Source organism: Rattus rattus, chromosome 8 (genome assembly GCF_011064425.1).
Source record: "Rattus rattus isolate New Zealand chromosome 8, Rrattus_CSIRO_v1, whole genome shotgun sequence".
Classification (NCBI taxonomy): Eukaryota; Metazoa; Chordata; class Mammalia; order Rodentia; family Muridae; genus Rattus; species Rattus rattus.
Genome location: NC_046161.1, coordinates 80,429,561 through 80,717,918, shown reverse-complemented (window position 1 = coordinate 80,717,918; position 288,358 = coordinate 80,429,561). Strand labels below are relative to the sequence as shown.

Genomic DNA, 288,358 nt, shown 5'->3' with positions numbered 1-288,358 from the left:
TCATAGGACTTATCGTGTTTGTTTCCCCAGCAGCAGAATTCTAATAGGTATTTCATGAGAATGTTGCTCTACTATTGTTTCATTCATTTTTATGTTAATTAGTTAATTAATTGTGTGTGTGTGTGCGTGCTGCTATGTATTAGGGCCTAAGAGGACAGCTTGTATGAGCTGGTTCTCTCCTTTCACATGTGGATCATGTTGTCAGGCTTGGCAGCCATCCCTCCAGCCCTGTCTCATTTTCTAAGGGGTCTGACTTTTAATGACCGTAGTTTGATATTTAAACCCAGTTTATGAATTGTCATAACATTTTCTAGCACGTAGTTTTCTACAGCGGTTCTCACCGATTCTTCTCGGCTTTGCCACGTCTTCAGAAGCTTTCTGTGGGTTCGCTGTCCATTATTTCTTCTCTCCTTTCCTGTACCAGGAGTTCCATGAGCACGTCCTGTCCTGCAGGCTAAGCATTTTATTAGGCAGTGACTCATCAGGATATATGTCTTGTCCTTGTGGGCAAGAATTAACATATAATCCCCATGTGAACACAGAGGAACATGACTGTTATAAAGGAAATAAGACAGTGAGAGTAACGAGGGGTTCCCTTTTATGATGCATAGTTTCTATATGCAGGGTAAGGTGACAGTTTGTAAAATACAAAAGAAAACAGAAGGGGCTGAGGCCAAGCGAATTGTATTGTCAGAATTGGCCTGGAGCAGTGGGGAACGGTAGGCAGGAGGCAAAGGCCGGACTGTGGTACGTTTCCTTTGTAGTCCTTTGTCCTGTTGTAAGCTACTGAGCTATCTGAAACTGAGGACGGTAGCCTCCAATTACAGTTTTAGATGATTGCTCTGACCTCCATTCGGACAAAAGGCTGGGGTGGAATGAGAAGTCCAGTGAGACTTGCCGTACTGCCTGCCTGCATCTCCTAATTGCTTCAAATAGACTTAATCGGCTTAGGCTTTGGAGTAAGGAGATCAAGCAAGGCTGCAAACTCACACAGTTGCCAACAGTGGCAGTTTGCTGATAGCCTTTAGTTCTACTGTAGTGGCCTAAGTAGGCGAGGTGACACAGATATGTAACACTGCTGTATTTATACTCGGATACCTCAGCTGCAGGTCAGAGGCTGTGCTGGATTTAAGAAGTCTGAGTTTGTAGCCTTAGTAAAGGTTATTTGGTTTGCAACCCAAGCCCCTCCCCTTCTGATCTTGTTCTCTGTTCACTACTCAAACCCATCGTGAGCCAAGGAAGACTCAGCTAGACCATGTGTTATCCCAGCACTAAATCTTTTCCACTTCATTTCTGTGCACCTCTTTTAAATTTAAATATTATTACTATGGGTGTGGAGCACTGTAGTCGTCTTCTGGACCTTCTGCTGGTTTTGGCTGGCTATTCTGGGGTCATAAGAATATGAACTCTCTGTAGCCTTATTCTCCAAATCTCATATATTCCTCCCAAATCCCTGATGGATTGGCTCAACATTTTATTTTAATGAGCTTACTCTAATATATGTCCCTTGTCAATAAAATACATTTCTTTCTTAATCTGTACAACTGAGTGCAGTGCTCCACTCCACCCACACAAATGTCGCTGTCATGTTCTGCAGGTTTCATTCAGGGCCATGGTCTCCATTCTGACCATTCTCTTACTCACTTGTAACCTAAGAACTAACAGCATCTCTACCCTATCTCACCTACTACTACCAACTTCCAGCTCTTAAGTAGCTCTTCTTAATGGCATACAGTGACCCACAGCTCCCCAACCCCAGCCCAGTATCCCTAACCTGAGGGACTCAGACTTCTACACAGTACAGTATTGTCTACTTGGTTCCCTCAATACCACAGAAGTAGGTCATGATCTCCCTTTCTCTGTTTTGTATCTTGTCAAGGTTGTCGCTTATCTGTGAGATCAGATCATTACCCAACCTCTGTTGCCAGTCTTTTAGATTAGGCCTTCTCATTTCTTCTCTGAATTTCTGCATCTCCATCCTATCACAATGAGTTCTTTCCTCAAGAAGATATACTAATTATGTCATTCCCTAGGCTGGCATGGCTGCCTCTGCTCCCATGACAGAAGCCAAGCTCTTTTGTGTGATACTGAAGGGTTCTGTCCCTGGATCACTCAGCCTACCTTTCTGTTTCTATTATTGTCTTCCTTCCCCTCTCTCAGGTTCCCCACACCCAGGCGAGTGCCCGTCAACCTGGGGACCTTTACAGTCTGAATGATGTTCACATGGTGACTACTTCTTTTTCTTGTCACTCTGTGTTGGCCTCTCTGTCCTGGGTGGTAGTGCTCACCCTCCCCACACCCTCGAGTGCACTGCCTTCGTGTAGTGCATAGAACACGAGTGAAATTCCCAAGGGGTGGCACTGAAGACCTGAAAAGCCTGGGCCCGAGTCCCTCGCTGTGCTGCTTGTTAACGCTGGTCTTGGCTTGCTATACTGCAGACCCCGGTTTTAGTGTCCTGGTCTGTACACGAGTGCCCTTAGTCTGTTAACATGCAGTGGTGCCCCTTGAAGCTGCCTTTCCATGGCAGGGGTGTTGTAGGACTTAAAAAAATGATTTAGTTCCCAAATGTCAAATTCTTTTATTAAACAGAATTTGTTTTTCTAACACCAGTTGTAACTGGAGCATAACTATTTGAGTTGATATAAAATGTAGTTATTAAAATATAGGAAAATAGGAACATGAACCATTGGCTACAACTATATTTTTAGGACCAGAAGGCTTTTTAAAAACTATGCAAATACAAATTGTGTTTTATAAACTTCATATATGGACTGGGAAGATGGCTCAGTGGGTAAAAAACACTTGCCACACAAACCTGACAATTTGGACCCCAGAAACCAGATAAAAGTTATACTCAGTAGTGCAAGTATGTGTAACCTGAGTGTTCTTCTATGGGGAGGTGGGAGGCAGAGGCAGGCTTCATGCTGGGAGCTCCCCAGCGATGGACACCCCCCTGCCCAAACACACACACACACACACACACACACACACACACACACACACACACACACACACACACACACAGACAGAGAGAGAGAGACACACACAGAGAGAGAGAGAGACAGAGAGAGACAGAGAGAGACAGAGAGAGAGCTAGCTTTCAGAGTATTGCCACCCATTCTCATCTCTTTCCCACCTATTACTACCTCTTCCAAGACCCTTTCCCGCACTGTCTTTTGTTTGTTCTGTGACCCAATGAGTTTAACCATGTTGTCTCCATGAGGTGGGTCTAGAGTTACCCATTGTAGTATGATGGGCTCCTCAGAGGTCGTCCATTCTCACTTCAGCTAAACTTAAAACAAAAAACTCATGGTGGGTTCCTGGTGGTAGTAGAGATTTGAACTTTTGATGGCTAAGGGTGGTCAGTTGGTTTATGGAACAGATTGGAGTGGTCAGTCAGCAGTAACAGTGACCTCCCAGAAAATCCTTTGAAAAAGTGGCCTCACATCAGAGGCTTGTCAAGTTTGTCATGTGATTTATATTTATGTATTGTTAGGTTTACCTCCTTTTTATTAGATTTTTTTTTCTCTAAAAAGGAAAATACAAGGGAAAAGGACCCCACAAACAAAATACAGCCAAAACAAAACCAAAGCTCTCCAGTTTGGGTTAATTAGGCCCTGTTTCCATAATTATCAGCACATGTACATAGATGTCTGTTAGTTGTCCAAAATATTAGAAAAGGAAGTGAGACTTACTGATGGAATAGTTTGATCATTTAGTGCTGAGTTTAGATCAACTGTCTCTTAGGAACACAATCACAAAGCAAGACCAGCAAAAGGAACTTTTAGAGTAAAGGCCCAGAGTTACGACTGTTGGGCTTATGTCATTCTGTAATTTGAAAGGATCCTGAAAACAAAACTTCGACTATGAAGCACTTGCTCTCTGAGGATGCTGCTTGTCCTAGGCACGAGTGTAGCTGTGGAATAAGCTCAGCAGCTTACAGCAGGGCAGCCTGACTGATGACAGTTGATACGTTAGTTTCTGCAATTCCCCGAAGATTTGGAAGTTGGAATCCTGAGCCAGTGCGGTCAGGTTTCATGTGAACATTGGGGCAGATCCTAATGAGCTAAGAAGAGTTACAGCTCAAGCTCCAGGGTATTGTAGCCTTTCCCCACTGTCCTTTCTCATCTGTAGAGCCTTTGGCTTCTGCATACAAATCAGTGGCACTGCTCTGTGGAAGCCGCTGCACTTCCATCATTGTCTCTGCCATTTCCTGTCATGTTCCCAGTTCATCGTTTATGTTGGCCTTCCATAGGGCCCACATTCCATAGCCATCAAGTAACTGAAACATTGTTTTCTTTGCAGTGCCAATAAATGTTAGATAGGATGTATGAGCTTTCCATTGAAAGTGAGAGTTACTTTTTTTCTTCTGTATTTCCTTAATATTTGTAATTATTTTTGCAAGGAAACCTAAGCTCTCAGCCTTAAAATGGCACTAAGTAACGTAGGATCTAGGGACTCAAGCTGGAAGTGTAGCATGGATGCTTGACAAGTAGTTGATGCTTGGTAGTGGGTATTTGTGTTGGTATCTACCGGATGTGGTGCTTCTCCATTTTTTTTGGGGGGGGGGTCTCATTTTTTGTACTGCCTGATAACTGTGGGTATTTTTTTTCCTATACTGTCATGCTTGAAATTTTTCAGTGTGTGTTTTCTAATGGCTTTACTTTTATTTTATGTGTACTGGGTATTTTCTCTGTGTGCATGTAAGTATACTGTGTATATACTATATTGTTGTGTCAGAAGAGGAACATCAGCTCTAGAACTGGAACTGTAGACAGCTGGGAGCCACCATGTGGGTAACTGGGAGCTAAACCCAGGTCCTCTGTGAGAGCAGCAAGTGCTCTCCCTTCACTGGGCTGCCTCCCTAGCCCCACCTTTCAGTGTGTCTCCCCCAGTGTCTTCTCCCAGTATGTCTCCCCCAGTATGTCTTCCCCCAGTGTGTCTCCCCCAGTGTCTCCCCCAGTGTCTCCTCCAGTATGTCTCCCTCAGTGTCTCCCCCAGTGTGTCTCCTCCAGTATGTCTTAGTAGATACTTCTGGGGACCCTTGGGAGGCTGTAGGAGAATATCATTAATAGTAGGTTCCCTCATGTCATGGGCCTCAGGTTGGACGAGTCATTGGCTGGCCATTCCCTTAATTTCTGCTCCATCTTTATCCCTGCACATCTTGTCGGCAAGACACATTGTAGGTCAAAGGTGGGTTGGTGTCCCCATCCCTCCATTGGAAGTCTTTCCTGGTTACAGGAGGTGGCCATTTTAGGTTCTATCTCCCCTACTGCTAGGAGTCTTAGTGAGTCATGTCATCCTCATAGGTTCCTAGGAGTTTCCCTTGTCCTAGGTTTTCTAGCTTGTTCCAGAAATGTACCCCGACCCCAGTTCTCACTCCCTCTGTCCTTCCCACACTTAATCCCTTCTGTTTTCCTCTCCACCTCACTCCCAGCCAGTTCCTTCCCTCCACACACTCCCAATGTCTATTTTATTTTTCCTTCTCAGTGTGAGTTAATCATCCTCCCCTAGGTCCTCATTGTTACTTGGCTTCTTTGGCTCTGTGGATTATCGCATGGCTGTTCTGTACTTTATGATAATGTCCACTTATAAGTGATTACATAACATGTGTCTTTTGGGGTCTGGGTAACTTCACTCAGTTCCATTCATTTGCCTGCAAATTTCATGATGTTCTTGTTTTTAGTAGCTGTGTAATACTCCATTGTGTAAATGAACCACATTTTCTTTATCCATTCTCTGGACATCTAGGTTGTTTCCAGTTCCTGACTATTTCAAATAAGGCTGCTATGAACATAATTGAGCATGTGTCTTTGTGATATGGTGGAGCATCTTTTGATTATATGCCCAGGAGTGTTATAGATGGGTCTTGAGGTAGAACTATTGCCAATTTTCTGAAAAACTGCTAAATTGATTTCCAAAGTGGTTATACAAGTTTGCAGTCTAACTAGCAATGGAGGAGTTTTCCCCTTTCTCTACATCCTTGCCAGCATGTGCTGTCACTTGAGTTTTTGATCTTAGCCATTCTGACAGGCCTAAGATAGACTCTCAGGGTCGTTTTGATTTGTATTTCCCTAATGGCTAAGGACATTGAATATTTTTTTAAGTGTTTCCCAGCCATTAGAAATTTTGTCAAGAATTCTGTTTAGCTCTGTACCCCATTTTTCAGTTGGGTTGTCTGGTTTGTTGGTGTGTAATTTCTGTAGTTCTTTGTATATTTTAGATACCAGCTCTCTGTCAGATATAGGGATGGCGAAGATCTTTTCCCGTTCTGTAGGCTGCTGTTTTGTCTATTGATGGTGTTCTTTGCCTTACAGAAGCTTTTCAGTTACATGAGGTTTCATTTATTAATTGTTGATCTTAGTACCTAAGCTGTTGGTGTTCTGTGTAAAAGTTGTCTATTAGGAAAGCCCGTGCGTTCGAGGCTAATCCCCACTTTCGCTTCTACCAGACTTAGTGTATCCCGTTTTATGTTGAGGTTTTTGATCTACCTGGACTTGAGTTTTGTGCAGGGTGATAAATACTGATTTATTTACATTCCTCTGTATGCAGAGATCCAGTAACCTTCACTGGAGATGCTTTCAGTTTTCTATGGTATAGTTTGTCTTCTCTGTCAAAATTCACCAACTAAGTCCAATTTGTGTTGTCCATATATTCATGGATGTTGGTCTGTTCACTAGAGCATGGATTACCTACAGGGGACCACACCCTTTTTAAAGAAAATTGACTCTTCATCCCCCAGAAGCATCAACTGTCAATAGCCCTTCTGCTAGGAGTGCAGCCTTATGAGTCCCTTCCCCTTCCCCCTTCAGGCAGGCTGAAATGTTGACTGGTTTGACCTTGTTCAAGCAGCCATAACTACCATGAGCTCCTGAATGCAATGTTCAGAAGATATTGTTTTGTTCCAGTCCTCCTGTGGCCCTAACCTTTTTACTGCCTCCTCCATGATGGTTGCTGAGCCTTTAGGGAAGGGGTGTGACATAAATGTCCCACTTGTGGATGAGCCCACCACAAATACTTATTCTCTGCACTTTGAGAAGTCATGAGTTTCTGAGTTACTGTCTATTGCACAGAGAAACTTCTCTGAGGAGGTTTGAGACCTACAGAAATCTATGAATAGAGAGATATGAATTTAGGGGACAGTTTGATACTATGTCCACTGATCAGGAAAATAGTAGTAGGTTCATCTGTGGGTTCTGTGAGTTTCCCAACCATACATTCTTGGCCAGATTTACTGTACCAAGCATGTGTTTCCTCTTGTGGAGTGGACCTTCAATCTAATCAGAAAGTGCTTGGTTACCTCTCTAATATTATGCTGATCATTATTGTAACACAGGGGTCACAACTGAATTACACTGTTGATTATTGATGATGACGATGACGATGACGATGATGATGATGATGATGATGATGATGATTATGATGATGATGCCGCCGCCTATAACCTTCCTATATTACTAGCAGGGAGTAAGCTTCTTGTTCAATATCAACTTGATTTCTCCATGTACTGTGATCAAAGTGTGTGGTGAGGCAGAGGCTCTTTATGTAGCCCAGGCTGGTTTTCTGAACATCCTTTCTCTTATATTTTTGGTTGTGAGCCTAGCCTTTAATGGCTGAGCCATCTCTCCATCCCTGAACATCCTTTCTCAATATATTGAAAGTTGAATTGATTTGTCTTTAATTTGTCATTTGTCATTGGAGATGTTTATTTTGTTTTTAGAAGTTATAGATTATTAAAAATAAAACACGTGTGTATGCATGCCTATCTTAAGTAATAGCAAGTGGGAAACATATATTATAAAAGGACAAACATTATCTCTATAAAGAATACTTGTCATCTATAATTCACACTGGTTGGTATTGCCTATTGTGGTGGTTTAAATGAGAATGGCTGACATAGGTTAATGTATTTGTTTGCTTTATCCCTAGCTAGTGGAGCTGTTTTGGGAAGAATTAGGTAATGTGGCTTTAGTGTAGGAAGTGTGTCACTGGGGGTGGGCTTTGAGGTGTCAAAAGCCCATGCCGTCCCAGTCTCTCTATCTGTCTCCAATTTGTGGATCAGATATAAGCTCTTCGTTACTACTCCAGCACCATGCCTGCCTGCCTGATATCCTGCTTCCCACCATGATAATGGACTATTCCTTTTTAACTGTAAGCATTCTCCCAATTAAATGCTTTCTTTTATAACTTGCCTTGGTCTTGTCTTTTTGCAACAATAGAAAAGTAACTAAGACACAGAATAACAAATCATTTTCTTAGAAATTATTTTTGTCCAAGTGCGGTGGCACATGCCTCTAATCTCAGCCCTTGAGAGGTAGGACGATTGTCATGAGCTCCAGGCCAGTCAGGGTGACGCAGCAAGACCTCATCCTAAACAAAAGAAAGTCCAAAGCAGGGAGGGCAGCACTAACGTTATCAAGATGCTGCTCGTGTAAAGAGAATTGACTTTTGACAATAGCATAACAGAGGCAGAGGAAACCTTTGTCTAACATCTTTAGATAAAAATTATTTTTACCATGCACTTTCCACTAAGCCCTACCCATCTCTTTTATTTCTAAAACTTCTGAGACTGAAGTCTGAAGCACTTAGACTATTTTGGTTACCTTTCTCCCCAAGCTGGTGTGATGATAAAATCCACACTTCTTTCCCAGTGTATAGTTCGGAAAATACTGGTTGCCCAGTTACTGTTTCTCAGTCCCTGGCTATCACTGACATTTTTCACAACAGTAGCAGCACTGAGATCTCAAATTACTAATTGTATGGTCCCCAGTCCTAGAAGTAGCAATGACTCTTACTTAGTTCCTGCTGTTCTTTTCTGGAGTTTTTGTTTCAAAAACTGACTTTTCCTATCTAGGCCTTTGATACCTGTCTGTTTTTATAAGATGCTCCAAAATCGCACCCATGGATCACATTTCTCCGGAAAATTTCCTCAATAGTTTTTTTCTTGTCATATTTTACTTACCAGTAAGTCTATCTTACTTTGTTTCCTTAAGATTTAATTTTATTTTTAGTCAGGGGTTTGCATGTGTGTTGTGAGAGAGTATGTGCGTAAGAGTGCAGTGCCCCCAGAGAGCAGAGGAGTGTGTCAGGTCCCGTGGAGGGTGAGTAAAAGGCACTAATGAGCCAGCCCCTCTGGTGCTAGGAGGCAACCAGTCCTCTGTAAGAGCAGTGCATGCTCCTGACCGCTGTGCCACCTCTCCAGCAATGTTTTCCTAATTCTTTCCATTACTCCATTTCCTCCTTTGATTTTTGTAAGAAATACAAATTTCTGACTTGTAGAGTTGCTAATCTTGTTGGAAAACATGCAAGGAAGTGAACCTTTTTGTGAGAGTGTGGTGAACAGCGAGAAACAGCAAGTTTCTGATTCAGGAACCGTTTGCAGGAGAAGCTGACACTTGCACTGCCCGTGTGAGTGACTGGGAGCTGGTCTGGCAGCAGAGAGGAGCTGGAGGGACTGGAAGGCTGCCTGACAGAATCCTTGAAAAATCACTGAAAGTTGGAAATGATGTGCTTCTCAGGCTGAATCAGTTGATCAGATGCCAAGAGCAAGAATGGGACCCAGAGTGGGAGATAAGGCATCAGAAATGGCAGGAACTTAGAAAGTGAGCCCAAGGGGCTAGAGGAAAGCAGTTCCCTAGGTCTTAGCTGTTCCGTAGAGCGAGAGAGGCTTGAGGGAATTGGACACAGAAAATCTATTGTAGAACCCAATTACTGCTACTCAAATCGTCCAGGCTGTGGTGGTGGTCGAGGTGGGGGTGGTGGCGGTGGCATTTTCCATGTTACCTGCCCCCAATGTTCTGGGTTCTGAATTAAAAAAACACATACACAGCCTCTATATTTTGATATGCCTTAAACAGCTTAATGACTGGGCCACTTGCTAACCTCCGCATGACTGATGTACTTTCTGATAATCCCAACTCATCACTTACTAAACCTCCATCTTGGCTGCTCGGACCCAGACCTGCAGCCCTCCTGGGCCATGATCCCTGACTCCTACATGATGCCTATGCTTTCTCTTCTGTACCTCTCAAGCCTGGAATGTGTGTCCCGTTGTCCTTCCCCCAACCCCCTGCCTCCCAGCATGGCTGTTATATCTATAATTCCTCCTCCCTCAGTCCCTTGCCAGGAATCCTAAAAGTCTCACCTCTGTCTCACCATTGACTGCAGGCAACTTTATTTACTAATTAAAACCAACTGTGGGGCAGGGTCCCTCAGTGTCTTACATGTAGACATGCAGATCCTGTACAATTTTGGGTACCCAATTAACATAATATAAGCATTAGACCAAATCATAACAAAAGCCAGCATCTAAAGCTGAGCAGGAACAGAGGGCACTGAAGAAGCAAGTGGGACAGCATCAGAGCCCATGGGACGAGAGGACAGGCTACGGACACTTGCTAATACTGTAATGAAGAGTCGGCTCAGCTGGAAGGACACTAAGGTCAGTTAGTCAAGGCTGCGTGCTAATCTACTGAGAAGCTAGAGGGTTGAGTGAGGGACAGGTAAGCAGTAGCTCTTTGTGGAGAGTACAAGAGGCACCGACTTGAGGACGGCAGGAGGAGTTCTGAGTGACAGAAGGTGTGGGTGCATCACATAGACAGGGGTGAGTACCTTTATGAAACATAGCTGTACAGAAGTGGACGAAAAGAGAGAAGAGATGCGTTGATTTGGATTCTGGATTTGCAGAAAGGGTGTGAGGGAAACCAGAAATAAGTAAAAGAGTTAAAGTTTGATGGCACAGAGCCATGAACTCGAGACCAGTCTGAGCAATTTAGCAATACCTCATCTCAACAATATCTGCTCTGAAAAATGGACTTAGAAGCCCAATTGAATCCTCCCACTACACATGTCTGGAACATTTGGGCATTCAGTGTATTATATTTGTAACAGGTTCAACCGAATTGAAGAAGATATTAAACCTTCCTCTCTTCCTCTCTCTCTCTCTCTCTCTCTCTCTCTCTCTCTCTCTCTCTCTCTCTCTCTCTCTCTCTCTCCCTCTCCCTCTCTTCCTCTCTTCCTCTCCTGGCTTGACTCGGTGAATAGATTAAAAAAAAAAAAAAAAAAAAAAGAAGATATTAAACCATGAGCCCTTTGAATTAAACGTTTACATTCAGACTTAGAAGAAAATGCCAACTTGTTTTCTATTGTTTCTACTATTTATATCCTTTTAGCAATGTATATAAATGTGTGCTCAACTTTATCAATTAAATTCTGTTTTCCAAGCTGGTTCAACAGAAAAAAAAAACCAAACAAACAAACCATGAGCCCATATGGACAAGAATAAATTGCTAGTTATACAGATTTGAGGAGTTATTTTACGGAATGCATGTTATTTGCCAAAGGAAAAGGAGTGATTCTGGGGTGAAATGACCCAAGTAATTTTACCTTAATTATCAGAATGAATATTCTTGGTAATGATAAGCTGGGAATGGTGTCACTGATCATAAAAACCACATATTTCTGTGACTTTTTTAGAAGGTGTGTGAGCTCTGGTGTAGTCACAGTGTAGCTCAGGATGGGCCACGTGTTCTGGAAAAGCTCGCTTGCAGGGTTACAGGGATGGCTTAGTGGTTAGACGTGAGAACCTTTCTTCCAGAGGACCTGTTCGGTTCTCACTACTCACTCAGGCACTCACAACTGCTTGCGCTTCTAGCTCCAGGGATCCAGAGCTACTGGCCTCCATTGGCACCACACTCGTGCATGCATGCACATTTACTCTCTGATGTGTAGATACGTGTAATTAAAAATGAAATAAACCTTTAAAAGTTCAGTTGGAACGTGGAAAGATTAAGACTAGGAAGGTTAAGGAAAGACTGAGTCCAAAGTAGATGAGACCAGAGAGACAAGTACGATACTGGGTTTGACGTGGGCCCTGTTATTAGATGGGCATCATTGGGGTAGTTAGTGAAGTTCTGATGTCTCCGGACCAAATAGCAGCGATGAATAAGTATCGATTGTGTAGGTCTAATTGTGAAGAATATTTTTCTTGTTGGAAATGCGTTAACTAGTTGCTAGTGATGAAGCATCATTTTGTCTGTGTTTCAGGAAAAGTAATTCCTTGTGATATACTTTAAATCCTTACAAACTTACTATAAGATGGGATTGTATTGGTCAGACCTTCTTAACACTTCTCTATTGCTGTCATCCTTTTTAAAAGGTGCTTTTGAGACAGGGCCTCATGTTGTAGCTTTCCCTATGCAGACCAGGCTCACCTTGAACTCATGACTCGCTCTCTGGCTGACTCCCAGTGCTAGGCTGTGGGTATGTGCCAGCTTTCCTTTGGATCTCCTTTGGCCTCAGCTGTGCTGGCTAGCCTGCTCATAGGATCCTGCGTTCATGAGGACTCTTCCTCACCCACTCTTCACTGTGTGGTACTAATTTCTATGCCTCCCCTTGGCCATCTCTTCTTTGTCCTTTAATCATTTCTTCTAGTACTTTGAACTCCAGACTTTTGGCTTTGTACATTATCCTGTTTTATCTCCTGGTTTTTATAGGCCTACATTTTATCCAAACTTAGTTTCTTAAGTATGGACGATTCTCAATTACAGTGAGTTTGTGCCCTGTTGTGTCATATTTCATGAGTCCAGGAACCAGTCAAAGGTTGAATTCATAGTAGGGTTCTTAATGAGCAGTATACTGCGGCCCTACTGTTACAGAGTCAAGACTGTAACACAAACCATGAGGTCTAGACAGTCTGTACTGCTTTCTCCATCAGTGGTGGACCTGCTGTGCAACTCAACTTTGGTTAACTCTTGAGGTTTTCTTACTAATGTATGTTCACATTTTGTGGAAAATAGAATATAACTTTATTATTTCAAGAAATAACAGATTCAAGGAGGCAATATTATAAAGTTTCAGAATTGTTCTGTCCTCCAATTGGCTCAGAAACAGGCCTATAAACTCGTTTTCCAAAGAAAATAAAAGTCGTGCTAAAATAGAAAGTTGTATGTTATGAAGTGAATTCCATTTGATAGGCAATTCCATGGAGAATATTATCTTGCCTTCCAGATTTCTGTTGAGAGTAGAACATGTAGTATTAGAGATTATGGAAAAAGTTTGAACTATGTGTATTAAAAAAAGGTCTTCATTTTAAAGTTGCCTCAGTTCTCACATGAAGTAGATTCCAAAATGTATCTTCAGTTAGCCTGTTTAACATACTTTGAACAAAACTCAGTGATTTTTAAGAAATCAGTTGGCAAGAATAGAGGTAGCAAAAGTTTTTAAGGCTGACATTGTAGCTCAGTGGTAGGGAGTTTGTATAGCATGCACAAGGCTCTGGTTTAATTCCCAGAACTCCAGAAATTTTCTATTGCAGTAGCTCTAAATAGCTTTAAATGGCTTATTTAAACTCATTATATGACTTCCCTCCCTCTCTCTTTCCTTTCCTTTCTTCCCTCCCCCTCTCCTTCCCTTCTTCTTCTCTCTCTTTTTCTTCTCCCTGCCCCTCTCATTCGTGTGTGTATGTGTGTGTGTGTGTGTGTGTGTGTGTGTGTGTGTTTGTTTGTAGGATTAATGTTTCATGTTCAGTTGTATGCCAGGAAGTATGAGTTACTAATGTGCTGAAATCCTTTTGGATATCTCAGTAGATTTCTAATCCTGGGAACATTCCAGGAAGGATTACCAAGAACTCTTAAAGATGCTTGGCTTTGGTAGGACATTGCAGATCTTTGACTTACTGAGCCACTTCCCAGAGAAAGCGTTTATGCTGTGAATGAATCTCCACTTAGTGTAATAGATCTTGGGTGGCCAAAAGGCTCTTCTTTAGAAGCTGAAGCCAGATCTGCACATAATAAAACTTGACATTTGATTGGTATTAATTTTGGTATCATTCATTGTTCTTTGCTGTAAATGATAAGCTTCCTGAGAATTTTATTTGAAAATGTTGGCCAAAATACAGTCTACAAGGAAATATCCTTTAATACTACTATATTGCCAATAGCATCTTATATAATTTAATATAAATTCCTTACTTAGGCCCAATATCTCATTTTCATTTTATAGTTCTTTATTGATCTGCTGACTACATTGGGATCTAATAATGCATATAACTGATGAGCAACTTTTTACCACTTTGGAGGCTTAGCAACTGCATGTGAGATAATAAGAAAACCAGGAAAAATATAATTGGGTATAAATTTATTTGTTTTTTTATTCTTTGAAAATTTTATACACATGAGCAGTATACTTTAATCAATATTTTTTAGTCAATTATGGAAATTTTTCCTATAGAATTACTGTCATAATTTTTGGTTTCTTTATAAACCAGTCTAGTCTAGAGTGTTTGTAGATTTGTCTCATGTTTTCTGTGATTTTAAAAAAATTGGGTTTTAGTGTATGGGAAGATAGTTCAATTGGTAAGGCATTTGCTGTGTAAATATTAGGACCAGTTTGAGCTTCAGCACCTGCATAAATGGCCAGGCAAGGTCACACATGCTTGTGATCCCAGTACTGGTAGGATATCTGTGATCACTGGTGAGCCAACCTACTCTACATGGTAGGCAGTAAGAGATCCTGTCTAAAAAATCAGTGGTGGGTAGTACATAAGAAATGATACCTGAAGTTGTCTACTGGCTTCCACATGCATACCTAAGTATGTGTGCACTTATATACACATGGCCACGTACACCAGTGCACCCACATGAACGCACATGCGAATGCACACACACATACACATGCACACATGCATACACACACACACACACACTTCATAAGTTAGTTCAAAGGTAGACAATATCATAAAAGTCAAGAAAACAGCTCTTATGAGGGAAGAGGGGGTTTTTGTTTTATTTATTTTTGTTTGTTTTAATGAAACAGATGACTTCTAAATAGCTGACAAGGTTATCACTGTTTAATAGATATTATGTAGGATGGTGGTTTTCTTGGTCATTAAATTATACTTGTGTGTACTTCTCTGATTTGAGTTATAATAATTCTAAAGCAAAAAATTTTACATAAAGACAAAGCACTTCTCCCACTCCAATTTTATTATTTTAATGTGTGAAGCCATTTGTTAAACTTTACCTTAGGTAAGGTAAACGCTAAAGGCTCTGGTTAGGTTGAAAAAACAGATACAAAAAGCAATCAAAAGTCGGGTGATTGCCACAGAGAACAAGCGTTCAGCCTTACTCACTCTCCCTGCTGCGTCTTCTCATCCCCCCATTGTGGAAACAAAGGGGAAGTCACTCGTGAAATGCCTGTGCTGTTTTGACATTTCTTATCATGCTTTTACATTTTTCTTATTTAGTTAAAGACTAAGTGGATTCCAGATACTTCTCCTTTAAGTTTTTTTTTTTTTTTTTTTTTTAAATGACATGTCTGTGTCTGGGTGTCGGCGCCAGCACCGCCCTGGTACCGAGAATCGGGCGAAAGCCTACGGGATGAAAGAAACACACACACACACACACACAGGTTATCGTGTCAAGCCAGGAGAGGAAGAGAGGAAGAGAGAGAGAGAGAGAGAGAGAGAGAGAGAGAGAGAGAGAGAGAGAGAGAGAGAGAGAGAGAGAAAGAGCAGAGGAGAGAGAGAGTGAGGAAGAAGAGAGAGAGAGTCTCCTGTAGCTATATTCACTTATATACACAAGTCTCCAGGGAGAAAATAAATGGGAAGCACAATGGGAAACCCTGGCTCGTGACTACCTGGCTCGTGACTTGGTAACAAAAAAGACCAACTATGAGACCTGAATTAATTAGGGAGAAATCCCAGAAGACCAGCCTAAATCTCAGGATAAAGGCTGAGGAAGTAAAAGGCAAAGTAAATTGACCACCACCCAGGTGTGGTCCAGGTGTGTCAGTTCCACATGCATCAGCCGGGCTCAGCAGAGGCATGCAGTGGCGACACTGGGTGTTTACTACTTGGTCTTTTCTTCCTGTGCCGTAAATACATGGGAGAGGCCTCTGTCCAACAATCCCATGACTTTTACTGTGGCCATGCAGTTACAAAGCGGCCAGGCCCAAATCCAATATGGCACTACATCTCCCCCATTATTCTTTTATTAAAAAACCATTAGGTGGAAGTAGTGGTCTGAGAGAGATCAGACATGCCTCTGGGAGTGCCTAGCCTTCACGCCATGGCGAGCCACTCTTTAGTTAGACTGCACCCCAATGGCTATGAATGAACTTATGCTGTAACACACCGTTCTGGGCTATCGTGTGTGTTTATTGGGGAGAAACTGGGCAGAGGAGCATTTGACCCGGCCCGTGCGTTTAAGCGGGGTGTAGCTACCTCTGTCTTGGATCGACCTCTCAGACCCCAACCTCTCTGTCCTTAGGACCACCTTGTCGCCCTCAAGGCTCCATGTCTAGATTGGTAAAGGGTCAGAGAAGTTGCCCGTCACTGAGAATAAGCTACATCAGGTCATCTTCTCATTCCTCTTACTTGAGCCCAGGGGAAAAGAGCAGAAACAGATGGCATTAATTTAAGAGATTGTGGAAGTTGAGCCTCTCCCGATAAGTAGTGGGCACCTCATCTGGTTCTCCTCAGCTGCTACCACCAAGGGCCGTAGTCAAGCCGCTCCTATAATAAAATTTAGAATTCCCAATTGTTAGCAACTACTCCAGAAAGTTCACTCACTGTGCTTGCCTAACAATAGATTGGGGGAGGGTAACTACAGACACTGCAGACATAATGGCTGCAGCAGTAATGGCTGCTACAATAGCAGCAAAAATGCCAAGGTCTTTCCCAGGACAGTTCAGGATCAGTCATTCTTCTCTGGAGCAACCAGCAGGCAGTGGAACCATGTCTGAGATTTGCAGAACCAGGGCAGAGTTCCCCAGTCCACAGCAGCTTCACGCAGGCAGCAGTGCACAGAGGGTCGGAGCGCAGGCCGCAGTGGGACGGGACACACTGACTGTAGCAAGGCCAGAATTTCTGTGATGACAAAAGATGAGGGGGAATCCTCCGTCTTCCTCTAAGGGCACAGGAATGACTCTAGGAACCCGAACCAGGAGAGCTGAATCTTCATGCTCCCAGGATCAGCATGTCTCACCAACCACTCAGGCAGCTGGCACACTCCTGTAGCATCCTGTAGAAAAAACACAAAGATTCCCTCTTCCCCATATAAAATACCTGAACAGGATCATGCCAATATATGGATCTTTCTATTTCACCTAGGCAGAAGTATGCCTAGTTGTAGGGTGCCATAAACTTTGGCATCCAAATTTTTAAAATTGAAATAAAAGGAGCATTATTAGCATTCAGGGATAGCTCCCCCTTTATTTTTTAAAATTGTTAGGGGTCCAGGCAATCCAGTTTGAGTTTTTAAATGGCCTATAAAGGAACAGTACTTAGTGCTCTTAGCCACTAAGCCATCTCTCTACCCCTCACCAGCTTTATTTGCCTAAACATATGCATTAATTAGAAATATAAACATTGTCCAGAAATCCTGAGTTGGCAGGGGTGAGGCTGGTAGTTGAAAGTAAGCAAATGGGCTTCCTCTTTTTCGTGAGGTGTGTTATCAACTCCATTACCATTTTCAAAGAGCTGGGTCTATGGTATTGTTTAGTTCTCTGAGCCAGAGCACTGAAAGGACAGTGAGTTGTCAGACATTCACACTGAAATCATCACTCACTGATTTTATGTAGAAAACCTACCTCTAATAAAGCATTAAGTAATTGTAAAATTTGAGGGCTAGTAGTATAAATACACTAAGCGCATTTTCTATGGGTTGCATGCACAAATTTACAGTAAATACAAAAGCATGCAAGGAGTAAAATTATCAATTTTGCCTGAAATTTGTATATGTAATAGGCCAAATATCAGTATTTTGTAATAACCAATTAAATTGCTGTTTGGACTAAGGTATGTTTCACCAGGTTTCTTTTTAAAATACTTCCATGACTCCAGTCCACAACTCTGTACTAACACAGCTGAAGCTTTATCTCCAAATGTGCATAACAAAGACCTAAGTCCTCTGGTAAGGTGAGGTACTTAGCCAATTAACATATCTTTAGTAGCTTAAAATTAGTTTCAAATATTAAAAATGAATATTGAATCTTTTTTGGAGCAATATCTACTCCCAAATAATAAAGCTCATTTTTGAGAGCAAGGTTTGTAGTAAAATTTTCATGTACACTGAAAGATTCAAAAGTTCTAACTTCTTACATTGAAGAAGCAACAAAATTACATAATATAAGGCTATTAGCCACTCTTTTGTAAAAATTTTTAATGATATCACTTCATGGGCTCTCTAAAATTATAAGCAAGCTCACAAAATAAAAACTCACAATCGCCAGGATGTAAACAAACTGCATAAAAACAATCCTCTAAATCTATCTTGAAATGGCAGTTGGAGTAAGCAAACTGGCTGTAATGCTCTCACAAGTTCTAAAACCTCATCAATCCTTCATAAATCTTGTAACAATTGCTACCTGTTTGATTTTTTCTCAATTATAAATAAGTTTGAGTTAGTCAATGCAACACTGGCAATCCTTAATCACAATCCTTAAGTTCTCCTTGTAACACCAGAGCACAACCACAAGGTCACCTGATTCCTGAGTAAGTGACTAGGCAGCTGTCCTTGGGGCAGTGGAATTAGCATTAAAATACAGATAACTTCAGGGCAAACCACAACTTTGGAAAGCAAAACCTCCAACAAACAATCTCCAAAACACCGAGGCTATCCTTCATGCTACTAAGTTTGACTGCCAATTCCTACATATGAACGCACGATGGTGTGGTCTCCAATACCTCAAGAAAGAACATTGCCCTAAATTCTTTTAGAAGCCTGGTTTCTACAATAAGAGTTCCATAAAAAATATTATCTCAATTTAGACCTGTTTTCCCTAGGTTGGCTCATGCGCCGCATGTTGTCTAGGAATGACTCCATCCAAATTACCAGCTTTATGTCAACTTTCTGTTACCAATATTATACCTTTTAACCATATCCAATAACTTAAAAGCCAATAGTCCATAACCAAGGCATGTAGAGCATATTTATACATTTAAAAACCAATCAGAAACAAAATTGAAGTATTACACCTATCTTTAATATTTAGACCAAGCACCATTTTTACTTTTCTAGCTATGATTTTTAAGAGAAGCAGCTTGTCACCTGCTAAGTCTAATAATAAGTCAGGATTTTTCTAAGAGAAACAGCCATCAGCTCCTGTACCAAAGAAGCTGAGGGGCTGCTGGGCGCCTTTTAGGATGCTCGTGTAAACATTTTAAAGCCCCTGGGGAGCTTGCCCAACAGACTTAGGCTTCTAGCTACAGATGTAGGCTCAAAAGCCAATTGAAACTTTTGTTTATTTGTACCTTTTTTTGAAAAGGAGTTAAAACTACATCAATGCGTGAATCAACCAGCATTTAAAATTTTAACCTTTTCTTTTAAACATGAAACACAAAACATTTAAACAACGAGAAACAAAAACCACAGACATAAACTGACAGACATGGACAGCTTGGTGCACCAAGGACAAACAATAGACATAGAGGGAAAAAACTAGATGGTGTCCCACCGAAGGGACCCACATATCCTACCTATGGAACCCAGAACCAGAAATAAGCATTTCTTCTGCTTTCCCTCTGTTCCTAGGAGAGCTCTGAAAAGGTTTTCTCTTTCTCCAAAGCATCTGTGGAGAGTCCGGAGGACTGTTTTCCCAAACCCGTTCTCTCTCATATCTAGGGGTGTAAACTATCTCTAGTCAGGGTCCAAAGACTAAAATATAACTCTAACAGAACGCATATGCAAAAAACACTTTACCGTTACCTTGTCCCTTTTTTATGACAAGTTTACTCAGGCTAGCCCAAATCATCCAGGCCTTTTCTGCTCCATCTTCGTCCAATCGTCCCTTCTCCTGTGCGGCGGGCTCCCAGGGGCGTCTGGTAGGTGGTACCCCCTTTCTTCTCCGATCTGGTGGGACCTCCATTTATCGGCGCCAGCACCGACCTGGTACCGAGAATCGGGTGAAAGCCTCGGGATGAAAAAACACACATACACACACACAGGTTATCGTGTCAAGCCAGGAGAGGAAGAGAAGAGGAAGAGAGAGAGAGAGAGAGAGAGAGAGAGGAGAGGGAGGGAGGGAGGGAGGGAGGGAGGAGGAGAGAGGAGGGAGGGGAGGGAGGCAGAAGGAAGAGTGAGAGTGAGGAAGAAGAGTGAGAGAGTCTCCTGTAGCTTTATTCACTTATATACCCAAGTCTCCAGGTAGAAAATAACTGGGAAGCACAATGGGAAACCCTGGCTCGTGACTACCTGGCTCGTGACTTGGTAACAAAAGACCAACTATGAGACCTGAATTAATTAGGGAGAAATCCCAGAAGACCAGCCTAAATCTCCAGGATAAAGGCTGAGGAAGTAAAAGGCAGAAGTAAATTGACCACCACCCAGGTGTGGTCCAGGTGTGTCAGTTCCACATGCATCAGCCGGGCTCAGCAGAGGTCATGCAGTGGCGACACTGGGTGTTTACTACTTGGTCTTTTCTTCCTGTGCCGTAAATACATGGGAGAGGCCTCTGTCCAACAATCCCATGACTTTTACTGTGGCCGTGCAGTTACAAAGCGGCCAGGCCCAAATCCAATATGGCACTACATCTGGGAATATGCACATGAATACAGATTCTTTCAAAGACCAGAAGAGAGCATCAGATTCCTTGGAGCAGGAATTCCAGGCAGTTGTGGGTTGCCTGAACCAAATATGGGTTCCCTGAAAGAATAGTGCGTGCTCCTAACTACTGAACCATCACTTCAGGTTAAAGTAATGTGTTTTCTCTGTGTAGTATATGTATATTTCTGTGTGAGCGTATGCATGCTTATATGTGTGCACATATCGGCATATACTTGCAGGGTCCAGAGGTCAATATTGGTTATCTTCCTCAATTACTCTTTACCCTTTAAGATGTGTTGTAGGATATTTGATCACACTGTGAACCCCAAGATTGTGTTGTTTACCGGAAAAACCGGTTTCTAGTTGTGGTGTGGCTCAACCTTAGTACACACCTTTAATCCCTCTGGCTGGAATATAAACACATCCTTAGTACACACCTTTAATCCCTCTGGCTGGAATATAAACACATCCTTAGTACACACCTTTAATCCCTGAGAGTGAAGGTAAAGTTAGTTTATAGAAGGAAGCACCAATGTCGAATTGAGTGGCAGACAGAGTGATGATTCAGAGAAAGGTTTGACAGAATAGGATATGCCCAACTCTCATGAGAAGAGAGGGGAAAGGGAAGCTATAAGAAGAGGGAGCAGTGTAGGGGTTGGGTAGGGAAAGTGGGAGAGAGGGAGACAGGGAGAGGGAGGAAGCAGTTTTACAGAGACCAGATGCAGAGAGAAAGAGCCACAGAATGAGGAGCTAGAAGATTACAACATATCGCCATAGTTAGTATGAGGCCACGCAGAACAATTCAGGAGAAGCTGAGAGAAGTCAGCTTGGAGACAAGTTTATACCAGAACAGCTGAGTCCAGCCAGAGTTCAGAAAGGACTAGGAAGGGATGATCTTACTCAGCAGTAAGTCTCAGAGGCTGAAAACACTCTAGGCCTAGAGTAGATTTTAAGCAGACTAGAAGCTTCCAGGACTAGGCCTAGGTTATCAGACAGAGGCAGTAAGCATCAAAGACAACAATTACCTTAGATGAATAAAAGATACTTTTACAAAGCAGGATCTGTCATTGAGTGTAAAGCTCACTGATTTGCCTAGGGTGACTTTCCCTTGAGCTTCAGGGATCCTTCTTTCTCTACTTCAGTTTTGTGCAGTGTTGTACATCAACCCTCTCACAGGAGTTCTAGTCTTTTTTTTTTTTTTTTTTTTTTTAAAGACTTAGTAATGTAATAAAATGGAGGTATATTAATTGATTTAAATTTTTACTAATGTTATAGTCGTTTAACAGATTTGAAGTAAATTACAACAATTTTTTTTTCTACTAGAGGCCTCTTTATTAGTATCCACGACAAAGGGCATATTGCTTCAGTTCTTAACGCATGGCCAGAAGATGTTGTCAAGGTAAGTTATCAGTAATTTTGCACTGAGGTAGTTTGTTTTTTAAGTCTCATGAAACAGTTTATATCATAATCACAATCTCACTTGCTGTGAGCAGCATTGACTGTCACTAATTAATATTTCTAATTTCTCTACAGTATATTAATTTTATTATAAAGCTATTTAGAGACTCCCTGTAACTGCAAGCTTTGCTACTTGACTTCTTTGTTCCCCAGAATGATGACTCTGAGACTGAATTATTTCTGAATAAATGCCTACGCCATAAGCTAGGGCTTGTTCCCTGACTAGCTCATAACTTAATTAACCCATTTTTTTTCTATTCTATGAGTGCCACATAGCTGGTTACCCTTTCCTCAGATCCATGCAACCATCTCCATTAGCATTCAGGGCAAATTTTTTCCTGCACCCGACTCTATCCCAGAATTCTCTCTCTCTCTCCTTGCTGAACCCCCACCTCCTATTTCCTGCATAAGCTAATAGGCCATATTAACAGGTGGTGCTTACATATATTACACAAGAGATTCTCTCTACGTTTCCCTGTTACTTCTAATGCATTAGTGTTTCATTCTTCATAAAGTCATTGTATAGCACACACACACACACACACACACACACACACACACACACGTTGAACATGTAGGGCATATAGTTTCTTTAGGCAAACTCTGTTATTGTATTTGTTGTGTTTGATGACACACCAAGTTTAGAGGAGGGAGGAGATACCTGTTAAATCATTCTTTCTATCATTATGTCCTTAAGGAGCTGTGAGTTAATGAAATTTGAAGTAATAATTCCTAAGGGTGTGGTTGTGTGCACCTGTGTGCATACTGTGTGCATGTGTGTGTATTTGTGGTGTGTTCACTCCACAGCCTTGATTATGGGATCTGAACTCTGGTCAGATTTCTTGGCAAGTCTTTTTGCCTGCTGAGCCATCCCCTGGCTTGATATTTTTCATTAACCAGAAATTTGGAGATTTGAAAAGTCAACAAGGTAGTTTAGAAAATTTGTTCTGGAGTGGGGTTCTAATCACTACTTCATATTTGCCACCGTAACAGCAAGGCCTAGGCAATCGCCCCAGCCAGCACTTGGTTGTAATAGCATAATGAAGAGTAAGGTACAGTCTTTCCTGTGTAGCTGAACACACACGGAACAAAGGTGATCTATTAGATAAATAAGTGTATAGACACTCGATTTGCTCATTCTGAAGATATGTTTATGACACAACATTTCGCCCTGTTATGACCCTTTAATGTTGAAAATTTTTCAATAAGACACAAACTAAACGAAGATACAGATATCTCAAATTTTTAAAAACAGTCTCAGTATGTGATTGTAATTTATTAGGTAATGGTACTCCATGGGACGGGAGCCCAGGGAATAGATGTGAAGTATGACAGCAACAAAGATAAATGCCTTAAGATCTTCATATTTAAGACATACTTCATTTGACATAGATGTTCTATCAAGTGAATGACAGTGTATACTATTATAACCCTCTTTTAAAAAATTGAAACTGTTGAAAATTATATAGCTTCTGTGCTTTTAATGACTTGGAAAGCATTGCATAAATTACTCAGATTATAATTAATTATATAATAAAGTTACTATCCTTGTAGAATATACCATTAAGACATTTCTAAGTGTAGGCAAGCCATCCCCACGTTGAGAATGCATTTATGAGTGTGTATCATCCATAGTGCATATAGGTGCCTCCCTCTGTGACAGCACATGAAGTACAGTTGTGTCTACTAATTACACACCTGAGCTTTGGGGACACTGAAAAATGGCTGTAAACTTAAAACAGAGTTACAGTGCTCAGTAATAGCATATATATTACTAGAAATTAGAGCTGCATTAAACGTAATATGTGGTCACTTTCTCTGTAAGAGCATGAGTATATTGATCAATTACAAGTAGGGGAAATTGTCACTCCTTGAAATTAACAGAGAAAAGTTTTCAAAGATGGAGTATGTGGAATATGCTAAATAGTTTCACCTCTTTTCAAAATGACTTTACTTATAAAAACAGTTTTCAATAGTTGTATTTCACAGTGCACAAAAATTGAAGACCACACATCTCAGAAGTGCATTTTCAAGCCTAGTTGGCAGAACAGCGTGGCAGAGAGCACAGTGCTGAGAGCAGACCCAGCTGCTGCTGCTGCTCTGGGACTGCCAAGGGGAGTCATTTTGAATTTCATGATCTCCATTTCATGATCTGTAAAGAAGGGGACGCGAGTATGCTCTCAATCCCCATTAGAGCGCTGTGACTTTCCGAGGAGATGGGCAGCTACGTTTATTTAGAATGCGAAATACAACTATTATGATATGTTCTTTATATGTCACGATTTCACTTTATGTATTGGTGGATTTTCCGAGTACTTACTGACTGTTTATGAGTGCAAAATATTGTCCCAGATGCTGGGGTCACAGTAGCGAGCTAACACCGCCACTCTGAAAGCACATGCATTAAGTTTCCTTTCAAACTGAGAAATAGAAGAGCTAGAATGATGGCTCAGCAGTTAGAATGATTGGCTGCTATTCTCAAGCCCCTTCGCTTGATTCCCAGCACCACAAACGTCCAGTCCAAAAGAATCTGATGTCCTTTTCTGGCCTCTGCAAGCATCAAGCATGCATGTGGTACATAGACTTACAAGCAGGTGAAGCACCCACATACATAAAATAAGTGAATTAAAAAAAGGAAGAACTAGAAGCCTTATCTAGGGTCAAACAACTGCTATCCCATGGATAGTTTGAATGCATCACTTCATTTTATCTAATAAATTAGCTTTGTTTTAACTCATTTTGTGGTCATGAATCATAAAGCGAAGGCATCAATGTTTTCTAATGATGATATTACATTCTATAAAATAAGCCCTCTACATGAACAACATATATGATTGCTAAATAAGTAGAAATAAGCCAAGCAAAACTCATAAGTTCTGGGGAAAGGTCATCAGATAATTAGTACGGCAGACTGTCGTGGGCATGCTCTAGAGACAACAGCACAGTGCCAGGTGCTTCCGGGACTCAGAAGTCCGAGGATCTGGGGGCAGAGGAATGGCTACCTTGTATACTTAGCACTTCTGCAGGATGTTATTACGGACACTCCTGTAATGGCCCTGAGGGCATTGGCTACTCTGACAGCTACCCTATGGGTTTTTTGTTCTGTTTTGTTTTGTAATCTGAGATCTGGTTTTCTATTTGCCCTCTCAATTGAAGAGTAAATTATTTGTGTTGTTTGAATTTCTGTTTAATGCCCTCTCTTCTTTTCACAGTAATATAATTAATCTACGTATAACTATATAATGCTCAGCATATATAGGTCAAACCTATTTCTTCTCCCCATTCTTCCCTACTGGCTATGATTAAATATTCTGTTTATGTATATTTAATGTATGTTTTTTGTAGTTCAGTGTTGAATGGGAGGACTAGAGACCAGGAATGAAGACAGACATTTTGTCTTTTTCTTCCTTGTAGGCTATTGTGGTGACTGATGGAGAGCGAATCCTCGGCTTGGGCGACCTTGGTTGTAATGGGATGGGCATCCCTGTGGGTAAGCTGGCCCTGTACACAGCGTGCGGAGGGGTGAATCCACAGCAGTGTCTACCCATCACTTTGGACGTGGGCACAGAAAACGAGGTAAACATTCCAAGTGTACAAAACTGATAGCTGTCTCTAAAAATGGTGTCAATGTTTGCATTTTGACATTGTGTTTTAGAGGTTACCCCACTCCCCGGAACTCTGCCCCCAACAGTTATAAGAAAGATGTTCTTTCTGCTGTTTTCTCATCTCTATAAACAGTTCATGGTTCATCTGTCTGAGGGTCTCGAATCCTTTGGATAAGTACTGCTTCACTGGTGCTGGAAGCGCATGAATGACTGAGATACCATGATTTCTGATTATCTTTACATTGTGCAGGCTCTAATTCTGTGGGGCCTGTTAGACCTAATCTTAGTATTATTGAGACCTTACTATTCTGAACATCCGTATTGATCCTCGGGTAGAGGATTTGGAGTTCAATTCCTCTTCCTCATTATTATTTTAGAGCGTTTCCATCAGTGATTTAAACAAACAGTTGTTATGTTTTCTACCATGTACAACCAATCATATTTAGCTTCTGTACACAAATACTTATTTAACCTTTATTTAAGGAAATAATTTGATTTAAAATCTGACTTCTGTTATTTTCTTTTTCTATACTAATAGAAATGACTTAGTTATGAAACCTAGCCTGTTTTAACATACTATTTTAAAATTGAATGTATATATTGACACTAAGAAACATCTTCGTGTCAAAGTAACTGTTACTTTAGTTTTTATATATCTTTTTAAGATTTATTTATTTATTTAATGTATATGAGTACTCTGTCAGCAGGTACACCTGCATGCTAGAAGAGGCCATCAGATCACATGGTTGTAAGCCACCTAGTGGTTGCTGGGACTTGAACTGAGGACCTCTTGACTCTCAGTGCTCCTAACTGCTGAGTCATCTCTCCAGCCCAAGTTTATATGTTTTTAAAGGAAGCTGAGATATATGGAAGTCAAGTAAAATAAAACCTACAGTATCTGTGGTATATCTTGAAAATTCTAGGGTTATTGAAGGAGAATGAAAGCTATGAAATCAACATATAATAATTTGAACAATTTTAAACCTGCACCTTTAAAATTGATTCATTTATTTTTACTCATTTTTATACGTGTTTTGTTTAGATGGGTATGTTGCACCACACGTGTGCCTGGTGCCCGTGATGTTAGAAGTAGGCATCAGATCCCCTGGATCTGGGGTTACAGATGGTTTTGAGCCACATGCAGGTGCTGGGAACTGACCCTGCTTCCCTTCAGAAGCAGTCAGTGCTTTTAACCAAAAGAGCCCTCTCTTCAGTCCCCACCTGGGCCTTTTTTGCAAGGTTATCAGTGTTATGTGGACTTAGAGAAACTTAGTCATTGTTATTTACAATAGATTTTTACATTAATAGATTGCATGAATTATCAGAATCAAATGGTTTCATGAAAGTGGGTCTTAGAGGTGTCAAGTTGACTGATTGATAACCTTGTATTTTTTACACTGTCTGCTTTTTAAAATGAATCACATATTGGAGAATGCTACCTGCATTGTCACTATTTACCTCCAAATTTGTCCTTCGGTGTCAAAAGTATTGTGTTATTTTCGCATGTGTATGGATGTGATGTGCATGTGTGCATGTGTGTGGGAGTACATGTGTGTAAATGGCTGTGTGTGTGTGTCAGAAATCAAATTGTGTGGCTAGTCACAATAAGGTTTTCACAATGCAAAGTATTCATGTAGCTTTCTTTTGTGACAGCCTATAAACTAGAATAATCTTCAGTCCCCCCCCCTTTTTTTTTGTTTGGTTAGGATACAGAGTGATAGGTTCCATCTCCATAGGTATATGTGTCTCCATAGGTATATGACATTATGTCTCCATAGGTATATGACATTATAGCTTGCTCTCATCAATTGCCATCCACCATTGTCCTCCCACGTCACCCCGTTTTCTCCTATGACTGCTTCCCTTTTAAATTGCACTTTATATTTTTTGGCAGTCAAACCTGTAACAATACATTATCTTTTCAAGTGTTATCTTAATTTTATTAATTAAAATTTTATAAAAACAATTTCTTTCAAGTACGTTATTATAAGAAAATTATATAGGATTCTAATTTTGAAACTGCCTTTTTCATGAGTCTTATACTCAACTATTAATTTATTTTTCTCTCCTCTTTTGCATATTTGTGTGGGTGTGTAAGAGGACAGCCTATGGGAGTTGGCTCTTTCCTTCTGCCCTGTGAGTTCTGGCAATTGAACTCAGGGCATCTGGCTTAGTGGAAACGCCCTTGTCTGCTGGACTGCTTCAGTTATGCTTCTCTATGTCATGTACATCAGTTATCAGTGTGGGAGCGAATGGGAGAAAAGGGGGGCACAGTTTTCTCAGTTGTATTCACCCCCTTTTCTAAATCTCATAGTCAGAGGCTAAATATATTCCAGACTTGAGAACATATTTTAGTATTGGCAGCCATCAGTAACACATTGGCAGTTTAACCTCGGCTGCCCAGAAGCCTGCCAATGGCTTGTTTAAAGAGTGCCTTAAGGGACAGCTGGGCTTTCCAACAGTTCTTAGTTTCAGATTTTTTATTTTACATTTCTGTGACTTAACATGTTAGCTTCCAGTGAGCAAAACGCCTTACCTACTTGTTAAGTAGTATATTGCATGTTAGATATATTGTTCAAACCAAGGGGATTTCACAGTGAGAGAGAGTGCTATTAGTAATTACACCAGGACAACAGGTATGCTCTTGGCCGTGGTTTCCATTGGCTTTAAGTAAACCCTACTTCAGGAGATTCAAATAGCTGAAGCACCTTAACAGCAGTGCACCTGAGAGACTGTATTTGTCTGTTGTGAAGGGTCTCCAAACCCAGTGGCTTGGAGCAATCACTGTTTCATTAATGTTTATGGCCCTGTGACTGTCGTTTCGCCCGGGTGGTCGGAAAGCCTGGATGGCTGGACAAGTGTGCCTTCTTCCTCTTAGTCCTTAGTCTTCATAAATGGTCAGTGGGCCTCTACGGTACAAGGATCTCCATCGCAGTAACAGGGAGGGTGGGTCCAAAGTCAGGCTCCTCTGATCCAGATCAGGTCTAGGTGCAGATGAGGCCTGATCTTTGCTTCCTGATAGGTCTCGTTTTACATATTCTCTCACACCAAACTTACAGTGACAAGTCAGGGACAGAATGATGGCTGCCACATTCCTAGTCAAAATTGGAGGAAGAGGAACCCCCTGGTTCTACAAGGTCCACAGCCAGTGAAGCCTCTGTGGACATCAAGCCCCTGCTCATGGCCTGGTTTTGATTCCTCAGAGAGGATTTCTGTAGCACATTGTTTTCGGGCTCTTGCCCTCCTGTGAGTTCTTGATTCTGCCCTCTGAGATACCCCTCCATTTTCATAACAATTTGTCTATAGTCTGCATTTAAACCATTTAGAGGTTTTAAAAAAGCAGTGTTTGGAGTTTCTAGTGTTCAAGTCCCATATATATATAAATAAATATTTCCCTGTGAATTTTTTTGATTACCATTATAAAATGGCATTGTGTTTTATTTCGACTATTATAAATACATAGAGATATACTTGTTTTTGTTTAGTGTTCTTATATCCTATGACTATATTAAATTAATATACGTTCATATTGGCACTTTCTATTACATAATTATGTCTATACAAATACAAAGTGTTAGTTCTTCCTTTTGCAGTCTGTATGTTTGCCTTTTTCCTGCTGTATTGTAATGGCTAGTGTCTCTGGTGTAATGATGAAGAAAAGTGATAAGGATAGATATTCTTGCTCTGTTTGGAATCTGAACATAATCTAGTCTTTCACTGTAAAATATACCATCAGCTATGTTTTTTTCACAGATATTCTTAATTTACTGAGAACTTTGCCACTAATAGGCATGTTTTACACTATCTACATTATACCTCAAATTAAAAATTGATTTATTAAAATAATGTTAAGGATTATTTATACCAAAACTTAGGCAGAGTAATGGTATCTCACATTTCTCTCTTTAAGAAATAAGAAACAAGGGCTGGAGAGATGGCTCAGAGGTTAAGAGCACTGACTGCTCTTCCAAAAGTACTGACTGTTCAATTCCCAGCTTATACATGATGGTTTATAACCATCTGTAATGAGAGGCCCCCTTCTGGCCTGCAGGCATACATGCAGGCAAAATGCTATACACATAAATAAATAAAATGTTTAAAAAAAAAAAAGAAATAGGAAAGTAGAAAGTTTAAAAAGCTTGGTGAAAGCTAGAAATATTCTCTCAAGTGGGTTAATAGTATATAACAAATATACCCAAAATGTTTGAAGATTTTGGTTTTTTGGAAATTAAATCTATGAAAAATGGTTATTTTTTCATTTATAAGTTGTAAATTTTTAAAACAACATTCTTTCCATGTGTGTAAAATTTGCCTATAAAGTTAGAGTGGAGCTTTTCTAATGAGCACCACTGACATATTTTAATTACTTTTCTTTCCCCCAGACTAACATTCCCTAGAATGTTTTAAGGTTTAGTAATTTTTTTAATTTGGTTTGTGACGAGCATGGATGTACTCTATATAGTACAGTATTAATATACTATACATTAAGCAGCTAGTGACTATGGGCCTCTGTGAATCAGTATGTCAAGATTTTATTTTTGTTTCTGTCTCTTATAGAGCTGATCAAACAGACTAAGGGCAGGTAAATGACTTTCTCCCTGCTAATTCTTTTTCATGGCAACTGCTTTTTTACCACTAGGAGTTACTTAAAGATCCCTTGTATATTGGGCTGCGGCACAGGCGAGTGAGAGGCCCTGAATATGATGCGTTTTTGGATGAATTCATGGAGGCAGCGTCTTCCAAGTATGTATAGTCTTTATCTATCTGTACTCGAGTTGGATAAAAGCCTAAGACCAAACAACATACTATGAAAATCTCCTGTTTGGTTTAGTATGGCTTAATAATCAGACCAACAATGAATGAATTCTCTTTCTCTCCCTCTCTCCCTCTTCCTGTCTTCTCCCTCCCCCTCCTCCATCTCCCCTCTTCCTCCCCTCCCCTGCTCTCTCCCCTTCCCTCTCTTCCTCTCTCTCCCCCTCTGGTGTGTCCTCCAAGCTATCTCTGTCCCTCTTCCCAAAGGAGCCTTGTTCTTAGAGGTGTCATTGCTGCCATTGAAGTAGGCGATGGTCTCCGGCTTTTCCACACTAAATCCCCAGATCTTCTCTGAAATGCATGATTATGGGAAGTAGGGAACTGGCCAATGACAGTAAATAGAAAAAGGAAGCCTTTTCCTTTTTTGCATCTTTGGCACTTCATTTTTGGCTGCGGGTAAGATCTGCTCTCCATTCATGTTTGCGGCTGACATTGGACCCTTTTGTGGTGGGAGAAGGAAGAGGTGGAGACTGAGTTTGAGCCATGCGATCCCAAAGCTGTAAAGGGGAGAACCCGGGTATCAATTGCTGTTCATGCATCTCTGCTTAAATCAGCATTATTTGGTTAAATCTACTACTGTGTTTTCATACAATGAAGTAAGCACTGGATTGTGGGCCTTCTGGTACTATAGACTTTCCAACGTTTTCTCTAAGAAGGGGATCTGCAATAATTTTAGTAATATATTCTGAGGGAAATCTGTCATGCCAACTGACAGCCAATCATTTTGTTAGTATGCAGCCACAAAACCATTATTGTTTAAAAATACATTTGTACTTTGGTGGTTGTACTTTGTTGTTTGTTTGTGAGTAACTTTATCACTGGCATTTCATGTAACTAAGATGTTCTTTTGTTTCTTATGATTTAAAGTCATAACCAACAGAAGCAAACGGTCTCCTCATCCATTCCCACAGGGTTTAAATACTTGGAACCTCATGTCATGCACGCCAATGCAGAGTACACTTGTACACTTTTAAAGAGCTGTGGACTTAACTTAAAAAGAATGTGCTTAATTAATTTGTTACTATCCTACTTCCACATTAAGCTATATTTACTCATAGAAATAGTCACAGAACTTTAGTTCAAGTTCAAAATTATGTGATACCATTCATTTCTACTTATAATTCACATATAATTTTAAAGGTTTTACCATAAAACCTTAGATAAGTTGTGATTGTCAACTTTCTAAATAACAGCGTAATCAAGAGATTGATTCAGTCGTGCCACGAAGTCTCCTGATAGAAAAGGAAATGACACTTGCAATGTGTTTACTTCACTGTCAGATCATAAGTTTAAAATTTACGTAAATCAGACAAATTCCTGATATTTGCAGGGAATTTATCTAAGGCACTACATGATGATGAGTAGAAGAAAATCCTCATGGAAACCGAGAACAGCTTTCTGGAGAACTGGAGATAGGAACCAAGTTGGAAAGATCTTTTTCCTTGCAAGATCAGAAAACAACTTACATTTTAAATGTAAAAGAAAATGGGGATTAGTAGACTCAACAGTGATTTTTTTAATGCATGAAACATCTATAGCCAGGCATGTTTGCTCATGTCTATAATCCTAGGAATTTGGGAACTGAAGCAGGAGGATTACTGTGAGCTCCAGTTTATTCTGCATTAAATGAGACTGCTCAAACAAAAATGGTGCAAAGGAGGAATCGTCCTTCTAGGTCCTTCCTAGAGTAAAAGCAGAGATTTCAAAATATATTGTTTTGATGTTGTTCCTTTAGAAGCTGACTAGGAGTAAAACCAAGCACTTTCCAGTTAGGGTGATAAAGGCATATTCATTTTAAAAGGAAACATGACTTAAACTCATGATTGAGGAGTGGCGTTTGCAGTTGGGGTTTCTGAAATGGACTGCATTCAGTGCTATTGGGAACGCACTTGTAGGAGGGAGGAGGAGAACTCCGAGCAGACAGAGGCAGAAGCTGTGTGGCAGCATGGGTCTGCTCACTTGGGTAGTAGCGGTTGGGGCCACCCCTTGTGCTGCCGAGATTGTTAGCATCCATTAGTTTCTGCCACCAACCACCAAAACTGTTCTGGGTTTTAACTTACTGTATTGGCAGAGATGGGGTGGGTGTTGAGGGAGTTTAAAGACATCTTTCTTTGTTTCTCTTGATAGCTCTTAATGTATAGGCCAAAGACATGTGGATATTGTGACATACTTAGTAAGTATGAAATCAGAATATCTCAGTTGAGAGATCCCACACAGGATAGATTTGTGACCATATTCAAACTTTTCTGAGCACCTGGCTGGGGCCCACTGATTACTGTCCTTCATGGTGCTTCTATCAAGGGGAGGAGCAGGAGTACCCTGCCTGATGTTTCAAGTCTCCAGATATCACTGCAGACTCTGTGGGCAGAGTCCTCTAAAGATCTGAGCCCTTCTGAGCCCTTTCACCCAGTGTGCTACCTGATTAAACGATGTAGATTCCTCTTAAGGGCTGGGGAATTATTGTCGACTATCCTTGCCAAGGTATTGCGAAGTGTTGCCTTCTGGAAACTAGTCCTCTTCTTCCTGTGAATTCTGGGTAAAAGATTAGCTCAAGTTTGGAAGTCGTACAAGCAATTGCAGCTTTATTGCGTTAACGGCTTTCCATTGTGTAGCTGTTTGTCTTTGATTTCTTTTGGTAGCAAACATGGAGTGGCAGACTAGGGAAAGCTGTCTCTGTTCTCTCTCATGACTGTGGTCTTTGTCTCACACACTGCTGTTGCTCCTCTAAAGACAATGCACACACCAGGCTCTTTCTGGAGTCCTGTCACCCTCTTACTGTTTATCAGTTAGCCTGGTTATGTATCAATTTTGTCTTCTGTTCATCCTGGTCTCCCCAGAGCCGGAAATAGGCGTTTCAGTGGTTTGGAGGCTTCTCACCAACATATTCCATGTGGCTTTTTTGTCATTGTTTTAGAAAATAGTCATCTGATTGGGGGAGGGGGCCGTATAGAGTTTGTATATCCCAGAATGCCCTTCTCTGAGCCCAGCGAGCCTTGCTTCTCCCACCCATGGCAGTGTCCTGGAAGCTAGCCTTATGTAGTGTGAGCCGTTGGTTTGGGTAGGCATCTGGCAATTATTTTAAGTCACTTTGTGTCATCACTGGGGATTCTTGCCAGTTGTTAAATTCTGCATCCTAAGAAACTGTCTGAAAATCACTACTTCACATTAGGGCCCAGGAGCTGATCAAACACCCCCAGAATTAGGCTCACTTGGACTGCCCTTGGCTAACACAAGCTGTCTAAATCTGTTCCTTTGGGATATGGTAACTCTCTTCCTTCCTAAGCCCATCATGGCTCATGTGGTCCTGATGTGATGGGTGGTATTCCAGGCCTGAGTGGGGTCTGAAGGAGAATAAGGAATCGACAGGTTTAGAGGGTGCATAGCATCTTCTGGAGGAAGACTGTCAACAGTGAGAAGAGAAAAAAGACTGCTTCTGTGGTCGTAAACTGGTGTTGACTCTGAGGGTTTAAGGTTTGGGAAGATCAAGCCAGATATCCCTCTTCGTGCAGCAAGCGTCCACTCACTCTGCCACGATTCTGATGGAGCAGACAGAGTTGCTTGGAGATCTCGGAGGTTCAGGATCTTCTGCCAAAGATCCACGGAATCTGGAAGTCTGTTTGTGCAAGTGAGGTCTTTGGTCCTCATGTCGATGGTTATTTGCCCACAAGACTTGTGTGCTTTTTTTATTACCCTCTTAGCGTGATTCCTCAAAACCTCTGAAACAGCATTCCAGTTAGCATTCTCCTTTATGATAGATCAAGCAGGTCTCCTCAGGAGAGAATTTTAATAGTTGGGCTGCCACCTTGTGCTGAGGTCTAATTACTGCCAGTGGCAGGATCCTTGTGAATATCAGTGACTGACCTTGGTCAAAGGATGCATTTTAACCCCTGCTTTTCCAGGCCAGTCCTGGTACCAGCTGTTGTAGACTCGGTTACGGGGGAGGAGGCGTATTATGAAATGAGGCTCAATGTTTAAGGATTCTTTCAGAAGTGCTCTTGAGAATAACTCCCAGGGAAGAAAGGCAAAGCACACAGGTTAGAGCAGAGGAGGTTGAGTGCCTCTCCTCACTGCCCATAGAGAAATCTGGTAGCTACTATTGTTGCTCTCTGGGCTGTCCTGGCCAACCCTGCATGTTTCTGTATCAGTTAGTGATTGGATGCAGGTCATCCTGGGAAGGAATAGGCCACAGTCTGTGAAGTATTTCTCTGTGGCTGAAGTGACCCTGGGATAGCAGTGGGCAATCTGGGTATCGTTTCATGTCTCTAGTATCGTGACTGAATTCAGGAAGTATTACCTAGCATCTTTAGTAGTGTAGCACATATCTACTTTAATAATCGTTTAGTTGCTGTTGGCAAGATGACTCAGTGGTTAAGAGCACTGGCTGCTCTTCCAGAGGACTCAGATTCACTTCCCAGCACCCACATGACAGCCCACAACTGTCTGCATCTCCAGTTCCAAGGGCTCTAACACCCTCAGACACCCTCAGCCAAAACACCAGTGCACTTAAAGTAAAAATAAATCCCTACTTAAAAACATACTTGCCTGTTCAACAGTTTTATCTCTTGACCCCAGTAATTCTATATCTGAGAGAGCAGACTTAAAAATAACATACTCAGAATACAGATAAGAAAACCTTTAATCTCCAGACTGTTCAGTGAGTATTTTTGTGACAGAATTCCCTCCTCACTTCCCACCAAGTGCTCTTCTGGGCTTCCCATAACTTTTTTCTTTTCATTCTGAAACCTCTCTGAACTGTTCTGTTCGTCTCTGATTCTTTGTGACCTCACTGATCAGAGATCATTGTACTTGTCACCCTTAGGTCTGTGTTTCTAGCTTAGAGGTCTTCTCTCAGCTCCAGAACTGTGTGACCAGACTCCTTATTGGCACTTGTACTTGTATCTGTAGTAAACCTATATAGAGATCATGTATTAGATCACATATGGTAGTTATATATGACCTAGTATGTATATGTAATTGTAGCTACCTGCTCTTGCACCCACCCCTAAGCCAGCTCCCACCGCATCCTCTCCATGTCACCACACGAGAGCTCCTTTTTGTGTGCCCTAAGAACAAGAATTACCACTCTGTTCCCAGCTTATCTGCAAAGCTTTTAAAACGTCAGTGTATGCAGGATTTAGCCACTTTTTCTTTTCTTTTCTTTTCTTTAATTAATTAATTTATTTTCCATATACGAGTATACTGTAGCTGTCTTCAGACACACCAGATCCCGTTACAGATGGTTGTGAGCCACCGTGTGGTTGCTGGGAATTGAACTCAGAACCTCTGGAAGAGCAGTCGGTGCTCTTAACCACTGAGCCATCTCTCCAGCCCCCACTTGTTTTCATTTCGTGTTACTTAATCTCTCTTCTTTGGGTTACTGTAGTTTCCTAACTGAGTTTACTGACTCCCCACTTTTTGCCCTCCAGTGTGTTCTTAACACAGAGGCCAAGATGTTGAGTAATTTCTCTGCTTGGAACTTGGCAATCCTCACCATTGCATTCAGTATGAAAAGGGGCTTTGTACCAACAGGAAAGGTGCCACCAGTGTCACCTGGCTTCCTGGTACCTTCAGACTCTGTAGCTGTTTGACCTCACCTTTGTTAACATAGCCTGCTGTTCTTTTCTAACTGAAGTGAGGGGAAGGTATGTTATATCATTGGATTTTACCATCCTCTGGTATCTCTGCCTGATCACTAGGCTAGCTGTCTCATCTTTGAAATTTCCAGAGATCTGTTTTGCTCGGTGAAGTTTGCTTTGACCAATATGCTTAAAATGTTTCCTTCAAATCATTTTTTTTCATTCTCTGCACTGAACAAAGCCAGATTTGTTTATACTCCACCTTTGTGCTCTGTGTAGATCCACATGCCAATATCTTCCATGAAAACAGAAAACCTCCTTTTTCCATCCCTGACACTCCCCAGTTTCTTAGCCATCACCTGCTGTGCCATTAAGTACTCAATTTATGAGAAAGATGTTAGAATTTATTTCATTCATTAACTGTAAAGCTATGAATGGAGAAATTCTGACATGTTAAGATAGCCTTTTATGTGACATAATTTTAGGAAATGGTAAAGTGCTCCCACAGTCTATGTGCACTGCTAAGGTTATATAAAATCAACACAGATAGGAGTCTCTCTGCTTTGATTTTGTTTTGTGACTATACTTCTTGTTATGTCTCTTTCCCCAGAAAACTAGTTAGAAAAGTAGTGGTGTTTTCCCACACGGGAATGTCTCTGAAGACTACTAATTAAATGAGTAAAAAGGAAAGGTTACATGAAGGGAAAAAGGCCTTCAAGAGCTAGTATTGTTTCTGTTCTTTAGACAGGGTTTCACTCTAACTCACAATCCTTCTGTCTCAACCACCTGACTTGTGAGATTTTTCTGGTATAATCTGTACAGCCTACTAAATCTTTTTAATAATAAAGGAGCAAGGATCCTATTTTGAAAAGTTTTCCTAGTCTAAGTGTTTAAAATTAAAAGTCACTGGAAAGCTCTGGGAATGACTACAAAGGTCTTTACAATCTTTAGAAAACTTCTTGGAATCGTGGCTGCCTCATGGATTTCATTTAATTCGCTGTATAACATTTAGGAGATATAATCTTCGTCCACAGCCAGACCTGCTGTGAAGTGTGATGATGGAGGGTCTTCTATAAGATGTCACTTTGTTTGCTGGGCTGCCATTCAGCTAAAGCCTTTGCTGTGTGTGTGAAGTATAGTGGCCTTATTGAGCATCCAATAAGCTGGCTATTGTTCTTAGAGGTCACGTACAGGTTTCAGAGGAGCACAGCTCTCTGAGTTAGCATGAGTGTATCTACCACATGTGTTCCAGTTATTATTGGTAACATCCTTTCCCATGAATCCTCTATTTATTTGTAAACTCGGGTTCCTCATCCTTTAATTTCCCTACCAACCCCACTCTGCACAAAGTCTTCAGACTCTATACAGACAAAGCTTTCAGAGTTGGTTATGTTTTAATATTGTGTGTGCAAACACACACACACTCACACACACACACACACACACACACACACACACACACACACACTCACACATGCCATATACAGGTTTGATTCTTAGAACAGGAATGTTAGAAATGTGATTTTTTTTTTTCAGCCCATAGAGCCCATGTCTCAGACGTGTGAAAGGAGAAGCCTGGGCGTCTATCAGTGCTTAGGCCTGTTTACTACATTGTGATCTAAGGGAATTATTTCCCTTCCTTGGAGCTTGGTTTCTTGCCCTGTAAATTTAGAGAAAATAATAATAGTGCTCCAGAGAATTGTGCTGGCTGGGACAATAGCACAGGTGCAAAGTCACCTTTGTTTTTTTTTTTTTTTTTTTGGTTCTTTTTTTCCGGAGCTGGGGACCGAACCCAGGGCCTTGCGCTTCCTAGGCAAGCGCTCTACCACTGAGCTAAATCCCCAACCCGCAAAGTCACCTTTGTAAGAGCTGTGAACATCAAGTGTGACTTCTGTCGCTGGGCTGGAGGTTATAGTTTGGCATGGATGGGCATTGGATGGCTGACACTAGACTAGTGATGCAGATCACTAAGCGGCTGAGGTTTCTGGTTGTCACTATGCTTTGCGGCATCTCCATCCCTAGCTCCATGGAAAGTGATCCATGGATGGCACAGTGAGGACTTCTGCCCCAGGGAAGGTGGGGTGGAACTAGAGTTTCCCAGCTTCCACCATGGCTGCAGCGAGCACTGTCTCTGACTGCGCCTTTGATGCCTTGGGCTGGCACTGCCACGCGTTGGCACATGGTGAGTCAGTTGAAAGTGTTAATTGCCACATCACATAATGAACCCAGACAATTCTCATTCAGTTTTAAACTCCCTTTAAAGGTCCACTTACCCTTGCTGCTGTTTTGTGTAGCGCTCAGGAGTCAAATTTGTCAAAACAATCGACCCACGAGGGAAAACTTCCTAAGTTTTGTTTTGCATTTCTTACACTGTGTCTCAGTTGAATAGTATAATTCATAATAGAAATCAATTTTTTTAACCAACATTTTTCCTTTTATTGAAAGTAGACTTCCCTCTCACATCTTACATTCTGGTTACAGTTTCTCTTCCTTCCACTCCTCCCAGTTCCTTTCTACCTCCTCTCCCATCTCTATCCACCCCTTTCTGCCTCAGTAGAAAACAGAAAGGCTTCTGTGGAATAATCATATATATTATAATAAGATAAGACAAAAACTAATACATTATATAGGACAAAACAAACAGAAGGGACAGAGCTTAAGGAAAGACTCATGAAACAGATACAGACACAGCGACCCACTTATTAGCACACTCAGGAATCCCATAAAAACACTGAGCTGGAAACCTACAGGGTAAAAAGAGAGAAAAATATATTAGTAAGTTAAAATTAATAGAAATAAAAATAAAGCTAAATTAAAAGCACAAGTCTGCCCTGATCTGAGTTAGAGAAGCTCTGGTGATGAGGTTGAGCTCCTTTTCTCTTGGCTGTCTCCTGCCCGACATGCCGCCTACCCTGAAGAGAGCCTACCCTGAAGAGAGCCTACCCTGAAGAGAAGCTTGTTTCCATGGAGAAAACCAAGTTGTCATTTGCAGGTGGTTGTCAACTGGAGATAGGGCCTGTGTCCACTTGTCCTTTCAGCTCTAGGACCCTCCTGTCTGGTGCAGACCCTGCAGGCCCTGCGCATGCTGCCTTGCTCTGGGAGTCCATGTGGTGTACATCCGTCCTCTTGAGTTAGAAGGCCTTGTTTTCTTGCTGTCTTCCACCTCTGGCTTTTACATTCATTCTCCCTCCTCTTCTGAGGAGTTCCCTCAGCCCTGGGGGATGGAGGAATTTGATGTAGACGTACTTTTGAGGGATGAGTGTTCCAAAGTCTCTCATTGTCTCAGAATATCTGGCCGTCTGCTGATGATGGCCAAGGAAGGCCCTGATCTATGAGTAGAGCAGAATGTCATTTGGAGCTATCTTATTGCTCCCCTATTTGATAACCCCCAAATAAATTTAGGTAAACTATGGGAAAGGAAGACTAACTAGAAAGTTAATTGGGGTAAGGAGAATTAGAAAACATAAATTCATTTTCTTTCATGCTTTATCCTACCAATTATAACTTTCATTAAGGAAATTTTTAGTGGTTGCATCAGAGTTGGCAATAAATAGTAAGTTTACAACCTAGCTTGTTCACAGCCACTTGCAGATTGCTCAGAATGGCTCCATAGGAAGGCCAGCTGTCTCTGTAAGCGTTCCCAAACCTCCCAGCCTTCCTTACCCAGTCCCAAGCAAACTTAACTATAAGGCCATCTGAGGAAGAGAAAAGTGTTTTACTTCACCTTACCTACTTCCTTTCCAATTTTCATCTTTATATCAGTGGTTCTCAACCTTCCTAATGCTGCGACTTTTAATTCAGCGCCTCATGCTGGGGCTCCAACCATACAGTTATTTTGTTGCTACTTCATAACTGTAATTTTGTTACTGTTACCACTTGTAAATATCTAATATGTAGGATGTCTGATATGCGACCCCTGTGAAAGTGTTGACAGCCCCCAAAGGATGAGAACCATTGTTTTATATGGTTTCAGTCTTACATTTTCTACTTCCTTCTCTCTGAAAAACTCCTTAACACTTTAATAAATTCCCTCATTTTCTGTGTCTAAGATAGTCTCTACTTATCCTATGCTTTTGAAGGAGGATAATTGCATTAATTAATTATTGCTAAATAGTGGGTATTATGAAAATATTTCTCTTTATTCTCTTGCTTACATGATTTCACAAAGGAAGTCCAGGGTAACCTTTGTCATCCTTGTGTGGGAAGGTGAGGTTCTGCCCACAACTTCATTCAGGATACGCTGTTTATCCTTAGGCTTCTGCAGTTTGGCTTTAGTCTGCTCACAGATTATAAAAAGCCTTATTTGTTCTCGTCTTTGTGCGGCTCCTGCACTTCTTGGCTCTGCGGGTCGATGTCTACCGTTTGTGAGATTCTCAGCCATGGCTGCTTCGAAGCTCTGTAATTCACAGCTTTTGTAGGTGTCCTGAGGTTCTTGACTATTCTTCCTTTTCATTTCTTGCCGTTTCTCATTGTGTTCTAATCTTCAGGGTTTCTCCTGGCAATCTTTCAGGTTTGCTTATTCTTTCCTCTGCTGTGTCTGTCGGCTGATGAGCCCATCAAAGGCAGTTTTCAGCATTAAGACTTTGATTTCCAGAATTTCCTCTTGAGTCTTGAGTCTCAGTGTCTCCGTATGTCACCCATATGTTTCCACATGGTCTCTATTTTTTTTTTCAAATTAAGCTCTTTGTAACTGAGTCATAGTCATTTTAAGTTCACGGTCTGATTGTTCCAAAATGCTGACTATCTAGATGGGGGGTTTGCTGTTTTATGTGGTCTCTGTGTGCCTGTACAACTTGTATCATTTGTGTGTGTGTGTGTGTGTGTGTGTGTGTGAGTGTGTGTGTGTGTGTGTGAGAGAGAGAGAGAGAGAGAGAGAGAGAGAGAGAGAGAGAGAGAGAGAGAGAGAGATTTTGTTGAAAGCTCATCATGGTGTTTGGAGCGATAGTCGCTGAGGCGCATCTAATCTCATTAAATATCTGAGCTTTAGCTTCACAGGAGGAAGAAGCTTGACTTTGGAAAGGTGGAAAGGTGGTTAATTTCATTATTAGGAGATACATACACAGACACAAACATGGACACACACACACACACACACACACACCCTATGCACAGCTGTGAAATAAGCAAGATAGGGATTTAAATTTCCACTGGGCCAATGAGATGGCTCACCTGGTAAAGCACTTGCCATCAAACCTGAGTGTGATCCCCAGAACCCACACAGCGGGAAGAGAAAACTCTCCTAAGTTGTCTTCTGGCCTCCACAAGAGTCATGGCACATCCCCCCTTCCTTAAATAAATGAACGTAAAAACTATAAAGTAAGTTTCCTTGCAACTCAGTATTTTATTGTAATTGAGTGACCCAGGCACTTAGTGAGTGAAACATTTGCAGTATTTCACAGACATTTATCAATAACTAAGGTCCTGGGCAGACCTGTTGGGCTGTTAGAAAGGTGTCGCAGAATAAGAAGCTACCAGGAGCAGCAGACATGGTGTCATACGTCTTTTATTTTTTTTCTTTTCTTTTTTTTTCGGAGCTGGGGACCGAACCCGGGGCCTTGCGCTTGCTAGGCAAGTGCTCTACCACTGAGCTAAATCCCCAACCCCTGTCATATGTCTTTTAAATAATAACCACAACCTGAAGTACATTCATGGCACCTGATCTACAGGGTTCTTTGAAGCAGTAGTGACTTTATGTATCTGGTACTGTAGAAATTATACCTAAATATATTAGGCTAACTTTATCTCAGGAGTCCAAGGGGAACCAGCTTTGTCCTTTTTAGAAATACCCTTTACAATAGAAGAGAAAGCTCAGCCATGGGATGTCTTTGCTCATGGATTCACACTTGCACGTTTCTGCACTCGATTTCCATGCTTTACAGAGAGCCTGACCTTATTCTGTGCCCCCCTCTTAAAAAGGACACTCTGAAGCTCTCATCTTAGAGGCTAACATTGTTGCTTTATTCTTGGTTTCTGGTCTTTATTCTGAAGAGCTACTAGTTGTTTTCACAGAAGTGGTTTGTGTATAAAGATTAGTTCATAACTATATATGCAAAGGCAACATGAACTGATTCTATGTGCACATATGTCCAAGATGCCACAGTCTGTGAATAGGATGTTGGTGCAGTGTCAGAGGAAAGCTTTATCTTGCTTTCACTGTTTGAATTTAGACCTGGGACTTGGAGGGAGTAGCTCTCTGCAACCCTAAAAGGAGCAAGCAGGGCTTCTTCCTGTGCGGAAACATGGAGCATTTGAAAACACAGCGCACGTCTCCCACCTTCAACGATAACAGTAGCTTGGTTTCATTTTCTATTTCAGACAGTTTCTTAAAAGTCTGCCACAAGAAAAGTTAAGGCCTAATAGATGGTGTTTACATCTAATTAGAATATGTGTTATATAATTTTCTAAATACTTGAAATTGGTGCCATTTAAAAGTTACTAAAAGTAAAATCAAAGTTTAAAATCACATATTATATACACTATACATATATTATACTGTTGTCTGTTAGGATTCCATTACAAGGAATCCTGTTTTGTGTCTGCTATTTGGAAGTAAACTTTTATGGCTTTTCTTATTTATTTATTTATTTATTTATTTATTTATTTATTATTTATTTATTTATTAGCTCTGTCAAGGTCTATCACCTGTTAGACCTTTTAGTGTGTCTAGTAAGTTGATTTATTGATGGCCATGCTTTTATTTGAGTTTAACTTTCTCCATTCTCAGGGTTGTCTTTGTGTTCCTTGATATGTAGAGAGTAGGGGATGTTTTATATCTGGTGTTTTGACATAAGACCTGGATCACACAGAATGTTCTTTCATTGCCAAGTTTCTTCTTTACCTGGGGCTTGAAAGTCTAAATCCTACCATTGTTCCTGCCACAGACTCCATAAAAACGTTGTTGGTATCACTCCTGGGAAAACCAGGTAACAGCGTAGAGAGAGGAGGACTCCCCTGCTGCCACGGGCTGATGAATGAAGAGCTTGTGACCTGCAGGGAACCCAGTGCAGCCTCCATGCAAATAGCTCTCAATGCATTTCCTCCTTTCTCTAGTGAACCTCAAGGGAGGAGCCCTCTCTCTAGGACTCTGTAGGACAGGAGAACCTGGTTCACTCATGAAATTGTCTGTCAGTGTCATCTAACTTTATTAAAAAACAAAACAAAGCAAAGATAATGGAGAACGATGGCTGTCCATTTCTGAATTTTGTGGAGCTTGTGCATTAGCGTGTAGTAAGTCCAGTGTTGAAAAGAGAGTTGTAGCTAACGAGAATTCTTAAGTGAGACTGTCTCCAGGTCAGGGCCCATTCCTTCTCTAGATTTTATTTTGTATTAATATTAAAAAGTCCTTTGTCAGATGTTTCTGTGAAGTCTCTAGTTAGATGTCTCTGGTTATACTTTTTCCTCTAGCCTCACCACATTGTCTCTTCTTTTGAAATGATAACTTTTGGCTTTTGTGATGCATGAATGCAGTTTGGTGACATTGTGTTTTCTTTAGTAGCAGGCAATTGTAACAAACTCTTCTTTCATTGCCTTTATTTTAAAGTGAACAATTTGGAACTCTAGCTCTATTTTAAGAGTTGCGTGGGCACAGGGTCTTCTCAGCTCTTTGGGGGACTTAAAAGGTGCTTTCTACATCAGAATGAGAGCGCGCACATATGGTTCCTCCTCTCTCAGGGGCTCCTGGTTTAGGAGAGCGTGTTCAGAGTTCCGAGAATGCAAATGCTGAGTAGGGAATTGTGCTTGTTTTGCTTAGAGTGTCACGTACCACTGGTCAGTATTGCTTATTTTCCAGAATCCTAGGGCCCCACTTCCTTGGCCATTTCTAATCACAGGGGAACAGAAATAGAATAGAATCTGCCTTCCATAACTACCAAGCTTTTGCTTATTTCAGAGGAAACTTGGAGAAAAGAGGGATCTTGAAACTTAGTAGACCATTTGTTTAACAAAAGCTGGGGGCTGGCTGCTGTGTTCTGGAGTGTTAGTAGCTGACAGACGTGGGAAAGAATGAAGGGTGATGATCAGAATACACAGTAAGTGGAAGCAGATGAGTTCACAGGACGCCCGTGTTCTGAAGTAGAAGCTTTCTGTGCTTCTGAGTTGACATGTGGTGGCGGCTCGCTTTGGACCGGGAAGACAAGATGGGGTTGTTTCTCTTCCTACCACTTCTTGCAGACTGTGAAATCTTTGTGTGTGCTGAACTACACAAGATATTTTCCTAAAACCTACAGAGAACATTTCTCAAGTGTTACAGTTAAGATTCTTTAACGTTTGTATAAAATTTTTATTTATAGAATATTATGAACAAAAATCAAAGAAAACACAAATCATAGAGACACAAGATTTTAGAATACAGGCTGATTAGCAACTGAAAAGTAATCTCCCTGGGGCAGCTCATTACCACTGAGTATTTTATTTGGGGTCATCCTGCCTTTTCCATGTTTTGGGGTAACACCTCTTGAGATGTGTGCCCATCTAGAAGGGCATGACCAGTAAACATGACAGGCCACTCAGCCATGGTTTCATACATCACCACACTTAATCACAACTCTCAAGATAAATAACAAGGTCACACTGAGCAAACAATAATGGTATTTGTGTCAGGGGTGTTGAGATCTTTCAAACTGGTGCTGCAGTGTTAGTGATAGTTTCCCCTTAGAGACAAAACTAAAGGACAGCGGTTGTAGTTTGCCCAGGAGTTATCTGTATTTTGGTGCTAATTCCACTGCCCCAAGGACAGCTGCCTAGTCCTTACTCAGAACTCAGGTGACTTCACCAGAACCACCTCCCCATTGAATTTGTAAAGTACAGGTGAGGGGCAGGTACAGGATAGAGGGAGGCTGTCATTGGAGGAGAAGGAAGGATGGGCGGGAGAGAAGTTTGAAGGAAGAGGAGGAGACTGGAACAGAAAGGAGAGAGGAGACCGAGGAGAGGGTGAGAAGCCTGGCAGGTGATGTTAAGATTCTGCTTTGTGTATTTACTTGTGTGTTGTTATTAATGTTCTCTAGGGATGGATGGTACCGGGCTTTGTATGTTTAAGTGGGCAATTATAGCTTATCAATTGGATCTAAGATTATTGTGTTGTGTGTTCTTTTATGTGAGGGTTTGAGTGTAGGAAAGTGTGCGGCTGGGATGTGTTTCCACCCAGATATCTAACAGACATCTTGGGGCACCGTGGTGCAGACTAAGTGGGAAAAGAGACAACCATACATTTTTTATTTTTTATATTTTACAACAACAGACAGGGAAGTTGAACAACTCTGCCAGTGTTGTGTAAGAGTGAGAAGTAGAGCTGGGATAGCAACTGAAGCAGTTTAAATAGAGGCTTAAACTCTTAACAAAATCAGTCCTGATCTCAGTGGATGTTTTCATTAAACCTGCTGAGAGTTGTCCCTTAAGATGAACATTGATAGAGACTGGGCCTTGAATTCCAGCACTTGGGAGGCAGATACAGAAGCAGACACCTGAGTTTAAGGCTAGCCTGGTCTATAGCATGAGTTCCAGGACAGCCAGGGCTACACAGAGAAACCCTGTTGAAAAGCAAGCAAACAACAACAAAACCACAAAAACAAAAAGAAAAAGAAAAGATCCAAACAAACAGAGAGAGGCACAGACAGACAGACGGCAGACATTGATGGTAACTGCCGTGAAAGAACAAGTGTGGGCTGACTTCAGCTAGCATTGAACATTCGGAAGAGAAAACTCTGTAGGGAGGGCCTCAAACTGTGATAGATATGGATGGCAGATTTCAAACAGCACAGGAGAGATTTCTTGACCAAAAGGAGGTTCCTTAGATAAGTCCCATGCTGGGTAGGCCTGACTGCTGGCTCCATTCCCAGCACTGGGCCTAGCAACTGTCTGAAGGCTCCTCAGGAAGATGGCGGGGGCTGTGGCCACATATCTATCTTACAGGCATCATGACAAGAGGAATGGAGGCAGGAGGATCAATTCAGGGTTGTGATAACTATGTAATGAGTTCGAGATCAGCCTAAGACACATGACAGCACAGTTCAAAACAAAACAAGTATAAGAAAATGCCTTATGGCCAGAGATAAGGGTCTGATAGACCCCACGTAAGTTCTTTGATGAAGGGCATTCTGAGGGTGACCAGCATCTTAGTGCCACTCACAGATACCGTGCCATTTACATCCACCAGATTTCCAGAAAAGTGAAGGCAGACAGCACGGATGCTGAGGATGCAAAAGCCGATTTTGCACAGTGCTTTTAGGAGGCTACGTCCATGAGTCACGGTAGGATTGCAGTGACGTTACTAGCACAGCACTTTGTACACAGGGAAGCTCTCCTTAAGAAGACATGAGCAGACATTTCCCAGCAGCATGGTTTATAGAACGAAAAGCTGGCAGTAGTTTAAACTGACGTGACTGGGGGACTGGACTGAAGGAGTTGCTGCACATTGCAGCATGTGATATTCTAGCACAGAGCTAGGGCTTCGTGTGGTCCCCTGGGTACATCTAAGACTCAGGATTAAGGAAAATACCACAAAAGACATCTCAACTGCTCACTTTAAGTTCCTAATAATAGCACCATAAAAATTGAATGTCATTCAACATCCATCTTCTCTGTAAGTTACCCACATATATGGAGCTTAAAAGGGATGCTGTACTGTTTGGGGATATAGAACAGCATTTCAAAAGAATGGGGCACATCTTTTTATCCTATTTTCTTTTTAAAAATTTGGTTTATTTATTTAACTTTGTGTTGTGGGTATTTTTGAGTGCCTGTATGTCCATGTGTACCACATAAGCTCTGGGTGATAAATAGGATACAAGTAATAACTCTTGGTCCTGCTCGTTCCAAGATTTTCATCTCGAGATCAGTGATGGCATGTTACTTCAGCCCACCCCTCAGGGCTGGAGCGTGAGCTTCCCCTTCATCTGGCTGGCGTGGCTCTGAAACAACTCTTAGCTCATACGTTCTAACTGCTTATGACAGTTTACTTTACTTCTGTATCTCATCTACTTCTCTTCACCTTCTGATGTCTGTGTTGTCTTCTGAACATTTCTCAGGTCCATCTGTTTCTCTCTGTCTGTATTCTCATTTCCACCTCCTGCGTCTACTCTTGCCACTCTTTGGTACACCCATATCCTGATTACAATGTCCTAGTGTTGGTGCTAATTGATCACAGAATATTTCTGCTTCATTCATTCCTTTGGGGTTCAAGTATGAGCTTTTTAAACACATATTAAAGGCACAACATGATCCGATCTGATTTACCCTTCTATTCTTAATTTTTGCTTTATTTCCTTCCAAACTGTATACTTTTAGTCATCGTTAATTTACTTCAGTTTCTAGGATGTGCCATAGATTTAGTTAATTCTAGCATTAAACATGTTTTCTCTGCCTCTAGAATTCTTCTTTCTCCTATAACTGTCCTCCTGGCTCAGCCTTCAGCAGCCTTTTGAGGGCCTTGTTTATGCACTTGTCCTGCTCTCTGCCTTGGTGCCCTGCATTTCTCCAGAGGTGGCACTCAAACATGTCACATTGCAATTCTCTGTCACTGTGTGCTCTAAGGGGGGAAACAAGCGTGTAGCAGCCGCTTAGAGGACATTTGACAAATAAGGAAAGAAAGAAAGGCAAGATTTCTTTTGGGGAATAACAGGAAATAGGTAAGTTCTTACTATAAAAAGGGCCCACTTTTAAGAACGATTAAGATTTAATGTAACATGTTCTCAGTGGGGAAGGAAAACATTTCATTGCATTCCACCACTGAATCCTTAAGGAGAGACATTGGATGGTTGAAAGTGGATGCAAGAAGGACAGAATGGATAGTTACAATGTAATCTTTACAATGTGTCTGCTCACAGAGAAACATCAAGAAGTAACAGTATAATACTGTTGAAAGAATGGTGAGACAGTGATGTGACAGGACTATCTACCTGTGAGACAGTACAGAGAGCTGCAGCTAGAGGCATTTCCTGGTGAGTGTGTAAGAAGTGAACAGAGCTCTGTTCCCACGTGCTAGGATGCATGGGATGCGAAGGGTGCATGGCCAGAGAGAACTTGAGTCAGTTTTAAGATCACCTATGTTAGCATTCAAGACTACTCATAATCTGAAACTGAATGTTATTACATTTTATTTATTTACTTTTTTTGGACTGTGGAGGGGTGTACTTGTGGCACAGTACATATATCGAGGTCAAAGAGTAACTTGTAAGTATGGGTCCTTTTCCTGTCAGGTGCTGGGATTGAACTCAGGTCATCAGGCTTGGTGCAAGTACCTTTCTTTGCTAAACCAAGCCTCCAGACCTGTTGTAATCTGAAATCTAACAAGCATGGTTCATCTTCTGAACTTCTTCAAAGTGATGTTAGCATCTCCTAGTACAGACTCTGGGTCCCTCAGCCCCGATTTATTCTTTGTTCACTTCTGACTTGAGTCTTCCCCAGGGCCAAACTTAAGTTTCCCTTGCTTGATGCCTATTTTCCTTAAAGCCTTTCCTGGGCTCTCTGTGTGCTACTGCTTTTGACTTAACTTGGATTTTTATGGTGCTGTGGATTAAACCCAGGACCAGTGCATGCTACTTAAGGGAGTACTTAGCTTCTCTACACCGAACTATTCTCAGCCCCATTGATTGCATTTAATCTAAACCTCTTTTAAGGTTTGTTTTAGTCATATGATTTGTCTATGTAATAAGTCTATTTCCCAGTCAGCATTTTAAGAGCAAAATTCATATTTCTGTATGCTGTAAAATTTACAAAGTATCTTCCTCAGTATTTTATCAAAATGAGTCATTTGGAATAAATCTCACCCCACCCAGGAATTAATCCGATATGAAATACTATAATTCTTGAACACTGTATAGTGCCATACACATAACACATCCTAAACTATGACTTTAGCCTGTCTTTCAGGAAGAGCATGCATGATCAAGTTGGTTACACAGTATTTGTCCATGTGTGCCTAGTTGTGAGGTGCCTGGTGTGTTGATGCAGACGAGTGCCATCTTGCTGGTTTCTTGGTGAAGGTTTGGATGTGGCTCAATGTCAGAGTGCTTGCCTAGCACCCGAGTTCCCATGGCCTCTGTCAGCCCATATCTTACCACACTGAGCAGGATGAGCTCACTAAATGCTCCATCTTTAGTCATAAGGAACACCAGTTTCTTCATCTGTAAAATGTAATGACAGTGCCTTCCTTGCTGAATTGCTGAGAGAATTAAATTAGATAATCCCTCTGAAATGTGGACCATGCCATATGGCGCTTAGTCAGTTCTGGCCACAGCGATTAGTCACTGAAGTGAGGTGGTTTCCAGACTTAACATAGCACAGAAAACACAAGCTCCAGAATTTTTACATGTCAATTTTAGAGTATTTTTGTTACCTTTTAAAACTATATATACCTGCTAATTTTTTTGCCAAATTTTGACTATAAAATAGTAGATTCTTTTCACAGTTATGTAGAGGTAAACTGGCTAATTCCTAAATATTCTATTGTTTCCGATTTCTTAGAATCTAGCAGCTTGAAGCTAGAACAAAATATCCCTTCTGTGACTTTCTTTTTTTTTTTTTTTTTTTTTTTTTTTTTTGGAGCTGGGGACCCGAACCCAGGGCCTTGCACTTTGCTAGGCAAGCGCTCTACCACTGAACTAAATCCCCAACCCCGTGACTTTCTTTTTATTACATGGTGTAAGATACACACATTGCAAGATGAATTCTGAAAGCCTCTTTTTAAATCTCTGGGGGAGATCAGAGCTAACTACCAGGTAGGAAACATCACAAAATTAAAATGAGTTTGTGGTGTCTTCCTGAGGATGAGTCTAAAACAGGCGTATGAAAATGATAAGGTGTCCTGTGTAACGATTTACTACCTAGGACTCTACCCAGATTGCACTGTAGATTTGTAGCTTCACGACACCATGTCCTGAACACGAAGGCAAACCACGCTGGAGGGACTCCATTTCAACCACAGAGAAACTGTAACAAGCCCCAAACACCAGACTGAGGAAGTAGTAGATCTGGGAATCGAGTCGAGAAGGCTCTGATGCCTCCTCCCAGACCGCAGGCTGCTCCTTCTGAACATAATGACAGAGCATCTGCTGCTGTTAGTCCCCAGAGTATGACACACCAGGAGGAGTCCAACGACGTGCAGTTTCTGGTTTTCTGAAGGCTCCTTAGCAACAAGAAAATTGGAAAGTAGCTATCACAACCACCGGGGGTCGTGCCTGATATCTGGGCTTGAGGTACAAAGTTTACTTCTCTGCTGACATTTTCAAAAGTGACAATTTATAATTATGGAAATGCTTCTTTTCAGTTCTTCATAACAGTTTTGCAATTTATGGAGAGCTTCCTTGGAATATGAAAAATGGAGCCATAAGTACAAATGCAGTTATAATGTTCATGACTTGTCTTCACTCTTCCAGTTTCCTCTCAACTCCTTCCTTCTTTCTGCCCTCAGTAGATTCTACATTACCCAACAACTGCTCTAAAATCTGCTTTTGAAGATCCATCAGTCAGCCTCACTCTGTCAGGCTGAAAGTACTTCTGTCTGTCATAACTATGCCATCTGACAAAATTTGCTTGTGTTTGTATGTATTTCACTGTTTATTAAGTGATAAAGAGCTTTTATTGTTTGGATTCTTTTCTTTGTGAAGAACACCCTTTGAAGGTCCTTTAGTAGCTTCATCTAAACTGTTTTGTTTTAGCCTCGTTCCTGAAGAGTAGTTTTCAAATAGTACTATATAGGATGGCAGTGATCTTCTCTTAGTCTTTGAGGACATTATCTCACATTTAATAGATTCTTTTGCTACCATTAAATATTTTTGAAACTCTTAAATATAGAGTAGTAATTGTTAGTCATTGCACTAAACACACTCATCACTTCAGACAACCAACACAAGAAATGTGGACAGATGTGGACAATATTTATATCTTTCTTGATGGGAAAACACAGGCACAGAAAAATTGAAGATACCTAGTATCTGCAGATGCCAAGATTTCAGTGTGGGCCCTCTGCTTCCATAACCTGTGGTCCAGAAACAGTGTAATAGCCAAACTATAGAAAGAACAAAGGTGTGATAAGCCATATTCAATATTAAAGTTATTCGAGAGCAAAATCGGTGAAAGCAAGGATACAGTTTTCTGGATACGCCTATTAGCAGACTAATTATTGCTGCCCGGTTGCCGTGGTTACGCCTTATCATCGTGTGTATCTGTGTCCATGTCTGTAAGACGAGAATCATGATGGCAGTCCATAGTGTGGCTGTGGAAAGTAATTGTGTACCTTATATCCTAGATGTGGCAAAGCACATTTGCTGTCATTAGCAGTAGTGTAGCAAAACGGAAAAAGAAGAACCGGCTCTCCTCTGTACCCACAGTGAAGGGGTGAAGGGAGAGGACAGGGTGCAAACGTACTAAAGAGCTGGGCCAATACTGTAGGAAATAGATACTTTCATCCTAAAAACTGTGTGGTCTAAACCCAGGATGCGGTTAGAAGAGAGTTTGGATTGTAAACGAACGCACACAGAAAGGCTATCATAGACATGTTATCCAAAGGTGAGTCCATATGAAAAACTGCAAGCAATCTTACCAAAACCCTGGAATTTCTGTAGGAAATCAACACAAACACTATTCTGTTTCTTTTCTGTTGCTGTGACAAAATGAAACAAAAAACTCTTTACCCAAGTCAGCTTGGGAGAGGGAAGGGTTTACTGACTCACAGTTCCAGGTCACGGTCCATTATTGAGAGAAGTCAGGCAGGGACTGAAGGCAGGCTTGCTTGCTATTCCATACAGCATTGTCTCTGACCAGAGAACTCACTTCACGCCAGAGAAATACAAAAGGACCGACTGAGGATGCTGGCTGCCGGCTCACAGAGCAGCTTACACCGAGCTAGCTTTTGTATATGTTCATACCAGTGGCCTAGAGCGTCTGCCGCCCACAGTGAGCTGGGCCGCCCTACATCACTTAACAGTCAAGACAGTCCCCTCAGACACGCTCACAGGCCACTAATGCAAGCAGTTCCTCACTTGAGAGTCTTCCCTCAAATGGTCTTAGGCTGTGTCAGGTTGGCAACTGTCTAGGACAAACACCATCTAAGGGATCAGTGGTGCAGGATGGAAGATTAGGAAAGCCATTTGCAGAGTCTATGATAGAAGGTGCTGTCCTGAAAATATATAGACTTTTATTAAAATAATAAATGAAAGGACAACAACAACAAAAATGAAGCAAAGAAATACTGTTTCCCCAAAAGAGTTTAGAATGATCAAGACATAGATTCAAAGAACCAGAAAACAATGTTAAGTTTCATTAGTAGCTGAAAATGAGACAAAACCCATACAGTCTGCTGCCACAGCAGCCATTGAAGAGCAGCAGCCAGACCTTTGGGACATCCCTTGGCCAGGGTCAAAAAGTCCCCAAGACTGCCAGGGTGAGGTGGGCAGCTCACCAGACACATCAGATCAGTGTGCAGTGAGGTCAGGCACTCCAGGAGCTACTCCAGCTCGCCACGCCTGTGAGTTCATCACTGCATGGGAGAGGAAGTACATCCTCCCTGGAGGAATTAAGAGGAGCCTATCAGTATCCTGGCTGCTGTGCGGAGATCAGTCTCAGAAAGAACTGAGTCCTTTCCTCCTGTAGGTAACAAAAACCTAGTGAAGGAAGGGAGGAAAAGTTGATTCAATCTCCAATTTACCTATGACCGTTACCATAATTTTAAATGGTAGATAATTAAGGACAAATCCATGATAATTGTTTATGAGTAAATGTAACAGAATGACGGACTTAGATCTTTGTTAGTTACAGTGGTAGAAAGGTGGAGGAGACCCGACAGACTTTATCACCATTGTGAGGTTGGGGAGTGGGGTCAGCTGTCCTAATGGCTGAAAGAAGTAGAAACGAGAACAGAGTTTAATACTCTGTAGTGGCAACTTGGATACTGTGAGGATGAAAGAAGTTATGGCTTTGGTTTTGTTACCATGTGAGGAGGTTTTAAAAGCACTGAGTTCCAAGGATTCTTGCAGACAGGAGTGAGCCACTGAGAAGGAGGCGTTAAAGCTACTATAGAGAGACATAGGTCTGATGGAGTGAGGTCCAGTGAGAATAAACGTAAGGAAGGAAAGCCATTTCTCTCTTTAGTGAGGTGAAAAGACTGGTAAGGAGAGCGTCAGGTTGTTGAAGCTGTTTTATCTGAGTGCTTGTATAGAACTGAACCCCAATATGAAACTCTGAAGAAGAGGGCCTTGTGAGGGTGAGCTGTCGTGATTGGGTTAGTGCCCGTATAAAGAGGCTGAAGGGAAGACAGATGCTTGCTGCCTCTGCCATGCAAGCACACAGCAGAGAGACGCTGCCTGTTGGGAGATGGTCCTCCCCCAACAGTATCTACAGCCACCTTGTCCTTGAACCCAAGCCTCCAGAACTGAGCAGTAGCCTGCTCTGTTTCTATGTGACCCCAGGCAAGACATTCTTCTTTAATGGTATAGCATGGCTAAGCATAAGACTTTTGGGTTTGTGTTAATGTCCACTCAAACATGGAAACAAATAGGATTATCTATGATGCTGGTCAAGCCTTATCTTCTGTCTTGTAGAATATGAGAATATTCAGAGTCAGAAAAAGCAAATGGACCAGGGAGTCCAGAGAGTTATCCCATTAACAGTTAGACAACTGCCTTTGTCTAGCATAGGTGGAGTGGCCCAGCTGAGTTAGGAGAATCAAAAGGACCAGGAGGAGGGTCAGGCCTCACACTCTGCAACTCGACCAGTAGTGAGCTTGACATTTTCCCAGCAGGGTTTTTTTCCACCTAGCATTTGTTTTGCCTCTACTTTGCCTTGATTTATTAACCCTGCATCTCAGCTTTCAAAATCATAGACAATTAAAGGTTCATTAGTTTGTCCGTTGGCTTCTAAGTGTAGCTAGAAGCACTGTTTTCTGTAAGCCTTTGTTTATACATAGCTTTTATATTACTGTTTGCATACCTTTCATTTAACTCAGAAGATTTTGTTTCTACTTACTTTTAAATTCCTGGAGGATATGGATCATATTTTGGTCTGAGTTTTTGTCATTTGGCATTATTCCATAGTACCAACCCAGTCCCTTTTATGTGGTAAGCCTTGCTGATAATGTGTTAACATTTATGCCAAGCAGCTAGATAGGACTTTGAAATGAAATTGGTGTGTCTTTTCTACGAGCTAGTTTTAAATGTCTAATTAAATGTTATTTCATTAATGTCTAAAATGCATGTTTTTACCTCATAGATATGGCATGAATTGCCTTATTCAGTTTGAAGATTTTGCCAATCTGAATGCATTTCGTCTCCTGAACAAGTATCGAAACAAGTATTGCACATTTAACGATGATATTCAAGGTAATCACATTGACTATGTATGATCAAGAATACCGTGATACTCTCCAGTCAGAGAAGAGAGAAATGCAGTGACTTGTATACACAAAGGCAGGAAGGGGCGCAAGGAAGATGTCTAGAAAGATCATGTCACAGAGTGATCTAGACACACAAGACACACAGGGCAAGACACACAGAAGCTTGGCATGCAGCTCAAGGTTGTTTGAGGACCCTGTCCATACTCCTCCATTTACATCAGAAAAGGAGGAAAGTTAAATGCTGAACGTTCCCCCAGATGACTATTACAAAAAAAAAACCCACCAAAAATAAACGGAAGGCCTGAGGTTGCAGGTGATTAAATATTACCACAGTGATCCAAAAGGGTAAGTTTTTGGGGTGATACGTCATGAGAGGGAGGGAAGCAGTGACGTGAGAAGGTACATGATGGGGTGTGACAGACGGTAGACAATGTACCTTCTTCCATATCAGAAAGTTACATGTTTTCACAACTTTGTGAAACATCTTTTTTTCACAACTTTTTTTTTCTAGAAAGCTGTTGTGTAGTGAGAAAATTTATGCTTTAAATATCATCTATATTAAGCAAATAATTTTTCCCACTAGATGTAAATTATGTTAGTAATAAAATAATAAATTAAAGCTGAAATAAATAGCAACATTTTATTATTTTTTTAGAATTTTATAGAATTATCTACCTATGCATATATATATATATATGTGTGTGTGTATAAAAAAAGCACATATATAGAAACTTAACAAAATAAACATATGAAAATATCTGAAATCAGTTCACAGTTTTTTTATTCAAATCCAGTTAGATATTAGGTTTCTGTTAAAAACCAGGATTTATATTGGATGAGTTTAGTCATAATTCTGCTTCCCTTTCACATTTGAGAAAGCACCACAGAATGTACAGGATTATGCATGAGCTCCTAGAAATCTGATAAAATCTCGTTATGACATAGTAAAGAAGGGAATCCATGAAAGCAGACTGCTTCTGTTGAAGGGTATAAGTGCACAGACTGCTTAGCCACCGTCTCTCAGTCTCACTCCGTCTTTTGAGTCAGGGTCTCACAGTGAGCCCCAGGCTGGCGTCTGACTAGTCTGCCGCATTCTAGTTGATATTTCAGGCACAGGCTTTGGCCGTGAACCTTTGTGTGAGCTGTGGTTTTCCATGCAAGCTCTGCTTTTCCATCCCACTCTCCTCCCTCCTTCAACATCAGGCCTTACATGAAAGCTGGGGAACCTATTTCATCAGGTCGTATTTTACCATAGATAAAGGGGCAAACGCAGTGAGGGAGTTACTTCGTTCTAGCAACCTGAGACCCAGATGGCTTCTGTCTCACTGCTGCGATTGTTTTCTGGTTGCCTTACTGTCTGCAGCCTGCAGCCTGCAGCCCAGTCGCTCCTGCTGGCCTGAACACTGTGCTGTTGCCCTGGCACTGACCTACTGATCTCTTCCCACTGCGCTGGCCATTCACCTCTTCCCCCTGACTGGCACACGGCAGGACTTCAGGCCTTTTCTTCTTGCTTCAGCCTATCCTCTTAGGTCATATCCATATCGTGACAGTCAGCTTTCAGGTTTATTTCTGCATTCGAGACTTCTTTGAACTCCAGGGCGCCATGCTCATCTGTTTATTAACAGCTCTTCTTAGCTATCTCTACGTTACCTCATCCTGAAACCATTCCAAAACAAACCCATTTCTTCCCCAGCCAACCTTCTCCCTGTGCTCTTGGTGAACTTCAGCCAAGCACTTCCTGCCACCGAGTAACCCTGATGTCATAGAAAACTTAGTGTCTGCCATTGTTTTAGTTATGTGTTGCTGATGTTTTCTAGGAAACCTATCCTTGCTCACTCTTGTTTCTTCTTGGTGCATAGTTCCTGGATAGTCACTTTACGGACAGCTCCAAATTTCTTGGAATCAAGTATTTAGGGGATTTCAGAAGGAAATCCAGAATTTCCAGGTATTAAGTGTCCATGTAAGCTATAGAAAGGAAGTCTGGTTTTAATATGTGGCAGCTCTGACTCTAGGGTACCCTGTATAATGACAGAGTGGCTTTAGTGCAGGTTAATATCACAAGTTACTTATCAGTTCATTTGAAGGTGATTTCTATAGCAGTCCCCAGTGACCTGTGGAATAAGCCTATTCCTTCCAAGGGCCGGGGAAGTGTCTATGCAGTGAACACTTGTCTAGCCCATACAATGCCCAGAGTATATTCCCAGCATTTCAAAAATAGCGTAACAGCAAACCTACATCTCCTTTCCCTACAGTATTTTTTACTTTTGTACTTTTGTGGTTATCACAGAAATATGTATAAGAACGTTAGTATTATATGATTGAGAATCATTATTCATAATGAATGAGAGCCAGACCTAAGTTTAAGAAGGCTAAATCACCAAACCAGGAATTTGAGTGATAGTTTCTGTCTATTAGCACCAATTATTAAGGTGAGGGAAGGCCTGGGTACATCAGAAGTGAAGCCTACAAATCAAGGTGAAGTCCAGAGAAGCCTGTGAGGTGTGCTAAACATGCCGGAGAATGCACCAGGCTTGCCAGCGTGGAGCAGTAAAATTGCTGGGTTTCCACCCTCGCTCCTCTACACACAATGCTTACCTAGTTCCTCACAGGAGTTTCCAAATAATGCTCCCCTCAAAAGGGAGGATACAGGTTTGAGGAAAATGCATCTAACCCCTTAGAGCAAGCCTATGGGACGTCCCCGAGTTTGACTGAGATGAGTTAACCACCCTGAGCATCTCTCCACTCCAGAGCTGTGTCCCTGTGACAGGGTCTCTCCACACGTTTGTCTTATCTTTTGAACCCTTTGTTTTTTCCCACTATGATCATGGAGGTCGTCAATGAAAACAATTATGTAACTATTTCATCTTTCATCCTGTCCTTGAAGGGACATTCTTTTCTTCCTTCTTTTGAAACAGATATGTTTAATGATACTATTTATGAAAAGTATTTGATTAAATAATGATATAGCTAACTATACCAGTAATATAAAATAATTTTAAGTGACATTGGGCTTGCTTTAATGTCATTTTACACTTAGACCATCTCCTGTGGGAGGCAGGGGTCCTGTCCTTTATCCTTTCTCTTCTCTGGCGGCCGTTTGGTCTGCTCTGTCTGCTGGCAATTGCTTTCTCATAGTGTTCTTTGTGTTAAAAAGAAGCTTGCACATGTGTGGTCCTCCCTATAGGGTAAATAAATTTCACTTCATTTTCTTCAGTATGGCATTCTTCTCAGCTTCCTGCTAAGCCTGATGCTTCTGGTCCATATCTCTGTTTGTTTGTTTGTTTTTAAACCTGTTTTTCTGCTGCTTTAGTGCAGTTTGTAGGGGACAAGGACAACTAGTTGTGTGCACTTTGTCACTTTCCACAGGGAGCCATCCCTGCCTGTGTCTTGCACATGCTTCGTCTGGTCCATGTCTTCCCACCTGAGGCTGTGGTATCTCGAATGCTCCGTGCTTCTGTGAGCCGGCGGTGCCTGCTCTGACCGTCAGCTCAGCCCGTGTAAATTCACCCACTTCCTCAACACTTCTTGTGGCATCTGGTCTTTTAATAGCACATGAAGCTTTATTTAATTGAAAATTGATCTCATTAGTTATGTAAAATCACTTTAGTACTAATTTAACAATTACTAACCAGAGTGTCAGTAGAGGTTTGATATTATTGCTGTTGTTTTGAGATAGCCTGGCCTTAAACTTTTGATCATCCAGCCATAAACTGAGACTATCATGCCCTCGGTTGAGGTCATACTTTGGCAAAAGATTAGAGAGATTTATAACCACAGCAGAAGCACAGCGAAATGCTTAACTTCTGACGGTAGCCGCATTATGTGCCAATTCATACTGAGATTGAGTACCCCTTGTTCACCATATTTGCTAGCAGAAGCATTTTGAGTTTCATATTTTTCATTATTTATAATATGCATTTATATATTTATACATATATATTATAGCTATATCTATACATCTATGTCTATATTTACTATACACACATACTCACACACAAAATGTGACCTACATGTAAGTCACAAATGATGTCACACAGCATGTCAGAACTTGCATTCTATCTGCAACTCATCATATAAAATCAGGTGCAGGATGTCCGGTGTCATGGCAGGACTCAAAAAAACTCAGCGCTTGAAGGTTGGAGGGACGGCTCCACAGTAATAGCATTTATTATTCTTGTGTAGGTCCAGAGTTCAAATCCCAGCATCCATGCAGCACCGTCTTCTAGCCTCTGTAGGCACCTGCACTCAGATACACACACGTTCACAGGCATATAACTTAAAAAGTAGTTTTTACAATTTGGAGAGTCCGAAAAATGAGAATTTTATATTAAAGACATGCAACCTATAGGACTTTCTAAAATCTTGAGATGGAAATCTTCTTAGTATTCTAAGTTAAGTCCTCTTTAACCCCAGAAGTTCAAGATGGACCTCCCCTCTGTTTGGTTTCTTAAGTTTATTTTTCATATAATAATGTAAGTAATTATGTAATTTGCTTTGCAAACGCATTTTTATAAAAGTTTAATTTTCTACAATTGCTTCTCTATAAAGAAATTTACAGTAGTCACAGCCTTTGCAGAAGAACCATATTTACATTCAATTTTTTGGTAGTGCTAAACTATTTTTCTGATTTTATAAACTGATGCTATAAAGAGGAGCCTAGACTTTCCATTATGTCACTAGGAAATGCTATAGAATACACACATAATTATTACATGTCCAGTACAGCACGAAGCAACTCAGTCTGCCTAATTTATGGTAAAGCGTTTTTAATTTTCGGGGAACGAGCTAGCATTGCCACACAGCAATGCACATTGTAATTAGATCATAGCAAAATCTATCTGTCTTCACCTGTTCAGTTCCATGAAAAAAGAATAATGCCAAAGTACAGAGATGCTGGTAATGTTTCACAGTTGGCTCTTCAGCTATTTACGTCCTGTGACCCTGGGATGGACGGTAGATACCTGGGGAATCACATGATCTGAGAGGTGGGAGTGAGCTTACAGTTCCTTACATCTTACGCCTGGACCCATTTTCATCAAAAGCAGCCAGGACAGAGCTAGCCTGAGATGCTGCCAAGTAACTGCTGACTGAGGCTGCAGGCCGGCCTCCTGGGTTCCATCTGTAACAGTTCTCAGGACAAGCTGGCTGCCCGAGACGGGCCATCATGGCATGTTTCTTAGATAAATCAGCTGCATTTTGTACAGAATTTTTGTGTGGTTTGGGGGATTTAACTCAGGCCTTATGTGTACTAGACAGACATTCAACACTGAGTCACATTGTCAGCTCTTTAGACTGTCTTTTTAAGTCATGGACAAAACCGTCGGGTTTGTGTAAATGTAAAACTTACCACAGTTCATTAGCATTGCAGTGGTCTCGCGTTTATTCAGATTTGTGTTTTGCCTGAGTAAAAGTATTCAAAGTTTGGCTAGACTCTGCTGCTCACCTGGGTGATAGTGAAGCAGTAGAGTGTTGTTTTGGAGGTAAAATGTCTGTGTAGGTGGAAGGCATTGCAAGAAACTGCAGTCATATATCAGGAGTAAACCTTGAAGAGACTGAGCGGTGTAATCGTGTTCGGAGCATGGCCTGCAAACACGCTGAAGTCATGTGATTAGAACGGGCGTACCTGTGGTGTGCTGACGACAACCTTACCTACTTTATGAGCATTCACTTAGCACTAGGGATCTGATTGCGATGATAGGTAGAAAGACAAAGAATACAGCGAAAGCCAGACTCCAGCTGCTGTTAAGGTTAATTGTTCAAATTTAAACATTACATTTCAAGTATGTCTGAAGCACCATCGCTTCTACCCTGTCAGCAGCGAGCATTTACTATGTGCCTCCTTCATGGGGATGGCAAAGTCTCAAGAATATTTAGGTAGAAGAACTCAACAGCACGGATTTCTCTTCTGTGTCATATAATAAAATCATTTTACAAAGTTACTTCTCAGAATTCTCCTATCTAGTAAGCAGATGAACTGAACTCCACATCATATCTAAACAGTCCGGGTGTGGTGACATATACCTGTAATCCCAGCACTTAGAAGCCGAGGCAGGAGGATTGCAAGTTTGAGAGTTCTGCCAGGAGTACATGACATGCTGCCTTAAAAATTTAAACTAAAATGAAAACCAAGCAGAACCCAAACCCATGCTGTTACCCTCTCAAAATGAGCCCAGGTCTCCCTTTTGAAGAGTTCTCAAGGATTTAAGCCACTGTCCTAAAATGCTAATATGCTAGCATGGGGAAGCATAGCTAAAGGGTTAGAATGTGGCACACCTGACTGAGCATCGCTCAAGGATGTTTATCGCTTGTTTTAGGAACAGCGTCCGTCGCGGTTGCCGGCCTTCTTGCTGCTCTTCGGATAACCAAGAACAAGCTCTCTGATCAGACTGTGCTGTTCCAGGGGCAGCAGGTATCTGCCCTGTGCCGTTTATGCTTTGAACCAACATGGTGCTGGCTTTAGCCCAGTACTTATACCAGGTCTCAAGTGCTCTCATAGAGTCATAATACAGCTATACACAGAAAATCTCTTAAGTTCCAAGGCACCTTACTTCATTGTAGAAGACTTTAGAAATGTAAAACCATTTTCATAGCCTTAAATTCAAGAGATTACCAAAGGTTACCCTTGACTTTGTTACTCATGCTTAAGGCCTGATGCAGAATGAAGTTTCCAATGTGTGTTGATATGACCTCCATGTATTTAAGTTAATATACCTGTGCCTCACTGTCATACTCCAAAGTTCATAGCCACACACACAATCCAACCTGTACATATGTAACTGTAAATTTTTTTAAGAAAAATCATTTTGAATTAAAGATACATAGTCAACATTATAACCAAGACATTTGAAGTCACGTAAGAAAATTGCATAAGGCTAAATTATAGTTTCTTGAAATCATAGTTAATATTCATTTGAAAGAAGAAAGCTAATTCACTTCCCAAACAGAGTAAAATGTTAATTTTTTGTGAGAAAACTTTCAAATCTCTCTAGAGTTACAGAATTCAAAAATGAGAAAATGCTATGGCTAGACAGTCATTTTGAGGAAAAGAAATTAAACTTAATATCCTTATAAACAAAACAAGATGTTCTGTGGGTAGGAATGTGTATGCTGTGTTTTCATTTAAACACGGGACCTAGAACTATGGTGAGTACTTTAAAGGGTTCAGATGAAATCACAGGGCTCATTTTAAGACATTTAACAACCCCGCTCTGTGTTGCTTGTGGTCTTTATTCTGGTAAGGCCCTCTGTATTTCCAGAAGCTTCTGGTGAAGGACACTGGTCAGCTCTTGATCCGCAGCAGGAAGAGCAATGTTCCTGGTTGGCTGACTCACGGCCATGTTTGTTCAGAAAATGTGAGGTCTGTGGCAGGTCACAGATTATTGCAGACGTCATCGAACTTCAGATAATATGGTTTCTTTAACACTGGGAGAAATTCTGCAATACTTTGCCTAAATGAAGAGAGTGAATAAATGCTGGGCAACATATATTTCCTTTCAGTTTTATGCTGTTGTCTAATTGGTCAAGATCCCATCCGGCTGAGCAGGCCTCTTTAGTCCTGACAGTGAGCCCTACACTCCCATGGCCCAGGCTGACTGGTGACTGTGTGAAAGGCGGTGTTTTCTGTGCTGGTTTTGACTGTATAACTAGGATCAGATACACTGATATTCGGGGTGTCACTGGCAATCTGTGCTGACTAGCAAACTCTATCATAGTGGTTGTGATGTAATTAAAAGGAGGTAGTGGTAGTCAACTTGCACTCCCAAATGTGACAAAAATTAACTCCTTGTGTGAATGAATGACTTAAGCTTGGAACTCAGTGGACAGAGCTGTTTCACAATTCCTTACTAATGGAGGAGATGGGGTGACGAGTAGCCTGGATAAGATAAGTGGAACAAGTGTGAAAGTCTTTCTTTTCATACCTTCTTTTCAGGCTGCCTTGGGGATTGCTCACCTGATTGTTATGGCCATGGAGAAGGAAGGTTTACCAAAGGAGAAAGCTAGACAAAAGATATGGTTGGTTGACTCAAAAGGATTAATAGTTAAGGTAAGAAAAAAGTCATCATTCATTCCTATCCTAATGACCATTCCATAGGTTGCCCATTGTTCTCACTGCCCCTTTAAGATGCCCTGTTAAAAGATTAGCATTTATGGGGTGGGGAGATCAGTTAGTAATGCACTGAGTGTACTAGGACAAGCACCTGAGCTCAGGCCCCCAAACCTAAATTTCAAAAAGCCAAGCACAGTGGCTCAAGCTTGGATTCCCAGTGCTAAGGAGCCCAAGATGGGTGGATCCCCGAAGCTCTTGGGCCAGCTAGTATAACCTACTAAGTGTCTAGGTCAGTAAGAGAACCTGTGTGAAACAAAGGAAATGGTAAATGGTGGGGAAGGAGCTCTTCCTGAAGTTGTCTTTTGACCTCTACATAAACCCTTACATTATACATGCATCTGCATACCTGTGAATGTACACACACACACACACACACACACACACACACACACACACACACACACACACACACACACACTCTCTCTCTCAAGCTTTGCCATTCAAATTTACTGATAATGCTTCTGAATAAAGAAGAAAACTGTCATAGGATGCCTTCCATTTATGAGTAGAATCCTCAACTCTGGATCATCTGTCTATAGAACTGATTCAATTTTCATGGAGGAAGTTGGATGCAGACACTGACACAGTGCACTCAGGGAAGAGCTATCTGTTACTCAGCGAGTTAGGAAGGAAGGAGAGAGAGGGCTGCCCCCTTACCTGCTACTTTACCTCAGTTCTTGAAGGCTTGGAAGGGATTTTCAGGGGAAAGACTTTGATCCATGGGCTGTTGGAATGAGCCCCAGTTTCCCCTTTATGGTGACAGAAAAGCCTCATCTGTGTGGTTCTTGTGAAAACTTAGTAGGAACAGGTATGTAACCTGGCAGCTGCATCACCGTTGCCACCTGGTGTGTCACTCCTTTTAAACGGTCAGAAAGTACACCTAACCCTACCCCTTTATGTGACGACTGACCAGAGATCGCAGTGTCTTCTGCAGCACAGCATGGAAAGGATCTGAATGAGACTCAGGTGTATCCAGAGCTTTGTAAAGTTTGTACTGCTGACCCAGTAGTTTCCATTCGAGGAAGCCTGTCCTGGAGTTAGCAAGTATGCATTGTTTTAGATGAGGGATATTATTAAGACAGTATTTGCAGCAGTGATGTTTAATGCTAATCTTTATATTTCTAAAATATAATTGTCAAATAGACTGTGGAATAGCCATTAGTGCAATAAAAACATTTAAAACTTTTTTCAAAGAGCATTCAGTGACATGTTAACTGATTCAGCATGTCAGATAAAAGGAAACTATATATTTTATTTAGTCTGTGACTGACTGGATGATGTCTGAACGACACAGAAGACAGATGTGAACTGCATCAGAGGTCACAGGGCCATTATTGCAGTCGTGTTTTTATGATGCTGGCATCTGAGCCCAGGGCTTCACACATCCCAGACGAATGCTGCACTACTGAGCTCTACCCCTTCTCTGAAAACTTACTTGGTTTGTAAGGCCTTTTTGTATATTCTAAGTTCTTAACAATTGTAATTCTTTTTAAAGATTTATTTATTTATTATGTATAAGTACACTGTAGCTGTCATATTCCAATACAGCAGAAGAGGGCATCAGATCTCATCACAGATGGTCGTGAGTCACCATGTGGTTGATAGGATTTGAACTCAGGACCTCTTGAAGAGCAGTTAGTGCTCTTAACCACTGAGCTGTCTCTCCAGCAACAATTACATTTCTTAAAAACCAGAAAAATGTTTTAAATTTGCATAACATAAATTTTGTCTTAAAGGAAGAGAAAGCTTATGTATAACTGTCAATATTTTTAAAGGAACTCATTTTTTTTTTAATCTTTATTAACTTGAGGATTTCTTATTTACATTTCGATTGTTATTCCCGTTCCCGGTTTCCGGGCCAACATCCCCCTAACCCCTCCCCCTTCCCTTTATATGGGCTTCCCCTCCCCATCCTCCCCCCATTACCACCCTCCCCCCAACAATCACGTTCACTGGGGGTTCAGTCTTCGCAGGACCCAGGGCTTCCCCTCCCACTGGTGCTCTTACTAGGATATTCATTGCTACCTATGAGGTTGGAGCCCAGAGTCAGTCCATGTATAGTCTTTGGGTAGTAGTTTAATCCCTGGAAGCTCTGGTTGCTTGGCATTGTTGTTCATATGGGGTCTCGAGCCCCTTCAAGATCTTCTAGGCTTTCTCTGATTCTTTCAACGGGGGTCCCGTTCTCAGTTCAATGGATTGCTGATGGCATTCGCCTCTGTATTTGCTGTATTCTGGGTGTGTCTCTCAGGAGAGATCTACATCCGGTTCCTGTTGGCCTGCACTTCTTTGCTTCATCCATCTTATCTAATTGGGTGGCTGTATATGTATGGGCCACATGTGGGGCAGGCTCTGAATGGGTGTTCTTTCTGCTTCTGTTCTAAACTTTGCCCCCCTATTCCCTGCCAAGGGTATTCTTGTTCCCCTTTTAAAGAAGGAGTGAAGCATTCACATTTTGGTCATCCTTCTTGAGTTTCATGTGTTTTGTGCATCTAGTGCAATTCAAGCATTTGGGCTAATAGCCACTTATCAATGAGGGCATACTATGTGTGTTTTTCTGTGATTGGGTTACCTCACTCAGGATGATATTTTCCAGTTCCATCCATTTGCCTATGAATTTCATAAAGTCATTGTTTTTGATAGCTGAGTAATATTCCATTGTGTAGATGTACCACATTTTCTGTGTCTGGTGTGATTCTGATAGGTCTGCCTTTATACGTTACTTGTCGTTACTTGACCTTTTTCCCTTACTGCTTTTAATATTCTTTCTTTATTTTGTGCATTTGGTGTTTTGACTATTATGTGACGGGAGGAGTTTCTTTTCTGGTCCAATCTATTTGGAGTTCTGTAGGCTTCTTGTATGTTTATGGGCATCTCTTTCTTTAGGTTAGGGAAGTTTTCTTCTATGATTTTGTTGAAGGTATTTACTGGTCCTTTGAGCTGGGAGTCTTCACTCTCTTCTATACCTATTATCCTTAGGTTTGATCTTCTCATTGAGTCCTGGATTTCATGTATGTTTTGGACCAGTAGCTTTTTCCGTTTTACATTTTCTTTTACCATTGTGTCGATGATTTCTATGGAATCTTCTGCACCTGAGATTCTCTCTTCTATCTCTTGTATTCTGTTGGCGATGCTTGTATCTGCTGCTCCTTATCTCTTCCTTTGGTTTTTTTATATCCAGGGTTGTCTCCCTTTGTGCTTTCTTTATTGTTTCTATTTCCATTTTCAATTCCTTCACCTGTTTCATTATGTTGGAATTCTTTCAGGGATTTTGTGATTCCTCTCTGTAGGCTTCTATTTGTTTATTCATGTTTTTTTGCGTTTCTCTAAGGGAGTTCTTCATGTCTTTCTTGAAGTCCTCCAGCATTATGATCAAATGTGATTTTAAATCTAGATCTTGCTTTTCTGCTGTATTTGGATATTCAGTGTTTGCTTTGGTGGGAGAATTGGGGTCCGATGATGCCATGTAGTCTTGGTTTCTGTTGCTTGGGTTCCTGCACTTGCCTCTCGCCATCAGATTGTCTAAGGTGTTACTTTGTTCTGCTATTTCTGACAGTGGCTAGACTGTCCTATAGGCCTATGTGTCAGGAGTGCTGTAGACCTGTTTTCCTGTTTTCTTTCAGCCAGTTATGGGACAGAGTGTTCTGCTTTCGGGCGTGTAGTCTTTCCTGTCTACTGGTCTTCAGCTGTTCCTGTGGGCCTGTGTCCTGAGTTCACCAAGCAGGTCACTTGGAGCAGAAAATTTGGTCTTACCTGTGGTCCCGAGGCTCAAGTTGCTCGTCGGGGGCTGCTTTTGAGCTCTAGGTGAGGGTGACAACCAGGAGGGCCTGCGCCGCCTTTTCCCCGAGCCCCTGTGCACCGGGGTTCCAGATGGCGTTAGGTCTATTCCTCTGGAGTCAGAAATGTGGGCAGACTGTAGTCTCTTCTGGCTTCCCAGGCGTGTCTGCCCCTCTGAAGGTTTAGCTCTCCCTCCCATGGGATTTGGGTGCAGAGAACTGTTGACTGATTCCCTTCAGGTCCGGGCAGTGTCTGGACTGTGGGGGATCTGCCGTTCGAGTTCCCCTATCTTCAGGTTCCCAGAGGCCCTATACAGTTTCCTCTTGGGCCAGGGATGTGGGCATGGGTGGGCAGTATTGGTGGTCTCTCCTGCTCTGCAGTCTCAGGAGTGCCCGCCTGTCCGGGCAGCGAGCTCTCTCTCCCAAGGGGGTTGGGAGCAGTGAGCTGTGTATAGCTGTCAATTTAAAGGTGTTGCATGTAGCTTACTTTGAGTTAGGGTCTCACTCTCTAGCCCTGGATGGCCTGGACCTCATTATGTAGACCAGGCTGTCTTTCTACTCCCAGAGATGTGCCTGCCTCTGCATCCTGTGTGCTGGGATTAGAGGTGTACACATTATGCCTGGCAACCAGTAAGCTTAATTTTCTAGGACTTGTTGCTTTTAAGAATCAGAATGCACTGTTACAGAAGTGTCCTGATGCATGAGGGAGACGTGGAGGGAAGGAAGACTGAGCCATTCCCCAGAGCACAAGCCTTTCCAAAGCTATGATGACAACGAAGAGTTTGGAATTACTGTGGAGTCCCCAGAGACCTGAAATTCCCTGTACATGAAACTGAAAGGGAAGTATGATGACAGGCCATGGAGGTCCTGACCAACAGAAGCTAAGGGTCGTGCATCCCCTCTGGATCCTCCCAGCCACACACATCACTAGTTCACACCTGATAGTAGTTCACTGAGTGATTGAGTGAGTGGCTTTCTGGTGAAGACAGGGCATGTGCTTACTCTGCTGTGAGAGACTGAGTGTTAGAGTGGAAAGGAAACACATGGCTGGTGACGCAGATGACACATGTCACATGAGTCTGAAGAGGAGTGAGCAGAGACACTTGCCTTTTCAGTCATCCTGATGGCATTGTGGAGGGTGGTTTGAGAGGAGGTACAGTGAGAAAAAGAAATTAGTTTCACAGCTGTTGCAGTAATCCTCAGAGATTATCAGAGGTGAGTGAGAGAGGCTTGATTCCATAGACGTTTTCAAGGAAGGGCTGATGTACTGAGAGCTTGGGAAATGGGAAGGAGGCGCAGGGTAGAGTGGGTCGTGCTACATTCCCAAGGGTCTAGGTGTAAAGAGAAGAACAGCTGCTTTGAGAGGACAGTGAGGTGCGTTGACACAAAGCAAGCTCATGATACCTGTGGAGACTACAGTGGAAGTCTATAGTCAGGCTTTGGAGATCCAGGACTGACCTTTAGGGTAAACTCAGAGCTGGAAAGAGGACTATAAGGACCATTGTTAGATGCCACATAAAGCAACTACATGTCATGTTGTCTCAGGAAAGTACAACATTCAAGAGCCCATATGGTGGGAGTTTATGAGTGACATTTTAATGTGAAATTCACACAAGCATGCCTAGCTATTAGCATAATTTTAACATAGTCAACTGAGCCAAAACTCTAGGTTCCATGGATTGCAGCACTAGGAGTGACTGCAGTGGTTAGACCCAGCCAGCAACGTTTACTTCATGGCCTTCATCTGCCAACGTTAAGAGGGGTGTGTGTGTGTGTGTGTGTGTGTGTGTGTGTGTGTGTGTGTGTGTGTGTGCAACTTGCTAAGATAAAGTTATGTCTTAAAAGACTGTTGTATACTTAATAGCTGGCCTGTATACTATTTAATATAAAACAGACATTCTAAGTTTCAGTTAATCAGTGCTTCCTGCTATTAAACAGCTAAAAATCTTGTATTGATTTTTGCTGGGAAACTAATAAATTTTAGACATGCTAGAAAGTTAGCATAGTCTTGCTTTCCAATTTATACGATTCTTTTGCATGGCTTTCATTTTAAGTTAGTCCTTACATATCTCCTGAGAGTCTGTAATAGTTTTATTAGCTTATAATGGGCCTATTCATAATATATTAAAGTGGTTGGGGATTTAGCTCAGCGGTAGAGCGCTTGCCTAGTGAGCGCAAGGCCCTGGGTTCGGTCCCCAGCTCCGAAAAAAAAAAAAAAACATAATATATTAAAGAACCATAAAATTTAAAGTAGAATATTTTTTTTTTTTATGCAAAGAATAATTTTTTTTATTAACCTTTAATACATTTTTATATACATTTCCAGTACTTATTCCTTTTCGGTTCCGAAAAACATCCCCTCCCCCCCTTCCTTATGATGGCTGGAAAGGTCCTCCAGACCTCCCCCCCATTGCTTAAGCCCTCCCCCAACAGTCTAGTTCACTGGGGTTCAGTCTTCGTGTAACAGGACCCAGGGCTTCCCCTTCCACTGGTGCTCTTACTCAGTCTTTACTGGATATTCATTTAAGGTATCCAGGGTCAGTCCATGCTATAGTCTTTAGGTAGTGGCTTCTGTCCTGGAAAACTTTGCTTGGCATTGTTGTACATAGTAGAATATTTTTGAAACTCCTTCCTACCATTTGCCTATAGCCATATGGCAAAAGGAGTTTATGCTATAGAATATCAGTAATATATAGCATAGCATAACATAACAAAACTCATAGTAACTAGTAACTATAAAACTAGTATCATTGGGATCAATTATTAGGTTACTGATGACCTTCAAATATCCTACTTTAGTATTATATAGCAAAAATTAATTGCTATCAGTTTATTCACCTAAATTAATACATTTTAGTATAAATAATCCAGTACTTACTAAGCACATAGGTCTGTAAAGATCTTCCCAGATGACACCAGAAAGAGTGATGTGAAGGACAGGCCTGTCAGCTGCGCAGCCTCTCAGTGTCGCCTGCTGATGCTGCTGGGAAGGTCCAGAGGCCATAACACAGACCGTCTGCCACTATGTCTGTGTTAAACTGAACTCTGAAACCCCATCTGAGCCAGCCCCAATGCTTAGACAGAGCACTAACAGAGAGAGGCTCTGTGACCTTACATCGAGTGTAACAGGCTGGTGTAAGCGGAAAGTTAGCAGTAGACAGGGTGCTGCCCCATCCTGTGACCTTAAATTGTGTAACAGGCTGGTGTAAGGGGTGGATTTAATGTCAGCCTTTTTTGTCTCTTATCTCAGTCATTTAGCTTCAGTGTGACAGTTCCATACTTGGCTCTGGTGGACACAGGCATGCTATGTGCTGTCGTGATAGCTGGGATAGTTTCCTTCTGACGTTTAGGGCTGGGAGCTACACGCAGGGTAAGCTTCTCTTTCCCCTGTCTGTCAGAGACTGGAGTGGCACTGTACCACTTCAGTAGTAGTGACACTTTACATGTGCTCTGAGGAACAAGAGCCCAATGTGATCACTTCCTTCCTTTTCAATTTAAAAAGAGAAAACCTGTGTATTTGTAGGTATTTATAAGAATAACACTCTTTGATTATATGCATGCATTTTTTAACAGAAAATGACTATGATATTTGACATGTAGAATTATAATTGGTTTACGTCCTGTAATCTTATATCTTAGGTGTGTTTAAAAAAGCATGTTCAGCCTGGTCACATCTTCTTATAATAAGAGTCAGCACAAAATTGTGTGTGTGTGGGGGATTCAAAAGGCAACCTGACAAAGAAATTTCTAACTATTCCCAATATGTTTGGCACAAGGACAGAAGGAAGAAAGGAAGGGGAAGCAGGGAGGGAGAAAAGGAAGGAGACAGGCTACCACATTTGGGTTTTCTGGATAAATAGATGTCTACAAACACTCTGCTAAAAGAACGTAAAAGGGGAGAAATGGGGTTGTGGCAAGACAGTAACTAGAGCATGAGTCCATGTGTGTGCATGCAGCACACATGTGCATGTGTACATACGTAATTCTGGGAGTGCCATCTTTATTAATCAGCTGTCTTATTTCTACTATGTCTGTGTGTCCTTGGCCCAACTCTGAACCTGAAACCCCATCTGAGGCCCTAAGACCCCACTATCTGCCTAAAGCCAGGGGACAAAGGAAAGAAGGAGATGTTTCGTGTATTCAGGTGAAGTGACTGGCGTAAGAGTCTGCTTTGAGTCGGGAAAAGGAGGGAAACTTTAGAAAGCTGAGGAAAGTTACAGCAACACTGCAGTAGACAGGGCTGCCCCATCCTGGCTGTCTTTAAACTCCACCATTAAACCAACTGTGAAGGCGGCATGGAAAATATTTAGTGCATTATATTTGTCTCTTGGTTCTGCGTGTGTCCAGTAGAGCCCTTCAGCTTTGCTGGTGTTCCTGTTCCATGACTCCTGGCTGTCTTTCAGTGTTCAGTCAGCGTTTGTAAGTCACACCAGGAAAAGAACCTGTGAGGACTGGGCACGGAAGATTGATGCTTCTTACTAGTTAGAGTACATTCTGCCAAGTCCTCTGTCCATGGCCAAGACCTGCCAGTGGTTTTTGTGATTAATAAAGTAAGATGTCTGCAATAAAACACACATCTGTCCACTTTCATGGAGATAAGTGACAGGTTTATTTAAAACTATATACTGGAGCACTTTGGAGATGTTCAGTACAGTGTTGACAATGCCTTATGATTTGCTTCGCATTCTAGGGAAATTAGAGGCTCTAAGCACATAAATGTTTTCATTAATTTCAGGTTGTTTTCACAACAGTATTACCAGAAGTCGGTGATTACAAACTTATGTGTTTATTTCTTTTTGAATGCATTGTTTTATAGTTTTCTGAAAACTTATGTCTTGAAGAAGCTAATCTTTTCAGATTAGAAAACTGATTCTCAAAACCAGCTAGTCTTTCCTCGTCCCCTGGGAAGGAAGCTGAGACAGGATAGAAAGAAAGGGGAAATCTTGGGGACAGACAGGAGAGGAGTCTCTTGCTCAGGCATCCAGCTGAAGCCTTTACCAGTTGAGAAGCAAGAATTGCTAGCTCAGTGATGAGCTGCTTACAGCCTGGTCCTGGCTGAACTGTAGTTTTCTACGAGTCTTAGAGGAAAGAGACAGGGAACTCGTACAGTTCGAGAGCTTTCTGATTTTATTGTATCAATTTATCACTCGCTATGGGCAACCCTGGAGCCACTCCAGAACCTCACTGACCAAAGGAGAAAGAGCATGAGAAATGTAGCCTGAGAGCCACCAGAAGGGTGTGTGTGCTTCATTGTAACACAACTGTGACTCTGCCTTTAGGAGCCCATGCTCGGCTGTGCGGCTCCCCTGGGGAAGCCCGCATCATGCTCTCGGCTGTGTCTTTCTTTCAGTCCCCTCTTTTTCTCCCAGCACCCAGGGTTAAGGTTATAAAATATCTATAATAATGTTTCCAAGAATGGGCCAGTGTGACAGTTCAGCAGGTAAAGCTACTTGCAGTGCAAATTTGGAGACCCCAGTTCAGTTCTAGAGTCCATGTAGCATTGGAAGGGAAAACCAACTCTCACAAGTTGTTCTTTGGTCTCCACACATGTTGTAGGTAGCACACACACATGATGATGATGTTGATGTTGATGATGATGATGATGGTGGTGGTGGTGGTGGTAGTAACTATTATTATTATTATTATTATTATTATTATTATTATTGTTATTATTATTATTTTGAGTTAAATCTCTAATTTTGCTCCAAATTGACTAGTTCTAAAATTCCTTTCTATGTCGATGCTGAATCCTGGTTTGACCTAAGTTGAAGAGCCCCTAGAAGATGAAGGGACCTGATCAGGCTCCAGGAGTGACAGTGTGGGGCTGTGACTGTCTTCCCTTAGTACTTTAAAATGTTTGGAAAGGACACACGCGGCCTCACTTGGGTTGAGTTAGAGCTGAATTAGTCCTGGAAGTCAAGCTGGGGAGTCTCCTTTTCCTTAGGTTATTGCTGTTCTCTCAGTTTTGGGAAAGCTCAAATACAGTTCATTTGTTTGGCCTTCAGAGATGATCCACCCAGCTCATAGGTGGAGAAAGCAAGATGTGGGCGAGTCGAAGGCTGAGAGCCCTGCAGTGAGTAAGGGGCCAGTGCACCCACAGCCCAGTCCCACCTTCACTGAGCTGAAAGGTCTTCTCTGTCTCTCCTTTTCCTAAATCTTGTATAAACTTTAAAAGTAACAGGAATTTACCATTTATCAAAATGTATTTTGCTCTTTAGTAATGTCCCTAGCCAACAAATTGTCACAAGCTGTTAACATATTGTTTATAGAGAACAGTACTGTAAATTACAACTAGATGTTTCTTTTGTTATCCTGACCATCTGAACCTAGGCTGTTACGTTAGAGTATACCATTTCAGGTTATTCATTATGCTAAGTATCATATTTCAGGTTTCTGGTTCACATTTAGTATAACCCAACTCTTTTACATGTTATTTTTAGCAGTAACAAAATTTATACTAATTTGAGTATGGTTATCTAAGCTACTGTCAAAAATGACCTCTAAGAATTTATATTAGCTTTATTTTTCACATATTCATGGTTAATTTTTGGTTTGTGATCAGAAGAAAAGGCATCAATTTCTGTTTTATCTAGTTCATCGGCAGCTTACCTAAAACTGTACGCCTGACGCAGTTTGCATGCCTTTGCTGAGCTACTCCTGCCTGCCTGGAGTTGACCTATCCACCGGGTACCTCAAGGGAACCCTGACCAAGGTCCTCTGCAGTCTTCAGTGCCTCTGCCTGTCCTTTTGACGTAGGACATTTCCTGTTGTACCTTTACCCCTGGTGACCTGATGAGGTGTAGGTTCCTGCCTTACTTGTTTACAGAGAAGGAAACAAGAAGACAGTTATGTTTCAGATTTTCTAGGATTCTGTATATGCTTTTAAAAGGAAATAAAATTAGGCTGCAGAGATGTCTCATTGGGTAAAGTGGTTGCCACACAGTCATGAAGACCTGAGTTCAAACCCCCAAAACCCACATAAAGCACACGTCTGTAATTTTAGCAACTCATATGGCAAGATGGGAAGTGGAAACAGATTTCCTAGATGCTTGCAGACAGTTAGCCTGATTCATGGGTACACAGTGGTGAAGAGGGACTCTGTCTTAAGGTAGATGAGGACCGGCAGCCAAGACCTCTGACCTCTCCAAACATAGAGTATTATTAATTCATGCTCTATGCATGAACTCAGACACATAAGTATACACATGCACGCATGCACACGCATACACACACACACACATACACACACACACACACACATGCACACACAAACATACACATGCTTTAAAGCAAGGAGATTACACCAGCTTCAGGCCTGACAGTTTGCATCCAGTCTTACAGTTTGGAAAACTGCTCTTCCAAGGCAGTTGTGTGCTATAGTGGAAAGGCAGCTACAGACAGTCCCTCTCATAAGTTGGATCACTCAGTCTCCAAACCTGTGTTCTCGTGTGTTAAATAACAGTTAGTATACGTAGCCTGTGTCTCAAAGCTCTCATTGGATTTGTTTTGCTCACTGCTGTATCACCATTGTCTGGGACACCCACCATCTGCCATGCAAATATTTGTTGAAAGGACAAGAGAAGCTGGTCTGTGGTGGTGTGCACTTTTAATCCCAGCTCTAGGGAGGCAGAGACAGGCAGATATCTGTGAGTTTGAGGCTAGTCTGGTCTACAGAGTGAGTTCCAGGACAGCCAGGGCTATCCAGGGAAATGCTGTTTCAAAAAATCAGAAGGGACAAGTGAAGTAATACGGTGACCTTTAGACAAGGGGCTTCACAAATAGATGGCATGCATAGGACACAGGACAGTAAGTATGATGTTACCTGTGCCTTTGACCCACATAGCTGCAATATTTTGACTTTCCATTTGCATTTCTCAGAGGCGTGCTTCTCTCACAGAAGAGAAAGAGGTGTTTGCCCATGAACATGAAGAAATGAAGAACCTAGAAGCCATTGTTCAGAAGATAAAACCAACCGCTCTCATAGGTAAATGCTTTTCTACTCTCTTTTCCTTTAATTTGACCTACTTAGCATTGTTTTGCTTTTTAAAAATTCTAAACCGTTGGAATCCAGAAGGAAAATGGGCACACTCAAGTAGCGGGGTCCTCATAGTTCTGCCTTCCTTGTGCATATTCTGTATCTGAGCTGAAGTACGTGGCCCTGTGCTGTGTCAGCCTGCTTACATCTGCCATGTTCAGCCCCTTTCCAGGCTTCATTATGCAGGTAGATGCCTTTCCTGAATGTGCGGGAAAGTTTGTTCCCTTTCTGTGTATGTCTGTCTGTTTTCAATCATAGTCCAGTTTTAGGAGCCCTTCTGCAATAGTTGACAACAGCAGGGACAGCGATCCAGAACCACAGAGACCTTTACACAGCCTTCAGTGTTGCTTTATGCAGTGCGTCCTTCAGTTAGTTTGCTGCCTTTCGCCTTTCTTATGCTAGTGTGTTAGTAGCTTTATTCTGTTTCCAGTGAGTGGTTATTTCAGGTCACAGTGGAATGAGGTGATAGCTAACATTACCTCATAAAGACATAATTACCACAGTCTACTCAGAATCGCTTCGAGAGAATGTGTTAGCCATGGTTTGATTTCCTGATAGAAATGCGGTAACTACAGTTCCTAATGACTGACTCAGACTTCTGATTCGTGAGTCCAATGTCACCTCTGTGATTTATGAGAGGCACTTGTTGATTCTTAACCCTAAAGATGATTGGCCTTGAGCAACACTGTTTCATCACTAGGGTTCAGTGTGAACATTCTGTGCTTTGTTAGGGCCTGTTAGAGATGAGCTGTCATATCCCGCTGTTTTGGGGCCTGGGCCTTTTGGAAGAATTAACTAGCGATAGTTCTCATCCTCCATTTCTTGTTTCCTTCGTAGGAGTTGCTGCAATTGGTGGTGCTTTCACAGAACAAATTCTCAAGGATATGGCTGCCTTCAACGAGCGGCCCATCATCTTTGCTTTGAGTAATCCGACCAGCAAAGCTGAGTGTTCTGCAGAGGAGTGCTATCAAGTGACCAAGGTGAGCAGTCAGGTACCGGTTCTGCAGGAAGCCTGGGATGCTCAAGGTGTTGATGACCGACTCTTGACATCAGAGCTGAAAGATACGCGAAAGACTCTTCTTCAGTGTTGACTCCCTATCCCATCTTCAGGAAGTAAATCAGCGTTGTATGTTTTCATGATTGCACTCCTTGAGTGACTTGGAAAGAAAGATTTAAATATAAAAAAATGAAAGGGAAATGACTTAGCTTTGGGTGGTTATGAAGTTATCTTTAGCTGTTTCTAAGCACTGAAGCATACACAATGAAACCACAGTTTAACTTTTGCTTAGCTAAATTTTGGGTTTGGATTTTGATGCCATGGGTGGAGGATCTGGGCAGCTATGCTGATACCCAGCCAGACTGGCATAGAGTCCCCAGCACTCAATACTTCGCTGTTTTAAAAATAAAAAGTTAATTTTATACTGTGTTTGTACTAACATATATTTGACTGATAGGTTGGCAGAAGGCCTTTTGCTCTCCTCAAAGACTTGCGAATATCATAACAAAAATGAAATTTAGTTTTATGCATGTAAAACTTTTATTTTGGAAATATAAAATAGCGTAGAAGATGTAGACACAGCACCAAGTCATAGTACCACGTGCAAGACAGACTTGAAGCTCTCCTTTGTCATGGCGTTTCAAGCGTCCATCGCTGGAGCTAATGATGTTCTTGACAAGGAGCTACGCCATGACTTCCCTCGCATCTGGGTTGGCAGTCAGTATCCTGAGTCATCTTAGTCTTTATTCCATCACAGATAGAGCTCCCTTCACATTCTTCATAGCTTTAAATCACAGCGGAGAGCACACCGTCCTGGAGCAGTAACAGAATCGTAGTGTAGTACCTCGCATGTAGGAGGCCCTTGTTTGACAGCGTGTGATTAATTGTTTTCTTTCTGTGATGTTAACAGTCCTCATTAGCCTAGAGCTCCTGCCATACACACACGCAAAGTTAGTTCAGCTTATATAGACGTATTTTAAACTTCCACTGTGTCAGAAATAGATGGCCTCAGCTCGCTCTTAAGATCTCACCTCATGCTCTGTGTTGTGAAACATTGAAAGCCACCAGGAAACTTGACATTAAGTTCTAACCTAGTTGCCATCTCAAAAGTTGTAGGAACCTCTTGACTTTTCTTCAGACGTTTGTAGTTAGATGCCTCTACAGATGTGGCTGTTGGGCTTGTGGTTGGACTACTGCAGAGGACAGAGTAGCAGCCTTAGGCAATCCCGTGCTGTGCCCGTTCCTGGGCAGACTAATACAGAGAACAGTAAGAAGTGCTCCGTCCTGACCGCTTGGCAGTACCAACAGCACAGCACCCGGCTCACCAGGAGTTAGGCTCTAGACACTTGTAAGCCTCCTTCTGTTAGGATACATTTGTCCTCAGCTACCCCACTTCTCCTGTCATCAGTAGCCTCTGTCTGTTGCAGGGCCGTGCGATCTTTGCCAGCGGCAGTCCTTTTGATCCAGTCACTCTCCCAGATGGACGGACTCTGTTTCCTGGCCAAGGCAACAACTCCTATGTGTTCCCTGGAGTTGCTCTTGGGGTAGTGGCCTGTGGACTGAGACACATCAATGATTCGGTCTTCCTCACCACGGCTGAGGTACTGTGAAGTGGGGGTGCATGCTACAGCTGGGTTTGCTCAGCACAGTGCTTTATTTATTTAGTGTCACAACTGTCTGTCAAGTGTGAAGAATACTAAGTAGAGATCGGGAGCAGGTGGCAGGTTCCTAAGTGTCACTCATGAGATCCCTCCTCAGTAGTGACGAAGTTTCGTTTCCTCGGAGGAATCTTTTATGCCCTTAGCCACTGATGAACTTTTAGGACATCAGTGAAACAACTAAAGGTATTTTTTTTTCCAAACGTTGATGAGGAACATTTCTTCATTGTAACCCTTCCTAAATAATGCATTTTACAGTCTGGTACAGTAGAGTAGAAGTGTCTGTCGTTGCCGTTTCAGTACAGGAGATAAAAGCTACACTAGTTTAAGACAGGGCACTGTGTGTTCACAGCTCCCTGAGGGGCTGTGAGATGGCTCTGTGGGTAGAGGTCCTTGCTGCCAACACTGATGAGCTGAACTCAGTGCGCAGGACCTACGTCGTGTAGAAGAAAAGTCTTGCAGCTTGGTCTCTGATTTCCACACGTGTGTCATGGCACGAGTGTGCTACACACCCCTCCATAAATGAATAAAGCTCTCGAGGAAAGGCCCTCGGGGTGTCAGAGCCCCCTCCCAGGCAGTTGTGGAGAGCTGAGAACTGCTTTTACCCAGCTGCAAGCTAACAGATTAGCCTTAGTTTCATGGACACTGCTGGAGAGAACATGAGGCAGCAGTTCAGAGACAGAGAGTCATTCTTCCTGGTGCTAAGTTCCTGTGAGCTTACAGTTGTCGTTCCCTTCACATCCCCAGCCTCAGCAGGCCAGTGACAGAGGGCGGACGTATATGTGTAACCAGGAACTATTAACTAGCGTGCTGATCCTGTCCTAACTGTGTTCCAGATTTTGGCAGAATACACTCTATGAGCTGGAAACTTGTCAATTTCTTCTCAACAAACTAAACACTGTCTAACATAATAGCTGAGCTAAGTGAAACCTGACTGCATTTTTCAACAAACATGCTGTTCTATGCACTGTGGAGAGGAATCCCAAGAGCAGGGGCAGATTCCAGAGTCAGTGGTGTGATCTAAGAGCACAGCCTTGGTAGCTCCTGCCCCTCTCTGGGGTAGATGCCAGGAGGCTGTAGCGTGCTTCAGGCGTTTTCTTTGTAGTGTTAGAAGTGTGACAGTTGATGTGTCTGGTTCGTTTCTTCTTAGCTCAAAAAATATTGACAAATTCATATATATACATATACATATATACATATATACACACTCATACACACATGCATACATACATACATAATTACTAAGAGCACTTTAAGGTTTTCACATAAGGAAAAGTATAATCATTTCTGTTAGGACAAAAAAATGATCTGGATTCTTTAGCCCATGTTTTCGTCCTTTAACTCTAGCACCCTCTAGTGGCAATGTCAGGTAAATTCGTTTTATTTCTCATTTCACAAATAGTAATTACTGATCGTTGTCAAAGGTTCATGGGTTTTAATGTCAGCACTCTGGAGGCAGGACCAAATGGGTCTCTGTGAGTTCAAAAAGTGTCTGGGGTACGTTGCAAGTTTCACGTCACCCAGAGTTAAATGGTGACACCCAGACCCCCCCCCACCTCCCAACTCGAAATTTTTTTTTTCTTTTCTGAAGAAAAAAAATGGGTGTGGTGGCTCATGCATATCTGCAATCCCAGCATTTTCAGGGATGGGTGTAGATGTAGGATTTCAAGGTTAAGGCCAGTCTTGGCTACACCGAGAGCTCCAGGTCAGCTTGTACTCCGCAGTGAAACACCAGAACCAAATAAAGAAGAGAAACCGCTGCCATGGCAACTGAGCGCTCACTGCAGTTTTCTCTCCGCTGCATCTTCACAGCTCTCTCCTCTCTGTGCAGCACGCCCTACGTGTTTCTTCATCTCTCTTTAATGAAGACCCCGTGAGAGAGAGTGTGTGTGTGTGTGCGCGCGAGTGTGTGCGTGTGTGTGTGTGTGTGTGTGTGTGTGTGTGAGTGTGCGTGCGTGTGTGTGTCTGTGTGTTCGATTTGGGGTATGTTTTTGCTTTCCACCTAGTTCCTTAAGGCAGGTCTCTCACTAAACCTGGGTCTGGCTGATTTGGCTGGGCCGGCTGACCAGAGGGTTCTAGCTGTCTCTGCCTCCTGCACTGCGAGTCTAAGCGTGTGCGTGACAGAGCCTTGCCCACATCCGTAGATACTGAGAGCCGCTCAGGACCTCATGCTCACAGAAGCACTTTTCCTACTGAGCAGTCCTCCCGGCCTCCATGCTATTCCCGTTTGAACACTCTGACACTGAGAGTTTTCCCTGGTTGGTTTTGGTCTTGAGATCTTTGTATTTTAAAAAGACCATGTTGCCCCTGTAGCTGAAGAGTTCAGTCTCTTTAAGATCCTTCTTCAGAATGCCGTTAACAGTGGACACGATGCGGACACAGTGAAAGCAGTTCAGCAGAAGCGCCTGGAAGAACAAGTCCACTGCCCGAGGGCCCAGGGAAGGCTGTCTGGGTCAACTAACCAGCTAACTGAAGTAACCGTTCAGACATTAGGGTGACTTGCTTTATTCCACAACGCCAGATTTAATCACTTCCAACTTACAGTACACATACACAAAAACTGGTTTGAGGGGGCTGGAGAGATGGGTTGGTGCTTAAGAGCACTGGCTGCTCTTCCAGAGGATCTGGGTTCAATTCCCAGCCCACATGGTGCCCCACAACCGTCTGTAACTTCAGTTCCAGGGCATTTGATGTCATCTCTGCTCCTCCAAGGACATCAGCCGGACACAAGAGGTGCACGGATATTCATGAAGGCAAAATGTGTGTGTGTGTGTGTGTGTGTGTGTGTGTGTGTGTGTGTGCATGTTTTAAGTGTGAGTAGTACTTGTGTATGTACTGTGCAAAGGTGAATGCGTGTGTATGAAGGTGTGTGGAGGTCAGATTCCCGTTGGCTGGCCGAGGAGCCAGGGACAGCGCAGTGTAGGTGGGTGATGCTCGGCCTCTGTCCTAGTGCTGATTGCGGAGCTGTGCCATGCAGTGGGCTTCTGTGCAGGCACCAGGATCTGTGTTCTGACTCCTCTGATTGGACAGTAGGTATTTTAGTTAAATCATCTGTCGAGCCTCCGTTCTTGAATTTTTGTTTTAATTATGAAGAGAAAGACTGTTAACTTCTCTGGTGCTGGCAACAGTCTTGGTACCTAGCGGGACAGCTCAGTTTGGTGTCCTGGGCTGTGTGTGCTGCAGACAGAGTCATGTCTGTGCTAACATGCATCTGACTTGACGTATGGCCCGGAACCTTTTGCTCTCTTCAAATATTTGAAAATTACATCATAACACAAAAGGGCTTAGTTTTGTCTATCCAATATTTTCATTTTGACATGAATATAAAGATAACATAGAGTTGCACCATTGTGTGCAAAACAGCCTGACAGTTCTACTTTTCACATAGTGTGTCAGGTGTTCGTCACTAGATGAGCCAGCGATTCCATTGTTTCTCTCCCATTTGGGACAGGACCTATGTTCTCAGTGATTTAGATCCCCGTGTTTGAGTGTTTTCCTTGCGTGTATATAAGTGTGTGTCTTATGCTTGTGGACACAAGAGGGCATAGATCCCCTGGAACTGGAGTCACAGACAGTTACAAGCTGCCATGTGGGTGATGGGAATCAAACTCTGACCCTCTAAAAGAGCAGCCAGTGTTCTAATCACTGAGCCATCTCCACAGCCCCAGGGTAATTATTGCTGTTGTTTGAGGCAGGGTGTCGGTGTGTAGCTGACAGACCTGAAACTCCCTGTGCAGACCAGGCTAGCTTCAAATTCACAGAGGTTGTCTGCCTCCGACTCCTGGGTGGAGGGATTAAAGGTGTGTACCAGGACATCCAGTCTGATTCTTGTCTCATCTGTAGATCAGGAATTAACCTGACACTCCTCATTAGTCCTTCAATCCGTAAATGAGGAAAACCCAATAACCTGAGAGCTGTGACCAAGGCAACTCTTACAAAACAAAGCATAGGATTGGGAGCTTGCTAACAGATTCTGAAGGTCATGGTGGGGAGCATGGCTGTATGTAGGTAGGCATGGCGCTGGATAAGCAGAGAGACAGACAGGTGAGGGAGAGAGAGAAGAAGAGAGAGGGAAGGAGGAGAGAGAGAGAGACATACAGACACACAGAGACAGTGACACAAGGCCTGGCATGGGTTTTTGACACCTCAAAGCCCACTCCCATTGACACACCTCTAACAAGTCTTCACTTTCTAATCCTTACAAACAGTTCTTCAACTGAGGACCAAACCAGCAAATATTTGAGCCCGTGGGGTCATTCTTATTGTTGGGGTTCAGGAGTCGCCTCACAAACCACAGGGACACTGATCTCAGCCAGACGGGAATAGTTTATTGAGCATTCGCCCAGGACTGATGGATGGGGCCATGGTCGGGAACTGGCTGTGACCATGAGCCTGGATCTTACAGAGCTTTAAAGCCTTGAAATCCACAAACAATCTGGGCCAGATTATTCAGCAATCAGGGTTTAGGGATGGGGGTTTCCTTGTGTGTCTGTTGTACATCTATCCTGCTCCCATTGGTTGGGGGTATTCGACTCTGGCAGGGGGCTGGCCTTGTTGCCTATGTCTTAACTTGCCAACCAGATGTCAGTTACCCACATACATATCTTATTCTGTCTCAATTTCCAGAGAGGTCTTGGGAACTTAAAACTTTGACCCCCTACTCAAAAATGGAAGTCTTATTCTGAATAGCTTCTTTTATTGGCGCACGTGTCTCTCTTGTGTTGGGGTCCATCCCGGGGCAGCTTATAAAATCAATAACTGTGAAAGCTCATACACAGGTACAGGAAGTGCCGCCTGGCACTTGGTTCGAGTCTCAGGTTATTGTGTCGAACTAAACACTGACTTCTATTGCGATTGCTTTCCAAGAACACCAAAGCACAGAACGTTACAGAACATGCAGTCACCAGGCATGAGAAAGTTTCCTAGTAACAGCACAGAGAACATTTCCTTATAACATTGGTGACAGCACAGAACGGCTGGCTAGACAGTCAGCAGTTACCTGGACCTTAGCACTTACTCAGACCACGACACTAGGCTATCATTTTTATATAATGAAGTCGCACTAATCCAGAATTAGCTGTGCTGTTGATTAATGTTTCTCTCCACCTTGCCTCTGCCTGGATGTGAGAAGTTCTCAGCCACCCACATGTTTGGCATTGACAATGTGCTATTCTCTTTCCTTTCCAGAAGCCGTCTACTCCCAGGTTCAGGGCACTTGTCTCCAGTTCACATAAGGGGGTCTCCATGATGGAGAGAGAGAGAGGGAGAAGGAGACAGAGACAGAGACAGACAGCCACACAGAGAAATGGACAGATACTGACTATTTGGTTGCTCAGTGAAGGCTTCCTGTCTCCTCTCTGCCCAGCCTTTCTGTTCAAGGCTCAGTAATGGCTGACTTAGACCTACCTTGTGCAGAGACTTAGTTGGTTAACTCTGTCCAGAGCTAGAAAGTGGCATAGGGCGAGCTAATGGGGAGATTGGCGAGGTCAGCAGATAACCAAGGGTCTGGGTAAACTTCATGTCCTTAGTGAGTGTGACTGAGCAGGCGCTCTTAGCCCCCTGCTGTACTCCCTGTGTGGATTTTGAGGGCACCAGGAGGCCTGTCTTGACCAGCTGCCCTCCTCTGTTTCCAGGGTCCCTTTCCATGCCTTCTTCATCCCCTTTTATTTTCACTAGTTCTCCAGGAATTGTTCAGTATGAAGGCATTCCAGCAAAAAGAAACCTGGATGCTTCTCTCTGCCTCACTCTTGGTGTGATACCGGCAACTGCCACCGCTCTGCTTTTCTGTTGGTAAAGGGGCGTGGTTCATGCCGTGTTTCCACATGCGCCGTGATTCATGCCGGTTTCCACATGTGGCCGTGATTCATGCCGTGGTTCCACATGTGGCCATTGCTTTAGTTATCTGTAAAAGTGCCACACCGAATCATGGGATGTATAAACATTTTTATTCCTTTTCTTTTTAAGGTCATATCCCAGCAAGTGTCAGATAAACACCTAGAAGAAGGCCGGCTCTATCCTCCTTTGAACACCATCCGAGATGTTTCCTTGAAAATCGCAGTAAAGGTGAGACAATGTAGCCTCGTTGCTTTCCTTCTTTCTTTGGCTACATACGTGTTTTTACTCTTTTTCCTGCTTGCTTCGAATGTACATTCATTTTCTAGGACACAGGGAAACCAGACACAGTGACAGGGGCTGCTGGGAGCTGCATTTTACCCTCAGAAGATGGAAACATGGGGACGAGTTATCGATTTCTTTGCCCATTTTTCTCCTGTGACATATTTTATTCCTTTTAGTCAGGCTTCTCACAATTCACCTTATTGTAGTTGTTCTATGGAGCAATGTATGTGGCTTCCATAGACTGACTAGAGTGACATTTATATCTGCCACCTCTTGCCACACCCCTGACTATGACCGAGAGCATCTTGAAAGACTGAGGGCAAAGGAGATGGTGTCAGGGGACTCAGGGGCCCTTGGGCAAGTCTTAATCCTGTAGAGAAAAGAATTCACTCTAATCAAAAGGAACTGGGGGACAACTTGGTTGGGATTTGGGGAAAAGACAACTGGGTGGGGAATCTCAATGGCTCCTGGGAGGAGAGTGCTGGGTGAGAGCTAGGGAGGAGTTTGTGCCTTCTGAGCTAGGGGTTCAGAGAGCAGGCAAGCTCAGCGTTGGTCAACAATTGTATGGTGCGTGTACTGGAGGGTAACATAGAGAGAGAGAGAGAGAGAGAGAGAGAGAGAGAGAGAGAGAGAGAGAGAGAGAGAGAACACGCTAGAGCAGAGCTGTAGTTCTCAGCCTTCCTAATACTGCTGCCCTTTAATACAGTTCCTCATGTTGTGGTGACCCCGAACTATAAGATTATTTTTGGTGCACTCCATGTCTGTAGTGTTGTAGAGGGGCAGTGTCTTAGTTCCTAAGACCATCACAAAGGTTTGTTTTCCAATGCTTGACCCACAGGTTGAGAACCTCTTGCCCCGAGTGTCAGGATAAGTTTATAAGGAAATAGAAAAAAGGAGAAGGAAGTTCATTGTCCCAGTCAGAACTCAGAGGGTGGGCAGCTGAGCAGTGGATCCCCGAGTAGCTACAGCGAGGGAGGGACTGCCAGGGTGAGCGCTCACCACACTGAGGGGCCGTCAGCCTTTCTATCTATGTCTGGCTTCTTTGCACTTTCTGGCTTCATGCTGGGTTTTGTTTTTTCTTTGTTTGTATGTTTACTTTTTAAATACCTGTATGTGTGTTCACTTCAGTGCTGGTGCTTATGGGCGTCAGGACCTGGATCTTACCAGGGCTCGTGAGCCATCCGACACTGGTGCTGGGAACTGAACTCAAATCCTGCGGAAGAGCAGTACATTCCAGTACATTCTCTTAACTGCTGGGCCACTTCCAGCATGAGGCTGTTTTCCCGAGGTTATAAAATAGGGTTTATATCTATAGACACAGATTTACATATAAACAGAGACAGGAAGCGTCTTAGTTAGAATTACTATTGTGTGATGAAAGACCATGGCCAAAACCAACTTGGGGATGAAAGGGCTGATTTGGTTCACATATCCCAAGTCACAGTCCATTGAGGGAAGGGAGGCAGGGCTGATGCAGAGGCCACGGAGGGCTGATGCTTACTGACTTGCTCCCCATGGCTTGCTCCGCCTGCTTCCTTACAGAGCCCAGGACCACCAGCCCATGGATGACACCGTCCACAATGAACTGGACTTACCCCACCACTTAATCAGTGAATTAAGAACATGCCTTACAGGTTTCCCTACAGCTGGATCTTAGAGAGGCATTTTCTCAATTGAAGTTGTCTCCTCTCAGATGACTAGCTTGTGTCAAGTTGACATAAAGCTAACCAGCATCTTTATCAAAGCGATGTTATCACCCCTGACTAAGCCATTTGTAAAGAGGGTCACTAAAGTATGTACTATGGTGTATTAGTCACTTTTTTTTCTGTGACTAAACACTATAACCAAAGCAACTTACAAAAGAAAGAGTTTAACTGGCCTTGTGGTTTCAGAGGGTCCATGAGGACAGGTACGTCTTGACTCACAAGCAAGGCACAGAGAGTCTTTCAAAAACTCAAAGCCTTCCCCACTGGAACTTCTGTAACATGCCATACTTCTTAATCCTTCCCAAACAGCTGTACCAACTTGGGAGCAGCCTGCAGGGCTATTTTCATTCAACCCACCACACTTGGGTGCTGCGTGCCAGAATTCCTCACAGTGATCCTGGAAGCCTTCCACACAGATTATACCAGGCTTTCCTGTCATGCAGAATCCAGGCATAGAGTGTGAGGGTTAAAGCTGATCGCGAAGATAGGGAATGACCTTTAAGCCTACTTAGGTCTTGTTAGCTGCCTAACAGGACAGACAGCAACAGGGACAGATGTGCAGTAGGAGGACTTGGCCAGGAACCTAAAGGCAGAGAGGCTTTCTCTAACACAGATGAGCTGTGTCCTGCTTGTGCCTTTTAATGGTGTCATATTAGTTTGTCACAGTTGCCCTGACCAAGTACCTCTTTCTGGGTGGTTTCAACGAAACAAATTGTATTGTCGTTTTCATCGTCATCGTTGTCATCAGTAGTAGTAGTAGTAGTAGTAGTAGTAGTAGTAGTAGTAGTAGTAGTAGCAGCAGCAGCAGCAGCAGCAGTAGTAGTAGTAGTATGTAGCTGCTATACACCAAGGTCAGGATGTTAGCAACTTTGTCCTCAGGTCTGTGTTCTCAGCTTGGGGCTGCCTCTTGTGTCCTTAGAGGTTTTCTCTATAAATGCTCTCTCGTCCTTGGTGGTTTTGCAGTCCAGATGTGACATGGATTAGTGCCATCCTAAAAGCCATCTTTTAGCTTCTGAAGTACTACTGGTGAGGGTCCCAGCAAATGGTCTCTGCCCTTAGGCATTTTGTATTTGGACAGTGTGCTGTTGGCATTTGCAGCCTCTGGCCGCAAGGGGTCAGCAGTGCCTGCACAGTTTTAACAGTCAAACCGTAGCCAGACATTGCTAGGTCTCCTTGCAGACTCAACTTCCTGCTTTAAATATCAGTAGTTGACACCATTCTAAGATTATCGAAATGGCACCGTTTAGGATTCACATGTTGGTGTTTATCATATTGATTGAAGGTATATTCTTCAAAATCAGTACTTTGGGAAAACATCCTGATGTTTTCTCCTGATCTATACCAACCAGGTTTTAGTTGTTCTTACTTCTGTACTGAACAGCCTGCTTTTTAAGCTTATTCTGACAATTTAAATGAAAACGAATTAACACATAGACAAGAGAGTGAGACGGCAAGGGGCAGTAGAGGAAATAAAGATCACGGATTCAGAGTCTGTACTACTTAGAGTACTGTGCAGTTGGCTGCACAGAAACCAGAGAGCCAGATGTCAGGAAGGAAGCTCTAGGGGAGAGAGATCTGTCCATGCTCTGTCCATGTGTTGATGGTGGAGCGGTAGGCATGATAACAGTAGTGGGGAATCTGAATGTGGGAAGGAAAGGAAGGGCAGAAGACACTTTGTTACTGAGTCCAGAGAACTCACAGGGAGACTGGGGTATTCAGTCCAAGCTGATTAGCAGTCAGGGCAGTCAAGACATTGGAGACTGTCCCCGTTCCTGAGAAGAGTGACTGTTCACACTTAATCTCTACTCCCGGGACGTTCCCTGGTGCTGGTGTCCTTTCCTGTCTGCATCTGACTCATGGCTGCATTTTCATTTCTTTGTTCATGTGGCTTTTTCTCTAGTACAAATTAAAACTTTTGAAATGGATAAAAATGAGATTTGTGTTCATTATCACCTTCTCACTATGAAAATAATGACTCGCCTTCTTTATTTTTAGATTGTGGAAGATGCATACAAAGAAAAGATGGCCACTGTTTATCCTGAACCCCAAAACAAAGAAGAATTTGTCTCCTCCCAGATGTACAGCACTAATTATGACCAGATCCTACCTGATTGTTATTCGTGGCCTGAAGAAGTCCAGAAAATACAGACCAAAGTCAATCAGTAACACAACAGCTAGAGTTTTTAACTTTATTAATAAGATCTTGAAGTTTTCATGATTTTTAAGTCAGAATCTTTTGTGATGATTCACAGTACGCTTAGAATAGGTGATTTTAGTTTAGCCCACAGACTCATGGGAGTGGATTAGTGTAAGTTAGGATGAACTTCACCCTAGACAGGTTTGTTTCACTTACTGTGGCTGTTTATGTTTTCCCTGTGATTATTCTCTTTACGAATTCTGTTTAAAAGCTACTGTACCTGCTGCTGAGAAAGTCCTCACTGCTATGTAGGAAGCTAATGGAAGACCCACACTAGTAATAAATTAATATAGCATAACTTGATTACATTAAATGCCTACAGTTCTTTCTTGACTATTTTGTTAAAATCTCCTAAGCAGTAAAGATAATCACAAACTTAGGCAGAGTGAACTTTTACTAAACCGAAACACTACTTTGTTGCCTAAGGAAAAAATCTTCTCAGGACTTTATTCCAGGCCTCCGTTAGCTTTGTTCTTTTTGTACGCCTGAACTCTAACTCCTCTGAGAAAGCTCACTGCTGTTTACAGTCCTTGTGCAGCCTTAGATCATAAGTCTCCTTCACTGTTACATCCCTTAGAGTAAAGCTCTGGTTGCCTTGACTTGGGTCCCAGACACTCCGTAGAAACACCCTTTCTCATCTCTGACCAGCTCCTGGCCCTGCTCAGATACTGGGGTGTCTTTGTTAGGGTAGTCTGGGCACTGAGAAAGGCTGCAAGGAGGGTCCTTGAGGAGGGGCCCCTGAGGACCCACCTCTGAGACAAGGGTGTCAGATGCAAGACCATGGTTCCCAGACAAGCTCGGGCTCCATGAGGGTCACCTGCCCTAATGTCCCTGTGCTTAGCTCAGGGACTGAGAGCTCAGGGCCTGAGTAAATACATCTCAAACGCCTACCTTTCTATCACATATTAAAATATGTTAATTACCAAAACTATTCTGTGAGAAAAAGTCAGCCTTTCCCAGGTTGTATTAATTTACTGGACAAGTTGATAACGGCATGACTAGAAACAGCCTTAATTCCTAAGCTCAGGTTGGAGAACACTCTGTCTATCTAGACACACTCCTGGTTTTGAAGTTGCTTTAAAGCTTGTGTGGGTTTTACCAAGGGCAGCTCTATAAAGTGACCCCGTGAAGGGGAAGACACGGACTCTTTCAGGCGTGACTTACAGTGTAGTCGTTCTAATGGTGACTTCTCACTAAGGGTTTCCTCGGGGTAGTTATCTGGGGGAGAGTCAAAAGATCTATCTTTTCTTGTCTGTTTCTATGTTGTCAGATAGTTGTAAATGAATGTATTTACCTATGCAAAGATTTATTAAAGCCTAGAGAATATGAATAACATTGTAAATAACTGTCATTTTTTCTCAAGACTTCATCACTGCACTTGACCACGATAGTTTTAGGAGATCATATGAAAAGTTAGCAATTTTTTAAAGATGGTGGGGTTTTATTTATTTTTTTAAATTTCTTTATTTGCGTATGTCTGCCTGGTTTTCTCTGGTGCCACAGAGGTTAGAAGAGGGTGTCAGATCCCCAGGAGTTAGAGGTACAGGTGGTTGTAAACCCCTGATGTGGGTGCTGGGATCTGAACTAGAATCCTCTGGAGGAGCAGCAAGTGCATTTAGCCTCTGAGCCATGTCTACAGTACCACAGGGTTATGCAGTTTTAATATTCTACTGATTGCTTATTCCACTGTATGTACTTGGGCATATGAGCTGGATGCTCTTGGACCTCTTCTCGATCTTAGGGAAAGATGTCCCAGCAGGCAGTGGACAGTTGCTCCCTATCCTTTAAGCATCGCAGTAGGTATCCTGGTTACCTCGTGAGGTTGATATTTTAAGTCACTTGTCAAGCCCACAGAGCTCATAAGCAAAGGCATCAGGGTTCAAGTCCATGTCTGCCTGTCTTCATTCTCTCTCTCTCTTTTTGCTATTCTACTGTAAACTAGCCAGCAGTGTCCCAAAGTGCATTCTTAAGTTTTCTAGTAGCTTCATTAAAAAAGTAGAATTTATGTTAATAATAAATTGAACCAATATATCTAAAATGTTATTTCAAAATATAATTCATATAACAATTATTGAAGTGTTTGGTCAAGTTGTTACCAAATCTTTCACTGTACACTGATGTTTTAGTCAGTTCAGACCAGCCACAGGCTGCCCTTTGACCCATGCACCTACCGCCTGCTGCTTGAGCCACCCAAGTCTGGGTTACCAGTGTGTACCATCACGCCAGCACGAGGCAGTAACTCTTCCTTGGGATTCCTTAATAGAAAGCTATTTCACCCCAGGAACAACCCAGACATTCAGTACAGCCCATACGTGTAAGCCCATGCTAACTGGAAGGGTCACACTGTAAGAGCATAGCTTACACTTAACACTCTCAGGAGACAGAGCCGTTCCATTTTTTTCTCAATTTAAAACACATTTTTATTTATCTTTATTTCTATGTACATTGGTGTTTTGCCTGCATGCACATCTGTATGAAGGTGTTGGATCCTCTGGAACAGAAGTTACGTACAGCTATGAGCTGCCATGTGGGAGCTGGGAATTGAACCCCAGTCCTCTGGAAGGGCAGCCGAGTGCTCTTAACCACTGAGCCGCCATCTCTCTCTAGCCTGCTGTTTCATTTTTTAGTGCTACTCCCAAAGTAACCAAAAAGACAAGAAAACATGGAGCAGTAATGGGGAAAGAGGAGGAAGGGCTTCTCCTCGTGTTCTGTGCCTGCCACTCAGCCACAGGCCTGCAGCATGGGAGGGGGAGCATGCTCTATCTTTTCTTCTTCTTCTTCTTCTTTTTTTTTTTTTTTCCCGGAGCTGGGGACTGAACCCAGGGCCTTGTGCTTGCTAGGCAAGCGCTCTACCACTGAGCTAAATCCCCAGCCCCTCTATCTTTTCTTCTTTTCTTTCTTTTCTTTTTCTTTTTTTGCCCAGGGCTGCAAGAGGAAGTAGATAAGATGAACACGTAGTATTGACTCTGCCACAAACTCAGTTTTTGTTTGAAGTTCATAAGGAAGTGAGTAAATGTATTCTAGTATATGTAGAAAATAGAAGGCCACTCTGTAACAGGAGGGATTAATTCTGCTTTTATAAGCAGTGCCTGGACCAACTTAAGCTGTGACCCAACCCTGACCCCACTGTAAATCCTACTTAAATTTCACAGCCTCCCACCCCAACTCCATAAGAAATGACATACTCATGTTTAAAAGAAAAAAATTTCTCTTTGAAAAAAAAAGTTCAATGTACAATTTCAAAGGAAAAACTATATACCCATAAAAGCATAGAGATGTGGTGCTTACTGAGAAGGGACAAAGTGCTTATCAGAGTGGCAGATCTGCCTTGCAAGATCACACAAGGCTTTGAAAACTATTATTATTATCATCATTATTATCATTATTATTATGTGATTAAAATTCAGAAGAAAAACAAAATGTAGATTTTATCATAAACATAGAGTATAAAGCATTCAGTGGTTCAAGTCAGAAAAAATCCCAACCTGATGGAGAGGTGGCTTTGGAGTCCCCTTAGTGGAGGAGCTGTTGGCATTTGATAGCTGCTGGGAGAGGAAAAGACAGTTCTCTTTAATGGTGTGACCTGCTAGGTCAGCCATTCTCCAGAGCAGGCTCTACAGCCAAGAGTATTTGGGTAACACAAATTGGGGAGGAGAGGGGAGTGGTGGGGAGGAGAGGGGAAAGAAGCAGGATAGGCAGGTGCTGGTGGGGGTAGATCTAGGAGGAGTTGGAGGAGGAGGGTGAATGTGAAAAAATATAGAAAAGTAATAAAAATACTGTTTTAAAAGAAATATACATTCTAGATCTCAAAAATAAAACGTGGAATAAGGATTCATTGGAGGCTTAACCTCAATTAACAGATCAATAACTTTAAGGCTGGTCATTAGAAATTACTCAGATAGGAGCTCGGGTTGTAATTCACAAGTCCCTGGGCACAAGCTCCAGCCAGTACTGCAAGACAGACAAACAAACAAATGCAAAATCCAAAAACCAAAACTCCAAATGACTTAACATCAGCATTCTGCAGCAGTTGATAGGAAACAGGTTACCAATTCAAGCTGGCCCAGTGCAAAGAGACTGCTTTGGCCTATAGGAATTTTTGCAAGACCTGGTGCCGTGAATTGATGTCTGAAAATTAACAGCCAGCCAGCATGGCTGCTCACTGAGAAAGATGGCTGCTTTGGGACTGCTTCTCTGCTGAGCACAGCCAGCAGAACTCAGATATGAGAACTCCTTGACAGGGATGGTCGCAGAGTGTTGCAACAGGAGCCAACAGAAGTGTCACACAGAGATAGGAAACTCGCCCTTGTTAGTCTACTCTAATCGCCGTGATAAAAAAGTGAAGCAAATCAGTTTAAAGGAGAAATTCATTTGGCTCACAGTTTCAGGGGAGTCAGCCCAGGGCCACTCGACTCTCGACCGAGCATGTGCCTGAAGAGACTGCTCATTCTGTCAGAAGGCAGACAAAGGTTTGAGGACAGGATATGTTCTTCAAAGGAGCTGTGTCCCAGTAACCACAGCACACCTGCATTCGAGGCTGGCCTGAGCCACGTAATGAGATTTTATCTTAAAAATGATCAAAAACTGCTAATTGCGGCACTCAGAGGCAGAGGGACAGGCAGATCCCTGAATTCAAGTCCAGACTGGTCTACAGAGTAACCTCCAGCATAGCCAGGACTACACAGAGAAACCCTATCTCAAAAAACAAAACAAAACAACCAATCAATCAAAAGAGCACATCCCCATTAACTACTTCATTAACAGCTCAATCAATAAGAACTAATCGTCATCTGATGTTTAGTACCATCATGATCTGATCATCAATCAATACAGCCACCAGTTTACAACCAATCTTTTAACCCCAGAACCATTGACATGGGGCAGTGAGTAGGGCCAGGGATGGACACTGAAGAATGAACAACCTGTAGGATGAACCTAGGAGCGCTGTTATAAAGAACATTTCCAACAACACTTTCTGGGCTTTCGTTTGTTAGAGTAATGTGTTAATAGACACCAAGTGATTGGGGCAGTGGGTCCGAGTGTGACACTGCTGGGTGCCTTTGGACACTACTGATGTACCTTCCCTCTGGTTGTTATTCCAACAAGATGTTAGCTTTTGAAATTACGTTGCATTTTACTTTTTGTTGCATTTTATTAAATTTTGTGTATGTGTAGAGGTACAAGCAGGTGAGTCAGATGCCTGCTGAAGCCAGAAAAGAGTTTGAGACCCTCCGGAGCTGGAGTTACACACAGTGGTGAACCCTCTAATATGTGTCCTCTGGAAGAGCAGTATACACTCCTAACCTCTGAGCAAACTCTATAACACCCTTAAATTAATTTTTTAACTGACAAAATTTTGTTTTGTCTTTTAAGAATTGAAATCTTTGTATTCTGTAACAATAGACCTACACCGAATCTCTGACTCATAAATAAATAGAGGGTACCAAAAGATTTGCACAGATAGATTCCAGCTTTTAAGAGCTTTAAGCAAAACAAGGATATAATTGTCAGTGTATCTCCGTTCAGCACACATGCCATTTGCAGGGCAGATTGGTCTTCCAGAACTACAGTGTGTTTATGAACATGTAGATGGTGATCCTTTCTTGGAGCTAATTGGTCGGTGGCTGTTAATTTAGCGAGTGTGTCTGCTCTCTTATCCAGTAGGAGAGAGCACCTGGGGCATTTTGCCTTCTCTCTGTAGGGAGTGCAGCATGTCTACCTCCAGGGCCACATTAACTCTGACTGTATCAGGCCATCATTCTGAGACCTGGCCTTTACCAGCTCACCATTGCAAGGGATACCAGTGGTCACACACTCACTGATGATCTGCTGATGGGACCCAAACACTGGAAGCATTAGGTTCTCTGGATGCCTGGTGTTAAGATACAGCATGCCTGAGTGGGAAAATAGATGCTTTGAGAACACAGGGAAAGCCTGTCAGCTCAGCCATGTCTTGTGGAAGTCCACAGTCTGGTCCATGCTAGGATCATGAGGATGTCTCCCCCATAGCGAAGGATGCATTGTCTAAGGGCTGAGGCTGGCAGGTGATCTTCTGGGAAGTGGCCCACAGTCTTTGATGGTCTTCAGTGGGTGAGCTTGGAGAGGCAAAGTCCCAAGAGACTTCACCCCAGGATTGCTTCTTGTAACTGATATACCTTCTTGTCACTGTTAAATAGCCTAAGGATCCTGGGCATTAGTCAACCCTATTGAGCAGACTTCTTGCAGATCAACATAAAGATGAACTTTCATGAATTACTGCTGTTTAGATGAATTAATGCTTTTATAGAATTCCTGATTTGGATAAAATAATCTTAGGAAGAAAATTATAAGAGATGGTTTTAGTTGTTTTGCTAGGAGGAGTTAATGGAGTCAAGAATGGAATGTGCCCACTTCTCATAATAGTAAGTAAATGCTGCCTAGTAAGGAATACAATGAGCTTTCACAATTGCACGAGAAAGAGAAATAGGCTTGGGACAAGTTTGTGTTCAAGGAGAAACATTCATGTCCAAAGATGAAGCCACAGGTGTGCACTCTGATAAGGTCATGTAAAAACTGTTGCTTTGAACTTATAATGATATAATGAGCTTACAGTATAAAACACTGCTTTGAATTTATTGTTATTCTTCTGTAACTTCCCTTTTAATGTTTTATCTATGAGGTAATTCTTTCTTACATAGAGAACTTTTTAAGCTATTAAAAAGGTAGAAAGCTGTTGTAGTTTGCCCTAGAGTTATCTATATTTTGATGCTAATTCCACTGCCCCAAGGACGGCTGCCTAGTCACATACTCAGGACTCAGGTAACTTTACCAGAACCTTCCCCCCATTTAATTTGTAAAATACAGGTGAGGGCAGGTACAGGATAGAAGGAGGCCTGTCATTGGACAAGAAGGAAGAATGGGCGGGAGAAAAGTTTGAAGGAAGAGGAGGAGACTGATACAGAAAGAGGAGAGACAGGAGGGACAGAGAGTAGTCACGGTTGAGAGAAAATGGAAGCTGATGTTAAGATTCCACTCTGTGTATTTACAGGTTGTTATTAATGTTCTTAAGGACTGGATGTGTACTGGGCTTTGTGTGTTTAGGTGGGCAATTATATCTTATCAAGTGGGTCAAAGGTTATTGTGTTGTGTGTTTTTTATATGACGGTGTAGGAAAATGTGCGGCAGCTGGAGACACTGGGCCACCATGGAGTTGGGATGTGTGTTTCTGACATGGAAACCTGCCTTGGGAACTAGATAGCGAGATTGTTGCCAGGCTCAGAGAGAGGCCTTCAGCAGTGTTATATGGGATGGAGCAGAGCGGGTGAGAGGATTTGCTGACTGAGATTAAGATATCTATCTGATATCTTAGGGCACTGTGGCGATGGACCTGGTGGGAGATATAAAGACAGCATTTTATTTTTTATATTTTTACAACAACAGAAAGCAATAAAAGAAAGTGGTGTAGCTGTTTTTCATTTTACCTATTGTGTATGTTGACTGTATGTTTCCTTTCTTTTCTCTCTGGTTCAAAAAGAGTGAATGAATTCCAAATCTCTTGCCTCGCCAATGAGGGGCTCCTCACTGACTTGCCAGAGAAAGGAGCTCTAGCAATAAACCCTTTTACTTAATTCACTGAAGCTAAACAGTACGTGTTAATCACCAGATCTTAGTGCTTATTTAAGCATAGATCATAAGAGATAGTTTTCTCAGAGCTTATTTAAGCATAAAAAGTTAAGTTTTCATCGTTTAAGCACAGAACAGTAAGAATTGAGTCTCCAGTGTTAAATAAACAGAGAATTATAAAGTTTAACAAAGCACAGAGAGATAGAAAGTAAAATTAAAGCACAGAGGTAAAGAGAAAAAGAAACCGTTAGCTTCTAGTCCCCAGTACAGTTAAGAGTTACAAAGCCTCCTGAGATCATCAGTTTTTTGGCTTTTGTCCAACTCTGTGCTCCCCCTCAGCTCGTTCCCTTAATGGCAGGCAGGTCCACACACCTTCATAAGCCAAGGAAGTTGGTTAGAAGCCTAGAGGAAGTGCTAAGGAGCTGGGCATTCAGGGGATCAGGTTGCTCCTGGTAGCCAGAACTCAAGAACACCTCTACCTGGGTCTGGTTGATTCCACTTACTTCCTCCTACCCATGCAGAAGAAGGGGTCCTCCCCCAAAGCCATGCATGCACTGGGAAGGCTGGTTTGTGTTCTTTTTGGGGATGGGCAAACACAAGCTTTGAGTGAAATCATACGCATGTATGCATGCATGAAGGTACGCATATGCACACACATGCAAGCATTTGCTTTAAAAATCCGAACCTCTTTAACAACTATCTATTGGTAATACACCTAAAAGTCCTGCTCAGTGCTAGTACTGGACATATTAAAGCAGAATTTTGAAAAATACTTAGAAATAATTCCAGGGGCAGTCATGAGTTCATAGACTTCGTATTCTGTTCATTCGATTATGCAATGCTTCAGTTTTGTTCCCTAGTTTAGCCCTTAAGCTGTCTATATCTCAGAAGCCATTTTTGCTAACAATTATAGGAAACTCCTCCATGGATTAACTGTATACAGCACATAGTTTCATTTCAAAGACCAAAGGGCTAATGGAGTTAAATAGGGGCTAACAATTATGAATGCCTGCTTAATATTGGTAGTTGAAGGAGATATATATGAAGGTGATTTGTATGCTGTAGTTTTCAGTCTTGGCAAACATGGAGAGTTATTTGGGGGTGTAAAGTCTTGTTCCTTTCCTGGTATGTAGATGAGGTGTGGAGACCCCAGTGTGAGTTCCATTGGCATAAAAAGGGATTGAAGCAGGAGTGGGGGAGCAAATGTCTTTCCAGACAGGCTACATCCAGAGCTTTCAGAGACTGACTTGTGCCCTGGGAAGATTCATGCTGAGCTACACAATGGGGTCAGCGCCACAGCCTCATGGGCACACCATCATCTGAGGAGGCCATGGGTCCTCTCCCTAACCAAGGTCACGTGTTTCCATCCTGTCCTGCAGGCGGGACGGTACTGGCTCATCAGGAGCTCTTGCAAGGTTCTCAATGAATACAATGTTGGCAACCAGTGATGTTTCATGGGGGCCGGGTTATTCCTTCCTCTGTGTGCCATCAAGTCCTGCCTGCAGAGTTTGGCATCTTGCAGAGACCAAGTCATCCTCCTGAGACCTAGCCGGAGAATGCAATTCTCCTCAGAGAAGGGGCGTGATGGTTGAGACCAGAGAGAAGGAAGGTGCCCTGGTACATAGGAGATGTCCTGAAATTCTTACTCTAGGTTCTTAGCAACAAAATGATTGGCAAAAGCTAAGGGTCTTCACAATTTCTTAAGTATATGAGTGTTTGCTCTGCATGTATGCACCACACGTGTGCCCTTGGAGGCCAAAATGGGCATCAGATACCCTGGAATTGGAGTTACAGACAGTTGTGAGCCTCTATATGGGTAGTAGGAACTGAACCTAGGTCTTCTGGAAGAACACTTGATCACCAAGCTATCTCTCCAGCCCCTTACCAGTTTTTAAAATTACTGAGCTCTCATTTTGAAAAGGGCTGGTGGGACTTTAGTCTTTGACAGCACTGACATCACTGAAATGTAGTTTGATTTCCCCCACAGGTTTTCGTGTGTGCCCTCTTCAGTGAGCCTCAGCTCTCTCTTGCTATGCTTAGGTGCACAGGATACATGGGAAGCAGTTGGAACACACCAGGGGATGTCTTATAGCTAAGAACTGTGGGGGTAGAACAAAGCCATGCTTTCTTCATGGGTCAGACTAAACTAAGAATATTGCTACTATTACCAGAGGTGTTTTTAACTAAATGGTAGAGTAAGAAGAGCAGAGATCTCACGCCCTTCATGCCTTTTCTCTAACGAGAGAGACAACTGTGTTAATCTGTATGTGCAGGAGTGTGGGCAACTCCTGAGACTTTACTGCAATCTGCTGTTGCTGTTAGAATCTAGTTTTACTAAACCACTTCAAATGGGGGTTTTGCAGTATGAAGTGTAGTAAGCAGGCACTCTTTATGCTGAGCTTCTATCTGTTGTGTAGACTTCATTACCAATGATGAGCTGGTATGTTACGGATGTGCCAGTGTCACGAAACTGAGATGTGGTAAGTTTATGGATTGTATCTGCAGTCTGGTATTTGACATCAGTGTGGGGGTCGGGACTTGCTCTATTCGTTTATTTAGTGTGTGGGGGGTGGGGTTGGGGGTGTGTGTGAGTGTGTGTGGGTGTGGGTGTTTTCCTGCATCTGTCTATGTACTACTTACAAGCCTGGTTCCTGGGGAGCCCAGAAGAGGGCATCGATTTCACTGGAACTAGAGTTACAGATGGCCGTGAGCTGCTGTGGGAGTCCTCTGAAAGAGCAGCCCATGCTCTTAACTTCTGAGCCACGCCCCCAGCCTCGCTTTGAACTTGTTGAGACAAGTTGCTCTGGTTAAATATATCATTTTATTAATTTACAATGAAATGGTATTCAAGTGTGACTTTACACAGCAACCTGGAAACAACATCACAGTTACACTGGTAGAAAGTTAAAAGGCCTATTAGCATTAGCAGTCAGAAAATTCTAGAGCTAGGATTTCCACCCAGAATTCTATAGAGTCACTAGCCTTTTCATTTTGGTCTCAGGAACGTAAATACTTAAAGCGGTTACAAGCGTAGACATCTTAATAGAGCTCTACGACTCTGAACTTTTGCTTTCAATTCCAAATAATATCTGAAAAACATGCTCGCTTTTGTGTTTTCTGAGAAACTCTAGGAATTGGCCCAGGTTCATATGATAATCATTCCGCAACCCGTAGTCACCATGGGCCTCAAGGAGTAATTCTTCAAACGAATGGAAGAGACGCAGGTCCTCACCGTCCCCCTCTGTCTCCACAGTTTCTGCGTGCTTGCAGGAAATGTGTTTCCAATTGGGGTATCTGATTGTGTGCCAGAATTCTTCACAGTGATCCTTGAAGCCCTCCACACAGATTATACCAGGCTTTCCTGTCATGCAGAATCCGGTCACATCTAACCTTTTCCCCACTTCCAGAATCTTTTTCCGTAGGTCCTGCTGATATATGTGGTGGCTGTAGATCCACATTCGGAGGAATGTGTTCTTGACCGGCTTGGGCTGTACGGACGGCTCATCCGACAGCTTCCGGTTGAGGAAGTACGATGCACTGTTGTCCTGCAGCCACTGGATTGCTGCACACACGCACAGCTCACCCGGATCGAAAGTCCCAAGATAGGCACTGAGACCTTGATTGAGAAGAAGCTGCTGTTGTCTGTCAAGCTCAGGTGACCGTCCAAACAGCTGCAAAGCCACGTATGGATAGCTGTGCGGCATGGTTACTTGCAAATCAATTGTCACCTTAAAATAAAAACCACACAGATTTAGATACCGAGAAACCACACAGCAACCGCATGATTATGATAGGAACGGTCCTGGAGACCATCAAGTGCCCGCTACTGACCAACTACGCGTGCTAGGTGTCCTGGTGGAGCAGGAAGTGATGAAGTCACATGCGATTTCTGTCTTAGACTAGAGCCTATCGAGGGAGATGAGCATTAAACAATGCCCACACATAGCAAGAATTTCATTTGGACTTGAGAGAGGCAGTATTTATTGTAGAAGAAGTTCACGGGCCCATTGAAGTGTGTAATCAAGGAGATAAAATGGTCTGAGAGAGGGACAACTAACGGATGCACAGGGGAGACTAAGACAGTCTTCTCAAATGTCCAGTCCACGGTGCCTATGCTCTGCTAATGTTACGAGCTAGGGTTAAGGGAACCAGACGGTGGAGGGAAGTTTATATTTAACATTTAGATTTTGTATGTGCAGTCACTCTGCCCAGTCAGTGCCAGTGAAATGGAGAAAATCCTAAACATTCATTAACTTCACAAGAGCCTGTTTGTTACAGTCATGGTGTATATAGAAGCCATAGTCTAACAGTTGGGTTGGTAAGAAACTGGTTGAGGGGACAGAATGACAATATAAGACTGTAAGATCTTTTCACGTTAAAAAGGCATGTGTCTTCATGTGAGGCTAAGGTAGTCAAGAGAATTTATGGACCTTCTTGTGTTTGGTACACTTTCCTTCCAAACAAGTACTGGGATACTGGTTTGAAACTGTCCATTTGTTTCCTGGACTGGAGGCTCATGCACTGGGTTTCCCACTTAACAAGTGGGTACCTGGGGCTGGAGAAGGCTCTGCCATGAAAGAGCCCTGGCTGCTCTTCCAGGGGACCTAGGTTCAATTCCAGGTACCCACATGTAGTCCTGACCTCCAAGGGCACTGCATGCACATACATGAGGGGGAAACCCCCATACACGTTAAAAACAAAACACAATAGGCACCTAGAAAGAAACTCTTAGGAGACACAAATAAAAGCACCCACCTTGGGCTCCTCAATTTGGAGCGTAATCACAAATTCGATGTTGGGTGGGAGCGCCTCCCTAGTGCCGTCCAGGTACCTCTTTATGTTTGTTAGGGCGTTTACATCTTCGAGTTTTACTTCTCCTTGGTTAGGAAACATTGAAAACAGCATTTCCATCTCCAGCAGCTGAAGCTGAAGGCTTTCTTTTATCGATGCTGTCATGTCTCCAAATTAACCGGCTTGGAAACCTGGGAAAGGCCCAGAAACCGTGGAGTTGTAAATGATGGCTGGTGTCCAGGAAATTTTCCCAAGGTTCCTTTTCTAGGAGGCACTCCCGTTGTTTGTAGAGAGCTAGGGGCACACCTCCAGACATTTAAACTGTTTAGGTTTCTATTCTCAGCCCCCAAATCTAGTATGCACACCATTCTTTAAAATGACTGTCAAAACCCAGATTCCTAGTCTCTCCTCCCCACCACCCGGCCATTCTGGAGTCTGTGCTTTCAACAGGTGCTCGGGTGACACATTTCGTGGCCGGTGGTTGCAAACACTTGTATTCCCGGTCAACCTCAATCCTGGGAAAAGCAGGGGTCGGCTGCAGCTAGGAAGGATGCCTGCAGCGCAGAGGGGAGGGCTCTAGGTCATCCCCGCCGCCAGCCCCCATCCGCAGCCCCCTCCGAGGACAGCCTTCCCGGACCGCAGTGGGGGTGCAGCATTTCGCTCAGGTGCATAGAGACGCCACGGCAGAGTCAGGGACTGGGGGAGGGTCTCAGCCATTTCCACTTAATAAAATGATACGTAGGGCTAATTGGGTAAGACCCACAGGGATGGCGCTGCCCTCCCCTTCCAGGGGCTGGGCTGGGGGATGACCACAGTGGTGGGAGGGACGTCAACGCTCCCGTTCTTTAGAGACCCCGGGACCCTGAGGCCCAGGCTGAAAGGCGCAGTTGTCCAACCCAGTAGCTAACCCTCGGCCCGCCTCAGCCGCCGCGGCCTCACCCTTTCAGCTCACTCAAGCCAAGCAGTCCCCGAACCCGCTCCGAACCGCAGCCACAGTTCCGCGGGCGCGAGCAGCGCGCGGACGGCTAGGGGGCGGGGCCTGGCGCATGGGGGCGTGGTCACAGAAACCAACTCGCCGCGATTGGCCGGGGCGGGGCCTGGTGGTGCAGGGGCGGGGCCAGCGGACCTTCCCAGCCGTGATTGGTGGGGGCGGGGCGTCGGCCCGGAAGCCAGGCTCGGCCACGTCTGCGAGATCTGAGTGAGCTGGTTTGGTGCACACTGCGCGGCCGCATCTCGCCTGTGGAGAGAACGTTCTTGCTCCAGATCTAGGTGAGCGGGCGTGGGGAACGCTGGGCCGCTGTGGGTGGGGATTCCTTGGCAGCTGAGGCTGGGGATGACTGCCGGATCTTCTCGGCGCGGCCCAGGTGCCTGCTGTCCTCACGATGTAGTGCGGAGAGCCGCGAGTAATCAGGAGCTGGGAGCAAGGATGCATCACGAAGAATGTGGCAGTTTGAATGAAAGAAGCGGGCACTGTTGGGACCTTTAATAAGCATTCCCATACCTAATTGAAATTAGTTCTAAAACTCCAAATGCATTAAAGGTGGAAGCATGCTCTTGTTGTATGACTTATTTTTCTTTGAGAGAGTTCTGGATTTCATAGGAGTGGTTGACGCCCTTATGAATAATCGGGATACATTACTAACTGGACAGTTTTTTACAAAAATATATTCGTCCTTGTGAACAAAAGTTTGATAACTTTGGAGAGATCAAAATTAACTTGGGAATGATTGATTTTACCAACTGGACAAAAGCAAACATTTCCCAACATTTCTTGTAGTTTTCTGTATTGAAGCAAGAAAGGGTAATAAAGCTAGGAGGTGTGGCTGGTAGGGGAGAGACAGCATTTCCTCTCTGGGCAAACTAGGATAGAGCTGACCCAGGAAGTGCATTTTGTGGCTCTGCAAGTACAGTGCTGGCTGAAGTAGAAAACCCCGAGTTGAATTGGAGGTATCCCACGGTGTTAGGGGGACTCATTTATTTTTAAGTGACAGGTCCAAAGCAGCATCACAGATGTTAGTTGTTTTAGACATCACTTTAGAAGGCTGCCATGACTGTCTTTTATGAAGACTGGAGAGTTCTGTGAGATGTCCTAGCTGACCTGGGAGGTCTCAGACCAGAGGAAATGACAGCACTTTGCTTTTCCTTTAGGACTGTTTCTTTCCAGCTTGGAAGGAATAGCAAAAGAGCCACACAGATTTGTGCATCTGACCTTCAGCCTCTGTCTTTCACTGGCCACACACAGACTTTATAATATTAACTGAGGCCGACACCAGAGTTGACCCTTTTGTAAGATAAGATGATCGTTGACCTTCTAGGAGTCTCTGACCATAGATGTGGTGACTTTTATTTTAAGAAAGTTCATCGTGGAGGCAAAGTGGGAGAGGAGTGGAAAGCTGGTGTCTCTCCAGAATCTGTCCTGGAGTGCAGTTTCAGCAGGAGCTTCTAAGTAATTCTAACTCATGGACCTCTTTTCTCTTCTTTGCCCTCCCAAACATAGTTCTTGGAGAGGGTCCCAGTGAGACAAATGTGCCTAGTTGGGTTGGCAGTTGGTAAGAATTCCTTCATTATAGTTCTTATTTTTGTAGACATGGATCTGGAGGCTGTTTCTAAGCGCTCGGCATTCCATGCCAAGCCTCAGGGGCTCATTCTTCAGTATGGGACTGCTGGATTCCGGACAAATGCCCAACATCTCGATCATATCATGTTTCGAATGGGGTTGCTAGCTGTCCTGAGGTCAAAGCAGACAAGATCTACCATTGGAGTCATGGTTACGGCCTCACACAACCCTGAGGTAACAAGATGGTTAAGCTATAGTGTCTGAGAACCTTGAACCAAAGTCCACACACATTCTTTTCCCTCCCTCCCTCCATCCCTCTGTCCCTCCGTCCGTCCGTCTCTCCCTCCCTCTCTCTTTCTCTTCCTCTTTCTCATCATCTTTCTCTTCGAGACTAGGTTTCTCTGTATAACCCTGGTTGTTCTGAAACTTGCTCTGCAGACCCAGGCTGGCCTCCAATTCACAAAGATCCTCCTGCTTCTACCTCCCAAGCGCCGGGATCAAAGTCATGTGCCACCATCACGGGCTCAAAGTCCACATTAAATGGTGGGAGTATGTGCCTTCGGGTTTGAAATAACTCTTGTTGCTGCCGTCTAGCTTAAGACTGAGCTGGGTGTGGAGGGAATGGGATGAGGCTATTTTCTTGGAGAGTATCCAGATTAGAGCAATAACAGAATGTCCTTCCAAGTTTGGAGGGGGACATTATCAGTAAGGATAGATAGCATCACAAGGAACCGAGGAGGTAATTGCATGGAGACTTGGCGTTGCCGGTGCCAGCTGGTACCCAGGGCAGTTCTCAGCCATCAGCTGAATGACAGCAAAAGTTCTTTCTACTCACTCCACTGCGTGCTCCCTTAAGGTTTGTCTCTCTTTTAAGGAAGACAACGGCGTGAAATTGATCGATCCTCTGGGGGAAATGTTGGCCCCTTCCTGGGAAGAGCATGCCACCCGTCTGGCCAGTGCCGAGGAGCAGGACCTGCCCAAGGTGCTGGCTGCCATCGTGGAGACAGAAGCCGTGGATCCGCAGCAGACTGCCTTCATAGTTGTTGGCAGAGACACCAGGTGACGAGCAGAGTTGTCTGCGCAAGCGCACACATCCCGGAAGGATCATATCAGTGGGAAGGCAGGATTAAGAGAGGCCCAGGCCTCGCCGCTCTGTTTTCCTTTTGAAGTGGCACGAGGAGGCTAAGTTTGGGTTTGGAGGCCCCGAAGTCTTAACGTTCACACAATGTGAGCAGGTTTTGTAGTCTTTGGGAGCTTCCATATCCTCGAGTGTGTTGGTGACAAATCGGCATTTTTGTGAGTTTTTCCTGAAATAATCTGTGTAGAATAGCCGTGTGCTCACATGGTGGACGCATTAGTGAGTGTGGCACTGTAGGCTCGCTCCCCCTCTGCAGAGCCAGAGTACGTAGTTGTTTTGAATGAGCCACACATGGAGATTTTGTTTGTAATCTGTTGCTGGTTCAGCTGTTCGGTCATTTCTCCATTCTGGAATTCACTGGAAACAATGTTATTGTCTGTGTGTTTGCCATGCGCGGCACCTTTTGCTTTACGAAAGCCTACTTCTTTTTGTGATGCTGGGTTAAACTTAGACCCTGAAACAATAGTTTTCTCTTTTATGCAGACCCTGGCTTCATCCAAGTCACCTTCAAAGGATGCATCTTCTTATTCTCCGTGTAGCTGGGACTTGGTTTCTACCCCGTGTCTATTACCAGAGGTTTTGCAGAAACCACACTCATTAGGTCCACAGGCAGAAGAACTAAGTGATTATGTCCTTGAGTCATTTATTACCCATTGCTGAGGTCGGCTCTTACCTGTGATTGTATAATGATTTGCTTGCTTTTCAGGCAGATGAGTAATTTGCTCTGATTTTATAGGAGGGAAACTAGGTTCTGTGCACTCAAGAGTTCTAAGACTCCCGTATGCCTGCACTGTGTGCTTTCAGTATTGATTGTTTGCTATTACTTCCTAAGATGCAGGCTGCTACAGTCAAACTAGGTGCAAGTTCTAGCCTTTCCATCCTTTCTCTCTTTCCAGATATTCTTATTATTGCTTACCTATGTGTGTGTGCGCCTACGTGTTTGTGTGGACGTGGGTTTGCTAGAGAAGGTCAGGTGTTTTATCAGATTTCTTTGAGCTAGATTTACAGGCAGTTGTGAACTGCCTATGCTGGGAATTGAACTCAGATCCTCCTCAAGAGCCATCTCTCCAAGCCCTCTTTTATTACCCCCCCTCCCTTTTTTCCCCCACTACTGGGTATTAAACTCAGGGCCTTGCGTATGCTAGGAAAACACACTTCTACTTAGCTATATAGTCCTAATCCCCATTTTAATTCTGATACATTCTCACAAATTTACCCAGGCTGGCCTTGAATTCTATACTGGAAGTAGGTCATGAACCTAGTGGTCCTCCTGTGTTAGCTTCAATTGGAGGTCTGCACATCATATCTGACTGACTCTTTGCATGTAGTTTGTAAACTTAAAAGCCAGAATTTTCTAAGACATCACCTATGCAAAGGCACCTATAGACATATTGTAAGTTGATGGCTTTCAGGTACAATGAACATGTGATTACCTTGAAATTCTTAGCACGCGTCTTCTCCATTCGCTTTCCTGTTTGCTAAAATCTGCTTTATTTTTTTCCTTTCACAGGCCCAGCAGCGAGAAACTTTCCCAGTCTGTAATAGACGGCGTGACTGTTTTAGGAGGTCAATTCCATGGTATGTAGTTTTAAGTTAATCATTAAGAAATTGTTTTTAAATTTCAAAAGTAACACATAAAATTGGGAAGTAACAAAACAATAAGAATTAAGAAATTAATTCTTAGAAAAACTAACTTTCAAAGTATTACAAATTTCCCCACGAGACAGAGCGTATTAAATCTTTTCTTCATGTGACAATTCTTATTTACACATACAATCTTAACAGTGTTTCAGGATGAAAGCACATTTAAATACTAATTAGAGGAGTGTGCTTATTGATTTTACAGAGAGCTCAGTCTTGGCTGCATAGTTGACTCTAGGGCATGGAGCATTGACAACATTTTCCAGAGGTTATGGATATTTTGATTATTGTCAGTGCCGAGGATGCTCATCGCCTTCCTGCCCAGTAGAAGTATGCTTATGCCAACTGGAGCAGACGCATGCTTAGGCACATTTCAGAAATGGTTGCACATCCTGGTGTGATTTGAGCTGTGTGTCCCCTCAGCTTGCTGCCTCTGACTGCTCGTCTGGTCAGTCTGTTTATGTCCATGATTCTGTCTCCTATACCAACCCGAATTTTGATTGCTGGATCCTCTAGATCAGGGTTTCTCAGTCTGTGGTTGAAACCTTTTGTAGGGGTGGGGGGACAGGTGGACGGGGCGGGGGGGGGTATCAAGTGACCTTTTCACAAGAGTCGTCTAAGACCATGGAAAACACAGATAATTATGATTTACAATAGTACCACAACTTCAGTTATGAAATAGTAACGAAGTAATTTTATGGTTGGGGTCAGCACAACATAAGGAGCTAGCTGTATTAAAGGGTCACAGTAATAGGAAGGTTGAGGACCACGGCCTTAGAGCTCTGCAGCCCCACCCCTCAGCCTCCTCCAGTTGCTGTGTCCCAAGAGTAAGCAGAGCCTAATTAAGGGATTTTATACACAAGAGAAACGGCCATGTTTACTTTAAGCCTTGTCTTAGGTAAGGTTTTACTGCTGTGAACAGACACCATGACCAAGGCAAGTCTTCTAAGGACAACATTTACAGGTCCAGAGGTTCAGTCAGTTATCAAGATGGGAGCATGGCAGCATCCAGGCATGGTGTAGCAGAGCCGAGAGTTCTGCATTTCCATCTGAAGCCTGCTAGGGGAAGACTCGATTCTAGGCAGCTAGGACAAGGGTCTAGCCCATCCCCACAGTGACACACCTAATCCAACAAGGTCCTACCTACTCCAACAAGGCCCCACCTCCTAATGGTCCACTCCCTGGGCCAAGCCTATACAAACCATCACAAGCCTCCGCTTGCTGTTGTGTAGAGGAGGAAATGGATAGGAAAAGAGACCAGGAGACCACTCTGGTATACACAGTAAGCTCTGTATAAGAATGAGTAGAGACACAAGCAGTGGGAAATCCTGACACTTTTTTATTTTTATTTTTAGAGATTTATTTACATTTCAAATGTTATTCCCTTTCCTGGTTTCCCATCCATAAATCCCCTCTCCCATCACCCCTCCCCCTTCTTCTATGAGGATGTTCCCCCACCTACCCCCCCACCCATCCCTTCCTGCCTTTCCCCCCTGACATTCCCCTACACTGGGGCATCGAGCCTTGGCAGGACCAAGGGCTTCTCCTTCCATTGGTGCCTAACAAGGCCATCCTCTGCTACATATGCAGCTAGAGCCATGGGTCTGTCTATGTGTACTCTTTGGATGGTGGTTAGTCTCTGGGCACTCTGCTTGGTTCTTGAATTGAAAGGATTTCAGGATTTGGTTAAGGCTAGAGCTATGAAAAAGAACTTTGAGGTTTCTAGGTTGATCAGGTAGGTAGGGGACATGTCCTTATGATATGTTATGGGCCTGGGGTCGTTCAGAGATTCATCAGCCTGACCATGTCTAAGAAGAAGAAGAAGAAGCTTTATTCATGTACTAGCACCAGGTCTACACCTGTGATTTGGAATTCCCAAGGTGTAGCTCCCAAGTACATTAGTCAGGGGTTTATAAAGGCAAAACCCACAAAGCTACGGACTTCCTGCCTTCACGAAGTGGGACAAGCGAGGTTGTGTACAGAACTGTTTGTTATGTTACAAGAGCAACATTTTCATTACAATTGGATAAGACCAGGCAATTAAGGAACAGCCCTTAGCACTCTGGGAAGTTATTTGTCCTTGGGGAAGTGGAACTAACAAGTTAGAGGGATTTTTGCTTTATAGATTTCTCAACCATAATTAAAATAATTAATTAATTATTTTATTAATTATAATTAAAAATTATAAGTAATTAAAAATAAAACATGTTAGCTATCACAGTTTCAGTGACTATTTTTGTTTTCTGAGATTCTGGTATAAGCCATGGTTCAGATTATTGAACCACCAAACTTGTGGGTAGAAAGAGAGGTCTATTGGGATGGGGTAGAGGTTGGGATTGATGGGGGTGGGGACAGAAATAAGAGCAAAATGGTGGAAGAGCTGTTGGGTTTTGTATTACAGACCATAGGGTGGAGATCGGCTGATGCCTGACCCCCAGGCAATTGACCTTTGTGGGAAGGTTTAGGCAGGTTCTAGGGGATTAATGGAGGTTCCTGGCAAACTCTTCCCCCTCAGGCTATCTGCTTTAGTAGTAAACAGAAACCCACCCTTTAGGCTTGTTTACCTGACAGTCCTCAGTCTATTAAGGCCTGAGTCCTGGCACCTTTTTCTGGGGTGGTGGTGGGGGTGGTTGGGGCTAACATTCTTATGGTATGAATTTATGTGAGCTGCTTTTGTTCATGAGAAGTGAGCCAGTGGAATGAATGCCTTTTGTCTGTGTGGCAGATTATGGCCTCTTGACCACACCTCAGCTACACTACATGGTGTATTGCCGGAATTCCGGGGGCCGCTATGGACAGGCCACCATAGAAGGCTACTGCCAGAAACTCTCCAGGGCTTTCGTAGAACTCACGAAACAGGTGAGACATTTCCCCATTGTGATTAGAATTCCTACAGGTGAATGAAGGAATTCGGTTGGCCAACAGCCCAATTTACACAGGTTACCACTTCTTCCCCCAAATGCCAAGGATCACTAGATCCTTCTCTCTGAGAGCACAGGCTCTGCTCTGTGTTTACTGGTGAGTGTATCCTGGGGAAACTCATGATGTCTTTTCCTGTTTTTATAACCTGATTATAATGTAGATGCCACTGGCTTGAGAAAATACCGGCAGCAGCGAGGACTTTGTTTTAGGTTGACCGACTTGTTAACCCTGGAGACCTGCAGGTGTGATCCACTGACTGGTTCTCCTAGAACTCAGTTTTGGTGTGGGTGTTGTTGAAAGACTGAAAATTATAAAACAACCACAAAATCCCTAAAGCCCCAAACGTGCCTGGTGCCATCCTGTCCTTGAAGAGCATGGCTAGTGTGGTCAGCCACTGTGTGCGCACAGTTAAATGGCTGTTACAGACGCAGTGGGCCCTACTGCGTCGAGGTTCCGCTGCCTTTCTGTGAGCTGTTCATTCCGGGACACTACTGCTGTGTTGTTCAGGACGTGGGAATAACAAGACCTCTTCATGTGTACGTGCATGCACCTTGGTGACGTGATGTTTTCCTTCCTATGTCTTTTTTCCTGCTAAAGGCTTCCTGCAGTGGAGACGGAAGCAGATCGCTTAAGGTTGACTGTGCCAACGGCATAGGGGCCTTGAAGCTAAAGGAAATGGAGCACTACTTCCGCCAGGGACTGTCGGTTCTGCTGTTTAATGACGGGACTGAAGGGCGGCTCAACCACCTGTGCGGTGCTGACTTCGTGAAAAGTCAGCAGAAGCCCCCGCAGGGTATGTCACGGTCATAGCAGCGGCGTCTGACCGGCCCCAGAGCGCCGGGGAGCCAGCTCACGGAAGCTGCCTGTGAGCGGAGAGTCACGCCACTCGTCCTGGCTGCCACCTCTGGATCCTCAGAGCTCTGCCCGCTCATGAGTGCCATTCAGATCATGTCCTGCTGAAAGGACAGGCAGAAAACAGCACTTTAGGGTGACAGCTCTCAAAATTGAGATCTGTCAGGATCAAGCGCCTTCCTTGTCAGCACACAGATGGCCGCCTGTCTGTCTGTCCAGGGTGGGCTGCGTTGGGGTGCAAATTCCTATTCTCTCCAGGCTTTGCCGGTGGCTCACGTCCAGGGAGCACACTGAGAATTCCTGATCGGAAGGCAGCAGTAGGACGTAGCTTACTGTTCATGCTGTCTGCACTAGACTCCTAGAAAGGGAGTGGAAGGCTGCTTGGAGATCATTAACGGACTCACTGATTCCCTCACGGGAAGATCAGGAGAAGAGCATTGTGGGTTCACCTGTAGTGAGGCAGTGGACGCCCCGTTAGACTCCAGGATGCTCTCTGTTAACCTGGCCTGGATGGCAGGTGGATTGTTTGGGCCGCAGAGCCCGTGTTCAGTTGCATTTTTTACTTCACTGTTGAATGACTGATTTCTTTCCCTACACCATCAACCTGCTATCCCCACACATTACAGATCAGCTGCCCCACTCTACGGCTGTCCTGCATTTGCCTCACTTGTGGGGGCTGTTGTGCCTCTCTGTGGTAGGCATTAAGTATTTTAATTTATGCCACCTTTCCAGTATAGTGCTTGTTTTGATATTACTTTACTTGCCCTTCAGTTCTAGACTTTCACCTGTTTGTCTGATTGTTGAGGTCTCTACTTCTGTGCCTTTCTCTGTGTGGCGAGACCCATGCCCTCTCCACAACAGGCTGTGTTTGGACCTGCAGGCAGCCAGGCTAACAGGATCTTCTTAGTCACCCAGTTGCTTCCTGTTGTCTTTGTGTCTCCGCTGCTGTCGGGCACTGCTAAGGGACCGCAAGATTTTCTGATAACTGACAGAACAGTTGAAGTTTCAGTGAGTGTATGCAAATCCTCAGCGAGCTCACAGAAGTTATAAACTATGGTCCTATTTACTAGCATTTCTCATTCCTGTTAGGATAAGCAGATAAAACATGTCTATTCGAATTAAAGGAGCTGGGTGGTGCTGGCCCACGCCTTTAATCCCAGCAGTCAGGAGGCAGAGGCAGGCAGATCTCTGAGTTGGAGGCCAGCCTGGTAAATAGAGCAAGTTCCAGGACAGCCAAGGCTACACAGAGAAACCCTGATTCAAAAAGCAAAATAAAGAATTAAATCAGAGCTTATAACTTAGCTAGTTCTGATTTTTATTTTTCATATGCAAGGGACAACATGGTTCTAAGTAATGTTTAGAAATCTCCATGACTTTCAAAAAATTTTATGGGAAACTCGCCTAGCCAAACCAACTGGTTAATAAAATTTTATCTTAGTAGAATAGCATATTTCAGCATGCATGCGAGTGCCATTTTTGTTTTTTAGTTTGCCTTGCAAGAATTTGACTGCAAAAAAGTGCCAGTAGCTTGGCAAGCGGCATGCACGTTTTATTCTAACACTCAGAGGCAGGTGGCTATTGAGTTGGGAGGCCAGCCTGGGCTACCTAGTGAGGTTTGTCTTTAAAAAGAGTACCAGTAAGGTCAAGTGCACATCGGTATTTAAAACTGGAAACCTTGGTTTGTTATTTGGAAGGGATCTTTTAAAACATCTCTTGAAATAGTGGATGTACTGTACTGTAGCATATAATATTTTGATCTGCTGTATTGAAAACATAGTTAAGTGTTTATGTAGTGAGCTTTCTCATTTCTTAGTCTGAAGGGCGCTTTAAATCCTCCTGTGTGCTAGGAATGGCAATGAAGCCGGGTGACAGATGCTGCTCCTTTGACGGGGATGCAGACAGGATCGTGTATTACTACTGCGATGCAGCTGGCCGCTTTCATCTCATAGACGGAGACAAGATAGCGACGCTCATCAGCAGCTTCCTTAAAGAGCTACTGTTGGAGGTGAGGTGGGGCTGGGCGACACTCTGGCTGGCTGGGGAGCATCTGAGTGTCCGAGCACCACCGTATGGGAGTTCCCGAGACTCGAGGCCTGAAACAAAAACAAGCGGTGGTGGCAGCCATGCCAACATGAGACATTGGCTTTCACTGCAGTACAGAGAATGTTCTACGTGATTGTATGCATGCGTCTTTGCTTTATGCTGGCTTGGCCTTATCATGGAGCTTTGTGACCTTTTGATTTCTTTATACTGATGACTCATGCATTACTGAGAATTCCATCATTACTGTCAAGTATAAAATTAGAACAAATAACACCTGATATGATTATTATTGTTATTGTGACAAGTTTAGTAATGTATTTTTTTTTTCCTCTTTTGGAAATCTCCTTGAAACTAGTATAAAGCTGTAGTTGGAAATTATAATCAGGAAAAGGTTTATTAATAATTTACAGAGATCCCAGATTGTCTTCAAGAGGACCCACAATAAAACAGTGCTTGCAGATAGTTTAGACTTTTTCTGGGAGTAAATGATTCCATTTAGAATACCATTTTTTTTTCCCCCTTAAACCAAGCCAGGGCAAAACTGGCTGCTTCTGGTGTCTTTACAACTCTCAGAGGCTCCCGTGCCTTTGATTGTGAGTTAAGCATCACTGTTTCCTTCTAGATTGGAGAAAGTCTGAATATCGGCGTCGTACAGACGGCATATGCAAATGGAAGTTCCACAAGGTACCTTGAAGAAGTTATGAAGGTATCCCATCATCTGGTTTTGAGTCTTTTCTGAATAGTGTGGTAAGATGATTCTTTGGGGAGAATAATGTTATTACAAAGTGATCAGTGAACCAAGCTGAGCCACTCTCCAGGTGAATGTGACTGGGATCCAAAGACTGACATGTCTGGTGCAAGAGGGAGGGAGGGTTTCACCTTGGAGCATTTGCTGTAATATCAAAAACCTGTCCACTCCAAGTGCTTATAATGAGTGCAGATCTTTTAGAAGGCTAATTGAGTCGCATTTGTAACCCGTGGATACTTGAGGGCCTGAAGATTCCTCTTTCAAACACAATCGCAATATTGCACCTAGATACTTTTCATTGCTGTGATCAAAGACCTGGAAAGCAACTTATGGAAGGAAGGGCATCTTCTGCCTCAGTGTGAAGGCATATAGCCCCCAGCGGGAAAGATGTAGCAGGAGGAGTGTGAGCCCTCTGGAGACATGGGGTCACTCAGGAAGTGAAAGTAGAAAAGTGGGTCCTCCAGTGACTGACTTCCTTCGGCTAGGCTTCCCCCCTCAAGGCCTACTTGACGTATGGTTGTGCTCAGATGAGCCTGGCAGAGTTTGGGTATTGAGAGACTCTTTATCAGTAACCCCGTTGTGTAGACAGTATGTATGAGATGGGATGTGTCTGCTTGGCTCTGGGAGCAGGCGAGGATGTTTCCTGGAGCACCCTGGCGTGCTCACCGTGGTTGTGCTTCACAGACCTATGTCTTTCGCTTTGGAGGGCGAGCCTTTCTGGGTTGATGGGGACTTTGCTTCTACTTGCTTTTCCAGTCTCTGACCACACTGGCTGCCCAGAGTCGGGTTCATGGACAAGATGGAAGCCGTTTGGTTTTCTCCATCTCACTAGTGGCTCTAATTTTTCCAGCCTTTTGAAAACCACTTCGAATTCCGGCAGGCTCTGGGCAGAGAAGTGACTCAATACAGCAGGAGAAGGACTGCGAAGAATGCTTGGGCTGGCTGTTCTCAACTGCAGTCAGTCTTCTAAAGGAGTAGAAATGAAGATTGATGTGGATTTCCTGTAGTTTAAGAGCGTAGTAGATGGTCAGAACATCACCAAGGCTGCTCGCTTCTGCCCTACTCTAAGTACATAGTTATAGCAGCTTCACTCCAGGGTTTTTCATGGGCTAGTGCTTGACCCTAGGACACATTCTGAGAAGTGCAGTAATGTGACGTGTTGGTGTCATGGTGTGACTCTATAGTGTCTTCACTGTGATGACCAGATGACCAGGGCATCACGAGACTTGGTCTTCTGGTACCATTCCAGCACCACTGTCCCTCCCTGACAGGATGCCATTAACATAACGCAGGACTCTTTAATGTGGACATTGTATTTACACACCAGAAACTGTTTACCTCTCAACCCATAATCCTTTTGCATTAAGTATTTTTGACCTTTGCCTTCCTATGGTTTCTCAAGCAACAAATGCTGACCTTACTTGAGGCCTGTCGTGTGGTTTTGTTTCTGTTGGTGAGTTTTTTGTAAATCTGTTGGGCTGTTTACTGCTGCTGATCCAGTCAGCGTTACTTATTACTATCTACGACCAGTCTTGAAAGTCTAACTGGCCTTTTGTTGTTCCTTTAATTTTCGTTTTTCAAGACAGGGTTTCCTCTGTATAGCCCTGGTTGTCTTGAAACTCACTCTGTAGTTGTCCTCTGAGTGAGCACAGGGATCAGAGTAGGATCAAAGGTGTGTAGCACCACACCCATTCCCCACTGGCCTATCGTAACTTTCTAAGCCAATAAGTAGTTGGCAAGAAATAGTCTGTGGACTCTCTCTAGCTTGCCACTGTTTATGAAAGTTCTATTGGAATTGAACCATATTGGAATCCTGCACATTTGTTTACATGAGGTCTGTGGCTGCCTCTGCACACTTATGCTTGTGGAAGACCACATGGCCTGTAGAATATAGGATATTTACTGTCTAGTCCTTCATAGAAAAGGAAAGCAGACCCCTTTGTCCTCATACTGCAACTAAGGCAGCCTTCTGAAAGCAGATGGTGCCACTCTTCTGGTAGTCATTGTCGGTGTGGGTGTCTTAAACCTTTATTGTCTTTGGCACCAGAGGGAGGCTCCAGATTTTGTTCTTTATTTCTAGAATAATAGATATAACAAGTGTTTGCTTAACCATTGTCTGTCTTTACTGTGTTGTAGGTACCTGTGTATTGCACTAAAACCGGTGTCAAACATTTGCATCACAAGGCTCAAGAGTTTGACATTGGAGTTTATTTTGAAGCGAATGGGCATGGCACAGTAAGTTTTGTTAAAGATGGCAACTGGCCCTGGCTGGCACTTTTCTTAATGCTAGAGTTAATGTAGGAGTAAACTACATGATCGTTGTATACTTTTTGATGCTGTAAAATGTTTTTTAAGACTGTATTGATCTTATATGAAGAATGTATCAATTTGTTCTTTAAAGGGGCTAGGGAGAGCTCAGTTGGATAACCGGACATGAGGTATAGAGTTTGATAAGTGCTGGAGAGGCAGAGACAGACCATCCCGGGGATCACTGACAAATCAAGCTAGTGTAATCAGTGAGCCCTTCTAATGGAAGATCCTGTATCAAAAAGCAGTCCTTGATGAACATGAGGTCAATCCTGGTCTCAACATGTATGCATATAGACACATACACACCATTTAAAACAACACAATACATTATTTCATAATGTACAATTCAGCTCCTTAAAATATTCCCACTTTTTACAGAGAATAGTTCAGTAGCTATGATGAAAAGTTTCATTGGGCTTAAAGTGTATATAAACATTTCTTAGTAGAGGACTATTCTGAAAAAAAAAAGTCTAATATAGTTCACATACTCTAAAAGTCACTATTTTAATAATAACTATTTTTTAGATTTTTAAGGTTCAGATTTTATCTCAAAATGTCTTCATTTCATGAATAGATTTGAGGTAGACATCAGACATCTGAATGTAGTTTAAACTATTCTCTTTACTGTTTGCAATTTGCTTTTGGAAAAGCCAGGCGTATAAGGAGAAAGAGAATTTGCTTCTATAAAGTGCAACTAAAATATAACTTCAGCCTTTAAAGGGAAGTCCATAAGGTCTCCGTTGGATCTGTTCAACCTCAGTCATTATAAAGAAAATGGATATGTCTTTCAGTAAAACTTTACAAAACCCAGCAGGCCACCCTCGATCTTACTTTACCAAGGAGTGTCTATTTTCTCAGAGGGTTGAGCAGTGCGTGCTAACGTCAGTACTGGCCTTTCTAGGGTTATAAAAGGATGGTTGTGGCATTTCAAAACAGTGTATATGGTGGTAGGTATCTGACACTGTGTGCTGCATGGTTCAAGATGGGAGTGGAGAACACAGTGAGCACATCTGTTTTCATCTAATCCGTAAACTGTCTCCTTAGTAATACCCTTTATGCTCTGATTTGATCTTAATATTGATGGCGAACATAAAGGTAACATTATTATTAATTCAGTGTCTCCAGATTCTCTAGGAGTGAAGGCGACCTGGACTGACTTCATATGCTTCCACCGCAGGCTCTGTTCAGTGAGGTGGTTGAGGTGAGGATAAGGAGACTCGCCCAGGAGCTAGAAGATGAAAAGGGGAAAGCTGCCAGGATGCTTGCGAGCTTCATCGACTTATTCAACCAGGTCAGAGCTGCTGAGGTGGCTGGCGAGGAGTTAACATTAAGACACGAACAAAGAATTGTCTAAAAAGCGGAAAGGTCCTGGCTTGGTGGTTTATTTCCAACAGTGTTGTCCACAGTTGAGACTTACACTAGAAATGGAACATTTTTATATGCCTCCTTTTCTTGATATTTTACTAAGAAAATGTTGAAAGTTCAAGTATACTTAGTAGTTACTGAGTTATATATTTTGTGTGTGGCTAAGTTTTCAAAGACGACCTTTGGAAAATTCTTTAATATTTACATGTTTGAGCAAGATACATTTATGAGTCAGTGGAAGAGCAATGTCCCAAGTCCAGAGAGACAGTGGAATGAGTGCCTGGTTTGGACTGGCCATCTCATCCACCTTGCTTTATAATCACTGCAGTAATGGGAAGCTGGGTTATCATCTCTGTCTCACAGATGAAACACAAGCTAAGTCTGGCTCTAACTTCAAGTGTATCTTGAACCACAGCTCGTTCTCCCTCCTAGTGCCATCAAGAGATCTACTTGAAGTATTTGAGTCATAGGATGTCAGGACTGACCCTTTACCCAGTCTGTATGTTTCACACGACTTGGATACCTGTCCTTGTTATCTTCCACAGTTCTGTGTATCACCTTGGTGTTTATGTTATTTATTGCTCTCTGGCTGATGATGCCCAGCTTGATTTTCCAGGGGGATGTGTTCCCATGGGATTTACTTAAGACTGTCCTATGCTTTGCTCCCCAATCTTGCAGGCAGCTGGAGATGCTATTTCTGACATGCTGGTGATTGAGGCCATCCTGGCTCTGAAGGGGCTGTCTGTACAGCAGTGGGATGCTATTTATGCCGATCTTCCTAACAGACAACTCAAAGTTAAGGTGAAGAGAGTGTGAAACCACCTTGCTGAATGTAGCCGTTCTTCCAGTCTCCCCATGCCAAGTGTTTCCTGAGTGGGTTAGGTTTCGTTATATGTACTTTCTAGTTAGGAAGTAAGGCCTTATAACAACTGTTTGCCTCGCACTTTAAAAAATAAGTTATTCTATATTCCCACTTTATAGAACGGGAGGGATTATGTGTGAATATGCATCACTTAAAAATGTGAACAAATTTAAACAAAGTCACAAAAACTATGTAACCAGCTTAAGCAGGTTTCTGTTTTCCTATTCATTTTTTCACATCCAAGCACATGCTATTTTGAAGCAAAACTGAGAGGAGCTAGTGTGAGCAGCAGAATCTGTATCTGCTAGAAGACTCTAAGGGAGAGAATTCTCTAAACGCATTTCAGATGAGCCCATATTTAATTTGTATCAGTCTACACATTCTTCAGTAGAATTGGATGAGAGATTAGAAATAGTAAAGCCACACCTCAGAGAGAAATGACTGCTGAGTATTTGCTTTCCCCATATTTAGGAGATTCCACCACAGCTCTCTTATAATAATAGCTTGCTGCTTCTTACAAGGAATGGAAGTTATCTGATCAGTCCTGGGGCCAGACAGTAGTTACTGGCCATTATTTTAATGGTAGCCCTGAGCTAGTTTGTGGAAATGTTCTCTTTGGCTAAAGGTAATTTTTTGCATACTGAAGAATTTTTCCTTTCTTTTTTTTTTTTTTTTCTTTTTTCTTTTTTTCAGAGCTGGGGACCGAACCCAGGGCCTTGCACTTGCTAGGCAAGTGCTCTACCACTGAGCTAATCCCCAACCCCTAAGAATTTTTCTTTGAAGAGTTATGTAGATGTTTAAAGCTGCTTGGCACCCGTGATGGTGGTGCATGCTTTAATCCCAGCACTCAGGAGGCAGAGACAGGTGATCTCTGAGTTCAGAACTAGCCTGGTCTGCAGAACAAGTTCCAGGACAGTCAGGGATAGAAACTGTCTTGAAAAACTACAAACAAAACAGGACATTTTATTATGGTGAGTTTTGCCTCACCTGCTCTGGGGGTTCACTGCTGCACACGGTAACCTGAAGTGCCCGCCTGTTCCTCTGTGGCAGACTGTTCCTCTGTGGCAGACTGTTGAACAGGGTAAGCTTTAGAAAGTGAGTCTGACATAGTAACACATGATGTGTTTGTGCGCAGGTTGCGGACAGAAGAGTTATTAGCACCACAGATGCTGAGAGACAAGCAGTCACTCCACCAGGACTCCAGGAGGCAATCAATGACCTGGTGAAGAAGTACACGCTTGCCCGAGCTTTTGTACGGCCGTCTGGTACTGAGGATGTTGTCCGAGTCTATGCAGAAGCCACCTCACAAGTAAGAGTTGGGGATGAGGAACACAGGGAAGGAGCCAACACTCCATGTTTGGCTCTCACCATGGCTTTCCTTTGACATCTGTGAATACAGTCCTTCAGGGAATGAAGATTGAAGTGAGTGTGAACACAGTGAGAGGCTAAATAGTCAGAGTACATGGTTACCAAGTTTACACCCCCTTAATTTGTTCCCAGACAATGATCTTTATTGCAGATTCTGAGGGTGTGTTCTGGCTGTGCAGGGATAAGTGATAATCCTTAGTTTAGTTTGACACATGCTAATTCTAATATATTCTTTCCCCCCTTTAAATCTGTAGTTTGTGGAAGTTTTAGTATTTCCAAACCAACTGGTAATGCTGGCTTCTCTTTCAGGACTTTTCAAAACTTTCTTTAGAGGATATTCCTATTCTTACTCTGTACCTGTATTTTCTGCCATTTTTTCATTTGCCCTTTGGGTGAATGTGGAGAAACATCAACAGTTACTTCTAAGAATTAATTATGGAGGCTTGGTTTTAAGTTAGAATAATTTTATAAACTAGAAACTGAAAATTGCATTTAGAAGTACCCAACCCACTTTCTATTTAATTATGGGCTTTAGAACTTATTACTAAAAGCTGGAAACAGTCAGGAAGGATCTAGAACAGGCACTGTGCCTCTCCCCTAATCTTACTGTGATTTGCAGGAAAGTGCAGATATGCTTGCCTATGAGGTGAGCTTGGCGGTGTTTCAGCTGGCCGGAGGCATTGGAGAAAGACCACAACCACCTTTCTGAAGATGAATTTTATATTCTGTGGAAATGGACTTCTGAAATGTTTTTATAACACTTTATAATACTAAAGCACTAAGGCATTTGTAATCGTGACATGACAAATGCATGCTAATGGATTATTTCTAGATGGTTTTTAAATGCTACCAGGAAAAAAATGTTTAGAAGCTCTAAATCTTAGACATGGGAATGAAGCTTACCCTGATTTTAATCTGTATTATGTTTTAATAGCTCAAGTGTCATTAATTTTACAGGGTATTGGGAATTAAACTTTATTACCAACTAACTCGTGGCAGCACCTTCGCGATTGCTCACCTCACCAAGATGTCTTGCAGCACTGACGTGCCTGGTCCACATAGGGAGATTTTGTATGATCCGATTTCCCATGCAGACCTTACTGTGAGGAAGAAATGCCTTGTTTGCTGCTTCTCGGCATCAGAGCTGGCAGGTGGCCCATCCTTCCGTGCACTGACAAGAGGGCTGTGCTGTGCCCACTGGAGTGTGTGGTCCAGGCTTCAGCTACTCACTCCTTAGTGCTCAGGGAAGGGATACAGCTCTGTCTAATACATGAAATCTCTCACAATGAAGTGACCATTGTGATACTAGGACATTATTAGCCACAGAAAGAAGAAAAACAACTTAATTAAATGAGGCTTGAAACCAAGCAGGAAAAAAGAAAACATGGTGTGTATTTTGCAGGTTTAAGACAACCCAAGACAGTGAAACAATGGACTATATATGCAGATATAGACCTTGTAGGCACACCATCATCCGTATGAGCCACCTATATATTTAAACTTGATCAGGCCACATTCAGACATAAGCTCTTATTTACAAATATTTAAATTAAATACAACCGGAATAATGTTTTGTTACATATACACATATATATATAAAAGAAAAAAACTGTACAACTCAGCAGTTTTAAGTATTACATTTCCGCTTAGGCTCTGGGGACCACTGGTGGTGGTCAAGTCTTTATGACTCCTTCCAGAAAGTCCTTTTCTATCATCTCTTCAATTTTTTGCCTGGCTTTGCTGGAAAATGCTTTGTGATTCTCCAGTTTCATGTCCTTGCTTGGGAAGGAGTTTGAGTAGAGGATGGGGCTCCCTGAGTGTCCTCCACAGCGGCTTGTGACTTTGCTGTTGAAGACTTGGCTGAGGACGTTGAAGAAAGGCAGAAGCTGCTCCATGTTGCGCATGGTGCAGAGGGTGAGCAGCAAGTGCCCTGGTTCCCAGCCCAGTGTCCTCGCCGAGCCGTCCTCCTCTGGATTCTTCTGCAAAACACAAGGGAGGTGGTTTGTTATGAACAAGTAAGACATGTTCTGTGAGAATGGTCTGGGACAAACAAAAAGATTCCCATAAAGCTGAGGATCCCCAGACTCAGCACTTGAGCACAGAAATGACGGGTTGACCTAGACACGGGAGGGAAGCTGGACCCTGAGTACAGGACCTGGCTAGTGTACAGGTTCTGCCCTTTATTTACTGTGCTGTGCCTGTGCAAGACAGAGAGCTCTTGGTGATAAGATGGCAAAACCTTTTCTTTTGCAGCTGGGAAGTCAAATGAGGATGTATGTAAAAACTGTCCACTAAATACCAACACCAGTAATTTCTATATATAAAGACACAGAGCTACTTTAAGTTGGATCTGGCAACACATGGCTTATAATCCTAGCACTGGGGATGATGAGGCAGGAGAACCTTGAGTATAAGATATAATAAGGCTGATGCTTGCTGACAGGAGCCTGATATGGGTGTCTCCTGAGAGGCTCTGCCAGAGCCCTATTGATACAGATGAGGATGCTTGCAGCTAACCATTGGACTGAACAAGGGACCCTAATGGAGGAGTTAGAGAAAAGACTGAAGGGGTTTGCAACACCATAGGAAGAACAACGATATCAACCAACCAGACCCCTCAGAGCTCCAAGGGACTAAACCACCAACCAATGAGTACACATGGATGGACCCATGGCTCCAGCCACACATGTAGCACAGGATGGCACTGTCCAACAAAAACAGGAGAAGCCTTGGTCCTGTAGAAGGCTTATTTCCCCAGTGTAGGGGAATGCCAGGGTGTTGAGATAGGAGTGGGAGCATTCCCATAGAAGCAGGGGGAAGGGAGAGGAGGTATGGGAGAGAGGGGCACAGGGGATAACATTTGAAATGTAGATATATAAAAAACCAAGAAAAATAAAATAAAAGATACAAGATTTTTGTCTCAAAAACTGCAATAAATGATATTTGTTTCCTGGTTACTTTAAGAGACACCAACAGCTACAGGAAATCTACCCACAGGAAGGACTGAATGAGTTGAAGGTATTTGCACTTGCAAAATCACAGACTAGAGCACAACAAGAAGAAAATGCTGAGGACAGGAAAGGCAGGAAGGATGAGTAAGCTTGTTATGTTCATTCACACACTGCGTTCTCTTGGACACTGCTAAGAAAGTGACTTATCTGGTTTTCTTTTTATCAGTTGCGTGATCCCAAGTTTCTTTCTTTCTTATGGTTTTAGAGAGGAAAGCATTTTAACGCTGAGCTACACTATGAGTCTGTCTGCTGTAAGATTGGAAGGTTACAGTGCGTGGCACGAGCAGGCAAGGGCTTTAGAATGAGCCGTGCTGTTACTCAGCTCAGTCATAAGCTCTGATCCAGCCTCTGATCCAGATGAAAGGTGAACACGGACTTTCATCACCACACACACGCCAGCCAGCCAACCGTCACACAGCGCCTGGTTTATCATGTTGCTTCTAGTCTCCTAAAAATCGGACTGCAATTAAAGGTCAAGCAAAGGGGAGATAATGAATTTATCCAGAAAGGAAGTAAATGCTGCTTATACCCTTTATAGCTAATTTTGAAATACGGAGAATCATGGTAAAATTGCCTTTTATATTCCCACTGAGATTTTCCTGTAAAAGAGGGAACCTCTCCTCACAGCCCTGAGCTGGTAATCAAGAAAAGCACAGGTTTCAGTGGGGTTTTGTTATGTGCCTGTCCTCAACACGGAATAACGAAACATCTCCATATAACTTTCTCCTTTGACTTCACACGTCTACAGGGGAGTGCCTTCCTGTTGACCTCTCGGGGCTTTTGCTGCCATATCATATGCATCAGCAGCCACCCTCACCTGATGCTTGGTCATCTCCAATCCCTCCAAAATCTTAAAGTCCTCCTCGTCCTGTGGAAGGAAAGAGGAGAACTCATAGCCTTTGTTCCAGTAAAAAGTATGTTCGGCCATGAAGGCCTTGTTTAAAGGGATCGGGATGGGAAGACACTTTCTCGTGCAAGCAGCTGTTTTATCTGTGGGGCACCTTGGAGGATGTCAGAGGGCATGGCCCCAGAGTCTCGTGATTGTTCACTGCATCTGGATTTCGTTATCAAATCCTGTGACAGAAAAGGGCAAGTTTTGTTCTTATATTCTGGATCAGACTTTGGTCCATAACTTTGCCCTTTTATTTGGTCCCTAAAGAAGCAAGTTCCTCATATCCTTGAAGTAAGGCTTCTAATTGCCTTCTTTCCTTTTGCTCTGAGGATACAGCTTCATTACTGCTGAGACAAAACCATGTGAGTTCATACAGACCCAGTCTCAAAAACCATCCCATGAGCCTCAACTGTATGCACTGGACAGATTCTGCACTGAGGAAATGAGATGTTAACAAAGGCCCAATGGTGAACCTGCCATTTTCATTCCCCTCTGCCTCAGGGCAAAGACTGGCAGGCTAGCCTCATCTTCCTTAGTTGTAAAGGAGCATGCTATAGACTACAGCTTAACCTCCTACACTCTATGAGACAGGTTTTGGTAATTCTCATTTTCTATTTGTCCACATAGATGTTTTTAAAAATGTTTTAGACGTTTGTATTTTTGAGTCCCTTCACTAACTTTCTAATTAGTAGTAAATCACATTTAGTAGATGGCTTTATTCTTAGCAGTGTTTTTAAAAGTACAGGGAGCAGGAGTAGGGTAGATATACAAAACTGAAGCATGGCATAACACGAGTTATAGAAAATATTAGGAGATATTATTAAAGAAGTCTATCGAGCTATAATTCAACTTTGATGAGGTATTTCTATCAAGTTTATTAAAACTCTGATGTGTTGATCTTTTCATCTTTTTGAAGCTAATCTGACAGGTCTGTTCTGCAAACACCCCTGAGCAGTGCTCACTCAGCTCACATCTGATCTCATCACGGTGTCACCCTGACTCCGAACACACCAGACTCTCAGGTTTGTCCCAAGATTGCACAAGCATTGCTTCCAGTGTTTTCACTCATTTTGAAAGTAAGAAATTTAAAAATGTTTTTAAAGAATTCTTTTATCTTTTTAAAAAATTGAGTATGACAAAGAGATATTTCTTAAAAATAAATCTTCCAAACCAAGAACTTTTTTTCCAGATAAACTTGACAATATTCTTAGTTTTACAAGAAACATTTAGTAATGATTCACAAGTGCAGCATTTATATAGCAGTTATATAATACATATAAACATGTAGTGATGACTCACGAATGCAGCATTTAGTATTAGCACAGTTATAGAATACACAATAGAACAGAAAACAATACCATAATGAGAGCCTCCTAAGCTTTGGTACCTTTGCTCTTTTCCGAAGGAGTTTTGCTAGTCGAACCACGTATGGCTTAAATTCTCGCTGATGTATGCCTTGCCTTCTGACTTCTAAGCCGGAGTCATCTGAAGCTTCAGGAATAAAGGCCCATCGGTACCTACCAGTGGGAGAACGTGGCATTGGAGATAAGCTACATCATTAGTACAAAGAACCTGGCCCCAATCCATGCAAACTCAGGTGGAGCTGAACCAAGCTGGGAGCACCATTCACTGGCACTAGCTTTAATCAGTGAAAGTAGAACTCACCATTTGAAGCTGAGTGGCAGTGGCACACACCTTTAATCCCAGCCCTCAGGGTGAAAGGGGGGAGAGGCAGGGGAATCTCGGTGAGTTCAAGGCCAGCCTGGTCTACAAATAGAGTTCCAGACAGCCAGGGCTACACTGAGAAATCTTGGCTCAAACAAACAAACAAACAAACCAAGAACTATTTCAGAGCTATAGGGTAATAGGACAACTTGTACTTGTCACCATTTCATGAGCAAAGTCAGTATTAAAAATGTTTCCTCTTAACCTAAGTAGACAAAATATATTGTGTGACTGTAGTAACTGCCTCAAGCTTGCAGTCCTCTCCCTCAGTCTCTTCCTGACTGGTAGACAGGAAACTCAAACAGAAACTGCTATGTCTGTATTATAACAAAGTTGGTTATCCCAGCACGTAGAAGCTTGTAAGAAGGAAGACAGGAACCGTCAGTGTTCCAGACAGACTCTTGTACTTATGTATCCTCCCAGAGAGTTCATGCACAGAAAAGCATATTCACATATTCACCCCTCTAACTTTCAAAAACAAACCACTACCAAAGTCACACCAGGTCTGTGGGCCCAACAGCTCGGGGTAGAGCGCTTGCCTGGCACACAGACCTGGACTCCCTCCCACCAGCACTAAGACAACCCGACCAAAGTAAAAGCAGGCATAATTGCTGATTGAACTGTCTTGGAGCTTTTTTTTTTAATATCGCTTTTTGATATGCTTTCTTCCACACTACACAGCAAGACTTCCAGTGCCTGAGTCTGCACCCCACTGCCCCACATCTAGGGGGTGCTCTAGCTTTTCAGTGATGGTCTGGAAATATATCCACAGCAACCACTGAGTGCTAGTAACTGTGCTGCTCCACTCTTTCCAATACAGAAAGGTTTTAGCGAAAACTTATGAATACTTCAGCCTACACAAAGAACTTTAGGTTGTATACCAGTGACCACATGTATTTAGAAAATATCCATTTAATATCCTTGCTTTTACTTACATCTGAAACTGAGGAAGATTTTCAGAGGGCAATGCCAGAGCCAAATCCAAAAACTTGCAGGCTGAGAGATAGAGGTTTAACCACCTCTGGCTGTTGTATGATGTGGAGAAGCCATTCCCTCCAGTGTAGGTTGTCTCCAGACCAGCCGCAGACGGCCCTGACGTCCTGGAACCAGACAATGCTGTCATCAGCAGGACCTTTGGCTCATGGGAGTCCTGCAAATGCTAAAGACCAACTTGTTTTTTCCACAGCCACACTGGTGACCAGGAATTACAGTGCTCACGACTAAACTGTATTTGAAGACTTCACTCGTCAGGCACTATATATCCTGTTGTGTCAGGCAGGGCTTCTCAGCTTGGAGCTTACCAAGCAGGGTAGGACAGTGAGTCCCAGGGACCAGCTTTGCCCACTTCCTCAGAGCATGAATGCAAATGCATGGACCACTCCTACCCTTTTCTGTTCTTATTCTCTGTGTTTGAGTGTTTGGCTGCTGCATACATACACAAACATGCACGCACACATGTGCACACACATGTGTACTGGATGCCCTGGAAGTTAGAGTGACAGATGGCTGTGAGCTGCCACGTGAGTGCAGGGAACCCAGTTCTCACTGCTTAGTCATCTGTCCAGCTTGCACACCTAGATATTTTACATGAAAACTCAGGTCCTCAGACTCACATGGTAAGCACGACACACTGAGCTAGCCACTGCACACCCAACTGGGAACATTCTGGAAGATATATGGATACCCTGGTCACAGTTTACCTGCCATACTGGTAAAAATCGCAAGTTTTAGGTACTGGATCTAAACTACCAAAACTAACATGAGACTAACATGACTAATGTGCTTGAAATAATACTGAATTATATTAAGTGGATTCTTGTATAGAGTATAAGTGCAGAGGCTGACATTCATAAGTGATAATAATTTAGTCTATCATGTTTCCTGACTAAATAAAATTATATTCAAACATAAATAATGGAAGTATTCATTTTTTAAACATTTATTATTTTATGTATATGGGAATTCTGCCTGCATTTCTATCTGTGTACCATGTGTCCATTCCCTTGGAACTGTAGGTATAGCCAACCCCATGTGGGTGATGGGAAGTGAACCAGGTCCTCTGAGAGAGTTGTCAGTGCTCTTTACCATTGGTTGAGCCATCTCTCTGGCCCCAAATAATGGAAGGGTGTATGTAAACTCTGAGTAACTTCAGCTAACTTGAGGAACTCCCAGAAATGAAAGCACACCGTACCGTGAAATGTCTTCATCAGCAGTGAGCTCCTGCTCCATCAGCAAGAACACTTGCACCTGCAGACAGGAAGGAAATGCTCACTTCAAGCGGGTGCACCACTGTTTCACCATAGCTCTGGTGCGAGTGGGGCTGGGGGGTTTACTTCAGGGAGTCTTCGCAATCTCTGAAGTGGACTTAGATGGGATGCATGCTGTACTTGAAGCATCAGACTAACAATCCTGCTCAACTGTCTCTCACCAGGGGCCACCAGTCCTGTTGGCTATGACAGAGCCAAAAATGTGCCAAAGAGACCAAGCGTTAAACTGGATGAGAGATGTAAGCGTTCACAGGCGGTTGGTTCTCTGCACAATTTGAGGCTTAAGATACCTAAGAACATGGAATCTGACTTGTTTTTACTATTTCAACTTCAGAAATTGCCATGAACTGATAATATTGAGTTTAGTTTTCACCTAAAAAGCATTTGGAAATTAATCACACTGTTTTTCAGTTTATATTTATAGTCTCATAAATTAAAATTAACTCACAAGTTCGGTGATCATGGTAGGCCAGAGTGAGGTAAGGTGTTGTGGAGACATTCTTAAAAGTAACACTCTAAAAAACAGGAACACTTGAGAGTGAAGGGTCGGCACCTGGGGCAAACGGAGACTCTCCACCAATCTCTCTGAAAGAAACAGCACATTTTCAATGCCTAAGTAATCCCAATTATTACAAAACTTAATGTCTAGACAAAAAAACTCCAAATTTTGCAGGCTGCTTCTTTAATTAGAAGTTAAAGAGTGACATGAAATATGTACAAAACTCAAGAATTTTCTTATAAGATTCAGTAGATTCTATTACATGCAGCTAAAAGTTTCGAATGTTAGGATTCTCTGTGGACAGAATAAGAAAGAGGGACTAGTCCATGAATTACATTTTGAAGAAAGATTAACTATAGACACAAAGGATCCAGGCATGGAATCCCAGCACTTGGGAGGTTGGTAAGGTAAGATCATGTGCTGGAAGCCAGCCTATACTATATAATGAGACCTGGTCCCAAACAAATCCAAACCCAAACAAAGCAAGCAAGCAACCTAAGGACTCAGAAGACTCTCACTGTTCTGTATCTGCAATCAGGTGTGCAGAGGTGAAGAACAGAACCCTTTCATGGGAGTCCTTGGGTTCTTGAGGTTAGAGGCTGCACAGCACTCCCTGAGTCGGGCAGTAAATAGTTTGGTTATGGGTAAAGGTATTTGGTGGCTCAGAGTGATGTATTCTTTGAACACAGTCACCAAACTCATGATGAAAATTTTCAAAACATGTCATGTAACCAATTATAGTGGTTCACTTCCAGCCTGGAATATTAAATGCCTATTTTTTTAATTAAAAAAATACAGTATTATTCATAGTTGTATTAGGGTTTGTATTTCCTCTGCAAAATGTTTCTGCCTAAACTCTTGTCTATGGACTTACAAAATGCTTGGCTACCTTCTCTCTGTTTGTTCTTTAGAGAGCATTGAGTCGGACCACGGAGCTCAAGTCAAAGCTCAAAGAAGTGAGGCAGTGGCTCAGTTCACAGATGGCAGAATGACCATTTGAAGATACAGTTACAGGGCTCAGTTAGGGGACAGTAGGCTGGAGGATGGAGCGGGTTTCTCCTATACCTGCTCTGAATCAGCGTTAAATACATGGGACCGTATTTTTTTTTTTTACCATGGCTATTTTTTCCATAGCCAGCATTCATGACTCCAGGGGTCAAGGATAGAAGTGGAAATACTACTACTCAGAGACACGAGCAAAAATTTGCTTCCTCCTACCTCTGATCTTACGCTCTGTTGGCCCAGAAGTCTTGCTTCCTGAAGGGGCAGTGTTCCCCATGGTTACTTTCTCATGCCCCCGAGTCAAAGCAAAGAGTTACGTTTGTAGCAGAAATGACTGACCTGGACTATTAAGAAGAAATTGGACTGCTTCTCCTAATGAAGGTAAGGGAGAGCACTTCTGAAGTGCGAGTGATCCAGTAGGGTATCTCAGTATCTTATCAGGTAGACCCTGCTATGAAAGTCCATGGGAAATACAACCCAATCTAGGTAGGATGGTTAAAACATGCCAGACTGAAGCTTTGGGTAGAGACTCCAGACCTGATTGTTACAGGGGGTTGAAGAAGTGTAGAAAAGGAGAGGGCAATTATAAATAGTAGTTTTAGAAAGGAAGGTCATAATTATTATGAATGTTTCCCCCTATTTTGTTAAGAATATTATGTGTGTAGACATGTGTGCATTTATATATCTGTGTGTGTATATCTAGACATAAGTATATATCTATACATACATATGTACACACACATACAAAACAAGATGTTTTTCCTAGATTTCCAAGATTTTTGCATTGTAATAAAACCTTGAATGAATTGGTACTTAAGAGCTGTAAAACTATATTATCATTTTAAGTTCTGGGATATCAAAAGATCAAGTATTCCTCAAGAGATTTTCCTCTATCCTATGGAAAGAATGTTTTCAGCTGTTTGTGGAAGAGTTATTTTAGGAGTAATTTTGACTTTATTTGGAAATATAAGCATGTCAGAAGTGGTTGGGTGTAGATAAGAGGTGGGTGGATGATGGTTGGTTTTCACTGTCCACTTGAATGGAGTAAAGGGTGCTTAGAGCTGTGTGTGTGTAACATAGATCGTACCACCGTGTGCTGTCTTGCATTTGTTGAAAGTGGATTCTGAGGGCAAGGAGGGTAGACTGCAGCATGTTTATTTCAAGTTTCCTTAAAAATTCCCTGTTCTGGGACGGGCTGAGTACCCAGCTAAATGACACAGTCAAGAGACTAGCAGACAGCACAGAGTATTAAACAACACCATGTCCGTGGGCACAGCTAGAAAGTAGACTATTTGCAACAGGAGTCACTGTTGTTTATACCAACGTATAAAATGCCTATGTTGGAATGAGAAACTGGAAGCTCAGCCATGAAGATCAGTTCTCTGTCTAAGCACTTTTCAGTGGGAACTGTAGCATGGCTTCCCTTGTCATTCCTGATGGATGTTGCGATTGTGTGATTTGATGTTACCATTGTTTGTTCTTCACCTGGGTGGGTTCTCCAGTGCTCTCTGCTGGATGTTGCAAGGGTCCAGTCTTCGATGCTTTGCTGTCTGTCTATCTGCTGTTTATCTACTGCTTGCAGTTTGTTCTACCTGTCCTTGCTACATACTTAAACTCACGGATTTGAAAACCAAAGCACAGCTACTGTCGATTATTCTCTAGGAATAACAGAATGGACTTCCAGAAGAGATTGCCATGTGGGTTTGTGACTAGGGGAGGAAGATCTGTCCTTAACGTGTTTTCAGTGTGTGCTGTGCCTGCCTTCTTTTCTCTTCCTTTCAGCAAGTATTGCTGTTACAGCTTTTAACATTCCACTCCAGTTTCTTTGGCCTTTCTTTTTTCTTTTTGTCCTTTTACTTAGAAGCTATATGGGGTTTATTTTTGTATGGTATTGGAAAGAATCTTTTATTTTCTGAAGTAAATCTCTATTTTGCTTTTGTATATTTTAAGTAAATTGGTAACGAAAACCAACTGTCTAGAGATGCTGTCCTTTCTCATTTTCAAAGACCCATAGAATCTATTTATAGTAGCAAAGCTTATTCTGTTTGCAAACTCAGAAGAAATCATAAAAGACTGACTGTGATCCTGGCTTGGAATAACAGTGTAGGGATTATGATAGGTCTAAAAGTAAACATCCTGGCTATACACACTCAGTACGTATGCACACACACGTGCACACTTCAATCCGTGCACAACTCCCTGGTTATCCAAGTCACATCTGTACTCAGAGAGACAAGTGAACTTAATACCAAGGTATGCTGCAGGGAGCCTGGATGCCTACAGTTATACTGTATCCTTGGAGGCATGCACCTTTTTAGGAAGGGCAGTCATTGTGTTCTCTTACTTCTCTTACTTCTTCGTAAGCCAATCCAACATATTCCTCTTCTAGAGACGCTGTCGGCAGCACAGTTCCAAATTAGACATACAGATGTTTGTGACTGGCAATAATTCCTGACTTTTCTTTATTTTGTTCTCTTGTTTGTATTTCCTGACCTCTTGTCCACAGCTCAAACACAGTAATACACTTGCCTAGAGTGAGATAGCCACTAACTGAATTTGCTGTGAATTTCTCTGATATTTGAACCAAACAATAAACCATAGATAATGTTTAGAGTAAGTCTTTCAAATTCTATGTTGATTTCTTTTACATAATGAAGCTGAAAAAATTCAGATATGTAATAGTGTCCATCAATACTTGCTTTATCTCAACCCAAATTAATTTAGTAAAGGTATTTTCTAAGAAATAACAGAAAAAACACCAAAACCCAAAATAAATGTACCCCAAGTCCCTATAATTCAGAACAGAGAGAAGATAAAAGGTTTTACTTACCTTGTATGTCTGGAAGGTACTTCTGGTACTGGTCAATTTCACTGCTAAAAATGGCAAAGGCCAATCTTTTGAGAAGCATGGCTCTCTGTTCTAGCTCCACGTCCCGATTTGCAAAAAGATTGAGAGAACTGCTCTGGGCCACAGCTACTCGAGCTATAAAAGGGAATGGAAGCAGAAGGCCCGCCAGTCATCGCCTGACAATGGTCATTCCTTCTTTAGAATGAGTAAATTCCCTATGACGTACACACCGAGGGACAGAGCAAAGTGCCTAGACCTTTCTTTGGTGCAGAAAAGCTGGCCGACAGTTTGAGCACACACGTGCCACAAGGTTGAATGGCAGAATTTTGATGCAAGCAGACAAGAAAATTAAGAATTGTGAATTTTAGAAGGTAAAATAACCTTCTAAAGAATATATTATATTATTATATATTATATTATATTATATATTATATTATTATATTATATTATATTATATTATTATATATTATATTATATAATATATTATATAATATATTATATTATTATATATTTATTAATATCATTAATAAAGCTGTTTTTCTAAAACTGTTTATTACTTTAAAAAATAATTTCTGGAGAGATCAAGTTGGCCTGATTTCCAAGCCTTTATATTTAGCTCCTGCTCATGACTTATTCTGCCATAGCCATGTTGTCTTGCTGGTTATGACTCACTGAGTTTGCTCTCACCCCAAGAACTTTGTAATTTGGCTCCCTTAGTTTCATATCCAATATGAGCTCTTTGCTGTTAAAATTCATTACACCAAGTCCCATTTTATTTCCTTTACATCGCTTCCTAATTTAAAACTTTTATAAATGCTAGCATACTGCTTGGTCCACTGTCATTTTTCAATAAATATTTGATGAATGGAGAAGAGACTGAAGGAAAAGTAGTCTAATGACTGGCCCAACTCGGGATCCGTCTCATGAGGAGCACCAAGGCCTGACACTCTTCCTGATTCTGTGTTTACAGACAGGAGCCTAGCATGGCTGTCCTCTGAGATCCTCTACCAAGGAGCTGACTGGGACAGATGCAGATTCTTACACCCAACCATTGGACTGAAGGTGGATACCCCTATGGTTGACTGAATTAGGGGAAGGACTGAAGTAGCTGAAGGGGAGGGTGACCCCATAGCAAGATCAGCAATCTCAACTAACCTGGACCCCAGGGAGCTCAGAGACTAAACTGCCAACCAGAGAGCATACGCTGGCTGCTCCAAGGCTCCTGGCACAAATATGGCAGAGGACTGCCTGGTCTGGTCTCAGGTAGAGAAGATAAGCCTAATCCTCGAGAGACTTGAGGCTCCAGGGAAGAGGGAGGCTTGGTGTGTGTGTGTGTGTGTGTGTGTGTGTGTGTGTGTGTGTGTGTGTGTGTCACCCTCTCAGATGCAAGGGGGAGGAGGAATGACATGAGGGACTATGGGAGGGGGGTCTGGGACGGGGAGCAGGCAACGGCTGGAATATAAATAAATAATAATAGTAAAAAACCCACACAGTAATTTTCTAGACTATTTGGAACCATATACTTTTTATTGTAAAAGCCATGCGACAGATCAGCTGACAGAGTAATGAACATCCACATTGTCTACTATCCACTTGCCTCTGGTATTGTGATGTGTAACAAGTGCCTCAAAACTTGACTTCAAGAGTTGGGAACGGAACTCTGAGGTTAAGTACTTGCATAGCTGGATGTGATTTCCAGCACTATCAATAACCAAACCAAGCCAAGCCAAGCCAAGCCAAACCAAGCCAAGCCAAGCTAAACCAAAGCAATGAACAAAAGATAGCTGCAAGAACCCAGAAGAGGTGACATGACACCCTTCTCCAGGTAAGAAAACTAATGGGGACCCACAGTATAGACTCATGGAATCCCAACGAGCACAGTTCAGCTTAGTAACATCTTTTCTCTCCTTTTCCTTCCCCCTTCTCTCTCCTGGAGATCCACAGCCATAGCGTGTGCTCTTGCAGAGTTCAGATCCACTTGCCTATTCTCAGTCTTGGGTAAGGTTCGGTAGTAGCACACATTCACACTCACTGCTGGCATGAGCTATCCTATCAGGGGCTTGTGTGCATCTCTATCACATTCTTCTCTTACACCTGCATCACTCTCTCATCCCCAGTCAGCAGTTCTCTTCACTTCCCACACAGCCCTCATTCTAAATCTTGGGTCTTGGGTTTTGTTTGAACCGGAGCTGGTCTGGAACTTTTGATCCTTTTGCCTTTGTCTCCTAGGGGCTGGTGTTACAGCTGTCCTTTCCCACAGTGTCTCATAACTTTTTTAAATCTTTATTTGTATGTGAGGGGAAACACGGGATACTTGTCTTTCTTAGTCTATTATAGTTCCATAGGAACTTACTTTTAACTTGACAAAGAGCTAACTCAGTACTTTTCAAAAAAGAGTAGCACATAGTAAGGATGAATGTACAAGAAAACAACTACTCAGGCTGCCACAGTACTCACTCATCAAATCTCTGAATGTTGTCTTATCATGTGTCATCAGGTTGTCCATGATTGCTCTCCAGCTGAAAGACACAGGATTGTCAGAGGCCATTAAGAGTCTATTCTTGTTAAGGCCTCCTACCTTTGCTAGGCAGTGACTGATGTGAACAGATATGATGGTGGAAGTGGGAAGAAGGCTACTTACTGACTAACACAGGAAGCATCCATCTGAAAGAAGCTGGGATCCATGAAAAGGTCAAAGGCCTCTTTTTTCCAGGCCCTCCGTGTATACTGATACCCACTAAGACTGCTGAGCAGTTGGACGCAGGCTCGGTAACTAGGGGCATTATGTGCACTGTACAGAAAAATACAGAAAATGACACAATACTTCACTTCAGTCATGATCTTGGGTTTATGTGTCTTCAGATTTACCTCAAGTACGGACATAGAAACAAGAAATGGAAGTCACCATAAGAAAAACGACACAAAAAATTTCAACCATTATATATGAGTCAAGGTAAGAATGATACTTTGTAGTTGAGGCCAAACACTAGCACAATGCGAATTAGCTGGAATCTGTTGGAATCATATGGTACCTGTGATTTCGGAGGTAGGGCACAACATAATGCATAATGTTTACAAGTAAAGGGATAACACGTTCTTTTTCATCACTGTAGAAAACCATATCCAGAAGATGAGCCAATACCTGTAACAGAGAAAACAAGTTCATCTATGTGCTGGAACTGGGGCCGAGGTGGGTAACCACTGTGAACTTGGAAGGAAACCAAAAATACAGTAAGGAACTCTACACTGAGAAAGAGAAGTACAGAAACACTCAGGACTCTCCTATGTGAGTAAAAACTGAACGTACAAGTCATACCTTAACATTCTCTTTCCCGGCTGGAGTTAAAAAGAAGCTTAAGAAAACATAGAGACATGGGCTTGTCAAGTTCCCGCTCAGTCAGCCAACCACCACACACTGTCAGTCACACTTACTAACCTGTGTAAACCCCAAGCAGCCACTCTGGAAGGGGTGAGATGTGACATTATGGCCATATCAAGCTAAAACCACACCCCACGCCAAAAGAATGGACATAAAAACGTTGGTAACTGACTGTACATACTTTATACCTAACCACCTCTACTCTTCCAAGACATAATCAGATACAAAACATTTTATTTCTTAAAATATAAACTTAAAAAATGAGGGGTAGGGAAATATGACATAGTTTATCCTGAGCCAAATCTGAATGACCAAGGGCCAGAAACACAGATCCTGAATGTCCTGAATTACAAATGTTCTTTGTGGGCATTTTCAGGAACTTTTATAGTTCTCTCACGTATTTTGGTGGGGGAAAGTAGATAATAGGTTACATAGCAAAGTGTGGAAAATCTTTTAGAAGCTGTAGAAGTGATCTGGAGACACTGCTAACTTTAGGGTTAGTGGATGCTGAGGTCTGTTCAGTGTAACATATTGTGAAATTTTATGTGATAGAGCATGATAGGTCAGATACAGAGGTGGCGATGAGTGGCTACTAAAGATAGCCCAAAATAGTATGGCACTAAATCTGCAACATTTTAACTCTTCACAATAAGGAAGTTCTAAGCAGCCAATCAGACTTGTAGAATTCTCAATATGCGTGTTCATCCCGAAAAACTTCAGGTCACAATTCATTTTGATTCTGACAATATATGAACTATAAGCCCTATTCAATACTTTTTTTTTTAAAATTTAGTTTATATTAAATGTAGGAAATAATGGGTTTACTATAGTACTTCCTTACACACATACAATGTAATTTGACTGTATTCACCCCATGACTCTAATCCTGCTCCCCCTTGACCTTTTCTATATTCTTTTACTTTATTGTTCCTTTTTTTATAAAAGGTTTATTTATTTTATATATGTGAGTACATTGTTGCTGTCTTCAGACACACCAGAAGAGGACGTCAGATCCCATTACAGATGGTTGTGAGCCACCATGTGGTTGCTGGGATTTGAACTCATGACCTCTGGAAGAGCAGTCAGTGCTCTTAACCACTGAACCATCTCTCCAGCCCCTATTGTCCCATTTTTTTTTCCTTTCTTTTTTTCTTTTTTCTTTTCTTTTTTCTATTTTTCGGGGCTGGGGATTGAACCCAGGACCTTGCGCTTCCTAGGCAGGCACTCCACCACTGAGCCAAATCCCCAACCCCCTATTGTCCCATTTTTAAGATTAAAATTAAATCTTTTTTAAGATTTAATCTTAATTAAAGATTTTAATTAAGATTAAAATTCCATGAGATGTGAGGCATCTGCTGTTGTGAGAATGACTTAGTAGACTTAACACAACAATCTCCAGTTCCACCCATTTTTAAAACAAATGGCATATTTCCATTTTTCATGTCTGAAAATAACTATTTTGTATATATACAACATTTTCTTCATTCATTTGCTGATGGGGATTCAGGCAAATTCTGTAATTTGGCTATTTTAAATGTTCAGCATTTGTACAGGTGTCGTGAAGCTACCTCTGTAGTGATTTGATTCTGTTTAGGATACCTAGATGCGGTATAGAGGAATCATATGCTATGGAATCTACAGAGATGCTTGCACAGCTGACAGTAGTAAAGTTATGGAGCCAACCTAAGGGTCTAACAGCAAAGGAAAAGAAAAAGAAAACGTGGCATCTATGTACAACAACTATCTATTTTCAACAACTGAGGCAATGAAACTATGTCATTTCCAGGAAAACAGATGCAGGTAGAGATAATTACATTAGCAAATTAAGTCAGTACTAGAAAGACAAATTTTATCTATAGTCCTCGATTTTAAATAAGTACATAAAATCATGAATGTATGACATGAAAGTCCAAACAAAACTCCCAAGAAGAATGGAGGTGCTAAGGGGAGAGGGTTAGGAAGAGGGGAGAGTGGCTAGGGTATTTTTAATACACAGCATATACTCATCTGAATGTGTCTTTATGTAAAAGTACCATGTAGAATAAGAACACACGACGAAAAGTCTAAACACATTAAAAACACAAATACTACAAACTTAGGCTTAAACTTAACCAATGATATAGAACTTATCAAGCATTGCCAAAGGTTAAGTGGGACATTGGAAAACAGAAAGGCCTTCTGTGGATTAACAGAGGTCACACTGTGAAAACTGTCACAATACTCAAAGCATCTGCCAGTCAACGCAATCTCTATCACAGTAGCCACACCATTCTGAAGAGAAACAAACAGAAAGTTGTAAGGAATAGAAGACACAGAATACTGACAAAAGAGCATTGCTGCCGGTACGACTATTTTTGATTTCAAACAGTATTGCAGAGCTACAGAACACATCCAGTATGGTAATGGTGTGAGAACTGACCAATGGGATAGAAGAGAAAACTGAGAAATAAGCCCACACCTGTCTACAGTACTCTCATTTTTGAAAAGGGTGCCAACGGGTGAGGAGAAGGACATTTTTTAAACAAGTACAACTGGAAAAACTCCTTACCTACACATAGGATTCACAGAAGACTGACACTAGATCAATGCAAAATGGAGAGGCCTAGTGTTAATACCCGCAATGCTAAAACTACCAGAAGAAACTACAATAAGTTTCAAGATATAGATACAGTGACTGCTTTCTGAATAGGACTTCAATAGCTCAGGGCGTAACTGCAAAAGTTGACAATGGGATTTTTTTTTTTAATCAAATTAAAAAGCTTCTGGACAGCAAAGGGGCAGCAACAAAAAGTCTCTAAAAACTATTTCATAGATGATTAAGAGGCGAATACATATAAAACCAAAAAAGCAGATAATTTCCAATAAATGGACAGATGGAGATTTTATTTTTAGAATGAAGATAAACAAATGGCCAATATATACATGAAAAAATGCCCAATACGTCTAGCATTAGAAAAATGCAAATAGGGCTGGGCATGGTGGCATACACTGTTAATCCCAGCACTTGGGAAGGAGAGCAAGCATATTTCTGTGAGTTCGAGGTCATCCTGGTCTACAGAGCAAGTTCCAGGACAGCCAGAGCTACACAGAGAAACCTCTTCTCAGAAAAACAAAACAAAACAAAACCAAAATAGAGAGAAACAAAGGCAAATGTGATACAGCAGAAAAGGGCAGAGAACCTTTTATGAAATGGCCAGAACTTAAACTAGTTCAAACAGTATGGAAACTGGTAGGGAGGCTCTTCAAAAAATGAAAAATATAAGGAGCAGGAGAGCAATATCTTAAGATCACTATCACCTAACAAACAATAAGACAAATACGGTCAAGGTCAAAGCCCTGCATCTGGAGCTGCAGAGGAGCCTCAGTCCTGCAGAGGTGCCTGCTGGACAAGCATGAGGACTCCAGTTTGGGTGGTCAGCCCCCTCACCCAAACTGGGAATGGTGGTGTGGATGTTTATCCCCAAACTGGCAAGGCAGAGACAGATGAATCCTCCAGGTCTCTGGCCAGCCATTCTCCAGTTTCAGTGAGGAGACTGAAAAATAAAAGATGGAAAATGAAAGACGACGAAGGGAGCTGGAGAGATGGCTCAATATATGAAAATCCATCAACATAATACAACATATAAACAAACTCAAAGATAAAAACCACATGATCATTTCATTAGATGCTGAGAAAGCATATGATAAAATTCAACACCCCTTCGTGATAGAAGTCTTGGAAAGGTCAGGAATTCAAGGCCCATACCTAAACATAGTAAAAGCCATATACAGCAAACCAGTGGCTAACATTAAACTAAATGGAGAGAAACTTGAAGCAATCCCACTAAAATCAGGGACTAGACAAGGCTGCCCACTCTCTCCCTACTTATTCAATATAGTTCTTGAAGTTCTAGCCAGAGCAATCAGACAACAAAAGGAGATCAAGGGGATACAGATCGGAAAAGAAGAAGTCAAAATATCACTATTTGCAGATGATATGATAGTATATTTAAGTGATCCTAAAAGTTCCACCAGAGAACTACTAAACCTGATAAACAACTTCAGCAAAGTGGCTGGGTATAAAATTAACTCAAATCAGTAGCCTTCCTCTACACAAAAGAGAAACAAGCCGAGAAAGAAATTAGGGAAACGACACCCTTCATAATAGTCCCAAATAATAAAAAATACTTAGTCGTGACTCTAACTAAGCAAGTGAAAGATCTGTATGACAAGAACTTCAAGTCTCTGAAGAAAGAAATTGAAGAAGATCTCAGAAGATGGAAAGACCTCCCATGCTCATGGATTGGCAGAATTAATATTGTAAAAATGGACATCTTGACAAAGGCAACCTATAGATTCAATGCAATCCCCATCAAAATTACAACTCAATTCTTCATAGAGTTAGAAAGAGCAATTTGCAAATTCATTTGGAATAACCAAAAACCCAGGATAGCAAAAACTATCCTCAACAATAAAAGGACTTCCGGGGGGAATCACTATCCCTGAACTCAAGCAGTATTACAGAGAAATAGTGATAAAAACTGCATGGTATTGGTACAGAGACAGACAGATAGACCAATGGAATAGAATTGAAGACCCAGAAATGAACCCACATACCTATGGTCACTTGATTTTTGACAAAGGAGCCAAAACCATCCAATGGAAAAAAGAGCATTTTCAGCAAATGGTGCTGGTTCAACTGGAGGTCAGCATGTAGAAGAATGCAGATCGATCCATGCTTATCACCCTGTCCAAAGCTTAAGTCCAAGTGGATCAAGGACCTCCACATCAATCCAGATACACTGAAACTAATGGAAGAGAAAGGGGGGAAGAGCCTCGAACACATAGGCACAGGGGAAAATTTCCTGAAAAGAGCACCAATAGCTTATGCTCTAAGATCAACAATCAACAAATGGGATCTCATAAAATTGCAAAGCTTCTGTAAGGCAAAGGACACGGTCAATATGACAAAACGGCAACCAACAGATTAGGAAAAGATCTTTACCAATTCTACATCTGACTGAAGGCTAATATCCAATATGTACAAAGAACTCAAGAGATTAGACTCCAGAGAATCAAATAACCCTACTAAAATATGGGGTACAGAGCTAAACAAAGAATTCTCAACTGAGGAATATTGAATGGCTGAGAAGCACCTAAAGAAATGTTCAACATCCTTAGTCATCAGGGAAATGCAAATCAAAACAACCCTGACCTACCACCTCACACCATTCAGAATGGCTAAGATAAAAAACTCAGGCGACAACAGATGCTGGTGAGGATATGGAGAAAGAGGAACACCCCTCCATTGTTGGTGGGATTGCAAGCTGGTACAACCACTCTGGACGTCAGTCTGGCAGTTCCTCAGAAAACTGAACATTGTACTACCTGAGGACCCAGCTATACCACTCCTGGGCATATACTCAAAGGATGCTCCAACATAAAACAAGGACACATGCTCCACTATGTTCATAGCAGCCTTATTTAAAATAGCCAGAAGCTGGAAAGAACCCAGATGTCCTTCAACAGAAGAATGGATACAGAAAATGTGGTATGCTTACACAATGGAGCTACTAAAAACAATGACTACATGAAATTTATAGGCAAATGGATGGAACTAGAAAATATCATCCTGAGTGAGGTAACGCAGTCACAAAGAACACACATGGTATGCACTCACTGATAAGTGGATATTAGCCCAAAAGCTCGGAATAACCAAGATACAATCCACAGCCCACATGAAGCTCAAGAAGAAAGACTAAAGTATGGATGCTTCAGTACGTCTTAGAAGGGAGAACAAAATACAAGAGGAAATATGGAGACAAAGTGTGGAGCAGAGACTGAAGGAAAGGCCATCCAGAGACTGCCACACATAGGGATCCATCCCACATGCAGTCACCAAACCCAGTCACTATTGGGGATGCCAAGATGTGCATGCTGACAGGAGCCTGATATTGCTGTCTCCTGAGAGGCTCTGCCAGAGCTTGATAAATACAGAGGTTAGCTTGCAGCTAACCATTGGACTGAGAATGGGGTCTCCAATGGAGGATTTAGAGAAAGGACTGAGGTAGCTGAGAAGGTTTGCAACCCCATAGGAAGAACAACAATATCAACCAATCAGACACCACAGAGCTCCCAGGGACTAAACCACCAACCAGAGTACACATGGAGGGACCCATGGCTCCAGCCGCATATGTAGCAGAGGATGGCCTTGTTGGGCATTAATGGGAGGGGAGACCCTTGGTCCTGTGAAGGCTTGATGCCCCAATGTAGGGGAATGCCAGGGCAGGGAGAGTGTAGGGAGTGGGTATGGGGAGCACCCTCATGGAGGCAGGGAGTTGGGGGTTAAGATAGGGGGTTTCCAGAGGGGAAACATTTGAACTGTAAATAAAGAAAATATCCAATAAAAAAAAAAAAAAAAAAAAAAAAAAAAAAAAAGAGGTCCTGAGTTCAATTCCCAGCAATCACATGGTAGCTCTCAACAATCTGTAATGGAATCTGAGACCCTCTTCTGGTGTGTCTGAAGACATTGACAGTATACTCATATAAATAAAATAAATAAATCTTTAAAAAATAAAGAGGAGGATACCTAATTCAACCTCTGGCTTTTACATGCACAGGTGTACATGGATGTCTACACACACATGTGCACTCACATACATATAGACACATACATTGCCACACACTGTCTTAAACTTGATAATTCTATGTACCAGTGATTTCTAGATAGATTTTTGAAATTAAAATTATTCTATGAGAAATTCTGATTAATATGTACTATTTAACTGTTTGAGTATGCATGTGAAAACACTTGATAATATTTACCTCAGAGAGCAATGTCAGTGCATGGACACTATATACAGAAGGAGTTATGTTTGAGGTTTCCATTGCAGGAGATAGCATATCTAATAAGAGAAAAGATGATTAGTATTGTCTCACTAAGAAAAGCTACTAGCTAGTAAGAATAATATAAAAAAGAATGAGCTTATATTACAGGGCTAACTAACACTGCTTAGTGAATATATGCTGAGAGAATAAGACGACATTGCAATACCTTCAACATCAGACTCTAAATTAGTTCCATCCACCATTATTTTGGGAGAAGGCTTAACTTCCAGATTTCGTCGGAGCCATGTTGTCTGTTCCAGAGAGGAACCAGCAATTGCACCAATAGCATCCACTACTTTGTGAGTCACATCCTAGAGAAACAAAGAAGAACTATGTTTGTGCGTACATACAGAAAATGAATTAAAAAAAGTTTTGAAGTGTTTTATTTACTAACAATAGATATTTTATAATACACATTCCTTCCCACTCCCTCACCAAAAATGGTTTTATGTAGCTTCAAGTGACCTCAAACTCAATGTATGTTGTAGATGCTGCCCTTGGATTCCTGATCCTGCCACCTCCCAAGAGCTGCGCACTACCTAATACTATTTTTTATATGGTAGTCAATCTTATATTTTACTGAATGTTCATAGTTAGAAAGAACATCATAGATCATTTTATATTGCTCCTAATTTTAACCTTTAATTTTGGTAACAACCTTGAATTCAGAATGCCTTACCTGAAGGTCTCTTTGGTCTTTTTTATTTTCCAAACTAGGATTTTTCATAATAAACTCATTCAGAACCCTGAAAAGAGTCATTAAAAAGTAGTTATCATCCAAAGAAAATGAAAATGATATCACACAATTTCTTATAGTGTTTTCCAATAATTAACATTTATGCATAACCAGACACAATGATATTAAGAGCAGTATTATTTGTAAGAACTTTCAACTGGAAGAGATCCAGATGTCTTGCATAACAGCAGGAGAATTTGTGGCTAAGATGCTAAATGGTAATGATAACGAATCATATTTGCAGTTTTCTGTTCTTCAGCCCCCATGCCAGTGTCTCTTGAATGTGGTGGTATAAATGACTTTCCTCATGTCTAGAATTTTGAGCAAATCACCATCCACTTCAATGACATATATAAGTGGCAAGGCACTGGTCTAAGAAGTTAAAAAAATTTCCCTTTCCTTCCCCACTCCACCTACCCTTGCTGTTTTATGTTACTTCTTGCTTCTAAATCCTGGAGCTCCTCTAATCTCCAACCCCACCTCTTACCATTCCTCATCATCCCAACTTCTTCTAGGAGGTGCTATCTCTTTCTCTAATCTTTATGTGTGTATGTGTTCTGTGATAAGCATGTGGAAGTCGGAGGACATACTCAGCTATGGTCCTTATCTTCCAACATGTTTGTTCACATGTTTGTGCTAGCTGGCCTGTGAGTTTCCAGGGATTCTTGTCTTTGCCTCTCAGCTCTCTGAAGAAGCACAGGGATTGTGGAGACACCCCACTGCACTGGGCACTACGTAGGCTGTACGGATGTGGGCTCAGGTCCTCACACTTTACTCTGCCCACTGAGCCACTTCTTAGGCCTTCACCTTCCTTTGAGATGCCACACAGACTCGCCTGGCTTTTCAAATTTTCTGATGACTAAATTTTCTAGCCCCTTTCTATTCTTTTTCCTGTTTTCTAAATGTCAACTTCAGTTGTTCACACCATATCACCTTCTACTGAAATATGATTCTTAGCCCCAATCCTAAGTACCGTCCTCTCCTTCCAGACTCCTTACAGCTTGCAGTCATGCCAATCATGCTCACTACTTTCATTCATATTGCAATAAAGTCAAGTTTCTTCCCAAGCAGCTCCCATATCTCTTTTTACTTAATTCTTATTTCATTGCCTGTTCCACACTATTGCCAAACCAGATGATGTAGTTTGTCTTAGTGTACCCTTTCCTGACTGTCTTCATAAAGGCTTTTTATCTTCACTCTTACCACTGTGATTTATCAGGTTTTTATTAGGGTTCTATCATGAATTCTCAAACCTGACACTACCAAAATTAATGCTTACTGTGAGTGAGGTAAGAGTGACTGGCATTTACCAACTAATCACAGATAGACTCTTTCAGAAGACTATGTCCAGGGTCCTGTGCCCCTCTTCTGTGACGTTCCTTTTAGTATGTATAAATGTGCCCATTTTTTCCCTACAGTACTTCCTTACTCATCCAAAAGGATGACTGTTTTAACAGTTTTGTGCTAAGTGCTCTCTATCTTATACATGTCTAAAAGTACTATAGTCTTTCCTATCCCTTTCCACTTACAGACCTTGTATGTCTGGTTCTGCACCTCGAAATACCTGGGAATAGACAGATCACATGCTCACATAAAACATGTTCTTCAGCGAACAGAACAGTGAGGATTATGCACACGTATGCATGTGTATGTATGAACACATATGTATAGATATATATTTTTGTGTGTACTGTTGGAGACTGAACTTGGGTTCTTTTGCATTATAAGTACTGAGATTTTTTAACCCTTCAAAATAACATGTTAAAAGAGATTACTTACCCAAGTATAAGAAACTGCCCTGGGGCTGGAAGACTCAGCTGTATAGAATCTTTCAGAAGGACCAATAGCGATGTCCAACTATCCACTAAATTGGGCACTGGAATTCTGAAAGATAAGCCAGTTTGTATACATAGAAACCTCAGTAGACTTTAATTTACTCATGTCTTCTTACAATTCTTAACACATGTTCTAAGCTGTCTGAAGATTTAAACTTTTATAGATTATGAAAGAGCAGAATTTCTAAAAAAAAATCTTTTAGTTTCTATGAAGAAAAGGAAGCACATTTAAACTACTCAATGTGATTTCTTAAGATTTCCTAAGGAGATCTCTTATTCCATCCACTCTCAAAACAGAATATAACTACATTAGTTCTTTTAAATTAGTCCAGCTAAGCTGCACACCGACCTTCCATCTACGGAGAAATGAGCATGCATCTGTTTGCGTCCCACCTTTACCTGACCTGAATCTACACAGAGGCTTCATGCAGTTCTTCTCCAAGTCCCTCAGTGCATACGTCAAACTCTGATAGATCTATGTTAGTCACAAATTAACGCAGTTGCTCCACTGGAGGAGATTAAAATTCAGGCTTTTAAGGAAGAATTGTATTAGAACACTGCTCCTGTTCAGGGTCAGCTGATTACAAAAGTGAACACCAAGCATGAAGATTTTTCAAGTTATTATTGTTGTTGTTGTTTTTGTTGTTATTATTTTGAGACAAAGTCTCTAGCTATCTCAAAACTTACTGCGCAGATCAGGCTGGCCTAGAACTCAGAGATCTACCTGCCTCTGTTTCCACATGCAACGCACCACACCCAGCAGTTTTTTTCCAAAAAGGCAATCAAAGGAGATTGCTGCACATTTGCCTCTATCAATCAAAATAGTAATCAAATAGAGGCAGTGAACATGATCTCAAGGGACAGTAGCTTCCTGTTACTCAGTATTCTGATATCTACATATTGCCGTGATATCCTACATTCACCTACACCTTTGGAGCGTAGGATCTCCACGGCTCATTGGCATGCCCACGACTCCCACTAACAGCCACATTCCCTGTAGAGCTCCTTCCTTTCCTGTCAGAGGAAACAACAGCAAGAGCAAACTCACTGCTTCTGGAGAGAACCCCAGCATTTCCTTGTAGATCTAAGCTTTACAGGTGGCAGCTGAGTATGGAAAGGTCTATGTGAGCTTCTTACCTTTGTATATAAGCGTAGAAAAACTGAAGCATGCACACTTCCAGAGAAAGATGCTTCTATAAACAAAAGAAGTCAGTGTCACAGTGAAGCAAAATGATGCCTCTGCTTTTTCATTATTGCAACTAGTCTGATTTATTCTATAACTTTTAATAAAAAAATAAAAATACTGGTGTTATCTTAAAAAATGCAGTTTTTCCCTCCATTTAGTAGGGAAAATTCATAATACAAGAGCTATTTAAACTCAGAAATTAGACAGAGTAAATGGCCACTGAGGATGGCTTATAGAGTATCAAGTTTTGAAATATTAGAAGAAGGTTGAAGAGGTTTGTCTTTATCAAAATAAATTTACTTTTTGCAGTGATCATTTATTCTGGAAGCATCACAGCTATACTCATTTTATCAGAATTAGGTTATGATTTTTAGATTACATGTACACAAGTCTATTTTAGTACACATATCTGTTAAATCAGTATAGTTAGATCAACTAAGATTCATTCTTCTTAAAACTTTTTAAAACAATTGATAGTTTTTAAGAGTTATTTTAAAATTTTACTTTAATGTTTGTGCGAGTACCTAAGTGCTAAGTGTGTGCGTGTGTGAGTGTGTGTGTGGTGTGAGTGTGTGTGTCTGTGTGTGTGTGTCTGTGGTGTCTGTGTGTGTGTGGTGTGAATGTGTGTGTGTGTGTGTGTGTGCGTGTGTGAATGTGTGTGTGTGTGTGCGCATGCATCACATGCAGGCAGGAGTCTGTGGAGGCCAGAAAAGGACACTGGATCCCCTCCTCTGGAGCTGCAGTCATAGGTGGTTGTGAGCTGCCATGTAAGTTCTAGAAACCACATTCAGGTCCTCTGCAAGAATAACAAGTGTTCTTGACCACTGAGCCATCTCTCCAGTCCAAAATAAATTAACTCTTAATCACTTAAATAGTCATTAAAGATAGCTTTGCATTTCTATATGAAATTTTAATAAAGAAACATTAATATAAAAAGATAGTATTGACTAAATCATAAAATACACTGTACCTACCTTTAAAAGTCAATAAAAGAGAAAAATCAATAAGACGGAATTGGTGCTCACTGACGTCTTTTTGTTCCTACTATCTCCTCAAACATTCCCTTCTCACTATTCAAAACGTGGGAATGCCTTCAGTACAGGGCAGCACTAGTCTGGACAGGATTAATTTCTGTATTCTTTGCCCTCATGTGTATGTAGGTCGCCGTCTGTCTCAAAACACTAGACAGAATCAAGCAGCAAACTAAAGTCTTAAGAGCAGCACAGCAGAGGCGTCTTCTGAACAGTCAGCTGATCGCCGAAATAGCTTGTGAGAGGCCGGAGATGCAGTCAGTGTCAAAGCACTTGGCTCACGTGCGTGGGACCCTGAGTTTGACCCGTTAGCACTATGACAAAGGCGGTATGATCACCCACTGTTGACAAACACACCTTTTCTTTGGTCAATTCAGCAAAATTCATAAAAGACTTAAATATTTTTAGATATATGTAATAATCCCTAAAGATATGATTATACTTGTTTGGCATGGTTCAAAGTCTCATGTTTATGTTTAGTAAAGCTACAAAATTATGAACTTGTGGCACTGTCTGGACAAAGTAGAAAAGAGAAGTCCCTAAACTACATAGACCTGTTTCTCAGCTAGAGAATAGCAATGTTAAGTGGAGAGACTGTTACTTCTATTTCCTGTGGTCCTCTCTAGTGAACAGAAGGTCACAGGGACAAGAGAGGTTTAGACAATAAGGCACTGATAAGGGTTGTCAGATAATGAGAGCTGAAACTGGACGTCAGGGAACACAGAATTTGCAGTGAAGAAAAATCCATTATAGAACCATTTTTGGCAAAATGCCACTTTTGTGTTAATTTTGTATAAAAATACCCTTGAGTGAGCTTCTTCACCTTAGTGTGCCTGCTTGCTAGTGTTTGCTGACCTGTGTGTATGTGTGGCAGCACGTGCCATGTGCCTGCCTACTGGGCTGAGTGCTGCATCTGTCTCGTGCTCCACACATTTTCTCTAACATCTCAGGATCCTAGAACCTCCTGGCTTTGGAGCCCAGACATCACAATCATAAAGCACAGTATCAGATGGGTTAAGAAATGTTGCTGTCTAGAACAGTGTTTACAGCAAAACCTTGAAGTTTATAGAACTGAGAAACTCAATGGAAAAGAAATCATGTAGGCTGTGAAACCTAGAAAGTAGATTTTACTGTATGCGAAGTTTTTACCTATTAGCTCCATTTCTGAAAACTGAATTCCAAACAAAAGCAAAGCTTCCTTACCTTATCCTTGGCTATGGCTGGAGGCTGCTTTAAAACTTCTTTCACAGTCTGGATAACAGTTTCTGCTCTCATGACACTGATGGAGCGAACCAGCTCTACTAGTAAGAGCTGCTCCTCACTGGCTGCAGGAATGACCTGGAGAACACACACATCACAGACTCCATCTCATATAGATGTCCCTTGACTACTCATGTTAAAATTTAATTTTTAAAACCAATACATGAATCTCACTTCATAAAAATCAAGATGGCTTGTGTGTAAAGGTATTTGCCATCAAGCCTCAGCACTTGAGTTCAATCCCCAGGACCAACCATGGTGAGCTCGGAGAGAAACCTCTCTGGCATGGAGGTGCATGGGATATTGGTGTTCACGACGAACACAGGCATGGTGGCAGAGAGACTACGAGCGAGGACTGGAGGGCAGTGCGAAGTGTGCTGTGATCCAAACTAGGGACCCGAGCGCCGCTGTTCCATTTATTGTGTAGTTTTCAGCAGAGTTACTACAAAGCTTATTTTGGTCTACTTCATTTTTTACCAAAAATTCATTCATCCCTAAAAGCTCAGACAACAGCAAGTTCCTACAATCGCATATGTAAGTTTTTTAAGTAATTAATCTCATACATTTTCTTCTTCCTCTCAGTCCTCCTCACCCCCTTAAGATACTCTTGTTGGACAGTGCACTGCTCTGCCTGGGACTGGAACACACTAGCGCTGGTATCCAAGGTCAGAGTGATGTCTGTCCTCTTGAATAAAGGGTGACCTCGTGGCCTCGCACACTGGTGACACAGCACATGGCTGAAAGAGCCTATAGTAAGAACTTGACTGGCTATGGAATTGTGTGTTCAGACTAATTTTCCATAAAAGTTCCCAGTATTGCTAGGATCAAGTATTACTACTATTCCTTTGGATGAGACAGTTTGGTTGTTGTTTTGTTTCGTTTCTTCCTTTCCTCCCCCTTCCCTTTCTTCCTTCCTTCCTTCCTTCCTTCCTTCCTTCCTTTTTTTTTTTTTTTTAAAGATTTTAGCAGCTTCTCTTTATCTCCATTGTTTCTGGCAGGACAGACTGAATTTGTGTAGGGATCTTTTCAGTGATATGCATGACCTGAAAATTTATTTCTTTCATTGCTAAGAAATTTCTTGTACCATTTCTATAATATTATTCTCCTATGATTTTGTTCTTTATTTCTACAGAGAGATATTAAATATCAATTATTATCCTAATTTTAATAACTTGTCTCACCCATTTTTCTTATCTTTAAGCTTATATTTCACCTCAGGTGCTTATTTCTTTGTTTCTGTTACAAAACTAAGATATAATAAAACTTTTAATTTTTTAAATGGTCTTTCCCCTTCCTATGGTATCTACTACTAAATCCTCATATGCAAAATAATGTAAAATGGCAGAAATGTTTACCTTTTTTACTTTAGGATAAAATGCATGCATGTATACATACATACATACATACATACACACGCGCGCGTGCACGTGTGTGTGTGTGTGTGTGTGTGTGTGTGTGTAATGTGGAATCTGAAAGAAATGACAAATCAGAAACTTGTAGGTGCACAACTATGTATTTTTGAAAGTAAAATTATTTAATAAAATTACTACTCTGATATACCATGAATTATTTCCAATAGAAAACAGTGTTTTCGGGGTTGGGGATTTAGCTCAGTGGTAGAGCGCTTGCCTAGCAAGCGAAAGGCCCTGGGTTTGGTCCCCAGCTCCGAAAAAAAGAAAAGAAAACCCAACCAACCAACCAAACAAACAAACAAAAAAAACCAAAAAAGTGTTTTCTAGATTTTAAGTTCACAAGGGAAACAAAATTTTCATTCATACAATCCAGTTGAAACCAACATGTGAACTGCACTTAGAGATAGCAACAACTTAACAGCCATCAGATAATGAAAAACAAAAACAGATAAAAGCATTCTCCAATCTTTGCTTTCTACCATCACTAGATTAACACATATGCGATGTTATAATCCTACCTGGCCCACAGTGACAGGCCTGATGCCATAGCTGATTTCTCTATCCTACTGACGAACACCTTGTTTGTCCGTGCTGAGGTTGGACATGTGGCCTTGTGCATGCAAGGCCAGAGCCCCAGGACTGAGGCATTCTCTAGCCCTAAAGTGTAATCTTTCACACTTGATATCATATTTTAATAAAGACTTTAGACAATAAGTCATTATGTAGAGCTGTAGAAAAGATTTTATTTCTACAGTGAAACTAATGAAGAATTAAAAAATCATCAGCACGTAGAAAATGAAGTAAATAAGCATGGTCTTTCCAAGTGAACACAAAGTGCAGCGTGTTTGCTTATGAACATCATACCTTTGCTCTGGAAGGGGTTTTGCTCTGTCTTCTTTCATTCCACACAAAGGCAATGGCAGCCATGAAATGAACACCATGATTCATTGAAATGGGTCCCAGTAATTCCAGGATTTGTTGTCTCAAGTTCTGAAAGAATGTAAGCATTTTACAAGTAAAATAAGACATGTAAGCATTAACGGCTGGATTAAACATTCAATCCAGTAATTCAGGGACACCTTTTAAGCATGTTAATGCTGCCACTGAGCATGGGAGTGAGTATTTAGCTTTCTGTAGGCCAAGGCAGGCAGATCAGGAGTTCGAGTCAAGCCTCGGCTATTAAATATGAAGACCCTACCTCAAAGGAGGACTTACAATGAGTATTTTAATTTTAAAAAGTAAACAAAAAAGCTGACCAAATTATTTGTCACTAAAATGACAATCACTGTGATTAAATACTAGAAAAACTGGCTTGAAATTAGGTTTTATCTAGTTAAAAAAATTGATGTACTATTTTAATTATAAATTAGGAATATCTTTGCCATTAATGCTGTAATACACATTGTATGTAATTTTACCTTAGAATTTACTTATAAATTAGATTATTAAGTAAAAGATTATGAACCTTTTTTGAGATAGTGCTTTACTATGTAGCACAGGCTAGCCTGAAACTTGCCAGGTAGCTTAGACTGACTTTAAAAACATAGATTCTCTTATTGTCAGCCAAGAATTACTAGCATATGCTATCATACCAGGCCTGATTATAAAATTTTAAGTTATTTGCACATACAGCTGAACTATTTCCTGGGGAGTAGAGGTGGGGAGGTTAGCATGTACTAACATGTCAATTTAAAATGTATTAAATGTTGAAAAAATTTATAACATGTAAAAATGAACTTCAAAAGCATATCAACTGAAAGATACTAGACACAGAAGCCCAAATAGTGTATTAACTCACTTTTATGAAATGTCCAGGGTTGGGGATTTAGCTCAGTGGTAGAGCTTGCCTAGCAAGCACAAGGCCCTGGGTTCGGGTCCCCAGCTCCAAAAAAAAAAAAAAAAAAAAAAAAAAAAAAAAATGTCCAGAAAGATCAAATACATATGGAAAGAAAATGGATTAGTTGTTGATTAGGCCTAGGGATGGGAAAAGTTAGCAGGTGCAAGCAGGCACAAGGGACTTTTCTGTAATGAGAGAAAACTGGATTATGGCAGTTTCACAGTGTATAGATTTGCTCGAAGAACTACTGTTTGCATCCCTTAAAATTGTTTATTACTTAATCTATGGAGTGTCACACACATTAAGTTAACCACACATTTCGAACAAATTCCTCAAATAGACACTTATGCTCTACACACGGAGAGAACTGTCTAACCTTTGTGGCTCCCAGATTGATTGTGGTAACAGATGCAGATGCTGCGAGCCCCATCTTTTCAGAGGCATCGGCCTGGTGCAGTATGCTCCAAAGCAGGGTCACAGAGGACATGATCATGTGAAGGATTGAGAGGATCCCACTGCGGGCTTCAACCAAGTGCTTCTGGTCTACATTGACCAAAAGCTATTAAGCAGAGGAAAAACAGTGTCTTACTAAGTGAAGCCGGTCTCTAAAAAGACTACAAATATTTATGAAGTCTTACTTGATGGTATTGGGTAGTCGGATCCAGCAAGCAGTAATGGATAATAGCTGTGATCCCTTCCAAAAGAGTGAGGATCATATCTGGCGGGATAATTGATGCCACCCACAGGGGCCTGAAAAAAATGTACACCGTAGAAGTTCTATGAAAACATCCTTAACACTGGTAAATGACTGGCACATGCCAGACACACAGGAGGCACTCAGTAAATATGAATAGTAATAAAGGAATATGGCAGGAACTGACTATGTCCTAATCCCTAAGTGAGTTGGTCTAGCTGTACTAGAGTTCTTTTTGGCTAAAGAACTATAAATAAAGTAAACAAATAGAGCCACTGTGACCTTCCTCTACTAGACAATGCCAGGCACAACAGGTGAGGCTTTCCCTAGAGGGAAACCAGACACCAATCTGCTAAACATTTGCCTAACTATTCAAAGATCAATTTTGAATATTGCTGAGATACCAAATTTGCCACCAAACCAGGAAAACAACAAAATTAGATGGGCAAAAATACTTTAAAATTTAAAGCTGACAATTAATTTGTGTCTAGGTAAGATACTAGACAAGGACAGGGAAAACCTTTCTTTTTGCCAGCTGAGTCCAAAGAGCACCTAATTTAACTTCAATACTTGAAAGAAAAAGGCCAGTTTCTCTTCATGTCTATCCTAGATCTTTTATTGATTCTCAGTAAAATACTAGAGCTTAGCTTTCTTATCTTTAAAGATGACATACTATTTAAAACATACTGAAAATGACAATTTCATTTTGCTTGGTTTATTTCTTTGTAGTGGTACAAGGGATCAAATTGAGCAACTTCTGCAGCTAAACCCACTCTACCTAGGGCTATGCCCTGTGTTCCATCCAAAATTTGACATTTAGGGAGTCATATATGTGAAACATGTCACTAACAACAAAGTTAAAAACCAATCCTTATCTATCAGATAACTGTTTTGTATTTGTATTGCTGAATTAGTGTCCAAATTGACAACGAAACTAAAATCAATTATTACCTACTATCAGATAATCCTGTTTCGTATTTGTACTGCTGAATTAGATTATCCAAATTCCTGCACAGTTGTAGTGTCACAGAAACCACGACTCTTTGTAGAACTTTTCCCATGTAAGGCAGAGTAGATGTGATTAGGCCAATCCACTGTGGATGCATCTTGCATGCACAATGCTGATGCAAAGCTCTGATCACGGCACAGAGGAACATGCCTTGACATGTGATGGGCTGAGCATGCAAGTACTGAAGAGAAGTCATGGGCTGATGGGGACTGACATGTTCCAGGTCAGACACAACAAAATCAAAACCTGCTTCACTCTCTTCAGGAATAGTCATCACCCGGTGTTCCAGGACAATTAGCCTCTGAAGCACCCTCAGAAGCTGTGACTGGAGTGTGCTGCCATTATCAAATTCATCCTCTGAGAAATTGATGAGGCTGTCTTCTGAGAAGCCTTCCTCCACAGCAACCATGTTCTTACCTGCTGTTTTCTCACTGTGCCATTTTTGCACACTGAAGATAGATGACAGCAAACAATGAAGAATCACTTTCTGAACTTTGCATTTAGACAGCATGTCAGAGATAAAACTAGGGAACCCCTTTGCAGAGCTCTCTATGACTTTTGCTAGCTCTGTAAAGAGGAGAGTCAAGATTTCTATGCTCATCATTTGCATGTTTCGATTGCCTATTAAGTCTTGGGTAGTGACCTTGACATGAGTTGGGTAATGGCTACGCATGTAGTATAAGCAGAGGGAAATAAGAATTTCAATGTACATGGAACTCCGGAAGTTGTGATTTGAATCCACTGGAATGTGACTATAAAAGTCTTTGCCCATAACGGAGATCCGGTGTCTGGCCAGCAGGTTCTGAAGCAGAGACAGCTGAGGAGTGTATGCATTGTTTACACTTGTTGTTGAAATGGCATTCACAAAAGCAACAGGGCTACTCTTCAAGATGGACTTGATGGCAGAAAAAGCATACAGAGTCCTCGATGAATCATACAACTGCAGATACAGGAGCACATGCTGATAGAGAGGGTGGATGTTGAAGTTGGGAGATTTCCTTGATCCTGGAGAACCCATGTCACTTTCAATTTCAGAAATTTCGCCCTCCCCACAGCTGTACCAGTTCTCTAAGTCCAGGCCGTCACTGAAGAATACATTTGTTTGCTTCAGTTTCTCGCTTGCAGCTTTTTTCTTGTCCTCATCCTTTTTTCTGGCAAGTTTTACTTTGGGTTTTGCACCTGGTTGTTTACCTGATTCCTTAACGATTGTTTCTTTCTCTGAGATTTTTTCTGATAATTTTTCTTTGAAGCTAAATTGAATACTACTGTGACTCCTTTGTCTAGATTTGGTTTCTGAGGAAACAGAAGAATCAGTCAGAGTCTGTGCTGTTCCTGAAATACAAGGTGAGGAGCTATTTCTGGAGATCCCATTGGCCAGGCACTCACAGCCTTCCTCTGTAGACACAGACAGAAACCGAGGGCTGTCATCACTCAGCAAAACATGCTGACTGTGTTGGGGAGCCTGGTCTTCAGTTTTGGTTGCTTCTTTACCTAGATCGAAATCACCACTCTTCGGGGGCAGAGATTCTATTTCTAATTCAGATGTAACTGACGCAGACTCTGCTTCCAGGCCACTCACAACTTTACAGATCAGGTCAAAGACAACTTGTTGAACATCATCATCTGGGGAGCTTGCCTTTGCCAAGTGAGAATCTTCATGAGCACTCACATTCTCAGGATCAACTTCGTAACTAAAGTTGTCTCCGGCAGAAGACTGTGAGCATCCAGAGTCAGAGCTCTGAAGGATTTCCATCTGCTGATCGGGCAGGTCAAAGTCAGACACAACCATTGGAATGGTCTCGCTGCTGGTGCTCAGGAGGGAAAGCCTGTCACTCAACGGATTAACCGTGAGGCTGAAGTTCTCTATTTCATCCATAGTGAGAGGCTTTTCTCCACTTCCTTTGGATGCAATGAGGTGCACTTGGCTTACTGGTATATGACAGATAGTAAAGGAGGAAAACACAAAAGGGATTTAGATGTCTGAAATACACCAAGTACACCAATTCAAACACGGGAATTACTGTTTTCATCATGTATTTACATTCTATGGTTACAATTATAGTTTATTATCTTAGAACGTCTAAGTAGGATGATCACCCAGATGACTATCAGACTTTATAGCTTAATGACAGAATCATTTTAACAGACAGAACATAAAAAAATTGCCTTTTTTCTCTAAAAGAAGATATTATTTAAAATCACAGGTTAAAATTACCTTTTCCTTTTTATAGGTTACTCCTCTTTACTTATACTAGTCTAAAATTTTAAATTATAGCTTAAAGTATCAAAATGTCCCTGATTTTAGTACAAATTCAACAAATACTTATGAACTATGTATCATATGTCAGATCAGAAACCAAGAGAACTTTAAAATGGGAAAAAGACCACAACACCTTCCTTTATTTCATACCATGTAGGGCAGAACTATGCTATGCTTCAGAAAAGGTATTTAAAGCTTTGGCTGTATGCATAATAAAGCTAAATGCTATAGAGGCCTAGCACCTCGGGCAAAGCCTGACACGGATCTCAGAGGAGAAATGAGAACTTAGCAACAGTTAAGAGAATGGCAGGCATGGATCACCTCAATGCTCTGGCAATAAGCGGGATGGTGTAAGTTCTTAGAACATGCACAGGAAGCAGAATAAAAGCTACATAGAGAAGTCAGCACTCAGCAGAAACGCACTAGAAATGGGACAGAAGCATAACTTACAACTTCCACACTTATTAGCTATGGAAATTAAAGTTACAGCCTATGGAACATCAACCACATGATTAGTAAAGTAAGCTGACCTCACATGTTGATTTTGTCAAGAAATAGAGATAAGATAAGATACACTGTCTTTAGGGCACTAAATTATGAGCTAGGGTTTCATGGGGGACTTTCCTCTATGCATTGACTTCATAGCATCAACAATAAAGAGCAAACAAGATATACTAGTCATTGAATTAATCATGACTACAGCTAAAAAATGAAACTTTGAAAGGTAGGTATTACTTTACCTTATACATGAGGAACTTACCATATATAAATGAGCATTACAAGCCTCTCCATAAATTATCTACTGAGCCTTTTCAGGACTACAAACATAAATTCAAAAGTATTTCCAAAGAAATACTACAAACACAGTTGATTCCTCCTCTGAGAAAGTGAATTTATTAAAGACCCATGAGAGCTCAAAGATAGATGCTGAGGAAGCATATATTGACCTAGCTGGATGGGATTCTCACAGATGCAGAAGGGAGGAAATAAGACATGGGAAATAAATGCCAGACATGACTGTCTTGTACTGTTATGGTCACATTTCACTTATTTGAATAACTTATGTCTAACTGAGGTATTATACTCTGTTACATTTACCACTGTTGCAGGTCAAATCTTGCATGAAATGCTTGTCATTCTCCTCCCCTGGGTAACAGGAAGTCTTACTCCAGTAGCGTTCCGCTTGCACACGCTGCACTGAGACCCTCTGAGTTTTTGGATGAAGCAGGAGCAGTAACAAAGGTTCCAGCACTCTTGCAATGTCATGCCTTTGTAGCACCTGGTTCAGCCAGGCTTGTCCCACAGAGCTTGTAGAACCATCTAGACTAGTAAGGCTATCTAACATGATGAACAGTGACCTAAAATAAATACCAGAAATTAAAACACAGAATAAGACACTTTTAATTATGTGAATTTTTCTATAGTTAATTTTTGATAGTTAATAAAACATTTCTCTCTTTTTATATACATTTAAAAATACTTGAAGTATATATTACTTTTACAACATAAATTTTACTTAGTTTTGCTTAGTAACAAATTTCACTGACTCTAAAGTTTCTGCAATCCAATGCTGTTTTCATGATGGCCTACTCTGCTCTCGATTCTCTACAGGAGACAAAAGAATGCATTTAATAAATGACACTCTATAAAAGGTCTGGGATATAGTTTGAAATCAGAACACCCAAGACACAAACCTCCTCTGGAGACTTGGGTGAGCAAGCTAACTTTAATGGACCTCAACTGATTGTCTGTCAGATTCTGACAGGCGGTTGTTTAGTTAGAAACTTCTGTGTAAAGTTCTTTGGCCCAAGGCCTAGTTCATTATAGTTGAACAGCTGGCTCCTTTGAAGATAGTGCTGTCGGCTGAAAAATACTGGTTTATCCAAAGTTAGGTTGCAATCACAGTTAGATTTGTGTCACTTCTGAAGACCTGAAGGTAAGACTGCTCTCTTCTGATACTGTATGAATGTGCTCTGGAATCCATACAAACCTAACACCTAAAGTATGAGTAACTCCATTTGCTTTTAATCTGGATATGCACAATCATCTTGGGAGACTAGATCTTTTTGAAATCATGGGAGGCATTTGCCAGTGTTTTCCGTTAAGGCAGGAATTTGAGAATGACCAACATTTCAACAGTGTGAATCTAGACTAAAAAAGGCTGATGTGCTGCTGTATCCCTGTCACAATACAATGGTGCTTGGCACATGATAGGGACTTGATGTTCAGTGGTTCAGAGAATGAAAGGAAAGAAATAAAAATCTGACTTTTCCTGTTCTGGCCTGAGTGAATGAAGCAGGCTCGTGGGCCAGTGACACCCAGAAATTAAGAGGTTTTTGGAACCTGGGAGGTTGTGGACGGCTGTTCTGCAGCTGTCATCGTGCCACGAAATGAATACATTGAATTGCACCGCAAACAATATGGATATCGTTTGGACTACCATCAGAAAAAGAGAAAGAAAGAAGGTGGGGAGGCCCATGAATGTTCGAAGAAGGCAAAAGAAAGTGATTGGCCTGAAGGCTAAGCTCTACCATAAACAGTGCCATGCTGAGAAAATACAGATGAAAAAGACTACTAAGATTCACGAAAGGAGAAACACCAAGCAGAAGGAAGGCAAGAAGACTCCACAGGGAGCTGTCCCTGCCTACCTGCTGCACAGAGGGGCAGACGGGAGCAAAAGTACTTTTCAACGTCATTAAGCGGAAACGAAAAGGCAGGAAAATGGGAGGTCCCTCTACCCAAAGTTCGTGTCCAAGAAGAAACAGAAGTATTGAAAGTTATTCGAACAGGAAAAAGAAAACAGAGGGCATGGAAGAGAACGGTTACTAAAGTCTGCTCTGTTGGTGATGGTTTAGCATGAAAACCACCTAAATATGAAAGGTTCATTAGGCCAATGGGTCTATGTTTCAAAAAACCCATGTTACACACTCTGAGCTGAAAGGTACCTTTTGCCTGCCCATGCTTGGTGTGAGAAAGAATCCATCATCCCCATTATATACAACCCTGGGTGTCATCACCAAAGGTACAGTTATTGAAATGAACGTGAGCGAGCTGGGCCTTGTGACACAAGGAGGTAAGGTGATTTGGGGAAAGTATGCCCAAGTCACCAACAATCCTGAAAATGATGGGTGCATAAATGCAGTCTTGCTGGTTTGACAGTGACGTCATACAAGTCATTCCACTCACTACTGAAGACTATACATTGTCAGGAAAACACCGCTGTGATCTTTCTGAACTACTAAGCAGCCTTTCCTCATGTGCAGTCATCAAGAAGTATTTATTAAATTGTAAAGAAAAATAAACTATTGCCCAATTTAAAAAAGAAATAAAAATCTGATGGTTAGGTGACACTATCAAGTATTTTCATATAACTTAGATTGTCTAAAGAACTAATAATTTCCCATCTATTGCTCTAGCCAAATTTGACAAAAATTAAGAGACAAATAAAGACCTATGACTATAAAATATGAAAATCAAGCACACCAACCTGTCAAAGGAGCGTGCAAAAGATGACTTATTTACGTGGAGGTCCCTTGTTAGGTGCCAAAGAACTGCGAACCTTGCGTGCGCTTCCATCCTTACTTTCTGAGAGACACGGAGAGCAAATTATTCTCCTATCAACCTAAGATATCAAGTGATTTTAATAAAGCCAGTACAGCTGTCTATAGGTACCATATTCAGTGGGAACAGCACTCAGGTACATACTGCAAATATGCTTTTAGTATATTATATAACTTAGAAGTAGAATCAAACAGATTATTTGCATATAGACAGAATATTCAACCTAGTGGGTCACTCACCGCTGCTGGTTAGCTTTTACTGTGATAATCCTGAGTCATCAGGGAAGAGCCTCCAGTAAGGAATGTCTACATCAGACTAGTTTGTGAGCCTTGTTGTGATTGATAAGTGATCTAGGAGGGCCCAGCCCATTGTGGGAGGTACCATCCCTAGACTGAGTACTGTGGGCTAAGAAAGCTGGCTAAAGCTGGGTGTGGTAGGGTATACTTGTAATCTCAGCACTCTGGAAGTGGAAGTTGGTGGATCTCAGTGAGTTCCAGGCCAGCCAGGGCAAGAGACAGACAGACAGAGACAGACCCTGTCTCAAAAAAAAAAAAAAAAAAAAAAAAAAAAGCAAGCAAGCTCACTGGCTAGCTAAGCTTGTGCCCGTGAGCAGCCAGAGCAGGCTAGACAGCAGCATTCTTCCAGGCTTCTGCTTCCTGTTCCTGCTCTGACTTCCCCCATCCTAATGTGATCTGGAAAAAGAAGTCTTTCTGGGATAGAAGAGTGCTTGCTTTACCTGTGGGCTGGCTACATGGCTTTCCAAGACCTTTGTATTTATATCAAAAACAAAAGTATGTAGAAGTTAATACTGTTTGAACTTTTTCATGGGTATCTTAACTCAGAATTTATAAGTATTAGTAAAAAGGAAATGTTATATGTTAAGAATTTTAAGTATGTCATTTTTCTAGATTTAGATATAATGTAAATAAAACACAGATTCCATCTAAAATTTGATATCTGAACAATTTTGAGAGACTATGGTAAAAGTAAGTAGAATTTGAACACTTTTAGAACAAACATGACTTCTCGTTTACTATTATGCTCTACATGCTTCTTCAGGCGCCAGGCCAGGTGTAACAACTTTCCTAGACAGGATCCTTAATTTATCTTTTGGCATTATGAGCCTGTGTGTGTGTGTGTGTGTGTGTGTGCGCGCGTGTGTGTGCGCGTGTGTGCATGTGAGCACATCTGTGACATATGCACATATGTATGTGCAGGATGAGAAGGACTTACCTTATCTTTATGGGTTAGCTGCTGACTTACAACATCCTCACAGATGCTAGAAGAAGGAACCAAATTATGTAATTGATAAAACAGTTCCACACTCTTCTGATGGTGCTGTGGTGTTCCATCTCCCAGCTGGTCCCATAATGTTAAGGCCACATGCTACAGAAAAGGATGCAAAGGTGTCTACATTATACAGTATTTATAAAAGGAAACTCAGCTGTTCACTTGCTGGTTATCTGCACCCTTAGAACCCTTACGACACATTTAAAACATTCCATTTAGACTTATTTTACATGTGTGACTGTTTTGCTTGCATGTATTTAAGTGTACCACACGTGTGCCTGGTGCCCATAAACGTCAGAACTGTTCATTGCATCCCTTGCAATATGAGTTACAGAGAGTTATGGACACCGTTTGGTGCTCGGTTCTCTGCAAAAGCAACATGTGCTCTTGACTACCGAGGCGACTCTCCAGGCTCATACCCCTTTAATGTTTCTTTTAAAGTCAGAAATTTAACAGGCAGTTTCTGCACAGTCTAGAGAGGAACTTTTTCCATTACTTTACTGATGTTTAATAAAGCTAATACCAAATCAATATGTCACATTCTCATATCAAATTCAATTTTTATAAATGTATATTATAGACTAAAATATAATTCATAGTTCAAATATCCTAACTATTTATGGGTGTTTTCTCTCTTCTGCAGTGCTGAGAATTGCAACACAGCCTCATGTATGCCGGGTAAATGTGTTACCACTCAGCTACATCCCAAGCTCATGGACTTCTGTGAAGTCAGACTTAGAGCTCCATGTGTTATCATAATCTTTCCTCTATGCCACTGATGAGAAGGCAAGCGTCTTCAGGGCTTACCATAATACTATAGAACAGACTCTAGTCTAGGAGGAGGAAGTACTAGGTAGGTGTAATGACTTGAAATTGGCTTTAGAAACTAACTCCTGAGTGTACACAGAATCCAGCTGTAAGAGGCAGTGAGCAAGAAATCACCCACACCGCTGTGGTAAATAAGACTGTGCATTATTGTTCTTGAAGGACATAGTATACCAAAGGAAATCAAAAAACACAAACTCAGAACTTGTCACAGAGTTTCAGGAAAAGATGGATTTGCTTTATTAAAAAAAAAAGATCACATCCACTTATGCTGGAAATATCTACTGTATAAGTGAGCTCTCATCTTTAGTTGAAACTCTTCCCTCCCTTATGTCAGTGCCCCAGGTCAAGCATCATGCATGTAAGCATTATCTTAGTCATGTATAATCTGGACTTCTTGGCATTTACCTTGAAAAATTCAGTCTTCTCAGCTATATACCTCAGATTGCCCTGTGTGAGGGGAGGTCTAATAACCACAGCCACTCTTCCTTGGTTTGGACTTAAGGGTTGTGCAGGCTCCATGCTGTTGATGTTTTCTCCAGTGACCATGGCAACAGACTGAGTCAGGCCCACCAGGTCCATGACTAGAGACACAGCAACACTCTGTACACTGAAATCACTTGCTTGGCTGCAAGCACTCATCAGAGTCTGAAGCCACTGTGGAGGGTGGGCATGCTCACAGTCTGAAACGAAAGACAGCAGTAAACAGTTCTGTAGCCTTAAGTTAATTTCAAAAGGACAAATAACTCTAGGCCTTGATCTGTTAAAAACATGGTGTCTAAATTAGGTAGAACTTAAAAAAAAATAAGCTACCTTTTAAAGATATATACTTTCATGTGCCAAGTAATACAATCTATGTTCCTATCTTTAGAAGCACTTTATCAACAAATATTATCTAAGGCCTACTGTCCTAAGCTTGCATATGTAAAAATTAAAGGAAACACATGTAACTGTAACATAAGAGAGGAAGGTAGTGAAATTAATGTTATATCGTTTCTCCAAAACTTTCACTTTTAGCTTCTAACTTTCTTGCCAAAATGTGAAAGCCATGCAAATCATGTAATCCTCTAACAGCAACTTTCCATGGCTACTTCATTCAGGTTGGAGAAATGGCTCACTGAGGAAAGGCACTTGCCACTAAGCCTGAAAATCTAAGTACAATCTCTGGAACCTAAATAGTGGAAGGAGAAACAGACAGACAGACAGACCGACACTGCATAAAATACTGAACTTCATAAACAGCACACACAGAGACACACAAACATGCTGCATAAAATACTGAAATATAAATAGCAGAGAAAACTACCAGTGTCAGGTTTCTCAGAATGTGACTCTGATGTATGGTTTCCCTCTGCAATGTAGACTGGGAAACTTGAGCACTCTAAGAAGAGCTGACAGGCAGCAAGGAAGGCAGAAAGGTATTCTTTGGATGTTTTTGGTGTGTGTATGTTTCTTTCTTTTGCATCCCCTTGGGAATCCCTGTCCCATTTTGAAGTCTCTCTTTGTATTCGACTGAGATCGCCCTGATGGTCTGCAGCCGAAGCTTGAGGAAAGGAGTCACTGTGAAGAATGTAGAGGTGGATGAGTCTGGAAAGAAACTGCTGGACATACTCCAAGCAGCATTGCATTGCAGTCTTCTGTACTGCCTTCCCCGTTCGGCCTGCTGCCCCCTGAGTGAGGGTGGAAGGTGGCTGGATGATGGTTTCTTCAGAACCCACTGTGGATGCTGTTTCTGTCTCTGAAGATGTGCTGCCAATTGGGATGGTGGCTGTCCCCTGCCCGTTCAGCTCTCTGTCAAGGTCATCAGTCCGTTCTGCTTGATACTGTATAAACTCAGTGAAACCACTTTCTGATGATCGACTACTTGGTGGGTTTTCCCCATCTTCAAATACTTCAGTAGGATTTTCCATAGAAACTGATGATACCTGATGATTTTAAACAAAGCAAATGGCTGAGTAGGAACATAGATACTAGGAACTAGAAAGGGTGATCTTTTCAGAGACAGTTGTAGACTCCTTACATATAGCTCAACTTTACATGGATCAAAGGAGTTCTTAAATTGACTAATATTTTGCTGATAATCAATAGCAAACAGAAATAGGTTCCAATGAATATATTCAGATAAACTCATCCACCAAGTACTTATCATTCACTCTATAATAAAATAAGGCTGGCTTTATTTAATGACTTGACTTTTCAGATAAGGTCTTCTCGCTTACCCAGGCTCAATTCTAACTAACACTCTCCTGTCTCTAAGTATCAGTAGAGGCGTGTGTCACCATACTTGTTAGGTTTCTGAAGTAAAAATACATATATGCGTAGATGTTTAGGATCTATATCCTTGTTTCAAATAACTATTTCATCTTCTTCATGAAAGAATCTTCCTTAATGTCCAAACAATGTAAAGAATGAAGAATACAAGATTAAAAAATCTTACATTTTAAGTATTAGAAATAAAATCTAACAGAAGACATGTTTGGGACCAGATGAATGAGAATCTCTGTTGAAGTATGATACACTATTGTATTCCCGTACACCTATGTTTCTTTTGTGAACAGTTACTCAGCTCATACCATGTTTGGACTATAGGTTAGGCAGAAGGACCAGTGGGAAGAGATCAGAATCTAGAATGAGATAACAGTAATACAGACAACCATTCCTGGAATAGAGGTGGAATTAAGTATTGTCTGGTTTTGTTTAAATTAAGTTATGCATATCATGTTTGGTTACTGTGATAGAGGATGATCTGAGTAAGATCATAAAATGTTTTCTTATTAATATATCAACTAAATAAACACTCTTCTACTTAAAGAAAGGCTTGGCCCTGTGTTTCCTGTTTTTGTGAATAATACCACAATTTGTTAAAACCAAGAAGATGGAAGCCTAAAGTCACTGTTGGTATTTCTCAACTCCTCCCTTTTCAACTTGCCTTATAACACATCCGTCTGGTGGCTAAGGGTGTGAGCTTTAAGTTAGCTAGGCCTGTGCCATGAACTTGGTAGTCTTCAAATTTCCTAATTTGTACACAGCATTGCCCCCTTATCTGCAAGGGAAATATCCTAAGAATCCTAGTAGGCGCCTAAAACTGTGGTTAGTACTGAAAACGTCATAACTGACTTTTTCCTATACATACAGACCCATGATAAGACACAGAAGAGATTAACAATAGTAATCATATACAACGATTCTACATCAGAATAAGACTAACATGGATGTGGACTCTCGCAAAACAACTTATGGTAGCACAATCATTTTTCTTAGGATGATGTGACAGTGTGATGTGAAATGAGATGGATGGTGTGGGCACTTTGCTGTAGTATTAACATAGCTATTTCATAAGGGTGGCTTCAGCAAGCACACAGAAGGAGTCCATCTGATAACCAAGAGAAGGAGATGGATAGGTAACAGATCACCTAGGTAAAGATGCTTTACATGCTGAATAGGACAATGCAAGATTCCAGTATGCTATAAGGAATAGCTGCACACAATTTAGGACTTACAAATTATTGTTAGAATTTTCCTTGTAAAACATTAGGTCCACCATTGACTATTCATGGGCAACTGAAATTATGGAAATGAGAGTATTTATAAAAAGGACTTCTGTACCAAAAAGTCCTAAGTTTTACAATTGGTTTAAGAATTACATAGTAGAATACAGAAGGCAGCTGGCACAGTACTTAGAGCTCTGCAAGCACACAATGTTAGTGATCTGATTTTCCTTACCTATCTTACTACAGTGTCTTGTAAACTGTGTTCCTAAATGTACTTCTTCATTTACCCACATCCTGTTGGCCCACCTTAACCCCGCCTCTCACCTGCACTACTGCAGGTCTCCCCACATCCATTTTTGTTTCTCAGATCCATACTCCACACTGCGGCCAGAGTAAGTTTCTAAAACATGTATCTTATTTTGGCACTTGCCTTTTCCCCTTCTTTGTCTTCCCATTGTGCCTAAGACAAAGAATAAAAGCCTTAGTATAGCAGACAAGGCTCTGTTAACCTGGCCCCTGCCTTGCATAACTGCATCATCAAGTGCATGCAGCTCTTTTTGCCTTAGGCCTTTGCCAACATTCCTTCCTGTCACGTGCTTCTCCACCCCAAAAACAACTCTAGGGCTCCACTCAGATATTTCTGCTTCAAGAAAGTCACTGACTCCCAGCTAGGCCAAGTCACTCTCCTCTTCATCCTACATTCCTACCCCCAATTTGTCCCTACATTAATAATTATACATATTAATTCAATTGTAATTAAATGTGTAATCACTTGTTTAATGTGTCTCTTAGCTTGAAGGAAAGGGGTGAGAAGTAGAGACTGTAAGGCAGTTCCTAAAAGCTATTGAATGAACAAAGTCTATGTTTCAAAGACAGACAACTGAAGTTCAGGGAGGTTAAAATAAACTTGCCCAAGGTTGCAGCAGAAAAGCTAAGTAGTTAACCGAGGAGCCTGGAGAGGGTGATTTTCTACTGACCACGGAATTACTATGTACAGAACATCTTCTCATATTACAGTGTCAAAGTCTAGAAGCTAGCAATTGAACTTATTTGCTTATCAAATTGTATTATCAAATTTAGGCTTATTTCCTATTTCTTTTGAAAGACAATTCACCATCTAAAATGATGTACTTTTTGCAGAAAAATACTTATTCAGATAATAAAACCATCATTAGCTTATTCCCTTAAACTTATTTTTGTATTAATACAAAGAAAGACACTAAAGTAATAAAATTTAGTCTATGAATTCAATTAAAACTTGCATATGTGCATTATAGTTATAGTTTAGGCTACGTTACATGGCTATATAATTACTTTATGAAAAATTTCTTTCTAAAAAAAAAGAAAGGGTATTTTGGGCATTTGAGTAGTCACCCAATAAAATATTATAAAAAGTACCAAGTGCCATGGGGCCAAACGGCTCACAACTGTTAAAAGGAGCAGCTCTTCACATACATGTCAAAGAGAGTGGAATATAGAAATAGCCTCAGCCTGAAACACTGTCAGTTTTCATAGGTCCAAGGTTTGATCACTGTACTTGAGGGGACAAAATCCATGCTGGGAGCATGAAAGAGGAAGGGAGGATGGATGGAAAGATGGATGGATATGGGAGTCCTAGTCATGGTAACAAGTTGTTATCATTTAGACTGTTTTATTTATTATATTGCATTTAGCTGAACACGGATGCATCTGTCTCACCTAATGATCATCAGTAAAGGTCTTCAGACCTTCAATAAAGGTTCACATATTGAACATGTTACTGAAAAAAATGGCGTGTCTTGTACAATTCCCATAAATCTTATTCAGCTGCAACATTAATTCAATGCCTTTTAGTTTTATTCCTAAGAAAACTCTTAGAGCACAATGTAAGGACAACAACAAAAGAACTTTCCTACACATAGTAGAGACAGAATATAAGTAGGTGACAGGCTGGAAGGCATTAGAAAAATGCTTTCAGTTTATGTAGTATAACCCCAGTATACTTAAACTTAGCAAAACTTCCTAGTTTCACTGCATCATCAAGAATACATTTGTAAAGAATGAGAAAAGTGTTTCGGGATTAACAGCTGGTGAGAAGGTTGTACATACCTCAAGGTTTATTTTGCAGGGAAGAAAAATTGGTTATCTGAAGAAAAGAGGCAATCATACAGCCACACAATTATAAATAAAAAGACCTGATTCTTCAGGAATTTTCAAATATTTATATTTACATAGGACAATGTGACTATGCACATTTAATTTAATGCAATTAACATGTAACTCAAGTGAATATCTTTGTTCATACTTTATTAGCTCTAGTTTTTAACTTTTACAGTTATTTACTGTGTATGTACGCTTGTATGAGTATGTGTGCGGAGGTCACAGCACAAAGCCTGGGAGTCAGTTCTTCCCGTTTCCATGTGGATCTGAGGATTTAACTCAGGGCATCAGGCTTGACAGCAAATGCTTTTACTCACTGAGTTATCTTCTGGCCCTTGCTAGATAGAGATTTTAATATAAGTCTAAAAAGAGTTAAATCACTGATTTTTCTATAAGAATTTCATTGGTATTAAAGTATGTCAATGGTACAAGACATTAAAATTATATATTACAAGCTTAGATATTACAGATATGTGTTTATATATGGTTTAATTTTACTAAATTTTAAAGAGAATATTGAGCACATGAGTACTTGAAAATAAAAAAAGGTTCTAAATTTCAAGAAAATCATGCCAAATTTTTGTTGTAATGAAAGAATCAATAAAATTTATACATAGGCTTCTTAAACAAACAGGTAATGTCTATGTATTTACTGGATACTTACTAGATACTATGTATTTACTGGATGGAGCTAATGTGGCTTAGGCACTAAAATTTCAAAATTAAAATAAAAAGAATACATAGCTATTACTAAACAAAGCATGTCTGGGACAACTTGGATATGACTGCAAATTTTCATATATAAATTTTATATATCAATACAGATCAAGAATTCCTGATAAAATTTCGCTAGCTGTAAAAAGATGTTCTAAAAATAAAATGTTCAGTATATTCTGAAGACAGGACAAAAAGTAAAGGATCATACTCGTTTTCCTGACATCAATTTTATATATATTACATACTGAAATGACAATACATTTGTTATATTGGGCTAAGTAAAACAATATCACATATTCCTTTTAGTGTGACAATTGGAAATCTTTAAATTTCTAAAATTAGGTGTCACATGTATTTTATTTCTACCACAAAGCACTAACATAGACAGTCAAACTATACAATGACCACAACCACTTTGATTTTAGAAAGATTCACTGATATTCAAATGACTTAACTCAAAAATGTTCTGCCCTAAACTGATCTGATAGCAAGAACTCTGCTGAAATTACCTTTTTGTCTTCCCACTCCTTGACTGCACTGTTCTGCCCACTTGGAAACTGTACCACACCTCCAGTGCCAGCAGATAACAGTGGGGGCTGAACCTTGCTAAGGATCTTTGAGCAGAGCCTCAGAGAATCTGTGAGCTCAGACAAGCGCAATGTCTGGAGATGGCTTGTCAAGGCAGAAATCATCCTGAGCAGTAACTGGGGCAAGTGTTCTGTCTGGATTTCAATATAAGTCTCCTGAAAATAAAAGAATGTTGAAAAAATTAATGTATGATATAAAAGTCAGAGCTATTTTAATCTATACAAGGCTCTATTTTTGCTCATGTTTTACAGGTATCATGCTTTTAACTAAGAGTTCACTGGCATTTTAATACTGATGATTTAAAATCTCTGTTCCTAGGTCTGCAGAGCTGGCTCAGTGTGTAAAGTGCTTGCTATGCAAGCATTAAGACTGAGTTCGGATCCGAGCACCCACATTATATCCAGGTGAGGTGATGCACACCTGTGATCCCAGTGCTAGGGGACAGGGAGACAGGCAGACTGAAGGGCAATAATCAACTTTAGTCTAACTGGCAAACTTCAGGGACCCTGTCTTAAAAAATAAGGTGGAGAGTGATTAAGAAAGACACACCCAATGTTGACCTCCAGCCTCCGCAGGCACAGATCATCACATTCACCCCGCCCCCCCACCCACAAATTCTCAATCCAAGTACATCAAGCATATATAATTGAATACCCTAGTTTTATGTGCTATATTACTGAGATTCTAATGAATGTGAATAAAATCAGTCAAAATATAAACAGGCTAAATGCCATACCTGACACAGCACCCTCATACTTCTAGTAGGCTTCAAAATGAGAAAGCAAAGAGTTGAGGAGAGAAAACACAGGGCAAACATTTCCAATAGTCTTCACGTAATAGAAAGAATTGTTAACAAATGCAGCATTAGAATTCCACCCACTAAACATTAGATTTTACAACATGCAATTAGAAAGTAGATTCTATGTATTCTATATATACATGCTAAGAAGACAAAAATATTTAGAAAATGTTATGGAAAAAGCTATGCCTAAGAAAAAACTTAGTTTTAAAGATGGAATTTATCTGTAGATGAGATTTCTGTTCATCATGAAATATATAATCTATGCTCTTAAAATTATTTTGCTTTTTTTTTTTTTAACAAGACAGTCTTACCAAGGAGACTATATCCAACAAAAAGTCCACCAGTGAGCAGAAACTAGTCAGTTGGAACTCAGACGCATCACTACTGTCTCCAGGTCCAACCTCAAGTCTGGCGTGCAGTGTCCTCCTAAAACAGAAAAAAAAATGACTTTATCAACACACTATCATATGATAGGAAAACATGTCACTACATCACCTAATAAGGTTCAAGTCAAGACTGGGACACACAGTAATATTCATTCTTGCTGCTCCAGGACACTGCCATATTGCTTCCATGGAAAATTCTCAAAATGAGGTTCCTATAATTTCACCCCATGATTCCAAGTGTTCTGAACGTAACACACTTGTTGAGATCTGCACTGTGTCACCGTGGATGTGTCTCCTTGTAGAAATTGATGCTTTATTGATTTCTAAACTGAGACACTTGGTTTACAGTGTGCTCTGCTAGATAGCTGTTATACCAATGTATGCTCCTCATATCTGGAATATAATTCTTTTTCAAGGTCTGAGACTAAACATCATGTTTTACAAGAAGTTTCTTCTGATCCAAGATGAGACCCAAGAAACACTGATATTAACCCATATTAATCATATTTGACCAAACATTGCCCTGTAGTCTCAGGATACAATTATATAATCTTTGACCAGTAACAAACATAAAGAGGTAGAAAATTAAATAAAATCAATGGATAGTATGGGTATAGCTGATTCTGTGGAGTAGTTTGAGGGAGTGAAGGCTACTGTGAGGTGAGTGGCCCTCACAGGACCATTGAGAAGAGCAAAGGAGGCAGAGTAGATACATAAAGAATAGCACAGCAAAGGCTAAGCAGCACAGAAGGGAGTTAATGTTCAAGACATAGTTCATGTTAGCTGAAAAAGCATGGGCGTGTATGGTGAATACAGAATACTTAATACAGAAGGGTGGACATATGTATAGAAGACACAGAGTATAGCAAGGTGGGAAAGATACTCATAAATTCCTCCATCCTTATACCTTAACCTATGAGGCATTTTCAATTTTTAATTTATTCCTGGGGCAGACACATATGTATCTTATCTGTTCTACTATAAAGTCCCTGAGGTCAGGGACTATCTAATATGCCTAGCACAATGCTTTTCCATTGGGTCCTCAACCTCTGCCAACTAGACAAGAAAGTAAATCTCTGAATAATTAAAGGAGTTCATACATCTACAGTCCTAAATGCTTCTAGACTCAAGATTGGACATGCTTACTTTTTGACTCCATGTTCCCCATGCTTTAGAACTTAATTAGGTTGCAAAAGGACTGGGCTGAGAGTTGGAATAGACTTCACTCTTCCCCACTAGTATCCTAGGGATTTAGACCGTGTTGAGCTTTCTATTCTAAGGTGTAAAGTATTTATTATTGCTCATCAGTGACAATGTGGGATGCTTCTAAGTCTGTGGAACCACACAGCAATTCTATTACTCAGTATGAAAACTTCTGGAAAGTGTGTTGATGCAAGCTGCTTTCTTCTCTAGCCAAGGACAGAGGGGCTGCTGCAGGCCAGAAAAATGAACGTTTTCATCTCACTGCTACATGAATAATCACCTCTAAGCTCTTTTGTAATGTGAACATATATGACCATACATGGAGATATTATCTTTATCTCCCTATCTCTCTCTCTCTCTCTCTCTCTCTCTCTCTCTCTCTCTCTCTCTCTCTCTCTCTCTCTCTCTCTCTCTCTCCTAGATTGACAAGGTAAGTTTAGATTATGGGTATGTAACAGTTTTCAGCAGGAGTAAAATGTATAAAAAACATTTTAAAAAGTTGAACATTAGCTTTAGATGTTACTAAACTGTAATACATGAAGCAGTTAACCTACCGACAGCATTCTTCGAACCAGCGTGCAATGTAATCCCACATATAATAAGGTTCAAAGGAATTAAAAAGAAGATTCGCAGTTTTAATCAGCTCAGCTGTTTTCTTGTTTTCCCTTAATTTACTAAAAAAGAAAAGAAACCGAACAAGTAGAAATATTATTAATGTGTTTTTCAAAACTGAGTGTAGTGTTATTGGGGCGGTCCACATTACTAGAATACTGCCAGGTTGGAGGCAATGGTGACATTATCCAGTTCCACTCTGTCACGTTACGTAGAACTACTTTTCAGAACTTGAGTTTGCAAAATTCACAAGAATGATAATCAGAATCTGTTTAACAGATTCTCTGCATAGTAACCCACAAGAGACCAGGAAAGGCAGGTTCCCTGTTCCTCTTTGGAGACATGCTTCTGTCCTCTGTAAGACAGTTGTGCTTGAGACTCTCCTGCCTATGCCTCCCATGGCCAGATGCTGGGATCACTACAAGCCTGAGCTCCTTGGGGACTCTTAAGTGTGCAGCTGTTAATTTAGCATCAATATTTTTTGTTTCTGTTGGCACATACACACTGAATTGTGATGTGCTTTCAGCAGCCTTCCTGCTATGGGATCTTGCTGACTTTTCTACACTAGTCAGGGTTTTCTTCAAAGGATAAATTATGACCAATTTTTGACTAGTCAAATGATAAAATTTAGCTTGAAAACCAGTAAGGTGCTGGGTATGTAGCTCAGTGGTTCCTCTCCAGGTCCCATCTGAGCAACAGCAAGAAAAGAGAACACGTAAAGCACGGTCCCTGTAAACTGCTCATTACAGAAGTTCCCAGGAACAAATGGCATTGCTTCACATGGGTCCCCTTCGGTTTATCCCTTCCCTATTTCTCTCCTGTCCTTTCTATAACCAGACACTGTCGGTACAGCTGTCAGGGAGGAACAAACAGAACTAATACACTCCCTAAGATAATACAAATTCTCAAGTACAGAGTACAGCAACTTTTCTAACAAAAACGTGAGAGCTATATCATCAGAAATCATGTGTATATGTTTTACATACATATAAAAGTATGGTTCAGGCAAGTTAAGGGTATTACCCAATTACCACCAAAGAGTCAATAATGAAAGGCAAACAAACCAAACCAAACCAAAACCAAAACCAAAAAACAACTGTAGTCTTGGAGCCTTTGTCCTATTATAGCAGCAGTAATTTTAGAAAAGTGATCCACCTAACACAGAAAAACAGGAAAAGACTTTGTCAGCAAGTCCAAGTCTTATTAACTGACATGTGTCAGCCTCCCCTGAATTTAAATTAAATTCTCTGGGGCTATTATTTTCACAGTAACTACTGACAGTTTTTCCTGCTTAGCTTGTACATGTGCTCATTTATTCTGTGTGTGTATGACAAGTGCATGGCGTAATGAACACGTGGAGGTTAGAGGAATGGTTTTGCTTCTCTACCATATGAATCCATTGGATAGAACTCAAGAATCTGGCTTGGAGCCAAATGTCTTTCTTGAACCTCTCAGCCATCTTGTCAGCCCAACTATGCAACATTAATTTCCAGAACTGGTATAATTAAGAATCAATCAAGTAATCAAATAATGATTACTGTCTTGTTTAAACTACCTTTTTGAATGAGTACAATTAATTAAGATACTTCATTCTACAAAAGTGATAATTTTATTTATCATAACATAAACTTGAGTAAAATCCCTAGCCATAACTAATGTCATTATATGAATTCATGTAGTCGAGTCCATTTCATAAGTACTAATAAATGGGGCCATCTTTAGGCCTTGCTTAGTTTTTAGTCCTCTACCTGCTTAGCTGAGCACGGTCCTTGCTGAAGGGTGGCTCCATCTGAAGATCCAGTTCTGCTTTGCACTGAGAATACAGAGTTCTAAACACCTCAATCAGAACATCTTCTAGAATTACAGGTCCTAAAATTAATATACAGCAAATTATAGGCAGAATTAATGTAAGACTAGCAATTCACGATGACCTGAAGAATGATCCAATTGAAGCATGCTTTGAAGAAAGTACTCTTTCCCCCTAGAAGCTATGCTGAACAGTGTGTTTTAAAACATGGTCTAATATAGTACGTAATGGGGTAAATGTCTATTTACAGTAAAGGGTCACATTAATAGACGTGACAAGATCAGGAAATTGATTTAGTTCAGTCTTTGTGACTTTTGACAGGCTCTTTAGTTTCTCAGTCTTAGTTTACTCATCCCAAACGAGAACAACACCAGGCTCACAGGACAGTCTAGACAGCTTGCAGAAATCTCCAAGATGCACTGTGCATCTGGAAGGATGACTTCCACACCAGTGCTGTTGCTAAGTCAGTCTCGAACTCAGAAGGATAAGTCTGTCTGTGTCACAGTTCCTCCTACTCTTTAAAAAACCCTCTCAGCTTCATCACAGTCACAGAATCCCTAAAAATGACCCTGCTGAAGTTCTTCACACTTGCTATTTTCATACTGAAAATGTTCACTTTTAAGAGTTGATTTATAGCATACATGTCAAAACACTTTAATAATTAGAAATTTTACATAATTTATAATAGCAAAATGCAAAAATGTTTTTCTTAATTTATGTTAAACACTACAGTTAATTCTCTAGTAAATCTGATATATAATATACATATAATGAAGGAGGGTACAGAACAGCAACAAGAAGACTATGGAGGAAATAATATATGACACAGATTTCTGTTCCAGTTCTCACACTGTATGAACTATAAGTCAATTACAATAGATAAAAAATGTCTCCATTTCAGAGAATAATGATTAAGAGTCTGAGATGACATATTTTAAAAAATGACTTTGTTGCCTAACACAGTGTAAAGCATAGGTCTTCTGCTGACATAAGGGCAGCCGCACACCTGTAACATCAGTAAAGAAATTGTTAAGAATCCATATTTAAAACCCATTTCAAAATAGAGCAACTTTTCCAATGTCTTCAACTTACTTTTATCATGAGACAATACAAAAGGGTATGTCACCTCATGTTTTGGGACAGCAGCAAATATTACCTAGTTCAGGTTTGTCCAATAAACTGATTAAAATACGAAAAGGTTTTAGATCCTGCATGAGAGTGCTTTCTTCTCCAAATCCATTCACTTGTAAGATTCCCACCATGGCCTTAAAAAAAGAAAAGCATACTAGTGATGTAGAAACTAGCAATACTTTGAATAAAAACAACTTTTAAGTATATCCATCTGAAGTGCAGGTTCACATGCTCTGTGCTATTCTGACTGATGTCCTCTTTCTGTGCCAGGAAGAAAGATACCAAGCTCATCTATTAAGACAAAGCACAGCGCTTCCATTATTTTCACTATTAGTCTGTTATTTATTCTTGAGATAAGTAAGGCCTACTATAAAGACTGGACTGATAACAAACCCGTCATCCTCCTGCTTCAGTCCTCTGAGTGCTGGGGCTACAAGTGTTTACCATTAATCTGGATCAGGAATTTTCACTGGAAAAAAAAGGAAAGTGAAGAGAAGTGTATTGAGAATTTGAGTGTTGTCCCTCTAGATGTGGACATTTCTGTTTTGGACATAAATTTCAATTATGCCATCTTATCACCAAGGGATCTGCTATGTAATGATCTTCTTAGTTACTTAAATTTCAATATACAATTTCCTTCATTTAAAAATGCTCCAAGCTGCACATGGTGTACACTTGTAATCCCAGCACTTTAGAAGCTGAAGCAGGTAGGTCATGAGTTCAAGGTCAACTGTGCCACACAGCAAGATCTTGTTCAAAATCAAATACCTAAATAAAGAAAAATGCTTGAGCAATCATTTTTAGAATATTTTGAGGCATCTTAAATAAATATATTAGGAAATAAATAGATGATTTTAATGTTTCTATGTGAGTTGCAGTCTTACCATATCTAGCCTGCAAAAGCCTAACCACCTGAGGTTTTATAGGAAATTTAAGTCCCGGGCAATCTTTGAAAAGACCCAACTTTCACAGGGCAGACAGGTAAAAGCGGCCCTCTTATGGAGTCCAGCCATGATCACCATTTTGCAGTAGCTGTACGTGTATTACAGTCATTCTTTGGATGTTTTTGAGTCTTGTCTTGACTTCTTCAATTATGAATTCAGTTAGAACAGAACTTTGTCTTAGGCTTTTTCAATGGGAGGGAAGCAAAGAATGATGAAAGGAGCTGTTACCTGGACTAACAGTTCTTTTGAAAAGGTTGTAAAATAGTAAGTGGCATGTTCTTCCGGATTACTGTGCCGTGTGCTCCTGGGTCCTATGATAGCACCGTTGTTATCAAAACCTCCATGGGAATAAATCACAGAAGTAATTAAAATGGAAGCCTTAACAGTGTTGTTCACTAAATGCTAAAATATCTCAAAAACAGCACTAAACACTTACCCAATTAGTAGCCCATTCATTGTCAGCAAGAGAGACCATTTTAGATAGTTTAATAAATGAGTTTAAAAGATGAGTCTAATAGTATCCTTCCAAAGTTAGCCTCTTATTTTACCCCAAATCTTACAGTGACAAAACCGACAATTTACAACATCCAAGTTAATGTATCAAGTGTCCTTTCACTCTAGTAAGAGGCTGTGAGGACAGGCAAACGACTCGTACAAAGGTTGAAGATGATGCGCACGTAATGCTCTGTGGCCTAAGTGTGCAGTGTCGCATTCTGGAGTCACCTGTGAGACAGTGGTACTTACTTCTTATGATTCATTGGTGACTTTCAAGTTTTGGAATTTAGTCATAATTTTGATTATTATTCTTTTTAATAAACTAACATTAAGTATAATCATAGAATTTATAAGAGGAAAAAATCTTGTTAAAGTGAACATGACTTTATGGATTAAAATAGCTGGTTCAATTAACAGGCTTAAGAAACTTGCTCAAAAATTTCATCATTAGTAGTCCCTCCACCTGGGTTGGTCACCACCATCATCATCATTACCACTGTCATCGTCATCGCGAGCGCGTGTGTGTGTGTGTGTGTGTGTGTGTGTGTGTGTGTGTGTGTGTGTGTGCGCGCGCGCGCGCTCGCACGTGTCCCGTAGGCCAGGAGGAGGCATGGAGCCCTTGGAGCTCGAGTTGTAGGTGGTGCTGAGCGACCTGGTGCAGGTGCTGGCAACCAAACCCTGGCAGTTTGGAAGAGCAGCAGACGCTCTTAAGCACAGAGCCACCTTTCTGGCGTAATTTTTAGTTTTTATTGTTCATTTATACATAAATGTTTAGTTTCTTCATACAATTTGAGATTATACACAGAAAATCTCTTTTTATTTTTATTTTTTGTTTATTATAAGCATACTCATTAATTACCTACCAAGAAGCCATGCATAAAGCCTTCGGTTCAAGGACATATCCCTCCTTAGTACTACATGAAGGGCTGCTGACAAGATCCTGATCATGTCTGGCCGAGTGGCCTGAAAAGAATAAAGTGTTACACTTAGGCTTTTACTCAAAGGATGCCATGAAGTCTGCTGTAAACATCAGTGTTGTTGTATAACATTGCTTCGTCTAAACTTTCAAGTCTAGGAGCTATTATTTCTAATTTACATCAAGGGAACAGGAGAAAGGTAACAGTCTCTTAGCTTCTCTCTGGATAGTCTCAAAAGGCAAGTGTGGGCCCAAGCTCCCTACGCAAGAAAGGATGGCACCGAGCTTCTTCCTCTTCGATCTTCTGCTCTTTCTGCCTGCCTGCCTTCCACTCTAGTTTTATAGCTGAAACTACAGCACTTACTTTAGCACCATGTTTGAAGGTTTTTTTTTTTTTTTAACTCGCCACCAACAGTAAAATCTGACAAAAGGAGGAGGATAAAGAGGACAGAGAGTAGGAGGTCATCTGCCTTAGCCATTCAGCAGTGTTGGTGGGCTCTAAAGGCTTCACTATGCTGTTTGCATCAGTTCAGTGTCTTTTCTTTTTTAAAAAAAAATCTACTTGTAGTATTTCAAAACATGGGAAAAAAAGCACAAATAAATAAAATCCAAATAGAGTACTTTTGTTCTAATCAATAACTTTAATTTTTTCCTTCAGATTTTCTCCTCTAGCTTAAATTTGATGTTTAAAAATGATTAAAGACCCTATTTCAACCAAAAGATGTAAAGTTAAAAAAAGATGGGAAGTAGCTAATAAATCTGTTATTAACTTTAAAAATATTACTTGGGGCCTTAGTGAGTTAAAACACTCATCATGCAAACCTGATGACTCGAGTTCAAGCCTACAATTCTGGGGTGAAGGAGAAGAACCTACTCCTAAAAATTGTCTTCTGAGCTCCACATGTGCAACTGAAGAGTGAGTGTGCATGCATACATGCATGCACTAAATACAAATTTTTAAAAGAACACCACTAGGTGATCACTTAAATATAGAATTTTGGAATTTTAAAATCAAATCCTGGAAACTGATCAATGTAAAACCACTGTATACAAAGGGACCTGACAGCTATGAATGGTCAGCAGCTTCAGATCTAGGGATGGGCTCTGGACCCAGCTCCCCTTTCCATGTTGCAGCTGTTGCAAACTGAACTTCTCGGAAAGCAGAGTCAGCTTCTTTTAAGGGATGGCTTCATAGGTCAACCCCACTCCAGTGCAAGGCAACACATCAGGAGTATATGTGCAGCACAAATACAACTGAACTGACACAAAGTTGGGTGGGTTGGGACTAGGGGTAGATCTGGGAGGAGTTGAGGGCATTAATATGATTAAAATGCACAGTGTGAAAATCTCAAAGAACTACTAAAAAATGAAAACAACAACAAAAATGATCTATGCCTCTTAAGGTGCTGAAGCACTGTCAAATGAAAAGCTTGTGTAGTGCCTCATCTGGAAGTGGAGCTGACCTTTCCTTAGTCACAGCAAGGCTTCTCTATACAGCCTTCCTGATAAGGAAAGGGAGCCATCACCAGAAGTAGCAATAGCTGCAGTATCATAGGACAGGGCATCCACAAGTGACACACTATGCCTATTCTTTATAGACACTGTCAGTAAGCTAGAAAATGTGTCAAGTGTGATGCCTAGCTTCCATTTCAGGAGGCCCACAGGGTAGAAACTAATTACATAACAAAGAAAACACCATAAGACTATCAAGATGTATTTCCTTTTTCTTTTGCTGGGTTTACACTTCCCAATAAGTCAGAAGCAAGTTAAGCCACTGGTATATCTGTATACCAAGCAGCTGAGTAGAGGCATCTATTATACTTATAATCTTTGCAATTTTTGCTGCCATGTTCTTGGAGGAAAATAAAATCACCAACAACAAAAGAAAATAAGTTGATGGTATAGCTCAGTGGTAGATGAGCTTGCAGGAAATCTTGGACTCAATTCCAGTACATAGACAAACAGGAAAATAGGAAGGAAAGCTGGCCAGCTTCACGGTTCTTTTAAAACAATGTTATTGAAATTTGAGCTTGTTATTTGAGGTACAATTTTCAGTCCACAAATTTTAGTATTTTGTATACTATTTTTATATTTTTACACAAATATAGGATAGTTTTCTTAGTTTATAAGCTTTTAAAGAACTGAGTATAATTTTTGCTGTGTTTTTTATATACCTTGAGTAATACCTAATATTAAATATGATCTTTTGGATTTTGACATTTAGTAGTCATTCATTTAAACAGAAACAATATTGCTATAAATAATATTGGCAATTCTAAGAGAAAATTAAATTATGAATGACTGTGTGTGTTGGAGTTAACACTGCTTCCAGACACTGGGCTAAAAACTTTGCAGTGTCAAAATTTTTTGTTTCACATATATGAAGCTGTATTACATCTGTTTCCCCTTCCTAGAAGTCCTCCCATGTCCCACCTCCTTTTCCAACTCATACCTTCTTTATCATTAGTTGTTATAAATACATAAATACAACCTTTTGAGTCCACTTAGTGTTGTTGTGAGTATATACATTTTTAGGGCTGACGACTCAGTACAGAGAAAGCAACTGGGGAATCATTCCTGGAGAAAACTGATGCTACGACCTCTCTCTCAGCAGTCATTAATTGCCTGCACTCTTCATCTAGTGGTAGGGCTTTGTGAGATTCCCAACATCCATGTTGGCATGTCAACAGGAGTTGTTATAGTTCGGGTCTTGCTTAGGCAAGCATGTTGTTAGAATTTAGGGCACCGCTTGGTGTCATATTTAGAAGACACAGTCTTGAAGCAGATGTTCTGACCTTCAAGCTCTTAGAGAATTTCTGCCCCCTTTCATGATGTCCCATAAGCTTTGGGTGTGGGTTGTGTTAAGTCTGTATTAGTTCAGGCCAGGCACTCATGATCAATTATTCTTCACATTTGACCAGTTGGGAGGGGTGAGAGCTACACTTCAGGCTAGGATGTTAAACAGGATGTGCCACTTATGAACAGCCTGAGGGTTGAAGATGTTGCAGGCAGCCTAGGTTCAAATGACTCATCAGCCTTGACCCATGCCCAGATGTGGGTTCTGGGTTAAGCAGACTGGGTGAGCACCTGGGTGAGGTCTGGAGGCTGGTGTGGCATAAATGGATTAAGTCAGGCAGCTAACCAGACTGGGCATGTGCACAGGATGTGCAATCTCCATTAAATTCTAGAGTTGTGAACAGTGCAAAGAAAATTGATCCGATTGGGCCCACAACAAATGATGGGCAACTAGGATCAAGCCTGGGGTTTAAGTTCCTAAACATTTTTACTGACAAAGTGTTATGCTTTGGGGCTGGTGAGATGGGTAATAGGTAAAGGTGCTTGCTGCCAACCCTGATAAGCTACATAATCTTCATAAATGTTGACAAAGAGAACTGAATCCTGCAACTTGTCCTCTTACCTCCATATAAGTACTGTGGACACACACAGACACAAAATAAAATAAAATAAAATAAAAGTTGCTGCTTTTAAAATGCTATGGCTTAGAGCACAAACACCTGGCTCCAGGCTTAGTCTACTTTGAAGGACATGGGGAGGTGGGTGAGTGGGAGCTGGACTTTGAACCCACAGTTGCTGCAGCAAGTTCCCATTGGCACAGACTGCTCTGTCTACTGCCATGCCTTTCTTGTTAAGATGACTCTGTGAAAGAGTAAGCTAAAATAAACCACCCTTAAGGTGTGTCATGTCAGGCAACGGTGATGAGAAAAAGTTACGCATTAGCTACTTCCCAGCTAAGATATAACTTTTTCTTTCCTTTTTGGACACAAGGTCTCACTATTGAGTTTACAATCCTCCTGCCTTAGGTTCCTCAATGCTGGAACTATAGGTATGTGCTACCAACATATCTGTATGTTGAATGTATGGCTAAGAAAGAAGTCATTTGAAATACGTCACCACACATTGCAAGGTGTTAAAGATCTCTATAATCTTAACTAATGCTTAATAGTAGATAATCAGGTCAGCTTTCCCTGACGTAAGTTAAAGACCAGTGTGTCCAGAGCAGGTAGGCAATGAGGGGTCTGTTGAGTTACAATGAAAACCAACACCTGCTAAGAATACAATCCATGCAAGACTTGAGAAAGGTCAAGTGGGGAACACGGATGACTCTGCAGGCTTGGGAGCCTTATAACGTGAAAGGAACGGGGAAAGCAGTGCTGCAATAGTAACAGAACGATGAACACTGCGAGACTGCTCCACACTGCTGCTCTCTGGAAACAGCACAGGAGGGCTGGGAAGACTGGGCGGCGGGAATAGGGAGAGAGGAGAGTACAGGCAAGGTGTCATTATAATCACCGATCTAGTGAGATTCCAAATTAAGTTCTCATCAATTTAAGACTAAGATTTAGCTCAGATGCAGTGAAGGAGCTTCAAAGTGGAGAGATTATTAATGTGGGACGTTTCAGCCGGAAGAAGGTCAGTATCAGAGGTCAATAAGGAATGAGCTTCCTAAGTGCCAGGCAATAAGTTTAGGCTGTTACACACATTTCTTTGACTTATTCTTTGTTTTCTACAAGACTTTAACAAAATTAAAAACAACAAAAACAACACCCCTACCCCCCACCTCCCCTCACCCCCCCAAAAAAAAAAAACCTCACCCCACGGCCCAGCTGGCCACTCCCAATGCGGAAAATAGGAGATTCCAGAGGGCAGAAAAGGCCCATACTTTGAGTGAGGGGGGCTCAAAATAGAAACTGGAAGTGTCTCAACCAGCAACAATGAACTCAATGAACTATGAAAGTCTTCAATTATTATTTTTTCAAATTAAATGAAGTAATAAAAAATTGAGCAAAGTAGTAAAAAAAAACTTTTGCCAGTTATAATGTGAAATTGCTAATCTCTCAACTAGTAGCCATTATGAAAACGACAAAGTCCTTTCTGTTTTTCCTATTTTAGAAATAAATTTATTTTTTTGAGACAGATCTTATGCAGCCAGGACTGTCTTGGAACCCTCTGTAGACTGGGCTGTCCTGGAACTCACAGAGAACTGCCTGTCTTTGACTCTCAAGTGCTGAAATTAAAGGTACGCACAACTATGGCATGGCAAAAATTTAATTTTCACAGCAGATTCTTTTAAATTAAGGAGACTGATTAAACTAAGTCCCAGTAATGAAACACTTCATTAATGATTTGTCGGTTCAGTTGCTTTTATCTGTAGTGAAATCTGTAGCAAATGGCCTAGACACTATTTGGTTCTCAAACAATGGCTAACTCCCCTAAAGCTCTGGCATGTATGCTGGAGTCACCAAAGCTAAACAAGGTGCTGCCAGACACCTCATCTGTGAGCGGACTTCAAGGCCTGGGCCTTAGGACTTGGCTTATTTAGAGTTGGCAATGAGCACTCCCTGCTTTTTAAAGTTTAAAAATGCTTTGGAACATATAAAGCAACCTGCTTCAGTTACTATATTCTGATCAAATTGTTGAGTATTTCTCTTTAAAATATTCACAATTTCTACTTCACCAAAAAGAAATTTGTTTTCTGTATAAAGAAAATATTTTAATACAGTACCTTTAAAACAACCACACATTGACGACATTAGCTTTCTTACCTGACTCATATGGAATGGAAAACAGAAGAGGATGAGGTCCAGGGTGCTTCTCTGTACAAGTACACTTGAGTCCTGCACTGAAGTACTTACTGCTTCCACCTGAAAGAAGAAAGCCGATAGCATCCTAGGAAGTGTTACCCTGGTAACTTTTCATCTATCTAAGACAGAGAAAATATTCCTATGCTAATCACAGAGTGCTACAAATGTTAGTATCAGTACCAGTGACTTTTTACCCTGTGCCCCATCACATGTCTACACAGCATGTTTGTGCAAATGTTGTCCGGCAGCTTTATCTATACTTGCAACAAGTGGGATTCGAGTCAAATGCCTACTGACTGATGGTAGGATAACCACACTTTGTCAACAAGAGCATATGAAACAACATAAAGCAACATACCAATGACACCACACACAGAAGCATACTAATCTCAAGTGTGTCATAAACTGTGAATAAACCACACCCACGGTATGGCTCAACATACATTATCCGTCTGGATGGAGTGAAACTAAAATCAGAAAACAGACCAACATTTTCAAGGATGTGACCACAGGAAAGAAGTGAACCATAAGGATCTAGTGATTTGGGGTTATTATAATTGTCTGAGTCTTTTTTATAGTAGTGGTTAGGAGACTGATCGTAAAATGGTACAACCACTCTGGAAATCAATCTGGTACTTCCTCAGAAAATTGGAAATAGTTCTACTTGAAGACCAAGTTATATCTCTCTTGGGCATATACCCAAGATATCCCACCATAACACAAGGAAATGTGCTCCACTACGTTCATAGTACCCTTATTTGTAATAGCCAGAAACTGGAAGCAACCAGATGTCCCTCAACTGAAGACTGGATACAGAAAATGAGGTTCATTTACAGAATGGAATACTATTCAACTATTAAAAATGAGAACATCATAAATTTTGCAGACAAATGGATGAACTAGAAAATATCATCCTGAGTGAGGTAACCCAGACCCAAAAGGACATGCATGGTATGTTTTCACTGATAAGTGGATATTAGCCAAAAAGTACAGAATAGTCATGATACAACTCAGAGACCATAAGAAGTTTAACAAAAAAGAAAGGCCAAGTAATGATGCTTCATTCCCATTTAGAAGGGGGAACAAAATAATCATGGAAGGCAGAGGGAAGGAGGGACCTGGGTAGTAGAGGGGAGGCAGAGGTGAAAAGGGGGGACAGGATCAGTTATGGGGGGGAAGACAGAGAAATCCAGAGGACCAGGAGAATGAATGGAAATATGCAGCTGCTGAGGGTGGGGGACAGGGGGAACCTGTAGAAAGTCCCAGAGACCTTGGATGTGAGAAGCTCCAAGGACTCAGTGGGATGACCTTAGTCAGAATGACCAACAATGGAGCGATGGAATCTGAAGAGATCACCTCTAGCAGAAAGACAGGGATCCCAGTGTAGGGATGGGGTCACCAACCCGCATTCAAAATTTTTGATCCAGAATTGCTCCTGTCTAAAAGAAATGCAGAGACAAAAATGGAGCAAAGATTGAAGGAAAGGCCATCCAGTGACCAGCCCAACTTGGGATCCATGTCATGGGGGAGCACCAAACTCTGACCCTATTACTGATGCTATGTTGTGTTTGCAGACAGGAGCCTAGCATGGCTGTCCTCTGAGAGGCTCTAGCAGCAGCTGACTGAGACAGATGTAAATACTCACAGCAAACCATTGGACTGAGGTACGGGAATCCTATGGAAGGGTTAGAGAAGAACTGAAGGAGCTGAAGGGAAGGGCAACCCCATAGGAAGAACAATATTGCCAATCAACCCAGACCCCTGGGAGCTTCCAGAGACTAAACTACCAACCAAAGAGCATACATGGGCTAGTCTGAGGCTCCTGGCATACACGTAGCAGAGGACTGCCTTGTCGGATTCATTGGGAGGATGCATCCAATACTGTAGAGACTTGATGCCACAGGGAAAGAGGATGTTGGGTGAGGGGATTACCCTCTCAGAGTGAAAGGGAAGGAGGATGAGGTGATGAACTCTGGGACGGGGAACAGGAAGGCAGGTAACATTTGGAATGTAAATTAATAAAATACTTAATTAAAAAATTCATGTATGTAAGATGGCCCAGTATGCAAGTAATAAACTAATTTTAACTAAAGTTGTATATTAAATATCAGTCATATCAGAGGCTGGAGAGATGGCTCAGTGGTTAAGAGCACTGACTGCTCTTCCAGAGGTCCTGAGTTCAATTCCCAGCAACCACATGGTGGCTCACAACCATCTGTAATGGGATCCAATGCTCTCTTCTGGTGTGTCTGACGACAGACTATGTACTCACATACATAAAATATCAGTCATATCATAATATGGAAAATAAGATTAATCAAAAAATAGAACTTTGAAAATGAATTCCCTGCCTCCAAGTTTAAGCATCCTATATCGATTTCCTTCTGTTGCCAATTTCAAATATAAGAACATAATCAGTGTCTATCTTCTTTTTTCAGAATTTAGCTATATCACTTTGTCTAAATTACATCTTTCTTAATAAGGAAAAGTAGGACTGGAGAGAAGGTCCACTTTGGGATATTATAGTAAATGTAGCTTTGGTAACAGTGGTCTATTAGTAAACAAGACAGGTAATTAAAATCATGATTTGCTTAAATGAAAGGTAACAGGTATAAACGATAATGTCTTTTTCATGAAAAATTAATCTTTAAAAATATTAATAATTATTCAGAATTTTGGTTGCTAGTTTTCTTTGATGAAAATAGGAATGTTGCCCATGGCATGGTTCTCAGAATAGTCTGGAATGTCTAGCTCTAGAGAAACACTTGTGACATGTCAACCCACCATGAGCTCAATGTCACTGCCAATTATATAGAGCTGATCTTCCATGGAAAGCTTCCTGTTCAGATGGGCCAGAACATATGTGATTCCAGGTAAGCGCACAGCGGGACTGGTGAGCAGACTGCCCCACAGGGCACTGTAGAATGCTGACTGCTCTACGGCGGCAGCAACTTTTTCCAGCAGTGTGTTTGTTCTGGAGCACACAACAGAAGGAAGGGTACAAGAAAGGAAACATTCAGTATCAGAGAAAAGTAATCAACCATCATTCTCTTCCAAACTAATGGACAGGACCCCAGCACAGTCATGAGCTCCTCCCTGGAAACAAGTGACTTAGTCTGGAAGAATATACTTCATAGTCAGAGGACAGGGTACAAGTCTTGCTTCCGTGTATATTAGCTGCATAAATCCTAATCCTTTCAATTCAGTCTCCATCTGTAAAAGGGAGAGAACAGCACTGAAGCATGTGCCTACCTCACTGGGCTAAGCACATTAAGCAATAAAGCAACATATTTAGTTAATCAGTCTTAGCATACCTATGTTGACTTCATACAAAACCTTAAGACATTTCTAGATACCTCTTTCTGCAATGATAACATGTAATTCACAATATATAACAGAATTGGATATATGACAAAAGTAAAACTAAAGTTATCAGCGATTGACTCTTGTTTAAACAAAATAAACAATTAATTCAATATACAGAAGTCTATTATAGTATAGTACAGCAAAGCCATATATGACTTCAGTTGTTGATTTAATATTTAATCTCTGGTCTTAATGTATCTATGCATTAAAATAACACATTTATGAACCCTTTCATAGTACTTATAAGGAATATGTAACAGAACATAAATAGGGCACTATAGTCAGAAAGAGGATTACTTAATTTCTATATTAAGTTTTAATTAGAACTAGTAGAATTAAATGCTACTGATCCTGTACTTCCCTTGAGAGTATAATTTAAAACTTATTTCTAAACTAAGTGAACTACTTTTATGTTATGCTTCTATAAGTATAAGCAAATAGGTAATTAATAAAAGCAAACCATATGGGCCACAGAAGTGTCTCGGGGTAAAGGCACTTGTCATGGAAGCTGTAGAACAGATTTCCACCCCTGGAGCCTACATGAAGGTAGGAGAGAACCAACGGCACTAAGTTGTCCGGTAGCCTCCATACACACCAGACACAAAGACACTCGATAATAATAGTTGACAGTAAAGAAGATAACATAAAGAGCAAATTATGCTATTAAGTTTTGACTACATTGTATCCTTTGCAATGTATTCTATAAAGATAATCCAGTATTTTCAGAATTAGATTATCATTGTATTGTGGAAATACTTGGTATACCTTAATTGGTCAGTGTATTTGATTAAATTATTTAAGTTTAAATCATTATGTCTTCTTATAAGTTAAACTTAGCATTTCCTATTTTTGCCAACTAAACTCGATTTGTTTCATTTTTCTTCCTGTAACAACACAAGGGCATCACACATTGTCTATAACAATAGGCTGCAAACAGAACAGACCGTTTCTTTAACACTGCACATCAAGTGTTATGGAGACAGCTAGTGAAAAGCAGTGCAATGGTGCCAGGATATTTTCTCCAACTTAGCAGTTTAAACACTGTTGGCTGAGGGACCCACTTCACACTATTCATTATTTGTTAATCTATCTGTTATATCACTATTTTAAATTATGGGTCATAAGTTTCGAGTGACTTACATGTGCTAAGCACTGGACTGGTTTGGTTTGGAAACATACAGACAGGTATTGCTTCATTTACAGATGAAGAAATGGAACACAATTAGGAAACATTAAAAAGTGTTCAAATAGGGGAGAGGGAAAAAGTGTTCAAATAAGATACTTTGTAACAGTTTTTATTGCTATTGAAATCTTATATGTATGTCTGTTTTGTCTGAATGTATATCTGTGTGCCACTTAACTGTCTGATGCCTGTGGAAGCCAGAAAAAGATTCTAAATCCCCTGAAACTGGAGTTTCAGATGGCTGTGAGCATCTAAGTGGGTACTGAGACTCTAATCAGGTCCTCAGGAAGAGCAGCAAGTGCTCTTAACCCCTGAATCATCTCTCTAGCATTAATAATATTTTTTGGGGTTGGGATTTAGCTCAGTGGTAGAGCGCTTGCCTAGCAAGCTCAAGGCCCTGGGTTCGGTCCCCAGCTCCGAAAAAAAAAAAAAAAAAAAAAAAAAAAAAATTTTTAATTTTATTCTTTAATGTGTGCATGAATGCTTTGTCTGCATGTATGCATGCAATATTATACAAATGCCTGGTACCCAGGCAGGCCAAAAGAGGGCATCAGATTCCATGGAACTAGAGTTATAGATAGCTGTGAACTGTCACTTCAGTGCTAGGAATCCAAACTAGTTTTTTTTGCAAGAGTAACCAATATTCTTAATTGCTGGGCCATATCTCCAGTCCCATGCTACTGAAATCTTAATGTGTTATGTTGATGCATCTAGAATAATTAATTTTGTGATGTTAAAAAACAGTTAAGGATGGTTTCTGACTAATTCATAACTTGTAATACCAAAGAGGAACAAATACCATTACCTCTCATAATACTCTGATCCTTCTTCTAAGCCAGGAAGAATACCAGTCAGCAATCCCTGGAGACCAGGTTTCAGAGTTTTCCCCAAAGGCAGATAATATATCTCATACAAACTGAGCAGTGTTGGTTTTACAGACATAGCAGCATTGGCAAGAAGAGGAAACAGCCCAGAACTGTTAAAAAAATGAAGACGTAAAACAGCACCAACATTAATTCATATGCAAGTATATCATATATTCTGATGAAACAGGTTACAGCAAATAAATATTATCTGTTAATGACTTCTACATCTGTTAAACTAAGCCAGTTCTCTCACCTGAATTTCATACACACATACTTCTTAGCTGTTTCACATCCTTTTTTAATGTTATGAGTACGCTGTTGCTGTCCTCAGACACACCAGAAGGGGGCATCAGATCTCATTACAGATGGTTGTGAGCCACCATGTGGTTGCTGGGAATTGAACTCAGGACCTTTGGAAAAACAGTCAGTGCTCTTAACCACTGAGCCATCTCTCCAGCCCAGATACATGACCCTGATGTGATTTGAACATACAACCTTCTGATCTGGAGTCAGACACACTACCATTGAGCCATGAGACCTTCCCTCACAAACTCCTTTTAATTCCACAATTCCAAACAAGAATTCTCATGTTTCCTAGGAGTCTGCCTTTTCTCCTCCATAACTAGTATTTTAAAATATGGTGTCTGTTATTAGCTGGTCATAGCTATCTATCTATCTAGAAGTGATGTTTGCACCTACTGTAAAAATGTCTCCTCCAAGACTCGTGTGGTGGTGCATGCCCCGTACTCAGGAGGCAGAGGAAGGTGGGTCTCTGTGAGTTCAAGGCTAGCCTCGTCTACATAGTGAGTTACACCACAGTCAGGGTTATGTAAAAAGACTTGTCTCAGATGAAACAAAACAAAACAAAACAAATCTCCTCCAACCATCGGCCACGGGCTATGTTCTCTCCTCAGGTTTCCCTTGCAGCCAGTTCCTGAGTAAATTCTTTCTATCTCATCTTTATGATTACTTAGCAGAGACTGCCATATTTTCATCACCTTTTCAGGTAGAATCCAAAACTTCTATGAAGTTATAACTTTCTTGAAAAATGTCTCATAGATTTCCTACCAACACAGTTTTGACCATTTCTACCTTCTGGCTACTGCATCCACTGTACAAGCTGTGTGCACTCCCTCATTTCATTCATGTACTCCTAACTCAGCCCATTCTGTTCCTTTGAGAGCCTTCCATGCCCTCTGTAGTCTCCAGGCCTTTGCCTGTCCCATTCACAAAGAATCCCTACACTCTTACTTACATATGGTACCCTGGAGGATCCTTAAACATTCAGCTCTCAGTTTATGTCAGTTCCTTAATGAATCGAAACTAACCTGCTAATTAGATTAGGATTATAGGCCCAGTTTGATTTCCTAAAGTAGTAAATAGTACCTATTAGAATATTTAGTACTAGGTTTAAACTATTTGTGAGTATTGGGAACAGGAGAGCACAACTGCCAGTATTTCTATGTTTAAGTCCCGTGTGCCATGTTCTGCACTCAGGTAGTGCTTTGAAGATGAATGGAGACTCTCAAACTACTCCTTGTTTCATATGGGAAGTAGAAGTCAAGTTCAATTGAGTAGTTTTCTGCCCAAAATTTTAGGAACACTGACCTGAGGCTGTAGTCATATTCTGTTTTTGTGAAACTGCCTTCTGTGTGCCTAGGGTCATGTCCTGCCTTTACCAGAAGCTACCCTCATTGACAACTCTGTCTCCTCAATTTCTGTCTTTCTCTGCTCTCTGCTGACATCTTTGCTTCCAACCCAATGTATTACATCAACAACAACAACAACAACAACAACAACAAAACAAAAACAAAGAACAAAACTTTTGTTTTTGTTATGGCATTTTAGGATTCAGAAAATGGTTTCTCTCTCTCTCTCTCTCTCTCTCTCTCTCTCTCTCTCTCTCTCTCTCTCTCTCTCTTTACCCCACACCTGATTATAAAAACTGGACTTCCTTTTTCTAGAGCTAGATTGTAGAAATTAATCTTTCCCTGCCATTTTGACTTAGATGTAGCTGTAAAGAAACTCTTATCTACTTTGATTGACAGTCCATCAGAAGATTGTCATTTAAAAAATGATCCTCTAACCTGTTAGGAAGTAATGTCGTGCGGAGCTTTTTTTGTGTGTGTGCCTATCATGTTTCCATATGATTGTTCATGCTTTAATCTTGCCTATGCAATGAAGTATACATAGAAACCTCAAGGAGTTTCTGGACGTGACGATGTAGAGATAATCAGGAACTCATCCACACTCAAGAAGTGGTGTACTGAAGTTCTCTATCAGGAAGGAAACTCCTGTCCTTGGTTCCTTCATTTGTGTATTTGTGTCCTTTAAAATATTTGTTATGATAGCCAATGAGTATGGTTCTCTGAATTCTATGAGTTACTCTAGCAAATTAATTGAATCTAAACAGTGAGTTGTATAGACCACAATGTGTCTCCCAACATGATGGGAGGCCTGGAGGCCTGGACTTGCTCATAGTGTTAGTACTGGAAGCAGTCTTAGTGACTTGTCAACTGTGAGACCTGATAGTGTCTATAGAAAGACAATGTAAGGACTGAGCTGGCCTAGAGAATGGCCAGCTGAAGTCCACTGAAGAGTTTGCCAATGGAGAAGAATCTTCACAAAACTGACACTCACACAGATGATCTATGTTCTGAGTTGGATCTACATTTGAGATTACTTGTATCAACCCAGTACATGAAATCTTAGAAGACATACATGACATAATTTCTTTAATGTCTTTGAAAAAGGATCATTCTAATACTATGTGAAGAACAGAGTATAAGAAGCTAAGGACAGGGCAGGAGGTATGGCTCAATAGTTAAGAGCACTGACTGCTCTTCCAGAGGTCCTGAGTTCAAATCCCAGTAACCACATGGTGGCTCACAATCATCTGCAATGGGATGTCTGGTGTGTCTGAAGACAGCTACAGTGTACAGTGTATTCATATACATTAAATAACTAAAATAATCTCATATACATAAAACAAACAAACAAACAAAAAACGAAGCTAAGGACAGAGGCTCCAACGGTTTAAATGCTCATTTGAAATGGCAGGCACCAGTGAGGTAGACAGATGCTCTGTGTAGGTTACTGGGCACACTGTTGTAAGAACTGTCTGTATATTATGAATAGTATCATTTCCATTTTTGTAAATGAGGGTACAAAGAGTTAAAAACAAGTGGTCCAAGAACAATTAGTTTGACAACCTTACTTCCAGGGAGCCTGCCTGCACAGGAAGTAGAAGAATATGGACAGGGTTAACAAGGTGTGCAACTCACATTTAAGGCTCGTGGAAAGGGACTGATGGTTGTACCTTTTACAGACCTTTAGTACAATGAAGGGAGTGTTTATTGGAAGGGGAGATTTATTTTTAAATAGGTCGAGTTTTAGTGGCTTTAAAAGATACACACGCGTCATGACTAAGCCAAGAGTTTAAAGCTAGGGCTGGCACTTGTGCCATCGATTTGAATTCAGTGTATATGAAACAAACCAAGGCTATCAGGCATGGGAGGAAATATGGAGATGCAGATTAAAAGTCAAAGCAAGAAAGGTCCAGAGGTCCATGCAATGAGGGGTATGTGAATCTGCTTCATTAGAGTGTGCACCTCATAGCGTCACGATATACACTTCAGATGCACACGGTATGGCCATAAGCAGTGCCAGAACCAAGAGAGCCCTAAGAAATGGCAGATGTCCAGTTGGGGTGGACGAGGAAAGGGTGGTAAAAGACAATAAAGGAAAGAATGGTCAAAGGATGGTTTATGACGTTAGCGCTACTAAGAAATAAAGTATGTTTCCCCAGGCTATCTGTCAACCTTACAAAGGTACAATGCCTAATTAGTGTCAACAGTTTTGAATGACAACTTTTATGCATGCTAAGAGAGAAACACAATTTGAGAAAGGTTTTACATTTTTCTAAAACACTGAATTCAAATATTTGACATTTACATAAGAAACAATTTTTCAAATTTTTTATTGTATTGTAGAAAGGTCAAACAGTTTAGACATATATACAAATATATATTGGAAACCGTCTTACTATGCAGTCTTGGATGGTCTGAACTAGCTATATAGACCAGGCTAGCCTCAGACTCAGATATCTGCCTACCTCTGCCTCCTGAGTGCTGAGACTAAAGGCATGTATCACCCCACCTAGCTAAAAATATATTTTATATTGTATATAATTAATAAAATTACTCTTACCTATATAAGAAAAGATCTTTGGCAAGGCGCTTAGGGCCAATGATTTTGAAGATGATTTCATATGTTTCAAGTGCTTTCCGATGAACTCCGCCTGGTAGTGCTGGGTGCAGACATTGAGCTAGGCGCTTGCCTATGGTCAGTTTCTTGGGTACTACCTGGTACTTGGCATTATTTTGTAAAACCTTGAACAAAATAATTTTAGTGAAACAGAAAAATGTCTCATTTTATTACTATTTCTTTATAAAAATTATTATGGAATTTTTTTAAAACTTTATCAGCATACATTTGAAATTAAAAAATTGAAAAAGATTATATTGTTAAAACATAACTATTATATGTTAACAGAAATATATATTTAATGAAATAATAATTTGTACAAAATATGTAGAGAATAAAGGCACAGAATTTTGCAAACCTTTACTGTCATGATGCAGAAAAATCATGGGTCCCCCACTGAGGATGGTTTATGGAGAGGGAGGGAATGGAGGGGAGAGAGAGAGAGGGGGGGGGGGGGGAGGGAGGTAGGTGTGAGCACGAGAGAATGTGTGCAAAAGAAACTGACTGTCGGAGGCAATATAGTGGAGAAGTCAGCAGTAGAGTGCCCAGTTACTAGATTTATACCAAAATATATTTTGACTACAAAACATGTTTTGACTACGTAAACAAATAGATACATCCATGTATGTCTGCATGTGCATGTCTTTCTCTGTATATATCTGCATAGGTTGTTTTACCATTTTTAAAATTAGTATCATCTAAAATCTTATCATCTTATTTTTTGTCATTTAGATATAAAAATGTTTTCATTAATACTGATTAATGTATAAGAAGCTAATTATGTTCTTAATTGGTCTAAATCATGCCCATAATTCAAAGAATTGCTGTTGAAAATTGTTCCCAAATGGCCTTCAAAATGGGACTCTTAGCAATCTTTCAGCAGGACAAAAACCCTAGCTCCTGAAAGGAAGCCATATTTCTCGGGATATTGGAGAGATGAAGTTTTCAAAGCTCACACAGTAAATGTTGGAAGTACCTGTATGTTGCGGTAAATATTACCGCACAGAAGCTCGTGTGTGCCATTTTAAGATAAACCCTTTGTCCAGTGGAAATGAAAATCTTTTTCCTTATACTCGTAGGGTAATGATCTTGCAATCTATTTTCCTTGCTATGTATGTTAAAATTTCTTTCCAAATAATGACAGGAGAAACTGTTTGATGTTACAACAGTTACTGTGAATGTATTCTTTTTCCATCATTTAGAGGCATCTACAATCATTAAGAACAATAATCATATTAAAACTATGTGTGTGAAGAAAGAAAAGTTTGACTGAAATTAGAACAAAATTGGGTCAAAACAGGAAGCTGAGAGCTGATCAGTGAGTGGCCTTTCTATAGGCACTTGATTAAAATCAGACTATGAAAGAAGGCTCATTCCAAGTCAAGTTATAAGGCTTAGGGACTATGTTTAAAACTTCCTTTGTAAAAAGTACTGATTTGTACCTAGGCTTGCCTAGGTATAAAGTGTGTCTTGTTGCTGCACTTACACCATTAGGAAAGGAAATTGAAGTTATTACTTTCTATTTACAGCTTTTTGTTTTGGTGCCAGGAACTCCAGAACTTCATCTGATGCTCAATTACAAAAATTTACTCTTACAGTATCACACATATTTCTCAGTCCCTGCTGTTACAGGTACCAGTAATAATGATACTTAATCTACTACTCCTGCTGCTACCACTAGTGTCTTTTAGTGCTACTGTTTCTTTGAATAAGAACTGCTGAGGTGTTAGTAGTGTGCCTGACACACAGGCATGAACTCATGAAGTAGAATGCCATTTATGAAAGCTGAAGTTCAGTTACATTTTATAGTCTTTACTTCAAGATTTAGCTAAATCTGTAAACAGGCATAAACAGATTTCTGACTTTCATTCCTTTTACTAACTGGATAATGGATGAGAAGAGCATACCTTGTTGAGTTTTCCAAGTGCTGATATCAAATCTGCCCATTCACTGGAGTATTCAAAATTCTTTAGCGCTTTGTCAATTGCAGCTACATAGTTTCTGTATTTGGAGTCACTCAGTAACTCTAGCTCTTCTGTGTTCATTCTCCCACCGTGTTCTACTAGAGACCAGTTCCAAAGTCATGCAAAGTCCTTCCCTACAAGAGATTCCAGAGAAACCAAGATTACAAAGGAAAGGATGGAAGAGGGTTCATGAAGTCTCATTACAAAACAAATGACTAACTTTACAACAGAAGCATTCAAAATTCTAGTCAGTATATAGGGTAATATTAATATTCAAAGTGGAAAACGGGCATTTTATTTAGGCATATAAAAAGAAAAATTTTGATTACTTCATGTTATTTCTGCCACATTTGTTGATAAAAAATTCTGTATATAGCCTCTTCTATTTTGATAGCAAAATCTAGTAAAAATGTTTAGATTGGACATATCAAGGATATAGGAATGAAAAAAAGAAAAGAAAAACCAAAGGGAAAAAAATCTGTATTATTTTATTTTTTTAAATATTTTCAATAGTTTATTATCTTATATATATACATATATATTTATTGATTTTTTATTTATTTATATTTCAAATGTTATCCTTCTTCTTGGTTTCCCCTCTACAAACCCCCTATCTCATCCCCCTCCCCTTGCTTCTATGAGGGAGCTCCCCCACCAACCCACCCACTCCTGCCTCACTGCCTTAGCATTCCCCTATGCTGGGGCATTGAGCCCTCACAGGGTCAAGGGTCTCCCTTCCCACTGATATCAGATAAGGCAATCCTCTGCTACATATGCAGCTAGAGCCATGGTCCCTCCATGGATGTGGAGAAAGAGGAACACTCCTCCATTGCTGGTGGGATTGTAAGCTGGTATAACTACTCTGGAAATCAGTCTGGAGATTCCTCAGAAAATTGGATATAGGACCCAGCTATACCACTCCTGGGCATATACCCAAAAGATGCTCCAACATATAACAAAGACACATGCTCTGCTATGCTCATAGCAGCCTTATTTATTATAGCCAGAAGCTGGAAACAACCCAGATGTCCTTCAACAGAGGAATGGATACAGAAAATGTGGTACATCTACACAATGGAGTACTACTCAATCATTAAAAACAATGACTTCATGAAATTCGAAGGAAAAATGGATGCAACTAAAAACACCTGGTTTTAAAGATTCATTGTATTAACTAATAATGGGCATCTAGTATGAAGGACCACCAGCTACTTAGGATCAGTACTGACTCTGGGTATAATGGACAAGAATATATGATAGTTCAAACACAGCCACAATTTCCATGATATTCCTTTTTAAGAGTGTGCTTAGTGCTCCAGTCCCTCGTTTAGACTCAAATTTAATGATAACAGTAGGCAGAAGAGATAATGGCAGCACTCAATAGGTCACAAAAAGCACTTCAGCTTCCAAAGACTCTTAGATAACTTAGCTCTGGGACAAGCCAGCTGCCATATCATGAAGACACTTAGGAGTTGAACCCATAATGAGGAACTGAGGCTTTGTGTCACCACCATGGGAGTGAGCCATTTTAGATAGCTCCTCTGCTATCAGCTAAGTCTGGATTTGAGTGCAGACGCAATTGACACTTGGATATCATTCTATAAGAGATTCCTAAATCAGTAATACACATAGCTAAGTCTTTCAAATACCTGTATTTGATGTATAACAGAAAGTGTTCTCGCATGTGCCACTGAATTTGAGGGTTATTTGTTATGCCACAATAGATAATTAATAAGAATTTAATTGAAGTAAGTATAGGTCTCTTCCAGTTTTTACATTTTTACCCTAACTTCTCTCTGCATCTTTCCTTACCAGCTGGATTCTGGGCCTCTAGGAAGGTCAAAGAATAGGCCTCACAGACTGCTAAAACAGTTTGATGGAGTAAAAAAAATTTCTTCAATAATCTTTTAAATATAACTCATATAATACTTATAACTGAATTTGACTCCTTCCTCAAATTTGTACAAGATTAACTTAAAAAGATGATAGATTTAAATATGACATGTAGAATTATAAAATTTTTAGAAGAAAATATAGAAGCAAAATTTCATGACCTAGAGGTAAACAGCCTTCTAAGAAATAATAGTAAAAAAAGCAACCAAAGAAAAATAAATCCTACTGTACTGATATTTTAAACCTGTGGGGCAAGAAATACCATAAGGAAAATGAAAAGAGAATGGGGGGGCATCTATTTTCACTATATCTGACCAAGTTCTTGAACTGGTATATAAAAAAAACTCCTCTTCAATACAAGGAAGTTTAAAGTGGACAAAATATGTGAGCAGACATATCCACAAAGAAACTATGCAGATATACAGTACAAAACTACAAGAATGAGATCTCTGAGACTCACACCCATGTGACTTGCTAGTTAAAAGGAGAAATAAGTGAAATATTATGCAAGCTGTCTTGTTGGCAATCTGTGGTTTCCATTCCCTCAGTACTGACAGAGCAGGGCTTCCCCTGTAATACTCAACTGCAGAGATGTACCTCATCCCTTTTGAAAATTTATACTGAGACAGGGCCTTGCTATGTTACTCACACTGGCCTCAAACCTGTGACCCTCCTGCCTCATTGTCCCAAGCAGCTGAGGTTGCAGGCATGTTTCATCTCACATTTTAGAAAACAACCATAAGCATACACACACCAATATGCTTGAGATGAAAAATAAAAAGCAAGACATGAAAACACAGCCATAATTAAGACCTCGTGTATAACAAAACCTCTACAATGATAAGGGTACTCCTGGGATGAGCATAACTAAAGCATTCCAAGTTTTGTTTTCCAGTGAACAGAATGGGAATGCATTAGATTTCCTGAAGGCATATGCATGTACTACAATAAATTCTAATAAGTAAATCTAACAGTGTGCTGCATTAGCAGGAAAAGGAGTAAATAAAGCACATGCATAAGTTTTGCTGACAGGAAGAGATTTCCAGCTTAAGATAGAACACATTTATTTTTGAAGATACACAATCAATATTCAGTGTATGTAGAAGGTTAACCTGAGAAACAATTTAGTAGCAATTCCTACACATGAAAATAGGAGTCATTTATCAATAAGCAGAGGGATAATACAATTTTTAAGACTCAATAGATGTGTTTTTCAAACAAACTTTTATATGTTATAAAAAAGCTAATCATTAATAATCAGCTAAATTTGTGGCACTTGTAACTAATGTATTCAAATTTAAGGTTGAATCAGGTAAAAAAAAATCTAGAAGGTAGAGAGAGACAGCTCAGGTGGTAAAGTGATTGTCTTGTAAGAATGAAGACCTGAGATTCCCAGAACCCACGTCAAAAAGCCAGGCAATGTAACCTTGCAGAGATTTGATGTGCCAGGGTAGGGGGATACCCAAGGGGACACCCACCTGCTCAGAGGAGAAGGGAACCAGGGAATGGGGTAAAGATTTCGGGAAGGAGCGACTAGGAGAGGGTCAGTGAGGGTGATGTAAAGTGAGCCTGATATATCTGTCTCCTGAGAGGCTTTGCCAGAGCATGACAAATACAGAGGCAAATGCCAACCACTGAACTGAGAATGGGGTCCCCATTGGAGGAGTTAGAAAAAGGATTGAAGGAGCTGAAAGGATCTGCAACCCCATAAGAACAATGCCAACCAACCAGAGCTCCCAGGGACTAAACCACCATCCAAAGAGTACACATGGACAGATCCATGGTTCCAGGTGCATATATTGCAGAGCACCAATGGGAGGAGAAGCCCTTGGTTCTGCCAAGGCTGTACCCCTCAGTGTAGGGGAATGTCAAAGTAGGAGGTGGGAAGGGGTGGGTGGATGGGTGGGGGAATACCTTTATAGAAGAAGGGGAAGGGGGGATGGATAGGGGGTTTATGGATGGTAAACCAGGAAAGGGGATAACATTTGAAATATAAATAAAAAAAAACCCAAAAAAAAAAAAAAAAAAGCCAGGCAGTGGACATCCGAGGAATGAAGGGCTTGATATGCAATTATCAACCTGAGTTTGGAGCCTCAGGACTTAAGTAAAAGTTGGTCATGGTAGAGTGTGCCTATGACCCCAGTGTTGCATTAAGAGTGACCACAGGCAGATCCTGTGGGTTCCTTGGCCAGCCATTCTGGCTGAAACCTTGACTCCAGTTCAAATGAGAGAGCCTATCTTATGAAATTAGTAGAAAAGCAGCTGAGTAAGACATCTTACTGCTGTCCTGATCTCCACACACCTGTACACACTCAGATCCCACTCACACACCAGCACGCCATTTTACATTTTAAAAAGCTTGGTGCAGTATTACGTGTTTGTAATTCCAGCACTGAGAACGTGGAGACAGATGGATGAATCCTTGGCTACTTGGCAAGTTCTAGGCCATCCAGGGATGCTGTCTCAACAACAACAACAACCACACACACACACACACACACACAGGAGCAGAGAGAGAGAGAGACACACACACAGAGAGAGAGAGAGAGAGAGAGAGAGAGAGAGAGAGAGAGAGAGAGAGAGAGAGAGAGAGAGAGAGAGTGTGTGTGAGTTGAAGAATAATACCTTGTGTGAAATCAAAGTCAAACCAAAATAAAAACCATTAGGAATCATTTTGAGTCTCAAGCTCTGACAATCTTTTTTTTTTTTTTTTGGATCTATTTAACTTACTTATTGGCTATGTATATGTAATCTATCTTTTCATAATAGAATATGTGTAAATATTTGCAGTTTTTCTTATAAAATATTCAGTTTTCATATGAATTTGCTTTCAAGAGCTCTCATAATTCTGGTTTTGATGAGTGAAGATATGTCTATCATGAGCCATATGATTTAAATTTTTAAATCATATTTAATTTAGTCTAACATTTTCAAAAATTCAACCACTACCATATACAAAACAATGTGCTTTTGATAAAAAGAAATGTGGCATACTAAAACAAAGCCATGCCTTTTAATAATGGGTAACGACAGAAGAAAGGCTGGAAAGGTGCTCAGCAGTTCCGAGCACTCGCTGTCCTGGAGGACTAGGCTCTGGCGCCAGCACGCATCAGGCTGCTCACAGCTGGCTGTAACTCTAGGAGATCGGACACCATCTGACCTCCACTGGCACCCATAGGCATGTGCACACACTTATAAATAAAAAAAGAATCGTAAGGAAAATGCAAATGTAGTTTTATTTAGTGGATGTTGGGGGGAATACACATATGTGCTGATGATGTTCAGGCATGTTGTGTAGATGCTCATACATGCGTATGCATGTGGAGGCCAGAATGAAACTGTGCAGGCCAGGATGCTTTCCTGCTCAGCACTCCCTTGTGCACTGGACTTATAGATATAAATTAACCACTAGGTCCAGCTTCCTCAGTGGGCTGACTATAAAATTAATCACACATTAGAACATAAACAGGTATGCCACTTTCTAACCTAACATGCAATACAAATTTCAGTTCTTAGTATTTTTCTCCATATTTTAAGTTTACTTAAGTGAGTATTTCTCAAGCTAATTGTAATTAAGGACTAGGTTTCTTCCCAATTTATCAGCTACGCATACATGCGGTCAGCTCTTGTAATACAGTTAAACTGCCATAAAGATTTTTAGGTATTTACTTCCACCTTTGTGTTTATCTCATCACAGTCTATTAGCATAGTATGTCCCTACACGTCATAACAATATTGGCTTAAACCACACACACACATAATATTTCCCATGTTGTGTCAAGAAAACCTATGACAAGCCTCTTCCCACGAAAGAGTCTAGCGTAGAAACAAAACAAAACAAACTCCACTACACCAAATATTTAATGCAAGAGTCAGGCTTGGTAAGAGGTCCTTTAATCCCAGTAGGTGGAGCTCTATGAGTTCAAGGCCATCCTGGTCTACACAGTGAGTTCTAGGCTAGGCAAGTCTACCCAGTGAGCAAGACCCAGTCAAAGAAGTACAAATAAACAACCCAAAAAGTATTTAATAAAAGGACAATTTATAGAAACCCAGAGCATAAAAATACAACAGAAAATAGAGCCTCGAACATATTAGTCAACATATCCTGAGTATAAAAATTAAAATTTCTTACCAGATGAATGACTTGAACCAAGTACTTAGTTTTCTCAAGTCTGGATTTCCTCATCTATAAAAAGAGATAAAACCTAGTTCAAAGCTTATCAAAACCAAGTAATATATTTAAGCTATCAGAATGCTAAGACAGAAAATGCTAAGAGCAATCCCTTTATTGCTTCCATCACTCCCTAATAAACCAACACAATACTGGGAATATATGCTAATTATGGGTGAATAATTGTGGTCCTGAATTGTTAGTTACAGAGTATAAAACTCAGTCTGATGAATGGTTTTGTGAACACAAATGAAAATGAAGCTCTTTTTAAAATGTGCTTGCTTATGACTTTATTAGTCAGGGTCTTTTGAGTTTCATATCAATGGATTCAAACAATGACCTGATGGAAACATTCAGGAAAGAAAAAAATGCACCAGTATTTTTTATTTTCTTTCTCCCCACTCCCTTTTTTTGGTGGAGGGTAGGATGGGGGTGGGGTGGAGTGTCCCCAGTCTCTCTCATACTAACATGCGCCCTATAACTAAGCTATACCATCAGTCCTCTATGGACCTTTTCATCCTATTACTAACTTTTTATGTCAACATTCACTAACTAATATAGTATAAGAACTATTTTAACAGTATTTACATTATATTGATTTTTAATCATTACAATGATTAAATTACAATGATTAGAATGATTGTACTTAACACATCTATTTTATTTTTGTTATTTTATTTTATTGGATTTTTTTGTTTACATTTCAAACATTATCCCCTTTCCAGTTTCCCCTCCAGAAACCCACTATCCCATCCTCCTTCCCCCTGCTTCTATAAGGGTGCTCCCTCACCTACCCACCCTCCTGCCTTCCCATCCTGGCATTCCCCTACACTGGGGCATCCAGCCTTTACAGGACCAAGGGCCTCTCCTCCCATTGATGCCCAACAAGGCCATCTCCTGCTACATATACAGCTAGAGTCATGGATCCCTCCATGTATAATCTTTGGTTGGTGGTTTAGTCCCCGGGAACTTGGGTGGGTCTGGTTGGTTGATATTGTTGTTCTTCCTATAGGGTTGCAAATAACTTCAGCTCCTTCAGTCCATTCTCTAACTCCTCTATTGGGGACCCCATTCTCAGTCCAATGGTTGGCTGCAAGCATCTACCTCTGTATTTGTCAGGCTCTGGCAGAGCCTCTCAGGAGACAGCTATATCAGGCTCCTGACAGCAATGCACCTCTTAGCATCCCTAATAGTGACTAGGTTTGGTGACTGTATATGGGATGGATCCCCATGTGTGGCAGTCTCTGAATGGCCTTTCCTTCAGTCTCTGCTCCACACTTTGTCTCCATATTTACTCCTGTGAGTATTTTGTTCCTTCTTTGAAGAAGGACTGAAGCATCCACACTTTGGGCTCTCTTCTTCTTGAGCTTCATGTGGTCTATGAATTGTATCTTGGGTATTCCAAACTTTGGGGCTAATATCCACTTATCAGTGAGTGCTTACCATGTGTGTTCTTTTCTCATTGGGTTACCTTACTCAGGATGATATTTTCCATCCATTTTGCCTGAGAATTTCAGGAAGTCATTGTTTTTAATAGCTGAGTATTACTCCATTGTGTAAATATACCACATTTCCTGTATTCATTCCTCTGTTGAAGGACATCTGAGCTTTTTTCTAGGTTTTGGCTATTATAAATAAGGCTGCTATGAACATAGTGGAGCATGTGTCCTTGTTATATGTTGGAGCATCTTTTGGGTATATGCCCAGGAGTTAGGTATAGCTGGGTCCTCAGATAGGACTATGCCCAATTTTCTGAGGAACTGCCAGACTGATTTCCAGAGTGGTTGTACCAGCTTGCAATCCCACCAACAATGGAGGAGTGTTCCTCTTTCTCTACATCCTCACCAGCATCTGCTGTCACCTGAGTTTTTGACCTTAGCCATTCTCACTGGTGTGAGGTGAAATCTCAGGGTTATTTTGATTTGCATTTTCCTGATGACTAAGGATGTTGAACATTTCTTTAGGTGCTTCGTGACCATTCGACATTCCTCAGTTGAGAATTCTTTGTTTAGCTCTGTACCCCATTTTTTAATAGGGCTATTAGATTCTCTGGAGTATAACTTCTTGAGTTCTTTGTATATATTGGATATTAGCTCTCTATTGGATATAGGTTTGGTAAAGATCTTTTGGTTGCCGTTCTGTCCTATTGACTATGTCCTTTGCCTTACAGAAGCTTTGCAGTTTTATGAGGTCCCATTTGCCAATTCTTGATCTTAGAGCATAAGCCATTGGTGTTCTGTTCAGGAAATTGTCCCCTATGCTGAAATGTTCAAGGCACTTCCCCACTTTCTCTTCTGCTACTTTCAGTGTTTCTGGTTTTATGTGGAGGTCCTTGATCCACTTGGACTTGAGGCTTGTACAGGCAATAAGAATGGATCAATTTGCATGGATTTGAATAATGAGTACAACCATACTTAGAACTAAAATCAAAAATAAGATCCTCACCACAATTAAAATACAGAACTTTTCCATGCATCTTAAAATCATCACCATGTGACCCTTCTATATCTTCTACAAACAAATTTTGTTTAAAACAAATTTAAAATGTCCCAATCTTCCTATGAAACTAATCACTTTACATATAATTTGGTATTATGTTTCCATTAACATTCATGTTGAAATTCAATTCCTAATAGGAGGTATTAAGAGGTGTGGCCCCTGGTCATTAGGTCACTGGTGCTCTCTTCATCCATGGATTAAGCCATTTTAATAAGTGAAACTGTTCATAGGTTTACTGACTTATCCCAACACTGGGTCAGTTTGGCCACCTTATATGAGTTCCTCAACCCATGTGAGGCATAGGTTCTGGACTCTGCTCTCAGTCCTTACCAGAGAGAAAGATCTCACCAGATGCCATACCTTAACTCTGAACCTCCCAGTCTCTGGAACTTTGCACTGAACAAATCTTTACTCTATAAATTTACTCAGTGTACAGCATTATAACATCATGTTCTAGAAACCTGAACTAAAAAATTCAAATTTGTTTTTTCTTAAATGAAACAAGCAAATCATAATGGCATTTGAAACCTTTCAGGAGTCGTTAACAGTGGTTCTTCTGACTTGAACTAAAGAACCATTTGAAAATTTAGTTAGTTCTTTCAGACCTACAACTCAGACAAATTGAACTGGAATTGCCATTCAACAAGATTAGTGTGGTATTATTTCTCTTTCAAAAAGAAATGAAGAAACATGGCTGTCTATAAAAAAAAAATCCTAAAGATTTCTTTGGGTAAATGAAGTACTATATATTTATTTTGTGTTTTATGGTATAAAAAGAGAAAATTTTAGGAACTAAATACTGCATCAGAGTGTGCACACGTATGTGTCATTTAAATGGTTATAAAAAGTAGAATTCCTAAGAGGCATACAAAGATCATTTGCTCAGTTTAGTGCTCACTGCACTCTCCTATGCTAAGGAAGAAAGAAGAAGGTTGAGGGGTAAAATCCTCTAATTACTAACTTCTGTTCATGCACATATGTGTTATGTATGGCATATATATATATATATATATATGGTATTCTTGGAGGCCAGATCCCTGGAGCTGCAGATACAGCAGGTTGTAGCATTGCTAGGAACCAAACTCAGACCTCTACAAGAGCTGGGCATATTCTTGACTATTCAGCTATCTCTTCAGCCCCAGTATCCTTTATAAAGATACACCTGATGGCTGTTTTGATCACAGTGCAAGTATATAAATAAATTCTGACAAACACCAGTAATGGAGAAAGAACACCCTGTTTGGCCAGGAAAGGGAGAAAATAGGCTATATATTAATGCTCTTACCAAATGTTTTTGACTAAATGAAAATTTATCACTAATTTCTACCATCTTGAAATTTAATGTGAAAATTAGTATGTCTATTTCACTTTGGCTAAAAGTTCTGAGGTTCAATGTTAACTTGATGATAAATAATCTTTAACCAATTATTTTGTTAACAAATTTATAAAACTAGTCACTTCTGAGAACTCAGGACCTCCGAAGGAACAGCCAGTGTTCTTTTTTTTTTTTTTTTTTTTTTTTTTTTTTCAGATCTGGGGACCCCAACCCAGGGCCTTGTGCTTGCTAGGCAAGCGCTCTACCACTGAGCTAAATCCCAATCCCAGCCAGTGTTCTTAACTGCATGAGCCATTCTAACTTCTACGAGAGAAAAATCCAACTTTACTTCTGCTCACTTGCTTTTTTTAAATGCCTGTACCTAAGTAATGCTGGAGAAAAATAATCTAACCTGGTTGGTTGGCTGTACCACTGTCCTAATCCATGATTTTTCCTTAATTTTCTCACCTTAGCACAACTATTTCACATCTTCTCTTCCCAAAACTCTAACCGTATCTTCTCTCCTTAATTACTGAAATCTACTACAGCTAAGACAGTGGGGTGAAGTAGCAGAGGCCTGGAGAGTCACTCAGGAAGCCAAGGCAGAGGACAGCATCAATCTAAAGTCTGGGCAGGGAAGCAAAACCACATTATCACAAATAAAAAAAGTAAACACAATCAAAGTAAGATGTAATAATTACAAAGAAGAAGAAGAAGCATGAAGAATGCTTTCAGTTCCCCTCCAGCAAACCTACACCAAGCTTGCCCTATATTCACATTCCCTGTTTTTCCTGTTGGGAACAAAGGACAATAAAGGTCCTCCTCTGCTGTGGCTGGTTTCACTCCCTTTTCAATGCTCAGAATCCTTAGTATTCTACTCCCCTTGAACACAAACTTTCGGAAATGGTCGGAAGAAGCAAGCTGGAGAAGCCATTCTAATATTGAATAAAATTGATTTTCAACTAAAAGTCATCAAAAAAGATAAGGAAGGACACTTCATATTCATCAAAGGAAAAATCCACCAAGATGAACTCTCAATCCTAAATATCTATGCCCCAAATACAAGGGCACCTACATACGTAAAAGAAACCTTACTAAAGCTCAAATCACACATTGCACCTCACACAATAATAGTAGGAGATTTCAACACCCCACTCTCATCAATGGACAGATCATGGAAACAGAAATTAAACAGAGACGTAGACAAACTAAGAGAAGTCATGAACCAAATGAACTTAACAGATATTTATAGAACATTCTATCCTAAAGCAAAAGGATATACATTCTTCTCAGCTCCTCATGGTACTTTCTCCAAAATTGACCATATAATTGGTCAAAAAACGGGCCTCAACAGGTACAGAAAGATAGAAATAATCCCATGCGTGCTATCAGACCACCACGGCCTAAAGCTGGTCTTCAATAACAATAAGGGAAGAACGCCCACATATACTTGGAAGTTGAACAATGCTCTACTCAACAATAACCTGGTCAAGGAAGAAATAAAGAAATAAATTAAAGATTTCTTAGAATTTAATGAAAATGAAGGTACAACATACCCAAGCTTATGGGACACAATGAAAGCTGTGCTAAGAGGAAAACTCATAGCTCTGAGTACCTGCAGAAAGAAACAGGAGCATATGTCAGCAGCTTGACAGCACACCTAAAAGCTCTAGAACAAAAAGAAGCGAATACACCCAGGAGGAGTAGAAGGCAGGAAATAATCAAACTCAGAGCTGAAATCAACCAAGTAGAAACAAAAAGGACCATAGAAAGAATCAACAGAACCAAAAGTTGGTTCTTTGATTAAGTCAACAAGATAGATAAACCCTTAGCCAGACTAATAAGAGGACACAGAGTGTGTACAAATTAACAAAATCAGAAATGAAAAGGGAGACATAACTACAGAATCAGAGGAAATTCAAAAAAATCATTGGGATCTTACTACAAAAGCCTATATTCAACAAAACTTGAAAATCTGCAGGAAATGGACAATTTCCTAGACAGATACCAGGTATCGATGTTAAATCAGGAACAGATAAACCAGTTAAACAACCCCATAACTCCTAACGAAATAGAAGCAGTCATTAAAGGTCTCCCAACCAAAAAGAGCCCAGGTCCAGACGGGTTTAGTGCAGAATTCTATCAGACCTTCATAGAAGACCTCATACCAATACTATCCAAACTATTCCACAAAATTGAAACAGATGGAGCACTACCAAATTCCTTCTATGAAGCCACAATTACTCTTATACCCAAACCACACAAAGACCCAACAAAGAAAGAGAATTTCAGACCAATTTCCCTTATGAATATCGACGCAAAAATACTCAATAAAATTCTGGCAAACCGAATCCAAGAGCACATCAAAACAATCATCCACCATGATCAAGTAGGCTTTATCCCAGGCATGCAGGGATGGTTTAATATACGGAAAACTATCAACGTGATCCATTATATAAACAAACTGAAAGAAAAAACCACATGATCATTTCATTAGATGCTGAGAAAGCATTTGAAAAAATTCAACACCCCTTCATGATAAAAGTCCTGGAAAGAATAGGAATTCAAGGCCCATACCTAAACATAGTAAAAGCCATATACAGCAAACCAGTCGCTAACATTAAACTAAATGGAGAGAAACTTGAAGCAATCCCACTAAAATCAGGGACTAGACAAGGCTGCCCACTCTCTCCCTACTTATTCAATATAGTTCTTCAAGTTCTAGCCAGAGCAATCAGACAACAAAAGGAGATCAAGGGGATACAGATTGGAAAAGAAGAAGTCAAAACATCACTATTTGCAGATGATATGATAGTATATTTAAGTGATCCTAAAAGTTCCACCAGAGAACTACTAAACCTGATAAACGACTTCAGCAAAAGTGCTGGGTATAAAATTAACTCAAATAAATCAGTAGCCTTCCTCTACACAAAAGAGAAACAAGCCGAGAAAGAAATTAGGGAAACGACACCCTTCATAATAGTCCCAAATAATATAAAATACCTCGGTGTGGCTTTAACCAAGCAAGTAAAAGATCTGTACAATAAGAACTTCAAGCCTCTGAAGAAAGAATTTGAAGAAGACCTCAGAAGATGGAAAGATCTCCCATGCTCATGGATTGGCAGGATTAATATAGTAAAAATGGCCATTTTACCAAAAGCGATCTACAGATTCAATGCAATCCCCATCAAAATACCAATCCAATTCTTCAAAGAGTTAGACAGAACAATTTGCAAATTCATCTGGAATAACAAAAAACCCAGGATAGCTAAAACTATCCTCAACCATAAAAGGACTTCAGGGGGAATCACTATCCCAGAACTCAAGCAGTATTACAGAGCAATAGTGATAAAAACTGCATGGTATTGGTACACAGAGACAGACAGATAGACCAATGGAACAGAATTGAAGACCCAGAAATGAACCCACACACCTATGGTCACTTGATTTTTGACAAAGGAGCCAAAACCATCCAATGGAAAAAAGATAGCATTTTCAGCAAATGGTGCTGGTTCAACTGGAGGTCAACATGTAGAAGAATGCAGATCGATCCATGCTTATCACCCTGTACAAAGCTTAAGTCCAAGTGGATCAAGGACCTCCACATCAAACCAGACACACTCAAACTAATAGAAGAAAAACTAGGGAAGCATCTGGAACACATGGGCACTGGAAAAAATTTCCTGAACAAAACACCCATGGCTTATGCTCTAAGATCAAGAATCGACAAATGGGATCTCATAAAACTGCAAAGCTTCTGTAAGGCAAAGGACACTGTGGTTAGGACAAAACAGCAACCACGGATTAGGAAAAGATCTTTACCAATCCTACAACAGATAGAGGGCTTATATCTAAAATATACAAAGAACTCAAGAAGTTAGACCTTAGGGAGACAAATAACCCTATTAAAAAATGGGGTTCAGAGCTAAACAAAGAATTCACAGCTGAGGAATGCTGAATGGCTGAGAAACACCTAAAGAAATGTTCAACATCTTTACTCATAAGGGAAATGCAAATCAAAACAACCCTGAGATTTCACCTCACACCAGTGAGAATGGCTAAGATCAAAAACTCAGGTGACAGCAAATGCTGGCGAGGATGCGGAGAAAGAGGAACACTCCTCCATTGTTGGTGGGATTGCAGACTGGTACAACCATTCTGGAAATCAGTCTGGAGGTTCCTCAGAAAATTGGACATTGAACTGCCTGAGGATCCAGCTATACCTCTCTTGGGCATATACCCAAAAGATGCCCCAACATATAAAAAAGACAAGTGCTCCACTATGTTCATTGCAGCCTTATTTATAATAGCCAGAAGCTGGAAAGAACCCAGATGCTCTTCAACAGAGGAATGGATACACAAAATGTGGTACATCTACACAATGGAGTAGCTATCAAAAACAATGACTTTATGAAATTCATAGGCAAATGGAGGGAACTGGAAAATATCATCCTGAGTGAGGTAACCCAATCACACAAAAACACACATGGTATGCACTCACAGATAAGTGATTATTAGCCCAAATGCTTGAATTGCCCTAAATGCACAGAACACGTGAAACTCAAGACAGATGACCAAAATGCGAATGCTTCACTCCTTTGAAAGGGGAACAAAAATACCCTTGGCAGGGAATAGGGAGGCAAAGATTAAAACAGAGGGAAAAGAACACCCATTAAGAGCCTGCCCCACATATGGCCCATACATATACAGCCACCCAATTAGACAAGATGGATGAAGTAAAGAAGTGCAGGCCAACAGGAACCAGATGTAGATATCTCCTGAGAGACACAGCCAGAACATGTCAAATACAGAGGCGAATGCCAGCAGCAAACCACTGAACTGAGAACAGGACCCCCTGTTGAAGGAATCAGAGAAAGAACTGGAAGAGCTTGAAGGGGCTCAAGACCCCATATGAACAACAATGCCAACCAACCAGAGCTTCCAGGGACTAAGCCACTACCCAAAGACTATACATGGACTGACCCTGGGCTCCAACCTCATAGATAGCAATGAATATCCTAGTAAGAGCACCAGTGGGAAGGGAAGCCCTGGGTCCTGCTAAGACTGAACCCCCAGTGAGCGTGATTGTTGGGGGGATGGCGGCAATGGGGAGAAGATGGGGAGGGGAACACTCATATAGAAGGGGAGGGGGAGGGGTTAGGGGGATGTTGGCCCGGAAACTGGGAAAGGGAATAACAATCAAAATGTAAATAAGAAATACTCAATTAATAAAGAAAAAAATTATTATTGTTCTAAACATCTGTGCACCAGATCCAAGGGCATAAAAAAAAAGAAAAGAAAAGAAAAAAGCATCTATGCATTTCTGAGTGTAGAGTCAAGATTCATCACCTTCTAGAGGGATTTCTACAAGCCCTCTCTGGCTGGTAACCAGCTTCTCTGTTCTCTCTCATAGCAAAAGTTTATGAAAGGTTGCTCACATTCAATATTTTCCTCTATTTACAGTTTAGACAGCTCAAAAGTGTCTTATGGCACAGTCCTTCCAGGAGACAGCCCACACAAATGCCAGCAAGTCAACAACCACGTTTCTAGCCATTCATCTTACTCTAAGTAATACTTCACCTTAGTCTTTGTTTTTGGCTTCCTGGTCTCCGCTCAGGGTGTGTTTCTATGTATTGCCACTTATTTCTGTTATTGGTTATGCCTACTACACTCAGGGGCAGGCCCCATGTCTAGAAGTGGTTAGCTAACAACACCATGCCCCACCCCTTTTTGTGTTTTCCTTTTTGTTTGGTTTTTGAGAGAGACAGAGACAGAGAGGGCAAGCTAGCACTTGAGGGAGGGAGAGTGCTAGGAAGCACAAGAGAGTGCATAATGACCATGAAGTTAGGTGGTGGGTAGACTCTGGGAAGAGTTGGGAAAGGATATGATCAAAATATATTGTATAAACTAATTTTAATAGAAAAATAAACAATCATATTTTTCAGACTTACCATTTGCTAGTATTGAAATGTTTTATTTCTTTGTATATACACTGTTTATGTATGAAGAAATGACATTTTTAGATGACAAGGAAAGACAGCCTGAATATTAAAATAATGCATTGATAAAATTTAAATTATCTACATGGACCAAATACAATTATGTCTGTACATGTCAATGATTGGATGAAATATTATACAGGAATGTATTAGCATATCAGTAACTTTAGAGGTGAAAATGAAATCCAAATTGAGTATATCTTATGTCTACATATTAGTCCACTCAAGGGAATGGGAGAATATGTGGAGAAAAGTTTCACACAAGCTCTGGGAAGCAAGCAGAACTGTTAACAGTGTCACTGTCCCCCACCTCACAGCTATCTGGTGTATTTTGGTGATAAGGAGGATTTGCTTTTGGAACAGTTTTAGCAATGTTCACAAATGTGCCTATCTTTCAGAGTGAACTTCTACCCACAGATCCTGAATGTTTTACATTTAAATTACAGCAGATTCCTGTGTTGTCATTATACTCCAAGAGCCAATTACTTTTACAAGTAAAAAGCAGAGCACATTACTCCCTCAGGAATTTCAGAAAGGTAAGTCTGATAATCCACTTGAAGCTTCGTAGTTTTCTTAGCATGTAAGAAATGCCCCGCTAGAATTCTGACATTTAATTCCTGGGAAGTGACACAGGTTCAGAGTCTCAGTTACAAGTCTTTTTAGTACTGGGACCCACACATTCAATCCTATCGTTTGCACTTCTCTTCCTGAAGGCAAAATATCAGCTACACCCACCGGTCAAGACTTTCTCCCTACCCTGTTGTCTTTTCCAGCTCTGACCCTGCTTCTCTTTGTCACCTGAGCCTTACTATTAGATGATACTTAACACTATGCCTCTGACTGGCGCCTTACTTGACTGGATCCTGACTTGGCTCACTGTTTATTTGACGACATGGTTTAAATCACACTAGAGTACTTTGAATGTACATATGCTTTGTTCTCTAAAAGCTTGCCATCTTTTAAAGCTGTAAAGCAACCTAAATTTTACTGTCTCATTAACTGAGTGTCTATTTTTTCTTTTTTTTATTGGATATTTTATTTATATTTCAAATGTTATCTCCTTTCCTGGTATCCCCTCTGGACACCCTCTATTCCATACCCCCCTGCTTCTATGAGGGTGCCCCCCCCATTCACCCATTCACTCCTTCCTCACCCTAGCATACCCCTACAGTGGGGCATCATTGAGCCTTCACAGGACCAAGGGCCTCTCCTCCCACTGATACCCAACAAGGCCATCCTCTGCTACATATGTGGCTGGAGCCAAGGGTCCCTCCATGTGTACTCTTTGGTTGGTGGTTTAGTCCCTGGAATCTCTGGGTGTGGGGTGGGAGGGTCTGCTTGGTTGGTATTGTTGTTCTTCCTATGGGGTTGCAAACACCTTTGGCTCCTTCATTCCTTTCTCTAACTCCTCCATTGGGGACCCTGTTCTTAGTCCAAAGGTTGGCTGCAAGCATCCGCCTCTGTATTTGTCAGGCTCTGGCAGAGCCTCTCAGAGACAGCTGTATCAGTAATTATAGGTAAAGGAAGTTGTAGAATCTTCTCTGACTTTCACCTTGCAAGCCTAAAACTCCCTATACCCACTGACAGTCCCCATTTCCTCTCCCTCCCTGTTCCTGGCACCCACCATTCGGTTTCTGTTTATGCGAACTTGACTACTACAGCTACTTCCCATAAGCAAAACCACACAACGCTTGTCTTTTCACTATGCTTCATCTAGTGTAATGTCCTCAACACTTCCACTGTAGAGGGGTCAGACTTTCCTTGTTAAGTCTGAGTAATGTTCTATCACATGGACCGCACTGTTAAATGCACATTTAGGCATCTCCTGAATGGTGCTGCTACAAACCTGGCATGCAAGCATCTTTCTCTGACGTTTCTTTCAGTTTCTACCGATGGAATTCTTTATGTGTGTGGTTTGCATTTGTGTTTATACAGGATCGTGTGTGTGTGTGTGTGTGTGTGTGTGTGTGTGTGTGTGTGTGTGTGTGTGTGCGCGCGCGCGCACTAATCTAGCTGGCCAGGTTGTTCTGAAGGAATCCCTCTCTGCCTCCCAAGCAGACTTACAGGCAGTCCACCAGGCTCACCCACCCAGCATTTAGTGGGTTCTGGAGAACCAAACTGCAGTTCTTATGCTTGTGTGGCAAGTGCTTTATCTCCCCACTCCAGTGTTCAATGCTTTGGGGAACTAACATTCTAGTTTCCATTTCATGTTCCTGTCCACTGCACACAGGGTTCTAATTCTTCTACAGATACACTAGCACTATTTTCTGTGTAGGGTTTGCTTTGGAACGAGCCGCCCTAAGGGCTGAGAGTAGTATTTCTGCAGCTTTTATTCACACTGTGACACTGGCTTCTTTGCATGTGTATCGGACATTGAGAGCTTTAGAGAAATATCTTCTCACGGGCTTGTGCCACCTTTTAATCAGGACGTGTCTAGCTGAATTTATGTACGCTACACTCGTATTTTCTCCTGCTCCATGGGCTGCTTTCTCACTGTGTACTGTCTGTGCTTCTGATGTGTTGTCGGAGACGCATTGCTTTTCTCTATGCCTTTTTCCTAGGATGAATTTTTGTCTGATATCTTATGCTTAGGTCTTTAATTACTTTTGGAGGATGTGAAGATCAAATTTCATTTTTCTGCAAGGTGTTGATATAGTTTTTCTAAAAAACTGTTGAAGAGATTGCCCTTTACATGCTGGGTGGCCCTGGCACTTTCATGAAACAATATTTGACTACACATTTATCATGAGATTTATATCATGATGTTCCATTTTATTCCATGGTCCCTATGTCTTTATCCTAGCACCACACTGTTTTGAGTACTGTTGCCCTTTCATCTTTTTTAAAACCAGCTTTGAATTTCTTGTGTCAAACATTAAATCCCAACCGTACCTGGTTAGCTCCTATTCACCCTTCAGGTCTCGGATCTTATGTAGAACCAGCAGTCTTCCTGACCTTCCACCTGCTCTCATTCATTTCTGTCCTCGGCCTCACTGTACATTGTTCCTGTCTTAGAGATCACCTTGGTCTCCCAGGGTCACAATCCCAATGACAGAGGAGCCTCATCTACAAATTTAGCTTTCATATTCGCTTCTAGCGAGCGCTTCACCACAGTTCATAATCAATAAACATCATCAACACTGGACCACAGTGTTTTTACCATGCTCAGCTGGTATAAAGAATAAACTAACTCTTTGTACTGATTTAGAAAATGCTTCCAAGATATATACATATATATATATATATATACAAGATGGAGGAGTCCTTACAAAGTTGTAACTTACACAAGAAAGGCAGGTATATATTAATTTGTATGTATGATACTTCTTAAAACTAACAGAGAAATAAAGCTATCTTCTATAGACAGATAGACACCAGGCAAATGAATGACAGGAAGGATGGGAAAGAGTTTTCGCTGTATAGTTTTTAAATTACATCAAGTGTTTCCTATTTATGACAATGTTTTAAAAACTTGAAAAAAGAATGACTAGGTAATGTCCCTAAAGAATATCAATTAGAGGCTCAAGATACAGCTCAATGCCTAGCTTATGCAAGGTTCTGGTTTTGTTCACTGTGTGTTTTCCTAAGAGAAATGCAGATGGGGATGTTGAATATGAGGGAAGTAACAAAAATTAAAATGAGTAAGATTTGTATCTTAAATGCTACTTGTGAACTTAGTTACACCTCTGCCCAGGGCTAGAAAATATGGCAGCTCCTACCTTGATGTTTCTTGGATCACTCATTCTGGCGTATACTGTCTTTGACAAAAGGATTAATGACAGCAGGAAAGTTGAGAACTACTGCTGAAGACTCACTTAGGGAGGAGCTTTCCCCAACAGCAAGAAAACAAAAACAAAAACAAAAACAACCAAACAAAACCCTTGTTAGTCCTGTGAGTAAACTACCTTAGAAGTGGATTCACCAAAATTAAACCGGATGTTTGCAGCTCTGACCAACTGGCAGCTGCAATACCACAAGGGGTGGAGGTGGGGGCAGTACTTCATAGCCAAGGCCCTCTATCATTTTTGAAAAAAAATCAAAGAATCAATCAAACAAACAAAAAATGAAAACAAAAAAAAACCCTACTGAATTGTGACATATAGTATTTTAAGTCAGTATAACTTGAGATGACTTAGATAATGGTTAAATTTCACTGTGAGCTGGCAGGATTTGGAATCACATACAAGATGTACTTCAAGCCTTGCCTGTGTGAGAACTTACCAAAGGCTCCTCTGAGGGGAAGAGCCAGCATACCAGTGACATCCTGGAGTGAGGTCCTAGACTGACTAAAAAGCAAAGGCTGAGGAAAGCAGCCGAACACGGTATTCATCTCTCTGCTTCCTTTCTGTGGACACAACGTGACCAGCTGCCTCACTTAGGATGGACTGTACCCTTAAGCCATAAGCCAACAGGACCCCTTCCTCCCTTAACTTCCTTCTCATCAGGTATTTGGTCACAGCAGTAAGAAAAGTAACCAATTCGACTTGGCATGCAGCAATACCTAGCTAGAAGAATTTATTCACAATTAACATTTTTCTTTTTTTGAAGGTATAAATTCTGCTGAACGTAGGCCCAGTCCCAGTCCCATGACTGCAAGCCTTGCCTAGCTGCTATAAAAGATGGCCATTCAGACTCTATATCCTCCAGTACTAGGAGTCCTCACTAGGGGAAGTTCTAAATACACTTTGCTTTTCAAAGAAGATACATGTTTGGTGTTCCTGGCTTTGCTGCACGCTGTAGGCATGATAATAGTATGACACAGCAGATGACTGTAAAACGTCTTATTTCCTAGTAAGTGCCCTACAACAGAGATTGACAGATCTACTATGAATCCCCAGAATATCAGTCACTTCTAAGGTTCAGTACTCAATTCATAAAAGTAAATGCATGATCAATGAAATTAAAAAGGGGGGTATACAAGACGCAATCCATAGATCACAGGAAGCTCAAGAAGAAGGATGACCAAATGCAGATGCTCCCACTCCTTCTTAAAAGGGGAAAAAAATATCCATAGGAGGGGATATGGAAGCAAAGTTTAGAGCAGCGACTCAAGTAACGGCCATTCAGAGCCTGCCCCACATGTGGCCCATATACATATATATATACAACCACCAAAACTAGATACGATTGATGAAGCTAGAAAATGCATGCTGAAAGGGACCGGATATAGATCTCTCCTGAGAGACACATCCAGAGCATGTCCAATACAGAAATCAATGCTAGTAGCCGTTACTGAACTGAGAACAGGACCCCCTTGGGGGGTATTAGAGGAAGGATTGAAAGAGTTGAAGGAGCTTGCAACCTGATAAAAGCAACAATGCCAACCAACCAAAGCTTCCAGGGACTAAACCACTACCAAAAAACTATACATGGACTGACCCAGGGCTCCAACTGCATATGTAGCAGAGAATAGCCTTGTTGGGGCATCAGGGGAAAGGGAAGCCCTTGGTCCTGCCAAGGTTGGACCCCCAGTGCAGGAGAATATGGAAGGGGCAGTAAGGGAGATGTATGGGGGGGATACCCATATGGGGGAGTGGGATGGAGGATTATAGACAGGAAACTTGGAAGGGGAACAACATTTGAAGTGTAAGTAAAGAAATATAGGGGTTGAGGATTTAGCTCAGTGGTAGAGTGCTTGCTCAGCAAGCGCAAGGCCCTGGGTTCGGTCCCCAGCTCAAAAAAAAAAAAAAAAAAAAAAAAAAAAAAAAAAAAAAACAAATATAGCTAATAAAAAAATTAAAAGAAAGGGAGGCATAGATTCTGTATTCTAAAAGACATAGTATAGTGGTTATCAGATCACATTAAATTAACTGCATCGGGGCTGGAGAGATGGCTCAGCGGTTAAGAGCACTGACTGCTCTTCCAGAGGTCGTGAGTTCAAATCCCAGCAACCACATGGTGGCTCACAACCATCTGTAACGAGATCTGATGCCCTTTTCTGGTGTGTCTGAAGACAGTGACAGTGTATTTGTCATATATAAAATGAATAAATAAAATCTTTAAAAAAATTAACTGCATCAAGAAAGTGCAGAAGTGCCTGGAGAAGGCACTTTGAGGCCTCTGATGCTGTAAAGTAATTATGATGCTAGAATCCCATTCAGGCTCAAAGCTGAGTTTCCAATTGATGATGCCCTTGTTCACAGTAAGTAAGTCACTGAAATATGATTGCCAAAATGACAGAGTAGCTGTAAAGCAAGTACTATACTTCGTTATCTTCTTAAGAAAATACTCTTCAGGAAAAAATATAAAAAGTTCCACATGGTAAGATATCTGTTAGAGTATTTGGAAAAGTCACTGTGCCAGTTCTGTCTTTTAAAAAAATGGATAATTAGTCATCTGGGATGGTATTTGTGGCATACAAAATATTCTAGAAAATTTATCTGAAGTTTTATAAAGTAGCATATTGAAAAGATTTTAAGCAGCTGACATTTTTCTTTTTCAACATTATAGATCACAACCAAAAGTAACTGAAAATGAGGAAACACACTTTCTTGATTCAAAGCACTAAGACTGCTGTTCATTTCTAGTCATTGTGATTGTCAGCTGTCATTCAATGACAGCTCATCTGTGGCACCTATTCCGCTGTTTTATGTTTTAGGAGACGAACAATGAAGAGACCACTTCTTAGGGGTCCAGTCTTTCTAAGGACACAGATTAAGCAGCCGGTTTCTAAATCCAGTATGAGGCTGCATCCCCACCCTCAAACTAACAGCAATCGAATATCTAGCTGAGTAGCAAATCACTGTGAGTGCAGAGAGCTCCTCACCATGACGGTTTTTGTTTTTTGTTTGTTTTGAAAATAGGAACCCCAATCTAACTAAACAGTAGGCTTTTTGCCCCTGAACACAAAACAACAGCCAACTTCTGGCTCAAAATGTAGATACATGTCTATAAATTCTCACAGCCACCTGAGACAGAAAAATGTCCAAGCAAAAGAACATAGAATCCATTTTCATGCCAGTTCCTATGAATGAATGTCCTTCCAAAAGACAGGGCATTTCTCATTATACCAGGGGAAAGGGGGTAGAAATGACAGAAGCACTTCTCATTACAACAGAGGAAAATGGAATGTGCAGAAATGAATAATTGGCCGTATGACCTTGAAGTGGTAAGAGAGGAGCTGAGGAGGAACGAGTTGTTCTTTAAGCCCATCACCTTATCTATTCTCTCAGACTCCTTCCCTCAGGAAGTTCAGCTTAAAAGTGCATATAAAGAGTTATTTTTAAAAAGTGTATATTTTATTCCTCTAGATAGATCACTTGCTTAACAGTCAGCTCTTGCTTCTAGGATTTTGGTTTTCTTCCTTTTAGAAGGTTTAGTTTAAAGATGACTTATCCTACTAAAAATGCAGTTCTAGCTTTTTATTCTAAATGTGATATTAGTTCTGACTAGTTAAGACAGTTCTGAAAAATAGGCTGGTTCAGTAATGATCAATTAAGTTTTCTTCTTTGTATTGTATTTACGAGCTTTTAGGTCTTTAGTTGTTGTCTATCAGTTTTTTGCTTGTTTGGGTTTTTGTTTTGTTTTGTTTTTTCTATGTTTTTCTAAGGGTTCTTTTTGTTACAGCCCTAGCTGTCCTGGAACTCATTTTGTAGACCAGGCTGGCTTCCAACTCACAGATCTGCCTGCCTCTGCCTCCTAAGTACTGGGATTAAAGGTGTTCATCACCATGGCCCAATTTTTGAGTTGTATTTTAAAAGGATGCTCTAACATTTTGAAATTTTAATAAAGCCATTCCCCAAGTTCCCTACAGATAAGACTTCAAAAGAAGTTCAAATTTTTGATTAACTAAATACTTAATGGAACTTTGGACCACCAACCACCAGACAGATGACTTCATGAACTCTTTTTGGACTAGGGAGGGTAACTGCATTAGGGTGAGGAAGGTATCTCTCTCTGTTCATTCATTCTCTTCCAATCCCTCCAACTACACCAAGAAGAAAGTCTTACCCTGTGCCAGGATGGCCCTGAGAATGACACTGGAATTCTGGCTATTCTCAGGCTTATTCAGGGAGCATGTATTTCTAGCTAGAAGCTCTCAGCAGGACTGTTTTATTTATTTATTTTTTTACTCATGTCTGCTTTCTGTTTATAACAAGAGTCATCAACTGTTAACTAAAGTGTATCTGAAGTCTTTTTGGAAAAATAATCACACTAATACACAAATGTTTTATACAGGAAACTACTTTGTATATATGGTGAATGGGAAACATTTTTTAATGCTGCATTAAATCATTATTTGATCAAGACATTTGTGATGTACATGTATTCATCTACTTAGCCATCAGAGGGACAAAGGATTTTGACAAAGCAGAAGAGGAGATTACTGAAAATGAAGTGGTACTCAGGTAGGACTTGAAAGACAGAATTCAGACAAGCATAAAGGAAGAGCTACACGGGTTATAGATTTGTTAAATCTATAGCATCATTACTAATGTATTATTAAATAGATGTATATTACTGCATGAAAATTTTTCTTTAAGAAATTTGATAGGGGCTGGAGAGATGGCTCGGTGGTTAAGAGCACTGACTGCTCTTCCAGAGGTCGTGAGTTCAAATCCCAGCAACCACATGGTGGCTCACAACCATCTGTAATGAGATCCGACGCACTCTTCTGGTGTGTCTGAAGACAGCTACAATGTATTTATATATGATAATAAATAAATAAATTAAAAAAAAAGAAATTTGATAGTATCTTTGATTTGTAAATGTAAAGTCGCTGACATAGAAGGCTTACTCGGCTTATAAAGATGTAAATAACACCAAGGAAAAAGAGAAATCAGTTTAGAAACGTGATTCAAAACGGTATTTTCCTACAATAAACTGCCAATAAAAACTTTGAGCTACTAAAAACATTAGCTTTACATATTTACTACAGAGTTTTATTTCAGAGGTCAAATTTACCTTATTTAAAGCTTATCTATTGGAATTAAATATTCTAAGCAGGGTGTGGTGGTATGCAGTGCCCTGGAATATAGGCAATCAGATCTCTGAGTTCAAGGCCATCCTGTATTATAGAGTGAGTTCCAGGACAGCCAGGACTACACAGAGAAACCCAGTCTTGAAAAACAAATAAATTAAATAATCTATACTATATGCACTCACTGATAAGTGGCTATTAGCCCAAATGCCTGAATTACCCTAGTGGCCTAGAACAAATGAAACTCAAGATGGATGATCAAAATGTGAAGGCTTCACCTTCTTTAAAAGGGGAATCCAAATACCTTGGCAGGGAAGAGAGAGGCAAAGATTAAAACAGAGAAAGGAACACCCATTCAGAGATATCTTTGGCCCAGAGCCACCCAATTAGACAAGATGGATGAAGCTGCAGACCCAGGAGCCGGATGTAGATCAACCTGAGAGACATACAGCAAATTGCCAGCAGCAAACCACTGAACTGAGAACGGGTCCCCAAGGAATCAGAGAATGAACTGAAGAGCTTGAAGGGGCTTGAGATTTGTACAACAATGCCAAGCAACCAGAGCTTCCAGGGACTAAGCCACTACCTAAAGACTATACATGGACTGTGTGACCTTAGGTAGCAATGAATATCCTAGTAAGAGCAAGAGGCCTGGGTCCCAAGACTGAACCCCCAGTGAACTAGACTGTCGGGGGAGGGCGGCAATGGGGAGGTTGGGAACACCCATAAGGAAGGGGTAGGGAAGGGGATGTTTGCCAAATGTACATAAGAAATACTCAAGTTAATAATAAAAAAAAATAAAAAATAAAAAGAGATCGGGAAAGTGCCAGTGACCTTGGGAGCAAGCAGGAGACCTGAGGCTTAATCTATACTAAACTCCCTAACTAAGGTGTGCATTAATAGCACTTATCCAAAGTGATAAAGGAAACAGGATATCTTTGAGGCTGAATATTAGCGACATCTTCCGAAAGGCGTGGTCCCCAGCTACTGCTGCCATTTGCAGGGAGTGAGGAGGAGTGGGTGTGTGTTTGGGAACTTCAAGAGGTGAAGCAAAGAGGAAGTAGGTTGGGCTTGAGGAGGAGTATGGCAGGGATGGGCTGAATTTTGCCAAGTTCCCTTCTTTTTTGGCCACCATGAGGTTAATAGCTTCTGTCATGCCATTTTACCTGGCCAGAGGCCGAGAAGCAACAGAGCAAAGGACAGGGACAGCCACTGTGATCTAAGTCTTTTCTCCCTGATTGTCAGTTACTTCCTGAAGGTGACAAAATGCCCAGGGATACTTTAGCCAAGGGATTTAATTTTCAACATTTAGATACTGTTCCAAACAGTCAAAAAATAGTACTATCAGACTTTTTTGACCTTTAGGTCTCAATTATCTGAGGTTTTAAAATCATTAAGCACCGAATACATTTTATATAGCTTTCATATTTCATTGTTTTGAGATGCCTAACTAGGAGGAGAAGTCAGTGTAGTGAATGTAAGACCATTATCAACAAGTCTTTACTTGTTGGAACTTTAAAGGGCCATTCTACATTCAATAATAATCACAAAAATCAAGCCAAAATATGAACTGAAGCAAAGCATCAAGAGACTGGAAAAAAGGTATCCTTCTATACATGAAAGCATTAGGACCAAAAGCGATGCATGTATCCTCAGTATTAACCTTTCCTTACTAAGGATACTTAATTTCTTTTGTTATACCAGTGAGGTCTCACTAGATCTTCATGTTCAAGATTCACCTTAGATAGCAACAAGGGGCCAATACATGGCATTTTCCACTCGGAAGCCGACTCTATCACAGTGATTCTGAAATTAGTATCATGTGTTATTTTATTCTAGGAGATTGTAACAGTACTGGGAATGAAACCTGGGGCCTCGTGCATGCTTGGTAAGCATTCTACCATAAGCCTGCATCAGAAAATGGGCACTCTGGTTAGCTAAATCTGGGAAATGCTATTTGAACCTTCCTTTGGAAATTATATGCATGCAAGCATAGCATAAAGTCTTTGAGGAGCTGCCTTCATAAGCAAACCAAAGTTAAACTTGGGGGATGGAGGTGTGGCTCGGTGGTAGAGTGTTTGCCTTGTACTAGAAATACCCCAGGTTTGATCTCCAGTACTGAAAAGGAAAGTTAAACCTGGTTAAATCTAGTGTGTTGCCACAGACCTGGAACACTGTTTAGGGGAAGTAAACTATTGCTTTAATAAGTCTTGAGGGGAAATAGCAATTTGGAGAACCCTGATCTCTTCAAATTTCCTGAGGCTGTATATGTGCAAGGCCTTAGGCTTCATTCAGTCCCAGCACCCCAAGAAAAAAGTTTACAATGGGTTAGGAGCACAGGCTTGTGGTTGAATCTTACTGAGCATGCACAAGGTCCTGGTTTCCCCTGAAGTACCACTGAAACAAAACAACAAAACCAGACACCAGAACACACACAGTAGCTGAGGACTAGAGAGATCACACCCAGTTAGCAGCAGAGCCAGAACTTTGAACTTAGCTCTCAATCCCCAGGCTATAGTTGTTTCTTCTATCGAAATTACAAAGTAGGGCTCTTCACAACAGAGGGTAAAGCAATTAATTTAAGCTTAACATTTGGGTCACAGTGCCAACTTTTTGGTCTGTGTTTCCTTCAGCGTTTTTAATTCTTAATTAAAAATTGGGTCCTCTCCCTGACCTGTGGCTATTATAGTGTTTCTGGCCTTCTCCAGTGATGGTTCCTGAGCCTTTCTGGGAGAGTATGATAGTATGAGAGCAATGTCATTTTTGGAATGAATTCTCCATAGTCATTTATTCTCTACCCTTTGGCTGGTTGTGAGGTTCCAGGCCCACCATGAGGGATGAGCATCACACTAAGCTGTGACTATACAGAAGAGGGATTTAGAAGAGAGTTTGCAGCCCTAATTATACTCAGTGGGTAATAAGCAAAAAGAAGATACGAATTTGCCCTGGACCAGGGGCAGGTGGAAGAAATTGAAATGGAGAATGGGATGATGTCTAAGAAAAATTCATTAGACGCGTGTGTTAAATTTTCAAAGAATACATAATAAAGTAAAATGTAAAACAAAAAAAAAAAAATTCGGTCCTCTAAGGAGGCACACCTGGAGATTCCTTTTTTAGCAGTTCCGAGGAAATGACAAAGTTTAACTACAACAAGGAGTTTAGACTACCTGGGCTATAATTTACCTAGAATTTCCGTCAGCTCAACGAATCAAGGGGTTGATGATCAGGTGAGTTAGCACAGAGCGACGGCCTATGATACTAACAAAAGGTCATACTAACGCGAACACATACAACTAACCTCAAAATGACAAGACCTTACCACCTACATATGGGGCTATCACCACCTGAATTTAAAGTTTTGACTCCACAGCTCGGAGTTACTAAGTGAGGGAGATTCCTGTATTTTTCTGATTAAATAAAAAATGTGTTTTGACTACAATCTCTAAATCTGACTTTGCTTCAATTCCACAGAACGTAAGAATTAACAAAACGCAATTTGCTTAGTGAGGAGAAAGTATAGTTGCGTGCTATTCCCTCCTCAACAGGATGAGGAGGAGGGAACCAGGTAAGTAGGGTTTTGGTGCAACTTTCAAAGCCCTGGAAATCAAAGGTGAGGACTGTTAACAACTTCCGTGTGCTAGCTCAACTTCCTCTTGGTGAACTTGGCTCTGCTTCCTAACCTTCTGCACCTGCACATCAGCGGGCCTCCGCGTCGCCTCAATCCTAAAAGGGACCCACCGGGCTGGCGAGGCAACGGGGTGCCAGGAAGCCTCCAACAAAGGCGCCGGGCACCCGCGCCCAGGTGACACCCTCCCTTAGCCCCGCGCCGGCTCTGCCCACCGAAGGCCGCGGACCGACAGGGCCCGGGTCCCACCGCCCGCCCCGGTCAGGGCCCCGTTTCCATCCCCGAGGAGGGCTCAGGTGGGGGCCGGGCGGTGACACCCCGACGCTACCACCGCAGGCCAGCCCGGGAGACGCCAGCCCGAACGGTGCCGCGTCTCGCGGCGCGACCGCGCCGGGGGCGGGGACGCTGTTACCTGCCACGGGCTCTGCCGCTCCCCGCTGGCACCGCTCTCTTGGCAACCGCGGCAGCCGCTCGCAGGCCGCCAGCCGAGGGCCTAGTGACAGCTACCAGCGTGCACCGCGCGCGCCCACGCCGGCGTCGACGTCGGCGGCCTCGGTCCCCGCCCCCGTCCGCTGCTCGGCGGCCACGGCTAGCCGGCGCTACAGCGCCCTCCCGCGGGCGATCGCGGAGACGGCGGCGAGAAGGTGCGAGCAGGTGTTTGCAATAGCCAGAAGAACCCTCCTTTTGATGGAGTGGGGGATTGAAGACAGCTTTGAAGTATTAAGTACGATCCAGGGGACTCACCAATACTTTCTGCGAGTACGTTCAGGCTCAGAGTCTGTGTGGAACTGAGAGACAGTTTAGCACTTTCTTTTTGTATCTAGCCTTCTTTCAAACGTACAGTTATTCCAAAGAGTTTTGTCTGGACCATCGTATCAGAAAGGTTTTACAACCGTTTTTGTTTGTTTGTTTGTTTGTTTTTTGTTTTTCGTATACAAGTTTTAAACCGCTCACGAGGAGCATGCTATTCTGAGGACGCTGTGTATTTCCCTATGTGTGGATATTTAAGTATTGCCAAAATTTAAGTAACATTTTTTAGTGTTAAAAGTAGATGGTAATTGTCCTTCAGATAAATGACTTGACACCAAAGAGCCAAAGAGTAGTTACCCTTTTCAAAGATCATTTACTTATATTTTATGAGGGAGTGCATACAGGTATGTATGTGCATGCATGGAACCCAGAAGAAGGGATCAGATACCCTGATGCTGCAAGCGGTTGTAAGTGCTGGAAGCCTAACTTCCCGTCCTCTGAAAGAGCAGCCAAGTGCTCTTAACCACAAAGCGAACTCTCCACCCCCAAGCTTTGATTTTTTTTAAAGCTATTATTCCCTCCTAGCATCCCAAATTGTTAGAATGAAACAGGAATTTATGCAGCAACGTGATAAACTTTTTAAAAAAAACTTCAAAGGCTAATATTAGGAAAACGGATAAGTTTCAATATACTTAAGACTGTTTTTGTTTTGAGCCAGGGTCTTGCCACATAGCCTGAAATGACTCTGCACTTAATATAAAGCCAAAACTGACCTTGAACTTGCAGCAATCCTGCCTCAGCCTCCTAAATGCTGGAATTACAGATATACACCATGATCCTTGGCTTAAACCTATTTAGAAATGCTTCCAGTTTGTTTGGTGTAATTATGACTATGAAATGGAACATTTCTGTCTTGGCTAGTTTTATGTTAACTTGACACAAGATAGAGTCTTCTGAAACGAGGGACCTCAATTGAGAAAATGCTTCCATAAGATCCAACTGTAACTCGTTTTCTTAAATAGTGGTTGATCCGGGAGTGGTTAATGGGTGGTGCTTTCGCTGGGTTGGTGATCCTAGGTTCTATAAAAAAGCAGGATCAGTAAACAGCACCCTTCCATAGCTTCTGTATCAGGTCCTACCTCCAGGTTTCTGCCCTGTTTTGCTTCCTGTTCCGACATCCTTCAATGATGTACAGTCATGTGGAAGTGTAAGCTGAATAAACCCTTTCCTCCCCAAGTTTCTTTGGTAATGTTGCTTCACCACAGCAAAAGAAATCTTAACTAAGATGATTTCCCTTATACAAGCTATCATTTTAAATGACAGCTTTTCATTTTAAAAGATGTCCTACTGAAATTCTATGACCTGATATATTTGTTTAGACCGCACCAGCTCTTTCACCTTATCAAACTTTCAAAACGTATCTTGTAGGAGCAAATAAGTTATGACTTCTTTCACTTCTGCAGTATAGTGGGGATGTATAAAAAAAGAAATTACTCATTTTTCTTTTTGCTTATTAAAAGTGAATATGAATGATTAGTCAAGATATTAAGAGTACACCACTCTCTTTTTATGGCTTCTAGAGACCTCATACATGTTTCTGCAACAGCTGCAGTCTTGGAACTACCATATCTAAAGCGAAATGTAATGGTCAATCTTTGACATTTCAGATGCATTAGACAGAAGCTAATAAAAGTACCATCTGTACAGCCTCTGCTTCATTATCTACCTCACCCTACCCAAGCAAACCAGAGGAGAGTTTCCTCCTGCCCCAAATCTGAGCTTTCTGCTTATTTTAGGGAGAATAGTGCTCATAGTCAAGTCCCTCCATCATCTTCCAGTGGAGGCCAGCTCTGCTCTCTGGGTCCCACCTGTCCTACTAGAGCGCGACTCGGGGAAGATCGGTGCCTTGGCAGTGCGTACTCTGCCCGAAAGGTGGCGCTCTAGCCGACAGACCGCCACTGCCGGATCCCGCCTGGCCGCCGCGCTGCCTCCGCCTGGAACCCAGCGGCTTGCCACGGCCGCACGTGCTCCCACCCAGTCCCGGTTCTGGTAACTGCGGGCTCGGTCCCGCGTGGGTCCCTGAGTCGGCCATGGCGGTGGTTGCGGCGGAAACACGCGTGTTCCTGGAAGTGCGGAGACGGCTCCAGAGCGCGCTGCTAATCCTGGGGTAAGGGAGGAGGCACCGGTGCGCGGGACCGCGTGTGTGGGCCGTGCGCGAGACGAGGAGACTGGTGCTCGTGTGCGTGGCACAGGAGCGCGGATGCGCGGGACCGAGGGAGGAGCGAACCGGACAGTAGGCGCGTGCGTGGGACGGTGTACGCGTGCGCAGGACGAGATGGTTTGCCTACCAAGCACTTTAGCCACTGAACCATCTCCCCAGCCTGTCTGTGGACTTTTAATTTCATATTTACTACAGAAACAAGAAACTTTGGGGGGGGGGCAAAATGCTCCTTTTTGGCTTATGGTCAGCAATTTTAATGATCTGCGATCTCTTCACGAGTTTTGCCTATTTCTTTGTGACAAATACATCAAATAGAGTTAGATGTGAAAATTTATTACAGAACAGCACAGTTTTTTGTTTTTGTTTTTGTTTTTTCTTAGCTTCTCCTCTTTTCCTAAAATCTGACAAGTAGCTAAAGTGGCAGTTTTGCATATGACCTGAGAACTGTGCTCAGATCCTAGGTTTCTCACGTGGGCAGAATAATTTTATCTGAATTTCTTCAGTTTTAAGATTTGGATTGAGTGCAGGCTCGGTGCAATTCATTTGTGTAGCTTATACAGATCTAGAGTTTCTCCAGTATTGGGAGGCAGGGTGGGGAGGCGTGAAGTCATAAGGTTGAACAAGTATCTGCAATTTCTGTCCACTTTTTTTAGGTAAGTAAGGGTACTAACATCAAATACAGCGGCTTAATCCCTCATACAAAAACCCATTCTGTAAATGAGTTGAGAAACCTACTTTGCTAGTCTGCTTGTTTGTCTCTCTCTGGTCTTTTGACTCGATTTCTAACACAAGTCAGCTCCCTTCCCCTAGTAACAACCATGGTCTGGTGTCATTCAACCAGTCTACACAATTTCACTGTTGAACTGTTGCTGACGTGTATTAGTCATGGTTCTCTAGAGTAACAGCATTTATTGAATGAGTCTCCCTATAAATAGGAAGGGGATTTATAGAAGGACTTACAGCCTGCAGTCCAGCTAATCCAACAGTGGCAGGCTATGAATGAATGGTGAGTCCAAAGATCCAGTAATTGCTCAGCCCATGAGACTCGACTGTCTTCAGTGTCTCATGTCTTCATGCCGCAGCTGGTCTTCGGTGTACTTCAGAATGCCAGCGAGAGCGAGGGCAAGCAGGCAAAGAGCAAAGAGCTCCCTTCTTCCAGCAGAAGTTGTGGCTTATATCTGAGGTGGCTCTTCCCCAGCTCAAAAGATCTGGATAAAGGCATGTCTTCCTACCTCAGAGGGAGGAAGTGAATCTTCCTACTTCGAATTAAGCAGAAATCCCTCACAGTGTGCCCTGCATTTTGGGATTTTAATTAATTCCTGATGTAGTCAAGCTGACCTAGCCAACTGGATACATCAGTTGTTGTTTTAAACTGCCTTTTCCAACATGTTTTTGTTGTTGCTTGTTTTTTTAAGATAGGGTCTAACAATGCATCATGGCTGCCATAAGTGACGATGTAAACCAGGCTGACCTTGAAGTCATAGAGATCTGCCTGCCTGTGCTTTCACAGCACTGGGACCCTCCAACTAGGCTTTGAGATTTTTGTTTCATCTCTGTTGTAGCTTAAATGAGTATTCCTTTCCCGTTTCTTACTGAGTAGTTTTCCATTGCCCGAGTATCTCACAAACAATTTTCTTACTTTTCTATTGCTGGATTTTTTTTTCTTTTTTTTTTTAATTGGATTTTTTCTTTTTTCTTTCTTTTTTTAATTTATATTTCAAATGTTATTCCCTGTGCTCGCTTTGGCAGCACATATACTAAAATTGGAACGAAATGTTATTCCCTTTCCTGGTTTCCTTGACATAAGTCCCCTATCCCATCCCCTTCCCCTTCTATAAAGGTGTTCACCTCCCCATCCACCTCTCTTCCTGTCCTCCCACCCCCCAATTACCTCTACACTGGGGGTCCAACCTTGGCAGGACCAAGGGCTTCTCTTTCCATTGGTGCCCAACAAGACCATCCTCTGCTACATAGGCAGTTGGATCCATGGGTCAATCCATGTATAGTCTTTGGGAAGTGCTTTAGTCTGTGGGAGCTCTGGTTGGTTGGCATTGTTGTTCTTATGGGGTTGCAAGCCCTTCATTTCTTTCAATCCTTTCTCTAATTCCTCCAATGGGGATCCTGTTCTCAGTTCATTGGTTTGCTGCTAGCATTTGTTGTTCTTATGGGGTTGCAAGCCCCTTCATTTCTTTCAATCCTTTCTCTAATTCCTCCAATGGGGATCCTGTTCTCAGTTCATTGGTTTGCTGCTAGCATTTGCCTCTGTATTTGACATGCCCTGGTTGTATCTCTCAGGAAAGATCTATATCCAATTCCTGTCAGCATGCACTTCTTAGCTTCATCAGTCTTGGTGGCTGTATATATATGGGCCGCATGTAAGGCAGGCTCTGAATGGCCGTTCCTTCAGTCTCTGCTCCAACCTTTGCCTCGGTATCCCCTCCTATGAATATTTTTGTTCCCCCTTTTAAGGAGGAGTGAAGCATCTGCCTTTTGGTCGTCCTTCTTCTTGAGCTTCATGTAATCTGTGGATTGTATCTGTGGTAATTTGAGCTTTTGGGCTAATATCCACTTATCAGTGAGTACATACCATGTGTGTTTTTCTGAGTGTTTTACCTCACTCAGGATGATATTTTCTAGTTCAATTCATTTGCCTATGAATTTCATGAAGTCATTGTTTTTGATAGCTGAGTAGTACTCCATTGTGTAGATGTACCACATTTTCTGTATCTGTTCCTCTGTTGAAGGGCATCTGGGTTCTTTCCAACTTCTGGCTATTATAAATAAGGCTGCAATGAACATAGTGGAGCACGTGTCTTTTTTATATGTTGGGGCATCTTTTGGGTATATGCCCAGGAGAGGTATAGCTGGATCCTCAGGCAGTTCAATGTCCAATTTTCTGAGGAACCTCCAGACTGATTTCTAGAATGGTTGTACCAGTCTGCAACCCCACCAACAATGGAGGAGTGTTCCCCTTTCTCCACATCCTCGCCAGCATTTGCTGTCACCTGAGTTTTTGATCTTAGCTATTCTCACTGGTGTGAGGTGAAATCTCAGGGTTGTTTTTTGATTTGCATTTCCCTTATGAGTAAAGATGTTGAGCATTTCTTTATGTTTCTCAGCCATTCTTCAGCTATTTTTGTTTAGCTTCCCCATTTTTTAATAGGGTTATTTGTCTGAGAATGTTTTTGTTATTTCTGTATAAGCCCATTTTTGTTGTAGGGATTGGTAGTTATTTGGTTGCTCTGTGTCCTTTGCCTTAAAAAAGCTTTTGAGTTTTTGAGATCCCATTTTGGATTCTTGATCTTCAGTCAGATGTAGAATTGGTGTTTTGTTCAAAATCTTTTCCCAGTGCCCATGTTTCAAAATTGCACGCACTTCTTCCTATTAGTTTGTCCTGGTTTGATGAGGTCCTGATCCTGTGGACTTAAGCTTTGGACAGGGTGATAAGCTGGATGCATCTTTTTCTACATGTTGATCCCATTTGTCAAAATTCTTGATTTTTCCATTGGATGGTTTTGGCATCTTTGTCAAAAATCAAGTGACCATAGGTGTGTGGGTTCATTTCTGGGTCTTCAATTCTATTCCACTGGTCTATCTGTCTGTCTCTGTACCAATGCCATGCAGTTTTTATCACTATTGCTCTGTAATACTGCTTGAGTTCAGGATTTTCTTCTTTTATTGTTGAGTTTTTTAGTGTATTTGGTTTTGATTTTGTGGACTTTTTTAATATTAATCCTGCTTTGTACAGGTACAGGGTGATAAAAATGGATCAATTTGCATTCTTCTACATGCTGACCTCCAGTTGAACCAGCACCATTTGTTGAAAATGCTATCTTTTTTCCATTGGATGTTTTTAGCTCCTTTGTCAAAGATCAAGTGACAATATATGTGTGGGTTCATTTCTGGGTCTTCAGTTCTATTCCACTGATCTATCTGCCTGTCTCTGTACCAATACCACGCAATTTTTATGACTATTGCTCTGTAATACTGCTTGAGGGGAGGGATGGTGATTCCCTTCCCCCAGAAGTTCTTTTATTGTTGAGTAAAGGTTTTGCTATCCTGGATTTTTTGTTATTCCAAATGAATTTGCAAATTGCTCTTTCTAACTCTATGAAGAATTGAGTTGTAATTTTGATGGGGATTGCATTGAATCTGTAGATTGCTTTTGATAAAATGGCCATTTTTACTATATTAATCCTGCCAATCCACGAGCATGGGAAGTCTTTCTATCTTCTGAAATCATCTTGAATTTCTTTCTTCAGAGACTTGAAGTTCTTGTCATACGGATCTTTCACTTCCTTGATTAAAGTCACACTGAGGTATTTTATATTATTTGGGACTACTATGAAGGGTATCATTTCCCTAATTTCTTTCTCAGCCTGTTTATCCTTTGAGTAGAGGAAGGATACTGATTTGTTTGAGTTAATTTTGTACCCAGCCACTTTACTGAAGATGTTTATCAGACTTAGTAGTTCTCTGGTGGAACTTTAGGGGTCACTTAAGTATACTGTCATATCATCTGCAAATAGTAATATTTTGACTTCTTCCTTTCCAATTTGTATCCTTTTGACCTCCTTTCATTGTCTGATTGTTCTGGCTAGGACTTAGAGTACTATATTGAATATATAGGGAGATAGTGGGCAGCCTTGTCTAGTCCCTGATTTTAGTGGGATAGCTTCAAGTTTCTCTCCATTTAGTTTGATGTTAGGTACTGGTTTGATGTATATGGCTTTTACTGTGTTTAGGTATGGGCCTTGAATTCCTGATCTTTCCAGGACATTTATCATGAACAGGTGTTTAATTTTGTCAAATGCTTTCTCAGCATCTAATGAAATGATCATGTGGTTTTTTTCTTTGAGTTTGTTTCTATAGTGGATTACGTTGTGGATTTCTATATATTGGACCATCCCTGCATCCCTGGGATGAAGCCTACTTGATCATGATGCATGATTCTTTTGATGTGTTCTTGGATTTGGTTTGGGAGAATTTTATTGAGTATTTTTGCATTGATATTCATAAGAGAAATTGGTCTGAAGTTCTCTTTCTTTATTGGGTCTTTGTGTGGTTTAGGTATAAGTATAATTGTGGCTTCATAGAAGGAATTCGGTAGCACTCCGTCTGTTTCAATTTTGTCCAATAGTTTGGACAGTATTGGTATGAGGTCTTCTATGAAGATCTGATAGAATTCTACACTGAACACATCTGGACCTGGGCTCTTTTTGGGTGGGAGACTTTTAATAACTGCTTCTATTTCTTTAGGAGTTATGAGGTTGTTAGGATGGTTTATCTGTTCCTTATTTCAGTTTGGTACCTGGTATTTGTCTAGAAAATTGTCCATTTCCTCCAGATTTTCCAGTTTTGTTGAATATAGGCTTTTGTAGTAGGATCTGATTTTTTTTAATTTCCTCAGATTCTGTTGTTATGTCTCCCTTTTTATTTCTGATTTTGTTAATTTGGATTCACTATCTGTGCTCTCTGGTTAGTCTGGCTAAGGGTTTATCTATCTTGTTGAGTTTCTCAAAGAACCAGCTCCTGGTTTTGTTGATTCTTTGTGTAGTCCTTTTTGTTTCTACTAGGTTGATTTCAGGCCTGACTTTGATTATTTCCTGCCTTTTACCCTTCTTGGGTATATTTGCTTCTTTTTCTTTTAGAGCTTTTAGGTGTGCTGTCAAGCTGCTAACATATGCTTTCTCCTGTTTCTTTTTGCAGTCACTCAGAGCTATGAGTTTTCCCCTTAGTACTGCTTTCATTGTGTTCCATAAGGTTGGGTATGTTGTGCCTTCATTTTCATTAAATTCTAACAAGTCTTTAATTTCTTTCTTTATTTTTTCCTTGACCAAGTTATCATTGAGTAGAGCGTTGTTCAACTTCCATGTGTATGTAGGCTTTCTGTCCTTTTTGTTGTTATTGAAGACCAGCCTTAGTCTGTGGTGATCTGATAAGATGCATGGAATTATTTCTATCTTCTGTATCTGTTAAGGTCTGTTTTGTGACCCATTATATGGTCAATTTTGGAGAAGGTACCATGAGGTGCTGAAAAGAAGGTGTATCCTTTTGTTTTAGGATGAAAAGTTCTATAAATATCTGTTAAGTCCATTTGGTTCATATCTTCTGTTAGTTTCTCTATGTTAATGTTTAATTTCTCTTTCCATGATCTGTCCACTGTGAGGGTGGGGTGTTGAAATCTCCTACTATTATTGTGTGAGGTGCAATGTGTGCTTTGAGCTTTAATAAGGTTTCTTTTATGAATGTAGGTGCCCTTGCATTTGGAGCATAGATATTTAGGATTGAGAGTTCACCTTGGTGGATTTTTCCTTTGATGATTATGAAGTGTCCTTTCTTTTCTTTTTTGATGACTTTTGGTTGAAAGTCAATTTTATTCCATATTAGAATGGCTACTCCAGCTTGTTTCTTCGGACCATTTGCTTGGGAAGTTGTTTTCCAGCCTTTTACTCTGAGGTAGTGTCTGTCTTTGGTGTTTTTCCTGTATGCAGCAAAATGCTGGGTCCTCTTTACGTATCCAGTTTCTTAGTCTATGTCTTTTTATTGGGGAATTGATTCCATTGATGTTGAGAGGTATTAAGGAATAGTGATTGTTGCTTCTTGTTATTTTTGTTTTTAGAGGTGAAATTATGTTTGTGTGTCTCTCTTTTTTTGGTTTCCTTGCAAAGAGATTATTTTCTTGCTTTTTCTAGGGTGTAGTTTCCCTTCTTGTGTTGGAGTTTTCTACCTATTATCCTTTGTGGACTGGATTTGTAGAAAGATATTGTGTAAATTTGGTTTTGTCATGAAATATCTTGGTTTCTCCATCTATGTTAATTGAGAGTTTTGCTGGATGTAGTAGCCTGGGTTGGCATTTGTGTTTTCTTAGGGTCTGTATGACATCTGTCCAGGATCTTCTGGCTTTCATAGTCTCTGGTGAGAAGTGTGGTGCAATTCTTTTAGGTCTGCCTTTATATGTTACTTGACCTTTTTCCCTTACTGGTTTTAATATTCTTTCTTTGTTTTGTGCATTTGGTGTTTTGACTATTACACCAAAAGGAATTTCTCTTCTGGTCCAATCCATTTGGAGTTCTGTAGACTTCTTGGATGATTATGGGCATCTCTTTCTTTAGGTTAGGGAGGTTTTTTTCTATAATTTTGTTGAATATATTTACTGGCCCTTTAAGTTGGGAGTCTTCACTCTCTTCTATACCTATTATCCTTAGGTTTAATCTTCTCATTGTGTTCTGGATTTCCTGTATGTTTTGGGCTAGGAACTTTTTGCGTTTTACATTATCTTTGACAGTTGGGTCAATGTTTTCTATGGTATCTTCTATCTCTGAGATTTCTCTCTTCTATCTCTCTTTTTTTTTTTTTAAGATTTATTTATTTATTATATATAAGTACACTGTAGCTGTCTTCAGATATACCAGAAGAGGGCATCGGATCTCTTTACAGATGGTTGTGAGCCACCATGTGGTTTCTGGGAATTGAACTCAGGACCTCTGGAAGAGTAGTCGGGTGCTCTTAACCGCTGGGCCATCTCTCTAGCCCTCTTCTATCTCTTATATTCTGTTGGTAATGCTTGCATCTATGACTCCTGATCTCTTCCCTAGGTTTTCTATCTCTAGGGTTGTCTCCCTGTCTGCTTTCTTTATTGTTTCTATTTCCATTTGTTAAATCCTTGACAGTTTTGTTCAATTCCTTCACCTGTTTGGTTGTGTTTTCCTGTAATTCTTTAAGGGATTTTTGTGTTTCCTCTTTAAGGGCTTCTACCTGTTTACCTGTGTTGTCCTGCATTTCTTTAAGGGAGTTATTCATGTCCTTAAAATCCTCCATCATCATCATAAAATATGATTTTAAATCTAAATTTTGCTTTTCTGGTGTGTTTGGATATCCAGTATTTGCTTTAGTGGGAGAGCTGGGCTCTGATGATGCCAAGTAGTCTTGGTTTCTGTTGCTTAGGTTCCTGCACTTGCCTTTTGCCATCAGGTTGTCTCTGGTGTTAGCTCGTCTTGCTGTCTCTGACAGTGGTTAGACCCTCCTGTAGGCCTGTGTGTTAGCACTCCTGTAGACCTGTTTTCTTTCAGTCAGACCTGGGAACAGAGCACTCTGCTCTCAGGTGTATAGGCGCTCCTGGCGACTGGCTTTCCTGCCCCTGCCTGCTCCTAGGTCCCTGTGCCTAGGGGACACCGATGGCACTAGATGATTCCCTCTTGGGTGGGGAATGTGGGCAGAGAGTAGTCTCCTCTGAGTTCTCAGGAGTGTTCGCACTTCTGAGGGTCCAGCTCTCTCCACTACTGGATTTGGGTCGATTTAAAAAAAATGTTTTTTTTAATTTTTAAACTTCCAGAAAGTGTTTATTATGAGTCAGCTGCATTAGCATTGTTTTTTTTAAAGGGTGTGTGTATGTGTGTGTGTGAGTGTGTGTGTATGTGTGTGTGTGTGAGTGTGTGTGTGTGTGTGTGTGTGTGTGTGTGTGAGTGTGTGTGTATGTGTGTGTGTGAGTATGTGTGTGTGTAAGTGTGTGAGTATGTATGTGTGTGTGTGTGTGAGTGTGTGTGTATGTGTATGTGTGTGTGTGTGTATGTATGTGTGTATGTGAGTGTGTGTGTGAGTGTGTGTGTGTGTGTGTGTGTGTAGGTGGTGTTGGAGCTGGGCAAATGCCATACCCCCAGCCTTGTTTAATGTCTTTATGACATAATATGCCCTTGGTTAATACCTAAGGGTAGAATTACTGTAAGATAGGATAGATGTGTACATTACATTGTGTGAAGGTGGCCAGTCTCTTGAGATTATGCCATTCTAATGGGAAAGTGGAGGTATCTCGTGGTAATTTTAATTTCCTTGGTGACATGCAGGGTTGAAAACTTTTTCATTAACTTTTTGATAATCCAAACTTTTTCATCAATTTTTTGATAATCTTTTGTAAAGCGTCTTATGGTGTCTAGCTAATAAAAACAGGTTAGTTTTTTTTCCTTTTTTTTTATTGGATATTTTCTTTATTTACATTTCAAGAGTAATTCCCTTTCCTGGTTTCCCCTCTGGAAATCCCCTATCCCACCCTCTACGCCCTCCCTCCATGAGAGTACTCCCCCACCTACCCACCCACTCCCTCCTACCTCCCCGCACTGGCATTCCCCTACACTGGGACATCCAGCCTTCACAGGACCAAGGGCTTCTTCTCCCACTGATGCCTGACAAGGCCATCCTCTACTACATATCCAGCTGGAGCCATGGGTCACTCCATGTGTACTCTGTTGGTGGTTTAGTCCCTGGGAGCTCTGGGGTGTTTGTTTGGTTGATATTGTTGTTTTTCCTATGGGATTGCAAACCCCCTCAGCTACCTCAGTTTTTTCTCTAACTTCTCCATTGGAGACCAGTAGTTGGCTCCGAGCATCTGCCTTTTATTTGTCAGGCTCTGGCAGCGCCTCTCAGGAGACAGCTATATCAGGCTCCTGTCAGCATGCACCTCTTGGCATCCCCAGTAGTCACTGGGTTTGGTGACTGCATGTGCAATGGATCCCCATGCACTGAAGTCCTGGATGGCCTTTCCTTCAGTCTCTGCTCCACACTTTGTCTCCATATGTCCTCCAAAACGGGTTAGTCTTGGTGCCAAATTGAAAACTTTACACCATAAAACCGCATGAGTTTGTGGATGTTTTCTGGCATCTGTGACAGACATTTTCGTTTTCCTAATGAAGGTTGAGTATGCCTTACTGGAAAAGGTCTGCGTAGGCCTGAAGTGCTTCACATTTTGGACTTTTCTAGAGTAGTAGTTTTTACATAGATTTTCCAGATTTGGATTTCTCTAATCTGGAAATCGAGAGTGGTTTGGATCTGTATCTTATTCATTCCAGGGCATTTTGGCTTTTCGGCATAGGGATACTCAGTGTGTTCTGTCTTTTGATGAGCAAAAATTTTAATCTTAATAAAATCCAGTGTCTCAATTTGTTTTAAACAGACTTATTTAATGCATTAAATCTTTGCCTACCTCAATTTTGTGAATACATAACCCCTCACCCACTCCCTCCGGATTCTTTTATCATTGTCTTTATTTAGAGATGGGTCTTGCTGTACTAGCCAGGCCGTTTTTGAACTGGCTTTAAGGTACCATGTGCTTACTTACCTCAGCCTCCCAAGTCTCTGGGACCATAAGCATGGCTGACACCGCGCTCAGCTTTTCTGCATGTGTTTTCTAGAGACTTAAACCACTTCTGTTTCTGTCTCTGGCACGTTGGATTAAGTTTTGTGTTGACTCATAAAATATGAGTCAGAGTTTATTTCATTATATATGGACATCCAGTTGTTCTGTGGCCTTTAATTACGGCCATATTTTTACCTCATTGGATGACTCAGCATCTGTATCACAAATCAGTTCCCTGAACATGAACCTGAACATGCGTGAACATGGTTTTCTGACCGTATCCTTTAAACCTGTGTCTTTATAAGTGTTCCCCCCCACCATGTATCATATGGAGGAGTGTTTTTGTCAAATGAATTTTGACAATCTTAAGTCTTTACTAGAACTTTTACTACTTTTATTGATTGATTGATTGATTGATTGATGATTGATTGACATGGTTGAGTTTTGCCCCTCATCTTTATTTAGTTGATTTATTTAGTTTTGGGTTTTTGAGACAGGGTTTCTCTGTGTAGTCCTGGCCATCTTGGAACTCTCTCTGTAGACTAGGCTAGGCTCCAACTCAGAGATCCATTAGCTTCTTCTGCCTTGATTAAAGGCATGTGGCATCCGGCCTATATATATTTTAAAAATTTTTTTATGTTAGCATTTCAGAGTTAGGAATACAAAGTGATGGGGGGTAATTGTACCTTTTACTCTCCTGATTAATTGTAGTCTCTAAGGCTTATTGCCCGGTCTGCTACCCTAGGTCTACCCCTGGAAGCTTCTAGCCTCCATACGGTCTTGTCTAGGTAGGCCTAGGATGCTGTCAGGCTTGCTGCTGACTGTGCTCACCCTCTCTAGTTCTACTCATCTGTCCTGGTCCAAACTCCTATCTGTGCTGTCTACTCACCTGGCTCCTCTCTCTCAGCCTCTCCTGAACTGCTCTGCTTGGCCTCACATTAATTCTGGCAATCTGTTCTAATCCTCTGCTCCTTCGTTGTTTGGCTTCTTCTGTTTTCACATGTGTCTAGCTTGTTCTCTCTTCAATCTGTCTCTGTAAAACCCTCTCAGTAAAAATTCCTTCTTCTTTCTTGCTCTCTGTTCCTCCCCAACCCCCCCACCAAGCTGAGGACTGAATCCAGGGCCTTGCGCTTCCTAGGCAAACACTGTACCATTGAGCTAAATCCCCTAGCCCTGTTCTGCTCTCTCTTAAGTAGTGTCTTCTTCACCTCTCTTCTCCTGAAGATGGGCAGATCCTGTTCTGTCAAATCTTTCTCTGACTCGTCCTTTTGTCTGCCACTCAATCAGACATCATTTTCAAACCGGGTACTTCCTTGTACACACTAACTTTTGGGATTAGAGGTGTGTGCTGAGGGTGTGTCTGTAATCACAGCCTGAGGGATTAGAGGTGTGTGCGGAGGGTGTGTCTGTAATTCAGCCTGAGGGATTAGAGGTGTGTGCTGAGGGTGTGACTGTAATCACAGCCTGAGGGATTAGAGGTGTGTGCTGAGGTGTGTGACTGTAATTACAGCCTGAGGGATTAGAGGTGTCCTGAGGTGTGTCTGTAATCTGAGGGATTAGAGGCTGTGCTGAGCCTGAGGTAATTACAGCCTGAGGGATTTGCTGAGGGTGTGTCTGTAATTACAGCCTGTGCTGAGGGTGTGTCTGTAATTACAGCCTGAGGGATTAGAGGTGTGTGCTGAGGGTGTGTCTGTAATCACAGCCTGAGGGATTAGAGGTGTGTGCCTGAGGGTGTGTCTGTGGGGTGTGGGACAGCCTGAGGGATTAGAGGTTGTGCTGAGGGTGTGTCTGTAATTACAGCCTGAGGGATTAGAGGTGTGTGCTGAGGGTGTGTCTGTAATTACAGCCTGAGGGATTAGAGGTGTGTGCTGAGGGTGTGTCTGTAATTACAGCCTGAGGGATTAGAGGTGTGTGCTGAGGGTGTGTCTGTAATTACAGCCTGAGGGATTAGAGGTGTGTGCTGAGGGTGTGACTGTAATCACAGCCTGAGGGATTAGAGGTGTGTGAGGTGTGTCTGTCAAATTCAGCTGGGGATTAGAGGGTGTGCCTGTGTCTGTAATCACAGCCTGAGGGATTAGAGGTGTGTGCTGAGGGTGTGTCTGTAATTCAGCCTGAGGGATTAGAGGTGTGTGCTGAGGGTGTGTCTGTAATTACAGCCTGAGGGATTAGAGGCGTGTGCTGAGGGTGTGTCTGTAATTCAGCCTGAGGGATTAGAGGTGTGTGCTGAGGGTGTTGCTGTAATTACAGCTTGAGGGGATTAGAGGTGTGTGCTGAGGGTGTGTCTGTAATTACAGCCTGAGGGATTAGAGGTGTGTGCTGAGGGTGTGACTGTAATTACAGCCTGAGGGATTAGAGGTGTGTGCTGAGGGAATTCAGCCTGAGGGGATTAGTGTGTGCTGAGGGTGTGACTGTAGCCTGAGGGGATTAGTGCTGAGGGTGTGTCTGTAATTCAGCCTGAGGGATTAGAGGTGTGTCCTGAGGGATTAGCCTGAGGGATTGAGGTGTGTGCTGAGGGTGTGTCTGTAATCACAGCCTGAGGGATTAGAGGTGTGTGCTGAGGGTGTGTCTGTAATCTGAGGGATTAGAATGTGCTGAGGGTGTGTCTGTAATCAGCCTGAGGGATTAGAGGTGTGTGCTGAGGGTGTGTCTGTAATTACAGCCTGAGGGATTAGAGGTGTGTGCTGAGGGTGTGTCTGTAATTCAGCCTGAGGGATTAGAGGTGTGTGCTGAGGGTGTGTCTGTAATTACAGCCTGAGGGATTAGAGGTTGGGCCGAGGGTGTGACTGTAATTACCGCCTGAGGGGTTAGAGGGGTGTTCTGCGGGGGTGTCTGTAATTACAGCCTGAGGGATTAGAGGTTGTGCTGAGGGTGTGTCTGTAATTACAGCCTGAGGGATTAGAGGTGTGTGCTGAGGGTGTGTCTGTAATCACAGCCTGAGGGATTAGAGGTGTGTGCGGAGGGTGTGTCTGTAATTCAGCCTGAGGGATTAGAGGTGTGTGCTGAGGGTGTGACTGTAATTACAGCCTGAGGGATTAGAGGTGTGTGCTGAGGGTGTGTCTGTAATTACAGCCTGAGGGATTAGAGGTGTGCTGAGGGTGTGCTGAGGAGGGATTAGAGGTGTGTCTGTAATTGTACAGCCTGAGGGATTAGAGGTGTGTGCTGAGGGTGTGTCTGTAATTATAGCCTGAGGGGTTTGAGGCGTGTGCTGAGGGTGTGGCTGTGTGTCTGTAATTACAGCCTGAGGGATTAGAGGTGTGTGCTGAGGGTGTGACTGTAATCACAGCCTGAGGGATTAGAGGTGTGTGCTGAGGGTGTGTCTGTAATTCAGCCTGAGGGATTAGAGGTGTGTGCTGAGGGTGTGTCTGTAATTACAGCCTGAGGGATTAGAGGCGTGTGCTGAGGTGTGTCTGTAATTCAGCCCTGAGGGATTAGAGGTGTGTCCTGAGGGTGTGACTGTAATTACAGCCTGAGGGATTAGAGGCGTGTGCTGAGGGTGTGTCTGTAATTACAGCCTGAGGGATTAGAGGCGTGTGTGAGGGTGTGTCTGTAGCCTGAGGGATTAGGGGAGGCGTGTGTGTCTGTAATTCAGCCTGGGATTAGTGTGTCCTGTAATTACAGCCTGAGGGATTAGAGGTGTGTCCTGAGGGTGTGTCTGTATTACAGCCTGAGGGATTAGGTGCTGAGGGTGTGTCTGTAATCACAGCCTGAGGGATTAGAGGTGTGTGCTGAGGGTGTGTCTGTAATCCACCTGTTAGAGGTGTGTGCTGAGGGTGTGTGTGTAATTAATGCCTGAGGGATTGGAGGCTGTAATTACAGCCTGAGGGATTAGAGGCGTGTGCTGAGGGTGTGTCTGTAATTACAGCCTGAGGGATTAGAGGTGTGTGCTGAGGGTGTGTCTGTAATTACAGCCTGAGGGATTAGAGGTGTGTGCTGAGGGTGTGTCTGTAATTCAGCCTGAGGGATTAGAGGCGTGTGCTGAGGGTGTGTCTGTAATTACAGCCTGAGGGATTAGAGGCGTGTGCTGAGGGTGTGTCTGTAATTCAGCCTGAGGGATTAGAGGTGTGTGCTGAGGGTGTGTCTGTAATTACAGCCTGAGGGATTAGAGGTGTGTGCTGAGGGTGTGTCTGTAATTCAGCCTGAGGGATTAGAGGTGTGTGCTGAGGGTGTGTCTGTAATTCAGCCTGAGGGATTAGAGGTGTGTCCTGAGGGTGTGACTGTAATTACAGCCTGAGGGATTAGAGGTGTGTCCTGAGGGTGTGTCTGTAATCACAGCCTGAGGGATTAGAGGTGTGTGCTGAGGGTGTGACTGTAATTACAGCCTGAGGGATTAGAGGTGTGTGCTGAGGGTGTGACTGTAATCACAGCCTGAGGGATTAGAGGTGTGTGCTGAGGGTGTGTCTGTAATTACAGCCTGAGGGATTAGAGGTGTGTGCTGAGGGTGTGTCTGTAATTACAGCCTGAGGGATTAGAGGTTGTGCTGAGGGTGTGTCTGTAATTACAGCCTGAGGGATTAGAGGCGTGTGCTGAGGGTGTGTCTGTAATTACAGCCTGAGGGATTAGAGGTGTGTGCTGAGGGTGTGTCTGTAATTACAGCCTGAGGGATTAGAGGTGTGTGCTGAGGGTGTGTCTGTAATCACAGCCTGAGGGATTAGAGGTGTGTGCTAAGGGCTAAGCCACACCATAACTAGAAAGAGGGTTCCTTTGTTTTTTGTTTTTGTTTTTTCAGTAAATAACACAATCTTGGGGTTCACAGTGTGATCAAATACCCCACAGCAGATGGGTTTTGTTGTGATATTTGTATATTCTTTTGTTGTTCCTCTGCTCCACACCCATCCCCACCTGCTGTCCCTTTCTGTTCTGTCTGCTCTCTTCTGCGTCATGGCAACTGTATTCTGTTCTCTTGCTTTTGGTTTTCATCTCCCTGCTTCATTAGGACCTCATTTCTCCTTCCCACAGTATATGACCAAGACCTACATGTACCTTCACATATATAAAATCTAGTAGCCACAAGACCAGAGGAGACATGCTATTTGACTGAGTTTGATATAATGTAATGAGCTGGATCCAGTTCCATCCAGTTTCCTGAGAGAGCCGTGATTTCATTTTTCTTCATAGCAGAATAAAACTCCAGTGTGTGAATGGACCACCTTTATTTTTTCATCCATCTAGTCTGGATACTATGGTGAATAGTGCAGATGTGAAAATACCTCTGTGATAGGACTTAAGAGTCTTTCAGATACACACATGCACAGGCACACACTCACACACACAGGAGTAATATAGCCCATTCATGTCATAGCTTTAATCTTAGTTGTTGAAAATTTTTCATACTAATTTCTGTAATGGCTGGACCAATTTATATTCCTGCTTATAATGGCAGTGGATGAATGAACAGTGGCCAGAGAAAATACAAAATCAAAAAAAAAAAACAAAACAAAACAAAGAAAGAAAGTAGAATCCTAAATAGAGGGGAATATCTGGACTACCACAAGGAAGGTGAGGAGTGGAGAATAAGTCTTTTATTTAAATGAGAAGTAACATTTGCCTAACACACTGAATGGAATGAGGTGTGCACTTATGAGGTGCCAATCAGAAGAGAGCATGAAAGAGTGAAGCCAATAAAGTTTAGATCTGAAGCGCTTGTGAAAGACCCCCGGAGTGGGGAGACCCTCACTCAAGTCTCGGAATGATGCAACCCCCCAAGAACTCACACAAAACCGTCCTTGTTGTAATCACATGAGGTTTATCGATAGCAACCAGTGCACTGGGGTCGAGACTCGTATCCCACGCAGGGGCAGTGGAGTTCGACCCTGAGAGGCTGGGAGAAGAGGTATTTAAAGGGAGAAACCATAGCCTGAGGGGGCAGGGATGGCGTCATAGAATAACAGTGAAAAATCACAAGGAAGAACTCTCTGTCTCCCAAGATTGTTTCCTAGGAGAAGCTGTCTCTTACTTCTCAGATTGTTTAACTTCATGGTTCGCTAGTTCCTAGGAGAAGTTGTTTCCTGCTTCTCAAGATTGTTCTCTAAGATTTATGGTCAGCTAGTTTCTGGGAGAAAGCTGTTGAGCTGGCCAATGTAATTATCCATTCTATAGTCCTAGGAGATGCTTCTTGGAACATACAATTCTGGGGCCTAACCTGTTTTCTTTTTCTGCTCTAAACTTTGTGTCTAGGGGGGCAACTTTAAAACTTTTATCTTTCACTTGGAAGGCTCACCTGTTGAAAGCTTGACCTCCCAACGTATCAGTGTTCAGTGGTGGCAAGGTTTTATGGTCCTCAACTCATCAGCGGAGTAGCCCATTGACAGACTCATAGCTCAGTGGACTATTGGGAGAAACGGAAACTGTGAGGGGTGATCCTAGTTAAAGGCACCCCTTGCTCTTAAGCTCTCATTGCTTCCTGACTGCCACGAGACAAACAGCTCTGCCATCTGCTCCTCTCCATAAAATCCAGCTTTTCCTCAGACCCGAAGCAAGAGACCTAAGAGACCATGGACCAGAAAGGCTGAAGCTGGAGATACCATGAACATTTCTTAGGTGCATTTCTGAGGCGCTTTGCCACAGAGACAGTAGGCTGACTAACACACTGATTACTTCATGTCTAAGTGTTTAATAACCGGATTTCCAGTAACAAAATAAACAAAAGGTCTTGGTTTGCAGCATTGGGTAAATATTTTCACTATGACATTTAGCCTGTAATATTTTTGGATTTCCTGTTTCTTTAGTATCCATTGATTAAGAACTTGCTGAAGCGGAATCTGGAAGTATATCACTAAGTCCTATGGGGGATATAAGGACGCTCGCTGCTTCTCAGTGAGATGTGCTGTCCTTGGATAGCTTTAAGGAGGGTGTGGCTCCTTAATCATAGTAAGAATGCCCCAAGACACTAAAAGTAGAGTCTCAACACAGGACATTCTGATGTCCTTTGTCTGCCCCTTTCCTTTGGTGCACAGTAGTATGGTATAGGCTTATCCCATTTTTTTTTTCTTTCTACTCTGGTCCTGATGTAGTTTTCTCCCAAAGAGCCTTACTGTTTTGCTTTTTAAAAACATTCAAAGACATATTCACTGGTTGTATGGGGCAGCACATGCCTGTGGTCCTAACACTTGGGATTTGGAAGCAAGAGGATCAGGAGTTCCGGGTCATTCTCCACTACGTAGCTGAGTTTGAGGCTGGACTGGGATACATAAGCCCTTGTCTGAAAAGGCATGTATGTATGTATGTATGTATGTATGTATGTATAGTGTATGTGTGTACAATTACATACTGGGAATCTAGTCTAGGGCCTTGCACAGGCCACTAAATTAAATATTGGGAACTTCTTTTTAAGTAGAAAATTGTCCTTCTAGGCTAAGATTTGGTGCTGCTATTGGAATGTCATTTCTTTTAGAATTCTGGCACATAGATTACACCGTTGACTTATGCACAAACATTCGTTCTCACCTATTTATAACTTGGTATCTACGTACATCCTAAACCATGATTTTCATAGAGGTGTGCCTAGTTCTCGTCCACCGCCACAGGGTACGTTCTAGCATTCTCCCTTTGTTTCTGCTTAACCGTACTCTTTCACAGTATAAATCCTGGCTTTCATTAGCCTCGTGATGTTTATCTTCCTGGTCAGTCTTCTAAGCGACCAGGCTTCCGTTGGCTCTTTCCTGTTACCTCTTCTCCCCTCCATATGTCGAAACCTCCTTATAGCCTAAGTGTCTTCTTGGAATCTATGGGTGTAAGTTCTAACTCCCCAGAGAGGTGCTGTTAGGAGGCAGGGCCTCTAAGATGAGGGAGATGGGGGAGAGCTGCCTTCCTACACATTATCTCAAGGAGGCCATGTGGTTTATGGAACAGCCAGTCCTAGACCATCAAGATCCTCAGAGAAAAATCAATGCAAGAAAACGTACACCCGTATTGAATGTGTGTAAACGTTTCTCCCGTGCTGGAGTACAGTGGAGACACACAACCCGCTCGGTTTTGGGTGTTATGGGCAATGCAGACAGTGTCTGTGCAGTTCGCTCAGCTCTATGTAAATGGTTGAGTTTTTCAGAGCTGGGAAGCCGAGTCAGCTGAAGCAGGGGCAGTGGGGGCTGCGGTTCTCTGAGGGGCATTTCTAATGCCACCTGTGCTTCAAAATTGCTGCGGGAGCAAGGTGGACACCAAGCTATATTGTGGCTTCTTTCGGCACAGCCTGTGAGCTAAGAATTGGCCTTTTCTGTTGTTTGGGGGGTTTGTGATTGCTTGAGATAGGCTCTCACTGTAGATCTGGGGCTGGGGGAGAGCTCAGGAAACATTTACTTTCTGACTTTTTACAGAAAGCTTGCTGGCATCTGTGCCTCTTTATGAAAAATCTTGTTTATCCACTAATAATACTTTGATTTTCTGACTTTGATTCCTGTCTCAGAAGCAAGAGTTAAAAACACGGCCTGGGGATTTCACCTACAACCCTTCGTGCTCTAACCTGGTACAGCTTGTCTCCCAGGGTCTGTTTATGTTTTCCCGGGACAGGGGTTTTAGGGTCTCTATGCTGGGTTAAGATTTTGATCTTGTAAGCTGTGTTCTCTCATCAGAGAGAAGTCATTCTCTTGGCTTTTATTTTGTGTTACCAGGGAGCCAGATGAAGGAGGGATGAACCTGGACATATCCGTAACGCCCACCTCTCTTTCGATGAGAAGCCCTGACGGCTGCACCGAGATCCGGTTTCCAGCAGGGGTCAGACTTGCACCTTCCTCGTGCGGCGGGCTGCAGTACATCAGTGGAGATGGTTTACACCTGCGCCTGCGGGCCCAGGCTGAATCCAGCCCACGTGAGTAGAGCAGCAACCCCAAAGGGCTTTGACGTTCGTTAAATCGAACTTTTCCCAGGCGAAAAGATTGGCAATCACTGACCTGGAAAGGCCGAGATCTTCCGCAGTCTGGATCAGCTCTGCCAGATTTCAGCTGTGTGCCGTGAACTATATATCACTTCCCTTTCTCGAACCTTCACGTCTTTCTTTTAACTTTATGTTTAAAAATATTCTTAGAGGATTTTTTTTAGTGTCGTTGCAAATTTAAACAGAAGGTACAGAGATTTCTCCCAAACCACCTAGTTCATTTCTTTAGTCATAAATGTTCGGCTCACAGATCTGAGGATAAAATTACAAAGCAGTTGTGTGAAACTTGGTTTTAAAACACTCCAGAGATGTGTTTTCGTTCAGCAGACAGGTTAGCGCCCACTAGGTGCGAGCCGTTTGATATGGGTGCTGGGAACACAGACGGTGAGAAGCCACAAAGCCTTCTGCAAATGTGGAATGTGTGTCCCAATGGGTGGGAACAACAGATGCTGACCAGATAATTAAGTGCAGAGTAATGCCGTGGGGAGTGACTGAGTTGAGTGAAGGCCACCCTGAGGGTGTGACAGTTTGAGCAGTGGAAATTATCCCGGCCATGAAGAGGCCATTCTAAGATGGGACAGTACATGGAGATGACCCACAGTTTCGTGGGAGGCATAGTCTGTTGTTGTGGCTGGACGGTTGTAACTGTAGTGCTGTGGCCGTGTGATTCTGGATCATCGCATCTCTTACGTGCTAGACGAGACAAACAGCATTGGGAGAAACCGTGTGATACTTGCTTGTCTCTCGGACACCTAGAGGCCTCATTACTGAGCCGTCTGTAGTTAGCCCTTCATCAGAACCGTGTGGAGTCTGGAGGTGGGGACAACAGGAAGACGCCTGTAAAAGATGTAACACTATTCCCCTGGCTTTTGAAAGGCAGAAGAAGATGTGTGTGGGGGGGGTGGGGGTGGGGAGTCACTCTTTTTTTTTTTTGCCTAAGAGTAATTTTGCTAATGTTGGGAATTAATGAATGGCTAAAGTGTGTGGAATCAATTTTAGAAATAAGGGACAGGAAAAATAGAGATGTCATGTGACATCTGGTAAACATTTGGAATGACACTAAATTCTGAAAAGCAGGACAAGGTCACTGGGATAGAAAAATAGATAATTCCCCCCCCTCCGCCCCCAACTATATCCCTTCTAGGATGGAGGTGAGACAGACAGATCTCGCTCCCTCCACTGTACCCCGTTCTAGGACGGAGGTGAGACAGACAGATCTTTGGTGTTATCATTTTCCCTGGTAGCACAATGGCCACAGCAGAAACTTCCTGTTGAGTCTGGAAACTGGCAGAAGACAGGCATAAATGTTCCCTAAGAGTGAGAATAGAGAATGGAGACCTCCAGGGACAAAGAATTTGGGCTTGTGGCCCAGTCCTAGTCTGTAACTGAATAATTTTCAACATTTTCAGTTAATGAGCAACATTTAATATTTTAACTGGGGACAAAATAAATCCACTGCTGTGTGCTGGTTTGGGTATTGTGTGTGTTTGTCGGAGTTTTTCTTTGTGATTTTGAAACATTTTGTTCAAATACCTGAAAAGGGAACTTTCAAAGCCTGTTCTATGGTGCATGAAAGCTGTGTAAAGCAGATTCCTCCATCTTTGATTGCTTTAGGACTTTTTTGCATAATAGGTGGGGGATAAGCATTTGCCGCATGAATGACAATCAGGTAGGTGAATACTGGTGTGCACTGGAATTTAAATACTGTAGGAAGTAACTTGAGATTTTTAGCATTAATTGTGTCTCGGGGGTTTTCAAGCCTTGCCTTTTCAGCTGTGAGAAGTACCATGCTTTCAGGAGCAATCCTGATACACATCACCCTGGCACACTGTTACGAGGTTAATGTAGGTGAAGGGTGTGACCTTTTGTGTGTCTGATTTGACCTGGTGATACATCTCCCCAAGCAGCAATCATGCTTATCCGGGATTCCGCACTTGACCCAGTGGCCAGCAGAGGGCAGTGTTCCACTGGAAACGGATTCGTTCTGGCTCGCACATTGGCGGGCTCACCTAGGTCCTCTTTATGGGCGCTCAGCGTTAGAGACTAATACTGTTTATTTAACCTCCGTGCAGCAGGGATTTGTGTAGATACTAAGAGATTAACTGCAGAATTTTTTTAATTGCCAGGACTTAAACTTTCTGGCATCTGGAAAAGCATCTTAAAGCACATACGAAACAACACTAGGCAGATCCTGTTACTCACCTCTAATAACTAGGACTTCATTTCTTCAATTAGGTTTTTTTATAGACTAATAGTACAGTTTTTTTTTAAAATAAGACTTTTTCTCATTCACGATACGACATCAGAAATGGGGGGAATGCTGGAGAGGTGGCTCAGTGGTTAAGAGCACTGACTGCTCTTCCAGAGGTCCTGAGTTCAAATCCCAGCAACCACATGGTGGCTCAACCATCTGTAATGAAATCTGAAGCCCTTTTCTGATGTGTCTGAAGACAGCTACAGTGTACTTATATATAATAAATAAATAAATCTTTAAAAAATTAATAAAAAAAAATAAGGGGTTGGGGATTTAGCTCAGTGGTAGAGCGCTTGGTCCCCAGCTCTGGAAAAAAGAAAAAAAAATTAATTAGAAATGGGGGGAACAATGATCCAGTGTCACTGGGTGGAAATCCACATTTTCCCCATAGCTCTCAGTGTCTCCCCTCCCTCTCATGCCCGTTTCCCACAACTTCTTCAGACACTGAATTTTGCTCGTGGGTGAGGAAACTCTTGAGAGCCTTGCATTCCCTGGATCTGTTCCACAGAGACCCGTCTAGCCATCGTTTTGCTGGCTCATACTGTCTAATGTGCAGGGATGGGCATAAAACGTAACCATAAAAAATGAAAAAGCCAGACTTGAACTTAAATTTTGGCAATCCATACCTACTCATTGTTAATATAGAATTTCTTGTATTTATAGAATGAGAGAAGGAACTCGTCAGTATGTTCCATGGTAATCTAGGGCAGCTCCTGGCTCAGGAAATCTAAGCAAAATCTGTTGGTTTGGGAAACACTTGGCAATGCTTGCCTCTGGTTGAGTCTTTGGATAGTTCTAATTACGCCTGTACTTGGGAGTACATTGTAAACAGTGTGTATTGCTAGTAATTTCTTGTGCTAGCAAGCTCTTTAAATATGATTATTTGTTCCACACCGCTAAGACTTGCTGTTTTGTTGTTTTCCTTCAGAGCCGATTTCAGGGTTTAATCAAAGCTTGCAAGCCCAAGAATGTTGCTCATTTTATTGCCAGTCCTGTGGTGAAGTCACAATAAAGGACAGGTAAGAAATGCGTTCAACTCTGATTAAACTGTGCCTTGTGGTGGTTTCTGGGAGTAATTACCGAGGGAACTCTGGAGAGCCTTAAAGTAAGAGCCAACTTAGTGTCACTTGGAACAAAGTGAACCCCGACTCTCACCATGATGAACAGGCGTCTGGTCTGAGGGAGGAGGCTGTTTAAGGGTGGAAGAGCTGGGCCCCATCACCGAGCAGAGAGTCATGGAGTTGGTCTCTTGTGCGTCCCTTTTGTTCTGAGGGTGTGTGAGGGTTTCCATGGTGAGTGAATTTCCTACCTGTAGAAGCTGGGCAGCGGGCACTTTATTTGAGCTAGTTCAATCAGGGTCTTTCTAAAACCCATTTCCTAGTTCCTCTGCTTATTAGATGGAGCATGCGGAGAAGGCATTAACCTTTCCTCAGTGATTAGGTTAATCTTGTAACCGGCGCTGGGGATGTGCCATAATTACCCTTGGAGAAGGGAAGGGCTCTTGGCTATTTCCTTAGCATTCCCAAGTTGTTGTTATGCGTGTGTAAATAAATAAATGTCGTCGTTGTCGCTCGTCGTCGTCGTCGTAAATCGTCGTCGTCGTCGCCGCCGTTCTTCTTCTTCTTCTTCTTCTTGTTCTTGTTCTTCTTCTTCTTCTTCTTCTTCTTCTTCTTCTTCTTCTTCTTCTTCTTCTTCTTCTTCTTCTTCTTCTTCTTCTTCTTCTCCTCCTCCTCCTCCTTCTTCTTCTTCTTCTTCTTCTTCTTCTTCTTCTTCTTCTTCTTCTTCTTCTTCTTCTTCTTCTTCTTCTTCTTCTTCTTCTTCTTCTTCTTCTTCTTCTTTTTTTTTTCTTTTTTACCTCTTCCTCAAGTCAGCTTTCTGGTTTCTTGGACATAAATGCTTCCTCTGAATTTCCAGCTTCTAGTGTCTCATGTGGAAGACGGATGAAAACATTATTACTGTTAGCAGTATTTGAAGGAAGAATTGAGTATTCCTTGATGGCTTTTTTAAGTTAGGTGCTTGGGACAAGCAAATGATGCTTCCTTTCTGAGGCCTGTTCCTCTACTATGTCCTTGACAGTACGATGGCAAACCTTTGCCTGGTAGATGTCTTCTGTTCCCCGTACATAGTCATCAGTCATTGCAGCCATTCATTTCCTTTAGAGCTGATGTCATCTTCTCCCGCCTACTGTCACCCCACCTAATGACACCTTGTCAGCAGCCTTCTACCTGCTCAGCCTTCTTCTGGCTCTGGCCTGTGCAGATGCACTCCCCCACCACCGAGTAGGTCTTCTAAATCCCAGTTCTTCCTGGATGGAGTGCTGGAATCCTTTGCCTATCATGGCAGCTCCCCAGTACTCCCTGCCATTTCGGTTGCTCCTTTAGCCTCCTCCCTCCTTGCCAAGCTCATGAGTATCACAGGGCCTGGTCACGAGCGTGTGTTCCATAGCTTTGCTGGCTTTTCTGAATCCTATCTTTACAGGATATCCCCAACCTGAATGATACTCCCTTTCCTGAATGCCACCCCCTTTCCTGAATGCTACTCCACCCTCTCTTCCTCCACCTACTAACCACCTACTAACTCAGCTGACATAGCCTTCCCTTGTCTTGAGACTTGGGCCATAGCGAGCCTTGTCTCCCTCCTTGCATTAGGTACTCTCCTGAGGTCCCTTTGCCTGTCTGCACACACTGTGGGCTTGAGGAATGGGAATAGCCACTCTGACTTCCACACCTCTGCAATCTTGATTGCATGGTGTAGAGGGGTAGTCAGCAATGACAAGAGTTTCCATCCACCATTCACTATCCCAGTGGTCTTGGATACGTTATTTAACCATTGTCTTCCACAATGTCTTTATTGAGAAAACGTAGCCAACAATAGGACTTCCCTCATAGTGCTGTTGATAGGATCTGATGATTCAAGTGTTTCTAGCAGTGCCTGGTGTACGGGGTAAACATTCGCCATTCACTAGTAGCTATTGCAGTAATCATCGTTCTTACCAGCGTCCACCAGCATCAGGCATGACGCCTAGAGAAAAAGTGAATTCTTAGTACATTTTGCTGGGTTGGATGGAGTAAAGCTAGGTGTGTTTACTTTGGCTTCCCACCATCCTTTCTTGCTTGCCTCCTGATCTCGGCAGGGTTGCAGGTAGATGAGCTGGTGCAAACGCACCCTCAAGACTTAAGGAGGTTACACACAGAGCTTTGAACGATTGGCATGAGTAAGAAACAAAGAGGTCTTAAATCTACACAGAGGAAGTTGCTCCGAACGTGGGCCAGAGGCAGACCCACTTCTGAAAGAGCTAAGAGAGCTCTGAATTCTGGTCTTCTCTCAGTCTGCTTGCTGCAGGCTCTGGTTTAATTCTCAGATGAAGTTTCTGAAACGTCTCATCCCGGGCCACATGCAGTGATCCTGAAGTAATGGCAGGAAAGTTACATTCTTGGTTGGTGCCGTGACAGAGGGAAAATGCTGATTTCCTGTTCCCTGGTAGTGGTGCTTTGTTGGGCAAGGATGCTGTTGGGAGAGCGACTCACTCCAGTGCCTGTCGCTCCCATCCAGGACTGGGACCTTCTGCTTTGTGTCAGACCTGCCTGTGATCCTACAGTTGGGACTGGGAGGGTGTGGGGTTGATGGAGAAAGAGAGCTGTCTTTCTCCTTGACTGTCAGGAGGCCTTCCTCCCCACCCAAGAATGGAACAGGGGTGTGAATTTCGACTTTTCTCACTGAGAGGACAGCGGACCTGTTTGTACCACCTTAGTTTCTTCTAGCAAGGCCTTCTAATGATTCATATTTTCCAAACTTACCAAGAGAGCTCAGCAGTGTAACACCTACAACAGAGGAAATGCTCAACAAGCTTGTTAATCGGTTTTATTGATTCCTTCTCCCCTTTCCAGATTGCTTTTTTTATTAGTAAACTAGATAGTCCTTCATTAGTAAGCTAGCAGATTATCTGGTCTACTGTCCCTTGCGGTTGAGTAGCTGCCAGAGTGAGATGAGGAATGCTGGCCTTCTCCCCACCCTTGCACAGCACATAGCCTGGGGTGTGTCTCGGGCAGCACAGATCTGCAGTACCTCAAGGTTTACCTTCATCTCCAGCTTGGACGACGTAACTCCCTACTCTGGGTGGGCCTCCTCCGTCTCTGCTCCTGGGTCTCACACTTGACTGTTGAAACCAGTCCCAGAATTCTGCTCTTTCCCCTCAGTGACCAGTTCCACGTGGTTGGTAAGGACCACTTTGGTACTTGAAAAGAAATCAAGGCAAGCAGTGTTTCAAGCAACCTTACACGTATTCTCACTAATTATATACAGCATTCTTAGCAAGGTCCATAGGATTATCGGCTTCTTTCTTGTAAGCTTTTTTTTTTATTATATATATTTTTTTAATTTATTTATTTATTTTAAGTATGTGAGTACACTCTTGCTGTCTTCAGACACACCAGAAGAGGGCATCGGATCTTATTACAGATGGTTGTGAGCCACCATGTGGTTGCTGGGATTTGAACTCAGGACCTCTGGAAGACCAGCCAGTGCTCTTAACCACTGAGCCATCTCTCCAGACCCCTCTTTTATTATATTTATAATGTGCATGTGTGTATCCATGTGTGGGAATATGCAGGCGTGAGTGCAGTTGCCGATAGAGTCCAGAAAAGGCTGTCAGATGCCCTGCAGTTGGAGTTAAAGATGGCCTGTATGGCATGGGTGCTGGGAGGTGGGCTCCTGTCATCTGTGAGAGAGGCAGGCTCTAAACCTTTTGAGCCATCTCTCAAGCTTAGGCCTTCTTCTAGTAGTAAGTTACTTAGTGTTGGATGATGGCATTATTTCCCTTAAGTTACTTAGTGTTGGGGGCATTATTTCCCTTAAGTTACTTAGTGTTGGATGATGGCATTATTTCGCTTAAGTAACTTAGTGTTGGGGGCATTATTTCCCTTGTCTGTAAAATGAAGAAGTTGGGCTAAAGAAAACTATAAGAGCTCCTTTAGCATGAAACTCCTGATCAATGAAATTCAAGAGCTTTGGGCCCATGTGATTCGTAAGTATCCTAGTTCAAGGCTAACACATGCTCTATTCTTTCCTTTGGAATGAGGAAGATTCTTTTTTCAAAGAAAGTCCAGAAGGTAGGAAGACATTGAGTTGGAAAGACTCGTTAATAGCTTAATTGTCAGCCCCAGGGTACCTGAAATCTGCGAATTATGATAGCCAGTGTCATTACTGAGGGCTTTGTGTTCCCAGTCAATTTGATTTAGTTGCCTAATAATTAATGACACTTTGGGATTTTTGTTTGTTTTTGTTTGTTTGTTTGTTTTTACAAGACAGTTCCTCAAGTTATAATTCTTTAGTCCAATTTCTCCTATAAAATTTGTCTGAATATGTGCATTTTTTGACTATATTCTTGTTGAGACCAAACAGTTCATCCTATCAGGCAACAACTGATACATTTTTCTTTTCTTGTAAATAGTCTAACAAACAGCCAGAGGTCATTGTGTTTGGATTTTGTTATGCCTTCTAGAAATAGACTCATGTCAGACTAGAATGACATCAGTAGCCAAACAGATTCTCCACCCACACTGTCTGTGGCACTGTCCTGAGGTTCTCGGACCAGACCCTCCTGTCGCCCACATTGGTAATGCTTGGTGTCAGCTCCAAGCTCGTGGATCACACTGAACTCTAGGAGAACAGCGGGCAGGGCTTTGTGGAAACAGATGTCACAGGATCCAACTGCTTGCGGGAGTCACTTGGCAGATCAGTTCTAATTGTAGCTGAAAATCGTCTTGTGCATATAATCACTTGTTTATAATAGGAACAAGTAGATTAAAAAATAGAGTCAACTGTAGATACATTATGGAGCTCATGCTTTGCATGTACAACCTATGTTCAATCCCCATCATCCTACTCCCCTTTCCACAAACAATAATGTTTTATAAACTGGCCTGTTGGCAATTGTATTAGTTAGAGTTCTCTAGAGTCACAGAACATATGGATAGTCTCTATATAGTAAAGGAAATTGTTATGATGACTCACAGTCTGTTCTCCAACAATGGTCAGCTGTGCATGGGAGGTCTAAGGATCTAGTAGTTGCTCAGTCCCACAAGGCCAGTAGATTCCAATAGAGGTGCTGGCAAGTAAATGCAAGCAGGCGAAGAAGAGCGAATCTTCCTTCTTCCAAAGTCCTTATGTAGGTCTCCAGCAGAAGGTGTGGCCCAGATTAAAAGTGTGTACTACCATGCCTGAATCTGGGACTTGTTTTGTCCCAGGCTGACCTTGAACTCAGAGATTTCCTTGCCTTAGTCTCTTGGAATTCATAGCCACTATGCTTCAAGATCTCCATGTCAAGATCCAGGTCAGAAAGTTGTATCTCCCAGTCTCAAGATCTGAATCACAGGTGAGCTATATCTGGATTGTATTTCATTCCAGATATAGTCAGGTTGACAACCAGGAATAGCCATTACAGTAACATTACATAAACTTTGGAATACAGTTGTATATTACAGATTAATCATGGCATATACAGATAAAGAGTAGAATGTAGAACTAGTTTTATAAAGCCGGTGGCCTACTTGATAGATGTTACTTAAATTTACTAAAGTTCTGGTAGCTGTATTTCGAGCTTTAATATTTGATATTTTTCTTGCATTCTTTAATATTCCATTGGTTATAATCCAATCTGTAAAAAGCACTATGTTATTTCCATTGATGAGAAACTGACTTCAAAGTTAAGGGATATTTCTTTCCACACATGCTTAAGTGTCAAAACCTCTCATCAATTGCTTTTGTTAAAGTCATATGTTACATGTCATTGTTTTCCAAAAATTTATGCTCCAACTACATAAAAAATAAGTAGCAAACTTTAACTTTTTGTAAACATGTACTGTTTCTCACAGAACTTTAGGTTTAGAGGAAAACCCAAGCTACTGTTTCTCTTCCTTTCTTTTCAGCAGATTTTTGCCAAGTTACCTTAAATTTATTTAAAAAAAAAAACTTGAGTATTTCTTATATACATTTCGTGTTATTCCTTTCCGGTTTCCGGGCAAACATCCCCTTCCCCTCCCCCCCTTCCTTATGGGTGTTCCCCCCCCCCCCCCCCCCCCCATTCCCCCCCCCCCCCCACCCGTCCAGTTCCCCGGGGGTTCAGTCTTTAGCCGGACCCACGGGCTTCCCCTCCTCCTGGTGCTCTTTCTTAGGATTTTCATTGCTCCTACCAAGGTCAGAGTCCATGGGTCAGGCCCTTGTATAGGTTTTGGGGTGTGGCTTAGTCCCTGGAAAACCTGTTTTAAATTTAAAAAAAAAAAGTACGTTCTATTTTGAACACTTCTTGGGAAATAGATGGTAGCAAACATCAGAAAATTTTCTACTGTAAAACCCTTTTAACTTTGCAATAAGTTGTGAATTATGCACTTCTTTCTGATGTCTTCTGTACATGGTTAAGGGATCCATCATTGCCACATGGGGTCATGTTAACTTTGAGCTCTCCTGTTTTGTGTTAATGTGCATCAACTCTCCCTGGTGCATCTTTGTGCAGTTTCATTTCTCCGATCATGCATGGTTCTTTGACATCCTGTCTTTTTTCATTGCACTCTGAGGTTCTGTATGGGCTCTGTAGGCACAATGTAAGGAGACAGAGAACCTTAATGGAGAAGATCCAGGAACCTGTGTATAGCCTAACTCCTGCTCTCACTTCTTAAAACACTGGGACGCTCTGACCTATCTTTGGGATCAAGTCCTATCCTTTCCAAGCAAGTAACTCCCCATAGAAGGCGTGGTCATTCAACTGCTCAGCCTTTACCACTGCCCTGTGTTGTCAGGGAGGTGAATGTATTCCAAAGGAAATGGTGGTTTTAGAGCCAGAAGGACCTGGGTAAAGACCCTTGCTTCAGTCTTCACCTCTAATTCTGTTGGACTTGTGAAGATTATTTCCTACTCTGAAGCCCCATTTCCCTCCTCTGTGACGAGAGCATTGTTCTCTGTAGCTCATAAAGTGTCTTGAGCATGAAATATGGTGAGGTGTGTGCAGTGTCACCACGGGTCTTATTTAGTGCTTCTACATGAGTACGCTCACAGGATTACTATAGGACACATTCATTACTGGCCAGGCAGCATCAAGAATTCCCCTCGCACGGGCGCTGCTGCAGTCCACGCGAGTGATGGTTCACATTCTCCTTGGGGGACCCTGGTCTCCCCATGTGATATAGTTCCAGGTACAGAGCACAAGATCCACATCAGGTAGACACAGTTGCTGCTTTGGCTGAGAAGTATCTCCTGCCCTAATCAGACAGTCTTTCACCATAGTCCTTTAATTGTGGCTTTTAAGGTTTTACCAGGGTGACAGCATTCAGGGAAGTCCAAAGCATACATTCTTACCAGATGTGTGCAGCTCATTCACAGATCTTCCTGGTAAGGTGCAAGTCACCAATCATGGATCTTTTTTTACTGTAAGCAGTGTTGTCTAGCAATCCATGTGATACCTAGGATCATACCTGGTTTCCAGGGTAACGAAGCTAGGTGGTTTTTTCCAAAGGTCAGGTACTCAGGCAGCAAGGGAAAGGGTTTGTTAATCCTTGTACCTACCCCAGGATGCAGCAGATCCAGCCGGAAGCCTCACATGTCAGACTTACTAAAATTTACTACTTCAGGAAATACTTATGGAGTGTGTCAAGCAGTAGGAGTACAGCGAGAAGACAAAGAGATATAGTGCCCGCCTTTATGTTGTTTCTTCCAGTGCCCTAAATTCCTTTCATTGCCTGGGAACTCCAGTTTTCTTACATGTTACTTGCTCTCTAAAGTTGATAAACAGGAGTATGTCTTTAGTTCTCCCTGTCTATTCACCCCGTATTCCTGGACTGGTTTGGGAGCACCCCGAATCCCTTAAAAATAAAGTGTAGATTCTGTGTTTCCATGGGAATGTATGGTTGAGAAGGGAGCTGATGCTTTCTTCATGTTTTCAATGGGATTTATACTGTCTCCCTCCCTGTCACTACTCTATTAGGAGTTTCTTATGCATGCCTTCCCTCACTGAGTGTAGTCTAGACTTCCTTCCTCAGTACTTTCAGAAGGAAGAGACTGTGTATATGTGCTTGGTGTTGGATATCATGCCAGCGTATTGCCAATCTTTTAGCAAACTCTCAGAAATGTGTGTTGATAGAATCACCTGTGGTACCTACCTTGGCTCTGCAGTCAAAACGATGCCGGGGGTGCCCCCTTTGAGTCAGCATTCCTGTTCCCAGTTCTGTCCTGTAGAGTTACAAATTAAATGGCTTAACTCTTCCAATCTGTCATTGCCATTTTTTTTTTAATACTCATAGATGATTGGGACAATCTAAGAAAAATGACTAATATGACGGGAGGGGGAAGAATAAAAAAAATCAGGCTAATGGAAACGACACACTCAGATATTAAATATTTTAACTCTGGTCTTCTAAATACATACGAATTTATTTGTGTTTTACAGTAGGGGTGACCTTAATCAAAACATTGAGGTTACCATTACCAGCTGGTAACCTTGGTTATCAAGTTATCAAATGCATGCATATCTCTGGGTATCTTCTTGGGCCTTAGACCTCTTATGTGTGCATGCGGTCTGTGTGTGTGTCTTCTCAGGGCACAGACCTGCATTTGTGCATGCAGTATCCGTGTGTGTTTCCCCGGGGAGCATGTCTCCTAGGCATGCATGCAGTGTCAGACGGGTACAGACCAGCCATACCTGCATGCAGTGTCTCAGGGCATAGGCCCCTCATGTGCACATGCAGCGTTCATGGAGAGGGTGGTCACTAAAGCTCTGTCACATCTGTTACAGTCACGGATTTGTGTAGGGAGCAAAGGGAGGCTTCCGCCTTCTTCCTGCTTGTTTACTTTGTAAGACACTGTCTGTATTGAGCATACATTACTTTCATAATTGGGGGGAATTGACGCTGCAAGCGTGTGGCTAATGAGCCCCCTTCATCTTTCCTGCTGATTTAATTAAGAAAATGTTGCATTTTGTATAGTGAAAAGGAGATAACTTTTTTCTTCTTTCCACTAGGAAGCTCCTCAGGGTGCTCCCCCTGCCCAGTGAGAACTGGAGCGCTCTGGTTGGAGAGTGGTGCTGTCATCCCGACCCCTTCGCTAATAAGCCTCTCCATCCACGAGAGAATGACTGTTTTGTTGGGGATTCTTTCTTCTTAGTGAATTCGAGAAGTGATTTGGAGCAGGTAAGAGTTGTACTGATGTCTTAGATCGGTAAAAAAAAAATCTTTTCAAAATACATACAAACGTAGAGATTGATTTAGATCCCAGTTTCCTTGCTTTTAATTCAGGGTTTGTGGGAGAGCTTGCTCTTAAAAGCTCAAATTCATTATTTTTAACTGCTTCCATTCTCCAGCCTTTTAGAATAAGAAAGACCTGTAAACTCAAACAGCCAGCAGGGCCTGGAAGAACGTTCTTGCATGGATTTGGGAGTGATATCATTTCCCACAGCAAATGCCCTCCTTCAGGGCAGTATAATCCACATTATAATCTGTGCATTTTCATCTTGAAAGTCTTAGTAAAAGTGCAGGCGTATTAGCTCAGGTTGTCCACTTTGCAATTAGACCCAGGTATCTTTCTGTGTTTGCCCAAGGTCTAGACTTTCACTGATGTTGGAAAAGCAGATTTCATCAGAGAAAAAGGAAAAGGATCAGAGGAGGAAGGCGAAGCTAAGCTACGGGGTCTCCACGGCTGCTTAGCAGATCAGGGTCACATGCTCTCTTTATCCGTTTGTCTTATGGAGAAGGCAACTTCCTCTCATCCCCAAAATAATAAGTGGTTCACTCCTCTTTAAGAGGATATCAGCAGGTGTTGGTATGGTCCTTATAAGGGGTTCTTGCCCAGATGGCCAGTCAATAGCGATATAATGTAAAACATCCAGAAAACCATTTGTTTCAATGGCGATCCTTGCTGGCAGGAACGGAAGTGTTGCATTTTTCAGTTTCAGTTAGAATAAAAGCTGCAGCACATGGTGGCTGGACAGCTGGAGGCCACAAGCTGGCTTAAAAGAACATTGTGAAGAAGATGAAGGGGAAGGGGTCATATACCCAGATTTCCGTGACTTACAGGTTCTTAGTGCCTCCTCTTGCTGCAGAAATCTATTTGTCTGTCTCACTGTAAAGTGCTTAAGTACTCTGTCTTTTTAACAGATGAATGACTAAAAGTTAATATAGATTAATGTCATAGATTCAAATGTATATTTTCATCTAAACTTAGGTAACTTGTGTCCATGTGCTTTCATTTTTTTATAACTAAGCCAACTACGTACAAAGTTAAGGCATGAGTGGAAAAGCAATGGGGAAAGAATTAAGAAGAAAATGGAGTTTCTCTTTCTGGATAAACTGTGACAAAATATACCCTCCACTCTTCAATTGTCACTTATATTAGGCCCTTTTAAGGAATTTCTTGTCCTGGTAAATGGTAGTCCTGTACTTTGTATATTAAAGGAGGATTCTTATATTTAGTCATTACAGTTCTCACCGTTAGGGGACTGTGGGAAGTTGCTGTCATGAGAAGGTGCTAGTGACAAGATTGTTTTCAAGTTGGTCTGGATGGAAGTCTCACTTTAATTGCATATTGTCGCAGTTGAAAGAGTGCCTGTGACCAAAATAGTAACATAAATTTGGAGCCACTGCTTAAACGCTGCTCTCAAGGCTCCGGTGGGAACAAGGCTGCTCTGTGCTATTGAAAACCTATTCCTCATATCACTCGGTCTAGCCATCCAGCCGGGTTTGGAAATGTCACATGGCGACACCACATTCTAATGGTATCTCTTGGGAAACATTTGTGTGTGTGTGTGTGTGTGTGTGTGTGTGTGTGTGTGTGTGTGTGTGTGTGTGTGTATGCGAGACAATATCAAGGGTCCTTAGAAATTGAAACAACACAAAAGAAAATAAAATCCCGGACAGGATGTTAATCCAGCTCTCGGAGCACACTGCCATCTCTCAGATATATTGATTTAATTAGCCCTCAACAGTGTCTTTCTTTGAGGTTTGCTCCGTAGCATTCCCACAGTGTTAGGCGGTTTCATTACACAACTTTGTCTTATTATTTTCTTGAAGCTTAGCTAGAGAAAAAAAAATGCCTTGCCAAGTGGAGCTTGTATTTAAACAGAATCAACGCTGGAGTACTTTAATTAAAAAGGTCGGAGTTTGAAACCAGCGCAAACAGAGAACCTCACATGCTCTCGCTCCTCCATCCCTTCTTGTATTTATAGTATTGTATTTGTGCCTCATTAATGCAGCAGGATGCATTTCTATTTTCAAAAGCCCGCTGCTGAAGCCAGTGTTCTGATTCACTTGTCATTCTGATATTTTCTGGGCATCCCAACATATTGAATATTTTACACCTTATAATGGGATAATAAAGGTGGACCTCAATTGTCCATAAAAGTCATGATATGATTCAAAATTTAGGAAACATAAGCTAGGCATGCAAGTCATTATGCCTATGGTCCTAGCTACAGTGGAGAGAGACCCAGATAGGAGGATGTCTGAGTTCAGGAGTTCAAAGCCAGCCTGAGGGACATAATAAAACCTCATCTTGTAAAAACAACATAGACTTACACAATAGAGCCACACTTCATTTTATTTTTGAAAAGAAGCAAAATTGAATTTGGAGTGATTACGACTGGAAGGTATGGCCAAGACTGACTTGTCTTTTACATTTTAGGGGGCGCTAATTGTACAATTTTTGGAATTAAGGAATTCCTTTTGTGAAATCCATAGTATCTATCTAATAACTGATCATCTTAATTACCATGCACATTCCATTTGCCTCTATTTTCTTGCTCAAGTGATTAAAAGCAAATTATAGTATTGTATCATTTTCTCCTATGTGTTTTAGTATATGTGTAGGTCAAAAAATGGAGACAAAAATATTACTACAACTAGCATTGTCATGCCTAATAAAATCGGGCCATATACAAATCATTACTTTTTAGTAGGTTTATTTGAATCAAAATCTACATATTTGGTTGGGATGGTTTGCTTTTTATTGATAAATCCTGATTGTTCATTTCTTTTTTTTTTTTTTTTTTTTTTTTTTGGTTCTTTTTTTCGGAGCTGGGGACCGAACCCAGGGCCTTGCGCTTCCTAGGCAAGCGCTCTACCACTGAGCTAAATCCCCAACCCCCTGATTGTTCATTTCTTATAACGATAAATAAACAAGCAAAAGAATACTTTGCCTATTGAATTGAAAGATAAAACAGTGGCCACAGAAATGACTCAGCAGTTTAGAATGCTTTTTGCAGATGACCCAAGTTTAGATCTTATCCAGGTAGCTTACAACCGTCTGTAATTCCTTCTCCAGGGAATTCAGCACCCTCTTCTGGCCTCCATGGGCACGAGCATGCATACACACACACACTCGCACACTCACAAAATCCCATTTTCTGGTCTGAGTAAAATAAAATCTTTTCTAGCTTTGGTGTTCCAGTAAAACCCTTCATTTACAGTCTACTTATACAATATGGCAGATGGCATCCTTTAGAAACAAATAGCTTTAATACTAATTTGAGGCTGGATCGGTATTTTGACTCTTAGCCTGAGCCTGGAGATCTCGGCCTTTCTGGGCATGAGCAGTTTGGCGCTTCTTTTGGTTCAGGGTGTGGCTCTACTGCTTCTGGTGGGAATGACTTTGTCCAGTTAGCTGATGTGGCAAAGCCCTGCACTTGCTCTCTGTGTTGTGCTAGACTTAAGCTGGCTAACAGCAAGACACGGCACCACCTGTGGGCCTTGCTTGGGGACTGTGCCTGGTTAGTGCTGGAGCCAGCATGAGCAGGCTTGAAGGGATTACATTTAGTAGTTTCATTAGCTGGAAATTATAGAGAAGGATCAGAGGAGCTGTGTAAGTTCTGTAGCTAGAGAAAATGTCTAGGTTTTGAGTTACTAAAGGCACTCACTCAGGAGTCCTTGTGGAGAGCAGCCATTGGGCATTTGTGGGTTTCTATTAACAGTGGACTTAAAGCTGGGTGACATAGTGAGTCATAGAGACCCATGTAGGACCTGTATAGTTGCTTTCTCTAACCTTAAACTGATGTAAGGTGTGTGTTTTTTTCTATTATCATCTTCCCTTCATTTTTATTTTATGTGTATGGTGTTCTGCCTTACATATGTCTGTTTAGCCTGTATGTACAGGGCCTCATAGAGACTAGAGGAGTTAGAGATGTCTGTTAGCCACCATGTGGGTGCTGAGGCTTGGATCCAGGTCTTTTGGAGTAGAAACCAGTTCTCTTAATCACTGAGACATCTTTCCAACCCCAAGACAGGTATTTGTTTTTTAACTTCTTCATGTAACTTGCTTGGACCTGCTTGGGCCCAGTCCCGTAGATACCACATATATCTGATAACAGATTGCTGCTGTGCACCCTACCTCTGACTTGGTGGGTCAGGTGATACTCAGCTCATGATGGGCAGCTCAGGTCACGTGGTAACTTGTTGGCACATTGTCATATCTTCTGTTTCCACTAAGGCCCAGTAGCAGGCCAAGAGCTGTCTTTCAAAGGGAAAATAGATGTCTGTAGATGGTGGAAGCACCTTTCTCCTAAGTCCCAAAAGTGTCTGCTGTGATTCACCCATAGAGGCTGCCAAAGGCTCCAAGCAGTGTTCCTGTCTGTCACTGACACCTCGTGTACCATTGGATCTGCTGACCACCAAATGGTAGAGCAGTCTGCACAGTGGCCCAGAGTTGATAAAAAATACTTCTGGTTTAGGCCACTCAAAGCTAGCAGCTTTCGAGTCTTTTGATGTATGGGCTTGAGTAACACACCCAAGTCAGGAACGTACTGTCTCCAGAGTCCATATAGGCCTCTAAGCATCGTGCTTCTTTCTTCATAGTGGGAGGGTCCAGACACAATAACTTATCCTTTACCTTTGAAGGAATATTTCTGTATTGTCCACATGACTATACTTCTAGAAACTTCACTGAGGTAGAAGGCCATTGAATTTGTACCTAGGGAGGTCAGAAGTAGACTTTGATTCCCTGACGTTGGAATTCCCTGAGATCAGAGTTACAGATGGTTGAACACTGCCACGTGGGCGCTAGGAATCAAACCAAGGTCCTCTGGAAAAGCAACCAGTGCTCTTAGCCACTGAGCCTTCTCTCTAGCCTCTCCGCCTATTTTTAAATTAAGTTTTTTATTTTATTTTTAGTCAAGGTCTCACTCGTTGTGTTACCCGAGGTAATCTAGAACTTGCTATGAAGCCCGGGTTTCATAAATGTTGGGATTCTAGGTATATTACACCACGTCAGCTCCCTTAGCTCACTTCTTTATGACATCTACCACATTCTGATATGTCGGTGCATGAAGAGCACTATGTAGCTTTAATGAGGAACCACTGTGGGCCTCCAAAAGTACATTCTTTAATGATGAGATGAATGCAGACGTTTAAGCAATATCCTGCTGACTTTGGAGTTTTGAAGTTTGAGAATGTTTGAGGAATTGGTCTCACTACCCATCTCTACAGTTACAGTGCATATCTTAAATGGAATAAATAGAATTACATGAACAGCTGAGGTATTTTTAGCTTCTGAATTATGGGTGGCTATGATTTGTAGGTTGCTTTTACATAAATTATACTGGCCGCAGAGTTGGCGTATGAGCTAAAACTCCAATCCTTATGTATCCTGTACACTCTTGAGTTAGGGTAAGCCATCAACCGCTACCTTTGTCACCCGCCCGTCTGCCCACTCTTTAGAAGTATGAAGTACTTGTTCTGATGATTGGGCAATGTTAGGATTGCCAAGAAGTGACTAGGATTGTAAAAGTCAATCTGTGTCTTATTCTGTCTTTGGACAGGAGAGAAATGATCTCTGTGCCTGTGAATTATGCATAGCAGCTAAATGTATTCCTAGTATTTACTCGAGGGCAGAGTAGAATGTAAAGTTCAATGTATACCTGGGGGACTATGTTAAAATTATATATTCCTTTGAAGAAAAGTTGAATGACATTTAAATGACATTTTTCTGTTCTACAGGAACCAAAAGCAAATACCAAAGTCATTTGTAAGCGTTGCAAGGTAATGTTGGGAGAGACCGTATCATCAGGTAGGAATTTCACAACACAAGGCTGAAATGACCGCCCTCCCACTTAAAAGCCAAACAGATTTTATAGTCAGTAACGTAGGAAAGGCACATAATTAATTTATTTGATAGAATGGATGGTTCAAAATCAGAAACCACCTAACGCTTCACCCAGCGTGCCAATGTGTTTGTGCATTCTGACCTTTACACGTGCTAGTTAGCATTGAGAAGCTGTGGGCTGTCTTTAGTGTTCCATGCGCTCTTTGTAGTGTGTACCGAGTGCCAACGTAAGGAAGGCTGGAGCCTTTTTCTTAGCACAGTTCCCCAGTCTAAAGAGTTACTGGGCAAAGGTGCTGCTCTCGACTGCTGTCTGTCTCAGGGCCCTGCTTTGGCATGGGAAGTGGGAGGGGCCTGTGGAAATACTAGGAAACGCATTCTGGGTTTTACACTTTGTTCCGTATTCTTTATTTTTATTTTTCATGACGACTTTTAAATTTTATTGTGTGTGTGTGAGTGTTTTGCCTGCCTACATGCACGGGCACCAGATGAGTGCCTAACGCCTTCAGAAGTCACAGGAAGGCATCTGATTCCCTGGAATTGGAATTACAGATGGTTGTGAGCCCTGATGTAGGTGCTGGGAATTGAACCTGGGACCTCTTAACCACTGGGCCATCTCTCTAGCCTCCCTCTAATTTTTGTTTCTTTGTTTTGTTTCACTTAAGATTATTATTTGTATATGCATATGCACAGGGGAATGTGGAGGTCAGAGGACAGCAGTGTGGATCTGAGTCACTCCTCTACCTGTACACAGTTTCCAGGCATCAAAGTCAGGTTGCTGGATTTGTGTGGACGAGCCCTTACTGACCCACGGCTTTGTGCCCTCGCCTTTTTCTCAGTGGTATTACACTTGCCATACACTCTCTGTTACACTGCTTTACAATAGAACCATGAAGACTTTGGTAATTAAAACTAAAGATACAGTTTAAAATATCTAAAGAGCCACATTTTTATCAGGGGCGAATCATCACTTTTTAATATAATTAGTTAGAAGATTTAACTTAAGCTGTGTATTTAAGGGATCGTGGTTTTTGTGTATTTGTTTTGATCATTGTAATCTTACTAGCAGTTCCTTTGTCTGAGTAAATAAAGAAAGAAGCATGCGCTGTAAGATACTCCAGGACATTTTATCCCTCTCCGCCTCCTTGCCTGAGCATGAAAATGGACCTTTATGTAACATTTTTTAAAAAATTAAGGTTTGTAAAGAGATCTTTCCTGGATGGTGTGTGAGAACTGCATTCTTCTGTGCATGTAGGGACAAATATTTAGGGATCATAGTGGTTGTGACTTCTCCTCCAATGCCCATGGGTTCAGTAGCCCTGGGAACTTGGCATAGTTTCCAGTACCAGAAATGGCTTTCTTCTTGTTGAGTGGGCCTTAGGTACAACTAGAGAGCTTTTGGTGACCGCCGAGGTATTGCACCGTCAGGGTTATCATGCCATGCTGGTTCTGGTTCAGAGGCATCATAGGAAGGTGGGACCACTGTTGGTTTTCCTCCCTTGGAGACTTGGCGTGCCACACAAGGCAAATTTTGTAAAACGCATTCCTGGTTTTCAATATCCGAGCAGAACTTTCTCCCAGACAGTTGTGGGGAGTTAACATAAGCAGGCACAGTGGATGTTCTTCAGGAATGAACATTGAAAAACTAAACAGAGTTGGCAAGGTGGCTCGGTGGACAGCCCAAGCCTGACAGCCTGGGTTCAATCCCCTGAGTACAAATGGTAGCTGTGAGAATGAAGACCTGTGTGCTGTCCTTTGGCCTTCACATATACAAGGGCACACACACATAAATTTAAAACTGATTTTTAAGGAACTGAGCAGAGTTAGTGAGGACATTGTTGATACACCGTTTCACAGCGTAAGTTCAAGCCAGTTAGCTGACCACAGTAGGGATAAACAAAGAGCAAGATTAAATAAAGTCATTGTTGATCCAGTGTATCACATGGAAAATTATTAGAGCTTCATAGCAGAAAAGAGTGATTTATACTCAAGAAAACAAGGACTTACAGATGCTGAGTATGTGTATAGATTTGGGAGCTAATCTGTTGAAATAATTATAATGAATAATAGAGAATTAAAAAAAATCTTCCAATAATTTTGAATGTCAAATTTCACAGAAAGAACTAATAGATAAATTTATAATTGAAAACTATAGTTTTTGAAAAGAAAAAAAATGCTAGATGATCCAGAGTACGCATTTGATAAGAAGAGAAGATTAAAAGAAAGTATCAAAGTTTTAGGTTGATAAAAATAGCCAATCCAAAGGAAACAGAGAAGTGACTGAAACTCAGACTTATGGACAGTATCAAGGTTTCAACACACATGTAAATGAAGTCTCAGAATGGGTGGAAAGAAAGATGTCATAAAACAACTTTGAAAATCTGAGAGAAATATTGTAGAAGACAATAATTTTTATGAGAAGAATTTGAACCCCAGATGGTGTTAAGCTGCCGAAAGGCAGCAAATCAGACAGGATCAAAGTGCAGAGGACAAACCAAACACAGAAGTGTACTTCATAACACAACTAAGGAGAGCGTCTCAGAAAACCGGTGACCTCCAAGTGACATCAAAGGAAGACACACAGAGCGCTGTCCGGAAAACTCATCACCTAACAGTACTCAATCCAGCAAAAATTATCCTTCAGTATTACAGAGAAAGTAGAAATGTTCCTAGATAACTATATAAAAAGAAAGTGTCAGAAATAGACCTGTTCTACAGAAAACCCCAATAGCCTGAGTTCTTCAGGCTGAAGTGTGGGATACTAGGGCGGTGTCTAGGATAGGACACAGGAAGGAGGAAAGGGTATGAGATATGAAGCGCATGTGAGGAAATTGCCACCAAAGCAAAATTACTACAGAACCAGGCACACCTCCCTAGCAAGGCGCCAGTACTCTCTAACATTTGCTTTGATTTCTTTGGAAAGGACAGACAGGAATGGAAGCCATTGTCTCCACAAAACGCTGATCTTCTAAGGGCTGCCCCTCTCAGCACAGTATGAGAAGTAGAGGTAGGATGATCAGTCATAGCCACCGTGGGAACTTCAGTTATTTAACTTGGTGTTGTCTGCTGGGGGCTAGGAATGTCCCGAGACGCGGTCAGGGTCAGACGCCTCTCACCTTTGGAAGCAAAGCTTTCGTCCTGAAACAGATTCTTTCAAGTAAATCTGAGAGCAATGTTTGTTGTACAACTAGAGCTAACTAGGCATGTGTGCTAACTAACATCACCCACTCGTTCTCCCGTCATGGTTTTCCACAGCTGTGACCAAAACACCTGAGAAGAATTTAAAGAAACAGAATTTATTCTGCCTCCTGGTTTCAGACACCTTAGTCCTTGCCTCTGCTGAGTGGACCTGGAGAAAGACTGAACATCAGAGCGGCTTTGTGTGGTAGAGGCTGCTTAACTCATGGCCATTATTGGGACTTGGGGCTAAGATAAAGACACAACCTCCCAGGACCACCCTGCAAAGCTACGTCTGCCAGCTAGGGCCTTCCTAAACTCTCCATAACTTCTCAGAATACTGCTACCAGCCAGGCTTCTGGCCTTCCTCATGGCCTTCCTTATTCATCACAGCGTTAGCAGGAACCATCGCAAAGCATTCGCAGTGGAAATGCGCCTCTTATTGGAATTTTAATATCGTATATAAACCGTAAAACATGCTTCGTATATTTAACCGTGTAAAAGGCAGATCTGAAGCTGGCTGGACACGAAGTGAGTGTACCAGTAAGTGTCTGAGAAAGCTCTGTGACAGAATCCCTAACGCTGTACTGCTTTGTTATTGACACCAGCAGTTCAGGGGGTTGTTGGTCGAGGGCTGGATACAAGTTAAATCAAGAATTATAAGCAGAGGAAAGAGAGAAGAATCTTTTTTTTTTTTTTTTTTATTAGCTTGAGTATTTCTTATTTACATTTCGAGTGTTATTCCCTTTCCTGGTTCCGGGCAAACATCCCTTCCCTCCCCCCTTCCTTATGGGTGTTCCCTCCCCACCCTCCCCCATTGCCGCCCTCCCCCGACAGTCTAGTTCACTGGGGGTTCAGTCTTAGCAGGACCCAGGGCTTCCCTTCCACTGGTGCTCTTACTAGGATATTCATTGCTACCTATGAGGTCAGAGTCCAGGGTCAGTCCATGTATAGTCTTTAGGTAGTGGCTTAGTCCCTGGAAGCTCTGGTGGCTTGGCATTGTTGTACATATAGGGTCTCGAGCCCCTTCAAGCTCTTCCAGTTCTTTCTCTGATTCCTTCAACGGGGGTCCTATTCTCAGTTCAGAGGTTTGCTGCTGACATTCGCCTCTGTATTTGCTGTATTCTGGCTGTGTCTCTCAGGAGCGATCTACACTTCTGCACTTCTTTGCTTCATCCATCTTGTCTAGTTGGGTGGCTGTATATATATGGGCCACATGTGGGGCAGGCTCTGAATGGATGTTCCTTCAGTCTCTGTTTTAATCTTTGCCTCTCTCTTCCCTGCCAAGGGTATTCTTGTTCCCCTTTTAAAGAAGGAGTGAAGCATTCACATTTTGATCATCCATCTTGAGTTTCATTTGTTCTAGGCATCTAGGGTAATTCAAGCATTTGGGCTAATAGCCACTTATCAATGAGTGCATACCATGTATGTCTTTCTGTGATTAGGTTAGCTCACTCAGGATGATATTTTCCAGTTCCAACCATTTGCCTCACAATTTCATAAAGTCGTTGTTTTTGATAGCTGAGTAATATTCCATTGTGTAGATGTACCACATTTTCTGTATCCATTCCTCTGTTGAAGGGCATCTGGGTTCTTTCCAGCTTCTGGCTATTATAAATAAGGCTGCGATGAACATAGTGGAGCACGTGTCTTTTTTATATGTTGGGGCATCTTTTGGGTATATGCCCAAGAGAGGTATAGCTGGATCCTCAGGCAGTTCAATGTCCAATTTTCTGAGAAACCTCCAGACTGATTTCCAGAATGGTTGTACCAGTCTGCAACCCCACCAACAATGGAGGAGTGTTCCTCTTTCTCCGCATCCTCGCCAGCATTTGCTGTCACCTGAGTTTTTGATCTTAGCCATTCTCACTGGTGTGAGGTGAAATCTCAGGGTTGTTTTGATTTGCATTTCCCTGATGACTAAAGATGTTGAACATTTCTTTAGGTGTTTCTCAGCCATTCGGCATTCCTCAGCTGTGAATTCTTTGTTTAGCTCTGAACCCCATTTTTTAATAGGGTTATTTGTCTCCCTGCGGTCTAACTTTTTGAGTTCTTTGTATATTTTGGATATAAGGCCTCTATCTGTTGTAGGATTGGTAAAGATCTTTTCCCAATCTGTTGGTTGCCGTTTTGTCCTGACCACAGTGTCCTTTGCCTTACAGAAGCTTTGTAGTTTTATGAGATCCCATTTGTCGATTCTTGATCTTAGAGCATAAGCCATTGGTGTTTTGTTCAGGAAAATTTTTCCAGTGCCCATGTGTTCCAGATGCTTCCCTAGTTTTTCTTCTATTAGTTTGAGTGTGTCTGGTTTGATGTGGAGGTCCTTGATCCACTTGGACTTAAGCTTTGTACAGGGTGATAAGCATGGATCGATCTGCATTCTTCTACATGTTGACCTCCAGTTGAACCAGCACCATTTGCTGAAAATGCTATCTTTTTTCCATTGGATGGATTTGGCTCCTTTGTCAAAAATCAAGTGACCATAGGTGTGTGGGTTCATTTCTGGGTCTTCAATTCTGTTCCATTGGTCTATCTGTCTGTCTCTGTACCAATACCATGCAGTTTTTATCACTATTGCTCTGTAATACTGCTTGAGTTCAGGGATAGTGATTCCCCTGAAGTCCTTTTTTTATTGATGAGGATAGTTTTAGCTATCCTGGGTTTTTTGTTATTCCAGATGAATTTGCAAATTGTTCTGTCTAACTCTTTGAAGAATTGGATTGGTATTTTGATGGGGATTGCATTGAATCTGTAGATCGCTTTTGGTAAAATGGCCATTTTTACTATATTAATCCTGCCAATCCATGAGCATGGGAGATCTTTCCACCTTCTGAGGTCTTCTTCAATTTCTTTCTTCAGTGTCTTGAAGTTCTTATTGTACAGATCTTTTACCTGCTTGGTTAAAGTCACACCGAGGTAGTTTATATTATTTGGGTCTATTATGAAGGGTGTCGTTTCCCTAATTTCTTTCTCGGTTTGTTTCTCTTTTGTGTAGAGGAAGGCTACTGATTTATTTGAGTTAATTTTATACCCAGCCACTTTGCTGAAGTTGTTTATCAGCTTTAGTAGTTCTCTGGTGGAACTTTTGGGATCACTTAAATATACTATCATATCATCTGCAAATAGTGATATTTTGACTTCTTCTTTTCCCATCTGTATCCCCTTGACCTCCTTTTGTTGTCTGATTGCTCTGGCTAGAACTTCAAGAACTATATTGAATAAGTAGGGAGAGAGTGGGCAGCCTTGTCTAGTCCCTGATTTTAGTGGGATTGCTTCAAGTTGAGAGAAGAATCTTTAACCCTGCCCACTGAAGCAGAAAGGTGGAATGTATGGGGTATGGGCGGAAATGTGGAGCGAGGCGATCCACCGTGTGTTTAATTTCACTTCTCTGTGGAAAGGATGCTGCTTGGGCTGAGTGAGCAAAGAGTCGCTGCGAGTTCTAGGAAATGATGAAGGACAATCTACAGATCCGAGAGGCACAGTGAATTCCTATCCGGCGAGGCCCAAGTAAGATAAATAAGAGGAAATCTGTGTCTATGTGCATCAAAGGGATGCCGCAGAGTGAAAAGCAAAGGGAAAAAAAATCTTAAAAGCAACCAAGGTGGAAAAGAAAATGAGAGATCACCTTCAAAGAAGCAGCGTTAATGGAGATTTGAACAGAGGGAATGGGATTGTCGGCGGGCACAAAGGAATGCCCGTTAACCCCAGGACTTAGAGCAACCGAAAGTCCCCCCCGACAAAGAGGCAGGCAGAGCGGGTGATGTGCCACCGGCTGTTTCCCATTAAGAGAACTCCACCTGGACCCAGGTAGAAGAAAGTGACCCCAGAGAGCTCAAGGGAGATTAATAGAAGAGGTGGTTGGCTGTGGGTGACGGCCAGAGTACCAGATTCCTGAAACCAACCGGCTTAGGGGCTCTTAATGATTGCCAACAGCTGAGACCTAGAGTCACTGTGTGACTTCAAATGACTCAGTTCTGTGTGTGACAGTAAGACCTCGAAATAGTAAGGTGGAATTGACAAAAGTGACAGAAAACGTATGCTCATGTTTCTAGATACGTAGTAATATTTGATAATCATTGCATGTTTTTATCGATTGTATTTTTACCTTTTTCTGTGTCTTATATCAAGCAATTGAATATAAAAAAGAAAAAACCCCTACTTTCTGGTATTATTATAAATGGACAAATTATCTTTAAGAAAACACCACTTTAATTACTTCCGGTTTTAATTTGACCTGCTTAAAATTTCAATTATGCATGAAATGCTGTTGCCTAAATAACGACCTTCTTCAGCTTTGAGATTTTAATTTGTTTTTGCCACGTTTACACTGCTGTCATCATCTTTGCAGGTTGGCAAGCATTGTATAAGTTTTCTTTAAGATAAAGTGGTCAGTATGGTTATAATGTTAAACGATGCATGTAATTTTAAGAATTTTGCTCGGAGACTTCTCAGCAATCTTTTTCAGTTCTGGTAGCATTATGTGTGTAAACCTGTCCATTTCTAATAAGCGTACACCATGATATACTTAACCATCTACAAATATTTTGTTCAATGCTAGAAAAATTATTTTTCTACATTTCCTTTGATACTCATGAGATTAAACTTTTAAATGAATTTTTAAACAATTCAAGATGGTCGTATTTATAGTAGTGTTTATCAAATGTCTAGCCTGCTGTTTAATTATTTTTATAGTCAACAAAATAAACAGGAAGTCAGATTTGGTGAGGACTATGCATGTACCCAGTCAGTGAGGTTCCAGGTAGATAATGATGTCACTGTTACAGCTCTGTACTTTGGGGTACCCTAAATAACTAAATAACCCTCCATGACTCTCTGATTTGTAGCTAGTCCATAGAATAAACAAAGGTCTTAATTTTGGGCCAAGACTGTGAGATCCTGACTTCTCATGTGTAAAGTCTTATTGGTATAGATCCTGAACAGAGTCCTGGCGACCAGAAGTTTCCAAACTTCTTGTACAAAGATGAAGTGCCTTTAAAAAACAAAACAAAACAACAAAATAGTTTGGAAGGTCATAATTTAGGGTCAGTGTGTATGTCTATGATAACAGTGTATTGGGAAGATTTTTAATTTTTTCTTTTTTTATTTACAGAAACAACCAAATTTTACATGACAGAGGTAATTGTCCAGCCATCTGAGGGAAGTTTCCCTAACATACCAAGGTATAAACAGCATATCGAGTTATTGTATAATTTGAGGACAGGCACAATGTATCGAGCATGTGGCTTTTCAAACCTCTTTCTTTTTAAAGTCTCCGAGGGTAAATATCCGATGAAACAAACCATACACATATACAACTTGAAGACCTACTCGTTGCTTATATGCTATAGACAAATAATTATATAAATGTAATTGCAATAGTTTTTTTTTTTCTTCTGATCCTATGTTCCACATATCTAGGATCATCTAATTTGCCGCCCTTAGGCTTTTGGTTCTGGCTTTAATATTGACTTGCGAATAGAGATCAGTTTCATGGGATGCCTCCTTTTTAAAAAAGGGTACCTTTAAAAGTGTCAGTGCTTTCTTTTACTCTGTTTTTTTCATAAACAGAAATTACCTGCAGTATATTGTACTGCTTAGTTTTTGCCAACTTGACACCACTGGAGTCACCTGGGAAGGAGAGGGACCCATGTCTGTCAGATTAGCCTCGTAGGCAATGTCTGTGGGACATCTTCTCGACGGGTGATTGGTGTGGGAGGGCCCAGCTCACAGTGGCAATGCCAACCCTTGGCGTTTGGTCTTAAGTGGCATAAAGAGGCAGGCTGAGCAGGCAGGGCAACAAGCCGGTGAGCACCCTTTCTTCACTGCCTCAGCCTGATTTGCGTTCCTGCCGTGGCTTCCCTGGATAGCTGTGCTAGTTAGTTCTATGTCAGCTTGACACAAGCTATAGTCATCAGAAATAACTGAGAAAATACCGCCATAAGACGGGGCTGTAGGCAAGCCTGTAGGACATTATCTTACTTAGTGATGGAAGAGGGCCTAGGCTATCGTGTGTGGGTGGTACCATCCCTGAGTTGGTGCTCCTCGGTTCTATAAGAAATCAGGCCGAGCAAACCAGTAAGCAGCACTCCTTCATGGCCTCTGCATCAGCTCCTGCCTCCAGGTTCCTGCCCTGTGTGAGTTCCTCTCCTGACTTACTTGACAATAAACAGTGTTTCATTAGATACACCCTTGCTTCCCCTAGAGGCTTTGGTCATGGTGTTTTAGCACAGCAATAGTAGCCCTCACTTGGTCAGCGAGGGAATATAAAGTGGGAGCTAAATAAACCTTTTCCTCACTATTTTTTGGTCATGGTGCTTATCACATCAACAGAAAACAAATTAGTATATGTTGTGAACTATTAATATTCAAAAGTTTCAACATCTTGAATATAAACTTGAATTTTATCCTCTTACATGTGATTGGATTCTATACCTTAGAACTGCCACTTAAGGCAGTTTAAATGGAAACGTTTGTCATTAATACTGTCTTTGGGAAGAAATTCCTCACCTTAGTTATTTACTGTCTGATGTGCTCTATGGCGTGAATGAATGTTGAGTTGTCCATGGGTTTTAATTCAACAGATAGGGTGTGTATGAGTGACCCGTCTCTTTGCTATGACAAAAATAACTAACACAAGTGACTTAGGAAGAGGTTACCTCGGCTCACAATTCAAGAGCACAGTGCTGTATGGCAGAGAAGTGACGGTGGCCAGACCTTGAGACAGCTGGTGGCCCTACACAGTTTGGGAAGCAGCGGGTGGTACATGCTGGGGCTTAGGTTATTTCTCCTTCTTATTCAGTCCAGTACCCTAGAGCATGGACTGGTGCCATCCAAAGTAATGATGGTTTTTATTCATGTTAGTTATTCTAATGTAGATAATCCCTCATAAACATGGCCAGAAGTTTGTCTCCCAGGTGATTCTATATCTTGTCAAGTTGTTGGTCAGTATTAATTATCACAGGAGAATAGTTATATATGGGATGGAAAATATATTAATGATAGCAGGATGAATTTTAAGGAGACTGGTACAAACACAAATACATTCTAAGATTTCCAAATGAGCATTGGGGAAGATTTAAAAGGAATGGATGGTGGTCAGAAATGCCTGGCATGGAACGCTAGTGCCCTGAAGGTGTCTGTGAGTCCTTCTGCCATATCTTGTTAGTTAGAATCACGGGATTGTCACGTGGTAATGAATGCTTTTTGTTGCAACAGGTCTCAGTTTGTTCAGAGCGTTATTGCCCGGTGCCTGGTGGAACTCTGCACTGCTAGAAGCACTTTCAGATTCACGATTCAAGGCCAGGACGGCAAGGTGTACATCTTGGTAAGGAGGCATTTTCATCCATTTTATGGCCTTGTAATCCAGAGTCTTGGAATTTTTTTTTTGTTGTTTTTTGTTTTTTTTTTTGTTTCCATCATTCTATTTTCTCACCGTTCAAGTCTGGAAACTAGAAGATGACCTTAGGACTTTTAGCTATCAGTAAACCCATGAATCAAGCTCACTTCATTTAGTACCACATGACCGGGTGCCCCTGCACCTAGGTTCTGTGGGTGCAGTCAGAAAGAAAACCCATTCTGTTCTTTAGAAGCTCATACTAAAAGTGATGCTTTTTGCTCTCAGTAATGGCTCTTCTGGAGGTGTCACGTCTCTGTGTCATTCTCGTGTTTCTTTGTGTTTGTTACCCTCAGCATTACATCATTCTGTTCCTCCTGTTTCAGACTGACAGCTTGGTATTTGAGAAATGGTAGCAGGTTTAGAGGAAGACGCTGACTTTGGTGCATGTCCTGCAGGCGCCAGAGTCATCCTGCCTCTGTTTAGAATGAGGCTCTACACGAGTCTATTTTGCCCAGTTATTTGGAAACCCAAACAGCCTGGACCATAGCCTTTTTCTGCATCTCCTTTCCTCAACTGGTTAACCCATATGGAGTGTCTGTTAAGTATCCCGGAAACACATCAGTTTACCTTCCTCCGCATTAGTCACATAGACATTTTTATTGTTCATCTCGTGCCTGTGTTCTCTTTCTGTTCTTTGCCTGTCTTTGCTTACACTGACCCCTCACTGATGTCTGGGAGCTCTGAATAGTTCAGAGTAGTTGTAGCATTGCCATTTATGTAGATGCTTTTCCCCTAATCAGTTTAAAAAGGATTCTTATATAGTTGCTCTCCCAAATGCTATCTAAAGCAAAAATAAAAATAAATTTTAAAAGTGTACCTTACTCATACACTATCTGCCTGACTATGCTTTTCTGTTACTTCCTGTGGTTTTTGGGGTGGTAATACACAATATAGATGGAATATCAACATTCTCCTCTGTGCCCTTCCCTTCCCATCCTTTAGCTCTGGGTGTTGAACTCAGACAGTTTGGTGATGGAACCTCTGAGGAGTTCCGGTTGTATCAGGAAGTTCCCACTGTTGGAAGACTCATTGGAAGCTGGCTCTGGCTCTGCCTGGAACGCCATCAAAGTCCTCTACCAGCCCTGTATCAAAAGCAGGAATAAAGAGTAAGTCGCACTTTTGGTTTTCTGTTCCGTGTTGCATGTCAGCTGCGGTCAGCATATCGGCACCAGGAAATCAATGAGTTAGATCTAGGCATCCCATTGCTAAATATTGTGCTTTGTAAGCAGAACGAGTTATCATGGACGGTTCCCACCAATATGCAGAGAACTTGCGTTTCCCGTAAATAATTAGCCTTTTTATTGTAATCTCAGCTGTCTGTACATATGGCTACAGTCTCAGTCAGGCTTCAGCAACTGTGAGCTCTGCCTAAAGCTCTTCGCAGGCTCTCAGCAGCCAGCGAAGAATCCAGGCCTCGCAACTGCCTCTGTAACCTGAGGAAGCAGACAAGAAAGAAAACATTAGACGGTTTTCGTGACTTCCGCGCATGTCTGGGCATTGCTTAAGGATAAAGCAACTTCCGCGCATGCCTGGGCATCGCTTAAGGATAAAGCAACTTTGTGCAGTAGGTGCCATTCCGACCCCAGTTTTACAGATAGGAGCTCTAGGACGGGCAGATAGAGGAGAGACAAGTGGGAGTGAACAAGGAAAGGGCAGGTCGTAGGTCTGTACTGAAGAGCAAGGAGCTTCTTCAGTTAAGGTGGTGGTAAATGGCAGCGTGGAGAAAGTCAAACGGGAGGCTCTGTCGACAGTAACAGTCCACGAAGCAGGAGACATCAGGTAGCTGGACAGTCAGAAGTTTATACTTGTTCTGGCTCTCTGATGAGCTTGATCACGTGAGTGCTAGGAGCAGAAAGATCCCAGTTTGTTTTGTTTTGTTTTGTTTTGTTTTTTATTTTCTCCCCTCTGGGTAGTAGAAGACAGTTTTGAGAATTAGTGCTATGTTTTCATTATGCAAGCAGCACCAATCACATAAGATTCAAACGGACTGGAAGTTGAATGTGTTTAAACTATGAAAGTTATCTCCCTCTCCACGAGGGACAGCAGAGCTGTGGACTTTGTCCCTGCTTGTCTTCGTTTCGCGTGGACGTGATTTGGATGGTATGCTCATGTCTTTTCCACACGCATGTCTTTAACATGAATGAAACCCTTTCCTAGGAAGGGCTCCCATGATAGTGTGTCATGTTGTATGCAGAAGACAAATGGGAAAGGGTGGGACCGTGTTCGAGGGTGGGTGTTTGCATCCTTGCTTTTGCTGCTATAATTAATGTAGAACTCTATACTATGGCGTGGTCGTTTCCTGGTTCTGTGTACTTTGTTTTAATGAGAGGGGTTTAAAGAGGTGCGAATGCTGACTCAGGATGTGTGCATCAGATTTTGAGGGATAATCAAATTCTTTTGTGGAATGACACCGCAAACATATTCTGACCTAGACTTTTCTGCCTTGCCCATTTCCCGAGTCTGATCAGGACTGACATTTAGACTTCCGCCCGCATGACTTGGTCTAAACAGTAAAGGTTCAGTGGCTTGTCCTTATGCATTCAGGCGTGTTCAAGGACATGCTTCTGTGTCTGATGCCTTGAGACTTCGATCAGCTTTTGAGCTGCTCATTGGTTATGTTCTCTATTGAGGGTGAATGTACCATTATACATTTAGATTTATATAGTAGTCACTCATTAAAATCCCTTTTATTTGTATTTTTTTTTTACTTATTTGAAACATAGACTTGAGAAAGCTGTTTTAAATCTCATGCAGGATAATTCTAGAAATCATTTGTGTGTGTGTGGTTCTAATGTCTTTTGGCATTTTACAATTTGAAGGTATTTGACTAAATGCATGTTTGTGGCATGGCCATCTACCTGGTTGCATACTTCATCAAGAAAACAGTTGTGTTTTTCTTTCTGTTTGATGCTAATTTTGTTTCTAGTTGGTCTCATGTTCACATTGCTATGTTTACTTTAAAAACTTATCAACCTATCATTTTAAAAATTACATTTCTTTATTTTTACCTGTCCTGTGCCGTTTTATTTTGTGTGCCTTGTATCCACTTTGTAAATGGCATACAGCTGTATGCTTCAAAGCTTCAGTGAGTGAATTCATCTCCATCTTTATTTTACTGCGCATGTGTATGTACATGAGTATGGGCACAGTGGTACCATGGTGTGGAGATCAGAGGGCAGCCTTTTGGGAACCATTTTTTCCTCCTTGTTTTGAAGTAAGCTTTCTCTTCTTTCTGTTGCTGTCGCTGGCCAGGGAGTTACTGGATGATTCTCTTGTCTCACCAAAGGAATGCTGGGATTACAGACACGTGCCACAGCATCCCTTTGTTCTCCCATGAGTTCCCAGGACCAAACTCAAGCCGTCAAGCTTGAAAGTCAAGCACTTTTACCCACTGAGCCATCTCCTTGGCCGAGCTCTCCCTGTTCAGTAGTGGATTTAATTGCATCTTCTGTATTGGATTCGTCACGTACTTGGATGTAGCCCCACAGTCTTTTCGTTAGTTGCTGTCTCTGTGTCACCACTGTCTTCTGATTGAGAGTAAAGAGTACCAACTTCAAGATGTCTTTCATAGTTACCCTTCAGTTTTTAACATACATATTTAAGCTGCCCTTTAACTGCCAATGTCTTGACTTAACATTCATGCTGTTCCCTTTGTTGTGTTGAAAACTGATGTAATTCTGGTGATGATGACCATATTTCTTCACCTATGCAGCCAAAACTTGCCCTTTAGCTTGCCTCTTACTCTTATGAATTATGTTCATTAATATAGGGGTGGTGTGTGTGTGTGTGTGTGTGTGTTTCTATAGAAATTAAAATGTTTTTGCTATGTTTTAGAAATGTTTTTAAATATTATTATACTCTCAATTTTCACAACCTGCTTTTTGTTCAGTATTCCATGTTTTTTACTTTAAGGTATATTCTTTTGTTTGCTTTTTTCTCATAATATTTAAAAATTTTTTTTTACTTACGTGTATAAGTGCTGGCATGTAGGAGTACCATGTGTGTCCCTGTGCTCTAAGAGGCAGTCAGATTCATCGGAACTGGGGTTTAAAGATAGTTATGAGCTGCCTTATGGGTGCTAAGAACAGAATCTAGGTCCACAGCAAGAGCGCAGGTGCTCTTAGGAAGTGGAGGCTGAGCCATCTCTCCAGCCCCCAGTATTTTATTTTTGTTTCTATTTTTTCAGACAGGATCATAGTCTGATACCAAGGTTGACTTTGAACTCATAGTGTAGTTCAGACTGACCTTCAACCCTTTTTTTGACCATCGACTCTAAATGATCCTTCTGCTTCTGCCTCTCAGTTAGGAATATAGGTGTGAGCGATCAATGGCTTGGTGAATTATACTTTCTGGTGATCCTTCCACATCTGTGCTTTATTTAATTACTTAATGACTGAAAATATCTTACACCTATTAGTGTGTGTGTGTGCGAGTGCGTGTGTGTGTGTGTGTGTACATGCCGCAGCGCATTTGATTAAAATCCCTGTCCAAGATTGAGCCCTGTGGTAGCCAGGCCTACCTTTGTCCTGACCTCCTTGCTTGGGAAAGAGTTCAAAGCAGTCTTTATACAGTGAAACGGGGTAACCCTTTGGTAATTACAATTCCTCTACTGGTGACTGTACATTGTTTGTACCATAGCCTGCCTCTCTTGTGGAACAGAGAGAGGAAGGGAAGAAGGATAGGCTAGTTGCTGTTTTGTGTTTGTTTATTTATTTATTTACTTATTTATTTATTTTTGTTTGTTTGTTTGTCTTAGACAGGGTCTCTCAAAACCAAGGCTGATGTGGAACTCACCTTTCCCCTAATACCTCCTGAATGCTGAGATTACAGCATGCACTACCACACCCAGCTCATTTTTCTTTTGATAAGTTTTGAATACCAAAGAGTGGCTCAGTTACATTGATAATTATATATTCATTATGTGAGGCATTTTTAAACTGTCTTTCTTGTGGAACATTACAAGAATTTAGTGAGCTTGCCCTGTTACTGTACTCATTCTTTGTTTTAAATCTTTGCGTGTGTGTCTGTAGAGTGTGTCTGCGCAGAAGTCAAGAGGATAGCCTTTGGTATCTAGTCTCAACCACACTACCCCTTCTTTTGAGGCAGGGTGTTTTGCCACTGTATATGCCAGACCAGCAGGCCACTGAACTTCTTGTAGTCTCTTAGCTGTTTTCTCGACTTACAGTAGAAGCACCGAGATTACAGATGCACACTATCATGTCCAGTGTTTTCTGGATTTGGGGACCGGAACTGAAGTATACACACTGGTCTAGCAGGACTTTACCTACCAAGTCACTCCCTAGCCCCCTTTCACTCATTCTTAACAAGTACTTGGGAAGCATAAAGAAGGAAAATCACTGACTATTGTCAGTTGAGTTTTGCTCTGTTTGGTTAGAAAAGAAAAAATTACTTCCAGATGCTTGGGGCAAGAGTTCATGTCTAATAAATGACTTTGATTGATTACTTTATCTCTTGTATGATATAATTTTTATTGTGCCTTTCCCCTTTTTGACCGTGTTTCCCTGAAGGCTCTGAGTCATCTATTTTCTGTCTTTTGAGGACAGTAGAGCCTTACTTTGCGGGGCATAACTGAGCAAACTGTAGACTCCATGGCATATTCATGACACATGGGATGGTGCATTAACTATTTTAGTCCCATTGGCTAGAGATTTTTTTCTAGTGAAAGTGTGGATGGCCAGATGGTAGTCTAAAAGAGGAAAACAGCAAATGTAACTATGGCTTTATTTCCTTGAGCACTCATAAAAAGAAAAAAAAACCTGTCATGTAATATTTTTAGAATGTTCGTTCTTTCTAGCAACATCGCTCATCATTTTGAAGAAGGTTTTTTTCGTGCCTTCCCTCTTTGCTCCTACCAGCATTTTTATAGGTGGGTGAGCCTATTTTTTTTTTGATTGTTAATTTATTTTGTCTTGTTTTGTTGCTATTGGCCCGTGTTTTAACATGGCAGAATAATGCATTTCATACTTTTTCGTCCTTTCGTTTGCATATCAGAGCTTAGGTCCTGTGTACTAGTTAACTTTGGACATAGCTTCTATAATTCGATTCTACCACTTTGTCAAACACCCACAGCTTCCTATTCACGAGTCTGGGGTTAATTTTGCCCACAGTGGATATTTGGCAATGTCTGGAGACAGACTTGGTTTTTACAACTTGAAGGAGTATGCCATCTATTAAATTGTTAAGGAGTTCTCTTAGACACCCCCCTGGAATATTAGGGAGTACTACCTCTAACAAAGAGTCTTCTGGTCCCAAATATTAACATGCCAAAGATGAGACCCTGCTTGGAAATGTCTCTTGAAATCAGGCTACTTCTGCCTTCTCCTTTTGTGTGTGATAGCCCACAGTTTTCTTGGTATCAGCAAATACAATCAATTCCTCTGTGACATTAACCAAAACCCTTGTAATCTCACAGGCTAACTTTGTTAAACAGAGTAAATTGTGAAATATAACCAAATTTTCGTTGTCGATATACTTCTCCTTTTTCTATAAGGGAAATGATCCTTACTTCATGTGCCCAGAAGTATGATTGCAGGCCCTTTGGTCTGGTTTTGAGAATCCTATATATTATTTCCCAAGAAGTCCTAGAAGTTTGTTTTGATTTACTTGTCTGTTGATTTCTTTGTTTCTCTCCTTTTGGTTTTGCTGTTTTGTGTTTTACCTGGGGTGTGGGTGTGGCTTTAGGAGAAATTACTTCGATGCTAGCCGACCTAAAGAATATGAGGAGAGGTCTCATTGCAACTTCGATGGAGATATCTGGTGATAGTGATTGCCCACGTCTCTCTCCTGCTCCTGTAATAACACCAAGGCCAAAAAGCAACCTGGGGAAGAAAGGGTTTATTTCAGCTTACAAGTAGTAATCCTCATCCAGGGTTGCTGAGGGTAGCAACCTAGAGGCAGGTACAGAAGGAGAGACCTTGGAAGAACACTGCTTGCTGCCTTGCTCCCTGTCTTAGTTAGGGTTTTATGCTGTGAACAAACACCATAGCCAAGGCAACTCTTATAAGGGCAGCATTTAATTGGGCTCACAGGTTCAGGGGTTCAGTCTATTGTTATCAAGGCAGGGACATGGCAGCATCCAGGCAGTGTCCAGGCAGGCATGGTGCAGACAGAGCTGAGAGTTCTACATTTTCATCTGAAGGCTGCTAGCAGATTATTGGCTTACAAGTAACTAGGATCAGTGCCTTAAAAGCCTACACCCACAGTGACAGGCTGACTCCAACAAGGCCACATCTACTTCAACAGGGCCACATCTTCAAATAGTGCTACGCATATACAAACCATCACACTCCCCAAGGCTTTCTCAGTCGCTTCGCTTGGGTTATACGACCCAAGACCTAGATTGGTACCACCCACCGTGTGCTGGTTCCTCCCACATCGACCATTAATCAAGAAAATCCCCCCTAGACTTGCCCACAGGCCAATCTGGCTGGGGCATTTTTGCAATTGAGGTAACACCTCTCTGGTTTGTGTTGAGTTGAAAAACCTTGCCAGCATAGTAACACTGAGCATCGGGTCATATGCTTTGGTCACTCGTATGCCATCATCACAAAAGCATGTGTTCTAGCTTTTTACTGGGTTGTTGGGTATTTTGATTGAGTCAAAGCTGTGCTCTGTGTGTTCTGGCGTAGTTTATTCTTAGGTTTATAACTTTTATTTCCTCTCCTATTCTTTAGCAGTCTATTCAATCTGTGAATCGTATCTTTTGATGTACAAAATGTTTAAATCTGGCCAAGTCCTATGTGTCTATTTTGCCTTCCTGTTGATGCCTAGGCTGGTAGTGTCCCGTGAGCCAAGTCACACTCACTGTGTTTCTTTTTCATTCTGTGCCCTGAGATGGGGAAGACAGCAGTATTGCCTCAAATACTTTGGAGATTTGCTAGCTGGTTGGGCTCATTTTAGAGGAATGTGCTCTTTTGACTGATAAAAAAGATAGAGCAAACAGTGTTAATTTATGGCAGTTTTATATCCAGCAGAATACCCGAAGGCCTATTATTCAATAATTATATATCTCCATAAGCCATTTATGTGAGGTGATTTGAATATGATGGTGTGGATGCCTGAGGTCCTAAAGAGAGCTATCTCAAACCATCTCCAGTAAGTGTCTACTTCCACCCTCGTGTAGAAGCTAAGGACATTGCTTCTGCATTCCAGGAGACGTTGACCTTGTAGTGTAGAGCAAACTCAAGCATTGGGTGTGAACGCCTACCCCATAATTTCACGTAGGAGGAAACTGGGGGCCAGAAATAAGTTCAGCTTGTCACTGACAGCCAAGATTAGGGCTCCAAACTGAGAACTTCTTCCTTGCACCACATCTTCTCCCACTGTGGGATTAGGAGATGTGAAAATGGGCTATAAATGTATATTTTGTTTGAGAAAAGCTCCTCTAGTCTTAGAAGGTTGATGTCAGCACTCTTTGCTCCCCAAATGTGCCACGTGCTGTCAGTGCATTTTATATGCACTAAATGTTACATTGGTAGTAGCAACTTCTGGGTTAAATGTTCATATTTGGTGTTTCAGATCAGAAATTAGTGATAGCAAATACAGGGTTTTTTGTTTGTTTGTTTGTTTTTATTTTTTGAAGTCTAATGTCTTTAATTCTTAGAAGAGAAACCATTGGATAGAAATTAATCTAACAGTTCAGAGAAGTGTCTGGCACCTCTTGAAGAATACAAACGCTTCCTTAGAATCACTTCGATATATTTGTCTGCCATTCGTCTATTTTTACCCACTTTTTCCTGTACAGAGGCAGTTCCTTATTATTAAAGACATTCATCACATATCTCATTTGTGATTAGGAATATCCCTTCTTAGACCGTGTGTGTACAATAGCCTAAACTACAGCTTATTTCATTTGGAAATCCTATATGATCTGGGAATGATTTGAAATCACTAAGAAACAGATCAGGAATAAGACCATGGCATGTAAGGGAAGTGGGCAGTGCCTCTAGTGATTCTCGCTTTCTTATGAAAGGTAGAATGGGAATAGTTCTTATGGGAATAGTTGAGTCATAACCTGTGTGTGAAAGGAAGGAAGGGCAGTGTGTATGTGAGATTGTCCCTTTACTGTTTGTCATCCACACACCAAGGACAAATGCAGACAGCAGAGTGTTGGGCTCATTGGGCTTTGTGGTGGTTTGTATGTGGTTGGCCTAGAAGCGGCTTGGGCTACCTCCTATTTGGAGGTGTGGCCTTGTTGTAGGTGCATCACTGTGGGCATGGGCTTTAAGACCCCCCCCCCTCCTATCTGCCTGGAAGCCAGTATTCTGCTAGCAGCCCAGATGAAGATGTAGAACTCTCAGCTCCTCCTGCACCATGCCTGCCTGGATGCTGCCATGTTCCTGCCTTCATGATAATGGACTGAACCTCTGAACCTGTAAGCCAACCCCAATTAAATGTTGTCCTTATGAGTTGCCTTGGTCATGGTGTCTGTTCACAGCAATAAAACCCTAACTAAGACAGGCTTAATGTTTTGTTGTCTCGTTCCAGGGTAGTGTGTTACTAACGAATGTTAGGAGTTAGACAGGGATTGCTGCTCCTAATCACTCACTGAAACTTAGCTGGGGCTTAGGAGAAAGTTTTTAATTAGATGTCTGCAGTTCCCCAATTATTATTTTTGAAAACACCACAGATGGTTGATGGAAAGTGATCCCTTTTGGAAATATATTAAATTCCAGTCCCTTAATGGAGTTCTAGCAGTCACTCAAATGTATGCTTCCAGGTAAATTGTCTTCATTTTCCATGAGTTTGGAAATCCAGTTTGGTAAAGAAATGAATTGACCATATGTGTTGTAATGGCTGTAAAGTAAAGAGTGAAGAATACATTGATTGGGCCTGCCTAATTTTGTTTTGACTTTGTCATGAAAACTAGCAGGAATGTTCCTGGCTAGTGATTAATTCACCTTGGACATTAGGGTTGAAATGGCGAGCTGTGGCTTTTGCCATCCATAACATTTGGGGATTAAGTTTTCATCCAGAGCCCTCCAAGTGTAGGCAGCTCTGTTGAAACCCCAGTAAGCTGAACACTTTGTTGTTGGCATCCCCTTAGTAATCATGGTTGCTATAGTAATGTTCCTTCAGGGAACAAGTGCCCCTTTTAGGGATCACAATGGCGCTTTAGGTGCAAAGCCTCTATGTGTATCACTGTCTTTGAGGGGCATGTTCTGTAGTTCTCTACATATCCCCAACCAGATCTGGACCTATAAGAACATTATTGTCTCCATAGTTCTGTGTGTGTGTGTGTGTGTGTGTGTGTATGTGTGTGTGTGTGTGTGTGTGTGTGTGTGTGTGTGTGTGTGTGTGTGTGTGCGCGTGCGCACGCGCGCACGCGCGCGCAGGTCAATAGATGCTGGCAGGTGTCTTCAATTACTTTCTACCTTGCTTTTTTTGAGATAAGGTTGCTCACTGAACTTAGAGCTCACCGATTGGCTAAGTGGCTAGCCAGCAAGGAATTCTCCTGCCTCTCCCCTACTCCCTCACTTATAGTTCTAGGACCGCAAATGTGTTGTGCCTCACATGCCCGTGGGTGTTGGGGCTCTGAACTCACGTCCTCTGGGTTGTGTACAGGCTCTTGACCAACTGATCCATCTCTATTGACACCTACACTATGATATTCTTTTGCAGCTTACTTTTCCACACAGCATTGTGTCCTCTCAATATATGTAATTGTATTTTTTAAAAAACCGATGTATATAATTCATAATGTAGATCTTTTGTGATTTGGATATTTTACTTAATTTTTTTTCTTGGATATTAAATGTTCTGCAGCAAAAACCTTTGTACATGCCTCTTTTCACATGTCTGAAAGTCTTTCTTTAAAGTGAATGGAGGAACTAGAGGGATGGATGTCTCAATGGTTAAGAGCACTGCCTCTTCTTCTAGAGGACTGAGTTCGGTTCCTAGGAACCATATGGTGGCTCACTACCATCTACAACTCTATTTCCAGGGCATTTGATGCCCTCCTTTGTCCTCCATACACATGGTGCAGAAACATACATATGGTCCACAATGCATCCGTATCAAATAGTAACATTGATAGAAAGAAGTGGAAAGTCTACTCCTGGGCGTATTGATGTAACAAAAGTGTAAGTAATCTTTTTCTGTGACTTACTACAACACTGTGGGTTGCTCTGTGAACACCTGATTCAATTTCAGTTTCCCATGTGTTCTCATCTTCTGTTACCATGGAACCTTTCTCAAACCAGTGCAGTAGTATTAGCACATCACCATTCATCGATTCCACATAGTATTTGAATATCGTCAAGTCTTCTCCAATGAAATATTATATCATAAACATCCATGCTCTTTTGTTTTATGTTATCTACTCTTTTTTAAAATTATAATCTGACATCTCCAGTTAATCTTACTCTTCCTCACCTGTGGCTGTCACTCAAATTGCTCACCTTTTGCCATTGTTTTCAGCTGGACCACACACCCTTTGGATGTGTCTCATCTTTGTAATTTTGAACACATCCTTATAGCTGATATCACAACAAAGTCCAGAGTCTAGAATTCGCCGTGGAGAAGCCCTAGTCCTATTGGTGGGAGATTGGAATTAGTGATAGATCTGGTGGTGAATTGTCCTGTTCTTCCAGGGGCAGCTCTCCTTCATCCTCTCCCTGTTCCTGTTGAGTTGTGTTAGCAAGCTTACTGATCACAGCCACACCAATGGAATTACCTTTTGTAAGGTGGTTCTTTCTCCGAGACCTTTGAGTTTTTTGTGTGGACAATCTGTTTATATTTCTTTGCTTACTTATTACTGTCTGTGAGTGAGAGAGTGAAGTTCTTATAAATTGTAGTATCAACCCTTTATCTGGTTGGGAATGATAACTGTTTACACCCTGCAACTCGCTTTTTAAACTTAACGATGGTTTTTGACACCCAAAAGTTTTAAATTTTCATCTTGTCACAATTAAAATTGGAGTCAGAAGCTTTGGCCGTTCATCCTGTTTAAGATCTTTGCAGCAAGCCTACCTATGCTTCCTCCTTACCATTTACTGAATGGACGGATGCAGAAACCAGTGAACGCACAGCAAGCCACATCCTCAGTCCTTACAATTCAGTACTATTCAGTTTCTTCTGGAAAGAGCTTGCCCCTACTTTCTGGTTTTCCTCTGCCTTCTAACCTTTTCCCTTTCTTCTTTTTAGTCAGTCTTTTTTCATGCCATTTCTACACTTTTCCCTAAAGCCTTGGAATGCTCTCCCTGGCATCTTTGCTGACTTCTGCTCTCATGATAGAAACTCTTATTCCTGGACTTGGGAGATGGCACAATCATAAAATTGCCTGCTGTGAAAGCATGAAAACGTGAGTTTAGATTCCCAGAAGCCACCAGATAAATAGTGGGCTGCAGCGGTGCATGCCTATAACCCCAGTGCTGAGGGATTGGAGTTAGAATCATGTGGATTCCTGAAGCTCAGTGGTCAACCAGTGTAAGTCAAGTCTGAGAGCCTTGGTCAGTCAGAGACCCCATATCAAACAAACACAAGGGTGGAGAGTGATAGAGAAAAGACACCACTCAATATCAACTTCTGACCTCCACATAGAGACACATTCATGCACATATGTACACACCCACCTCACAATTATGTATAACACACACACACACACACACATACACACACACACACACACACACACACACACACACACACACACCCCTGCTGAGTAAAACCATTTGAGTTCACACTATAGCCCTTCCTTTGACTTGAATTCTTTGCTTGCATTCCCATCTCATTGTCTCTGCTACAAATCCAACTGACTTCTCAGATTCTATGTACCCAAGGTAGAGGAAGCTCATTAACACTACAGTGACACATATTTCTTTTTCCTCGTGTCTCTAGCAATATGACTTCTTGAATTTTCTTCTTTGCCTGGGCTCAAAACCTAGAGTTCGCCTTTGTTTTTCACTTCACCCTGTCTAACCTGTCTATTCTACCTGGGTATTTTCTTCACACCTGTTTTTTCTCCTCACAGTTCCATCAGCCATATCATGCCTTTGCCATTCTGAATATATATATATATATATATATATATATATATATATATAAAATTTATTTATTTTTTCATTTAGTGTGTGTCCATAGATGTACACATGTCCAATGTGCACATTTGGAGACGACTGTGACTTGAGGGAGTTGATTCTCTCATTCCACATGTGGGTCTTAGGGATAGAACTCCAATAGTAAGGCTTGACAGCAGTTGGCATTACTCACTGAGCTCTGTGGTTGGCCCTTAGTATATATAATTAGTCTTTTATATATTGATGGTGTAAAATAATGGGCTTCATGGTGACATTTTTGTACTTCATTATGCTATATATGATATTATTTGCACCCTTCAAGCCTGTCAACTCTGGTCCAGGCTATGTCTGCATTCTGTCTCATGCAAAAATCACGTCAATACTCTCCTCTTTGCCCACCTCAAGTCTTTATGTCTTTGAAGTAACATTTGAGGTCCTTTTCAGCTATTTTCTCCTGTGCCTTTCATAGACTTTGTGCCGTCTAATCAGAGTGGAATACTGCAACTTCTAAGATGCTCTGCACTGCTCATATGTTGTTTGTTAAGAGTCTGTAGTTACTTATGTGTCTCTATTTTCCTTTCCAAACATCACCGATTATAATTTATGATATGGAAGTTAGTTCTTTGCGTTGTGGGTATTTTAACATGGGTAAGGTCTTCCTTAGCTAGAATATTTATAGTGTTCTATGCCCAAACACTTTCCCTTATACCTTTGGCAATTATACAACAGTAAATGTGTAGAAAATTATTTTAGAGCACACGGAGTGTTCTTTTCTTAAATTTGTTTCTTTGGCGTCTTCTATTTCCATACTTTTTCTCCTTTTATCCACCTAAAATAATGATAACTTTGCTGGCATAGTGACTTAACCTTGCTAATTTTATCACAGTGATTGTTTCTAGATCAATAAGGTCAAAGGGTAATTGGGAAGCACAGCTGACAGTTTATTATATGCTAGGCTGGCAAGTCACCTTTGAAAGGTTACTCAGACATCATGGAAATTTATTTTTTTAAAGTATTTTATTGGTTCCTTATGAATTTCAGATCATGAATCTCAATCCTACTCTTCTCCTCTTCCCCTTGTACTCACCCTCCACCCTTCCAACCTACCCCCAAACACAGAGGGAAAAAAAAATCTCATTGTGGAAGCTGTAGTGTGTCACAGTGTGTCCCACAGTATACCATTTTGTCAACATTTCTTTGATTGTAATGACTCATTGGTCTGATACTTCTGCTACTTGTAAAAATATCTTTTACATGCCTGATAAAATTGTCATCTTGGAGCAGGCTTACTGTTAAATAAGCTCATCCTTTCTAGTTTTTCCTTAACTCTGGGTGACTGGTTCAACTCAACTGTTCTGGTTCAAAATTCCTCTCCAAGCTGACTGATTCAAGCTTGCTTCTCTCGGTTACTCACTGAATTGCTCTGCTTGGCCTCATATTAACTTTAAGAATATGTTCTAATCTTCTGGCTCCTTCTCATTTTCTGGCTTGTTCTCTCTTCACCTGTGTCAAGCTTGTTCTCTCTGCAATCTGTCTTTGTAAAATTATCCAGGTAAAACTTCCTCCTCTGCTGACTGATTGAACTGAACTCAACTGACTGAACAGAACTGACTGACTCTCTCTTCTTTCCCTGCACTACTCTTAGCTTCTCATTTCTGTACTCCAGCCAGAGTAGCCATGTTGGTGGATTAAAATTCCTCTACAGTTACTCTGTCAATGTCAGTACTGGAATCTCACTGGGACTCCTCCTCTTGGATATCCTATTGTTGCCCTATATCATGGAGAGCATGTCCTTTTAGGTCTGTAGGACTGGCCCCTTCTTGCACTTCAGCAGTTCATCAATGGAGTAGAGGTTGGATGGGCCAACTCAGAACTTTGGATTTGGGCCTGAGAGGTATCTAAGCTGCTCAGCTTGCCAGCTCTCCTGCTCTCAAGACCAGGGCTAGCTTTACCCTGCTTCCCAGGCAAGGTAGAGGGTAGTAGCTTGTGAGGGACATGCCCAGTTCTCCCACTCTCATGACTCTGAGATCAGCTCTCCCTCCTGCCATAGATGGTAAGACGTGAGGGAGGGGAGAAAGGCATCTCTTCCTTGTCTGTGCTGCTGCCTAGCAGACAAGTTTCAGGGCCAACTCTCATATGTTCACACCCTCAGGAGCCAGTGCACCTTCACCCCTGCAGTCAGGGCCAGCTCTTTTATGCTGCTCAGGTGAGATGCAGTGCCTGCTCTTCCAAGAATTGCAACAGAGGGGTGGGGGGACAGTTCTGCTCTCATGACCCCATTGGGGCCAACTCTCCAACCCACAGCTGGTGAAGAGGGCAAAATGGAGGGGAGGGGAAACATGGTAGGGCAAGCATTCCCACACTCTTGTCCTCAGGGCTGACTCACTCATAACTCCTGCAGTGTGCAAGGCCTGCTGTCCTGAGGACTACGCTGGCTAGTGGTAGGGTCAACTCTCCAGTCCTCATCTTTCCAGGGCCAGATCTCCCATGATGCCCAGGTGATGGGTGGGGCCAGTACTGCACAGGCCTTAGAAATCAACATGTCCCTGGGAGGCAGCCCAGACCAAGGACATCTGCCTGGCTTTTGGTGGCCAAAGAGCAATTAGGAAGCACAGCTGACAGTTTATTATACACTAGGCTAGCAAGTTACCTTTAAAAGGTTACTCAGACATAATGGAATTTTCCTAATAGAAGTGTCTCTGGGTTCAAGGAAGTTTTCTATGGATATGGTAGATTTCCAGTCATACTTATAATTTTAATTTTTTAATGTTTATTTTTAATTACCTATATGAGTATCTGGGTGTGGGTGTGTGCATATGAGTAGAAGAGGGCATCACATACCCTGGAACTGAAATTATGAAATGCCAAGCTTAAGGGCTAGGACCTGAGTTTGGTTCCTGGGCAAGAATGGTGTGTGCTTAACCACTGAGCCATCCCTTCAGTACCCCACTCTCTTCTTCAATAGGCCCTTTAAGGATAAATACTGTGGTTTTAATTGCCTAATAGTAATTTTTATAGATCAACCTTTTAATATGCAGCAGATCTGTGCTGAGCTTTATAATAAATTATATTATTGAATCTCCCTAGCATCTCAGTGGGGAAAGTGCTGTGTAGTATTTAATGTTCCTGCCCACTGAGGCAGCTGAACTACGGTAGACTTAAGAATTAAGAACAGGTTTGCTGAAAATCCTTGATTCTGCCAGCCATGTATCTTTATTTATTTATTTGTTTGTTTAGTTTGTTTATTTTGAGACAGGATCTTGCCTGGCTTCAAACTCCTGATTCTCCTGCCTCGGGCTCTCAGGTGCCAGGCGAGGTGAGTACCGAGATGCCACTATGCACAGCCCCATCGCTGCCCTTTGTTGGCGTTTACAGACTGTCCTGCAGCCCCTGACCGGAAGCAGACTGCTGGTGTTTACAGACTGTCCTGCAGCCCCTGACCGGAAGCAGACTGCTGGCGTTTACAGACTGTGAAGAGTGTGTATTCACAGCATGTTTGTCCTCTACAGGACGGTCCTCGAGCACGCCTGCACACCTACCTCCCCTTGTAGCTGCCTCATAGCACCTGTTCTCGGCTGTTGGTTCTGAGCCTCATTCCAGCATCCCCGTCCCTCTGTTACCTGTCAGTTGCAGACAGCAGTCCTAATTGGCTACCGATAAGCCTGTCTTATTTTATTAAGCTGCTGCCATTACCATGTCCATGGTCCTACGAACAGCTTGAAGCTATCTTGATGTCTTTTTCCCCCCATTTGCCTCACCTGCTGGCCTTCTTTGCAAAAGCTTGTCTTTCTTCCAACTTTGTTGACTATTTTTTTTCCCTTTCCCTTTTCTGGCCTTCTTTAATATCTACTTATGTACCTACCTCACCCCCTTCCAATAATTTTTTTAGTCTCTGTATTATCCTTGTCTTAATTTACCATGTGCCTTTAATGTTCTTGATAAAATTATTTTGAAAAACTACTGCAATAATACAAAATTTTAGTAGTGTGTGTGTGCATGTGTGCATGTGTGTGTGTGCATATGTGTGTGTGCATGTGTGTGCATGTGTGTGTACATGTGTGTGTGCATGTGTGTGTGCATGTGTGTGCATGCTCACACACGTAATTCTTTTTAAATGCCCTGTTTTTAGCAAAATTCTTAACCAAACTGCACTTCATGTGGTTATCAATATGTTTAAATTATAAGTTCATTTTACCTATAACTCAGCAGGTATGCCTTAAAAGAGCACAATAAAACTAGAACATTGCTGTCCTAAATGGAAAAGATCGCTATAGGGCCTCATACTGTCAATGCAGAAATGGGGTTCTTAAGTTTAATAACGCTATCTGTATGGAGATGGTGGCACTTCAGAGTGTGAGACAGTTGTAGGATTGATGATCTCACCTGTAGTCGGAGGCGATGGTTAGGGCATTTATTACCGAGCTGACCTGAAGCGCCTGGGGTGCTGAGAAATTATTGAAGACCATAGTATATTGCATTTGGAGAGAGTGTGATGGAGACAGCCGGAAATGTGGTCCCTGGTTTTCTGTATGTGTAAAGCTGTCATCAAGCCAAGTGGCAGCCTCCAGCTCCGGCTTTAATTTATTCCCTTTTGGGACAGATTTACCGTGTTAAGTAATGAACAGTTAATTCCACGATCGTGGGATACTTACAAGCATTTTAAAGAGTTTTATCCCAAGCTCTTTACTTTGTTTGATTTCACTTATAGGCTGAAGGCATGGCTTTTTTTTTCTCTTGGTGCGAGTAGTTAATGAGTAGTGCTTAGCCTCAGATTCAGCTCGATTGAAAATTCACCCAGAGTTCCTGTGTGTGCACTTCACTGGTTAGAGGTTTGGAGGATAGAACACAATTAAGACAGCATTATTTCTGGAGTTTATCCTGGAAGTTGATCCATATCATATACCATGATAGACAAGAAAGGTGCCTTCCCATTCATTTGAGTTAAGGAAAAGCTTCACAGAGATGACAGTGCTTGGCGAGAGATCTGGGGGTGAGAGATTATTGGAGCAGGCATTTGAAGGTTAGGCC

The 288,358-nt window shown here is 41.6% G+C and overlaps 5 protein-coding genes across 5 annotated transcripts in view; 3 read left to right on the top strand and 2 right to left on the bottom strand.

Annotated features, from left to right (window-relative positions):
* Positions 1-88,248, top strand: part of Me1 (malic enzyme 1) — a 113,461-nt gene extending 25,213 nt beyond the window's left edge. Inside the window, exons 4-14 of the mRNA XM_032909690.1 lie at positions 21,867-21,942; positions 25,416-25,577; positions 30,246-30,349; positions 54,193-54,302; positions 60,631-60,725; positions 62,247-62,360; positions 74,075-74,180; positions 75,069-75,211; positions 76,656-76,829; positions 82,851-82,949; positions 86,705-88,248. Coding sequence (XP_032765581.1) covers positions 21,867-21,942; positions 25,416-25,577; positions 30,246-30,349; positions 54,193-54,302; positions 60,631-60,725; positions 62,247-62,360; positions 74,075-74,180; positions 75,069-75,211; positions 76,656-76,829; positions 82,851-82,949; positions 86,705-86,875 — 1,354 coding nt within the window. The 3' untranslated portion in view covers positions 86,876-88,248. The remainder of the gene's footprint in view (positions 1-21,866; positions 21,943-25,415; positions 25,578-30,245; positions 30,350-54,192; positions 54,303-60,630; positions 60,726-62,246; positions 62,361-74,074; positions 74,181-75,068; positions 75,212-76,655; positions 76,830-82,850; positions 82,950-86,704) is intronic.
* A 9,062-nt stretch (positions 88,249-97,310) lies between these two features.
* Positions 97,311-99,854, bottom strand: Rwdd2a (RWD domain containing 2A). Its single transcript, XM_032911169.1, has 2 exons — positions 99,264-99,854; positions 97,311-98,236 (listed from the first exon to the last, which is right to left on the bottom strand). Exons 1-2 carry the CDS (start codon positions 99,462-99,464, stop codon positions 97,559-97,561), a joined length of 879 nt encoding a protein of 292 aa, XP_032767060.1. The 5' UTR covers positions 99,465-99,854; the 3' UTR covers positions 97,311-97,558.
* Positions 99,855-100,458: 604 nt separating this feature from the next.
* On the top strand, positions 100,459-118,719 carry Pgm3 (phosphoglucomutase 3). The gene is made up of 13 exons (XM_032909683.1): positions 100,459-100,568; positions 101,885-102,090; positions 102,731-102,915; positions 104,505-104,572; positions 107,361-107,494; positions 108,155-108,350; positions 110,257-110,414; positions 111,075-111,158; positions 113,337-113,435; positions 114,688-114,801; positions 115,554-115,676; positions 116,873-117,046; positions 117,725-118,719. The coding sequence occupies exons 2-13, from the start codon at positions 101,887-101,889 to the stop codon at positions 117,812-117,814; spliced, it is 1,629 nt and encodes a 542-aa protein (XP_032765574.1). The 5' UTR covers positions 100,459-100,568; positions 101,885-101,886; the 3' UTR covers positions 117,815-118,719.
* On the bottom strand, positions 118,479-219,933 carry Dop1a (DOP1 leucine zipper like protein A). The gene is made up of 40 exons (XM_032909682.1): positions 219,845-219,933; positions 197,036-197,089; positions 190,954-191,144; positions 188,990-189,171; positions 184,720-184,890; positions 182,150-182,339; positions 179,327-179,425; positions 173,710-173,809; positions 172,580-172,662; positions 171,433-171,541; positions 170,218-170,338; positions 168,412-168,531; positions 166,580-166,694; positions 166,203-166,232; positions 165,388-165,621; positions 159,838-160,456; positions 158,940-159,214; positions 157,650-157,802; positions 156,343-156,440; positions 153,954-154,213; positions 150,538-152,524; positions 149,531-149,642; positions 149,269-149,451; positions 147,920-148,045; positions 145,587-145,721; positions 143,304-143,359; positions 142,111-142,215; positions 140,275-140,341; positions 139,762-139,906; positions 139,533-139,612; positions 132,382-132,491; positions 131,991-132,140; positions 131,807-131,868; positions 129,332-129,484; positions 125,449-125,585; positions 124,925-124,980; positions 123,669-123,833; positions 122,396-122,525; positions 120,934-120,984; positions 118,479-119,084 (listed from the first exon to the last, which is right to left on the bottom strand). The coding sequence occupies exons 3-40, from the start codon at positions 191,089-191,091 to the stop codon at positions 118,779-118,781; spliced, it is 7,413 nt and encodes a 2,470-aa protein (XP_032765573.1). The 5' UTR covers positions 191,092-191,144; positions 197,036-197,089; positions 219,845-219,933; the 3' UTR covers positions 118,479-118,778.
* Positions 219,934-222,141: 2,208 nt separating this feature from the next.
* Positions 222,142-271,531, top strand: Ube3d (ubiquitin protein ligase E3D). The gene is made up of 8 exons (XM_032911043.1): positions 222,142-222,349; positions 241,136-241,332; positions 244,581-244,671; positions 253,659-253,827; positions 259,618-259,687; positions 268,008-268,077; positions 270,113-270,221; positions 271,236-271,531. Exons 1-8 carry the CDS (start codon positions 222,273-222,275, stop codon positions 271,401-271,403), a joined length of 951 nt encoding a protein of 316 aa, XP_032766934.1. The 5' UTR covers positions 222,142-222,272; the 3' UTR covers positions 271,404-271,531.
* The last annotated feature ends 16,827 nt before the right edge of the window (positions 271,532-288,358 follow it).

Coding starts and splice junctions, on each gene's coding strand:
- Rwdd2a (XM_032911169.1), bottom strand. CDS start 99,464: ATGACAGCATCGATAAAAGAAAGCCTTCAGCTTCAGCTGCTGGAGATG. Junction 98,237..99,263: donor TCCAAATTGAGGAGCCCAAG/GTGGGTGCTTTT, acceptor TTTTATTTTAAG/GTGACAATTGATTTGCAAGT.
- Pgm3 (XM_032909683.1), top strand. CDS start 101,887: ATGGATCTGGAGGCTGTTTCTAAGCGCTCGGCATTCCATGCCAAGCCT. Junction 102,091..102,730: donor CGGCCTCACACAACCCTGAG/GTAACAAGATGG, acceptor CTCTCTTTTAAG/GAAGACAACGGCGTGAAATT. Junction 107,495..108,154: donor TCGTAGAACTCACGAAACAG/GTGAGACATTTC, acceptor TTCCTGCTAAAG/GCTTCCTGCAGTGGAGACGG.
- Dop1a (XM_032909682.1), bottom strand. CDS start 191,091: ATGAACACAGAAGAGCTAGAGTTACTGAGTGACTCCAAATACAGAAAC. Junction 173,810..179,326: donor TTCCATTCCATATGAGTCAG/GTAAGAAAGCTA, acceptor TATTCTTTTCAG/GCCACTCGGCCAGACATGAT. Junction 125,586..129,331: donor GTACCTTCCAGACATACAAG/GTAAGTAAAACC, acceptor TGTTTCTTTCAG/AGAGATTGGTGGAGAGTCTC.
- Ube3d (XM_032911043.1), top strand. CDS start 222,273: ATGGCGGTGGTTGCGGCGGAAACACGCGTGTTCCTGGAAGTGCGGAGA. Junction 268,078..270,112: donor AGTTTCCCTAACATACCAAG/GTATAAACAGCA, acceptor TTGTTGCAACAG/GTCTCAGTTTGTTCAGAGCG. Junction 270,222..271,235: donor ACGGCAAGGTGTACATCTTG/GTAAGGAGGCAT, acceptor CCCATCCTTTAG/CTCTGGGTGTTGAACTCAGA.